A 264,987-nucleotide genomic window follows, 5' to 3' on the forward strand; every position below is an offset into this window, starting at 1 on the left:
AAGCTGGATTTCTTACATTTTTCTTCTTGAGTCGTTCCCTCAGCATAGAGAATGTTCTGATCAAATCCTTTTTCCGAGGACAAGGTTTCTTCATTGGCTCTTGTTCCTCGAAAAGTGCGACACCACCGAGTAACAGCGAGAAATATATTACCGGTTCGGTCGGTTCCTATTCTCGATTATCGTGATCCCGCCAGCTAACACTTTCAATCTTAGCTCATTATTTATTAATGTCGGTTGCTTTCAGAAAAACTTGTTCCATCTTAATTGCTGTCTTGCTTAGTCTCTCCTAGTTTCCGAGATATTTCTGTGATATGCATAGCCCAGTTTTTCGGTAACAAATCGTACCAGGACTAGTATTAATTAAATATCAACTCAAGTGTTATCGATATCAATGGCAAGCAATTTCGTAATCATAATAACAGGTAATTATATGTTTTTATTAATTGAGAGTGTTACTACCTGTATTACTTTGAATCGAATAATTAATTTAGTTCATTTTATTGTAAAAGCAATTACAATATTTAAAAATTTCATAATTGGTTCTGTCTTACATGATAATTTTGTCGACACCGACTTGTACATACTATTTTCACATGTCCTCGCACTTTTTAAACGTCAACCCAAGTTGCACCCGTCAAACCGTGGTATGATGTTATGTGGCTAAATCAACGTAAGAACAGACGATGCATATGGTTTGCAATTTTGGCTAGACAATTGAGAGCAGGGCGCCATATTAAAGCAAGTAAATTTAGCTCTAGCAACCCCCTAAATTTTAATTCCGTCTGCAAGCTTTAGCCAGACTCAATAGAAGTTGACTAAAGATCTGTTGAAAGGTTAAACTGCATCGCAGCAGTCCCGAAACATTGTTGGAGGAATTCAATACCTCTGAATAGCACGTCTTTGGCATCGAATTAATTATTGAAGTCGACTGGCATTGTGCAATACAAAGGCGAGACCACTGAAATAGATTAATCCCTCTGGGTCCGATTCCATACAAAGTCTGAAGACTCGATAAACTTTTAATCTCCTTAAGCTTGGTCTTAGCCAGTGGCTATTTTCAATTGCGAATACTTTAATGGAATAAAACGCGGGTCTAGAAATTTTCTATTTGTTTAGATACATGTGTTGATTGTGTTTTGACTGTTGTAATATTGATCCATTGTGTAAGATAAAATAAAACTATTTATTTAATATATTTAGACTGCGACAAACCAAGCTAATTCTACACACACTTTGCAGTACCAACATACAGGTTAATTCGAACGTACACTGACATCGACAAAGTAAATTTCTTTAAAAAAGTAGTTACATGATTTGTACAATGCCTTCAAACCTTCTAGAGAAAAGCGCAGTCCCATCTTAAATCCCGGCAACGCACCCCGAAACAGAGGGCTTGCGAGTGTCCATGGGTACGGTAATTACCAACCATCAGGCGATTTCGTCTGCTCATTTGCCTCCTATACCTTAAAAATATTAAGTACAGAGAAAGACAATTCCAACGCTTATATTTCAAGAAAACCTTAAATAACACCAAGAAAGGGCCAAGGATCGAGCATAGCCGCAGGCAACGGTCGTAATAGAATAAAAATCCTCTTAATATGCTATAAATCGAGGAATCCATTGATAGGGACGAGACTGAATTGCTAATAAATCCGCAGAAATGGTTATTGGGTGAAAAATGTACGGCGGTTAATTTCGGAAAATGGTATCTGTGTAGGCTAGAATAGATTACCTCACACGAGAGACTGTCACAGCCTTAAACCATTAGGTACACCATCAATGCAGAGTCAAGGAATTTTATTTCTGTGCCAATTCTAACCTTGTCACTGTGTCAATCAATATGAAACCCGCTAGCTACACGCTGAGGGTGCACCAGATGCAGTCGCGCCACTATGCACACTTCATTCGTTTGTCGTGCGCGTGCCTCGACCGCTGCAGGATAAGTAACAGTCAAGTGTAAAAATATGGGTGTAGACTACTTAATACTCAAAAATATGTCCCATAGTTCTTAATTAGCTGACATAAGAGCTATGGGAAATATTTTTAAGATGATTTGCGCACCCATATTTTTACACTTGACTGTACCATCACGAGCGCGGACTTTTGGCCGAAGGGTGTCGTGTTTCGGCGGTTCCGAGGCATCCTGCCGAATCCTATGCCGGATCAGACGACGCAATGGAGTCACGCTATTACGTCGTCAGTCAAATCGAATAGTGTTTAAAATAAGTGTTTACAGTACATAATGGTCCTATTTTCCCGCACTACTGCGTAAAATGGCACTTTTCGTGCGATGTCAAACGTTCAAAGGGCCATATGTACTGTAAAACGTTGTATGATACACGTGCGAATAGGTAATTCGCAAATCGTGTCGATTTAAAACACGACCGAAGGGAGCCAGAGGGAGGGAGAATTTATCGCCACTCGTTTCGAATTTCCTCTTTTCCGCACTTGTATCGTAAATAACTATTATTTTTAATTGTATTGAGTATTTTGTTTCTTTGTAGTTTCACAGTGCCTTAGTAGTAGTATGACTTAAATCATTATTCGTCCTAATGCACGATCTATCAGGAGGTAGTCTGAAATTGCGGATAATTTCAGCAAATGGTATTCATATATGGTATGCTAATTCTGGGATGACGGGTGTGTGATATTGATTTGGTATCACAAGTCAGTTCAATGACCCCGATCATGAGTATAACATACGATTCCTGTCAATCGGTCGGAGTCGGAGCACCTTACTAGACTCAAACGAATTTGTTACTATAGTCTGTATCTTTGGGTATTGAAATAAAAGTAAACAAAATCTACCCTCATATATCTCCTTACGCCAGTTGAGAGTAGATGAAAACATTACATGATCCATGGTATAATAATATACTCCGCCTGGTACTCCATGCCGAGATTCGCGTATGACCTAACTGACACGCGCCTACGTCATCATGCTGTTTACAGGTTCTCAAACTTTGAAATGTGGGAGAATTTTAACCAACGGTGAAAATTATTTTTACGGCATTAATTTTAAGTTATTCATGTAGAAACATAGTAAAATAAAACAAATCTAATGTATTAAATTAAACTTTATTTATCTATACAAGACAAACGTTTAAAAAACTAATTCACAGTTACACATTAATTACCAAGCTTACGACGTGAAAAGTTTGGAAAACACTGCGACTGCTGACACTGAGCGAGAAGGAAATAACAATTAACACGCGTTCGACAAGGATGACGGTCAGGGCATGAAGTTATCTAGATCCGAATTGTCAAATGTGCACAGCGCTATCCTGTGTTGCCAGTAGTATAAACAGAATTACCCGAAAGTCTGAAATTTCTTTCGTGAATCGGAAGATATTGCTAACGAGTAATTAAAAATGACGTGTTATTGTAAAATTTAAGCTAAAATACATATAAATGAAAATTATAAAATTATAAAGAAATATTTTAACTTATTAACCATAGGTATAATGTACCCATGTAACATGTTATGTTGAAATAAAGTGGCAATGTTATTGTGACGTAGGCCCGTGTCACTCTGGGAATGGAAGACCATGTTTTATTAGACCATGACATGATCAAATAATGTAGGTTAAAGTCAGGTCGTTCATAGACTGACCCAGGCGGTTTTATATTAGGTTGGAAATGTTGGAATAAATGTTATAACTGCCCGAACGTACAAATTGTGTGTTTATTTTTTTTTTAATACCTAAAGAAACTAAGTTGCATTCGATAACAATCAGTCACAAAGCGTGAAAAGGTAACAGAGAGATAGACATATCTACTTTGTCACAATATTAGTAGGGATTTAAAATTTCAGCTCTCGCGCGAATGAAACGTCCACCCAAACAAACCTTACTAGACCCTGTAAAAGTTCCAGATTGAATGGGTTGTTAGAGGAATTCCGACAATTCGCACGCTGTAAAGGGGCCCACTGATTACCAGTCCGCCTGCAGTCTCTGGCCTTATCGGGCGGCCTGCCGTCCTAGACCAATAACGTCCACAAACATAAGCGATTATTGCCGGCCGGCAATGGTCTGCTGCCACCTCTGCGACTACAGACGAGTCGTCAGTTTCCCACCGTACGGCCGTCCGCCGGCAATAGTCTGATATAATTTTGACAGGTCCCTACAAATTGACAGTTCGCCGGACGATATCAGCCTGTCAGTTGATCGCAAAAGGCCACACATTAACAGTTCTACTTCAGATTTTGGACTGACGGCTATTCGAACTACGGCTCGTCGATTCCGGTCAGCGTCGACAGATATCTGCCGGACAGTCCGTGGCCTGCAGGCCAATTTACACACACATTATCAGATAGCCGGCCGGTGGCCTGTTGGCCGTCATCTGCTGTCAGTCGAGAGCCTTCAGTTTCATGTTTTTCAACTAGTTTAATTTTTTCATCAAAATGGACAGTCGACGTCAAAGATAATGTTTACACTTTTGGACCTTATTCCTTTGTAATAAGGCAAAAAATGTAAACATATTTTTGATTACTATAGTGAAACCTGGTTAAAAGGGGATATTACTGCAATGTTCTGCCACCAGAGTGCAGCACTACCGACTCAGTAAATTCATAGACTAACTTATACATACTGTGCCTTAAACTGTTTTTGACAAGTTTTCACAGACAATAAAATATGACATTGATGCATCAAGGCGGTTTGTTAACAAGGGCCTACCGGTAAACGCGAAAATCGAAATTTAGTTATCTGCCTCTTTATCGCTCGAATATGCAAGAGTGATAGAGAGATTAGATAACGAAATTTCGATTTTCTTGTTTCGCGGTAGGCCATGTGATTGACGTGACGTGTGATGTGTCAATGTGGTTTGTTTACTGTATGTGCCACAAAGGTGCCACCTACGCACTAGGTTGTTGTCGAATACAATGGCTCGCTTTTCGTATATACTTGCAAATGATTACATCGAGGATGAATGTGTCACTGAGTTTCATAGGATACTTTCCCAAAACACAAATTACCGTCCCCGCGACGTACTTTTGATGCAGGCTATGCATCTAATCGAGTCCGTTTCCCGCCGAAGAAGAATTAATGATATATTAAATATATAGTAAAAACTAGAAGGGTTATGAAACTATAAGGGTTCCTATAGGGTAGTTGAATACGGAATCCTAAAAACAGGCAAACAACCTCTGTAAAATATAACGATGCGAGCGGAACACTAAATGCCTCGAGCTATCTCGGGCTTGGCCAAATTATTTATTACAAGGTATCAAACAAAAAAATCACTCGGGTAACGGCCAAGTAGACCTAATATTATGTAGAAAAGGTTTAAAAGAGTAGAATGAATATAACAAAAACATAACAGTAAAGTATTTTCATTTTTTTCAATTTGGTATACATAGATAGTACCTAAATAAGAGCCGGTGTAAGTAAAAGTATGTTGAATCCACCGCTTGCAGCTTGTGACTCCATATCCTTTTTTTGTAATAATTGTCACATATTACGAGAATTTCGGGTAGGTAATATCGCCACGCCACGCTCTGTAACTCCGAACAAAGTTTGCTCCAGATATTCTCTTAACTTAAAACGGAATTAATTAATGATGTCATAATTCGGATCCCACTTGTAGCTGAAGAATTTCAAGCGTAGGTCTTATCTCTTGTCTAAGCAGGTACCTCCATACTTGCGCTAGTGTTTCTACCACGTGTCTTTATAGCGGAATCAAAACGCACAATAGCTAGTGGTCGTTTCTCAAAAAGTTGGCACCGCCAGGTTAACGTTAACGTTTTTCAAAAATTTTGCATTTTCGCTTTTTTTTTTATTGGGATCGTTAAAAGGCAACTTTAACTATTAGAAAATGTGGAAGGGAAGCAATTCCTTCAATTAGTTTAGGAGATATAGGCGTTTGAAATTCAGGTTAATGATATCAAGGACAGGTGAACGATATTTTGTCTCCAGGTTATCGATAGTAGAAGCAGGTTATCGAGAAATAAGTACAAATTCCAATGAAAATATTGACAGGTTATCGAGAGGCGTCATTAACCTGTGTCCGTTGCCGTTAACCTGGTTTCTTGTCATCGTTCACCTGTAATGAGTGTCATCCACCTGTCCACCACATCATTTTCAATGCCTTCTAAAAATAATCGAAAAATGTGTCATCTTCTGTAAGAAGGGACCTTATTGTCCACCATGATGATTAAAATTTTGGATCCCACCTCTCCTTCGATTCGATTCCCAATTTAACAACAAGTTTCTGTGAATAAGTAAATTCAATTTTACTGTCTATTCACCCTCGCAGTACCTAGTGGAACTCAGGTTTGGTGCAACATAGGTACATGCAGTTTTGGTCATCCAACTCGTCTTGGTGAGCACTTGGGAGAGCAGAACTCAAGATAGAGCTGATGCTGGACCATCGCAGTACCTAGTGGAACTCAGGTTTGATGCAACATAGACACACGCTGTTTTGGTCATTCGACACGTCTTCATGAGGACTTGGGAGGGCAGTACCCAAGATAGAGCTGATGCTGAACCCTCGCAGTACCTAGTGGAACTCAGGTTTGGTGCAACATAGACACACGCTGTTTTGGTCATTCGACACGTCTTGATGAGGACTTGGGAGGGCAGTACCCAAGATACAGCTGATGCTGAACCCTCGCAGCACCTAGTGGAACTCAGGTTTGGTGCAACATAGACACACGCTGTTTTGGTCATTCGACACGTTTTGATGAGGACTTGGGAGGGCAGTACCCAAGATCGAGCTGATGCTGAACCCTCGCAGCACCTAGTGGAACTCAGGTTTGGTGCAACATAGACACACGCTGTTTCGGTCATCCAACACGTCTTGATGAGCACTTGGAAGAGCAGTACCCAAGATAGAGCTGATGCTGAACCCTCGCAGTACCTAGTGGAACTCAGGTTTGGTGCAACATAGACACACGCTGTTTTGGTCATTCGACACGTCTTGATGAGGACTTGGGAGGGCAGTACCCAAGATACAGCTGATGCTGAACCCTCGCAGCACCTAGTGGAACTCAGGTTTGGTGCAACATAGACACACGCTGTTTTGGTCATTTGACACGTTTTGATGAGGACTTGGGAGGGCAGTACCCAAGATCGAGCTGATGCTGAACCCTCGCAGCACCTAGTGGAACTCAGGTTTGGTGCAACATAGACACACGCTGTTTCGGTCATCCAACACGTCTTGATGAGCACTTGGAAGAGCAGTACCCAAGATAGAGCTGATGCTGAACCCTCGCAGTACCTAGTGGAACTCAGGTTTGGTGCAACATAGACACACGCTGTTTTGGTCATTCGACACGTCTTGATGAGGACTTGGGAGGGCAGTACCCAAGATACAGCTGATGCTGAACCCTCGCAGCACCTAGTGGAACTCAGGTTTGGTGCAACATAGACACACGCTGTTTTGGTCATTCGACACGTTTTGATGAGGACTTGGGAGGGCAGTACCCAAGATAGAGCTGATGCTGAACCCTCGCAGCACCTAGTGGAACTCAGGTTTGGTGCAACATAGACACACACTGTTTTGGTCATCCAACACGTCTTGATGAGCACTTGAGAGAGCAGTACCCCAGATAGAGCTGATGCTGAACCCTCGCAGTACCTAGTGGAACTCAGTTTTGGTGCAACATAGACACACGCTGTTCTGGTCATTCGACACGTCTTGATGAGGACTTGGGAGGGCAGTACCCAAGATACAGCTGATGCTGAACCCTCGCAGCACCTAGTGGAACTCAGGTTTGGTGCAACATAGACACATGCTGTTTTGGTCATCCAACACGTCTTGATGAGCACTTGGAAGAGCAGTACCCAAGATAGAGCTGATGCTGAACCCTCGCAGCACCTAGTGGAACTCAGGTTTGGTGCAACATAGACACACACTGTTTTGGTCATCCAACACGTCTTGATGAGCACTTGAGAGAGCAGTACCCCAGATAGAGCTGATGCTGAACCCTCGCAGTACCTAGTGGAACTCAGTTTTGGTGCAACATAGACACACGCTGTTCTGGTCATTCGACACGTCTTGATGAGGATTTTGCTAAACTTTGAGACGACATTACTAGGCTTATATAACTTATAACATTATTTTTTAATAGAAAAAAACCGATTTCTCAACCGAACCGGGTCAAGGTCTGAGGGGCTACCGCCAAAACCGAAATTCGCAAATTGCGGGGATCTTTCTCTTTTACTCCAATGAAGGCGTAATTAGAGTGACAGAGAAAAATACCCGCAATTTGCAAACTTCGATTTTCGCGGTTATAGCCCTGGGTCCGGGTCCGAGTCCGAGTCCGGGTCCGGGTCCAACACCAGGTCCAGGACCAGGTCTAGGTCTAGGTCCTGATCCAAGTCCAGGTCCGGGTTCAGGTTCAGATAAGAGCCGGGATCCAGGTCCAGGTCCGACTCCGGGTTTGAGTCCAGCTTCGGGTCCGAGTCACAGTCCGGGTCCGAGTCCGGGTCCGAGTCCGGGTCCGAGTCCGGGTCCGAGTCCGGGTCCGAGTCCGGGTCCGAGTCCGGGTCCGAGTCCGGACCCGAGTCTGAGACCGGGTCCCAGCCCCATTCCCAATCCAAGTCCAAATCTAAATCGCCAAACGTGTACTATGCGTCGTTGAAGAGATCTGTTCTGATTATCATCAGCAGTTCCACTTCATCAAATGCGACAGTTTTTAATGAAAATGCTTGATTTTTTGATGAAAATCCAAAAGTCACAATACGCATGCCTTTAAGATTTGAGGAGTTCCCTCGATTCCTCATGGATCCCATCATCGTAACTCGAGATTGACAAAAATGTGGCTCAAAAACTTAATTTGCTTAACAAACATAACGAAGAGGACAAATCGCCAAACGTGAACTATGCGTCGTTGAAGAGTTCCGTTCTGATCTTCATCAGCAGTTCCACTTCATCAAATGCGACAGTTTTTAATGAAAATGCTTGATTTTCTGATGAAAATCCAAAAGTCACAATACGCATGCCTTTAAGATTTGAGGAGTTCCCTCGATTCCTCATGGATCCCATCATCGTAACTCGAGATTGACAAAAATGTGGCTCAAAAACTTAATTTGCTTAACAAACATAACGAAGAGGACAAATCGCCAAACGTGAACTATGCGTCGTTGAAGAGTTCCGTTCTGATCTTCATCAGCAGTTCCACTTCATCAAATGTCACTTTTGTGAATGTATATGCTTGATTTGTAAATAAGAACACAAAAATCACTATATGTATGCCTTTAAGAGTTGAGGAGTTCCCTCGATTCTTCATGGATCCCATCATCAGAACTGGGTTTTGACAAAAACGGGACCAATCTGTATCGGGACCAATGAGCATGTATTCACCTTTTTACAAATCATTTTAATATATGTCTATAACTAAAAACCCTCATAAGGTACCTTTTCCCGTGGGACGTCACAAATCTAGTTTGAGTATATGTAACGTGGATTTTAAATAGTTATCGATCACCTGTCATATGGCAAGTGAATGACGCTTCATTCACCTGCCATTGCATCATTCACCTGCCTTTTTTGGACAGGTTAACGAGACTTAAGACAAAAGTACACAAATTTCAATAATATGCAGCTTTAACAGACAGGATAGTTTTTATTCCTAAATTAACACACAAAAGCGATATAACCGCTATATAATTATATAATTACGAGTATTAGTTGTGGTATCAGTGACATTAACCTGCCGCAAAATCTCAGCCACCTGGCAGTTTTAGCCAGGTGGACGATATGCAGGTGATGGAGAAAATGGCAGTTATATCGCGAATACACAAAATGTATTAGCTTGATGAACTCCATACTTAGGCATATAAAACTAAACTATTGTTTACGTTACATATCGTGATAGTAATGCGATAGGTTACATAATTAGCAAGATATCGACTCCAGGATAAAGAGTACTTACCCATTACAAACTCCAATTTCCGATACTTTGTGGTTTGTGTTTTATTTGCGAAGCAAAATAACCACGTCTTCGTCCTACCAGGTGATAGCTGATGAGTGACGGCTTCGGCTCGTGCAGAGTGAGACGTGAAAGGTGCGATGGGGGTTATACAATCATCGTGAACGTGACGCGCCAGGTGACTGTCAAGAATTGCCTTGGACAAACTTTGAAGCCGAATAACTTAAAATATAAGTATAATATTATTATGCGATAGCAATACTTTAAAAGTTAAGGATATATGTTAATAAAATACGGTAATAACGTTAAATTAAGTTAATCATTTGTGTGGTTTTCATAGCTCGGAACATCAGTACCTCGCGTTGGGACACGGCAGGTTAACGGATAAACGTAGTTACAATATTTTTTTTCTTAATCAATATTTATTAAATCTTTTTCAAAGTATTAGGCCTCTGTGTAAAAAGTCTCTCTAAATATGTGTTAAAATTTTATATATAAAAATTATACATAATGAAAAAAAAGTTCTAACATAAACCTATTTACAGGTGGCGGTGCCAACTTTTTGAGAAACGACCTAGTCTTTTCATTGCTAGCTGCCGTGAACGCCATCGAAGGTATACCTCCCGGCGTTGTCTTGAGAACTATTAAAATTTTAACCAGTGTTGGTATATTGGGACGCTAATTTCCCTATTTGAATCTTTCAATGTTTGCTCCTTTTTTACTCGGTTACTTACTCTTCCAGCAATCAATAATCAAGTCTGTATTTTCAAATATATAAGCCATGCAAATACAATAATAACATGTCACATTTAAAATTAATAGAGAAAAAAATAAGGTTTATGTTATAATTCTCTCTATGACATTTATTTTTGACTGACAGTAAACAACAGTTGCGAGGTAACAACATGATAAATAAAGAAAAGTCTTGACAAACTAGATACTATGCAACCGCATTGTTGTATTCATGCCTTAAAATTAAAATGATGCCTATGAACCAACTATGAACTCTAACTATACTAGAATTAAAGTTGAATTTTACTAACGTACATATCTGTTTTTTTTTTACTGATTCTATTTCAATTTGACAGAAGCCCTACCGTATTTAAGGTTAATAAGGTCTACTGGCCTTAAAATTGTGTATGAAATTACAAGCAAATATCAGCGTCATAAATTAAGTATTGGATCCGTGATGTTCGAAGACAAAAAGTCGTATGCTTATTTTAGGGACTATGAACTCTTAAGTACTAGGAATAAAGTAGAATTTACTAATGCTGTAACGTGTGTCGATCGCCGGCCGGCTACCTCATGTGTGTTTGACTGGACTCGAGGCCACGGACTGTCCGGCGGATATCTGTCGGCGCTGACTGGAATCGTCAGGCGGCCACACACTATCGGTTCGTGTAAGTCGTCAGGCCGAAAACTGACAGAGAACTGTTTAGTGTGTGGCCTTTTGCGGTCAACTGACAGGCTGATATCGTCCGGCGGACTGGTAATCGGTGGGCCCTTTAAGGGACACCTAGTTTTGGCACTGAACACAATTTTGTCAAGCTACGTTTCACGCCAGAATTAAGGTTGGCTATTTTATTATAGTTGTGGAAGTGGAGGAATCACCGTAAAAAAGTAATCAAGTCACAACAAAAGCCAAGCTCCTGACTTTATTTACTAACCCTATGCATCGATTTAAAAACGATGGCTTGCCCGCGTCATTTTATTTTATTTTATTTTATTCGGGATGCTTACTGCCTGGTTAATAGACTTTTATCTACTAGATGCAAATTACAAGCTGCCATATCGTCTCGATAAACTTAAATTCATATCATAAATTAAGTATATGTCAGTCTCTCCGATGAACTACAGGTGTTCATGGGACACTTTTTAATTTTATGTGATAGTCAGCAAATGAGCAAACGAGCCGCCTGATGGGAAGCGGTCATCGTCGCCCATGGACATAAGCAACATCACAGGAGCCACTTAAGCGTTGCCGACCCTTGAGAACCCTAAATATATACCCGCTTCTTGAAGAATCACATGTCGTAGCGCAAAGGAAATACCTCAGGAGACAAGTCATTCCACATTCTGCACGTTTTGACACTATCTATAAAACTTCATATAAAGAACTATTATAATTTTAACTCATACAAAGTACATAAATATGCTATGTTAGACTAAAGATAGGTAGGTAACTATAAAATTACAACAATTTACATTGTCTATGCAAAAATAAAGAGAGTAGCGGTAAAACAAATTGCAGGACTTGATAAATAAATTTTAATAAGTCTGGGCGAATGCAAGCTGCATTTTAAAATTGTTTTAGTTAATACTGCAGACGTCCATGAAAGGAATTTTATTAAGTCCATTCAAGATGTTTTGTTCTTTCTCCGACCCTTGGAAAATATTTCATAAATTGATCCTAAATCAGAAAGCTTGTAGCTATTATTGTACATAAATTCACAATAAGCTTGGAATTGAAATCGGCAGACCTGCCAATGGAAGGAAAAGAACGTGAAATCAATTTAATCATATATTTTTTCCCAGAAGGTAATCAAAATCGCCAGTAGGGCTACGATGGTCGGTTTTTTATCATCTGTCATCATGCCTGTCAGGCTTTCACGTTCTAACAAGTATGTAAATTGAAACGAAAGTGACTCATGACATGAAAAGTGATAAAAATGCGACCATGATACTGTCGCAGTTTTCAAATTATCGATATAAATAAATACTTAAATAGTATAGGACAATTTTACACAGATATACCTATTCGAGCTAGTCCCAATAAGGCCCGCGTTGTGGTTTAACTGTATAGTTATGTAGACATAGAAAACATCCATATCTTAGGAATAAATTATTTGTGATAAACACCAAATTAATGATTATATCAGGATTCGAACCCGGGATCGCCTACTTCATGGGCATTACTACCGACTAAGCTAGGAGGCCGACGAAGGAAAATTTGAAAGTTAAACATCCCCACGAAATGAAATTCAAATGCGCGTCGTCACGTGCACGAGTATTTAGTTCGCGAGTGAGTGACATCCCTAACGGAAGACGAAAGTTGCTGACAGTTTCTGAAATTCGATTATATTTCGCTAGCCTGTAATGCTGTTAGGTATGGTTTCGTCTACTCTCATCATATTCATAGTTCCGTGTCGTATGCTCCAACTAAAGTAAGTCTAGTAGACATAATAATCAATTTCATTTCATGAACGGTTGATGTCCAAAATTTGGCCTAAATTTTCCCCTTATTATTATACCCGTTTGACGGGTTAAATTTTGTTTAATGGTAAAAAGTATGAGGACAAGTGACATTTATAAGTTGATGTCGATAAAATTATGACATACTCGTAAGACCGTTATATGGTAATTAAGAGTTTAGTAAGTATACAAATCAATATAGGTAAAATTGTGACAAATTTCACACTTTAATCTCACATACACCGTACACCGTACACCGTAACGATGTTTGTGGAACCAGGTCGGTGTCTGCGGGCAAGTTTGTTGTGCCGAGGGTTACTAATTACTACGGCGATAGATGCCTTCATAAACGCCTTCCCTACATACTCAACAGCCTGCCCTCTGACATCAGACAGGAAGCCAATAAAGTAAAATTTGGTAAAAAGCTGCGTAGTTACCTCGTAAATCGCGTATAGTAATTGTTGAGCATTATTAGTAATGATAGATGTAAACGATTTTGTTATAAGAGAGTAGAGACTACACGATCCCACAGTCAAACCGTGTAAACTGTTTTGTGGGACACTGTACTTGTATAAGCTGTATATTTTTATGTTAATAAATATATAATAATAATATGTGTGTGTGTGTGTGTGTTAAAGTGTCAAAAGGGCTCTACGTGTTGGCTACGGCTCCGCGCACACCTCCCAAAGGTCCGGAACACCATTGTTCCGTGATGGGAAAGACATAATAATATCATGATGGTCATGAAATCCTCAACTGCACGTTTTACCGCTCTCCACAACTGAGTTCAGAATGGGGCAGCGGACTGCATTCGAGCAGTCGTCTCGACGCGCCCAAGTTTCTAACTTTCAGAACATTCCATGAGCTCCATGTAAATGTATGTTCCTATAGGTTACGCGTGTGCTGGCGAGGCCGGGGGCTTAGATGACAATCATACATCTAACAAAAGCCAAGCGAAAAGTAATAATTTGACTATTTATTTCCATACATTATTTAAGTTTCTATTTACGTTTTTTGGAGCTGTAAAAATTACATACTGCGAATATCGTATATACATATGTATCACTCATCTCGCTCATTTCGTTAATTTCGCTCAGACAGAGATGTCAATCAATCAGATGACATAAGTGCGAACAAGATGGCGAATCACGCGATACAATCCCGCCATGTTTTCCCGACACCCTCCGAATTCTTCCGAACCGCTCCGAACCCTATTCGCAACGTCTCGCTCGCTCACTCGCTCGTCACGCTCGGCCGGCTCATTCGAATCATGAGAGGGAAAGAGCGAGCAAGGAATACTGAGATAGATGAGTTACTGAGCGAAATGAGCGAGTTGAATCTGCACTGAGTTGAAGAGTGCGTGAGTTCAGTCAAATGATTCAGTTCATTTAAATCACTCACTCGTGAACGACACATGCCTGGTTGTACAGCCAGTGTCAACCTTCGCCAAGACGATCGGAATGATACTCCAGTTTCGAAGCAGTTTGCTCGCACAATCGCGCTGTTTGAACGAAGCATAAACACTCGAATTTATGTTAGTTCAGTTTGAGTTCCCTTAAATTGGATCGTACAATTTCTTAGAGTTTGTACCCAATGTGTGTGAAATTTATTGTGTTTTGTTTGGGTGAATATCATTTGTGATATTGAATATTGATTTGCTCTAAATATATAATTATAAAATTTAAAATAAAAAATAAAATTAATTTAAATTTGTTTAAACCCGATTATAAAATTTACCTTTAAAAATAAATTACAATTAAATAAAACCTTAATTACAACTAACACAAACAGTCCCCAGATAGTGTAGTAAATAAAGGTAGTGGACCCCGCAGTAATTCCTCAGCCAGAAAAAACTTTACAGTATGATAAAGTATCAATAAATAAAAAGTATTGTATAAATTTCCAAAGAATAATAATAATAGAATTAAAGTAAATACCTAAAGTCTTAAATCGTTAATATCTTTTTACGGAAAAATGCTCCGTTCAAACTTTCTTCACCGGACATATTCATGTAACGTATTCCAACAATTTATGAAATATCAAAAACTTATCCCAGCAGAAATACCAGTATTAATAAAATAAAATTTTTTGGCGTGTCTTGGACCGGAAAATTGCTCAGTCTAATTTTTTCACTGGAATGCCATTTTATTGCCGTTTTATACCTACAAAATGAAAAACTAAAAATTTTCCACTCTCAGTTTTGAATAGTTCTATAATACATACATTTCGATACGCATTTTTTTTTGGATTTTTTTACCCACTGCGCCAAATTATATTCTAAGATCATATAAGAAGAAAAAAATGACAGAGCAATTTTCCGATGAAAATGAGCGTCAAAAAAAGGAAGTATTATAAAAAAATATTCTCATGTTTGACAAAACTTTTAGATTTTTTTCTAGTATCACATACTGATACAAATAACTTATTTTGTAAAATAATTTTGGACTGAGGAATTACTCGGTTCAATATATAATCAGATTTTTGTTTTTACCTAACTTAGGAGTGTTTTTTTTTTGGATATTTATAATGTTAGTCTCGGCTCATACTATACAATAACCAAGCTAAATATCATCGACTGAGAAATTAATGCATGGGTCTCCATACAACAACTTGCTTCATTTACTACACTAAGATCTGATCCCTGCGGAAGGTTCCCCATAATGCTGGCTACATTATAATTATATAATCGGCCCGATTCGAGGCATAATATGTATTATGCTAAAGTTTATGTTATACTTAGTTATGTGACCATCGGGTAGTTTTTATAGCAACTTATATGTAGATAAAGTTTTCCTGATTAAGGGCAATATTTAAGAACAGTTTTTAAGTTTTGCATTTTATCAAACAACACTATTCGTGTTGTATTGCATTAACGTAATTTAATACAACTTATTTACATGAAATTTAAGTTTTTAATTGTATTTCAATTTAATTAGGGTTTTTTTTTTCTTTAAAGGATATTTATTATTAATGTCTTTCCCATCACGGAACAATGGTGTTCCGGACCTTTGGGAGGCGTGCGCGGAGCCGAAGGCAACACGTAGAGGCCCTTTTGACACTTTAATGAAATGTAAGGGGTACACCGAGCGGGTGCTATTATTAATATACATAAACAGGAATATATAAATTAAAATAACTAACACTAAAAAATATATATTATTTAGTAACACGTTTCTAAAAAAATAAAAAACGGGACTATCTGCCGTATTCGAACTTCAAGATATTCACAAGAGACGACACGTACTAGATCCTTCTAGATACGTTATAGTTTAGATATCAACTCTCTTTTGCAGCGCAATTCGGGCAATCAATGTCACTTTTACGTTAGATAGAGTAAGATATCTATTAGATGTGAATTGGATCTCTAAGTCATATCCTGTGGAAATCGTTCAAGATTATCTCCAGAATCGCGCAAATGTCAAATTTGACAGGTTAGATCTTAAACATATCGTTATCGTATCTTGGTGATGTCTAAAAGATATCTAATAGATGTCTATTTCAGTATCCGAATCGGGCCCTTTTTCTTTATAATACTCCGTCCTTCAAGACATGTAAATAGTAATAATTCATACAGTAGCTTATGAAGGCAAAAATGCTCCATACTACGTCAATCTACAAAGTGGATTCAATATCTTGAGATTATTAAAGTCGGCTTTATCAAGTGTGACAGAAAACGCGGTCAAACGTTTATCTGCCGAACGTCATGGAATCCAGTCTTTGAAGCTACCCTTTTCCCCTTTTAAAATCACTTCAGAAATATAAGAGGGGATATAAGGTAATAAATTGCTGAAGAGATGGACCGTGGAAGCTAGGTCTGTCATAAGAGGATTTGATAGGAAAGTCCTCATGTTTAAGCTTTTGGCAAATGGTGGTTTGAAAATGTAATGAGGTTTTTGATCGGATGAGAGGGGTCAGTAAGATGGTTTGCCAAATTGTTTGTATCTATTGTTACTTTGAAGATATATAGCTTTATTGGAGCTTGCCAAAAGAATAAAGTATTACTCAATATGAAAGTAATGATAATCGTATTGGAAGAGTATTATTTTTGTAGATAGAGTATTATTTTATAGAATACTTGTTTATTTATTCGTCCGCCCCTTATTAAGTTAACATGAAAAGTTCGTTAAGTTCCAAATAACACACCTATTTATTCAACAACAATGTAGTACCTTAGTACCTATACTCCGTTTTTTAATAAGATTAGAATTTTTCTAACCTCAAAAGTAGTAGTAACTAACTTTTTCTTCCGAAATGCGAGGGTTCCCATGATATCTAATATTGCAGTACATCAAAATGTAAAAGACACTAATTCAGTGCATAGTTCCTCCTCCTCGCGTCGTAATCCCTTAGTAATGAGGGTCGTGACCTCCCTTCTGGATCACCTTCTCTCTCTCAATCTCTCTCCATCTGGTTCTGTCCTTGGCGGTGTGGAGAGCCATGTGGACTGTGGAGTCAAGAGCGGTGCGGATCTGGTCGGACCAACGTATTGGACTGCGTCCACGTCCAGGCCTTTTCCCATCCACTTTGCCGGTCACAGTGCATAGTTACTCAGATTAAATTTTGGAGGAAAAAACTTACCACTAGGTACTTTTGAGGTTCCTTATTTGCCAAAATCTAACGGAGATGTTAAACTATAATACCTACTAAATATATACTTACCTACTTCTTTTGTATAAGAGCAGATTAAACTATACCTACATCTCCAGAACTAGAAGTTAATAATCGACAGAACCTACTTATAACTAATACAATACCTATCTATGACGGCAGTCTGTAGGTACGCTTAAAATTAACGATACAATCCTCAAGCCTAACAACACATCGTGAAAACAACGCTTCAGAAGCATTCAGTTAATTCCTAAATTAAACTTTAACTTACAGCATCAAACAAAACAATCTAATAAGCGAAGTTAAGAACAAAGTGGCACGCGTGGATCGGTTTATGGCATGAGATTTAGCGGACGTTCAGAAATAGTATTACAGTGAGACGCCTCATTCTGCTCTCGTATGTTTCTTTTCTCTTAATGAATGTATTAATTATACAGGATATTGACTCTTGTTAGACCCTATACATCTCTAAGGATAACTTGATAAACTATATAATCTTATAGTTCTGACACCTAGAGACATTTACACCTCTAAATATTATAGATTTTTTTTTTGTGTTTTGTATCTGTATTTTTTATGTAATTCGACATTAAGAGACCATATACATCTCTTAGTAATTGTAATACGTTAGATTGAATTGTTAGTTTTATTTTATAAAATTGTTGATGTTATTATTTTTGCTTGTATGTAAATTCAATGATGACGTGTAGAAGTGCCCTTGTGGCCTATTTGCTGAATAAATGTTGATGTTTGATGTTTGATGTTTGAGTAAGTACCTTATGTTGTAATTAGATGGGCATCCTTCCGAAGGTACCAGATTTTGGAATTGCCTGACAAAACTCCTGATTTGCGAATATTTTTCCTGACGCTCATATAGGCGATGGGAGATTAGGAGAGAGAGATGGGTTAGTTGTTTTGGATAAAATAAGTATTCTAATTCACTAAAATTCCTGAAATTTTCGTAATTCCGGCCGCATTCCTGACAAACGTCCAAAATTTTTGATGACGTCTGGTAACTGTACCTAACTAGTTTAGTAGTTTAAAAGTAGATAGGTTAGGTACATAACGCTATCCGCAGGGGACAGACTTTGTGGCCTTTTCATAGGTTTCGTTTCAATTAAATTGATGTGATAAATTGCTTTCTGTCTATTTAACCAGATTTTGTTATAGAATTCAAGATATTGTGTCATCCCTTATAAAAATAAATATTTTACTTTCACAATTATCATCTTAAAGTTAGTGATTGGAACTTCCTTTTAAGCTTTTTACTTATTATTATACCTAATAGTTTCGCTACCGCTTCCGCTACTGCTATTAACTTGCACCGGCGGGTCTCGTAAACCGATTTCTGTCGCTCCCTGACTGTAGTGTGTGGTCTGTAGAACTAAGTTAGCACACATTTGACGTCAGTCCGGGGATCCACGCCTATTGTACACACTACAAACTTACATATTTGGACCTTATTCCTTTGACACAAGGAGGATTTTTGTTGATATTTTTGACTTTAAGTTATCCGTAGTTAATGCAATTAACTGTTTACGTAGCACTCTTAAGGGTATCGGAATCAATGGGAGACATCCTGCGCGTCTGCTCGTATATTTATTTAGGAAAAGTTCATGAATTGAGTACGTTAAAGGCAATTTTTAAAAAAAATATCAGATGTTCTAGTAGAATTCCTGCTGTTTCTATTTATACCTACTTAAAAAAAACGTCCATATTTCAGTAACAAAATTAAATATTCCTTCTCATGACACAAATAAACGCCATTACCAATATTTGAACCCAGGAGTAAGATTCAGATTTTTATTCCTCATGATCTGTTAGGTGTACATTTCTGGTCTCGAGGACAACCAGATTTTCACGTGACAGACAAGAAATTGTAGAAATTAAAAAGTGGCAACATCGTAGTGTCGTCCCGTTTTCTTAGATTAATTTGAAAGGGACGACGCTACGATACTGCCACTTTTTAATTTCAAAATTTTCTTGTCGGTCTTACAAATAGGGCTTTCGGGTAGATAAATAAAAACCTGAATGTGCTTAACAAATTAAACGCATCCGTCATTTCTAGGGTTCCGTACCTCAAAAGGAAAAAACGGAACCCTTATAGGATCACTCGTGCGTCTGTCTGTCCGTCTGTCACAGCCTATTTGCTCCAAAACTACTGGACCAATTAAGTTGAAATTTGGTACACATATGTAAGTCTGTGACCCAAAGACGGACACGTAATGAAAACGAAAAGAATTTTGAACATAGGGGGCACTTTTTGGGGGGAAATGAGAAAATTAAACAAAATTTTGCAAACTATATCGTGTTATATATTAAACGAAAGGGCTTATTTTGACGATCTCAAATATATTTTTTTTATAGTTTTATATTAAATAGTTTAGAAGTTATTTAAGAAAATAGGCAAAAAATGACCCCCCCCCCCCCTTAACTCCGATACTACTGGGTCTAAAATTTTGAAAAAAATACACAAAATAGTTCTTCATCTCTAGATGACAGGAAAACCTATTAGAAATCTACAGTCAAGCGTGAGTCGGACTTAAGGAAAAAAACGCGGTTGGGCTGTTTTAGGGACACAGCCGCAATGTTTTACGTAAAACGTGGTATGGACAGCCATTGCGAATGCCGAAGGCCGACCTACGCTTATGGCCGAAGGCCCGAAGTGCAGAGGCTTTTAAAAACGCGCGGCCGAAAGCCGAGTTGCGGGAGGTTAGTGCTCAAACACAGAACAAAATTAGTACCTACTTCAAGCGTCTGAAACTCATCCTCATTAACTTAAGAGATATTCTCTTGTCCGTGGTGTATGTTCCAGCTTTCCCTATCACTTGCGCCAGCTTTTTGACTTTTTGATACGATACGACCCCTCCTTTTTTTTCACTTGTTCTAAAAAGCTGCGTCTAGGTTTTCCTCTACCCCGCTTGCATCCTATCCGCCCCTCCAGGATTAGTTTTAAAGAAGTGGTCGTGTCGTATTAAGTGTCCAATCATCTGAAACTACAGGCCTAAATTTTGGAAAAAACACGAAATATAGTTCTTTACCGAGACAGGTGCGCCACCACGCTAGGTCGAAGGATGAGCTGTAGGAGGGTAGTCAAACATAGAACAAATAATTGGTTTAAGTAGCTAAATGAGAAGACCGAACTGTCGTGTCAGACGTATCTGTTATCTTGAAATAACAGATATACGCTTAACCAACGCAAAAATAATATAGGCACTATGCCTAACATAATACTTGAACAAAATTTTGGTTAAAATTCAACAAATTTACTAAAGTTATTGAGTAACTAACTATCCTCTGACAGCTCAGTTAAAAAACATGGAAATGCCTGGCGTGCCCCTAGCCAGCCGTGTGTTGTAAGTAAGTTGAATGTAAGAACTTGGCTTTGCTCGCTCGTTCGAAAATGAGTGCAGTACGGAACCCTTGGGACGCGAGTTCGACTCGCACTTGACCGGTTTTTTTATTAAGGTGTGGCAACACTTAACACTGCCAGATTTAACAGATACCAACGGTGTCCACATGTAAAAACGTCCATAGGTGCAAAACATTCCGTATCAAAATGTCTTGTGCAACATTTACATTTCAGGCCAAGTCCAGTTGACACACACCTTGGACGTGCCAGGTTACACTTTGCGGATCGTAAACAAGAGAATATATCGCTGCCATATCTCAGAATACGTGCTTTATCCAAGGTGTCATTTGACACAGAGTAGAAATGACAGAGAATACGGTGAATCAATTCACCTTTACATTTTCAATACACATGTAGTTGGATTGGACTAATGGAACAACAGATGTTCAAGTTGCAAAAACATTACAAAAAATAAAATAAAAAAATCTAAAAAAATAATATCCGTAAATGGAACAGTTAATTAATGGAACAATTGCAATGTTGCCTGGTTAGGTATTGTTAGGAAACAAATCAAAATATTTTATGGAAACATTTTCAAGTACATACCTAGAAATACTACCTACTTCATAAATTATAAACTAAAATACCTAGATGTCATATACAAAAGAAAAAGTTACCAATGCCTTCAGTGCCCACAGGGAGCCTAGCCAAGATGACAATCGTACATCGACATACGCCAAAAAAAGAAAAAAGAATGTAGAGGGATGACAGATGATATGAAGTCACGTGATTCTTTTCATACATTTAACTTTCGATTAGCGTTATCTATCAACGATTGTCGACTTGGCTAGGCCCCCAGCGTTCTCTGCACTCGCGGCAGATGCCTCAACCACTCGGTGACTCGAGTCACATCGGGCCTCTGTCTGAGCAATTTACCGGATATGACAAGCATTAAAAATCGAATATGAAAACCCTACAAAGTACAGACATTCAATAACTAGATACTGTTTCATGTAGCCTAGCTGTATAACGCCCTGTATTTATATGTGCGCTATCTCGAGCCACGGATTCAATTCGAGTGCTATTCGCACGGGGGTCACGTTCCGCGCAGATGTCGCGCCGATCGTATTTTGTTTGTTTTACGCGTCTACAAAGCACGCTGTTAGCTGATTGGACCGAATATTGGAAGTGGACTAGCTGGTTAGTGTTAGTAAGTTGTGATTATTTTTGTTAGAAGTTAGACCAAGAAAAGTCTGCAGCGATTTTGATAACCCACGCAGTGCAAGTGTTATTTATATGATGCCTTCATCATTAGGTAGGTTAAGTTACATATTTAATGTTAGAAAATATGTAATTATAGATTTGCTCCACACCAAATTTACCCAAAATTTATAACTAAATTGGTGGATTGGCGAATATTTACACAAAATCGTTGAATAATAAATGTATGACACCGCGGTTAATTTACATCTCACTGTATCACATTAGCATAATTTAATTGACCAATTTCATAATCAAATCCAATACTGAAACAAACAACATTTATATAGTAGTATTCTATATATTATATTAAGGGGTTATTGGGAACTGCTTTTACCAATAGAGCAAAATGTGTGAAACTGCAAATATTTTCTTTTCCGGAGTTAGCCCCATAGTAAAAGCCGTTAAGTATGACCTATATCCTCACCTCGCAGAGTAGGCATAACTTACAAGAATGAAAAACACCCTATATTTCACCTTGTTACAATGCAGTAAAGTACAAAATAGTAAACATTGTTAGATGTATGTACAAGATTTACCAGCACTAAAGGCTGGAGTATTGAGCTGCGTATAAACCACGTCAATCTGGAATGCTGCCACGACATACCTCGGAACCAATATAACATTTGTCGGGCTCCTTTTGGCTCCTGCTGGCTTACCTTATGAGAACAGTGGTATTCTTTCATTTCGTGCGTTTCGAAGAATGTGACATTTCACATGATTCAATCTCGTCGAAATATGTTTATCTCAGAAACTCTCTTCCATGATTTTCCAACGATATTTTCAAAAAAGGTTACAAGATCTTCTTTGTCGTTATTTATACTCTTTGCAGAGTGTCATGATCAACTGCTGACATCAGGCACAGAAAGATGTTGCTTGCCGTACGATTTCTCGCCATTTTCCGCGGTTGAAGGTCATTCTGGCAAATGTAGTCAGGGATCCTTCATCTCAGTGGGTTCAGCGGTTAAGCGTGAAGAGGTATAAAGGCATAAAAATATGTCTGTCAGAGTTATTTTCGCATTTATATTAGTAGGGATTGCCAAACTGTCCGGTCAACTTCGACTTCTACGAGAGTAGTACAGTCATTTTAAGGTGGAGTTTATTTGTTGCAATATTTATTGTTATACTAACATGCTAAGTTAACAACTCTTAAATCGAACCTAAATCCGTCAGCCGTTTAGGTTACCTATACAAAATGTATTAACATAAACAAACATACATGCTACTCGTAAACTTGAATAAACGCTGCCCTTGATCTTTTCTCCTTCATTACTTGGGTTAATATTAGATGGCAATAGAAAATAATTCATGCTTAGTAATAATTGCAAACAGATGGAAGTTTTCCATTGGCTGACAGCTGTCGGCGCCATTTTTAACATCAACAGATTAGAAACTGACATCCAAGCTGTCAAACTTCCGTTCATTCAGATTTCAACGGAGACTTTACCAGCCACGTGTTTTAAGATAATTTTTATTTCAGTCTGCGTTTTAAAACAGACTTTATTACATATTATAAGACCGGTTTATTAAACCGGTTTTTAGGGTTCCGTACCTCAAAATGAAAAAACGGAACCCTTATAGGATCATTCGTTCGTCTGTCTGTCTGTCCGACTATTCCCTCCCTTTATCTCCGAAACTACTGGGTCTAATATTTTGAAAAAAACACACAACTTAGTTTTTTACCTATAGATGACAGGAAAACCTATTAGAAATGTGCAGTCAAGCGTGAGTCGGTCTTAATTACTTAGTTTTTAATCCGACCCCTACGGGTTTTTTAAAGACATGTAATTTCATTCACGTTCCACATAAAAAAATACATTGTTAAAAATTGGGTAATGTACGGAACCCTTGGAACGCGAGTCCGACTCGCACTTGACCGGTTTTTATCCATAACGCCAGCAATATAATTTGATTGATGAATATTCCTCACTAATCATGACTAAGCATAGAATGTATTCTGAGTACCAAGTCTGAATCTATATTATCTAAATCATTACAAATGATAAAAAAAAGCGCCCAAGTGCGAGTCGGACTCGCCCATGAAGGGTTCCGTAGCAGCAAGTAACATAATAAAATTGCGATTTACGATTTATGAGGTATTAAAAAAATCTACTTACTAGATTTTCGAACCAATTTTCGGTGGGTTTGTTGAATTTAAAAGTTCAATTATTATTTGTTTCGTAAACTACTATTTTCAACTCCCCTAGCACCAATAGTCGACTGTTCTAACGTGATAGAACCAAGGGGAACACACCAATGTAGTTTACTGCCAATAAAACGACCTTTTCACTTTTTACTGCAATTCTCACGTGTGATTACATTGTAAGACGCCGTTTGTGCACTTTACGAGTTGTGCCAATCTGTCTCGTGACCACTACTTTTAACGGCTTGGCTTTGAGGAAACCTTTATGGTTGTTGATAAAATGCTTTTAACGCTCGCTTTTCTTATGTTGAAAGTGAAACGCATAACAAAATCTACATAACTTACAATCGTATGTAGCTACTATATAGGGTACCCAAGAAAATCTAAGTCTAAACACAAAAATGTCTAACATTGTAACATTACCTACGCTTGTAATTGGGAAGGAAGAGACACAGGGAAACCTACTTTGAGAGCCAGGAACCAATGTTATGTAACAACTCAAAGTTGCAACAAAAAGAATAGATAGTATAGAGGGGTCCTGTCATTGTAAATTTTGTAGTCACTGTAAATTTACTGCCATCTATCGACACACGACTAAAACTCAAAATGAAAACGTATAAAGTTATCAAAAAATGTGTATATATGGAGATATGGATAAATGATTTTATTATTTTTATATCATTTTGATCCATGTTCATTCACTGATATCTATGTGTTAAAATTGTTAAATATGAAACGGTGTCGTCACGCCATCTAGCCGAGGATAGGCTAAAGGTGTGTGCGGCATCTATTCGAGAATGACTTTTACTTGAATTCCGAGGCACGTTTTTGCCTTAGACTTTATTCGTCTTATACGAAGTTACATATGTCTTTGGTTGCAATAAAGTTTTTTTTTTTTTTTTTTTTTAATAATTGTGTATTTCTTGTTTGTCACCTATAAATACTTCCATGACTTCCTTTCATGTAAACGTATAATACACTCTGTAAGTGTACTCCGGCACTTAGTGAAATATATGTATCCTTTTATTAAAATGTAGACTCAACAAACCACTCTGTGGTTTGGCACAAGAATATATGTAATTAGTTGCAAGCAAGATTTGTGAATAAACGTTTTTAGGGTTCCGTACCCAAAAGGTAAAACGGGACCCTATTACTAAGACTTCGCTGTCCATCCGTCCGTCCGTCTGTCTGTCACCAGGCTGTATCTCACGAACCGTGATAGTGTTAGTAGATTGAAATTTTCACAGATGATGTATTTCTGTTGCCGCTATAACAAAAAATACTAAAAACAGAATAAAATAAAGATTTAAATGGGGCTCCCATCCAACAAACGTGATTTTTGACCAAAGTTAAGCAACGTCGGGCGTGGTCAGTACTTGGATGGGTGACCGTTTTTTTTTGCATTTTTTCCGTTTTTTTTTTTCATTATGGTACGGAACCCTTCGTGCGCGAGTCCGACTCGCACTTGCCCGGTTTTTTTTACTTAAAGCGATGACGATAGAATAAAGTAACTTTCCAAACTTTAGAGATAAAACACGCCGTCACGAAACCTTCCTGGAACAACTTTTCTAAATGTTTACCTAGCTTACGATCGGATAAAGATATTAGACCATTTCTTCCTCCAAAAACAATGAACTTCGACGCAAATAAAGAAACAAAAACTTTACCGGCCACCATTTAGATAGCATAGACAATTTGAACACGCTTCAATCTTCCTTAGATAGAAAGACTCGGCGATTTCTCTACGTACCGTAATAAAGAGGTCAGACTCGAAGGTAAACCCTTAATATATCGTATATCTCATACATCGCAGTTGTAGCCCAAGCTTTGTGAGCCCGTGAAAAATGTTCGCATTAGGCACGTGTTTCAATTTTTTTTTTCCACGCAATTTACGTCATTGCTGGGCATAACCTTTTTCTTTGTAATGGCAATACTGATAAGGATGCCATGGGTGCTATTTTGAATTTGGAACTCGAGCCTGATTCTGATGTAAAATTTGTTACGGTTTTGATCTCATTTGGGTACGACCTTGAAAGTCGCTCACGATGATTAATGCATACAAAATTAAGTAAAAATCCTGCGTGAGATGCGCGCCAATTTTTATTAATTTAAATTTATTCATTTTAATTATTATACAAAATTTTACAAACATGCCTCTAATGGAAACCTAGGGTCCGACGCGCGTAATAGTATTATTAAATTTATGTGGTTGTGTTGTAACTATGTCATATCAAAACCAGTTCAAAACAATAATTAATTGTTAAATTATCAGGAAACGTAAGTATTTGTTTTTAAAATATACACCGTTGTACGGCGCTCAAGAAAAGGGTTTGTACCTACTTATAGTACGATACGAAGTCGCGGGCAGAGCCTTTATTTTATAATAAAATAACAAACGAGAAAGTGTATTTATCATTCCGCCGTGTTAAATAGACCAAAGTATTATTTTGCATAAAGATAACCAAGGAGACAAAGAATAACAAAGAGTTGTTTTTTATTCTCGCTTAAAATGAAACGCGAGGTTTTTACAAAGTTACTTTGACCACAGGAAAAACTGCGAGAAAAGCTTTAAATTAGGAGAGTATATTATTTTCGATAATTTTCATTTAAAGATGGACAGGACTGTCAGACCAAGACCTTAACACAGATTTTTGTTAATGGCATTCATGCAATACTAGCCCTTAGCTATACTTATCCATTTTTTTTCTATTCAGCCCTAACATAAATTTAAAAAAAAGTTAATTAAGCAGTTTTATTTAATTCTGTAGTTAGGTATTGGGAAATAAATACAATTATCCTTTTTTATCTAGCACATAGCTTCCTTTGATGCAAACTAAACTTCAGCCAAAACTTAACAGTGAATTCTAAAATGTTAAACCAAACAATAGACTGAAGCCACAAACGCTCTATTCTCTGTGGTCACGATGTTGCCAACCCAAATAAACGAGATCTCAGCCCTGACATGACTGCACCTCCGCGTCTGTGATTTTATGGACATGTTCCAAAACATTGAGTTATCTTCTTTCACAGGTTTTCGACGGAAATTTGCAGCCCTGGACGTTGAAAAAAATTTGTCTATTTAGCAAGTATGTACGTTAACTTCATTATGTTTGCTTACAGGTATTTTTGATTGCAGTATGTTAAATAGACTCGCGGGAGATTTATCATTTTCTTGGCCTTATCCCATTCACTTGGGGTCGGCGCAGCATGTCTTTTGCTTGTATGCCTCTCTGTCGCCCATGGTCTCATCATTCATTCAGACTCGCGGGAGATTTATCATTTTCTTGGCCTTATCCCATTCACTTGGGGTCGGCGCAGCATGTATTTTGCTTGTATGCCTCTCTGTCGCCCATGGTCTCATCATTCATTCAGACTCGCGGGAGATTTTGGTAAGTATATTATACTAATTAAATGAACACTAACCTATATGTAATTTTCTAAAACAGAGTAAATTTGACCTATGTTATTAGAATCGTCTGTATTTTTGTATTTTTATTAGTTTGTGTTTGACACGCTCGCGCCGTCCCACCTACAGGCGACCTCCGTCAGGGCGGGAGCTGCGGCTACAACCGCAGAACAGAACAAGCGGCGCAAATATGCTGTCCTCGGTGAGGGATACATATTTGCGCCATTTGGCGTAGAGACTCTGGGACCGTGGGCGCCTAGCGCAAAAGCCTTATTTAAGGAAATGTCCCAGCGTCTCATCGACACCACAGGTGACCAGAGGGCTGGCAGCTACCTCGGCCAGAGAATAAGCCTGGCCATCCAAAAAGGAAACGCTGCCAGCCTCCTGGGCATCATAACAAACGAAGGTGACCTGGGGAGCATTTTTTACCTATAAGTTAAATTAAGATCTGTTAAATTTTAGTTTTAACTTTAATGTTGTTTTTATTATCATTTTGTTCAAAGCTTGATATGTTATTGATTATTAAAAATAAAAAGTACCCTGTTTGTGTTTATATTTCTAACTTGCATCCTGAGATGTTTTAAAATGTTACGTATATGTTACGCCTTTTATTATTTTTCTCAATAAAGTTCCTTGTTGAATTTCACGATCTACTTCTCATACTAATATTTTTTATTATTCTATAATAGCAAATAAAACAAAACACCTACCTAATATTATCACAATTTCACAAGATCCATTTCACAGTTTTTTACTTTAGCGTGAAACGGAATACGACATGAGATTTCTTAACGAAGCAAGGCAAGCCCTATTATATTTTCATTTAATGCCGCTTTCGCGTGCCACGTTCATTAAGGCCTCGCAGAAATAAAAGAAAACTAAAAGCAACGGAATACTTTTACCGCAGAAAAGTCTTTAGAAACCTTCTCAGCATACATCGCATTAAGTGGTTATACATTTTCCGCTGTGGCAACACTCGGCTAACCCTTTTAAAAAAATATGTAATCATCTGTTTCAAAGTTTTAATTTAGTCCAACGGTAATTTGTACTCGGGAGTTTGAGCGCACCCACATAAATCAAAATGTCAAAGGAGTGCGTAAAAATCAGTTAGGCAGGGAGTCTGTCAGAGAGAGAACCAATTAGGGAAAATATTGCGGTCCCGCGTAATCTGGGACCTCCCTGCGCCCAGATTGATTCACTACGGTACGTATAAATATTTTAGAACGCGCGGCCTCTGGCAGAACGCAGCGGTTCCTTTGCCGAGCACGTCGCGTGGCTCTAAATAAAAAATATGCGGACGTTGTCTTTGGTTTCACATTTTGTTGGTTTTGGCGGGAAAACATCTGTCACAGACACGTACCGAATTGTTTTGGGAAAACAATGTATTTTCTGTTGTTTCGAGAAAGTGTTTTTATTTTCGTGCGCATTGTGAGGGTGCCCGTGCTGTAATGTAATTCAAATCTATGCATTTCTCCTTTTTTCTCGTTCCTTTAGCGCTGGAATACGGCTGTTGAATATTTTGTGCCAGCTGCTACGGTAGTTTTCAGTATCCCTTGGTAACATATTATTTTTATTTGGTATACATTTCAAAGATGAATAAAAAATATTTGTTGTGAATAATGATACCCAGAATTCAACAATGCTACTTTCAAAAACCGTAGGGACACATTCTTCCTTTCATTCCTAATACCTAGGCCGAGGATATGAAAAAAGCCCTTTTCCCGCCTATTAAGTGTAACGGACCCTTTTAATGGCCACTCAGGGCAAGACCGGGCTGATCTACACTCGAGAGCCTCCGATTCCGAACGATTTATAAAAGTGGGATAAATTTTTGGCTTATTACTTTGAAGAGTTGACTTATCTCGAGTTGACCTTGAGATGGACAATTTAGTGTAGTAAATGAAGCAAGTTGTTGTATGGAGACCCATGCATTAATTTCTCAGTCGATGAAATATTGCATGGTTATTGTATAGTATGAGCCGAAACTAACATATAAATATCCAAAAAAAAACAATCTGTTTATATATTGAACTGAGTAATTCCTCCGTCCAAAATTATGTTACCAAATAAGTTATTTGTATCAGTATGTAATACTAGAAAAAATCTAAAACTTTTGTCAAACATGAGAATATTTTTTTATGATAATTCCTTTTTTGTCGCTCATTTTCATCGGAAAATTGCTGTGTAATTTTTTCTTCTTATATGATCTTGATTCTAATATAATTTGGCGTAGTGGGTAAAAAAATCAAAAAATAAATGCATACCCAAATTTATGTATTTCAGAACTATTAAAAACTGAGAGTGGAAAATTTCTCAGCCTAATTTATTTTTAAATATGTACTAAGTAGTCACGTATACACTTAAATCCAAAATATCCAAAAGAAATATCATACCTTGTACATCCCGCACCCTACACACTGCTCCCGATATGTTTAGTTTTTAATACGCTCGTTATTTTTTGGATGTTTTTATAGTTGAATAGAAAGACAACTGTGAACTTAATTCAGTAAATAAAATGGATAGAGAAATTTTCCACAGTGAGTAAAAAGGCAATTTCTGAAATTTTTTTTAGATTTTCATTTTGTAGGTATAAAACTGCAATAAAATGGCATTCCAGTGAAAAAATTAGACGGAGCAATTTTCCGGTCCAAGACACGCCAAAAATTATATTTTATTAATATTGGTATTTCTACTGGGATATTTTTTTTGATATATCATATATTGTTGCAATACGTTACATGAATATATTGTCCGGTGAAGAAAGTTTGAACGGAGCATTTTTCCGTAAAAAGATATTAACGATTTAAGACTTTAGGTATTTACTTTAATTCTATTATTATTATTCTTTAGAAATTTATACAATACTTCGTATTTATTGATACTTTATCAATTTTATCATACTGTAAAGTTTTTGCTGGCTGAGGAATTACTGCGGGGTCCACTACCTTTATTTACTACACTAATTAGGTATAGGTAGGGTTTGCAATCCGGATCCGAAATGTATGAAATTATCCGGATCTGGATCCGGATCCGCGGATATTCCCATACATTTCGGATCCGTCGTGCAAACCCTAAAGTCAACTATACCTAAGTATACTTAGAAAATAAAACATTTCTGTGCCACGTTTAAATACTCCCCGATCGTCCGTGCAGCCTTAATAACGATTACGTGTGATCCCGCCGCGGGTCAGGGAGGTGCATTTAAAGTCGTTTGACCCGCTTGCAGCCTGTCGGCATTGCAGACACGTTTCTTGAGGAATCGTTAAGGGAACTTTAGTGCTGTCTGTGTGGAACAAGATACAAGGTTACTACGTATGTAATAAATACTGCGATCGAGTTTACGCAGTGGCTAACGTAAACGTCAAATTTCAACTCATGGTACGGCCTCAGTTACACAGCGTATAAAACCCATAGTCAGTTGAATACAACTGTGTTACTTAGGTACTTACTCCTCTGGCACTGCGACCCAAAGTGTGTCTTGGCATCCAACACGACTGCTCGCCACTGATTCCGGTCCTGTGTCGTTTCTCGCCACCTGGAGCTCGCGCAGTTCATCGTCCATCGATACCTAGGTCAACCGACCGGGCGGCATTCTGTCGGTTTTTCCTCAATCGCTCTTTTCACCGCCCGATCGCCTCCCATTCGCTCAAGATGGCTGAGCCACCGAAGCCAAGAAGACAACACAAGATGCAAGTGTGTTAAGTGTCAAAAAGGAATAAATAAATAGGTAAATATACTTAATATTATTCCGCTGCCGCTCATATCTTGTGTCATCATAACCCAAGCATGCTTAGCGCTCTAAGCCAGAACTTTACAGTTCACGAGCATTCTGGTTTCACTCCCCGGAAACTCGCTAAGATTGAGTGCCGATTAAATAGGTACTTAATTTCAAATAAAACCTTAATCTCAAGTTTATTATTCCCGGTAGAAGAAGAAAAGTGAGCATTTGATGTAAAATAGCTTTTCGATTAAGTATAAGGATGATGATTAGAGAGTGTTCGTGAAGAAGTTTCGGAATGTTTTTCATTACCTACAGATATATTTGTGTTTTTCGCTGTGTGCATGATTGTGGTGCCGCCCTGGCGGGTATGATGTGAAGCTTTATAATTGTTTCACATAGTATTATTTAGGACAAAACATAAATATAGTCAGAGTGGAACTCGTTGCGTTAACTATAGAGTCTAAATAGGCACAGGGTTATTAGGCTATTATCTGACCCCACACACATTCACACATAAAAGTAATTTTACTTGGGATACTCTGAAAGCAGCACTATCGAGTAGCTGTTCTGCTTTCTACAGCGTTCTAGAACATTTTTTTTCATTATGTTTATTTTGTGCACCAAATCGGGAGTCGTGGAAATTAAGGGGAGAGGCCTTTGCCCAGCAGTGGGACACTCAAATAGGCTAGTAAAAAAAAAAATGTTTATTTTATGGATACTAAATTAGTATGGAAGCATATGTTTATAGTATTTTTCACATAGCTCGGGGACAGTGACAGCTGTCATCTCAACACAATTTTGCGCTTTGAGGTTTATAATAGGTAGGTACTTATAAATTGTATGTGGAAAATATTGTAGTGCTGGCAAATCGTGGAGTACTTATACGACAACCTGCGGAGTTGAGTAGTTGAGGTGATCTATATGTTTGCGCCGGATTCCCTACGTATTTATCAAAACATTCCCAAAATAGCTGAATCAAGAGTATGCCGGGGTAAAAAGGCGGTGATGCAAACGGTCCCGCGACGCTCCGAACTGGGTAAATCAATGATTTGTGGGCCCTTTCTCGTTTTGACAGGTGAAAAGGGAGGCAGAATCGATTTACATCCGATTGCGCCTCGCTATATCAACAGGAGGTAACGAGTAAAATTAACATTGGGGAAGAAAAATATTGGGTTGGATAACTTGATGAGGGTGTTTTTAATGATAATTAGCTTGTTTGAATACCGCTCGCTAGAAAAACATAGTTTGGATAATTAATTCAAAGCGTGAATCTAATGAGAATAATTTTAAACGTATAACTATCCTTCCTTCCTTATTATTCCTTTTACTAAATTTACTAATTTGAACACAATGATCAAAAGGGTAAAATATGACAATATCAGAGAGAAAGAAAAAATTTAATTATAATTGAAATGCAGGGTGGCCCAAAAACAACTTGACGACATTAACGTATATATCTATGGACTGGCCTTACGGGCACTAAAAATGGTACTGGTTTAGCGGTGTGACTCACGAATTCCAGCTAATCATGCAGTCTAACGCAACTAGTTGCGACCAATAACGCGCGTGATGCGAACTCATCAACCAATCGCGCGCGTGATGCGAACTCATCAACCAATCGCGCGCGTGATGCGAACTCATCAACCAATCGCGTTGTACCGGTGTCACACCGCTGTACTGGCCCCTGTCATGCCTCATTATTATTGTCCGTAAAGCCAGTCCCTAGATATCTATGTCAATGCTTGACGACAATTTTAGCTATGGCATGTTCTTGATAATTTTAAACGTTTGCGTTTGTGTATCAAAGCAAAAGGAAAAAAAATGTTTTAGTTAATAAAATTAATGACAATAACATTTTGAAAAAATTAAGGGGCATATAAGCAAGAATAGTATAGTTGGCCAAGCGCCTAATAGACGCAACGGGTGACCGGAACGCTGGAGGTTACCTCGGCCAACGCATTGGCGTTGCCGTTCAGCGCGGTAACGCCACCAGCCTTCAGTACGGTTACCATCAGTTTGTCACTGACATAAACGCCATCGAGAACGTAATTTACTTTCTATACATCTCGCTCGCACTCGCATATTAGTGCAAACGGGATGTATAGAAAGTAAATTACGTTCTCGACGGCGTTTACGTCAGTGACAAACTGATGGTAACCGTACTGGGCACCCTACCGGACGGCACAGTCTTGGGCCCAATTTTCTGTTTGTAGGCTTTTACTTTTTAGGTAGTTTTAGTTTAGTCGTTTAGTTCTTAGTTTAATTTATTTTTGTTAGTCATAAGTTGTTTGGTGTGTTGCTTTAAATTATTTCTTATAGTATTCCTTGAAATTATTTGTTAATATACATTTTGGGTCAACTTGTAAAAAATAAAAAAGATACACCGCCTCCAGCTTGCGACTTTCTGGAACATTTAAGGCTAGTTGCTCTAGCCAAGCTATTTCTATTTAATATACCATGTAAATCTTTTCTTTAAATAAGTTGCTACTTTACCAATACATGCCAATACCAATCGTTTATTCTCTTATGTGACAGTTATATATACCGTACATTCTACGATGAACTACCGTTACCTAGTTTGCGTTTGTAACAGCGCCATCCTTTATGAAATTTGGATATCAAACTTAACACATTTTGAGTCTTTTGACGACTTTTTGCCTTAGGAAAAAATCGTCCCACCTACCTATACCGCTGTTACCATATCGCGTCAAAGCTAACCAATGTTTGTCGTATAACATTAAAACCACTCTCCCGATACTAAAGGGATGAAATAAACACACGTCCTCCAAAAAACGTTCTATGACGTTATCTTCATCAGATAGCACGACAAAAGCAACGAAAATATGCATGCATCATAACCTGTATTTGTCATAACACAAGGTCGATAATTGGTTAACTGGAACGTCAACTTTTCATGGATCTGCTTCCTTCCTTTGATTATCGACGCGTAGCGAAACGCGCTCCCGTATTGTCGTTCTGAAAATATAACCCTGCTTTTTCCACTGCTATCATGCGAATAAAGTTATATTTTTTCCATTGAAACTATTCTTAGAAATACTCTGAATATCAGTAACACAGAAATAGCTTTAGATAGCTTCTATTTCCTATTCCCGGCACTTGCGTGCATTTTAAATAATAAAAATATATGTTTATGAAATAAAAACATTGCATTTGAACAAGAAGTATTCATACAGGCGGAATTCCACCAGTGTGCGGCACTAGTATTTTTGTACTGAATATGTTTGTACCGCACAGTGCCATACACTGGTGAAATACCGCCTTTAATTTTTATTTTCTGGATTTATTTTTAAATGTTTTGCATGCCGGGACCAAAAATAAGGGACACGCACAATATTTTTGACATTCGGAGCAATTATTTCAGAAAACTTTGATTCCTAGGTCACTATATAGAACCATGTCATAATGAATTAGTTTGTTTAGGTACCTACGTATCCTTCGACAGATTGAGTGATGTACATGCAGTCACCATCAGATTTATCAGAGCGGGCGAGGTGTTCAAAAAATATCTGAACTCGTACTCTAGCTAGTGCCTTGACAATAGAGGCGTGTTCAGATATTTGTGAACACCTTGGCCGCTCCGATATATCTGATGGCGACTGTATGTCACGTTTATGTATCTAGTAGTTAAACCGACCAGGTTCTGTAGTGGCCTAGGAATCAAATTAGTTGGCTGTACGTAGAGCACTGGGGTTTCCTTAAACATACACGACCTGTTTTGTTATGTTAGATCAGCCATTCTCAAAGTGTGCTCAGCGGACCTCTAGGGCTCCGCAAAGTCTCTGTGGGGGTCCGCGAGAAAAAGCAAAAAAAATCAAAATCCAGCTCTTCTATATATCTGGTCCACAACTAGTGACGAACGATTTTTTTTTTACTTGGGGCTCCGTCAAGTATTTCGCTTTCCAAAAAGGTTTCGTTTCCAAACAAGTTTGAGAACCGCTGTGTTAGAGTATCAAACAGAGGCTCTGTTTGCATATCGAATAGTATCGAATACATTTAGCATAAACTGTGAAACCGAGCGGCAACTACCAACAACACACGGCTGAACTTTCCCGTTCTCAAGTGAACAGACTAATCAAGTACGAGAATAGTTCAGCAGAATGAGTGAACTATTTGCTTTGTTTGAACGTTTCATGTTTAAAGGGGCCCACTGATTAACAGTCCGCCGGACGGCATCGGTCAGTTAGAACAACATTTTAACAGTTCCGAACAACTGACAGGCCGATACCGTCCGGCGGACTGTTAATCAGTGGGCCCCTTAAGAACCCATCAACGTGCACACTGCTAAATAATGTTATTATTTAAATTTAACGAAAGATATTTGAACCCCAAACAAAAAAGGCCGTTTTAACTTTGGACGCATAGATTGACGAATCCAGCAAAATAAAAACTAAAAATAATTACGATTATTTAGCAGTGGCGCTAGTGTGCACGTTGATGGGCTCTTAATCTGAAAATCAGCGCGGAACCTTCTGACACTGCACATGCTGAGACTGGGACCCTTTGCCTCACCATAGATTTAAGTTATACCTAGTTTTTATGTTAAGTTTAGTTGATAAGTTTAACGCATTCACTGCCAGGGACAGGCGTGGCCTAGGAACAAATTTGTATGACGGTGGACGCACACGTGCGTCGGGGGCAGTGAATGTGTTAAGTTTATTTTGTATTTCTAGTTTTATTTGTTTTTGCCATAAATTGTATATTGTATGTTAAGGTGTGGCAATAAATATTATTTCATTTATTTAAATCTGTTTGGCATCAGTCAACTATTTTTATGTGTACGTGTAGGTACAGATATGTAGTATGTATATAAATACATAATTATATTCCATCGTATTTTCACGGAAACTTGCGAACGTGTCTTGCTATTTCAGTCAGTCTCAGTACAAAAAGCAAACATGGACCGAACTAGCGTGACAAATAGTAGTAGTAGTAGTAGTAGTAATCACTTTATTGTACACAACACAGGTTTACAAAAATAAATTACAGTAATGGAAGTACAAAGGCGAACTTATCCCTATAAGGGATCTCTTCCAGCTAACCTTCGATTAGATGAGAGGAAAACTCCAGTCAGGTCAGATAGACAAACTTACGGGATGTACAGTAATATTTAGAAAAAGTAAACTAACGTATTGTCAACTCATAAAATACATAAATAATATTATAGAATAAAAATACATAAAATACATACTAGCATACATACATACAATACAATATATATATATATATATATATATATATATATATATATATATACAAGTTTAAAGTAGAAATAAAGGTTTAGTACTTAACCAGATCACGCTGATTGGAAAGCCAAAGCTTCTTCAGATTAGCCTTGAGTGACGCCACAGACTGGGACCGCCTGAGCGACAGGGGCAACTCGTTCCACAACTTCACAGCGCGCACCGTAAAAGAATTTGCATATGTTCGCGTCTTATTAGGCGGAATAGTAAGCGTGAGATTACAGCTAGATCGTAAACGGTGATCACTTCCTTCAGCCAGATAGTTAAATCTTTCCGTTAGGTAAGATGGGGAACGGGGGTTGAAGAGTATATTGAACAGCAACGACACGACATGCACATCTCTGCGTCGGCGGATCGGTAACCACTCGAGCTGGGAGCGAAAGTTGGAGACGTGATCATATTTACGGAGGCCAAATATATACTTGATGCAAACATTTTGTAAACGCTCAAGTTTATCCAGCAATTCCTCATTAAGGTCCAGATACGCAACGTCACCATAGTCCAGAAGAGGGAGCAAGAGAGAACGGGCAAGAGTCAGTTTAGTATGAAGAGGGAGAAAATTCTGCAGCCGTCGAAGAGAGTGGAGGGATCCAAAAACTTTTTTACTCACCTCAGCAACATGGGGAGACCAAGAAAGCGTCTGATCCATGGTGATACCCAAATTTCGGACAGTAGAGGAGAAAGGGATATTAGTCCCATCAAACAAAATGTCGGGTACCACCATGTCCGAAAGCTTGCCTACATAATAAGGACTACCAATGATAATCGCCTGCGACTTCCTAGCATTGATTTTCAAACCAAATTTGCACGCCCAGTCCCGTATGGATTCCAAATCAAGGTTGATTTGAGTAATCAATGAAGAAAGATCATCTATACTGGCCGCTGCATAAATCTGTAGATCGTCTGCGTAAAGATGGTATGATGATGTAAGTGCTTCGGTGATGCCATTAATAAAAATAGAGAAAAGACGGGGAGAAAGCACTCCTCCTTGTGGGACGCCAGCGGTGAGCTCACACCAGTCGGACAGCTTGTCATCTACTCTGACCCGCTGGCGTCTGCCAGAAAGGTAGCTATGAAACCACGAGAGAGAAGTTTGTGAGATTCTTAGAGTGCTGAGTGTGCCTAGAAGGATGTCAAAGTCTACAGTGTTGAAGGCACTACTAAAATCAAGAAGAACAAGGACAGTTAGCTTTTTGCGAATATTTTTGCGAAATACGAACGTTTCCGAGAAAATACGTTGGATAACAATTATACACATCTTTAGGTACGGGATTTGCAATTGAATTTTGTACGATAGTGAAAAACAGTTTCTGTCTTTTAATTTTTGTACAGTCACCAGCAATAATATGTTCCACAACATAGGCCGCAAAAATATCTGACACCATCTTATTTATAGAGCCATAAGAGCGTGTCACATATTTTTGCGGCCTTCGAAGAGTAACCTTCGAAAAGTAAAGATATTATTGCTGGTGACTGTACTAATCTTTGCCATCTTCATCATTATATCAGTCAAAAAACGTCTACAGCTACGGCTATTAGAAGAATAAATAATATGGGATAGAACATTGGTAGTAAAGAAAGTAAAATTTTCGAGCATGTTCGCAATTTTTATATTGATAGGCAATCTTAATACCTATACATTGTAGATCTGTGGGTTGTTATGTACCGACTATCTTAGTATACATTGTAGGTAGGGTTGCCACACGTCCGGATTTGTCCGGACATGTCCGGATTTTTGACCCTTTGTCCGGATTGCGGCCGGACTTGGCATGTGTACGGATTTTTAGGAATGACCTTATAAAAATAAAATGCGCGCCCGCGGAGGGGGCTACGGGATCGGGCGAAGGGAAAGGGACAAGTAGATCCACGATACAGTACACCGCAGAGAGCAGCGCGCCGCCGGGGCGTCGTTCAAGTTACGCCAAATCTCTGCTACAAGAAATGTCCGGATTTTTAGGGTGATGTCCGGATTTTTATCAGGACATTTAATTCTTCCATATGGCAACCCTAATTGTAGGTAGATATTCTGTGGGTTATTCCGACTCTAACTTCATATTTTAGGTTGATTACAAACAAAATGGCATTAATGTTAAAATTTCTCAAAGAATGAGCACACGAATAAAACAATGACGTTGGACCCTGCTCTTTGGCCCTTTGTGCGAAAGGTAACATAATCAAATTTAAGAGAAATGAGAAAATGAAATTATATAGAGGGTAGCCCACGGGCGCGTGAGGCTAGGGTTGCCAGAATTATTTTTGGTCTATATTTGAGGTATCTGACGGTTTAAAACATCAATAAATAATATAGGTACGCTTATTAAGCTAATTTTAAGGTTTAACTCTCGTATTTTTTATTCACTCACGCGACATGTTTCGAAGAGTGCATCAGTAGAAAAAACGCTACTCATGCTCTGTTAGTGCTTGAAAATGGGACCTAGGCTCTCCGAAACATGTCGCGCGAGTGACTAAAAATACATGAGTGAAACCGTAAAATTAACTTAATGTTAATTATGACACTTATGACTCATGACACTTTAAATACAATTAGTTACGCACAAAAAAAAAGTATATATTAGGAAATATTTACGTAAACCCAAATTTTAACGTGAACTTGTGAGATCTGAATTTAAATTAAAAATAATACCTATAGTGTTTTAGCGTACTTTATGCGTTTAGTACATCATAAAGTACACAAAGTACTATACAGGGTGGCTAGAAAATAACTGCATTACCGTTGCCAGGGAGGTTTTGGGATTATACTGAGCAACTTTTACTATGGGACCAGCCCCGAAATCATGAAAAATAATTTATACGGCAACCCTATGTGAGGCTTTACGGTTCCTTCAAACGACTTCTCTTTAAACTTGATTGTTCCATAACAACTTGGGAATATTTATATCGTGGAAATAAGTGGAGATACATATTTAGTGTCTTTTATACATTTAAGTGTGTCTGTGTGTACACACAGCTGTAAAAGTGCATGTGCACATTTATTAATAGAATAAAGCAAGTAAACAGTTTTTTAGCTCCCTGTGCGTACATAATTATATGTTTGTAAATTTACTGTTTTAAGACTTGTATCCATCTAGGTAGGTATGTATCTATATTTTATTGAGGAAATATCGATCATTTTGATTAAAAACCGTGTAAGTCCAGCGTTCTTATTTTGTGAGCACAGCAAATCAAGTAAAACCAAAGGGATGATTTATAATTGCTTAGCGGGTTCTCTTTGCGTCAGCGCTTTTCAGTTCAAAGCGGAATAACCATGTTATCAGCTTCAAGCGTAGCGCGTAGCTCGCAATGGCTGTGAATGCGTTAAAGGGCGTAACTATTCATAATTCCTTACTTACTACTTATCCAACTCAAAAGCATTCCTAAACCTAAGAGTCGACGAAAAACTTTGTTAATATGGCTTTGCAATCAAAAGTAAAATTCACATGGACTTGTATAAGTAACATTATAGCCTTTATGTTTCAACTTTAATTAAGAACCGGCGTGTCGTTTGAAAACTAAAGCGCACTACACTGCCGTGAAATGGCAAAAGGATATAAGATAACAAACCATTAGTTCAATTAAAAGTATTTTTTCACCACACCAACACACAAGCTCGTAAAAGCTCTCTTTACTCGTTAAAAACTGATGAGAAAGGTGCATTTTATTCACATGTGTGGCAAAGTAATCTGATGCCAATTTTGAGTTGTTTGCTCACGTTAGCTGATAGAATTGAATTTTAGTGATGATTTTAAATGATAAATATTTCATTTGAATTTGATTTGCAATGTTTTACAGTAAGCATTTTCCTCGCGTAGGTGTGGTGAAAAAATTGATGTTTCACTCAGGAGCAAAGTTTGTTTCATCCTCGTGCCTTGAACTTTAAACCCTCGCAACGCTCAAAGTTCCACTTTTCGAAGCATTCTTTACGCTCCTGGTTTAATTTGGGATTCTCTCGCTTACTCGGGTATCAAGACTAATATTGATACTAGCAATCTAATAAAAAATGTTTTGAAATTAGTGGTTGATACGTCTGGTACTGTTATTATTTGGCTGTTTTTGAAGTACGCACGTAAGCTGGTTGTAGCGACAGTATTTCAGGACCAAATTGAATCTTGTGTAAATCCTGACAAGATTCTGCCTATTTAAAAATAGGTTACGAAATTTTTATCAACCTTTAAATTAATTTTGAAATAAGTGTACTGCTATTTCTAGCTGGTTGGCAACTCAGGGTTCAATAATGTAGATTGTATGATAAAATAAAATAACCCTACGAAATAATTACTTTGTCAACATATACCTACCAAAAGTTTCCCCTCGGGTAGGAAGATCTAATGGCAGTCGCTTTCGTAAAAACCGAGCAAGTGCGAGTCGGACTCGCGCACGAAAGGTTCCGTACCATAATGGAAAAAAAAACGGCAAAAAAAACGGTTACCCATCCAAGTACTGACCCCGCCCGACGTTGCTTAACTTCGGTAAAAAATCACGTTTCTTGTATGGGAGCCCCACTTAAATCTTTATTTTATTCTGTTTTTAGTATTTATAGCGGCAACAGAAATACATCATCTGTGAAAATTTCATCAATATCACGGTTCGTGAGATACAGCCTGGTGACAGACGGACGGACGGACGGACGGACAGCGGAGTCTTAGTAATAGGGTCCCGTTTTACCCTTTGGGTACGGAACCCTAAAAACTAACGAAGAATAAGAAGAAGAGAGAGATACCTACCAAAAAATTCTGCAATATAGGTTACATCATTATCAGATGGTACCTAAGTAATACATTTGTAAGAGAAACTAGCTCAACTTCGCTGAAAGATTCGTTCTCTCAGATACTTAAACAGAAGCGCGGAACTTGTGAACAGACTCTTTGTTACCTATCTCCTTATTTACGCATTCACTATTATCGCTCTACAGTTCAAGGTAAAATGAACTTAGTTACGATGGAGTAAAGTTTAGATTTGAATACGGATACTGAGGTTAGGAAAATAAGATCTACGCTAGTCTACGCTAGAATCAATGGAGCATACCTTGGAGACACTCCTAGCTTTTATACTTATCAAATAGGTAAGTTCAAAAAATATTAAATTTCCACTACATTTCAAAATTATGTGTACAGATAGATCCTGTGTGATTACTTACTTAAAAACTATTTTCTATTTTTATTTTTGGTAAGCGTTTAAAACAAGGAATACTCATAAAATCTCATATTGTACATATATTTACAAAGCAATCTTTAGTTTAATGGACGTACTTAAGAGTAAATTAAGAGCAATACGTTTCAAGTTTAATCCTCTAGATAATAAAAGGCGTGCGACGTGTAAATTATAAATTGTAGGCCTGGCATATTCCGGCTCAACCGAGTCAGCCGTCAACCCCGAAAATCGCGCCACTCATTTCGTCCTAAGTGCGACATAAAGTGTTTCTTAACCAACAGTGGGAGGGCACGTTCACTGAATTATTAAACGGTGCCAAGCCAAAGATCGCGACCTCGCCACGCCGAACTTTTAAATCTACCCACTTAGAACTTCTGAAAAATTTCAGAGCCGTAAATAAGGCGACGAACTGAGCGAAGTTATGAATTCTGCCCCGGCCACTCTCAGCTGACATACCCCTCTCCCCCATTAAACTCGAACAATGATAAAACAAGTGAAAACGGACAAAAAATGAGAGTCCTCCGTACGATTGCCGTATAGAACGAAAATTTTTCAGCTCGCCGGTTGCTTAGGGTTGAAAATGCTTTAGTTAGGCTGATATACTTTATTTCATTTGTTTCTCTTTTATTTTTTAAATTTATGCGGACGAAGGGACACTGATGGGTTTCGTGAAATAATTTACTGTTTTTACTGTTCGCGTTGGTTTACGGGTGGGAATTTATCCGCGTCGCACTGAATATAGATGGCAGTTTCGGCGCGGATATATTATGGTTATGGCGCATAAAATTGCTATGAACAATGCGAGTAAATATAAATAGCCAAATTTTATACGGGTTCCTATTGTTTCGTGTTGTTTTGGCGAAAAAGCAAGGTTGTCGAATGGTTCCACGCGCGGTCTTTATGTTTGGCGCCGGTTTCCGACGCCGTGTCGTTATGGGGCGTGCGTTATCAGTATTGGGACGTAAAAAGAGACTTTTATATATCTGATGGGAAATATACGTACTTACTGATATACTATCTTTACGAGTGAATCAATATGTTCGCAGACATATCTCTAGGTTCTGGACAAACAATTCAAACGCTTGAATATTAATATGTACTTAGCAGTACTTGGGTAGGTACTCACGGTACTTATGTATAGTATAAGTATAAACTGTTCTTATATTTACACGTACCTATAGGTACGAGTAGCAGCAGAGTGCAGAGCAGCAGAAGCAGAGTCAAATAAATGTTTGTTACAATCACTCCAAGCTAGTTTCACGCTATATAAACGCAGAGAATTTATTAAACTATCCAACAACACACAGGTAAATATTTTCATAAACTAAACACTGAAACTGACAAGACAGTAGTAAAAAACTATTTAGCGGTTTATAGAACTATCTTAAAAAGGTTGAAAAGATTAAAGTAGAAAGTAATAATATATTGTTTATGTGATATCACACATAAAAAAAGTCACATATTTCACATAAGTCAACATGACGTTCAAAATTTCCGGTACCTTTAAAAGGTTTTTCACTGAATTGTAAGTATTACCTTTTTAACGTTTATAGAAAAGGTTCGGGCTTCGGCTTGCTCACACCAGCCAACATCCTGGAAAGCCTATTGTCCTTTAAGTGGAAAAGGAATATTTATGGTACGAATATCCGTCATCGACCCTTTTCCAGCTTACAATTCTTAAAAAAGTCAATCCTGATCTAAAACATACAAATGAATATTAAGTGCATCACACGGTGTTGAAACTCTAGGTCCATGGGGTCCCAGCGCGCATAAGTTGTTCGCAGAAATCGCGAAGCGTCTGGTTGACGTAACTGGTGACCGTAGAGCTGGCGGCTACCTCGCACAACGTATCAGCATTGCGATACAGCGAGGAAATGCCGCCAGCATCCTTGGTACAATGCCTCAAGGGCCTATTTTAGATTTAAGCTAGTTATTAATTTCGTTTAGTAGTACCACTGTATATATATTGAGTGCATCACTCGTTGTCACATATTTAGCTACCTACTTAAGTAGGCTAGTACTAGTAATAGCTCCCGGCAGGTTTCTCAATAATACAGGATGTGACCAAAGTTTGGCTGCTACCTACCTTTTCCTAAGCCAGTTTGTATTGCTAAGAACGGCTATTATGGTTGACATGACGCCTTACAGTAAACTCTTTTTATATACCTAAGGCATAAAACTATATTCGCTGTTATTTGACAAAAATATTGCAGTGTCTGTATGATTCTTGGATGGAAGGAGCTATGAAATGAACGGGTTTATCTAGAAATCGTCTCGTCACTAAAATAACAATATCTTTCTCTTATCTTTCTTATTTCCTGTTTTGTGTGCTTCGATTATCTAATTTCTCAGTCCATAATCCAATCAACATTATTCTTTAGTTTCAGATCACGAAGTAAATATCAACAGTTACCAAAACTTCAACGATTAGACAAGAACACTGTACCCGACTCATCAGATACCATACCTCGGCATCAAGGCCTCAAAATAGCAACCTATGAGCTAACACCAAGGCTCACACTGCTTATATTTCGCGTATCCAGAAATTCTGTGTATCTCAACTTGGCCAGACCAAGCACGGACCTCATGGAGTATGTCGGACTGTGTGAAAATGAGAGTAATTTATGATTTTGTCACTGAAAGTCATGAAGTAGAGAAATTTCGGAAGTTTAAATGTTTAACATACTAAATTCGAAGCTACTGCTCCTTAAACGTAACATTATTTTTCTCATTTGAAATTAGACAGGAGAAAATTTTGGATTGGGTCGACAACCACCTTGCTATTGTGATGGAAAATCAATGTCATTACAGATGTTATCAATGATGTGTTTCTCGTTCCTAAGTGTATTGTGTTGTCTGAACGAAATATATGAATAGAAAAATATATTGTTTTGTGTAATATAACAAGATTTTAATATTGTTCATAACCGATGGCTGATCGCTATGTTGTGGGAATAGTATCTAAGTATACTACGTAGTTTACAAGTACAAGTAGTAAGTAAATAATCCGTTTAAGGTACTTGGAGCTAATAAGGCCACATAAGATTTAATTTGAACCTTAAATCGGAATACCAATGTTGAAATACTATTGGCGCATATGTGGTTGATAAATCGTACTATTCCTGGAAAATGGATAACTGGTCCATGATCTTATATATTAGGTAAAGTTCGCCTATAGTTTATTTTCTGATACATTATTTAGACACTTGAATAGGGAATATTACGGGAAACTCTGCGCAGGGGGCGCCACTACCACAATGCATCACAATCCGAGGGTCTACCGCGAAACAAGAAAATCGTAATTTCGTTACCTAACCTCTCTATCACTAGCATATTTCAGCGATAAAACGGCTGATAAATAAATTTTCGCGTTTCCCGGTAGATCCATTGTAAGCAAACCGCCTTGATGCACCAATGTCATATATTATTGTCTGTAAAAACTTTTCAAATACAGTTTAAGGCACAGCATGTAAGGCACAGTACGATGGGCGCTAGTGCTGCACTCTGGTGACAGAACATTGCAGTAATATCCCCTATTCCTTGATATTGTGTGGTACTATACAGCACGTCCACGGATGATTTTATTATTTATTTTGCGGTACATATTCATGAAAAGAAATGTACTTTTATGTACTTATCCTTGAGCTGAAAACTGTATAGACTGAAATACACCATAGACTTGGCATAGACACGTCCATGACATAACAATATGTCTGAAAACTCTGTCAGTATGACAAGAAAATATGTAAGTCAAATAAAGAAATCTATACGTATTCTCATTATATAATTGTTTACAATATTTCTTAAATTATTTAAATGTTAGCGATTTTAAAGTCTGAAGAGGGATGATAATACACAGAACCTATTTTATTATGAGTGCGCTGTTCTCTCTTAAATACATGTTTGTGTATCGACAGAAGTATAAAATCGGGAATTTTGTCAGGAGCTATTTCGATCAGACTTTCTAATGGGGAACTGTATGCGGAGTGTTTGTTTTAATTGTCAGAAGTGTTTCGGACCGTACTGTTGTGGTGAAAAGTGTATTAACATCCGCCAGTGGTGTCGCTGGATCTGGTGTAATTGCTGCTGTAATCGCTCCGCGTACGTATTACAATACTCGTACTCATTAGACTGCTTTTCCACTGAGGTGAAGACGAGCAGAGATGAGAGGAATCAATCCTCAGAATTGGTTGTAATGCAGATCTCTTCTCCGCTCCGCTGGATTACAACACATGCTGTTGGTTGATTCGTCTCTTCGCCGCTCATCTCCGCTTCAATGGAACGGCAGCCTAAGGCTCTTTTGCCCTAAAGTAAAACGGTCCCTCGTTTACCCTATTATGTTCCTCTTTGGTTTATGCAATATAAAATAGTGTTGCTAACGTCCAAGAATCGACGGAGCTTCGAAAATCACAAAAGTCCTACTCGATATTGTCATGGCTCATAGAGCCTTGTGGTAACAAACTAACCAATATAACCTAAACTAAAGTCCCCCCTTTTGGTTTAGATTATATTGGTTACTTGTATTTTAATAAAAACTGTACAGTTTTCTCTCCTGTGGACAATAGTTAACAGTTTGTGGGCATGTAGGTAATGATTTTATCATACTTATCCAAATAAAAGGAGTACCTTTTCATGTGGATAAGGGTTAAATAAGAAAATTAACCTTTATAGCCCTTAACTTTTGGGTAAGTATGTCTGCAGGAAAGACGTGAACACAGTTTTGAGTTTGACCCAAATACGAATTGTAAATCATTACAAATTAATTTCAAATAGACGATATTAAATATTTATCATCATTCGCTTGCCCTGCGAATTTATTTGGGGTCGGCACAGCATGACCATTTCTTCCGTAGGGAGCTATTCATAAATTACGTCATTATTTTCAAATTGGGGGGTGGGGGTCTGGACATCGGATGATGGTAGCATGACGTAGGAGGAAACGGGGTCATTCGAAGCATGATTTTTGGATGATTTTGTCAAAAATCGTCAAAAATAGATGACGTAATTTATGAATAGCCCCTAGGTACCTCTCTCTCGCCCGTCATCTCATTATTCACTCGCGCTCGTTTCATATCATCGCTCACACAGTCTATCCACCTTTTTCTCGGTTTTCATCTCCCGTTACTTCCCTCCACATTCATTCGTAATACCTTTCTCGTCATATGACTTTCATCCCTCCGCATCACATACCCGTACCACGCTATGCGATTCGCTCTTACTTTTTCTACTATAGGTGCAACTTTCAGGCTTCCTCTTATATAAGTACTCATTTCTTGTCCTATCCATTTAAATATTTATATCATCAATTAAAGGTAAATTCTAGCAGCCATCACGACCAATAGTGTAGTAAATGAAGCAAGTTGTTGTATGGAGACCCATGCATTAATTTCTCAGTCGATGAAATTTAGCTTGGTTATTGTATAGTATGAGCCGAGACTAACATATAAATATCAAAAAAAAAACACACCTAAGTTAGGTAAAAACACAAATCTGATTTATATTGAACCGAGTAATTCCTCACTCCAAAATTATTTTACAAAATAAGTTATTTGTATCAGTGTGTGATACTAGAAAAAAATCTAAAAGATTTGTCAAACATGAGAATATTTTTTTATGATACTTCCTTTTTTTGACGCTCATTTTCAGCGGAAAATTGCTCTGTCATTTTTTTCTTCTTGTATGATCTTAGAATATAATTTGGGCAGTGGGTAAAAAAATCCAAAAAAAATGCGCATCGAAATGTATGTATTATAGAACTATTAAAAACTGGAAGTGGAAAATTTTTAGATTTTCATTTTGTAGGTATAAAACGGCAATAAAATGGCATTCCAGTGAAAAAATTAGACTGAGCAATTTTCCGGTCCAAGACACGCCAAAAAATTTTATTTTATTAATACTGGTATTTCTGCTGGGATATTTTTTTGATATTTCATATATTGTTGCAATACGTTACATGAATATGTCTGGTGAAGAAAGTTTGAACGGAGCATTTTTCCGTAAAAAGATATTAACGATTTAAGACTTTAGGTATTTACTTTAATTCTATTATTATTATTCTTTGGAAATTTATACAATACTTTTTATTTGTTGATACTTTATCATACTGTAAAGTTTTTTCTGGCTGAGGAATTACTGCGGGGTCCTCTACCTTTATTTACTACACTACAATACAACTCAAATGTTTTGATTGCAGGTGTTGTGACAAAAGACAGACGACTGTCGACGACGTCGATTACACAGCGGTAAAAAGACGAAGAAAGCCGAAGCGGAGCGGAGAACCGGCGCTTAGAATCGAGGGGTAGATTTAATGTGGTAATTTAATATATTCTTTTAATTAAATTACTTTTAGTTTCATTAGAAAAGTTCTGCCGCTTCCAAAGCATAATAAATATAAATACACATTGAGATTTAAAAAATATTGAAATTATTATTTACCTTAGACGCAGCGCTGGCGTTAAAGGTGAATCCACACCGCAGGGAAACTTTTGTGGAGCAACTGAGAAGCATAATTGTGTAACATGGTAACATTAGGTACCTATAAGGTAAACGTACTAGTGTTCGACATGCTAATGCCCGATAGATGTCACCTTGCTGTCACCTCTATTGGCAATGACTTAAGTTTCAAGATGACATGTTCTGGGACCACGTCAAGCACCAGTACCTACCTTACCTTACCTTACCTTAGAGTAACGTACTGTTATACAGTATTGCTCTAAGTTGCTCCATAAATATTAATTATGGCATGGACGCACCTTTGCTACAGTTGGCTTCTAATACATAGATATTTACGATACAAGTACGAAAAATAGGAATTACCTATTCGCACATGTATTGTACAACGGTTTGCAGTACATATGGCCCTTTAACCCTTAAATGCATGATTTTTTCTTTTTGTCCGAAATGAATATATGTGTTACGTAATTGTTTGCTGATTATGGGAAAAATGGTAAAAAAAATATAACATCGATTTTCACTGCGAAATCAGTGTTAGAAGTTGCATGGGCTAAATCATATTTATGTAAATATATAATTATCAGGAAGAGATATATGAAAAATCTTACTACCATCAGAAAGATACACTATTTTAGATACACCTATGATAAAATTTTTAAATATAAAATAATTATAAACCCCAAAAAAACATCCAAAATCACATACTAAAAATTATCGAACTCTGGATATTTTTAAATTTTCCGACATTTCGTCTTAAAACGAATGTAATTTTTATAAATTAAAATATTGCGTTAATTTAAGTATAAAATCGGAAAACGGATTGGTTTTACTGTTGAAATAATATATAGGAATAAATAGATTTTATCTAATTATGTATAAAATTATATTTTTTTGTAATGTACGCTGCATCGTACACCATGCATTTAAGGGTTAAATTATCGACGCACCTGGTATCGTAATGTTGCACCAGATGACTGTAAACATTATTATGTCTACACATCGGTAACTCGTGGCATTTAGGTAGCACTTAAAATATTAGTTTAATTAATTCCTTTTTTTAGTGGTTCCTTTTTCTCGGCTCGTATAGGAAGAACATTGTCACATCACTAGTCTGTTAGAAACTGTCAAGTGCCACGAGTTACCGATGTGTGCTCATCAGTCTCATCACTAATCTTTTACCTAAGTGCTACCTAAATGCCACGAGTTACCGATGTGTATTTATGTCACTGCAATTTGAGCAGAGTTAGCTTGTTTAATAGACTTTAATCATTGCGAAAGGCCTTACCTACTACAATTCAGCCTGGATTATAGAAAATCAGCCACCGCAAAGCAAACGAAACTCCAAGACAAATCCATTGTAATTCAAACTGGTAACTTGTTTACGAAACAAGTAAATTATAAATTGCCACTGGAAAATATTTGAAATTGCTCAAAGTGGGCAAAGTTGCGTTCGTTAATGGAAGTTTCGAGTTTCTGATACACCGACAACTTGGGAGCGGAAGAGGTGCGAGAATGCGGGGTTGCGTATTATGAAAATACGATATTGAAGTCAATACGGCCAAATCCGTCTACAAGAATTCCGTAAATAATGAAATATGTTTTTTTTTTAATAAATAGTTGGGGACAACCTCACACGGATTGACGCCATCGAGCCCCAAACTAAGCAAAGCTTATACTCTGGGTACTAGGCAACGATATACATACATATGAAAAAATACATACTTAGATACATAGATAACACCCATAATTCAAGAACAGATATAGGTACCCTTACCGTGATTCGAACCCGGGACATTATACTTCGTAGGCACCCTGCCGACCTGCACATTACCGACTAGGCTTAGAGGTCCTTGGAAGTATTTTTTCACCCGCTAGCGACATCGTACCCTCTGCTTTTGGTTGCTGGAACTAAAAGCAATCGCTGCAGTTTTAGAAAAACGTGCTAGTGTACGGAATTTCCCACAAGCGGATTTCACCGCATTGACCTTAATTTGATACCGACGTAAGGTGGTGGTACTAGTGCTCGACATGCTAATGCCCAATAGATGACACCCTGCTGTCACCTCTATTGACAATAACTTAAGTTTCAAGATGACATGTACTGGAACCGCGTCGAGCACCAGAGTACCGCCACCTAATGGTTGTGGCACCTTGTGTGGTTGTGTGGTTTTCCTTTTTTTATTGTGGGACGTACCTACCACATTACAATCTATAAATTGTATAAGTATACAGATGTCAATCACAATGAAAAAATGGTTTACTCTGCTGACTTGACTAATTCACATCAGATTGACCTAAACCTATGTTTATTATCCTATACATAACTCTTAAATCCCAGTAAAGAGACATTTAATACATGAATATTCAGTATTCACCCCTTTACGTAAACATTTCAAAATCAAAGACACATGTCCTATATGTTATAAATAAACGACAGGAAAGACACAAAGAGCGATTGTTGCGTGCCGCCCCCGCATTTATCAGTGAGATAACACCGAAGCACATATTATATGTATCTTTTAGCCAGAGACATGGAAATAATACGACGATTAATCTTTAGTCACGTTACTTGTTAATAGTCATAGATTGTGGCGACCCTGCTGTCTAAAGTCGAACACATTAAGCCTAATATGTCGTTTTGACTTATGCGCCTAAGTGCCTATTTGTAAGAAAGGGATAAAACATAATGAACTAGAAGAGGCTCGTAAAGTTGTTTTAATGAGGGGAATACTTTTTATACCTTAAGCTATCTATTTGTAAGTATATAAAATTGGCGTCACGTTGTTAACCTTTTCGACGCCGTGTCAAACACAAAAGCTGTTACGCTGACGCCACGTCACCGAAGTGTCAAAACTGAACTTTATGCATATGCACGTAGGTCTATGTTGTTCTGTGGTCTGTGACCGATTAATCGGTCTTTGGCGTTGCACCTATGGTGCGGATATATCGGTCATTGGCGTCCAAAAGGTTAAGCAGGACTTTTTCTTTTTGTGGAAATTCAAAAACTAGAAAAGATATTTTTTTATCAAAACCACGAGATTGATTGAAACACGATATAACCGTGTCTTTGTACCGTGTATTTTAACAGTCTTCATTGACTACGTGTCTTTGCAATACGTTGTCTTCACGATTCATTGCGGATGTACTGAGTCAAATACGGAGTTTGTGAGCTCTCGATATGGTGCGTTTACAAAACCGGGAAGACTCCGTGATTCGGCATTGCTACCTTTACATCGAAATATACTTAGGTACATAATATTGTATCGTGATTGTGATAAGGTTAGATAGGGTAAGAGAAACATTGGGGTAATATAAACACTTGGAGGGAATCCTCAATATCCTCATACTGTTTCTCTTGCCCTGAGCAAAATAAACTACAGCGCCATTTTATATTATTTGTTAGAAAGCTTAATATAACCTTTGATATAACGCATTTTGACGTTTCGCAGAGTCAATAAAATGCATACCTGCCATGACTCATTATCATGTTATCATCAAGCAATAAAACATTTTATTATCAAATACAGTCTTACTTCCATATCGAAAATTAATTTTTGAAGTGAAAACTTCTTTAGCGGCGTTGAGCACTTTTTGAGGTGGGGAAAAAATTATAAACTCGAGATAGCGTAACGCGTAACGCGTAAGGCGTCTCTCCTCTCTTTCTGCCGCACGGCGAAAATGTATGCCTGAGCCTGCTGTTTCATGTAGGCGACGCAGGGCGCTTGCGTGACTTTATGTTATGTGTGACGGACAATGTTATTCACCAAAGAACTTTAGTCATAACGTATCATAATCAGGTCAATTATTTAAAACTGGACTTTTATATTAAGCAATAAAGCTCAATGTTCTAATCTTGTACAGGGTGAAATACGAGGATCTCACAGTTACATTCTAACTTTATATCACTCCAATATAATTCAATAAAGCTACATCTTGATGAAATCGCTAATAAAAGTGAACTCTAGTACTGGTGAATAAAACTCAAAATATCATGACCAAATATATTTAGATGCGAGGTCTGCAAGGTAACTTTACAATTTCTATTCGAATTTTAAACAATTAACGCTACAAATTTAAGCTCACTGGCCAGCAATTTCGGAACTAAAGTTTTTCAATAGAAAGGAGGATGGGTCAATTATACATAGTGCTGCAGACATTTTGGACTAGTCATTGAGTTTTCACTTCTGTCGGCACTCCCGGAGTGCAAACCGTTGTTTTTTCACAATACATATTTACATTCAACATATTGCTCACAGCATTTTATCTGTTCTAACGAGTGACAATTATAAAATGGAGTGCGAATAAAAAATCCAGCCTGAAATTTATACGATATCACTGTGGCACGATTTTAGCTTGATTGAATTTTCAATTGTTGTGTTGATAAACCAAGCAATCAATCATAGCAGTTGAATAGCTTTTTACTCCGGCTGTTGCACGCATCAGCATGTTTTGACGTGTATACCTATGTGATATTCTTTAGGTATTTATATATTAACTGTTATTCCGATTTTACTAATAGTTCGAGTTCTGAACTAAAAGTATGGTTTTATCCGGTAGAAATCATGAAATATGTCATAAGGAGGCAGAAACCAATCGAGTCGAACTCAAAATTATGTTCACGTCATTCCTGTTAAAAGTTAAGGTTAAAGGTTATTATTTTTCATCATCATCATCATCATCTCAGCCATAAGACGTCCACTGCTGAACATAGGCCTCCCCCTTTGGGGGGTGTATGCCATAATCGCCACGCTTGGCAGGCGGGTTGGCGATCGCAGTCGAGTACACCGAATTTGAGGGACGCTGCTGCCCGTCCACCGGTGGTCTTGGACGTAGTTTAAGGACATACCCGGGTCCTGGACGTAGTTTAAGGACATACCCGGGTCCATTATTTTTATTTAACCCTTATCCACATGAAAGGTTACTCCTGTAACTTGGATAAGTTTGATAAAATCATTACCTACACGCCCACGAGCTGTTAACTATTTCCCACAAGAAAGAAAACTTGTATGTTCATCGGAAATATTGTATGCTTTCTCTCCTATTTCACCTACTGGAAAGCAAGTTAAGACTTTTGCGAATATGTCAGTGGCAGGTCAGTGACAAGCTCGTGGTAGCCGTAAAGATCATTAAGTAACTGTTATACGTAAATTATGATACTGAAATGTCTGATAGAAGATAGAATATTTTAAACGTACAATTGTGCACGTTTACATTATTTAAATGTGTAAGTACACTGTACAAAGTCTTTGTTAGATATAAACAAACGTTCCTTTGTACTAGACTAATAAGACACTCTTCTTGAACATGCAGCGCAGAAATGTACGGGACGTAACTCAAACGCAATAAATAAAGCCCCGGTGCCTCGCGCTTCTTGTACAATGTACAACTACACTTCCGTTACTGAGGGCCTACCGCGAGCCACGTTCGACGTGTGGCCTCTCTGTCGCACTTGTAAATTCGTACGTAAGTGTGACAGGGAGGCAACTTGATCATGATTTGATACGACCTTGAAAATCACTCACGCCGATTGGTGCATGCGAAATAGGATGAAAGTGGTGCGTGAGATGTGCACCGATACCTACTAAAACTAGGTCATATCAAATCAAATTGTGAAATCAGAATCGAGGTATTGCTGAAGTTCATATTTGGCCTTCGTAGAAGCATCTGACATAAAAATCATTATTTAGTATTAATATGTAAATTTTTGTTCAAACCATGATGAGAATTAGAACAATTTTGACATTATTGCAAATTTTTACCTAGAAATAAATAAATCTAAAATCTATTAACCATTATATTATATGTGGTAGTATTATGTTAGGTATAGTGTCCGAATGGCGGATGATTCCCAAAAACCCATAATTCCATTCAGTAAGTATATTACCCAAATTACCTTCCGCAAGACTGTATATAAAAGATATTCGTATGACAAAGATCATTATATCCAGGTCTGCGTAATATCCCATTACGAGCGGGCGTTATGTAACTATGCGAAAAACAAGCCACTTATGACGTGGTGGTCATAATACCAGGAAACGTTGCAAAAACTACTCGGTTACTCTCTAACTTGATATATTATGTGTAAGACACAGGTATGAGGCGAAGGCTGATATATTATAAACTATAGTCAGTTGTAGATAGGTAGATACGAGTAGGTACATTGATGAAAAAGGTATATTAAACAAACACCAGGCCCCAATTTCACCACGGCTACAATTGTCAGTGACATATGTCGAGCGACAATTGTCAAGCGACAGGTGACATATTACAATTTTATAAAATATTTTCTATAGAAATACTTACAAACATGACAGGCATTTTGCTACAATTGTATGTATTACAATTATGTTGTGAAACAAGAATTATTTTTTCAAGTCGACATATTTGTAGAATTGTCGGTGAATCTTGACAGGAAATGAGTTATATGTCGGAATTTCGTGACAATTGTAGTGTTTCTTGTGACAATTGTCATAAACTTAGCAAGAGAAATATCTGTTTTTTTCCGATATAATAAAGTTTTTTTAAATAATACAATGATGGTGGCAAACAGAAATACGGCCCGCCCGATGGTAAGCGGTAACCGTAGCCCATGGATGCATGTGACGTCAGCAACAGTGATGTTTTACAATTGTCGCACCTGTCACCGTGGTGAAATTGGGGCCAGGCTCAGGCTCAGGCTATCGAATCTACTACTAAATGAAACTTACATCAAAGAAGAAAAAGAGATTTTTTTTCGTTCCTACAACTTTGAAACTAAGACAAAAAACATTTAAAGTTATGATATGTTAACAATAGATGTGCTAATAGAAATTACAAATTAAATTACAACTAACAATATACTTAAAAAATTAAAACTAACAATTTATACAGAATGGTCCAAACCTTGACATTAAAATTTTTGGATGACTTACAAAAAAGCATATTTAATTTTGCTTAAAAGCATCACTGTGACACACGTTTTACGTAATAGGTATGATACAAAATTTCAGATATCTTCTACGGACTTATATTTTTATTTCGGAGATAATTTTCGAGCACCAGGTGGTATCCTATCGAATACTTGTTTATGGATTCTGAAACGGGAATATTTATTTACGCTGATAGAGCCTGGAACAAACAATAGTAAAATATCTATAATTTGAACGATATATGCAGTGAAACGAAGTAAAATTGAAAATAAATTAAATTAGTCAGTTTCGTGATTTTTTCTAGCTAGCTAACTTTATCCTTTTAAGCTTTTGACCAGAGTCTGCCCTTGCAAATATAGTCTAGTTTCCGTGTCATTTTTTTCATGGCATTTTCCCTTGACTAAATAATGAAAAAAAAAACAATAATAAAACTACAATTTTTCGCTAGCCCCCTCTTAACCAAGTATTAATAACAACCAAAATAACACTCCTCCAAATCGTATCATATACAAGCAAATCACACAATAAAATGAAATCACTAATTAACCAACAAACAAGAATAAACTCTATTTACATGTGTCTAAAACTTAGTTTGGATTACTCATGATACTAAAAGCAACCTCGCTATGTTATTAATAAAATTGAGTCTGGTATTTTCATATAAAAATATTCTTTTGTCTGCGTTTCGCTGAATGTACACAACTTTCAGGTGAATGTGAGTAATATGTAAAACATTTGTACCGCCTGTAGTGAAGATTTTTGCTTGATTTACGCTTTCTCCGTATTATAATATTTGGTAATAGTATGTGCAAAATGTTTAATTTTAGGGTTCCGTACCCAAAGGGTAAAAACGGGACCCTATTACTAAGACTCCTCTGTCCGTCTGTCAGTCTGCCCGTCTGCCCGTATGTCTGTCACCAGGATGTATCTCATGAACCGTGATAGCTAGGCAGTTGAAATTTTCACAGATGATGTATTTCTGTTGCCGCTATAACAACAAATACTAAAAACAGAATATAATAAATATTTAAGTGGGGCTCCCATACAACAAACGTGATTTTTTTGCCGTTTTCTGCGTAATGGTACGGAACCCTTCGTGCGCGAGTGCGACTAGCGCTTGGCCGGTTTTTTTCTACTTACTGTGATTATTTTATAATCAAACCCCTGTGCCTATGAATGTTGCAGTTTAATGAAGATAAGGGTTAGCAAAAATACATACCCAGAATCCGAGTTTGATACATGGCATGGGATTCATTGGCGTATTCATATCATTTGATCTAAATCTTACTGTAATTTCATTATAAAATAAATGGTAAGGCGGAGTAAAGGGGCCCACTGATTAACAGTCCGCTGGAAGGCATCGGCCTGTCAGTTAGAACAAAATTTTGACAGTACCGAACAACTGACAGGCCGATACCGTCCGGCGGACTGTTAATCAGTGGGCCCCGTTAGGGACGAGGACCTTTTAATTTTAAATAATTATTACGTAGTTCTTTTTATTGTGAATAAATATCTATTTCTTGGTAAAATTATTATAATAATATTTTACCGAGGCCAAGTTGGGCACAAATTTGTACTTTGAGGAACACTCAAAATTTTAGTTTAGTGTGTTCATAAAAGTTCATAATAGTTCATAGAATAAAGCATTCGTTATTTGTTTAATTGAAAGTAACGGCTTCTATACTGCGTCAAGCAAATCTTGTCAGTAGAAAAAGGCGGCAATTTTGAAAAATCGCGGGCTAGCACCACTGTGTTCGAATAATTCCAAAATGTTCCAAAATCGCGTGTCATCTGTGTTTTATCTGTGGCATGGTGGATCGCCATCTTGTTTGTTGACATTCTCAATCGTTTTTATTTCAAGAGATATTTCTGCTGTGACCATTAAATACCAATATATTTAATAAGATTGTGCATGACCTTAAGCAAAGCTAAGCCTACAATGTACAATCATGCTCGTTGATAGTGAACATTACTAAAATTTGAGGTTATGACAAGTACTGGAAGAACATTGGAAGAACTTGGGAACTTTTAAGATTATGTGCAGTTTTTTTGTTTTAGGGTCAAAAAGCATAAATCAAATTAAAACATATGTCTAAATCTATCCAATAAGACCACACGTTGTGTCCTGGAAACCGTCCATAGGCCCACATATCTTAATATTTTCAGCGACTGATTCGACTACATATTTACAAAGGTAAACTTTTAAAACAGTACCTATTAAGAACCTTGATTATATCGCCGTTCTTTCGCAACATTACCTAATTCTTACATATGTTTGTTGCAGGATTAAATCTCGCCCAATATGAGGCGTTTGTAGTAGGTAGTTTCTCTTTAGAAGTTCAGACGATACTTACCTGCGGCGGTTTATGTACGTGTACCTACAGCGCAACCAAGACGAAAAATATTTTTATTATTTAAAAATGTAACAAAAATATTGAGAGCAATGGAATATATTATTTTTGTATAAGTTGTCCTTATGTTAGTCATCAAGAAAATATATTATTTAGGCTAATTTGTTTTATGCACTCAGCTACTGCACATATATACCTATGGGAAATCCTAGTTTATACTTGTTGAAATAGGTGCAGTCAGCAGCAGAAGTTACTAAGCGGGCCATGTGTACAAAATGATCTTGACGCGACTTTATTATTAAGAGAATAAGAGTGTGTCAAGGTAATTTTGAATACCTGGCCCGCTTAGCAACTTTTGCTGCTAACTGTATGTATCTTTTTAAAAGAAGAAGTCGCTTTACATACCTGTTTGTTCAATAAAAGAAAATAATTTAGTCAGCATTCATTTGGAGCACTAGACGCAGTGTAGGTATAATTTTAGAAAAGTATTTTCACATTTCCAAAATGATAAATCTTGAATAGCCTAATGTTTAAGTTAATAAAATTTCTTAACAGGATTATCCTGGTATATAAATGCCTTTTTGTAATTATCAGCATACCAAATATAATTTAGCCGATAGGTACATGTAACATTTTTAGCCCATACACAAAACAGGAGTATGAGCAAAATGTTACCAAGCTAGCATGTAAAGAGTATCACTGAACTATAATTATACATCACAACATAAAAATATTATAATTGTGTTATATTTCTCCAACATATTTCCTAAACTTTAGTCTGGCAAACACAACTAGCCAGTTAGTCAGAACCAAGAAAATTATACTCATAGCTTTAGCATAAGACAAAGATAGTATGATTCCCTCTGTCTATGTTTAGACAGTCAGTCCTGGGCCAAACTACATAAAGAATCTATTTTATGCCTGCCATAGAACCCTACAAATTATAAATTGAATAGTTTTCTTCGCACCATGCAATAAAATAGGTACCAAGGGTTAAATTAGACAAATTACTGTTAAACTAAACTAAAAATGTTTAGTTTACCCAAGAAATGTTTATTGTACTCGTAAGTTAATTAAAGTTATATAGGGAAGATAAAAGGAGTTAACTCCTTATGTTTGGAAACTTAAATTACACATTTTGTAACAAACCTGTTTTATGCTTAAGATGCAATAGATAACTACAGAGTATTATGATGCTTGGTTGAAGCAAGTTGAAGTGACCAGGTAACCTTGGTAACTTCATTATATTTTTTCAATGAATGCCCTGAATTATAGTGTAGGTAAGTTAAAGTTACCCTTATCTTCTCTTACATTTAAATTAAATAAGCACTCAAATATCATTTGTTTTATTTTTATTATGTATATTGTACAATATATACCAATCAAAATATTACACAGGTAGGTGTGACATTGATCCAGAAAAGTACACTAATTTACATTAACAAGTGGCATATTATATTGTAAGTATCAAATATTCCACAATTTTGCTATGATTAAAATTGAATTCCAACTGAGAAATCTAATAAAATATTAAAATCCAGTAGGACATCTACCTGCGGAAGCAATGATTTTATTCGTACATTCTAGTTTAATGGCATAGTCCGTTTCTAATTGTAATTTGATATCTTCAAATTTGTTAATCATTTTGACTAACATGGCTTTTACTCCGTTTTAAAATTGTCCGTCCATATTAAATAACAATTTCTAAAATTTTCAATAAACCGCAAGTGACAATTTGAATCGACGTACGTAGGGCGCGCTCAGCGGAAAAAATCATATTCGTTTTGGTCCGACGTACATTGCTGCTTTTCTTAGCGCAATACTGCTCACTGAGTGTTGCCCTACTTTAGTTTGCTTTACATTGCTACTGACAAGATTTGCTTGACGCACTATATTTATTTGACAAGGAAAAGATGAGAAGAAAGGCTATCAATGTCTTATCAAAACCAGATTAAACCCATAAAAAAATGTTAAATTTGAATTGACCTCCAGGTTTAAAAGTTCGAATTCCACTCCATCACTATCCAAGCCCAAGGCCGGGCACTTAAATCAGATTAAAGTTAAACTCTACCTGCAAACCTTTCAGCGCATCTTCCAAATTACTCGCCAAGTTATTATGTTGACTATACTTCAGGCTGAAATATAGAGCATTTCGCTAATTGGCATTCGGCCCACGCCGGTATTTTCAAACCATTTTTCAGGCAAAGTGGATTAATGCTTGCCTATTCGTTCTCGGTAGGCTTAGAGCGAGTAAACGAGAGAGTTTGCTATGATAATACAAGCATTGGGGCATATTCGAATGCGGGGTAATTTTGAAAATGGCAAATATCTACAATACTAGTATCGCTTTTACTGTATCAACAGTAAGCAATATGCCTTGGTAATAGTTGCAGTTAGTGTAAGTTTTGTTAAAGTATGAAGTGCTTCTGATTTTATAGACATTACCCATTTCCATATCAACTCTTAGCCAATTACAAAGTACCAATTTAGAAATCGCGAAAAACAATTGGCTGTTTCTTCAAATTCGGCAGAATATATCGAAATTTTATACACAGATCGAAAACTTATTACAAATTTCGGGTTGGTGACGCATTGAAAATATTCAATAACAATATTTACAAGTATTTGCCGTCTACCAAACTAGCAGGATGTCACAAAATATAACTCCTTTCTGACTATGTTAATGTATTTCTTGATAAGTAAATAAATTATATAGTTTGAGCCAAAACTAATACCAATTTTTAAAAAATGTCGTCTCGTTTCTCTTAATTTATCTCTGCCGCAGAGGGATTTATACGTGAGTCTGCAAAAAATAAGTGTATTGACTTTGATCTATGGCTCGTCAAACCGACGCGATCATTCCCCTACAAATCTATTCCGGGCATGGCGTGGCAACAAGTATTAGCCATTGAATAACATTTATTTACTTCCCCGATATTTTTTGTCCTTTTTTCCTAGGTTTGCTGTCATGTGAGTACATAATACAATAACTTGACCGTCTGTCTGGACTAGTACTAATGTACCTGCCTATGAAGCCGATGGGCTAGGGTTCTAATCCCGTTAAGGGCATTTATTTGTGTGATGAGCACGGATATTTGTTTCTGAGTCATGGGTGTTTTCTACGTATCTACGTATGTATTTATCTACATAAGTAGGTATGTTTATCGTCGTCTAGTACGCATAGGACAAGTTTTGCTTAGTTTGGGGCTAGGTGGATCTGTGAAAGATTGACCCCGAAAACATTTATAATATTTAATTGTTCATAATATTTACTGACACTTTATGTCAGCTCTGTAACCAAACGAAAACACACTGCTAATACTCCGTTTTAAAATTAGAACACTATCTTGAATATGTACCAAGTTTGATTTTTTTTTGCTTTTAGACACTGCTAAGGAATTACCTTTTAATTTGCGTCAATAGGTAATTTATAAAACACATTTTTTCCGCGATACCATCAATCGTACCTAATTACATTTTGATATTAAAACTGCTACGTTCTTGAAATTCAGTACTAATCGTTTATTGCATTACAAAGCAAAAAAACTCACAATAGTTTAACATAATTGTAACAACCCTACAGAGCAGGCTAATTACTCTAATTAGAGAAAAACTGCGCGCAATAATAACAATGGCTGGCGAATGCTCCATACAACGCCAAGCGGTGCAGGGTATTCCCAATGATTTTTCGAGAAAACCTATCTAATATGACCCCAAGATAGACCTTTTCTAACCGACTCGAAAATTTGGGACGGGTATACTGCGGTGACCTAGAGGTGCACGGCGTTAGCCGCGTAAGCTGAAAATGCCGGTTCGATTCCGACCTCGGCCACTGGAGGATATGGTAACTTTTTCTTTAGTATATGAGTTTGACATCTATAGGTATATCAGTATAGTTAATTAGTCAGTTTTGTTATAAAGTGAGAATTCTGTAGGTACATACCCAGTATTATATTCTTTGTACATACCTAGTCATTTTCTGTGTAGCAGTGCTTTGGATTCGCCTGTGCTCTGTAAGGATTTGAAATATCAATTCTGGAGACTGAAGCACTTTTATGTGTCAACCCTCGCCCCGTTTGTCCGTAGGATTAGTAACAAAATATATTTATTTATAGTCTCCTGACGAACGTATCAAAATTTGCTAGTTGCTATCTCTATTGCACGCGCATAAATTATGTATATTGCTGTCCCGCCCATGATGCCGGTTGTCAATGTCACTGTGTGAGCTTAAGCTTTAAGGTGACAGTCCATTTCCAATGACAGCAGTACTACCATTCATTCTATTTACTATGGAAATTGACAATAACACCGACGCGTTCGTACTAGTAGTACAGCTGCGGTCAGAAATGGAATGTCACCCTTAGGGTATGGTAGTGCTGCTGTCGTTGGAAATGGACTGTCACCTTTACAGCAATATAATAATGCGAGTGCAATAGAGATATCAACAGGCGCATCAATATACGAAAATCTGTGTGCAAAAGCGTCTCTTCTTAAACATACAATTTTCAAACATTGTCTAGAAAATTTTAAGTGTCTAGATATTCTCTCTCGTCTCGCGTACACGTTACGAAGCGACGCAGTGGAGTGGTTTGTCGTGTCAGCCCTGCTTTAGACGGAGACATGTAAAATAAGGACTGTTATTTAACCTTTCATGTGTGTGTGGTAGTTAAAAATCGTGAATTCAAGCCTCAGTTGTGCTCTACAGAGCGAAAAAGTCGTTCTCGAAAAAATGCAAAAAAGATGACTCAAAATTCCGATTCTTGTCATACACAACAAAGAAGTTGGCCTTAATAGGGTATTTGACTGTGTTTAAAATAAATTATTTTACACCTTGCAAGAAATAAAGCACCGGAAGATTAATGGAGAAACGTAGATAGCAGTTATTTTTATTTTAAAACTCGTATAAAACTATAAAGAGTAGGTAATTTGATCGTGACGTCACGTGCTAGTGTTTCATATAAATTCCAGAGTAGCAAGTCGTTTTCGAATAAAGATACTGATTAGACTAGTAGTCAAATACCCCATTATTTGGAGTCGCTTTGGAAGATACTAATAAAATAACAATATTAAGCATATATATCTGCGCAAAGAATTACTAGAAGCTCACTGAAAGCTTTATAATTGTTTATCCTCTATTAGCTGCCTATAGTAAGGCCTTATCTTCTATTCAAAATATATTTAATCTTTATATTAAAAAATCAAAATTCCATGCCATGGCAAATTATGATCAGTTAAATCACTTTATTTTACATTTTTACTACAGCTAAGCATAAGTAATACCTAAAAATATTGCTTAGTTATGCCCGAGATCTCTAAGTGCCGCAATCTACAATACTATTGAAGCATGCTACTTTTTATGGAGATTAGCAGACATTTTTATATTCTCGTCTCTGATCTAGGGTTGTCACTAACTTGTGATACAAGGCTCTGGAATGCGAAATTTCAATTCTCTGAAGCTTTTATTTTAAAAGCCCTCAACTTATTTATTTAAACATCAACTGTCATTATAAGCTTTACCTAATGTAAATATTTTACTTATTACAGGTTTGAAATTATAGAACTCTAGTAGATTGCTTGGTTGCTACTAGAATGTCTTTTAAATTAGAAATAGAAAAGAAAGAAAGCTAAATGTACAGGGAAGTCTATTCAGTTAGTAATTTCTTAACAACTTTCAATGGATATAATCTTATAAGTATTGTATGTATGTATGTCAGTCTGTAAGAGATATCTGTATGAGAGTCTGTGAACGCTGCTTGCACTGTAGTGCTTGAGAAAGTAGACCTAGGCTCTCCGAAACATGTCACGCGAGTGACTAAAAACAAGTGAGTCTAAACCGTAAAATTATTCAATGTAACATCCCTTACAGATTTTGTTGCCTGACAATAAATGGCAGATATTTTTGGCGCGCTGTTTCATCCGCTACTATTGATGCTGAATGAACAGCCCACCCCACGGCAAGTGTTTACAGATGTCGTGCATAATTATTTTCCATCGTATTTTCACGGAAACGTACGAACGTGTCTTGCTATTTCAGTCAGTCTCGGTACAAAAAGTACTGACTTTGACTGAAGTACCATGACAAATACGAACGTTTCCGAGAAAATACGATGGAGTTATGCACTACATCTGTACAGCCCTGTTGACGACGTGTCGTGTTGTAATTTTTCTTCAACCTGATATAAAACAACAATATTAGAATTTTTATTATATATTAAATATATTGTTGGTTACATACTAGACAATAAGCTAATTAGGCAGTTACTTGAATATAAGCAAAAAACATGCCTAACTCGTAACCCAAAGCGGTTTAATATTCACAGCTAAAAAAGCGCTAAACCTCCAGCGCAGCTAACAAGGTAACGGGGTCGAGGGGGGAAACTAGCACTCTGTAAAATATTAAATTTAATGACCTGCTTTTGTCACACGGAGTTATTGCTCGGCCTCGCAGATTTCACTTTAATTATTAAAACGGCAATTCTGTCCCTTTTCTCCTGAACTTGGGGGATTAATAATTGGAAGTTTTGTCTGCTCTGACAGGCCTGCGCCAAGATGGTTGGACGGGAATTCTCCTGTCAGCTGCTATGAATGAATCACGTTAATTGTCGTGGCGTTTCGGATTTTATTGTATTTTGGAATGTTAAGGTCAAAAGTCATAAATTATATGTTGTTACAAGCTTTTATTTATGTCTGTTTGGCACCTAGTTGGTTTAGCAAGGAGGCCAATTCTTGCATACGTTTTGATATCTGAATATATGGTTAATTCGCTTATACCTACTTGTCCGCACATGACCCATGAGCGAATGATAACAAAATGACATAATTTTGATGTCAAAATGTTAGTTCGTATTTTTTTTACCTTTTAAAACTAATTAATATCATTTATTCACCCAAAATATATGTTTGCAAATAGAGATCTTACAAATAGACTAAATGATCAAATAAAACCTTAAAATATACAGCTTGTATACAAATATCCAGCTTGTATACAAAATATCCACAACGCAGGATTCGTCAGGTGGCCACAAATGCAAATCAGCAACATGCTTTGTCCAAAACAAAATTGAATTGGCCTCTAGAAGACTTCTTCAGAAGCCCACTGATTAATAAGCATGAGCGCGGTGCAACTCGAGTCATGTCAAGTTCGTCGTATCGTTTCAAAAATATGTCTAGTCCAGTAGATCAGACTATTTTTTTAAATATAAAAGTAGATGCAGCACGATGTTTACCTTTATAGCGCAGTTCTTAAAGCAGGTCAGCATTACCATAATCAGATACTAGACTCGCGTCCAATCGATACTGGCATGCTACGCAAAGATAATAATATATTTCAGAAGAACCACAGTGGCGTAGCGTGAACTAATCTAGCCGTGGCCGATGCCGCCGCATCTGCGAGGCCCTTTTGTTTCACTGTGCCCGAAGGGGCCTCGCGCGAGTCCCCCTTTGGGGCGCGAGGCCGTAGGCGAGGGTCCACTTCACCCAAGTCTAGCTACGCCACTGACCATTAAAATTTAAGAGTAAATTCAAAATCAAAGTTTTTAGCATGATAGTATTCTCATGCCAAATAAGCCAATTAAGCTGTTAAGGCACCTTGCCTACAAAGCAGGAGATCCCGGGTTCGGATCCTGGTCAGGGCATGTATTTGTGTGTTATCTACGTTATCTATGTAAGTATGTATGTACATTTATTGTCGCCTAGTACCCATAGTTACAAATTTGCTTAGTTTAGTTAGGGGCTAGGTCGATAAGTGTGAGATAATTATCCCCACAATATTTATTTATTTTATTTTATAAATTAACAGTTCTAATTGCTGAGATGGAATTGCTCAAGAAAACTAGAATGGAACTCCTTCATGACAAGTATTCGACGTCTTCAATATGTTTTTTACCTTTTTCACAAAAAGTAAAAAGAAGAAAAAAATATATAAATAGATAATAGAATACTTTCACGACAACATATTTTACAAACAAAAACTCTTAAACCCACCCGTACAAACTTCGAATGCCATTTGAAATTTAAACCTTATTCATTCCGTTTAAAGTTGTTTTTACGACAATCTCGTGTACGACTTTGCTACAGTTACCATAGAATGGCAATGTAGGTGAAATTGTGAAGCGAAGATCGATACCTGCCTCCCTTGGGACACAGTGTAGATTTATTTATCAGTACCTTTACGATTTCTATCTCACGGAAGGTAAAGTGTTGGTAAACATCGCCTAGCCAATCTAAAAGAACCTGGGTACCCGTCACAGGATGTGAGTGTATTTAGCCCAAGAAAGAAACGGTTGCGCAAAACATTAAATTATAATACCTTGCATTATATGTAGAGATGCCTCGAATACTGAATTTGGCCGAATACCGAATACAGAATATTCGGCCCCCCTCTCGGCCAATACCGAATATTCGGTATGACATGCGAACATTTTGAGTCACAATTATTACGAAAACTGTTCGCCAACAAAGCACAACGTTTGCTAAGATATGTATTTTTATATTGAACATAATTAGTCAATCAAATCAGACCCATGATAAAAATAAAATATTTTGAATCAACATATGCTTAAAAACGTGCCTTCGTATTTAACCACTTTCCGAGAATACATTTTAAATGTTAAATATACTATACCTTGATTTTGGTTATTTTTTTGAGATTTATTTCTTTTTAGGTAGGTGCTATAAATATTCGGTATTCGGCCGAATAGTAGGCAACATTCGGCCGAATACCGAATATTCGGCAAAGTGGCCGAATAAACCGAATACCGAATAGTTGCCGAATATTCGTGGCATCTCTAATTATATGTATTTTAAATATCATTCTAACAAGAAGAAAATAATCAGATCAAATAATAAGATCAGCCTTCATTATTATCCTCTTTATTTATTTTTCATCTCAAGTTAGGTTATTTATAATATGAATATAAAAGTAAAATATAAAAACACATACAAAACGATAAAAAATACATATAAACACATTATAAAAAACCTAACCTAGGGTGCCGCCAGCAGCGGGGCAAGGCCCAAGCTACCGGTGGTCAGGGCCGCAGAGAGAGGAACCGGCGGACTATCCGCGCCGTGTCCAAGATCACCGCCTTCTGCATCTGACCCTTGATCCAACCACCTAGCGAGAGTCTCTCAAGATGTTGGTCGAGACTCTTCGCTATTAGACCGTTCACTGAAACGACTATCGGGACAATGATCGTCAAATCAACATCCCACATGGCGGTTATCTCGTGAGCCAAGTCTAGGTACTTACTGGACTTGTCCTTCTCGGCCTTCACGAGATTCTCATCATGGGGGATGGTGATGTCAACGAGCACAGCCCGACGTTGCGATCGATCTATTATCACTATGTCAGGCTTATTGGCTACAATAGTCTTGTCAGTGATGATAGATCGATCCCAATAGAGCGTGGCACGACCATTCTCGAGAACAGGCGCAGGTAAGTACTTGTAGTACGGTATTTCGCGGTCCACAAGGCCATATAGAAGAGCAAGTTGCTGGTGAATAATCCTGGCTACGAGATTATGTCTGTGCAAGTACTCGCCGTTAGCAAGATGAGAACACCCGGAAATGATATGCCTGAATGACTCTCCGGGACGGCGGCATGCCCGACAAATGTCGACCGTACCGTCCTTCAGGATATATTTCCGATAGTTGTTCGTCATCATCACTTCGTCCGCAATTGCACAGGCAAAACCCTCGGTTTCTCCGAAGAGGTCCCCGAATCGTAACCAGTTCACCGACGCGAGCAGGTCCACATCGGGTCCCGTGAGGGCCTTGTAGAACCGCCCGTGTAGCACCTTACTCTCCCATGCCGCCTTGCGATCCGCAGTACTTAGTACCACAGGTTTGCGCCAGTTCTCGTTTGCCAAGGAGAGCGGCGTGAGGTTCCTGTCTACTGCCACAACATCACGATGCATCCCACACTCGTTGTTAAGGAAATAATTCCTGAGATTGTACACCTCGCGGTTATGGAGATCCTTGGCGTTTAGGAAGCCTCGGCCTCCACACTTCCGTGGGATGTACAATCTCATAACTGACGAGCGTGGGTGTAGCATGCGATGTGCGGTGAGCAGTGACCGGACCCTCCGATCCAGGGCGTCGAGCTCGGACTGAGTCCACCTTATTATTATTATTATTTATTATTTATTATTTATTTATTAATACACAGTACAGAGCTTAAATCTATACAGATCCCTGCAAAACTGTATTTACAGTTTGCCTGCAGGTAAGAGTCTACATACACGTATATCATTATACTTAATTATTATTTAATATGTTTAATATAAGCACTTAAGTGACACTTGCATGCATGCAATTGTCACTTAAGTGTTCATGATCAAGTACAGTCCCTATCAGATAAATCGAAGCGGTCAAGGCCCTCACAAATATCTGAACATGCTTCTATTGTCGTAAAGTGCGTGTTCAGATATATCTGACGGCGCCTTTAGTTTGCATCGGGAACAACGACTTCTCTAAGATAATTTGTGACGTTATCTATGAAAAGGGACCTTATTGTCGGTGGCGCTTACGCCATTATTAAAGATGCTCCGATATAAATTCAATGCCGCGCGACGCTGTGGGGCGTAAGCGCCATCGACAATAAGGTCCCTTTTCATAGATAATGCCCCATTTGAACAACAAACACACAGCCACGAGTCAAAATACTGTGTCTAACTTATTGGTGCAGGCAGGGTCGCCGCCACAGTCAGAATAACCAATATCTTCGCACCTGTCGCCCTCGCTTCAAAGAAGTTCCAGATAACAGCCTGTTTGGAGCCTCATAAAAGTAACTTTTTAATTTAAGGGATTGAAGACGCCTCGAGAACTTCAAAGTTGCCAATGTTTGGGTTTGCGATAATTGAATTTGGAAATTCTCGTAGTTCTCGTGACGATAGTGGAATGCGGTTGGAATGTAAAGTGTTTGTTCTTTGGGGGTTCTGAGTGCGATGACGTCAGCACGTGCCAGGTGCACAAAATAATCTGCACATGGACGAAGGTTTTTAAAAGCACCAAGCACACAAAAGCAATTTTTTCATTGACTATTTTATTATATTTTCTTTATAAATTTTTTTGCTTAGGTTAGGGTTTTTTTACAATATGAGTATAAAAATAAAATACTACCAGACACTCAAATAATTGTTATAAACATAATTATAAAAAAACCTTACCTAGGGAGATGCCAGCAGCGCAGCGGGGCGGGGCCCAGGGCCGCAGATAAAACAAATATGTTCCTGATATTTTGAAAATAAAATTTCATTCGGTAGCAACATGTAGCAAAAGGTTAAACAAACTTTGCTACCGAGTGAAACACAAATGTACACCACATCTACACACATTATGCAAATTATTCATTACAATTCATTCCAAATGAACGAATTAATTAATTATTTATCGTTCAAATCATCACTTAATTGTTAATTCTACCACCCAACATGAGGAAGAAACTCAATATTACATCAAATTACTTTGTCACTATAGTGGATAAAATTCAATTTTCTGTTGTTGATGATTGATGATTGAAGAGAGCCTACGAGTTAATGTAGTGAAACTGGTGAAATAAAACTTTCAATCAAATTGCACGGATAGTAAAAACCGTCTGATTTAAAAATCGTGTGTTTAAATGTAAAATTGCGCTTTCAGAGTATGAAATATTGTCTATCGTGAAGAAATTAGCGATTCAAATCTTGATTGTAACCTTGTTTAATACGGCCTCTAAGTGCGGAATTACCTGCCCGCGAGGCACTGATATCAAAATTCAACTTATATAAAGGTTGACTGGAAGAGATCCCTTGTAGGGATAAGTTTGCCTTTGTACATTAAATATTATATTTTGTTTCATTGTAATTTAACCTGTCTTATGTACAATAAAGTGTTTACATATATATTTTATTTATTTACTCGTATGTAGTTTATACGTATAGTTGGCTTTTTTTAAATTCACTCAATATATTTCTCTCTCTGCACCAATTGTAGGTATCTCTGTTTGGCCCTATGGTTGACTGGTAGAGAATGCCATTTGGCATTAAATCCGCCATTTGTACACTGTTGTATATTATTATATTTTGTGCAATAAAGTTTAAATAAATAAATATAGTATGTCTTAGCGACATTTGCACTATCCCACTAACCAGGAGTTAACCGGTTAAACCTGGAGTTACCATGGTTACCAGTACAATTTGACACTGGATTAACGGTTTAACTGGTTAACCCCGGGTTAGAGGGTTGGTGCAAGAGGCACTAATTAAATATTATGTCTTACCAAGGCCGCGACTGAGTTATTCTAATAATTATGCCTTAAGCCGACCACTGACTAACAGGCCGCCGGACGATATCGGCCTGTCAGTTAGAACAAAAATTTGACAGTTCCGAACAACTGACCGGCCGATATCGTCCCGCGGACTGTTAGTCAGTGGTCGGCTTTAGAATAACAAGAAATAAAACAACTCGGTTAGTATAAATCAGATTGCTTTAATTTATTTTAGTTTTATACAAATCGAATGCTACTTATGATAATCAATTTTAACGAATAAACATTTTACCCGTCGAATTATTTATTTTACAAATTTACCTTTGTATCATTTATTTTGTCAACTATTATAAAAACCTCCATAGGGGCTTTGTATTACAAACTTACATTACACTCGGTTGTATTTATTCAACTTACTGCAGTCGTGTTTTATTAACTTTAATTAATTATTTCACAGGCTTTATTACCCCTGAGAACACAATGTGGAGTGATCCATGAAGAAAAAAGCGACAACATAAAATAAGTGTTGGTCTAATTTTAGTATAATTAGTGCTTACACAGACCAATAGAATTCCAAAGATATTAGTTTGGCTACGGATGATCTAACTCTGTTGCGAACAGAGCCTACAGAGTACAGTCAGCGACAAGTAAGCTAATAGAACTAACAAACCAGGTGTAATGTTATAGTTTCAATTTGTATCCTTTCATAATTAGAGTGCAAGCAAGCGTATTAACTAAGGAATTTAAGACATACAACTTTGTTTAATTCCTTGCTTCAGCTAGTTTCTTAATCGTGTCTTAAAAAGTACCTTTTAAATGAAAGTGCATAGCCCCTTCTAAATAATACGAGTACCTAACTAACAAGTATAGTAAAATAATTAAAATTGTATGAACCAGATTCGTAAGACATCTTATAGTATGTACCCTTTTAGTTCTAAGAAATTGCGTGTTTTTGGAACGTGGTTGAAATTCAAAATATTTTAGTGTTGAATATAAACGGCGTATGTTATAACTGTTAAAAGTTAAGCTTCATCGCTAACGAAAACTTTCAAACTTTTATTGTGTTATCAAATAGGTTTATTTATAACATAACAAGATATCTACATACACAAAGAGAGCCAAAAACAGAAATTTCCGATAAAGTATGTAGGTATTGAGAATCGTTTAGATGTCTGCGAGCGATATCGGCCAATGCGACTTAATGGGATAGCCCCTAAGATCCGTGGAATAACAAATGGGGAGGGGTCTACCTTCATTAACCGGGCAATACGGCCTACGTCAGACGGGTTTCACTCAAGTCACTGTCGAACCTCCAAACTGTTAGATAACTGACAATGACGATCGAGGGAAACATAATTAAACAGAAAATAAATATACTTGTACCTACATTCGAAGTCAAATATATCTTTACATTTTTCGCCTTATTACAAAGGAGTAAGAAGCAAAAGTGTAAACATATCTTTGACGTCGACGTACCCCCCATGTTGAACGTTTATAGTTACTTTTTGATTTATTGATATAATGTATAAATATTATAACCAATACATATTGTTACATTTATGATCCTTTGAAATAAGGTAAAGTAAAATAGTTCATGACAATTATGTAGGTACATTAAAAATTAAAATTAATAAACCCGTTCGACGAAGTATCATCACTCATAAAGTTGCCATGCACTTTTGCAGTTGAGTTTATATTACATTAAAAATGTTACAATATATATTTTATAATTATAAAAAGCCTGAAATTGCTTTGACATTGCAACTGAAGCCAGTTGAGACGAATAAGCCTAGAAATATATAACAAATATGGAGATATAGAACAGTTAGTAATAATACAACTTATATTTATTATGAAATTTCAGCCACGTTCATTGTAAGAGTTCATTGTATCAAATTAATTAATTAATTTATTAGTATACAGCGTGAGTGGTAGAGAATGTACATTAGAGTCCAAAATACCTGTTTCGAGATTAAAGCATTTAGTTCCCTATTGTGCAGTGATGAATAATGTTTTCAGGGCATACAAAGTGAACTAGTAGTAGTTATTTATATACTTAAATAATTTTGTTACTAGGCTATTAGTATGATTTTCAAAATCAAAAGTAAAGGCAAATTTTGACGAAATAGCCTACAGGTAGACATATTATGTCAAAGTTCATCCTGAGAACTGACTCGAGTCTCGAGTTGTGATTTTACTAAAAATGTTGCTAAGACAAACCTTATTAAATTCATATTTGTATGCCATTTAAACACCATGAAAAGATTTATGTATATTTAAATATAGACATTTTTAAATACGGTAAAGTGTATAGTGGTTCCTTAGTGTTGAAGCGAAATTCGGAAAGAGGTGTTGGTGCTATTGCCTAAAACAAGACGCGAGTTGAGAGAACAAGGCAGGAAAACACTGATTACTTTTGGCTAAAGTTTATGTGATTTGGCCTTTCAACTAATATATAAATACAATTCATGTGCAAATTTCAAGTGTTTGTAACCAGCGTTTGAGCGTTATACATGCAAATGTATGAATCGTTTTAAAGCTGGAGTGATTTCTTAAAATAGGAAAAACCACAAAACCCCACTTAACTTGCGCTTACTGGCAGTGTTATATTATTAATTCTTTATAAAAAGATAACAAAGTAAACTATACGAATTTGGCACGCGCCATTTCGTACGGTGCGTGTTTACAAAATGGCTGACGCCGCATCAGGCGGGAGAATGTGAGGAAATTCCGGGAAATGCGTATCGGACGCGCCTGTTGCCTTCAGTTTGTGTACTTTGCGTCAAGAAGGTTATAAGTTGCGAAGAGCTGTAAAACTTACTTTATATTGACTTGTTGTCTCTTATGAAGGAAAGCTCGTAAAGAAAATTACTTCCAAGGTTTACCACACTTCTGTTAAAACTACATGGAAAGGCAAATCTCGTACAAACTTTGCCCGTAACTTGAAAGTTCTCCCATGAATATGCCTCGGCGGTCGAGCTTAAAGCATTAAAACTTAAAAAGAGAACTTGTAAAGTCTGCAGATGAAAATGTGCGTCAGTTCATTTTTGTTTAGTTGTGACCCGGTCCAAAGCAGGCGTTTTTTATAGCATTTATTATTTGTAGAAAATATTCTACTCGCGTTTAAAATTTAAGCTGAAGACTTATTGTGAGAGTAGGCTCGGAAATGAGAAAGTTTTCTCAAGTAGCGTTTGGTTACATTAACGTTTAATTTAATGTGATCAAAATTTTAATGGAGGTTGTAAGTCCCTATTTTTATCCAAAAGCAACTTGGCGTGGATTCTTTTTAGCGTCGGTACTTAATTCAAGACGTTGTTACATAAATTTACGAGTCCACTCCCACAATCTGTCCTTAACTTTGTTTTAATGAGACATTGGGTCGCGACCACAAGAATTATAATCGTTTCACAACCTCATAATTTTTTTAACAAAATAAGCTTTTAAAACTGGCTGATGCTCTGTCGTGGCGACCCGATGTCCCGACAACATTAACGTTAAATTACTTGTTAACAAAGACCCTAGTTCGTTTTTTTTATTATTTTACAATAAAATCCTCAACGTTATCCTTTATTTATACCCCTATAATTCAACTTAATTTATCATTTATAAACCCTATTTTTTGGCACTAACAAATCTAATTAAATATATATCAATTAATTTTACAATTTCATTTTTCCTTATTATTATATAATTTCGACAGAAATAGGTAGGTAAGTACAGTGTTACTTTTACACATCATTTATGACAGTAAAACATAATTATGAAAAGTATAAGGTTAACTAAAACATTTTGATACATTGGACTACTTATATAAGCTTAATATAGAATTAAAATGTTGTAGTTTTGTAACAAATATACGAAGTTAAAATTTGCTTTCATGATATTATTTGAGCACCACGCGATCAATTCAAAACTATATTGAAATATGTATATAAAATGGACTAATCGAACAAATTTGATCCTACGTGAAAGTTACAAAATAATATTAAAGTACTTTAAAATATTCGCTAAATATTAACTAGGTATTAAGTAATATTAACAAACACACATAAACCAAATAACCATTCAGCGATCCCTACTAACGTTGTTCGATGATAAACATAAAACGATTTCTTATTTTATATTGTATTAGAAAGAACACACCGAGATGCATAAAATTTTATTCTAAACTAGTGAGCTTCCTTAACATATTTCCTTTATAACCATAGCCTTATTTTTATTAAGGGACACGACATTCACTAGGCTATCACGACATCTATAAGAGCGAAATTGAGGAACGGACATAGATTAAGACGTGAATTAGTGTTATTTTCATTAAATAATACGACTATTATACGATATAGTTTAGTTGCTACAATACGTGCTAGAGGGCGAATAGGTCTCTACGGGAGCGTGGCGAGCTGTTGCTGCGCGCGTTGCTGCAACCGCTGCAGTGCATAAGGTATACGGGTCGACGGCACTACCTACCGGAAAGTACAGAGCGTGCTGTGAAGACAGGCGTTTACCTTATCAAAACAGATAAATCATTTAAAAAATTTCCTTTCATGCTGAAACTAGTTAATTACAATAAATTCGCAATTCGTACCAGTAACTGTTCCAAAATTAATAATATTTATTTTTGCTGCATTTTTTGATATTATGTACAAATACACACGTTAATAATTGATAACTATTATGTACATTATTGATAAACGTTTCCCAAATGCGTCGATGCCGCGCTCGCTAGGTCGCTAAAGGGACTAGATAAAATAACCACTAGAATGCTCCTAGTATTTCGTGTCGTGCTTACGCTCAATGACTCGAATAAATTTGAATACGTTCCAATTTATCTACGTCCTTAATACTGCGGTTATGCTCAGTTACACAATTGAGATGTAATTGATGATTTTACATTTAGTTTAAGGTTTTGTTTTACAATAATTTTAACTATCTATCGTTACTTTGGTTCCATCATGTTAATTGTTTATTTTGTATCAATTCCACGACTTAAACAATTCCTGGAGCTCCAACGGAAATTAAAGGTAAACAAGTGAACTGAGACCCCGGATATACGCGTCACGTCGCTCGAGACGCGTACTCGCGTATAGAAATATCTTAAAACATAACCTTAACGACGTATTATAAGTCGAGTCTACCAATATTTGATCCTTTATGTTATATACACGTTACTTACTACCCTAAGGTAATGTCATCATCTGTGATCCCTCATTTGCTTAAAGGATTACGACCCGAGCGGGCGACGTCCCTCTCGCCTCTAAGATCCCAATTCCAAAATTAACAACTATCTTAAACGCCAATACAAAATATATATGTCGATTGTGCATGTATTAAACTGTATTAAATAAATAATTTGTCAGTAAAATTCTTCAATATCAGTTGTATATTTCGTAAATTGCTTATTAAAATTTTTAGAACAAAAATCTATGCCGCACGGAGCCATACCTTTCGAGCGTACCTTTAAAACAATTCATTAAAACCTCTTTTACCTTTAATTAGTAATATTATTACATTTTTAACAAATTATAATTGTCAACGTTTATCTGTATAACATCCTAGTCAACATCACAATCATTTTATAATTATGTCGGACTTACTACGTAACGTATGTTATTTATATTTACCGTCTTTCGACTTGGTTTAGGGACCGTGTGCGCTTGAACCACGTATTAAGATATAATATTATACAGTTTTAAAATTAGACGTATCCACTGCGCCACAGGTAACAATAATAGGCGCTCAGTAATAGGTCAGAATGAGATGATCAAGGTGTCGTCAGATTGACCTATTACGCCGCCCGAGGTGGCCATTTTGATAGGGGCGCATGGTATCGTAGTCTACGTTAAGCATAGTTCTCTCTCGGTGCGTGGGGCGCGTGCGGCCTCACTGTACGATGATGTGCGGCGCGGACAGCAGCACCGCCACCGTCGCGATGATCGTGAACAGGCTGAACACGAACAGGCAAAACCTGTGGGAAAACGTGGCAAGTCAGATCATCATAATCGTGATCAGCCTCCATAAGTCAGGTGGAGTTCATAATGAACATGACAAAGTAACCTGCCAATGTCATGCTTTTCTGTTTATCCATTTTTATATAAAGGGGCACGATTTAAGTTTATTTACCCAGTTTACAGATGTAGTGCATAATTATTTTCCATCGTATTTTCACGGAAACTTACGAACTTGCTATTTCAGTTAGTTTCGGTACAGAAAGTACTGATATTGACTGAACTATCATGACAAATACGAACGTTTCCGAGAAAATACGATGGAAAACAATTATGCACTATATCTGTACTTGACTGGCAAGACCATAATTTAAATATAATCCAATTCTAAAAGCGGTTTATAATTGTTAGTCCCTAATTTTATTGTCATTCGTAATGATATGTTTGTTGAGAAACAGACAAACAGCCGTATTCGAACAATGAGATACGTCAAAAACAAGTGTCAAAAGTGACGTTTCTTCAAACAAACACTTCACTTTCGATACTTGTTTGACACTGACATATCCGATACATTTCGTTTCAATCATTAACGTATATATCTATGGACTGGCCTTACGGGCACTAAAAATGGTACTAGTTTAGCGGTGTGCCTCACGAATTCCAGCCAATCGTGCAACTAGTTGCGACCAATAGCGCGCGTGATGCGAACTCATCAACCAATCGCGCGCGTGTGGCGAACTCATCAACCAATCGCGTTGTAGCGGTGTCACACCGCTGTACTGGCCCCATTCATTCCCCATTCTTATTGCCCGTAAGGCCTATCCTGAGATATTATACGTCAATGATTCTAACAAGCCGTTGATAATTGTTTGTAATGATATTTGTGTTTATTAGAAAGAGAAATAATTTACCAGAGGTTTGTTAAATGATTTTATGTATATACTTAGGAATTGCACTAACCTGTCCACAACCATAGCCGCGAACTTCCAATCGCTGATGACCTCCGCCTCCTCGTCCGCCTTCTTCATCCTCGCCGTGATGAACTGCAGCTCCCTCAGGATCAGGTGCAGCTCTCGGTGGTGGCCCACGCCCACGTCCTCCATCGTCGACGGACGCACGAACGAGCGCCGGAAGTCGGTGCGGAAGATGGAGCATCTGGGGGAGCTTGAGAGGTGACTTATTTTTGAAGTAGGGTAGCACTATACGGGCCACCTCACACTAGCGTCTCCCGAGCGGCGGTGTCTAGTTAACTCTATGGCTGCTGCTCGACGCAAAGTTATAATATATATTTTTTTTTTTATAGCGCAGCTGCGACGCCATATTCCATAGCGCTGATTAGACGCCGATGCCAAAAGACGCCAGATTAATATAATTTCACATGTAAAGGAAGCTAAATTTATTTTATTAAGTACGAAGAGAATCTTTAAATTATATGGATTCTTAACTACGATTAATGTAAGACTGGGGGATCTTGAGGTGTCACTCATTTTTGAAGTAGGGTAGCACTATACTAGAAGGAGTAGGCGTTGAAAAAAAAACCCGTGTTACAGGTCGCAAATATTTGCCGTAAAGGTAACAGTCCATTTCCAACGACAGCTGCACTACTGTTGCGACGTTACTGTCATTAATTGTCTTGTCATTCATTTTACTATGGAAATTGACAATAACTTCGACGTGTCGGAGCAGTAGTGCAGCTGCGGTCAGCAATGTAATGTTACCTTAACAGTTAACCAGTTAGAGTTAGACCAATGGCAGTGATTTTGATAGCCCAGACTCTGCGTCTCCCGAGCGTCGACGTCTTTACTCTATGGCTGCTGCTCGACGCAACGTTGGCGTAACTGCGCTGCGAAGCCATTTTCCATAGCGCTGATCACACGCGACGCTCGGAAGACTCTAGTGTAGGTTTATTGGTATTTTAACTTCGGAAAAACAATACTCTATAAAACAATATCAACAGCCCTATCAAAACAGGCCGCACAAACAGGATACATGTTTACTGACTTCTCTGACTATTTGTTTCTCTTATTTGACATATTTTTGTAAGAGTAATATTGGAGTTCGGAAGTCACGGCCTGTGTTGTGATTAGACCAAATTTATGAGTCTTGAACTTATGATTTGTTCGATAAGACCTAGGGTGTGTACAGTCGCCATCAGATATATAGGAGCGGCCAAGGTGTTCACAATATCTGAACACGCGCTCTAACGCCCTGACAATAGAGGCGTGTTCCGATATTTGTGAGCACCTTGGCCGCTCCGATATATCTGATGGCGACTGTACACAAGTGAAATGCTTAGTTGTTGTTGTAATAGTAGGGTAGTAATTGGCGCACAAAATTGTACTCGTTTTATGAAGTGACTGTGTATAACATTTGCTTAAATAATGCAGAAAAAGTTATTTACTTTGTATTTAAGTATAATCATCGTCATTATTTATAAAAAGATATCCAATTTAACATCGCATTATGAAAGTATGTTTTACACATAATAATTTACCAAGCAATTAATTCACATTCATAAGCGAGTCCGGGTGAGCCGAGATCTTTTGGAGATTCGTAACAAATGTAATGGAAGCTCTGTAGTAGATTTGAAACCATTGTTTACTGTATTTAAATTGAATTATTGTTCTCTCGTATGTGAGATATTGTATTGTGAAGTGAAGAGAGTTGTGTTAAGAGAAATAAATATAAGTAAACCATCTATCAATCAAGACCTAGAAATTTATGACCCCCTCGCTGCGCCGGGCACCTCCCCCCTTATGGGAACCTTAACCATTACATTAATTACACATAATATAAAGACAAGGCGAATGAACTACTTCGCCGGTACAGTTTAATTAGACGAGGATTAGAAGTAATCTCCCGAGTAATTACAATTTACATTAAATATTTACTAAATGTATTAGCAGCTACGTAAAGTGGAAGATTAAATGGGATAGAGACACGCTCTCCTGATCATTATGAAGATCACATAAGGTTATTCTCTTGGGGTTCAATGTCCTAATACTAGTACAAATTACCTAATAATGAAATTTAAATCTTAATTCGATGGAACAGAGTTGCTTTTGCTTTGATTCGTTGGATTTTACAACAAAACAAATTAAACTCTATTTTCTAATACATTTGATTCAAATTCGATTTCCAATTTTCCTTGTTATGTATGGTAGGCCGCTTGAGGCAATAGTACTCGTATTAGCGCCGAAACAATGTCATAGTTTTAAATCCGTTAATGTAGAAACTAACTAACGGCGCGAGTCGGGAAATGAATTAGAGATTCACTAGATATGAAATAGTAAAAATATGTGACGTTCCACGGCAAAAGGTACGTTATGGCGGCTGGCGCTTACGCTATTATTAACGCCGCTCCAATATTCAGCTGGGGCAATGGTACCTTTTGCCGTGGAACGTCACATATCTTTACTATTTCATATCTAGTGAATCTCTAATTCATTTCCCGAATCGAGCCGTAAGTTTTATAAACGAATGTAACGAATAATGATGATCAAAATAAAACATGTAGGTATCAAACTCTACTGCATTCCTAATTCAATTTTAACGCTACTTAAAAATACCTGAATAATCTAAATATATAAACGTGAAAGACCTGACTGACTGACTGACTGACTTAAATCAACGCACAGCCCAAACCGCTGGGACTAGAAAGTCCAAATTTGGCAACTAGATTCCTTATAAGGTCTAGGTGTCCACTAAGAAAGGATTTTTCAATATTCATCCCCTAAAGGAGTGAAATGGGGGTCCAAAGTTTGTATGGGGAAACAAGATAAGTTAGACTATTTTATTCTCATTTTATTCCAAATTTCACAGGAGTATTCCTAAAGATAAATGAGTAAACACGTGTTTCAGGTTTTTTGAAAATTGAACCCCTAAGAGGGGGAAAAGTCCCCAATAGGGTTGATATCTCAAAATATCAATATGGGTATCGTTTTCATTGTATTTTGAGACGCTAATAACAAAAATGGCATCAAAATTAAAAATAACGTAGCCGAAGTGAACAATCATCCCCTGGTGGGGGTGCAATGGGGTTGAAATTTCAAAATATAAATATGGGTATCATTTCCATGGTTTTGTGGGACGCTATTTACAAAAATGGGATCAAAATTAAAATATAACGTAGCCGACGTGAACTATGGCCCCTGGTGGGGAATGCTAATTACGAAGATATATAAATGCAAGTGTCCTGACTGACTGATTCATCAACGCAGAGCCGAAACTACAAAAGATAGAAAGTTGAAATTTGCACACTAGATTACATTTATAAAGTGTGTGTGTGTGTAGTGTGTGTAGAGATAAGAAGCAATTTTGAGAAATTCAACCCCTAAGGGGGTTAAAAAGCGGATGGAAGTTTGTATGGGGTTCAAGTTTTATTTTAAGCTAGGAATTTAAAACTTCGTAAAAAGATATATTATTAAAATACAAGAAAACTAATTTCAGCGTTTTAGAAAATTCATCCCCTAATGTGGTGAAAAAGGGGTTGAAAGTTTGTATGGATATCAAAAAAAATTTCGAACGCGGGAGTCGCGGGACTTGAATCTTTGTATTTGGGGATATAATTAAAAGACAGGAAAAATTATTTCAGTGTTTTGTAAAATTCATCCCCTAACAGGGTTAAAAAGCGGTTGAAAGTTTGAATCCATTACAAATGCTTTGAAACTTCTTAGAAAGGCATAATAGCTGATTACAAAAAAAAAACGATTGCAACGTTTTTGGAAATTCAACCCCTAAGAGAGTTAAAAAGGGGATGAAAGTTCGTCTTGGGGTGCAAATTTAATGTTAAGCTAGGAACTTCAAACTTTACAAAAAGGTATTAAATTAAAATGCAAGAAAAATAAATTCAGCGTTTTTGAAAATTCATCCTCTGAGGTGGTGAAACAGGGGTTGAAAGTTTGTATGGATATCAATTTTTTATTCAAACGCGGGACTTGAATCTTTGTATTTGGGGATATTATTAAAAGATAGGAATAATGATTTCAGCGTTTTGTAAAATTCATCCCCTAACAGGGTTAAAAAGCGGTTGAAATTTTTAATCCATTACAAATGCTTTGAAACTTCTTAGAAAGGCATAATAGCTGATTACAAAAAAAAAGATTGGAACGTTTTTGGAAATTCAACCCCTAAGGGAGTTAAAAAGGGGATGAAAGTTCATCTTGGGGTGCAAATTTAATGTTAAGCTAGGAACTTCAAACTTTGCAAAAAGGTATCAAATTAAAATGCAAGAAAAATAATTTCAGCGTTTTTGAAAATTCATCCTCTGAGGTGGTGAAAAAGGGGTTGAAAGTTTGTATGGATATCAAATTTTTATTCGAACGCGGGACTTGAATCTTTGTATTTGGGGATATTATTAAAAGATAGGAATAATGATTTCAGCGTTTTGTAAAATTCATCCCTTAACAGGGTTAAAAAGTGGTTGAAAGTTTGAATCCATTACAAATGCTTTGAAACTTCTTAGAAAGGCGTAATAGTTGATTACAAAAAAAAGTAACTGCAACGTTTTTGGAAATTCTGCCCCTAAGGGTGTTAAAAGAGGGATGGAAGTTCGTCTTGGGGTGCAAAATTTATTTTAAGCTAGGAACTTGAAACTTTGCAAAAAGGTAGGTATTAAATTAAATTACAAGAAAACTAATTTCAGCGTTTTTGAAAATTTATTCCCTAACGTGGTGCAAAAGGAGTTGAAAGTTTGTATAAATATCAAACATTTTTTTTCAAGCTTTCAAGCTAGGAACTTCAAACTTGGTAAAAGGGCATTAACATTATATTAAAAATTTGTATTATAAAGTTTGCATCGATGAAAATTATAGGTACTCAAGATGTAAAATGTTCAAGATAAGAGTCCACGCGGACGAAGTCGCGGGCAACAGCTAGTGTTATGATAAATTAGGTACTGAAATTAATAGTTCAAATTATAATAATAGCTTGGTAGTTAGGATTATACCACAATTATGCAGTGAGCCAAGCAAGATTAACTTAATGAACGCCGTTAACCGACTTAGCCCGTAATATTAGGTACCTTGATGTCGCATTTTACTAATTACCCAGGAAGCTTTATAGAAAAAGATACTTGGCCAAGGGAACTCGAGGACAATTCAAACTTACATTTGACATCAATATGATATCTAAATGATGTCATTTTGTTCTCACATTGCATTCGCCTGTGCATCTCACTTTCGCCAACACACGTAGTAAGTTCGAGCGATTAGCGAAACACACACGCGAATGATAACTTAACAACATCATTCAGATATATCATTTAGATGTCGTGCACGTTCGAATTGGCCTGATATATACGATATATGATAGTTTACTTAACTCTTGGGACTGCCGCGGACCAGGCCCAGACTGTCGAGAGAGACTGTGCCTGCGCGTTCTTGACGAAGAAGTATGAGTTTGCGGCGCTTGCAATGGAAACGTTGGGCCCGTGGTCGTCTGACACCAAGGATTTTGTCCAAAAAGTGTCAGTTCGGCTGATAGGCATCTCAGGCGATCATAGGGCTGGCGCTTTCTTTGCTCAGAGGCTAAGCCTGGCGGTGCAGAAGGGCAACGCCGCTAGTGTTTTTGCGACCATGCCGGAAGGGAGTCATTTGGGGGAAATCTTTTATATTTAGTATTTAGTTTTAAGTTGTGTTTTGTGTTAGCATAAGTTTAATTTACTTGCGTGTTATTGACCGATGCGTAGCGAAGGTCTACGTTTTGACTCGGGCATTTTGCTTTCGTATGTCCGTCCGGATGTTCTCCTCTACAGGTCACAATTCTCAACCGATTCTCGTGAAATTTTGTGACCAGATTCTATGATTAAATAATTTTTTTATGTCAATCCAGTTTTTGGAATTTTTCAAAAATGGCGGAGTCGTGATACCTCGCGCCTAAACAAATAGTGGTATCGATATCATAAGAGTTTTTTTTTTGAGATATGTTTATAGATTAAATGGCCAAAAATTAAATTTCGTATTGTGTTTTTTTATTTAATATATTTAAAGCTCTTAGCACCATGTAATTTAAAGCTCTGCTCGCGAGGTCTACAGCTCACAGAGCCACTAGATTTAATACGGTTTTATATTGTGGGTAATTTGATTGTGACGTCACACGCTAGTGTTTTATATAAATTCCATAGTAGCAAAATCGTTTTGACAATTCGAAAAAAGGAACTGATTTGACTAGTAGTCAAATACCCTAGTTTACTTAAGCTATAGTATTTATTTGTCTTGGGGCCATTTGTTGCCTGATAAAAAAGAATACATAATTTCATCTAAAAAAATTGGTGCGAACACGCATAAATACAATATCAAGTCCCATATTTTAAACTTAGAATTCCGTTTCTGTTCCAAAATCAGAAAAAAACATTCAAGCAAGTTCCCGGGAGATAGGGAATCTCATTATTTAGAAGCAGTTACATAAATTAAAAGCAAAAAGTCGCGGCTGTCACGTAACTTGTAAGCTTAACAAAGCTTCGAAGTTGAGTCGTTTGCCGCGGATTTAAGTCTGCCTTCCCACGGGGAGGCGTGTCTTCCTTCCACAGATTACTAGCCTAGAGTGGCATATATGAGTTCGTATCCAGATTTACAGTCTCATCTTATGTTTCCGTTTCCAACAGATAACACAAAAGGCCCAATATTATGTAATTGACGGGAGACATGCGTCAGGAATGGTTTAGGTAATAAGAATGACACATGATAATATTTTGTTGGTGTCTTTTGTAGGTACCCACAAAAGACACCACTTTCGTTTTTCTGTGAGTACCTACGAGTATTACATCATATAAGATGACGCATGCTAAATTCATAATAATTCATAATTCTTTATTGCAACCATGGTACAGTATAGATGTCTAATATAATATATGTACAATGTCTCACATACATACACATACATAGGCGCTGCAGTAGGTACTATTTTGTATTTACCTAAAATTTAGTAAATACGTGAGCGTAACCGAAGTTTACTAACAATGCATGATTAAATTGAATACATCTACACAAATGAGCACCCAAGTAGGTAGATATATACATAGAGTACCTATTATAGTGTGTGTGTGTGTGTGTGCAAGTAAATAGGTATATAAATATGTGCAGCTCGTAACAATAACACCTTTTCATGTAACAGAGCACCTAAATGTGTTAGATGACCGCGTATCTTTGTATCCTGCACAGTATCCTTCACAATATGGAGTCTATGTGACGTACTCTATGCTACCTATTTAAGAACCTGTATGTTAATTTGTGTGCTTAGTAAAATAGCTCGTTGATGAGGTTGCGTTTTAACTAAAATACGAATTGCCTCGGCGCTTTAAGCGTGATTACGCGAGTGATTTAGGCCCAACTAGCTGTATAGAGTCTCTGTAAATCAGGCTTATGGAGGCCGTATAGACGTTTGGGGTGAATGGGGCTTAGCGCGGTAAGTGGTGTTTTAATAACGCTTGTAATGTTGGCAAAATCATAGGCTTAAGCTTTTATTCTTACTGACGATGTGTAAACTGTAAGCTTTAAATAGTATTGAATTAAGTAGGTAACTATCAAATAGTTTTAAACAATGCTTTAAGGGGTTGGTGTTATTTGTTTATGGAAAACAACAGTTTCGTATAAACTTTGTGACTTAAAAAGTTGGCAAAATTATAGAACTATTTTAATCATTAGGGGGAGGCCTATGTTTGGCAATGATCCTATGTCTCCCTGTGGCTAAGATCATAAAATCAGTGAAATGAAGTAAATGGAGATACGTGTGCTTAAAGATAGACCGACAATCTATTGAAATGGGAGGTTTACGATAGTTACCGGATGGACGTGAACAATATGGAAATATCATGATCATTATGGATCTTTGGAGGATTTATATCAAACATTGGCTTTATTGGCTTCGTAGATACACATGGCACCTTACTGTGGTGGTAATTCTGTGGAAAATCACGACATCCACTACTTGATGGACAATCAAGAAAAACCTCATAGTTCTAAATTTATCACCAACGCAACGACAACTTAGAACAGATGGTCCTGGCGCGTACGTACAAGAAAGTTGCGCCAACTTAAGAGAAATAATAAAGGATGGCTCACGCTAGAACGGTCCGGGTCCGCGCCGAGGCGTCCAACACTTCGTTTTCTATAGAAAGAATCACTTATTACCGATCATAGAAAACGAAAAGGCCTCGACCCGGACCCAAACTGGCATAGCATGCGTCATCCTTAAGTCATTAATAAGCATATTACCCTGGCCCGAGGTTCCCCGTCGACGCCGTACTGTTAGGCGCTGGCGGACCGTGCCGGAAGTCATCGTCTATATCCAGCACGTTGGCCAGCAGCGACTTCGACGAGCGCTCCTTTAGCTCCAGCTCACGCATCCGGTTGGACAGCATGATGGTCTTGCGGGTGATCTTCTTGCCCGGCCTCGACATCCGCAGTATCCATGGCAGCCATTGCAGGAGCACGGATTTTATCTGGGACAAATCAAGCTTGATGCTGTTAAACTGTCAAGGTTTATACTTAGTTCAAGAATGATCAATTGATCAGTGTCGCCTAAACAGTTCGTACGAAGTTAAGGGGGCCTTTTTCATTTATCTCTTTCGCTGCTTAGTCATACAGACAGCAAACGCATAATGAAGTTTAAATAATGTATAGAATCATTCCGCAAACGGATTAGGCCACACTGGTCTAATTGGCAGTTTGTAATATTTTGAATATAATTTCTATGTTGATTTCGCTGATTCCACAAACGCCTGGTCAGTCTTTTAATATTTAAACATCCAAATGCCCAGTTAAACTAATCTATTTCCGTGGTCTCTAAACTCAATCATATCTTAACATTCTCAAATAGCATCAGACTCCCTTAATGAGAGTTATACCTAATATCAGAGGCCCATTTCTCGAACGATATTAGTCTAATATTATTAGTGTATTTTCATGACAACCCATACGGTTTGACAGTTCGTGGACTAATAATATTAGTCTAATATCGTTCGAGAAATGGGGCCCTGAACGATTGAACTAATACCTACGCACACTGTTATGACACAACTTACTATGATTAGTTATAATTTTTAATATCGAATTAATATTTATAGGTAGCGAACAATTGAAACACCAGTATTTGTTTTAAACTGGCAGGTGGGAAAGTGATTCGATCAAACAAACATTCTTACGTAAACAAAAACAATAAACTTCAATCTGTGATGTCATATATTTCTCGAATGGTATTAGTCAAATAGGTATTATTAGTGTGTTGCCATGGTAACCCATACGACTTGCCAGTTCGTGGGCTATTAATATTTGGGCCCCAGTTGAGCTCCTGTTTATTTGCTTCTCCTGTTTTTATAATATAATTCGATTATTAAAAAGCAGCAACTGTGACCTCGGTAATTATAGGTACTCAGTGCAAATGGATAATGCATGTATTGGAAATGGATAAAGTATGTTATTCGCAATATTAATGACAAAGGACTGTTTTGGAAAATATTTAATTTATTTAGCTCGCATTCGTGAACGTGGTATTAACATTATACCGGATGAATCTTATTATAGAGTTTAAAATTAAGGATTAATTTTATTTCTCAAATTTAACTGTATTTTTATACAATTATTGTTGTTAATTGAATTTTAGATAGGTACTTTGTTTACTCTAAAATTACATTAATTCCGTATTCCGTAGTTGTTATCAATTGCACTAGTACCAGTAATTGACAATAATAAAAAATGTAGCTTCATTTTAGTCAACCATCAAACTACCCAAGTATAATTTTATGACATAATAATATACTTAATATTATTTTCCCCAAATTCCATATGCTATTTGAAAACACGCTCTAATTTCTGCTTTATCATGCATACAAAGATCAAAACACAAGGAAAAATTAAACGCACTCGACCGAATCTCAAGAGGTCCTTGGAGGGCTACCGCGAACGTTGATATTTCGTCTTTCTCCATTTCCACCTCTCTAACTATATTGAAATGACAGAGATGGAGTTACATGAATTTCATCCTTGGCAATAAGCCCCTAGGGTTCTATTCCTGAGCCTTTCCGCGTCGTTATGCGTTTAATTTTAACTTGTGATGTGATCTTTGAATTCATATTACAACCAAAAATCCTTTTACCTTTAAATTACCCTCAATTTGTTTCAGACCAAGAGTTGTTCAATATTTAAAACCCCAGTGTATAAGTTAATCAACAAACTAGTTTCTAAACACTATCTACTATACGATACAATTATCTACACATAAAGCTAAGCAAAGCATTAGGGTTCCCCCACATATGTTGACGCGGAATCGGCAAAGTCCGATAGGAAAAAGCTTTATGCCTGCGCAATAAGAGCGAAAAAGTCGTTATTCGGCTCGGCCTGCATCGACCGGCGCCTGCCGACGCGTCGACGGCTTTTTCGTTCCTATTGCGTGGGCATAAAGCTTTTGTCTATCGGCTTTTGCCGAATGCGCGTCGATATATCTGGGGATATATCTTACTCACCCACTTCGGCATCTCGTACATATCAGCGGAGCGGTGATGGTAGTTTATCACCACGACGGTCAGAACCACGGATGACGCGACCATAAACATGATCCAGTTAAAGTACGTTCCTGTGTACAAGAGACCGTTGAACGAGGGTGTGATCCTCGCTTTGGATCCTTGCTCAAGATGTGTGGCAGTGCTTTTATGTTTTTGTGGACGTGTTTCTACTACGTGCTTTGGGTTCTTATTCGTGTCAATTTTACCATTTTTAGTAGTGCTGTGATGATATATTTATACTTTAGGAATAAGTATGTACATAAGTATACAAGCAGAATTACCGTTTAGGCAATATTTCCCAGGAATAATTCTTGGCAATATTGTTAATTTAGCCATCATTAATAGCTTGTGGTGATATTATTTTGGGAATATCGCAAGCAGTATTACACTTTTGGGCAATAATTCCCTGGAAAAAAGGTATTGACTGCATCGTGGACATGGTAGCACAATAGAGCTCACAGTGCACAATTGTAACTAGATTCTAAACTCTAAACGAATACAAGCTACTACTTTCGGCTTATATGCCTTATTTTCTACACACGGATAAGCTAAAACAATTACTCACCCATTGAGGCATCTCGTACATATCAGCGGTACGATGGTGATAGTTAATGACCACGACGGTCAGTACCACCGATGACGCCACCATAAACATGATGCAGTTAAAATAGGTCCCTGCACATAATAGACCATCAGCGAGTGGCTAAAACCTAGCTCTCAATTTATACTTAAGAATGTGACGTTGGGACGTTCTAAAATACTCGCTGCATTTTTAAGCAATATTGAACTTAGGAATTATAATATATGTCGCTTAACTTCAAACTCGGGCAAATATCTACCCTATTACCTTTTCTTAATACCAAAATCGCATAATCTGACAAATGGATTAACCCGAGTTTGAAGTTAAGCAAATCATATACTAGAATGTTTTCGATGGGCCAGTCAATTAGATTGGCAATATTTGCAAGAATTCACTTGAACAATATTGCCAAAAATGCACATCACTAATTTCGACTGCATCGTGGTCATGGTAACAACAATTATACAACATGAATGAACATGATCCTAGAACTACAACCGGCTAACTATCGCTCGTTCTACAACGAAAAGCTAAGCGGACTCACCCACTGTGGCATCTCGTGTATGTCGGCGGTGCGGTGGTGGTAGTTCAGCACCACGACAGTTAGCACCACCGACGACGCCACCATGAACATTATGCAGTTGAAATACGTCCCTGAACATAAGGGCACTGTTACACATCCCAACAAACGATCCCACCCAAAATCTCACTAACTCTGACCTACATACTATACTAACAAAGGCATATTCATATTTGTTAATTTAATAATTTGATTGCGACCTTAGTTTAGTTCAAGCGCTCGTGAATTGTGGACGTCACGAACTAATAAAATTAAATTTTCTACAATATTTTACAAATTTGAATACACCTTTTCTTGTCCTTTGGATTAATGCAAGAATCAAATCATTAGCAGATTTCCAGCGCCTCTATGAATTAAAATCCACGAGGGTTTGAGAATTGTTTTGAAAATTACTCATCCATATTTTACAATATCAGGGCACGGAACACTGTATATTAAAATAACGTTACGTGCAGGAGAAACGGGTTGAAAAATATATGCTCAATCTGGAGCTGGGGATAAATCCAGCACGTACCGTCAATTTTAATTAATATTCACTGGACTTAATAATAATTTGTCGACAGCAAACAATTACACACAAACTATGAAAAGGTTAAATTTATTTTGAAAATGTAAAGTACTTCATAGCTTAAATATAAATCAAACTGAATTAGGAAACTGAGGGAAATTGTTTGATGTTCGACTAACTGTCATAAATAGAAGTGTTTTTTTTATGAAATAACACATAGGGTGACTGCTCTAGTTATTAGCCAGTATATAGTAATTGGCCACTCCTTGCAAATCAGACAGAAACAAGCCAATTGAAACCTTATTATTAAGAGTGGCCAATTACTATATACTGGCCAATAACTATAGCACTCACCCTAAGAAGAATGGAAAACTTTGAACTATCACACCAAGATACCAAAGCAACACTAGAAAGTGGCATGAATGAATTAAATATTTTTAGTCAGCACAAAAACACTTCAGATCAGGACAGAATAATTCACTTTTAAAATCACAATAAGTATGGTTGTAACCAGGGAAAGGATAAACACAAGATTAAAATTATGCGCTCATTGTGAGTTTTAGATAAAATTTAAATAGTTAGTATGGATTTAAACGTCTTTATAGATACATTTACTACCGACATCAACGTCATGCTATAAACTACATAATTCATGCAGTATCGATAACCATATTATTACTTTATTTACTAATCTATCAATAGATTTACATTTAATTCAAAAGTTATTTCAAAATTTTCTACTAAAATGATGACATTTAGGTATTGTAGCCGCCGTGCAGGTTAAGATCTCGACGACTCAAATAAAAAGATTCGATTTGAAGTAAACTATTATAATCTTTCCAAAGTTACTGGTTTACAAAGGTTCCTTGACTAACATGTGTTGGAAAACACCATTTACATTAAAAAAAAACAAAACGGCTGCAGATTCGATGCTGAATGTGCCAAACTTCAGTCAATCTCTTATAAGAGACGCATTGTAATTATAATAACCGCAAAAATCCAGAAACCTCACTTTTGAAAGAATAAGAATAAGATTTTTTTTATTGTCCACTGTGTACATGGTAGCAACAGCTGCCCTTTGCGAACAAACTAACAAACCATATCCAAAAAATGTTATTTGTGTTATTAACCTGTTATTACATTCAGAAGACGCTAAATTAAACATTGATCGTCCATTTTCCTCTTAACTAACATCTAAATACTTTTCATGTTTCAATTTTAGCTTCCTTAGCTAAAAAGAAAGATTTTTTTATATTACCAATATAAATAAGGAGTTATTTAGCAAATCGAAGCCAGATCTTCAATGGTTTAATAAATTAAATAAAGCATTACATACATGCATTTAACAAGCTTTTACGCCAATCTAGACTTTTATTTTCTATATATTTTAATAAAGATGTTTTAAACTACGGATAAAATGATTATAAGTAATAATAATTTTTATTTAAAATATCATGATTTAAATTTTACGGTGTATTTACCGGGCAAAGTTAAAATGTATTAAAACTTAAATTAGGTAGAGATAGTTTATAGAAATGAAAAAATCTAGATTCGTAAAACAGTATGCAACTACATTAATCTGGAACATTATCAAAGGAATTGAGAACAGAATCTTAGGTTAGAATACCTTTGTTAATGTACCAATTTATCAGTTAACATTTATGAGGTCCTATTCCAAAAGTTCGTTCTTATCTTTATGGATCACTTTATTAATGTCTCGATATAAAGAAAATACATGCAAAAGGAAATAATGAATGTGTTTTGAAATAGGACCATCTATTTAGAGGACAGAGGCAGACCAGAAGATGAAAGCCGTCGTTCGGTACTTGGAGGCTGGACCTTCGCAACCCGTATCCACTTTGATGCTTTAGTATACGTTTAACTTTAAACTATTTAAACTTGCCTTGAAAACAAGCGACAATCCTACAATCAAAAGCGTATTTACATTTTATTTTTAAGAGGAGAGTTGTGCTTTAGATCTTTATTGAAATATATTATTACCCACATGCGATTCTCGATAAGTCATCAACTAAGTCCGAAAATCGGGAAAAAATGTAAAGTAATTAATATGTAAATGAATTATGGCAACTAATAAGCTAAGTTTAAAATAATTTAGTATTTTAATACATTACAAGAAGATTAATATTACTAGAATCTTGGAGAGAGGTACAGAGTTTAAGATTTAGCGCGTTAGTGCAGTTCTATCTGAAGTGAGGCCGAGCGTAAGATTGCAGACCTCAGGAGATTTTTATTTCATTTAGAAAGGTTTAAAGACAAAATCTATTCGTAGCCAATAATTTAAGCAACAATGCATTCCTTTTATATTTGGTTTTAAGTGTTTAAAGAACGGTCCGAGGAATATTTTGTAGAGTCAGACCGAGAAAAGTCTGCAGTGATTTTGATAGCCCTCGCAGTGCAAGTGTCATTTTAAACGTCAAACTTCTATGAAATTATGACGTATAAATAACACTTGCACTGCGTGGGCTATCAAAACCGCTACAGACTTTTCTTGGTGTAATTCTATCTGATTACCAAAATATATGAAAATAAACCTCAAGACGCATTCACTATTTTAAATTTTTTTTTTTTTATTAAGTTATTAAAGCAATAAACTTTTTTGATCAAACGCGTGGGCCTTCTCACCTATCAGGGGGATGGCCTCTGACGTTTTTGTGATAACGTGCCCCACCAATAGGGAGAAAACTGTTTGCGACAGGAGGATCGTAACACCTGTAAAGATCAATATTATATTCTATGAAAAACAAAACTCTATGAAACATATTGTTAGAGGTATGTCGTAGAAACCTCGAATGGGAATTCCTGTAAGTGTGCTGTCGGTACAGGAGCTCAAGTAAAATCATAAACAGAATTAATTAAAAACCATGCAGAACATTTAGAATCATTTTTAAACTAAGAATTAGCGTTTAAGTAATCTCTTATGGCCTTATATTAATATATTATAAAGAAGAGTTTAGAAGGGTTCTTAAAACTACCACCCTCCAAGTATCCGGCACACTGCATCTCGTCGATTTTCTTATTTTTAAACATCCAGTAAGTACATATAAAACATTAATGTGACGGACATGGAATCGATTACGTGAAGAAAGTGTAAAGAAGACAAAAGGTGTAACATTTAATTCAGAAGTTGTGCAATTTACTTACCTTAGGATCCGTATATACCAACGCCAAACTTTCATGCCATGCCACTGGTTATTGCGATATATTTTTTATATTTACCTACTTAATAACCTCAAAAATTAATAAAAACAGAAGACTCCAACGATCGGAAATACTATATCACGAAATCGATTCCAACAATACTTAAAAATGAAGTTTAGAAAATACTGGATCCAAACATTTAACACAAATTAGAAACACCAAATATATTGCGATGTTCAAAAGCAAAGCACAAATAGGCAAATACATTGATAATGACATTTATGTCGGTAATCAAAGCTTAATTAAACATGTTAACAACCTTTGATACAAAATGATTTAAACCATAACTTTACGCACGTAATTAACTTCTTGTAATGTTTTAAAATAACTTTTAATTCAAATTTATTTATTAAATAAATGATAGCTAATAAAATTGAAATAAATGTGAAGAATGAAATGAAATCAAAGTGACGGGGCATGACGTGAAGAGTGAAATAAAACATGGATCAGTGGGATGGGGCAGCATTGTTGTTGTTTGGGCAGTGTACCTAACAAGGGGATCGCGTCGGAGACCTGCGGCAGGGTCTCGGCTACCAGGTTGAGGAACACCGTCAGCGAGAGAAGAATAGTGACTCCTGCAATCAAAGACAATGTTAACAACCCTACAGAGGCCCTCGATTTTCACAGGGCAGTATTAAGCCTCTTAAGCCTACATTTATCCTAGCAGTTCCCCGATATCTTGTGCAAGCTTGCATGTCTAGCTTAGTTTGCATGATATCTCGAAAATCTTTTTCAATACACAACTCTCCAAATCCATCCAAATGCTGTGCTATGCGCCTTGTTCCTCGAAAAGTGGAGCTGAAAACACGATTATGACATCTACTCCTAACTATACTTACCACACTTGGGGTTCTAGTGTCAGGGGTACTAACATAGACACACAGTCATATCACAGCCTAAACACAATCTAATTTTTCACGCACACTGCTGCCGATATATTTTTAATCCTCCTATTAATTTAAAATCTTGCGAAATACTTCCTCATATCAGGCAATAAAAGTGACATAGCAGCAGCAGATTGCGTGTGTTACATGTGCCTACAGTGCGATACCTATTAGAGGCACTGCGTCCGATGTCGAAGGCATCTTTTCCGCCACGAGGTTCAGAAACACGGTCAACGATAATAATATCGTCACACCTGTCGGCATTTGCCAAAAAATCAATATGACAGTTCACTTGCTTAAATGTATTTTGATTTTTTGTTATCGTTAATCCCATATTCGAGCCTCTTAAGTCATTTTTGTTAGGCCATTTCGTACCCATATTATTCTATTCTAGTCCATCGGTATACTACACTTTTGAGCAATATTCGTGCCTAATTTTATGTAAATTTAAACATCTGATTACGATTAATTATAACAGAGAACTGTCATGCAAATTCTATTTGTATACCTAATCCCATTATCTAAGAAAGTTCACATATAATTTAAACTAATTTTAGAAATGATACTGACCGAGTGTTAATTTTTCTCCAGAGTCCGGTGGAAGAGTGAAGCCCAGCAGAGCCATCGAAGAGATAAGGACACATGGAACTATGAGATTGAAGAAGTAGTATAACGTTCTTCTTCTTATCATTATGGTGAAAGTTACATCCACGTAAGGCTCTGGACAACACGCATATGTTATCGTGTTCTTTTTTCCTGGCATTCCTGTGGAATAAAAATATTTTTTTTATTAGTATTTGAAACTTTACATAAATAGACGAAAGACTTAATCGCTTAAAAATAGAACAGTACTGAATTTACATTTACTGTATTTAAAAGAAAAAGAAAAAACATTGAAAAACTTACCTATTAAATACCACTCTCCATTTGTAATGAAGTCGGACAAATCGCCACCATTCTCATCCTTAAGCACCAGATCCAGCTGTCAGAACAAAACATGGTGAAGTCCCAAATATCGTACATTCTCTTATGATGCACTATCTAAGGGCTTAATCCGGGAACCAACCATGCCAAACCCTCATGTACCACGTATTTGCATGCTTAGGGAGCTCTCATGAAACTGGTTCATAGGGAATGTGAGATCCTCGAATAGTGTGCAGCTACGGTACACAGACTAAAGGGATGCAGAATCATGCTAAGAGAGTACAGATTATAACTAAAACACTGCCATACGGACTACACCGCAAATATCAATATTAGATACAGGGGACAAAGAATATAATAACATATAGATAAACGATTCCATGCCGAAACTGTTCGCAAAATAATGTCAGTGACAGTGAATGATCGACATCGTGCAGTTGTACATAAAAGTTTTTATGTAGACTATGAATAGATTCTTATATGGATAATATGTAGTGATGTAACAAAACGGTATAAACAAAACTCAAAACAAATGACAGATAAGCAGTAGCAAGTCAGGTTGCAAGCATGTGACCATAAATTATCAAAGCAGCACATAGTTGTTTTTAGGTATATCATGGAAAGCAGTTCCTATTTATATTCATTTCACAATTTTCAGAGAAGCAAGACAAAGTTGACTGCTCCAACTTTAAACCACATGTTAAAGAACTTAAAAACATGAATGTGCTACAATCGTAAGAAATTGAATATGGTTTATATATTTTACTATAGGTTATCCGTATGGCAGTTGAAATCTCAATATAATCGCTTGTAAGAGTGCTTCGTGTGAAGTTTTTGCTCCATGCAAAATAGTACATACAAAACGTTTGGGATATCCAACATCCTTCTGGTTTCTCACATGGTTCCCTTCATTATCAGCCCTACTTTATATCCTATCTTAGCCTTAACGAAAGACTGCTGTTACACCCGTTTTTTTAAACTATTGTAATTCAAAGTGCTTAATTTCTATAGAATGCAACAGCAGTTGATAACGCTTTAGCTGCGGCACGTAAAGAAAAGATTGGGGTAATCGCAATACAAACGTTTGCGTATGGACTCGAACGGAATGGGTTCGAGTAGACGCGCAAGCGCACGGTCGACGCAGCTAAAGTGTTGCTCACTATTCTATACCTGGTTGCCATCGTAGGTCCAGCTACCGAACTTCATGTCACAGTGTTGGTCGTCGAAGGGGAACCACGTGATGTCTATCTTGCATGTGCTCTTGAAAATGCCCGGAGGCACGTACAGGCAACTGCCGTTGTTTCTGACCACCACATTGGTCTGGTAGGTCCCGTCAAAACCCTCATCAGCACTAACAAACAATGGTATACATTGAAAAACAGATCTTTCAACAAAACGCCGATCGGATGTGAGTGTTTCTGTGTCATGTCTTTCCATCTATCTGACTAAGATTTTTTTTCTTGTAGGTATTTAGTTTCTTAGCTAGAAAAAAATATTGATCTCGCTCCAATAATAAATTTTGAACTCAGTCCACGATCCTTCATCGGCCCTTTTCAATCCGAAACAAATACTTAAAAGCTTTCTTTAATGAATAAAAGGGCTCTTTAAATTTCAATAAGCCCTTTTATAAGAGACGCCTTTGTAAGGATTCTTGGTTTTATATTTTTTCATTATTTTGAAGGTGTGCGGGCGTTAATTGTGCTTATTGAAATTAGGCCAAACTTTACGTAGGTAAAATAAAAAATCAAGCGTTTATAATATAGCTATAAAATTGCTAAAGAAAGGTGAATGGAGCCATTTAATTTAAACATAAAATATATTTTATCTTCTAAACTAATGTGTGTACTAGTTCTTAAAAGGTGTATAAAGTAGTTTAGTATTTATAGTAAGTGTTTAGTATAAAATTTATAGTGCTTCGGTTTCATCGGGGACCATTTATATGCTGCCGACAGTGATAAATAAAATGTTATTTTAAAAACACTCATTTATCACTGATACCGACAGGAATCATCCTCTCGCTCCACCAGACCATAGACTAAACGGCACATCAATCGTTCTTTCATGGTTTCCACTGCGAAACTGTCAAAGGACGCGTTGTGAAATGTTGCCATTTACTGAACATTATCAAAGGAGATCTGACAAGCGAGACGACGATTGTGGTGTCTCAAATCAGCGACTAGCGTGCCATGTACTTTTAATATTATTTAGGTGTGGCAACACTGAGTAGGAGTGTGAATCCACGCGGACGATTGTTACTCTAAAAAAAAGAGAGAAATATGGTTCGAGTACCAATCGTCATTCGGGCAAACCTCCTACTTTGTTGTCACTAATTTCAAAAATAAAAATTAGTCGGTTTATTTAATAAAAAGAAAAAGTTATGATTATTGAAAGTGCAACCATTTTTATTTATTTAAAAGGTTTTCAACGGGTTAACGCTGTTCGACGAATAAAGAATTGTTTTTAATGGACAATAGTTTTGTTTTCTATTTATTGGCCGAATAGCGCATGTTTATGAAAATTAAGGAATGGAAAATGCTTTGGTATTAATTTTTAACTACCTACTAAAAGAATTGTAAAATTGAATCTCAGTTTATCATCAGTACCAAGAACACAGTTAATAATACAAACTAAATTAGTTAAAAAACACGATTACAGAATTTAAAACACAATGTACTTAACTTGAACACTTTCCCTTCACAGTCAAGAAATCCTGTTCAGCATGAGTTAGTACATGCTAAGTACTCAAATGGATAATGTAAAGCGAAAGATGACTACCTGCTTACTGTCTCTGAATGTATCGTAAAAGTATAAAACTTTGCCCTTTAACATAACTTTGCCCTTTAACATAACTTTGCCCTTTAACATAACTTTGCCCTTTAACATAACTTTGCTCACCGCGTCACAGATCAGTATAAGCGAAATAACTTAAAAGTACATAGTTACAGATATACTTTCTGAAGAAAGTGAAGAAAGTGTATAAGTAACTAATAAAAGTACTTTCAGCTTAAGTTTTATACTTTTACGATATATTAATAATACTACGTGATCTTTATACATCTTGAAGAAAGATATTATGCTTAATAAATTATTATGCATAAGTAATAATCTATTTCTGTTTAGGTTTTTCTTCATATGGAAGAATTATGAATCTAGACTTCAAGGTTAAATTGTGGCTTTCCATTAGTGAAGGGTCCCTATACTCTCTATGCTCATACGCATAGAGTGTATAAATATATGCTTCATATGCATACAGAAGCCACAATTATTTAGGTTCCCTGCCTAAAAAACCCTCCCTCCTGTCTTGTTAAGAAAAAAAAAAATAAAAAAGAATATTGAGTTTCCCAGACAAATACTAAAATCTAAATATTCCCGGTTGTTATGTAGATAAGTTCTTCCTTAATTAATTATTATTGAAACTATTTTCTAACACTACCTGTACAATAAAACATAAGCATTGAATTCAAAGGTACTTTGATATAATTTACAGCTCGTAGAATTCCGTGGCGAACCCCACGAGAAAACGCCCCCATGCCCCCATCGTCTCTAATGTTAACACATTCGCACTCGCGATGACAGTTATCGTATAACAACAATAAAATATTCACGAACGCCAGCGTATGAGTGACATAATTCATGCGTTGTGCATTATTATTCGTGGGGCATTGTGCGCGCGTTAGCTGAATGCTTATAACCCAAGACGGCTCGGCTTCCTACATTTAATATAGCCAAATTTCAAGTGAAACGCAAATTTCAGGATGTTTATTTGACATACGCCAAATTTATATAAGAATTTATTGCTTAGCGTAGCTATCTTTATACTCTAGGCAGCTAGCTATTCTTAATTCTAGTTTTTGGACAGTTATATACACGCGTGTTATCTCTTAGTTAATATTGTCACTGTAGATACCCCAATCAATAAACTACTTGCAATATTATAAACTATAGTTAACCGACAAAAAATAAACTAATTTAAGTTTAGTACGAACCTACATAAAGCTATCATCAAATAAATTGTGATGGCTAAAGTCCTAATTTCAATGGTAACAAAGATGTGTTACGATATATTTGACCTCTTTGGCCGTCACTGTATATTTGGTGCAGAAAATATTTGACCCAGATTTTAAGTAGCTAACTACACTTCGTTCTCGTGTTTCTGAATTTGTACTAAAACACTTGACCTAGTCTAGTATCACTCAGAGTTTATACCAGTATTTATCAACTAACTAGTCTTTTTACAAGCACGTAGTTGAAGCAGTTTAGTTAGGAACTCGTAACTACGACAATTTGTCGTCGAGGCAAATCTCGCGCCCACTTGTAGAGCGTCCAACAAGTCCTTAACTGCTTAATCGTCGCTACATAACTGTTCTAGGTTCACAACTACAATTATAGTTGAAATGGCCCTATAACTCCTCGTATGCTGCCTGTTAAATTAGATCATTGAAAAAGTGACCGTGACATTTAATACAATATATTAAAATGCCCACGCACGGATCTGTGTCTAAGAATACGAGGGATTAACCCTATTTAGTTAAAGACTTGATTACTTTGACCTAAACTCATATACCATTTTTCCCTTCTATTGGTCTCAGAAATGCGTGATTAAAATCTCACGTGTTCCTCGTGAGCATCTCGTATGTATTATTAATTAAGTTTTAACTGACCTTTTTCTGAAAACTGTTTGACCCATTTATTGTTTTTAACTTTCTCTGATTTAATTGTGTGCAATGTGGCAAATGGCAACAACATCAGTATATTAAAGGGATATTGTAATATCAGTTCAATTTTTTTTTTCCAAATGCTAAACAGCAGCCTAAATTAACTACTGGCAGTATAATATTGTGACCATGTGTTATTTAATGCAATATAATACGAAATATACAAAAACAGCGAAACAAAGAAAAGGATGATATATATTTACTTTTTACGAAGCCTTATACAGGACACTACTTACTTTCCACCTTTTTCTCAGAGAAACTAAAGCAATAAACTTGACCCATAAATAACCAACCTCTTTTAATTACAACGACAAAAAGCCTCGGAACAAAAAGACGAGCAATTGGCCCGAGATTAAGTGGAGATAAGTCGTTGAGGATGGGAATTGAAAGCCGAAGCCGAAAGGCGAGGGAATCTCGTGAAGGGTGCTCAGCAATACCTATCGTGTAATAGTGTACGGGGTAACCACTCCGAGGCTGGCGGGCCGCCAAGTGTCGGCTTGTATCACACCGTGTCGTAAAGCCTTTTAATGGAATGTTAAAAGGGTTGTGTATTACGTGTGCTGCGCTGGATTTTCTGTAAAGCTATCTAGATTTAACTTTTATCACGTGCCAACATGTTTTAGTATGTTGTGCCTTGGAAATATAATAAGTTTAAGAGAGTTTTCTTCGTACTTAAATTTTTGGGTAATATGGCTCCATCGATACTGTCGATGATTTCGCCAACGTCAAAGTGGATCCCACGTGGGATATTATTAATAATTATTATTTGTAATAAATAAGCTTCAGCCGGTGTACGGTAAAGAATTATAAAATTATGGCCTCTGGGGCTCTACCCAGCCACGGCTAGTGGTAGAAATACCAAAGGCTCGTAGAGCACGACGTTGTTCGGTAGTTGGGTTTTGAGCTCTTGTAAGGTGATAGCTGGACTTTACAAGGACCCGCGTGGGCTACCCGGCGTTGACGCCAGAATGGTGGTTAAACGCGTTTCATGATTCATTTTTCATTATCAGCACACATCCACATTAATTTACTGCATAATACGCTATCAATATTACACTTTAAACAACATCCCCTCCTTACCTCTACCCTCCATAAATTGTTTGTCCCTATCCGTCATCTTGACATTTCTCGTTATTAGAATGAGACAAAATGTACCAGTGGTTTGTAAGAGGTTGCCAAGTCTTATGAAAAAGGGGGCTAGAGTATAGTTAGACGGTGTGAGCGGCTACGCTAGGCCGTCGACGGGAACACAAGCTAGACAGTAAACAACAAGTCTGTTACAATCCGTAAGTGATTTAAAAGCTTTTCATAATCAAATGGCTGGCAAGCCTGCTCGGCCGACGTTAGAGTAACGTTTAGACTGTTCCCTGTGCAGAAATAGACAAGCACTACCATAACTGTGTACTGTAACAGTATGGTAAGGGGCCTTCTAAACATGTCATAGTATGACAGAATGGTAAAATCGACGATCATGGTTCATTGAGACACTTAAGAGAAAATTTGGTGTATTTTAGACATGCTCGTTAAAAGTTGAATGATTCTTCTTTGATATTTTTGAAAGATAGAGAATAGAGAAGAGAAGAAAAGACGTGTTTTATGAGAATACTGCAATTTCTTTAACAATATTGAAATTGAAAAAAAAAATTATGAAAGATAGTTAACCAATTAAAACTATGTTTTTTTCTCTCCTGTCGTAGACAGTATGGCGCCATTTCTTTTAAAACACAGAAAAAATTGTGAAACGTTAAACTTAACCAGCTCTATAAATCTTTTTTATGGTAAAATATTGCCAGTGTTTATAAACTTAGGTAGGTATGTTAAATACTTACTTATTTTAAAGAATTTGTTATTTTCAAGCATCGGATTCTAGGGGGCAAATTGTATTACATCTCATTATTGGTGCCACGTCAATTACCTATAGAGGATTTTACTAATAATTACGCAGTTTTTTTAAATATAACATTATTTTTTTTTTTTTTTTTTTTTTTTTTTTTTTTTTTTTTTTTTTTTTTTTTTTTTTTTTTTTTTTTTTTAAACATTATATTTTTTTAAATTTCAAAAAGTAATTTTTACAGTTTATACACTAAATACCTACTTCTCAAATAACTTTTAGATGGACCAATCTCTGCAAAACATCGGTACAAGTGAACTCTGCTAAACATAGGCACATTGGTACAATGAACATGTGAACTGTACGACTCTCATTAAGTTTAATTAAACAACGCAACGTTCTGTGTAGTTAGAAACAGGGACCCGCGGTTTTGACTATATTATGTTGACATGGCAACTGTTTCAAGAAAATACTTGAACGCAAGCAATTTGGTAATGGGTAAACATTGGCGTCCTGATTATATTTTGGAGGCAGTTAACTTATCTAAAGCAAGCGTGTAGATAGGTTCCTACTTACTCAAGTTAATGAGTGTTATTTTAAACATTCATATCGAAAAACGGGTGTTCAATCTTGTTAATGAGGACAAAATGTCTACGATTGTTAGTTAATTTATGCCCGTTTAGACTATTCCCTGTGTTGTTTAGTTATTTTCATTTATATCGTTGTCTGAGTGCCCACAACACGATCAGTCAACCCTTCTTGAGCTTACTGTGGGGCTTAGTCAATTTGTGTAAGAATGTCCAATATTTATTTATTTTATTTACGCATTTATTTGATTGAGTCACCCCTAACAATAAAATGTTAGCAGCTCTGATTAATTTAGCTAAAATTTTGTTTTTTTGTAATATTTGTTGTGCCAGAAATTACCGAGGAATTTATAAGTAGGTAGTGTTACTATAATTTACGTACGTACGTACTGATAAACGTATATATCAATATCATTCCCACCAATAAATGATTTTTAAAAGATTAAATGTTATTTGTTTCTTTGCTTTATGGAGTTGGCTCGAGGTGGCAGTTTTGCAAAGGTATCCATTTTGGACTCGCGCCAGCAACGAACTGATACTAAATCATAATTCATAGCCGTCGACGCATTATAGTGTTTACTCCTTGCGGGATATGGAATATGGCTGCGTTCAACTACCTAAGAGAACTAAGTGAATAAACGAGATTAGTTCTAAAATAAAAAGACAAAAATCAGCTTCTGGTGGCGGAGAGAAAAGAATGCAAAATACTTATCAACGCACGTGACCACGCTTAGAGAATACAAAAGACTACCGAGATTGGGAGAAGTTATGGAAAAGCCAAAGAACGCAAGTGGGGAAAACTGACTGATGGACCCGGGTGTCACTGGGGAGACCGTAAGGAGGGAGATCGGTAGCAGCTTTGAGACACATTAGCAGGATTGGAATAGTACCTACCATGCTATTTTGGAGCTTATCCACAAAAAAATTGTAAAATCTAAGCATAGGTTCTAAGTTGGATATTTATTGTAAAAATTTTACATGTTTGAATGCCCCCAGTTTTCATACAGCCCAAAAATACTTTCGGTCTGGTTTTAGTTCATACAAACCACAACTAAAAAGTAGGTTGCAGTATCCATACCTTTCAGGAAAATAAGAGACAGAATTTTTCTGTATGTGTATGCCGCAAATTTAGTGCCCCAATCCAATAGTTATTACAAAAATCACTACAATATTACACGTTCTGAAAGCAAGCCCAGGAGCATTGAATAACATGGCGTTTGGCGCAACGCCAACCATCGCCACGCTGGGGGCCAATTTCGGAACAATTTACATGGCTAGACAACGTGTTTAACATAAACGGGGATGAACGCCGCTTAAGCCCAGTGTTGCCAGGTGCAAATTGATAAAATTCGCTGCTTTGGGATATTAATATTGCGCTTTAGGGTGGTAATTGTTAAACAAATTGCGGCCTTATAGGACTGTGTAAAATGTTGAGTAAAAACAGAAGTTCCTGAATCAGAACCAAACCTTGAACTATGCTCATAACAGATTTACGGAAAAAGAGTGTTACAGAAGTGTAAAAGAGAATTGTGTTAGACTATTAGCTCAGTAAAGATCGTTCTACTTGAATATGTTTAAGGATAACTCACGCTAGACCGGGCCGGGGCCGGACCGGAGCTTCCGGCGCTTCGTTTACTATGGAAAAAGACATGTCGGACACCTCGGCCCGGTCTAGCGTTATTCATCCTTTGATTTAGTTTGATACTAAAGTTTTGCCACTTGCCACATTCAATTTAAACATTCATAATTGTATTAAGGTATTTTTTGTGAAATCTGATGAAACTTTTTGCACCATTTTCCGAATGATCAGACTACTAGTCATTGCAATAGGAAAATGGATAGAAAATAGAGAAAAAAGATATAAAATCAAATAACTACTTTGCATTTCTTTTTTAAGAGAATATCGCATCTTCTTATAGTACATCGGTTTTAGACTATACTTTAACTCATCTTTAACTAATAAATACCCAACTAATTATTAAGATCAAAGGAAATATTTTTGATCAGTTCAATTTGCAATTCATGTTCCAAAAGTTAGTACAATTTCAAATTAACCAATGTTTCTAGTTTTATCGTCAAATCCAAAAGAAATAAGCTTAATTTATAGACTAACGAATGAAAACAAAACTACTCTATTTTATACGTAGCCGCCGTGTCCTAGTTTTGTACAAAATTAAATGAATGCAATCAACTCTAAACCCGTACCGCAAATCTGATTAAACCCAACTGCCATTAGACTACTCCACGTGCGTTTTATTCCACGTTATTCTAGTACTAAATAGCGTATTAAGTGCGAAAATCAGGTCAGTTACGACCTTTTAAGCATACAAGGTCGAAATGTATTGTAATTTAAATATAATGTCTCATTCAAATGAGCAGTTAAAACACAACCCTATTCTAATTCAACAAAGGTTCAAAATGAAAGCAATTTGAATTTGGGCTTGCTATAGTATAGGTATTGAGCGATTACTGAGAGAATTATGTTTAATTAAAACAATTAAGGTGGATAATTGTGTGTACAATTGATTGCCTTTAAACCTAATCCGTTTTGCTGTAATGGATAGCTACTTTAATAGCCAATTCTAGCCACAAATAAGCTCTATTTCCTGCATTTATCTAAATAATGTAATCGATCATCGGATGTCTGGAGTAATCACTATACATTCCTTTCACTCATTTTTCCGAACCTGCCTTTTATTTCTTTTTGCTCTCACTAGTATCAACAAAAAAAAGAATATGGTTGTTTGTAAAGTCGGTTTACGGACGATAATTTTGTTTGATAACGTTATAAGAAAACATTACCATTACATAACGTAACGTTACCATAGAGATCTGTTCACAACGTGACACTTTTTCGTGCATGCTACCGGTGTTCATCGATTTATAAGATGTTATCACGTCAAAAGCAATTCCTAAAATAACCAAACCAATGATCGCTTATTGATTCAAATAACGATTCCCTGTTTCTAAATTGACTCTTTAATCGAACCGTTAGGAAAAATAAGGTAATAACAGTAGAAAGTAATATCCTACCAATTAGAGCAGCCCACGAAGAAATCCCTGGAGCACTATGCTCATTCCCCTAAAATCTAATTAGAATTGAATTTAAACTGACTAATTGACAGAAAAGGTTGACAATGACAGGATAAGAGACCAGATAACTGTCGGGTACGCATTTTTAACACTGACAAAGCTAAGATGCCGATCATCATCATCTTCCTCGCGTTGTCCCGGCATTTTGCCACGGTTCATGGGAGCCTGGGGTCCGCTTGGCAACTAATCCCAAAAATTAGCGTAGGCACTAGTTTTTACGAATGCGACTGCCATCTTACCTTCCACCCCAGAGGGTAAATTAGGCCTTATGGAATTAGTCCGGTTTCCTCATGATGTTTTCTTTCACCGAAAAGTGACTGGTAAATATCAAATGATACTTCGTACATAAGTTCCGAAAAACTCATTGGTACGAGCCGGGGTTTCAACCTGCGACCTCCGGATTGTAAGTCGCACACTCTTACCGCTAGGCCACCAGCGCCTAAAGCTAAGATGCCGATATTAGACATGATAACTTAGCTTTAAATGGTTTATATACAGAGTACTGCAAATTATTAAGGTAGCTGCCATCTAGAAGATAACCCTTCGCGCCTGCCACCTTTTTCTACTGACAAGATTTGCTTGAGCAACTATAGTTACCATCCCAAAGCGCAATATGTTGTGTATTCTTGCTGTGTAACTATTTTTTTATTTAACTATTTGTTTACTGTATGTTATCTCGATGTATTTTTTTACTGTATGTTATCTCTATGTATTTTTCTTCTTGTCTGTTACCTACCGTGATTCTTCTCACTTGATGGTCTCATCGGGAGATCAGCGCTGGAAGCCACCAGCAACATGCTGATATGGGGCCTTTTCGTGGCACTTTAATCTTATTTTGTGTTTTCTTTTATATTATGTATTGTCTCGATTGTTTGTGCTTACGAATAAATCTATTCTATTCTATTCTATTGCATAGGCGTCACATCCATGACAAAGTAGATTTTGTGGAATGCAATGCCCCAGTTTTTGTATGCTCACTGTCACTGTCACGTTCGTCTCATAGTACCTATTTGTCGACCATGTTTAACAATGGTCGGAATCGATGTGCTCTTTTACCTTTACATTTCTGGCTATAAATTAATTTTAATACCAGTATTAAATAATCGATCAACAATATTTTGTAGCTATTTTATGTAATCAATCACAATAGTTAGTTAATGGCCAGGATTTATATTTAAAAGAAAATGCTTTTTTAGTACATTTTAAATTACGCTTTTGTAAGGTGACGTAATCTTACGTCTCTTGAGACGTAGGTATTTACCCACAGAAACAAATAACAAAGTTAATTAACCTAGTTATGGCGTTAAATATATATTTACTAAGAATGGCAAATAATGAGGCATACGAGCCTTCTGTAATTATCTTTTGTAATTAGAAACTCATAACATGGCACACATTACAATGATTATTAATATTTGTACTCACGAGAGTCAACCCGTAAAACCTTCAACAAAACCGCCCCAAAAAACCCAAAATAAATCATATCGCCACATATTTGTTTTGCCACGGTTGACTTTGCTGGGTGTTGGCCTTCGTAAAGCCTCGATTTAGCACAATCCGGGATTCACAAACCCTTTTTTGTGTTAAACACAAATAAAAGTACACAATTTGCTTGTAAAAATGTCTGGAAAATGTATTTGTCTTTAACATAGACGCGTCGCAGTCTTAATGTGTGTGTTTTTTCTTTCGTAAATTGTTCATGTCAGACTCACATGTGCGTCTATGCGTCTGCCAACATTGTCCTAATGACATTATCAATTTTGATAGCACATTAGATAAAGTAAATTGAAAAACTGGACAGAAATAAGAGAAATCAATTTGTGAAATTACCAAAAAAAGATAACGAACATATATGTACGAGAAAAGTGTTTATTATTATGAAACAATTCTTTCAAATCCTTTAAAGATTTTTGTGGCCGCTATTTTATTTAACCAGATAAAAAGATGTCTGCTCAGCCCAATATGGCAAGATAAGTTTTAATAAAAACTAATGTTACTTACTCAGAAGAGCTAAGATGGCCGGCTCTTTATCATTTGTCACCATGCCTGTCACGTTCTAACAAGTATGTAAGTGCGAAAGTGACGCATGCCATGACAGGTGATAAAAACGCGACCATGATGCCGCTGCAGTTGTAAGTAAAGATAATTAGAATAAAACCCCGTGATGACTATGACTATGACTATGATCCTTAGCTTAGCTTATGAGAAAGTGTGGCAATAGTTCTTCTTCTTCCTCGCGTTATCCCGGCATTTTGCCACGGCTCACATAGGAGCCTGGGGTCCGCTTGACAACTAATCCCATGATTTGACATAGGCACTAGTTTTTACGAAAGCGACTGCCATCTGACCTTCCAACCCAGAGGGGAAACTAGGCCTTATTGGGATTAGTCCGGTTTCCTCACGATGTTTTCCTTCACCGAAAAGCGACTAGTAAATATCAAATGATATTCGTACATAAGTTCCGAAAAACTCATTGGTACGAGCCGGGGTTTGAACCCGCGACCTCCGGATTGCAAGTCGCACGCTCTTACCGCTAGGCCACCAGCGCTTATAACTCATCACCTCATACTCACTAAGTGGCAATAGTTATCATCGTTAATGACAAATTTCTACGATAAAATGACGTTTAAAATGACACTGCCTCACATTGTTTTGTTCAGTCTGTGTAAAGTTACCTTCGACTGACTAGATAAAATGAAAGGTGGAAATATTATTATGCCTTTGTCAAGTCATATGTCGTCTGTGTAGTTATTCAATAATCAGTACCCGTCCCATGATTCACTGACTGTGTCAAAACTGACATTACGCTATCGAGAACGTAATTTACTTTTTATACATCTCGCTCGCGCTAATATGCGAGTACGAGCGAGATGCATGGAAAGTAAGTTACGTTCTCGATAGCGTTTATGTCAGTGCCAAACTAGTGGTAGCCACATAGTTGTTACTGATGTAATAGTCAGTATATATTCTCCCACGGCAACCATACTCTCACCTATTATACATAAGAACATCTGGTTTCCATAGCTTGTTGGGTGTGATGCGCAGATCTTTCACGCCGCCGTACTCGCTATCGTTCCACCTCAGGTTGTAGTCGTTCCATTCCTGTCACACGCAAGTAATCATTAAAGTGAAAGTAAGGGATAGCGTGTTAAGTAATGTTGATAACTTGAATACCTGCGATTAGATGTTGAGCTCTTTAACATGAAAACTTCAGTTAAAGTAGGTAATATCAATACATATATTGTAAAGAAAAGAGCACATGTCATAGAAAGTAATTAAGTTACATATATTTTTAGATCAACCGGCTAACATCTATATCGCAAAATACTTATATTGTTTTTATTTTTAACACAAAAAAAATGGTTTCATACTTTGAATAAATATTGGTATTATGAAATTGCTCGCAAGTAAATTATTTGATGTTCAAAAATAATATTTTTGAAAAACAATTTTGAAGAATCGTGCATTGAAATTTATTGAATTGATGAAGACCATAAAAACATCTCTAAGGTGAATGATAAAGTATAATTATGCGTGTAAAAGCGTATAATATGAATTTGACGAGTAATATAATATTTTTTTAAATTACTTCGACAAACCCATTTCGCTGGTGATAATCAGTAACGCGTACCTACTTAGCAAACTGGAAGTTTGTTCTAAATTATCGTTTTCGATTTTTTTTCAACAAGCGTCTTACCCATAACCGACTAATGACGTCATAATGTAGCTCGGGGCGCGTTAAGGCCGCTTTAATTAGACCTCCGGCCATTTGCCAGATTTCATTTATTTCCACATTTTTTGTGAAACTTTTTAAAGCATGCAATATTTCAGCGTTTACCGGCAAAACTTTTTCACAAACCATAGACAAAGAAATCTTCAAATTTGTTTTCCAATTACACCCAACTGGCTGAATACAGATACAATAACGTGTACAGGCATTGCAATGTACTGCTTAGGGACAACAAAGCAACTGCTACCAACTTCGCCATATTACAAAAGTTGGGCAACTTCGCTATGTCTCGGGTGTTTGTGTTATGAGGGGTCGTCATGAACTGCCAGAACTTGACAAGTGTTTTAGCGGGCTAGGGATGACCGCGGTGGAAACAGAACCAAGGAATTATTAAATCAAGGAAGTAAGATGGTTTCAACATTAGTTTAGAAAGTAGCTAAGACATCCAATAGCGTGTTATGCGTATAAAAAAAACCGGAGAAGTGCGAGTCGGACTCGCCCTCCGAGGGATCCGTACTTTTTAGTATTTGTTGTGATAGCGGCAACAGAAATATATCATCTGTGAAAATTTCATCTGTCTAGCTATCACGGTTCATGAGATACAGCCTGGTGACAGACGGACGGACGGACGGACAGCGGAGTCTTAGTAATAGGGTCCCGTTTTACCCTTTGGGTACGGAACCCTAAAAAGATTCAATCGAAGAACATCAGAAATATAAATATTTTGATATCAAAGTTTTGTTTTAAGTTGATTCTGTACTTCGAGTTTATAGTTTTTGTCTACGGGTTAAATACACTTTCTTCGAATTGGCATCTATTTCAAGAGTCGTAGAAATCGAAACTAACTGTAAAAAGGTTTGGCAATAAACGCGCAGAAAAAAATACCGAGAACTTATCATGGGAATTTTGCAATTTATTTTTTAATTCTTCTTGGCACATTGGTACTTAATACTATTTCAGTTCTGACCTCGCACGAATTACAAAACCAGTTATCAGTACAGATTAATTAATTTCATGATTGTGTACGACAGTTCAAGGGGAAATCCAGATTAGTGTCATTTACAAAACTGCGCAGACAATTAATCTCAATAAAGCAGTAAACACGCCATATTTCAGTATAATCACGCTGTGTGTGGCGCCATTTATACTCTCTCTGGTCGGTCCCTCATGTCTGAGGATCGTGGTCAGTATCAGGGTTGCATCTGGAGCGGATGATCTGCCTCCACAGGATCCTGGTCAACGCGTCTTTGACGACCGTGTAGAAAGCAGAGGATGACGAGTCTTTACCTTGATCGGTCCGACCATCTTATTGGTGAACGACCGCGTGATCTTCGGTGTTTCCAACCACAATCAGTTTTTCCAAACTTTCGTTGCCTCTGCGCTCTGTGTGTCCGAAATATGAGAGTAAGCGTTGTTGGCATATGGTGGATAGACGAGTTTTCACTCGGGACATTTATACAAGTTTGTTGTAAACTTCGATATTGCGGTGGTAGTATGTTTATCGCCCGCAACACATTTCGACCCAACTCCTAAATGCCATCAGAAACCTACATAATATTTACGCAGCAAATTTAATAAAATAAACTATGTAAATACCTATGTGTACTGGAATATAATGTATCATTATTTGTAGTTTTTAATATTAAGCGCATACAAGTAAATTTTTTGACAGTGCAGCTCAGGAACCCGAAGATTTCAATGCCTTTACATAGAGACTAAAATGTTTAACCTATATCTATTGTGCAATGTCATACGTAAAGTACCCTTATACACAATAATATGCGCTTCATGGTAACATTTGCTTTTTGTTCTTACATAAAGTATCTGGCAAAACCTTTCAAAAATGTTAAAATAAGAGTAGAGTAACTGGAAATTCCGTAAATTTTCCACCTGTGTTCAGCCAGTTGGTACGCGTTAGAGTGAGATAGATTATTCGTTTCAGCGCGTCGACTCCCTCACCAAGCAATTGAGACATCAAAGAGAACATGTATTTATAAGCCATTTTCGTGGGTATGTACATAAAGTGAAAATTTTGCTTGGCGAAGGAATTTTCGCTTTAGATTACAAAAACTCGTTGTGACTACATGACTGTGGGTAAAGTAACTAATACTTACTTCTCTACTAATAGTGTAAACGCAAAAGTAATTATGTCCGTCTGTCTCTTACCTCGCTTAAACCGCTGAACCGGTTAAAATTAAATTTGATATGGAGATAGTTTAAGGCGCGAGGACGGACTAAGAAATAGGTTAGTTTTTATTAATCATCATCATTCTACGTAGACGAAGTCGCGAACATGGGCTAGTTTTGGTCTAAACCTTGTATTTTAAACTTAAATTGATTGAATATAATCACATGAGCTTTACATAAATAAAAGCTCAATAGTTTAAAATAAAACAGTCATAAGAAGGATAGTCACAATGAGATTTTGTTGTTAATTGTTTTTGGGCACATAAGAAATTCGGTGTACCCTTGTTTTGCCGACAAACTTTTCATCGAATATTATTTCATCGACAACGATTCATCGAAACGTTAGTACTAGTAATATTGTTTGGCGTTATTTTGTTTCATATACTATTTATTTAAATTTTTCTTACTGCGTAGAAATACTACTCAACGAATATTACTTGATCGCTAATTCGTTTCAAATTATTTTAATTGGCACAACTACTAAACATTGCAATTCATTTGTTCGACGTATTACTTTAATACATTTTTATATGTCGTACTCCACATTTATACATTTTTCTGTTGTAAGAATTTTAGATTTAGGTTAGGTTAGAACTGCGACCCCACACAGAAACGAACGGCTATCAAAGTCGGTTTAGGTTAGGTTAGAACTGCGTCCCCACACAGAAACGAACGGCTATCAAAGTCGGTTTAGGTTAGGTTAGAACTGCGACCCCACACAGAAACGAACAGATTTCAAAGTAGGTTTAGGTTAGGTTAGAACTGCGACCCCACACAGAAACGAACGGCTTTTAAAGTAGGTTTAGGTTAGGTTAGAATTGCGACCCCACACAGAAACGAACGGCTTTCAAAGTAGGTTTAGGTTAGGTTAGAACTGCGACCCCACACAGAAACAAACGGCTTTCAAAGTAGGTTTAGGTTAGGTTAGAACTGCGATCCCACACAGAAACGAACGGCTATGAAAGTAGGTTTAGGTTAGGTTAGAACTGCGATCCCACACAGAAACGAACGGCTTTCAAAGTAGGTTTAGGTTAGAACTGCGATCCTACACAGAAATGAACGGCTTAGTAAGTAAAACTATTGTTACCAACCTATTTATAATTTGCCCTAAATGAAAATGGCAGCCTTGTAAAATTATATCTTCAAAATTAGAGCACTTAGCTATAATCGCGCAGAGTGAGCCGACAGACGTGATTGCGTTTAGTTTCGATAACGAAATATTACAAATTGAAATAATTTTATGCGTAATAATTTTATTAAATACAATCCAAAATGAAATAAGAAAACCCGTAAAGAAATACCATGATATAAACTATATACAAAATAACTCAAGTACCAATTAAAAGTCTCCGATTTAAATTTACTAGTATCGATTCTTCGACGCAATAACTTGTCGATGAAATGAAAATACTTGAAACGTTGTCTTCGAAATAACATTCGATGAAATGTCTGTCGGCAATTCAAGGGTAAACCAAGAAATTCTCGATAGTTTTCATAAGAACTTATGATAAATATTTATAGTACAACAATGAAAGCAATATCGATACCAAATAGTTATATCATAAAATACACCAGTATTTAAAAATATAATATAGTACGGAATATTACAATACAACAACACAACTAGCACGTATACATATACAAAAATATAAAATACAGTGCATGTACTAAATAAGAATAATATAATAAAGTAGATACGTATCAGACTGACCATTGTTTAGCAATAAACGATTATAACTCTGTATCTTTAGGTATTTAAATAAAAGTAAACAAAATCTACCCTCAACTGGCTCCTTAAGCCAGTTGAGGGTAGATGAAAACATTACACGATCAAATAATGCATGGTATAATAATATACTCCGCCTGGTACTCCATTCCCGTCTTTTCTAGGTCACCTAACTGACACGCGCCTACGTCATCATGCGACAGCGCTATATGATAATATGCGATAGCGCTATATATAGCGGCCATGTTGTTGTGACGTAGGCCCGTGTCACTCTGGGAATGGAAGACCATGTTTTATTAGACTATGAAATAATGTAGGTTAAAGTCACGCCGCTCAGTGACTGACCCAGGCGGTTTTGTAGGTAAATGGTATATTATAACTACCCGAAAATGTAAAAAAATATTGTTTGTTTACTTTTATTTAAATACCTAATGATACAGACTATAGTGTTGTTTTATTACCTTTGGTCAATAGTCAGTATATAATAATTGGAATAAAAAAGGTCACATAAGCAACTACACATGCGTAGGAAAGTTTCAAGTCATCATGCACCAGAAATATTTTCGTTTTGCACTTTCAAATCAGAATATATTACAAAAGCCAATTTTTTTTGACGTAGAAAGACTGCTCTCCTATTTTTAACAAGACCAAGGACTTGGGGTCACTACGGTTGGGGTAACTAAGCTGCCATTTTGGTAAATGCTAAATAATTATGTTATTTAATTCGCTTAACAAACATACCTTTAGTGCTGGAAAAAATAAAATAAACATTGTCATTCCCACATTACGTCAACTTTAGCAGCCAGTATCAAAAGTATGTGCATTAAGCAGATTCATTTTATGTTCTTTTTAATAAAGAAATTAAAAAAAACACTAATTCATTCGTAAAAAAATAAATAAAATCAATAAAAAATATTTTATATTCTGTTTTTAAAAATTCAAATTATATTAAAATAACCTTCTACCTAGACCAACGTAAACTACATTTGTACATTTTAATCAAAACTCTGCTGTCAAAAAATATTAATTTCTTTACAACATGACGATAAAAATAATCCTGATTAAAATACCAAACTAAAACGATTAAGATACTTTTAAAACATTGTTTATGGTCCCAGCGGGGTTCGCAGGCAAACGAAACTCGGGCTTCCTCATTCCTCATTATGCCTTTACCGTAACCGTAACATTCCATGGCCATGCAGATATGAAAGAACTACATCTGTAGCCAAAACAAGCGAACCCGGGATGTGCAGAGTCAATGTACAGTGGACAGTCATGTCTCAACCAATAACAATGTGCATCATACAACCGTACAACAAGACACCAATATGATACTCTCAATTGACATCGGAATGCTCCCATTCAGACATTCTCCGACCCGCTTTACCACTCTCTGGACCAGCGCCGATGGCCAGTGCCACAGCCGTTTAGCAATTGTTTAGTTTTTATCGGATTTCGTCAACCATTAGTACATATTGTTAACGCATTGCGGATTACGCGGCAGCTTGCGGCTTACGAATACGCTGGTATACCAAAATTGACCAGTCTTGTACAATGTCTACACGACAACCACATACTTACCTCGCTTTTGATGATAAGTATACTAGGGTACTATTATAATAAAGAGAAAATGAAATGTAATGTCTACTACGTCGATGAGAAGATACACTAATGGACTAGAGTGACAGCTGGCTCGTACGCAGGATGCACGAAGGGTCTACGCTACGGACGCGGGCGTCCTCAATCCAAAAACTCTAAACGACTCTCCATTACACATAATCATGACAAAAAATCCAAAACTGCCGCATATTCCACAACGCTATGCAATTTTCCATTAAATAATAACAGTCAAAGAGAGAAGAGAACGCATCGGGAGAAGGGAACAGAGTTAGAAATCGAAAGAAGTAAACATAAACAAACACGAACGAAAAGAAAGATAAAAGAGTGAAACGAAAAGGTTAGAAATTTTATTAAATGTTAATTTAGTTTCCTCTTTTTAATCACACTTACCAATGACAGCCATATATTGGTTATAAGTAGTTGATTCTTCTCGTCCTATTGGGTTAGACGGTGTCAACAAAAACAGAAAAAGGACGCAGTCAGTATAATGATCTAAACACTGTGACTCGACACCTTCTGGACACACAATACCGGGGGTCGGCGGCGCGCGACGCGCGGGCGCGCGCGTGCCCGAGCCTCGCGCGCCGCTCACACACAATCTAATATAGATATATTATGCGAAATGTGTACAACACGACACACCGACTCTCCATGCGACACTCGGCCGCGAAGGCGGCGCTCGACCCTCCCGTCTCCCGGAACCGTCTTCAACTGGTGCAAACACTCCAAGTGTCGTGAAGCGAGATTACATTATTGTAAGATGAGGTGCGTTCAACAGTACAGTGCCATGGTGAGCGAGGAAGACGCGAGTGCGGTTGCGGGAGGCGGGGCGAGCGCCAGACCCGGCTCCTACCACTTACCAAGTTGAGCCAGACGTTCGTGGTCAGGATTTGATTTTTCTCATCCTTATTTTGTAAAACGAACGCGCGGCGACGCAAGAAAGGAACGAAAACACATGATGAACATCAAAACGGTAATCTGCGCAGCTGATTGATTCACCCTGAACATAATGTGCTCCTTAAACTAATCTCGTTAATGGAGGTCTATATAATAATGTAGTTGTATTAAATTCGAGATCGTTAAGCCACAAACTCATTTTAATCTCCTGGCCCCGATAAATTTGCAGAGGAAGTTGTAATCCGTTTAATAGCAAGATCTCGTTAAGGGAAAGCAATTAAATACGAGATCTTCGCCGAACAGAGGTTTTGTGACGACAAGCGTTTTATGACTGGACTAGTAGAAAGTTTGTTTTATATACTTATAATTACGAGTATATTGATTTTGAATCGAGTTAAGAGATCTCTGCAACATCAAACTTAAGATATGTTGCATGTTTTGATAAGTGCCTATGCAGGTATTACTTTTATTGAGAAATGCTGCTTCTTTATTTAAATTAGTTAATATTGGTTCAATAAACGTACTGTTCAACGTTCTAATTTTGAGTATATTTAAAGATAAACCTTTCTGGAAGAAAATCTTAAAGCAAGCAAGTATTTTAGGTATTTATTCACTGTCTTTCAAAAGCTTCTTTATTTAATGGCGCCTATTATAAGATGCTTAATGTCAGGGATACGCATTCGTTCGAAATTAAACATCTTACAGTAGACACCATAAGCCCTGAAAATGATAACTCTATTTTTCCATAATGGCGCAGAATGGCGCGAACGCGGGCTTAATTAATATAAATGCGGGTACCTAATTCATTAATGAGGCGTCCCTGATTCGGCGAGCCGTTATAAAATAAAATTGCCGAAACCTCTTTCAATTTACCTACCGGCCTAAAATATTGCGGCATCTTATATTTTGTAATATTAATGTGATTTTGAGAAAGGAATTCGTCCGAGAACGAGTAATCGAATTACTGCTTTGACCCAAGAAAATTGTTAGCGTTTGTTGTAAAATTCTAGACTGTTTTTTTTGTAAGCTGGTATATTTTGAAATAAATATTAAGCCGTGAAAATTTGACTTCTACTGTTTTGTTTTGCCTACTCCTCTATTGCACGTAGCACAACAAACAGCTCAAACACCTTATTTTTTGTTTAAATTTACTTCGTAAAAATATTTGACCAAGCCAAAAAAATCTCCTTTAATTTGTAAAGTAAACTGGCTGCTTCATTCCTCTTTTCAAACATCAGATACAACATTTTACGCAGTTCGCATTAGGCAAACATGGCAATGTAAATGCTTGAAACGGAACGGCAAATAGGCACAGTTTTCTTTCCCTGCCCCGCTTCCATTCATGTTTTGAATAGGATATTTTGAAACGAAAACCCGTATGTTGCTAGCCTTTTATCACAAAGCCCCGGTTTATAATAAAAACGTTTCTTTGGTATTAAAATTTTACGGCTTCATTTATTTTTAATTAAATCAAGTTCTAATTTAGGCAACGTTCGGAGACGCGCTTTTGAGAAAAGGGAAAAATTATACACGAGTCACATCCTCCAGCACTATGTCTGCGACCACACTCTTTTCCTCCCGTTTCTCTAAGCAAGTTTCGTTCTATTTTCATTCCAGCATTTTTTGAATATTCTAGGTTCCAAGATCGTTAACTGGATTTCATTCAGACGTTTCAATTTTCACGGGTGTTTTTCGCATTTTCGAGTTGCGGAACGTGCAAATCACGGTCCGGATATTCTGGAGCGTGTTCGGTTTAATTTATCGATAGACTCGTTCAAGTGTACATTTAACTTTCCACGAACGCGTTCCTATTTCACAAAACTCGATTTGTTTTTTCAATTGCCGGTTGCGGTTTTGTTTTAACACTCTGCATTTTACTTTTTTCGGATCGACCTCCATTATTGTTTCCTGTCTATCTCCTGTTTTACTTTAACTTTTAAAATCTGCACTAACAGCTAACAAAATACTGAAATATATACGGCAGTTATTAATCTTAGTGAAACTATTGACTAAAAATGAGTACCTAATCCAGTTTTAAGCGCCCTTAAACGAGTCTAAGTGTCAGACACTTAAATTAAAAAAAACACTTACCTTCTAGCTCTGCTTTTAAATTAGATATTTTAGAATTTGAGCTCGAGGTGAATAAAAAAGAGAATGGTGAACACTAGAGTCGTGTAAAAACGCTTAACGGTAATCCTCAAAGCACTCTCGGCGGTGCATCCAGTAATCTGTCATAAAAGCGACCATTACCTTCACCGCACTTTTACTCAATTTCGTCGCAAATGCGTTGCTTGCTTTATATCAACTTCAAGTACTTAATATACTAGTGCGGTGAGAATTGTAGTTATTATACGATTGTTTTAATATAAAAAACTTGTGTTATGTTTAATTATATAATTTTTTACTAATTAATAAACAGGTAAAGGTCTAATCCCGATCAAAATGACAAGTTACTAAATGCCCGGTTAATAAATACCGTTAATATAACCATACAAGATTCCAGAAATCTCTTACTTAATTTATTATTTTTCACCTTCTACACAAAAATGTTGAGAAAATTATATTCGTATTCAGTTTTTACGCAAAAATATGCACAGTATAAATTTAACGAGAATCGAAATCCATCTGCTTCATAGTTTCTGAACTTCAACGAATAGATACAAGAAAATTTCTATACACGGTGGCCAAAAAATAAGTGCATTCCCGTTGCCAGGGAGGTTTTGGGATTATACTGAGCAACTTTTTCTATGGTACCAACCCGAAAAAAATTTACCCTTCCATAGAAAATGGACCAGCCAAAATGTATGAAACAGACAATTTCTTTTTTAGTAAAAGTTGCTCAGTATAATCCCAAAACCTCCCTGGCAACGGGAATGCACTTTTTTTTTCGCCACCCTGTATAAAGAGTCACTTCTCTCTGCAACTATACTCAGACGATATACCTTTGCCATTATAATCATTCTTTACTTAGATATAGCGAAAATAGATGAAACCTTTGATAAAAAAATGTGGACGGGAAAATGTAATGCATTATGTATAAAAATAAAAATAAAATCTCCAGTAAATATAGGGTAAACCCTTCAGTGAATGAACACCCCCCAGTGAATGAACAAAATCACGTTTTTTGTCTAAAATAAGAAATACAGCAACTTCCACCACTTTTCGTATTTTTTTTCTTATTAACAACTCTATTTTCTATGCAATGGCAACCCGTGATAAATTTATTTTCGGCCAGTTTGAATGTGACTGGCATTTGAAGTTTACAGGTTTCTGGTTTTGAAGTTTTGTAAGGAAAAATTAGATCCCAGGTAAGTACAGTGTACGTTTGGAGCAACATATGAAGTGCTTATTTAATGTTTACCTGTACAAAGTTGAGTTATTTGGTTTGATTAAGAGTTAAACCTTCTATAAATGTACAGTTTGTCGGCGTATTATGCTATTAAGTCTTTATTTTTTATAGTTCCATTACTGGCTTATCAAATGTTCTGAAACCAGTAAATGAACGGTGTGTTCATTTACTGGTGTAGTCTAGATTTACATTTTTTTCAAAATTTATATGTAAACGAAATGGTATTGAGCTTGTTTTTTGTGATTCTGCATAGAAAACGATTCTGATTCATTCAGCCAGTATTGGAACAAACCAAATTTCTATAGTCCATTTACTAGATTTTTCATGCCTATGTATGAACAATACAAAATTTGGCTTGTTCATTTACTAGATTTCTACTAATTCTATGTATGAACAATATAACCACGAATAATGCAATGACAAGTTTATTATTTTAAGCATTACTTGCTGAGTCTGACCTATTTTCATCAAAATATGCACGTTATTTCTTGTTTTAAAAATTGATTCTCTTTTTCTTATTAATATGTAACGGGTTGCTTGCTGTGTTATTGGTGAATAACCATCATTTTATTGAATTTAAATCAATATGAAGGGATAAAAAGATATGAACGCTTTAGCTATACCTACTAAAATAGAGCTACAAACGGTTTTTATGTTAAAAATGTTTTTTAATTCAGATTAAAAAGATGTAAATAATGTTCATTCACTGGGTTTTGTGGTGTTCATTCACTAGTTTTTATGTTCATTCATTAGGTTTTTGGGTACTTTTTGATAAATTCTGCTATAACTTAAAAACTATGAAAATAATAAAAAATCGCAGAAATTACTTTCTTGTTTATTAAATGAGGATTGATAAAATTGCAGTTAATTATTCCAATTATTAATGAATGCTGAGAAATGATTTTTCAAACTTGGATATTTGCTTAAGTGTTCATTCACTGGAGGTCTTACCCTAAGTTTTAAAGGTAAATATAAATTACAAATTACAACCCGACAATTCAAAGAACTGAACCTAACTACTAAAATAATAAATATAACGCTGTGTACTAAAATAATGTTTTAACATTAATCCACTTTTTGTATAAGTTAATTCAGAAAGAAGCGATATGATAGCCTCTGTCTCGTTGAAGAGTCCTTACTATATACGTACATACAGTACGATCCCAATACAACCGACCTATAATTTTATCATCTGACCCTATATTCGCTATACCTAAATAATCTTGCGTGTCTTATAATATATAATATAACGTTTAATATAAAACATAAAAACGATAATAGAAAGGTTCGCCAATTGAAAATAGAACCTCATATACCTAAAGGTGAAATTTATAGTATGTTCTGTTTTAGTCACATGATTGTGGTTTTACTTTTAAATAAACTTTTGTAAATGATGTGTAAAGTAGGAAAATTCTTTTTCAACGTTTTTTGGGGCATCCTGTAAAACTTATCTTCAAATTATCTTTCAATTGTCGCTTTCAAATGTACAGTTTTGTCTTAATTCTATATTATATATTCTCAACGGCTCCGAAAGCACGGACGAGTCAAGTTCTCAAGAGATTAAATTAAATACATTGTGATCTAGAGATACGAGTATGTAAAAACCATTTGTAATTTTGTAATTGAAGAGCGTACTTAAGGCCGATACACACCCTGCGCCCTAGTTCCGGTACTCTGCGTATACATCCGCATAAACACGTGTAGGTATGATAAGATTTCACACTTGCGTAGCATGCCCATAATATAAAGATTCGCAACGCATATGTTTTCACATCTGTCCATTCTATGAAACGATGACGTGTAAATAACACTTGCACTGCGTGGGCTATCAAAATCGCTGCAGACTTTTCTTAGTTTAACTCTACACACTTATTGGTATGTTTACGCACAGAACTGGCGGCCTAGCCAAGGTGACGATCGCTTGCGCGTCGCCATCGAATCGCTTTGTGTCTCTATCACTCTTCCATATTAGTGTGACAGTGACAGTTGCATTTCATTCGCTAAGTAGCGTTAGCGATTGGCATGTTGTCTACGGGCCCAGGATTTTATTAAGCTGAACTACGCCTTTATACTGATTCGCCAGTGCTTTCGGCTCGCACACACTCGGCGTTAAACGTTAAGTCGTGAGTCATACTAACATTAAGCTAATTTTACGGTTTACTCACGTATTTTAGTCACTTACGCGACATAATAAATATATTAAGAACGGGTCACTCACGTACCTATTTTAATATATTTAATATGTCTGTGTCGCACGAAAATTTTAATAAAACTTACGCGACATATTTCGAAGAGCTTAACTCACAATTTTCACCTACGGTGCATGAGCAGTGGTCACGATAGACGCGCGAGAGTTGAAATACGTGAGTTAAGGATGACTCACGTTAGACCGGGCCGTGTCCCGGAGGTTCCGGCGAATCGTTTTCTATGGAAAGCATCACGTGATCGCCTATCATATCATAGAAAAGTAAGCGCCGGAAGCTCTAACGTGAGTCACCCTTTAAACCTTAAAAATATCTTCCGTAATTAAGATTATAGCCACTCAGTTTAATCATTGATATCGAACTCACCACATCTATGATCTGCTGCAGCGTCAGGCCGAACTTGACTTCCAGCGGCTCGCTCTCGTTGGCTACCGGCCGCTCCAGCGTGTTGTATGACGCTAGCAGAGCGTTCAGTAGACGCTTCTCGTGGGGACCTTGCTCCGACACTGGAATACAAATCCTTTATTATAGTCTGTACCTTTATATAAAAGAAAATAGTATTTAAATAAAACCAAACAAAACTTTCCTTCAAATGGCTGCTTAAGCCAGTTGAGGGTAGATGAAAACATTACACGATCAAACGACACAATATTCTGTGACTTCCTGAGGCTACGTTTGTAAACGATGCATCAATTAAGCTGTAGCACGCTAGGGACAGATTATTAAGATGGACACTAAGTGCAAGTGCAAGTCTTGCACCGGCTGTAAAGTTATCTGCAGACTTCCGGAATTTCTGCTTCAATAATTAAATATTTCGCTTTATTACTTATATTATGTTACCAATAATGTCAACTGTCTTATAATGCTTCAATTCGGTTTGGATAAAATCAACTAAAAGTTTTGTAAAATTTTGACATTGTAATGTAATAAAGATGAAACGGAAAAATCACTTGCTTATGGTAAAGCACTTTATTTCAAAGGTTCCCATCTGTGAAACAAACACTAAAAAACAACATTATACAATTGTTGAATATTGCCACTAGCGTGCCAAAGCTCTTATGAGTTAGATATCAAAACTTCTCTTACTTTCATCTCTCATTCGTACACGCCAGGAGGTAGAGAAACGAGTGCCGCCATGTTTTTATAATTATTAGTCTAGCCATATTAGTCTCACGTCCATGTATGACAAGGTCCAAAGGGTGAACAGTTTAAATGTTTTTGACTTAAAATACGTGAGTGACCCGTTCATAATATATTTAATATATTTAATATGTCTCCCACCGAAGTTTTGTTAATAAAATAAACAAAAACAATTTTTTTTTTACGATAAGGAACTCATCAAATATGGGATATATTTGTTGAGTTGAGTAGCCGGCACACGTCAAAACTTGCCAAAATACACAAATATAATTTTATTTGGAAAATAAAAATATCCAAAATAAAACGGAATAGAAGCACCTTCCTATTCAAATACAAATACAAATACAAATACAAATACAAATACAAATACAAATACAAATACAAATACAAATACAAATACAAATATTTATTGATAACACCAATGTTACATGTCAAAGGAATTAGGTATACATTGTATAACTATAACATAATTATGTTGTTACATAATTTAAATTAATCATTAATTATTAGAAAATAATCCAATGTCAATAGTAATTTATTACATAATTTATGTGCATGGTAACTCAAAAAAGTCTCCCACGCTGTACAAAGTTAAATCAAGCAGCCACTTGCGTAGCCTAGTTCTAAATGCTGCGGTGGAAGCTGCATCTCGGATATACTGAGGTAGCCTATTGTACACCGGCGGGCCCATTATGTAGACTGACCGTATCGACTTCGACAGCTTGTGATTCGGCGTTATGAGGCGGTAGTGGTACTTGTCTTTACGGAGAGGACGGCTAGCATTTCGACCTTGACGCTTAAATAAATGAATATTTAAGTGTGTGAATAATGCCACTTGGTATATGAGCTCGCCAGGCAATGTTAGAATTCCTAGGTCCCTGAAAACGTTCCTACAGGAAGTGTCGCTGGATATTCCCACTACTGCTCTTACTGCCCGCTTTTGCATACGGAACACACGTAGAGAGTCTGCGGCACGGGCCCATAGTTCCGCACCATAAGTCAGTAGGCTGTGGACGGTCGCGAAATAGCAGGATCGGACTACACTGCGCGTTGCAGTCTTTGCTAGCCTGCCTAACGCGAAGCACGCTCGTCCTAACTTCGAGCAAATCTCCTCTATGTGGTCGTCCCAGGTCAGAGAACTGTCTATTAAAAAGCCCAGCAGCTTAGTGGATCGTACTTGTTGTAGTACGATACCACCGGCACTGACCTTGAGTGGTGTCTGCGTCCTTCCGTTTAGGGCGAAGGTCATAAAACATGTTTTTTCTCTGTTTAACGCTAGACCGTTTGATGCGAACCACCACTCGAGTTGCTGGACCACAGAGTTCAGATTATGCTCAAGGATGGCGTCTGAGGGGGCCGTTATAACCGCGGCCACGTCGTCGGCGTACATAAAAATATCTGCGCCAGTGACGGCAGTGGGCAGGTCGTTCAATAGGAGGCTGAATAGCGAGTTGGACAAGCACGAGCCCTGCGGAACACCTAGAATATTCTGCATCTCCGTTGAAGTGACCTGTCCCGCTTCCCCCACCACGACTTGTGCTCTCTTCGCCATGAATGACGAGAATAGGGAGAGTACCGGTCCGCGAATTCCATGAAATTGGAGCTTATCTGCTATAAGAGCGTGGTCGGCGGTGTCGAATGCGCGCGAGAGGTCGCAGCACAATAGCGCCACGCATAGCCCAGCTTCGCGCGCACTCAGCACGCGCCATACCACTTCACGCACGAGGTCTGTAGTCGCGCGGCCCGCGCGGTAAGCATATTGCCTATCTGATAATATGTCGCGGTCCGCTATAAATTTTAATAGTCTTGTGTTGAGTCCTACTTCGAAGATTTTGCTGATCGCTGGCACAAGTGATATTGGGCGGTAGGATTTCGCGTCAGATCTCTTACCTTTACCTTTGTACAGGGGGCTTATCTTAACCCTTTTTAGAGCGGTTGGGTAAATCCCCTGTCGGGCGCTAGCGTTGCATAAGTAGGAGATCGTGCCGGCTAACGGTGTAATAATGGACTTTAGTGCATTCGCGGACAGACCGTAGTAGTCCGTACTAGTTTTGGGCGCAACGCGTTTTGTCATAATATTTATGACCTCTGAGGGTGTGAATGACACTAACCTTAGTGACACATCACTAGCGCGCGCGTCGACCGCGAGCGCGGCGCGGGCGCGCGGCAGACTGGCTGCCGGGGCGCCGCATCTGCTCGCAGCGGTTATAAACTCAGCGTTTAGCGCGTTTACTAGCGTTTGTTTACTATCAAACGGTTTACCATCGGCGTCTTTGATGTGGTCGGTGTAGTCTACTCGCTCGCGGGTTTTCCAAATTGATGACTTTCCACATTCGCTTCGACTTGTTAGGGTCGTTGCGAATTTGTTCAGAATAAAACAGGGTCCGCTTGTGTTTCAATAACAGGTCATATCGAGTGGAAAGGCCTACGGCGAAATTACTTAACTCGGTATTAGTTGGGAACGTCGATTTCAAGTGAAAAGTATCGTATAAAAGATGTTTTAAGTTTTTTATCTCTTCGTCTACCCAATTATTTGAAAATGTGGAGTTTGGCAGTTTTTTTATCGGGAAACAAATGTTAAGTTTGCTAACAATAATGTTAAGGAGGGCTTCCGCTAGCTGGTTACAATCGTGCTTGGACTTGTCTACGACCTCTAGCCAATTAACGGACTCGATAGCGGCTTGAAAATTCATCCTGCCAGCAGCATTAAAACTGCGCCGGTAAGAGAACGCGTCTGGGCGCTCGGACCCGTGCCAGATGGTCAGGCGCTGGGCGTCGTGATCGCTCAGGTGCGTCCTGACGCCAGACACGCTCGCGACTTGCTCAGTGGGGATGTTTGTGTACGCGTGATCGATCAGCGTGCTGCTCTCACCGTCGACACGGGTAGAGAAGTCTATCAACTGTTTGAAGTTATATACTGCTAGGAGATCTAGTAGCTGTTTTTTTGATGATGAATTGTCAAACAAGTTGATGTTGGTATCTCCCATGATGACGGCGTTGAGCCTATCGCGCGTTATTTTATCTAAGAGTTTTTCGAGCAGACTCAAATACTCGACGTGGCTAGTTTGATTGGAATGGTAGATTCCAACGATCAGCAAATTCTCGTTAGACAATTGCACCGCGCAAATATCGAATATCTGTTCGTGGGCTAGGTCGCAATAATCTTGTTTGTTGCTACACTTAACGCCGGCGCGAACATAGATGCAGCTACCACCGTGCGCGACGTTCGGTCTACAGTACGATGAAATTAAATCATAGTTAAGCAAAGTCACAGAAGTTATTTGATTTTTTCGCAGCCAATGCTCCGTCAGGATAAGTATATCGCACATTAACTCTTTTTTTAATAATACTTCGAGCCTACTTGTTTTATTATTTAGACACCTAATATTTTGATGACATATGGTGAGTTCGGTCTTCCTGGCTGCACACTTCGTGGCAAGGCTTTTATTCTTGAGACGCTGTGGCCTATTATCGAACGCGCGTATATTTCTGTTACATATGTTTGCCTCTATGGGTATCTGAGTATCTGAATAGAGGATAAAGATACATTTTACTATGTTTTACTTTACTGCATTTTTCTACTTGAAAGCGCAACGAATCACCTATTTCTGAGCGCTGGAAATGCCACAGACATATTTTACCACCTGGGAAAATAGATATACTACTCTTGAATAGAGCAGTAGACCTTTACTACCAAACATAAAAATACAACTGAACCAAGGGACTTTTATTATACAACAAAAAAGCAACCAAGCGTAAAACCACGTGTGGACAATATAGTGTGACCTCGTGAGACGTAACTACTACGTACGCGTAGCTATAGACCGACCGCTTAAATGAGTCCTCGCCTGCGCGGTACGGGGGCGACGGGGTAGGACGACTAAGGGCCACTTGCACCATCCCACTAAATCGGGGTTAAGCGGGTAAACCGTTAACCTAGTGTCAAATTGTACTGGTAACCGTGGTAACTCCTGGTTTAACCGGTTAACCCCGGGTTAGTGGAATGGTGAAAGTGGCCCTAAGGGTGGCGGGGAAGGTGCGGGCGGCATGCGTACGGCGCCCGCACCTTCCCCGCCACCCTTAGTCGTCCTACCCCGTCGGTCGCCCCCGTACCGCGCAGGCGAGGACTAATTTTAGCGGTCGGTCTATAAAAGAGGAACCATCTATGGTGGTTCATTGAGGGATTTCCTCGCTCTCTCAGCAGGCCATTCGAACGACCCCCTGGAACCCAATTCAGAATTAACAACTTGTTATGGTTTTGACACGACCTAGAAGATTGCTTGAGAAATTGGCACATTTTTTAACGCAAATTCACAGAAATATTGGGACCCTTTTGCAAAACCAAGGTTATTTTTTTGTTCTTCCACGTATATCAATTAAACCCTGAAACAGATATACAGGGTGATTCAGGAGACGTGAGCAGGACTAATACTGCACATTTCGTAGATTATAAGCAACACTTTCGTATCAGTATTAGTGAGGTTAACGTTAATTTTCTAGTCACGTTGAAAAAAAAAGTTATTAATTTATTTACGACATGCGTGGTCACCCTAGAATTAGAATACTAAACTACCGATATTCTGTGTCAAATTGAATGTCACCACTGTCATCGCGGTCTGGTTACTTTTGAAAACTCGTATCTCACTCAAGTTTGACAGTTTATTTTCTTCGTAATCAAAAATTAAAGAGGTTTTATGCTTATTAATTAGGTCTTGTAGGGTGACCATGATTGTAGAGGATTAAATTTGCCCTCACCAAAAAGTTAAAAAATAGGAAAAAATCTGGCTGTTTCACCTAAATACGACGGTGATCGATCAATTATCAGTTACTGAGTGTGCAGGATTAGTCCTGCTCACGTCTCATGAATCATCCTGTATAAGACATAACTATTTTTATACATTCTGTATATGTTATCTTATGTTTGGTATCTCAATACTGTGTACACTGCCTAACATCCTGAATTAAGTACCCTAGGGACTTATTCCCCGGAATTCTGAACAAATTTAATTTCGTATTTTTCTCTTTTACAACGCCACTCATATTTCGCCCTCGGTCTTTATTTACCATAATTTTTAATTACCTATTTCCTTTTTGTTCACGTTTGTTGTAGCATTTCATTGGAAACTGGATATGAAAGGAATTTGAAACTTGAGTATGAGGTAAATCTATTTACAAACACAAATGGGATGTTGTTAAAGTATCGGTAACTCAGGTCAGATGCCTATAAAACGGAAAATGTAGAAATAATACATTTAATTTAACAAAGGAAATAAAAATACATTCATTGTCGTTATTGTTTTGTTGTTTTAGCGACAACGCATGATGCTTACATTTAACATCATCGTTTTTCAACTTAACTTAGGAATTAAGAAACTAATAACATACTTAATAGGTACTTAACCGCCCCAAGTTAATCTGGAAGAGATAGCTTTTTCCAATAATAACAAGTGCTACTATTTTTACCTTATTCTTAGAAACAAATAGTTATTTTCATAAGCAGATTAGAACATATTTTAATCCCTCACTAGCACCAAAAAGGCTCACCCTAAAATCAGAAGTCACCGTAAGTCTCTTTTTAAGTTCCACTTTAATCCCTTCCATTCCCAACTCAGCCCTCATGTACCCGAAATAAAACAATCCCGAAAGCCGATTAATAAACTTCAAACCGCAGCTGTACAACCGGGCCCTGTGTTCCTATACATCACAAGAGTGATGATGAGTCGAGCTCTTCTGAGCACCAGTCTAACTTGATCCATAATTATGTGTAATTCAAGAACGTAGCAGTATTAGATTGCGTGAGGCGATGATGGTAATGGCTTGCTATGCGTCTGGAATGACCAGCCTCGATCCCTCTGGGGTCAGTTTCACGACCGCTCTAACTTATCCGCACTTCGTATCTAAATTTGTGACAATACGCTTAATGAGTGAGGTTTTTTGGTTTGTATTTTGAGGTTTATTAGAAAATAGCGGCCCGATCCGAACTTTAAGATACGTCAATTAATAGATCTAGAAACGATATGGATTAGGTAGATACCTATGTCAGTGTCAAATGTGACGCTTCTTCAAACAAAAAAGTCACTTTTGACACTGACACATCTAATCCATATCGTTTCTAGATCTATTAATTGACGTATCTTAAGTACTGTGTAATAGGTAAGGTGAATACTTTGGGTAGATTTTGTTACATCTGTCTTTGCAGGTGGTTCTCTTTTGTTTCAACAAGTATGATTCAATGCACTAGTCTATAGGTACGTCTACCATCAGTTTTGACATTGACATATACGCTCACGTCTACGTAACTTACTTTCTATGCATCTCGCTCGTACTCGCATATGCGAGCAATAGTGCAAGCGAGATGTACAGAAAGTAAATTACGTAGACGTGAGCGTTATGTCAATGTTAAAACTGATGGTAGAGGCTCTGTTCGAGTTACGGAAAACGGTGAAAAATATAGATAATACTCCTAAAAATACGTGTGATACCTCATTAGATGCGTAATGATGTCTAGAAAAATGTATTCGAAGCGTGTATTAGCACACAACAAATTACAAAAGTTTTAAGCATGTATATGAGAAGGGCTCTAGAAAGCGACAACATTTTACAATAGTTATTTATACATTTTATTTTCGTTTTCAATAAAGAAGGAATTTCGAGAAAATTTTGTTTATTAACAATTGCATAACTCATTGAAAAAATAACTTTAAGATAAGCGTATGTATAATTTGAATAAAAAATAATTGAATTCCTTATTATTTGCGCCAGAAACAAAACTAACGAAATAACGTACTAACACGAACTTGGGGCCGTTTACCTTATCTTACTCTATCTAACGTAAGTGACATTGGTTGCCCGAATTGCGCTGCAAAAGGGAACTAGTTGATATCTAAACTATAACGTATCTAGAATGGATCTAGTACGTGTCGTCTCTTGTGAATATCTTGAAGTTCGAATACGGCAGTGGAAGGGTTTTTGAAGTGCGCACGTAATACGGAAATAAGTTTAACTGTAAGGTGCCAACGCAGGGTACAGGAAAGGAGGAGACGTGTACACGTTTGTTATCACTATTCAAGTATTCAGGTGTATTAGGGTTATTGCATGATTTCTAATATTAAAAATTAAGTATTACCTAAGCAATGACATTATATTCGATGTTTATCTGGCCTTTCGTTGTCGTTCAACATGATCACCAGAAGTATGTGTGTCAGGTGTGATAACATTTTCAGAATTAACTGTTCAGTATCACACGTATTTTTAGGAGTATTATCTATATTTTTCACCGTTTGTTTTGAACTGTTTAGCATATACATTAACATAACTTGTTATTTCTTTTACAAATTCAATAATTTCTTATCACGAGCATATAAAATATGTATTGTAGGTAGATAGGACCTACGAGTACAAGACCTAGCGCATTCTGCATAATACCCAACATTACATTGTCTATTTACCTAGTCGAACCCAACTCCAGATATAAGCCAACCTCCGTAAATTATAATATATTTCAACCCAAGCTTTACTATAATCCAAAATCACTCCCTAACCCAAACCCGCTAACAGAGCAGAGCTAGATTGATAACCAAAACCGGATTACTAACCCATAGCTCTCGAAAACCGACTTCGGAACACCTGTAGCTATGCAGTCTCAAAACGATGCAAGTATTCCACAGTATCAATAAAGATACGACCTTTAACGTCGAGTGGTGTACACACAATTGATAGTTCTAGACCGTATTCTGAAGATGTAGAGAACATTTTGGCTTAGCAGTTTGGCGGCGATAAAGTTTCATTAGAGAGGCTTCGATGGCTTGGAGTGGTGATGTATGGAGCGTAAAATGTGAAATATAGTACGTGTGCGGTGGACAGCTTTAGCAACATCTACCTCTTCGATTCAACACCGAAGAGTCATAGATTTTACAAGACGTCTAGAGTCATTGAAAACAATGTACCTTTCAGTTTGAGTAGAATATTAAAGTCAGTTTCAATGACAACATAGTTACCGAATAATATACGAGTCGTATGGCATATATCTCCATATATGGCATATATCTAGCATCTAGCATATATGGCATATATCTACATTAGCTATCATGTTCGAAACACGAATTTGTTTTTAATGATTCTCTGTTTACAGCTACATTCTTAGTCATGAACTTTAGGGCCTAGGCGATATGATAATCGTACTTCAACAAACGCCAAACAAAACACAAAATGTATACAGATGAAAGAGGCTACGAAAATTCACGTGACTATTTCCGTACATTACCTATTTAAGTTTCGATTTGCGTTTTCTATCAACGATTGTCACCTTGGCTAGGCCTCATATGTTTTTGCAGTACCTACAATTGGCAGCTAACAGAGCGGAACTTAGAGGATATAACCAAACGGAGTAGTCATTAACAGGCGTAACTCTGTTGAAAATAGGCGGTCAATGGTCATACACATTGTATGGACTGACGTTTATCTGACATGGCTATTTTTACGTTACCTATACATTTGACGTGCCCCTCCCCCGCAAAAATCGGCAGACTGTTTTGTACCAAAAATTACAGACAAGGCGTCTCCGTTTGGTTATATCCTCTAAGGTGCGGACAATAGAATCCAAGGATAACATTCATTCAGTCAGATAGGCTACTTTAAATAGTTTAAATCCTAATATTATTGGCTTTAAATAAAGTACACTTTAACATTCGTTCATGTTAGAGTCAGACCAAGAATAGTCGGCAGCGGATTTGATAGCCCACGCAGTGAAAGTGTTATTTTAAACGTCAAACGTCTATGAAATTATGACATATAAATGACACTTGCACTGCGTGGGCTATCAAATCCGTTGCAGACTTTTTTTGGTCCGACTCTAGCTGAAGTGAGAGAGTCATCGTCCGTTTCAAGTAAATTAAATCATGACATTATGATTTTAGCTGTGCTAGAACAGACCCCTGGCCGAGATTAGAGTAATGAGAACAATAGACAAAGGGAACATAATCAAATCTATGAATCAATTTATCCTAACAATGAGTTACCCGGATTATGTTCATGATTTAGTCATGTGGGAGTAGACAGAAGCTAGTTGATCGAATTATCTTAAGGCTCCGTGGGTTCAGGTCCTTCCCTCACTCTTGATGAGCGTAAGCGTGAACGAGATGGCTGTACGCACAGGATCGTTTTCATATTTTTAGCTTTTGTGCAAAAGTTGTTCCAAATTTATGTCTAAAACAGACCTATGTTCGAGCGAAAGTCAAGAAATCAGGTTTACAATCTATTTATGAAGTTACTAGAAAAGGGTCTGAGGATTGCTAATAAATTTTTTGACAACAGAATTGTGATCTAAAAAAACGATTTTTCAAAAACTCGGCTGGCTGAACCTACTGCACCTTAATTTAACTTAACTTCAATGTTTCGATTTTTACTAAAAGTTTAATGGACATGTATGTATATTCTCTAAGCCAGGACCTTTTATACAAGCCAGATATCACATATGTATTTTAGTTTAAGGCACTTGCTTTCTCCAGAGGGATTTTTCTGTAAATGTAACGTGTCATTTTTGAAAGAGTCACCATGCAATAGTCATACAAAATTATTATTTCGCAATAATATGCCTATATTATCGCGTCTCAACGAAATAATTCAGAAGGGATATCCAATCTAAGTAAATTGTTCTTGCGTCTAAAACTTCCTATAAACTGGCATTTTTAAACAAAGATGTCGACGCCGATAATAGCTACTTTTCTTATAATTTCCCAGACACAGAATAACATTTTGTTAGACATTTTATTGTGATATTCAGTAATGAGCTGCATTAAATATAAACCAAGCTGCCAAGTCCATCGGTATTCTGGGCGGTATTATTTATTCAGCAAGCTAATGAAATTGGCGCCGGCCGGGAAACGATGCCAAACACCAGTTGCTGGTGCGTAAATTTAAGCAAACTAGTGATGGAGCAAGCGGCTGCAATCGGGTAACCACCGAACTGGAAAAAAAACCTTAAATAATGGCTGCCCATATTCCATAGACAATAATTATCCATCAAAATTATTATTAATCGACAATTGTTTGGACTTCGTGAACAACAATAATATCATGTTCTACATGATATTAAAGCTCTCCAAGGGGCCTCTACGTGTTGGATCTATATCCCCACGCAAGCCTATCAAAAGAACGGGATTTATAGGCCCGTGAAATCCAAAATAGAGTACAAATATAATATTAGACAATGTCCAAGATAAAATGACCCGGGGCGCCAATCCGCGTACGCCGCCCTTGGCGGATTCCATTTTGTTTTTCTTCCTGGACTTTTGGGGCGGCGAAACTTATTGGTCCGTGGCGCCAAATTTTCAAATACGCCCCTGATCACATCTATGCTTTGTATATTAGACCAAGGGTGTGAAGCAGTCAACATTGGAATCCCGTCTCAGGAAATATTATCACGAACACCAACTTCAAACCTACATATATAATCATAGTTAAGTCATAATATGGTATTTTATTACGCCTTCTTTAGAGTAGTTTTCCTGTTTGCTATTTTTTATCAAAGAAATTTATTGAGAGTAGGTTAAACTCATAATTTTAGTTTAGCAATCACACATCAGTAACCAAGTAAGCAGTCCCAGTGTTAACATTATTAGCGCATTGTTTTGTTCCCTGCTAATTAGGTAAACAAACTTCGATATATAGCTATAGCCTACTTTATCACGGCAGGCCTGTTCTGTCTGTCTGGTAGGTCTGCTCCTTTTAAGTACAGATATTTCTATTGAAAATACATAGAAGATGGCATAGTTGAACTGAAATAAACACAATAAAGGAATAGGGAAGGATATATGACCTGACCTGATATTTAACCCGATTATCAATACTTTTAAAGCTAACGGAGACATGTTTAAAGAAGTTTGAGTAGAAGTTCTTTAAACTCCACCTAAGCTAACACAGACTTTGAATTAAACGTGTACTATATATTATTTTGGGTCGTGAAGTTGGAATCTCGACACAGTGTGAATTTTAATTCTTTTGTGCTGAGCGTTCCGACTGAACATCTAGCGACCTTCACCAAGGAGGAGTTTTGGCCGAAGGGTGTCAAGTTCCGGCGGTTCCGCGGCCGGCTCCCTGACACTGCGGGGTTGCGAACTGCATCGCAGCCATAATTGTGTTTTTAGTTTTAAGATATATTTTGTAATAATATGTATGCTAGTTTTAAGGTATTTATCTATGGGCCAATAGTTGCCTGAAAATAAATGTTTTCATTCATTCATTAAACGTATTATTTTCATGGAAATTCGACGTACCTATATGGTAGCATTGCTCACAGTATCGTTTGCTCTGTCGATACACAGCACGGACGCAGTGATCCAAAGCAAAAGCAGTCGGGAAATAACTACCTAGTATTAAGATAATACTGGCAAAACAAATTAACAACAAAGAGAAGAAATGTATGGAAATGATGTTACATAGGCCCGAGGGCCTTCAATTGGTCGGACAGGTGTGGAAACAAATAAGAATTAAACTGAGAAAAGTAGCAGCTAAACTCGCACGTCCCTTGAAGCCTTTCCTTTCAAGTTTGTCAACATGGGACTTGGCCATAACTTTAAGATCCACACTTTACAAGAAGTTTGAATTATGTAAATGCAGGGAATTCAAACGATATTGTTTTTTACGAACAATTTACGTCATTTACTTTTGTAATTCGATTAATTAAAATAGAATACTTAAATGTGATGTAGTGGTGTAGGTATTACTTCACTACTACATCATTATTACTATTAGATCTCATTACGGGGGTGACATCGTCACTGAGTGACAAAACCCCTTTAAAAAAAAGATAAAAAAAATAGATTCGAAATTCCAACAACTCAAAAATGACGTATGCCACTTGAAGGGCTGTTTGTTTTATACTAGAGCGCAAAAATATCTGAAACGGCCGTATTTGTAGAGCTATAAGAGCGTGTCATAATTCTGCGGCCTTTGAAGAGTAACATACTCGTATTGTTCCAGGTGACTGTGCAGTAGGAAATATTAGGTTTTAATCATAAGGAGCTTACAACTAATAATTTCTTTTTGCGTTTGGAGATTTGCTTTCATTGTTAAGGTTCCAAAGTATTGTCATTTTGGGTATGATGCCTGGTTCGCCTGCGTCCGCTACGCTACTCGCTTCCACTCGTACGGGGAATGGAACACGGCCGGCTCCATGAATTCACCCTGACTAGTGTGCGGTCGCGCTTACTGATTTAGTTAAGGTACACTTGAAAGATGGGTTTAGTAGCGAGATAGGGCAGACCTGGTAATTTGTATGTACAGTCAATGTCTTTAATTGACTTAAGGTTTCAAGCTTGGTTCTTCAATACTTGGTAAGTTTATAATAAAAATACAGATTTTTTTTTATTAACAAAGTAGATCAGGCAAGATTGACAAAAGTAGGTTATATATTTATAATACAGGTTGTAATTGTATTACGTGTTTATATTATTATCCACAAAAATAGAGAATACATTTTAAAATAGTTTAAATCTCAATGCGTTCTTCTAGTACCAAAATATGAATTTGTACGAGGAGCACTGACAATGCAATCAAATAGTGTCAAATCAAATTCTACCGGCGTATTATGGATAGCTTTATCCATCTTTGACAACGTGATAAAATAACTGTCACTTTTTGACACCGTGGGATAGAAAGTGACGGAGACCGTTTTATCACGGTGTCACGTAGACAAGAACGACCATCATATCCGTACTGAATGTGTCTCCTATTCTACATTTATAGTCGTAAGTACATATACTGTTTCATTGTCTTCTTTTACTGAAGAATTTCTCGTAAATCTAATGAACCATTAGAAGTTGAGAGCGATTATATGTATTCGGCAGACAAACAAGCCGAGTTTCTGAGTAATTATTAATTTCAAATAACTTTTGAGATTGCCCACCGTACCTTAACTTTGATTTTGTTTACTTATATTTTCTAGAAAATTACTTTTAAGTGGTCTGGAGTTGGTTCGCTAGGTAAATAAAAAACAAATTAGATAAAATGGCGGGTCGTTTTACCATAAGACTTTGTAAATATTGATATATTATTTTAATTGCATTTAGGATGACTCACGCTTGACCGGGCCGGGGCTTCCGGCATTTCTTTTTCTATGGAAAGCACCACGTGATCACCCGTCATGTGTCATAGAAAAGTAAGCGCCGGAAGCTCGGCCCGGACCCGGCCCGGTCTAACGTTAGTCATATTTTTATATATTTAATTATACTTTGATAAACTTCATGAGATGAGAAAAATTAGACTCATTATTTACATTTCATTTGTAGCAAATTCCGCAACTCGGCATAAGTAGATATATGTTGATATTCTTACAAGTTCAACCAATCCCAAACTGCAAGAATTGTACTTTAAAAACTATTCGAACAACTCGAGCATTGGAAACTACGGTCCTTTTTAATGTAACCAGCAGATAAAACTAGGTTAAAAACGCATTACAAACTTCCCCGCGAATTCATAAAACGCGGCATAAAAACTTTGGTAAAAATCGTTTCTGAAACGCGGTTTTATGGCAGAATGAGGAGTGCCCAAGTCATCGACGAACTTTGTAAATGGCGTCTTTAAAAATAATAAAGTCCAGGGTAATTAGTTTCTCGGAAGTTGATTAACCTCTTTTACGAACAGTTCCCTTTTTACTGGCTTTTGTTTGATGCATTCTTTATTGTTTTTTATTCGTGGAGTTTGAGCGATTTTCTGGGTTGCTTACTTTCATCTTTCTTTTGTTAAAAATTGTTTAATCTTCATTCAGCTATTTTTTTGGCATATATTACATTTAAGCTTTGTTAGCGCTTATTCAGCTTGAATTCGTCTATTTAGTTTCTTTGAAAGATGCCCGCAGTTTGCGAACTTCAGTGTTCGCGGTAGGCCCCCTGGAAAGGCTACCCGGCCACTAACCTGAGTGAAATTGGTGATAAAACTTTGTATCAAAAATAACACAACTTGCAACTAGCTAAGCCAAAATAAAGTAGTATTCGGCCAGAAAACTGTCGCCACCCAATATGGGCGAAGTTGTACAAATAGCGGCCATGGAATAGGGGCTACGTGTCGTGGTTGCAACGGTGCAATTTTACCGCGAGCGGACAATGTTCTCGTTAACTGGGGAATTACACCGATTGTTGTTCGTCCGTCGTATTCTGCTCGTGTTCGCGTTTTTCGATTAAGGCTTAGTTGTGTATTGCACGAGACTGCGGATATCTTTATTACACAGGTTCTAGAGATCGCAATCGTCTGTTTATCGCTCATTTAAGTTTTATTGAGACAAGCTTCACGAATCCTCGGACTACTTATTTTATTATATTTAGATTGGACCACTGTTTTATTGTTGTGTTATTTTATTTCACAACAATAACGGATCAGTTGGAAACAAATTTCGACATCCGAACTGGAAATTATTATAGCACAAACGTACTCATTTGTACCGAAAACAAGGTGTGAACTTAAATTTTTGACCAGGATAATTATGATGGTCGTTTTTGTCTACGTGACAGCTTGATAAAACGGTATCCGTCACTTTCTATCCCGCGGTGTTAAAAAGTGATAGTTATTTTATCACGTGGATAAACGTGGATAAAGCCATCCATAATACGCCTGCAGTACTCTAAAGTGGGGACTATGTTTGTATGGAAAAGCGGTCGTCTCCTTTCCTCTTAAGAAATACACTCTCATCGATAGACAAAGCCTTAATTTGAAGTGAAGGCTGCATTTGACAAGGGTCGCGATCAAGTTAAAGCATTACATGGGTGCCTTAACTCTATTGACAACTCTGACACGCAAACTAACTTATCTGTTTACTAAAATACAAGCGATCCGCAAATTCAATGCTAATTTATACCTATTGTAGTTTTAAAGTTAGATTTCCTTTGTGAAGACCCAACTAGATAATAATTGTTTAACTTTGAAATATTCTGGTTTGTGCTGTTTTAAGTTCACAATAATTATATTCCTATATAGGCAGGCGTAGGATATAGTTATCTTACGTTTTACGGCATTTTACATTGCAAAAATAAGATTTCTATAAACATAATTGAACTGTCAATGTAAAGTTGGTTAAATAATTAAATAAATAACAGGCAAAAAAGGACATTCAAGGCAAGGAAGTAATAAATATTCTAAGTAAATAGGGTCATTGCGTCAGTTCACTGTCCAGTGCCTGTTTCCGTCCACTTGGCGTAGTGGCTACAAAGAATTGCGTATTATTTTAATATACAGGTATTCAAATTAAACGTATTTCTTGAATATATAGGCATATATTCAAATTATACACAATTCTTTGTGGCAACTACGCCAAATGGACGGAAACAGGCACTGGACGGTGAACTGACGCCATTACGTTACCCTATTACATTAGTAATATTTTAAAAGCCTTAATAGCTGCATCTCCTAGACATAGAAATCTCACATAGGTAATCGTAAATGTCAAAGTTTCAAAGTGGTCAAGAACTTAAATTGGCTTGCGCCACCATAAAACTGAATAACCACAGAATGCAATGCCATAAAATTAAATCACATCGTCCAGAATCCACTCCCGCGAATCTAGGTCTTTGGCGCTCGAAATTTAAAAACACTCTCATAACGGACACAATGCTCGGTCGGGCCGCTATTGCTTGTCTATGCGCAATAAAGTCGCATCATGGCGGCTAATCTCGTGCTTACTGCCGGCGATATTAACGCCCGAAGAGGTTCCAAATTCGAATTTGAATTTAGTTCTAAAGGTTGGCTCGTACGAGTTGCGGCGAATAAAAGACACGGTACAAGAAAATAACACACTTTCCACCCTTGTATTGAAATGTACTATTACCGTCGTACGTTTACGGAAACGCACGAACGCGAATGTGTTAATACTATTTCAGTCAGTCTCAGTACAAAATTTTTCGTTGAACATTCCTGAGTTAAAAACTCTGATTAATTATGAATTTATGATAGAGTAGGACCAAGCTAACTCTGCGTGCCATTAGCAATGACAAAGTGTGACCATGTCATCATTAAAGTCAAATTGCTATGTAAATATGACGTTATTATGACACTCCCTCGCTTTGTCATATTGAAATCGGTGCAAAGTTAGGTTAAAAGGACTCTATTCCATTTATCCTCGTAAGTCCCCGCGTACTTGTACAAGTACAAATTAAATTCGAGTTATGAACTCTTATAGAAATAAAAGAAAGTTCCAAATTCTAAAGCGCAAAAATTGACTATGGTAAGTTACGAGGTTATTTTTATATATTGGCGTAGACGGGATTTCTTTCAAGCAAAAAAAATGTACCTACTTACGCCGATATATTATTATTCTTTTTTTAAGTTTTTACCATTAGTAAGTTAAATCAAATTGGACTCTGAAGTCATTCTATTTTTATGCCACAGCGTCGAGAACACCCTGAAATCTGTTTTTTTTTTAATACTGTCAGCAGTATTCCAACCGTCGGTTATGAAACAGGGTCCGCGCCATACGCACGGCAGACGATGCACACGCCGTCGACCAATCAGAAAAAAGCGATTGGTTTGAAACAGCATTCCATTACGGCGCGACCGCGGCCGTTAATTAACGGACGACGGTGGACCGAGAGCTCCAGCCCATTTTTAAGCTACTTGTAAAAAGCTAGTCATGAACACACAGGCAAGGTAAAACCAATCTTTGGACCCTCCTCTACTAATCGATATTCCTCTACTAATGTTGAGTAAATAGCGCATCTATGTTTTTTTTTATTTGAGCGTAACTAAATACTTTGGAGGGGCGTATTTAGCTTATACAATACCATTACAAAGGCAGCCGCCTCAGAATTTGCTTAATTCCTTCTTTCAGAAATTGAGGAAAAAAATACACCGAAATTGTACCTCATCCAAAATTATAAGCTTTTTATGTGTACCTTTTCCGTTCGCAAAGTTTTATATCAAAGTTATCCTGATGATCAAAGCAACCGCAGTTGACGGAACTGACACTTGGGTTCTGGGGCAATTAACAAGTTAGATTTACTTGCTATGCGCTCATTTCAGCCGGGTTAAAAGTTGCGCGGATAAGGATCACCGTGTCTTGTACTTTACAAATAGTTTTTATGAGTCTTACTCAGACCAGGAAGCGAGAAATATCTAAATAAAAATGTTTAACTCTTGCAATATTTAATCAAGAATCAGGAAAACTTTTTTTAAACTAACATGAACAATTTTCCTACATACATAGAATATAAATAAGTTACACGAATATTCTTTCACGAGTTTCACGACTTAAGTATCTAAAGTAAATGGTGTTACTTAACTCCAACGTAAAAAATAATAATGGATAGATAATGTCAATCATATGCATGCGCCATGTTTTTCTACATATTCCAAAAAAAAGCAATTAATGAAATAAATACCAAAGAGTTTTTTTAATTGAACTAAAAGTGAAAACAGTTAATTTATCTGGGTGCACAATTACATATAATAATAATAATTTAGCCTCTATACGTCCTACTGCTGAGCACAGGCTTCCTCTCATGCGCGAGAGGGTTTGGGCTCACGCTCTAAATAATGCATCTAAAAATGTGGATCAGCTCCTGGCCTATCGAATTTCTAGCTGGTTCTAGCTTAGCTCGTGTTTCGTGACATGCAGTTATTACGCGACGGCCGCTTAGCTCCGAGATTACTTTTCAGCGGTCGTCGGAAGTGACGGGATATTTGAATGCGATTCGGAACACAATTGTTTTAGATGGCCGTTAAAAAGTTCTTTTGAAACATTGTTTGAAACGTTTGGACGGACCTTTGTTACGTTGTAACGCTTGTAAACTCTCTGTAACACATGACAGCTAATATGAGGTTTGAAAGCCATTTGTTTTACCATTTCCTTGTTTCAATTTCCGTATTTTTGAAGCATATTGTTTTGGGTTTTTTTTTTATTTTGATCCGACGTGGCGTGGCTTGATGCGCATTTACAAACATTTTTGATGTTAGCGTTGTCGTTGTATTGCAATAATTTATCATGTGGTCGACAGTTATTTAATGGAAGTAATACTAAAAGTGAAACTGTGCTAGGAGGTAACAGCAGGACACGGGTTTCGGATTTAAAATACAACAAAAAGTGTCATCGCTTTGGTTTTTTCCCCCAAAATAATCTTGTGATCATAGACACCGAAACTTGGTTACGTTACCAATGTGTTTCTAGTTAAAAAATAGTAAAAAATGTAAGTATTTTTTTATGATATAGAAGGCAAACGGATAGACGAATTGCCTTGGTAAGATGGAAGTACGCTTTTATTTTTAATGTTTGAAGGTCGGTCCGGAAATACCTCGGGCGACAATTCAATTCACAGTTTATTTGTGCGAGGCAGGAAGTTTCTGAAGAAACGCACAGTTGAGGACTGCCAACTATCTGAGTGGTGAAGATAGAAATGTCGCGAAGAGCGATGGCGGGAAGAAGCGGTAGGGATTAATCCGAAGAATTCCTCAGAGCATTTTCCGTTATACATACGATAGAAAACCATATGAAGGTCATTGAAGGTAGCTTTACCTAGCAATAACATTCTTTGGCACAACCAATTATAAGTTTAGCTCAATACAGAACAGACCCCAGATTAAAGTTGGGAACGACTCAAAGTTTCCTGGTTACCTTATCGACGAGCAACAATGGACCTTTTGTGCGATTGTATCTGAACATTGAACGCCGAAAGCTTATCGGGGCAAACTTTGGAACTGCGTATGGTATTGTCTGTTTCTGTTATACAAAAGCGGCTAAACATATGCGTATGCTTTGTAGTTGGAAAAGTTTGAAACGAACTAGCTGGTGCCTATTTAAACTACTTATTTTTGTGCAGATGTACAGTGGCGTTCAAAAGTGCATGGATAGATGTCGACCGTAATGCCTTAATATTACCGTTGAAACATCTCCATGCACTTTTGAATCAGTGTACCTATGTGCCGACAGTATCACTGACGAAAAAGTACAGATGAACAGCACCTAGATGAGAAAAACTGGTTAAACGAACACCGGATAATGATTAAACGAACACCGGAAAATCTAGGCTTCCTTACTTCTTAGGAGTCTAGATAATCTAGAATCGAATTGAACGATCGCAGGAATTGAGATTTACTGTAGAGAAGGAAAAATAATGCTGAGAGAAAGTAACCTAAAAGTTTTAAATTTAAGTAATCCATTTAAATTGATTTAAATCAAATGTAGCGCAGTAGGTAATTATTTTCTGAATAAACTTAAGGTACCGTTTAGATTTAGAATGCACTACTTCGAGTTAATGCTGCAGTATTGCAGTCGGCAGTAACGTCGCGCCGCAAATATTGAAATCAATGTTTATACCCAGATGAACACTAATATTTGTTTTCTATGTATATATGTATTTATCTATATAAGTATGTATATCGTCGCCTAGCACCCATAGTACAAGCTTTGCTTAGTTTGGGGCTAGGTTGCTCTGTGTAAGATGTCCCCTGATAGTTAGGGAGGCGAGGTAGCTAAATGGCGTAATTCAACGGCGCCGTCGAGACCTATCAAAATCGAAAGATAAAATAATTTCGAAAAGAAAAGCTCGTATGGCAAAAACCATTTTAGCGGTGGGTTTGGCGTGTACGGTTTTTCAAAAATGTTTAAAAAAACAGTTACTTGGGCATTCTCGAGCGCGTCAGATATTCATACTACGTATGCCCCGAGTGCCTCTGATAACAACGGTATACTAATCTGCCGGTTTGCGTGGTGGGGGTAGGCATATAAAGTAGTCAAAAATGCAAAAAAAAAAAATTTACTCGAGCGCGTCAGATTTTCGGAAGGGGTGTTAAGTAGGCCCCAAAAACTGACGATTTCGGCGTGACGATAAGTTACGATGAATTTTTGAAAATGCAAAAAAAATAAGTTTTTTTGAAATACTCGAGCGCGTCAGATTTTCATAGGGGAGGTTTATCTCGGTATCCTGAAAGCATATTTTTTTAATCTGACAAAAATGTTGGTGGGTTCTCTTAATCTGACCGAAAAAGGTTTTTTGGTTTCTTTTTTTTCCTTTCTTTCTCCTTGATAAAACGGGGAACTTACGGTACGTCCAAAAAACAATTTGAGGATCAACAGGCTATTGAATAATATACATACATGAAACTGTACATGTTAATAATACTTTTGTATACAGATACGCGTAACTTTTTCCGAGTCCACGAAAATTGTCGAGAAGCTTTAGAAAAAAAAAATTTTTGAGATATAATAAAAGTCACATAATTTAATCATCGTTATTTCATATCAATTTTTTTAACACCCTCAGTTTTCGAGATATACTCAAAAAACCGGGAGTTTGAGTTTTTATGATGCTTCAAGGTAAAAAGTTTTAACTTTGGACAAAAATGTAAAGAGACCTTTTTTGTGTAAAATAAAATTACCTTTAGAATAGAATAGTTTATTTGTGTAAAAAAGGGTATAAATTGATGTTACATAATATTGTTTCCAATCCTTAATTTACCATAATACATGGCGTACAAATATTCTTAAATTACTATCTAATATTAAACTTCCATTAAAATGACACATTGAAAAATAATAAAAATACAATGAATAATAATTAATAATAAAATCATAGATTGTCAATATCATTTAAGATTACAATTTGTCTTATATAAAAATATACAATAATTATAAAACATAATCAATGTACACATCAATAATAATAGCTTATAATTTACATAATGTCAAAAACTCATCAATTGAATAATAACAACTCTCTATCAAATGATCAAACAAGTGCTTTTTGAATAATTTAATTGGAAGGGCCTTAAAATCGTCAGTAAAAGTGTTAAATAATTGTATTGCCATGTAATGCACGTTTTTTCTGCTTAGTGAAAGGTTTGTCCTGGGTATGCACAGATTACATCGATGTGTACCTCTTTGAGACCTCATGGTGATAGTTTTAAAACATGTGGGGTGCTTTTTGACAAATGTACATATTTCAAAGATGTACATTGCAGGTAATGTCAAGATTTTATTGTGCCTAAATAACGGTCTGCAGTGATCTAATTGCCAAGCCCCAGATAGAGACCTCACACATTTTTTTTGTGTCTTAAATATGATGTCAGCATCGACTGAGTTACCCCATATAATCAAACCATATCTCAATAGGGATGACACATACCCGTGATATGCCGAAAGAGCGGCTGCTTCCGAAACCACATTGCGAATACGATAGAGTACATAAACAAATCGATCCAATTTAGTGCGTAGGCTATCAATGTGGCTCTTCCAATTACAGAAGTGGTCAATGTTTATTCCAAGGAAAGATGCAGAATCTACTTCTTCAATTTTTGAATCATTGTACTTAATTTCTAAATCAATATGTTTACTTCGGTATGTCTGAAATTGTATCATTTTTGTTTTATTTATGTTAATTTTTAAATTATTGTTTTCTAGCCAGTCTATTACATTTACTAAAGCTTGGTTGATTTTATCATCAAATGGCGTATCGTCATCATTTTTAATGAGCAGCGTTGTGTCATCCGCAAAGAGGATAGTATCATGGCTTACTACATTTGGGAGATCATTAATATAGAGTAAAAATAGCAAAGGGCCCAGGATACTGCCCTGCGGCACGCCAGTTGTGTTAGGTTTGTAGTACGATTTATAAGCTATTTTGTCATTACCGTCGATGCTGGTGATTTCAACACACTGGTGACGACTTCTAAGGTATCTAGCGATCCAGTCCCACGCTGGACCTCTTATACCATATCTGTTTTGTTTATTTAAACTTTTTTTTTGTAAAATGTATCGTTCGCGACTTATATGCCGCAACGCGTTCTTAGGAAGACGAAATGGCTCCTCCACACTTCCGGTCATGCGGAAACCGGCAGATTTTGTATTTTTAGTAAGTTTTAGATTATATTCTTCAAAATAAAAAATAAAAAAATCGCGCTCGAGAATGCCGGATTAACGTTTTTTTTTTACAAGTTCGCGACCCTATAACTCGGCGGCGTCAAGGACTTATCGTCAGATTAGTTAAATTTAGTCTTTAAACACTAAAATCAACCCCCAATATCTTAATCTGAGGCGCTCCAGTATTTCAGACTATCCATTTTTTTTTACTAATCTGATCGTCTATCCTAGGCGCGCGTCACTACATATAGAGCTAAATACTTTACAAGGTTATTCTATTAGGTCTAAGGTATCTCTCATATCTTAAACTGCCACGCTCGAGTATTGCCGAAAATTCCCCTATTCGCCTCCCTAACATAGTTTATTCTCTTTATTTATTTTTCGTCTTAAGTTAGGTTATTTATAATATGAATATAGAAGTAAAATATAAAAACACTTACAAAACGATATAAAATACATATAAACACATTATAAAAAAACCTAACCTAGGGTGCCGCCAGCAGCGGGGCAAGGCCTAAGCTACCGGTGGTCAGGGCTGCAGAGAGAGGAACCGGCGGACTATCCGCGCCGTGTCCAAGATCACCGCCTTCTGCATCTGACCCATTATTTATTATTATTATTTATTTTTGACATTTATTAAGTAAGTCCATTGTTGCTTTTGGTGATGTTACACTGACACAACAAAGAACAGTCACAAAAGTAATCAAACATTAAAACCTAGTTAAACCATCAGTTAGTCACCTGAGCAAGTTAAATTCACTCTAAATAATTACTGGAACGTGTAACCGGGTTGTCGGGGGGTTGTTTAAAACAGTCCGCTACTAACTCATAATTGATATGTACAAGCCATTATAACTTTCGGTGGTTACTATGTACCTACAATCGCTTATCTTACTTGCCTCAAATCTAATAACCTTAGTAGAAGGAGAATGTAGCTTAAATCCAGAACACTGTTTGAAATTACTTGCAAAATTACAATATTCAAAGTTAAGTTTCGTTTTCATTAAAAGTTTAATGATTATAGCGACGAACGAAACTACATAAATCTATTTAACATCAATGTATAATCTACTTGCGGATTTTATTTATTTGCGGAATACAATAAATAGAGAAGCATGGCGGGAAACAACGAAAAAGGCCGTACTACGACTTCAATGACCACGACTGCTGACAAGAGTATCCGACTAAGAAGAAGAAAATAATTTACTACGAATCAGAATCAGAATCAGAATTTGTTTATTTTCATAGTTATCGGTTACAATTTGTGTCCCTGCTCCCGTTCGAGTCTCAGGGGTGTATGCTTGCTTAAGTCTAGGTGAGATCAGTGCAAGTATGGTGTATTTGATTTATGTTAGTTACTTTATATAAGGACAACTATCATTGAACGTTCTTTGTTGTGTTCTTAATAATTTACTACGACCCGCCCCCGCTTTGCACGGGTTAACAAATTATACACCTAAACCTTCCTCAAGAATCACTCTATTGATAGGTGAAAACCGCATGAAAATCCGTTCAGGTGTTTTTGAGTTTATCGCGAACATACAAACACACAAACAGATAGACGCTGCGGGGGACTTTGTTTTATAATGTGTAAGTGGGAGTATTTAGAATTCATAAAATATGCTGATAGTAATGTGACGGCTTAAAAACAAAATTAAAATATTGAATAAAAACCGGCCAAGTGCGAGTCGGACTCGCGCACGAAAGGTTCCGTACCATTACGCAAAAAACGGCAAAAAAATCACGTTTGTTGTATGGGAGCCCCACTTAAATTTATTTATTATATTCTGTTTATAATTAGTTGTTATAATTTAATTTAATTATCATTTATTCAAAGACCAATAGCGGCAACAGAAATACATCATCTGTGAAAATTTCAACTGCCTAGGTTCATGAGATACAGCCTGGTGACAAACAGACGGACGGACGGACAGACGGACAGACGGACAGTGGAGTCTTAGTAATAGGGTCCCGTTTATTCCCTTTGGGTACGGAACCACAAAAATCATTTGTACCTATTTGTTTCCTAGATATTCAGTATGTGTTTCATAAGATTAGAAGCATTGGTTAATGAGAAACTTCCTTGATTTATCAGATCAACGTTTCGAAATCCAATAAACAAATTCTCGTAAGCAAAGTCATTTCAAAGGACTCAATATAAAATGTTCTTTGCAAACATTGTATCTAAAGTCTATATAACAAGTACAAAAGCATTCAATCAAGACAGTATTGTCCGAACGAAGATAAGCTCTCCACGTGTAAGCTCGAACCCGCTCGAACGAAGTTAGGCCTCATTTAGACGGTGCGAGAACTCGCATGCGAGTTTCATTACATTGCGGTATTTGATCGGTCGGCTGAACTGATGTAACCTCAATGGTCCGCAATGTAACTAAAATAGCATGCGAGTTCGCGCGCCGTCTAAATGAGCCCTAAGGATGACTCACGCTAGACCGGGCCGGTTTCCGGCGCTTCGTTTTCTATGGAAAGCACCACGTGACCACGCGAGCAGCCGTCATAGAAAATGACATTTCGGACGCCTCGGCCCGGGCCCGGCCCGGTCTAGCATCCTTTACAGAATTACAGCATTATGCAGACCCGGATGTCGATTCCAATTTTTAACAATTGTTATAGTTTTGTACTGGTTTTGATATGCCCTTGACGTTCGTGTTGTTAATTGGGCGTTTTCCAAAAAAAAATTACATTTCATTCATGGCTTAAATATATTGACTTCTCGGGCTCATTTTACTCCGAATCATTTGTACATTCACGCCGCATACATGAAAAAATGTGTCCCAAGATTTCCTTTCCAGATCGTCACATTTTTGTATGAAAAGTTTTTTTATATTTATGAACGTGACGCACTGGATAAATATTTTTTCATACAAAATTTTGGGACACACTTTTTCATGTATGAGGCGTGAATGTACAAATGATTCTGAGTAAAATGAGCCCAAGAAGCCAATATTTTAAAGACATGAATATGAAATGTAATTTTTTTTGGAAAACGCTTAATTAGCGCGCCTCTCAGGCACGCCTTGCACTTCATTTTGCTTGCACCAGGGTGAGCGGTTTTCAAGCTCGTATCGAAATGAGATCAACCCGTAACAAATTGGTAATTCTGAATTGGGCTCCCGGCTGCTAGATAGAACCTCAGCTACCTGTTAATTAGATAGCTTAGAATTTCCACGATTAGATGTGGCTTTCATACTTTAAAATTTAGATACCGTTCCGTTGTGAAGGTGAAAATTTGAAGTGTTTAACAACGGATATTTTGTGTTTCAAAATTGTTCTCCTAAAAGCAACATTTCTTCCAATGATCACCAAAATGGCCATAAAAATTTTTAAAGTAGGCACGAGATTTAGAGACAAAAAACTTAGACATAAAAGAATACTTCAGAACTTCCTCAGTCCCACGAGAGCCACTTCATGCAAATGCGCCTCAAAAACTCATAATATCGCGTTTTACAGAAAATCAAGACATAAACCCAAAGCTCAAATACACAGTGAATAAACCAGGCAAAAAGGCCAAGAATCTTATCGTTCGGCAAATACTAGCGAGCAACAGCTCGAGGGGGAGAGCTGGGGGTCAGAGCGGGGCTAGCGGGGGCCGGAGGGGCCTGAAAGGGGCCTGAAGGGGTCGGACATGAATGGGTCGCGGCCACGTGCACCGGGCACACATTTCGACGCTCCGATAGGCATTGCCGTATTTTTAAATGCCTATGCGACCTTCAGGGATTAACACATCTCTTTACGCATGCGTGGGCCGAATAAACAGGGCTTTCAGGATATAAAAGCACGGTTTATGCTCGGTTTGCCTGGATTAATTCTATTGTGCTAGAATTATTGTACTGACAATTGAACTAGAGTGAATAGAAAGGTGGAAATGGATATTTTGTAGCAAATTACCTTAAATTTCCGACATTTTTCTACTCGGTTTTCTACATAATGCAAGTTAACTACTATTAAATGAAACCACTGGGGCGGTATTCGATCTTAACATAATACTTAATACTTATAATTTTGATACTTGCATTAAATCTCATATCTACATTACAGTAACAGCTACATATTACAGCATCCCTACTATTATTATAAATAAAAAACTGCCCGATTCGAACTTTAAGATACTTACGTCAATTAATAGATCTAGAAACGATATGGATTAGATGTGTCAGTGTCAAATGTGACGTTAATTCAAACAAAAACGTCACTTTTGACACTGACACATCTAATCCATATCGTTTCTAGATCTATTAATTGACGTATCTTAAAGTTCGAATCGGGCCGAAAGTAACTCTGTCTGTCAGTTACCTCTTCACACTTAAACCGCAGAACTGATTTCGATGAAATTTGGTATGGAGATAGTTTAAAGGACATAGGGTAATTTTCATCAATCATCTCTCGGCGCGATTCGGGAAATGAATTAGAGATTAACTAGATACGATATAGTAAAGATATGTGACGTCCCACGGGTAAAGGTACCTTATGGCGGTTGGCGCTTACACTATTATTAACACCGCTCCAATATTATTACGGCGCTATGCGACGTAAGCGCCAATTAATTTCCCGAATCGAGCCGATTGTCTTTCCACACAGACGAAGTTGCAGGCAGAAGTCAGTACATTTATAAGTAAGAAATAGGTACATTTACTTGACACAAAACGGTTCACAATATATCATATAGACTATCTGGATTGTCTGGAGTGTCAGGGCACACCTAAAAACACTCACAAATCTCAAGATAAATTCCATTAATCACCGTTTAAATCTCATAATACATCATTTTTAATGTATTTCCTTTGTGTCTCTCACAAAAGACATTCAAACCTGACCTGAAGGACTTAACTACAGTGCTGTTTGTATGAAAATAGGTCCTTATGTTTTGAATGTGAGGCTGTTAAAGAGCCCAGCGCAAGAGCGCTCCTTAAATGTCGCAAGAACCAGCGTAAGTGAGATCTGTGTGTACGCAGAGCTATTACACATTTTGAGGTCAAGTTACCGTGGTTTTCTTTGTGAGCTTTCGAGTGACTGGGGGACCAATTACTTATAGGGCATGGGAGAGTCTAAAGTTAATTTGAACCAGTATTAAGCGCTCTCTGATTATTAAATTGATACTTTGCATGTAAAAAAAAATATTTAAATACCCTTTTATTTATTTGTTTATTTCAACTCTATTGTACAAAAGAAAACATATCGTACAAAAGGCAGACTTAATGCCAAAAAGCATTCTCTACCAGTCCTTTTCATCGTTTTATCTATAGATCGTAAGGAAAGTTAACCAACTTTAGTGTTTCACTACTGGGAAAAAACTCAGCTTGGCATTTACAATGACAATGTGTGACAATGTCATCGTTTATGACACTCCCTCATTTTGACATCCTCAAGTCGGTGCCAAGTTAGCTTAGACGGACTACTATACTGTTTGCGTTAACACTTGATTCGGTTAAGTTATGTTCTAATGTATGGGGAAGACAAACAAATTATAGCCAGCATTCAACGAATGTAGTATGATACCTTTGGGTATGGTGCTTTACGCACACTAGCGTCCCACCCCCTCCCCCTGACGCAACCACCCCTTTTAGCATGAAATATGTTCCGGTTGAATATGGTGAGTCTTACCTCAAACATGCATAATAACCTTTTTTGTTTAAAATGTATTAAGGATTATTTCTTACCTTGACATTTTTTCCTAACTCTAATACGTACTTTTCTCCAAAATTACAAAAAAACCGTCATATTTCATGTTAAAGGGGGGGGTTGCGTCAGGGGGAGGGGGGTGGGACGCTAGTGTGCGTAAAGCACCATACCCAAAGGTATCATACTACATTCATTAAATGCTGACTATAATTAGTTTTTCTAAAAACACAATTTGACCGAATCAACTCGCTTTCCCAATGCCAAGTAATGGTAAATAAGGATGGTGTCCACTTTGTGCCCACTTTGTTTAAAATTAAGATTACTCTCCTCTGATTATTTATATCCCGAGGCGCCATTAGAGATTTCTCAGGAGCATTGCCCGATTTCATGCCACATGGAAATTGAGTGGGCGTGGGATCTGTCGCGTCTTAATACAGGTTTGAAAAAGTAATTTACTTTTCTTACGAACAATAATTAAAACTTTGACATTCGTAAGTATAACTTAGGAAACAAATCGAATTATTTTATTTATTTTATATAATATTTCGATTAGTGCTTCTTAATTAGTCATACTGTACTGTGTTAGTGTTCTAGAGTGGCATATATGTCCAGATAGCGAAAAAGATGTGTTGTGTGTGTTGTGTGAGACTCTAGTTAATAATGTACAACATGGAAGATATTTCGATGAGTTGAAATTACACCTTAAGTATATTGCAGAAAAAGACTGCTACGAACTACGGAGTAGCACACATAGCGTTGCTTAGCCGCGATGATGCAATATCGTAGCGTTTTCGTACCAGCGTCGATTTGTCTTGCAGGCCAACTGCCGTATTCGAACTTCAAGATATTCACAAGAGACGACACGTACTAGATCCGTTATAGTTTAGATATCAACTAGTTCTCTTTTGCAGCGCAATTCGGGCAACCAATGTCACTTTTACGTTAGATAGATATCTATTTAATTACACAAACGGGTCTACCGCGATATAATTTCATTGTTTTTACCTTTAATTCCGACGTTTCAGCTGAGTTGCACCACACCACCACACCCACACCGCACCACACCAGTACTCCAGTAGTGTGGTGTTTCCGTGACCACAGCTGGTGCAACTCAGCTGAAACGTCGGAATTAAAGGTAAAAACAATGAAATTATATCGCGGTAGACCCGTTTGTGTAATTAAATACCTATGTGTACAAAACGCGAGAGTTTAAAGTGTTAGATAGATATCTATTAGATGTGAATTGGATCTCTAAGTCATATCCTGTGGAAATCGTTCAACAGTATCTCCAGAATCGCGCAAATGTCAAATTTGACAGGTTAGATCTTAAACATATCGTTATCGTATCTTGGTGATGTCTAATAGATGTCTATTTCAAAATCCGAATCGGGCCCCAATTCGATCGTACACTGATATCAGAACGACATCTAATTGATGTCATTCGGTTATCGTGCATTTTGCTCGTACTTCTCCGTACATGTATTAGCGCAGGCGAGACGCACGATAGCTAAATAAATTCAAATAACATTCTGATGTCAGTGTACATTTGAATTGGCCTCATAATTATGTAAGCATTATATAAAATAAATAAATATTTTCAATATAAAAAAAAAATATATATTATAAGCAACTGCAAAGAGAGTGCACATCAAAATGAAAGTCCTTACAAACGGTTTCATCGTTAATTATTCGGAACTATTTTAATTACCTACTAATCTTTAATTCAAGTACGGACACTTCTTTTAATGTTTTTACAGTACATATGTTACTTTACGGCCCTAGGGCGGGATTAAGGACAATACGTGCGTATGTCAAAAAATTAAAGGGCCATATGTACTGTAAAACGTTGTACAATACACGTGCGAAGGTAATTCGCAACTCGTGTCATTTTAAAATACTCCCTTCGGTCGTGTTTCAATTTATCGCCACTTGTTGCAAATTTCATCGTAATGTACTATTATTTAAATAAGAAAAAACCGTATTATAACGAACACAGATATTGTTAAAAAAAAACTTTCAAAACTCGAACAATAACGTACTTACATTTATTGTATGAAAAGAATACGTTGTATTCGTAAATCCTCTCTAAGTCGTGCCCGGTCGCTAAGTAATAATCTGCTGGTTATACAGTCAGCAGCAGAAGTTGCTAAGCGGGCGAGGTGTTCAAAATTACCTTGACACGCTCTTATTCTCTTAACAATAAAGACGCGTCAAGATCATTTTGAACACCTGGCCCGCTTAGCAACTTCTGCTGCTGACTGTACCATCGCCCACACTGTTAACTGTACGGTGGGCCTTACGCCTTTTGTAATAAGGTCCACCGATGTACAGTTAGGAGTGTTGCTGGTTGTACATCCACCGTCCGCTGGTAACGGGTCGTACATTAATAACTGACACACCGACCACACCTGTACGCAAGTATGATGATTTAAGGTACGATCAAGGAATTTAATTTCAGTACCGTTTCTTACCTTGTAAATAAATCAGGGGACATTTTACAGATCAACCTAGCCCCAAACTAAGCGAAGCTTGGAATATGGGTGCTAGGCGACGATATACATACTTATATACATAGAAAACACCCATGACTCAGGAACAAATATTTGTGTTCAACACACAAATAAATGCCCTTACCGGGATTCGAACCCAGGACCATGGGCTTACAGACAGGGTCACTACCCACTAGGCCAGACCGGTCGGAGGGGTGGCGGACCGGTTTTAGTATCTATTGTCACTGTGACAAGGTACGAAAAAAAAATAAAGAATTATATAACAATGTCCCGGTACATTTAAGTATTCATAACATTTATAACGAGGCACTTTACTTATTGTCTACAATTGTATCCATTTCTATCAACATATATTCTGAACAATCTGGTTTTTAAGTAAAGTATGCGATATTTCATATACTTTCCAGATAAACTTTTCTCTTTCGCTCCACACCGTCCGGTCGGTGTACACCCCGCCAGGGACGCAACAGCCAGGGCGTCGCCTAGCAACGCCGGGCTCGATTCTTGCCCCAGATACCTGCAGGGCTGCGAATTCGGTAAGGTCAGCCCTCACTGACACTCACAACATCCTATATCCCCACCCTCCGTATCCGAAATTGAACTTTACGACTTACCTAACAAGATCACTATTCGAGCAACACGGTGAATCTTTAGCAGTGATTGAAAGATCGTATGTTTCGGCGTGTAATTAAAATTAAACTCTTAAGTGATTGGGACTAGGTTGTTTATGCTTTAGTGTGAGATTTCCATGGCTTAATTCGAGGGTGGTGAAATGTTTGGGTGAAATTATAATTGTCTTTAGGTGTCTCTGCACGTGTGGAGTACTGATTGTAATGAGGCTCTTAAATGGCACTACTGAAAATGAATACACGTCTATTATCAATGGCTTTTGTGAATTATACTATTTTGGTATTGCGTTACACCGTTGACGTTGACGTTGACGACCGGTCTGGCCTAGTGGGTAGTGACCTTGCCTATGAAGCCGATGGTCCCGGGTTCGAATCCTGGTAAGGGCATTTATTTGTATGATGATACAGATATTTGTTCCCGAGTCATGGTTGTTTTCTATGTATTTAAGTATTTATTTATAATATATATCGTTGTCTGAGTACCCACACCACAAGCCTTCTTGAGCTTGCCGTGGGGCTTGGTCAATTTGTGTAAAAAATGTCCTATAATATTTATTTATTTATTTATATTTGTTGTGCTAAAGTATTTGAACAAATTAAATTATTTCAGAAAAATATTTTAATTTGTTTTTATCAAGTAGAAACACTACTATATAAACAGGGGGCGCCATAAGCCTTCAGTAAGAAGTGCATATACTTGGAAAATTTGACCGATGCCGCTGTGACCCGGTGGCCGAGTGGCTTAGGCATCTGCCGCGATAGCAGAGGACGCTGGTTCGACTCCAGCCTGGGGCACTGGAGGCCTTGGTCACTTTTTCTTAGTATATGACATTTATTTCAGTTTATATTTGTTGTGGTTAATTAAATGTGTCTACATTTTAGCTCAATACTCAAAAATATGCTTTCAGGTGCGTTGGGGTTAGAAATGTTAGAATCAATTTTTGATCGATATGAGCAGTGTTGAAAATACAAAAGTTGGTATTGATTAATAGTTTATTAAGTAGGGGGGAAGAGAAATAATAAACTTTCTTAAGGTAAACGTACTAGTGCTCATCACGGTCCCAGTACATGTCATCTTTAAACTTAAGTCATTGTTAATAGAGATGACAGCAGGGTGTCATCTATTGGGCATTAGCATGTCGAGCACTAGTTCGTTTACCTTATTCCATCGATAACATTTCAATAATACGGCACCAATGAGTACCAAATAAAAACTGGGAAAAGCTGGAATTGTGCGAGATAAGATTGATTTAATTTTGTAATCGTAGAGCGCTGTTGAACAATATTTATGATCGGCAATAGAATGGTTTTTGAACGTAAAAACTAAACATTGATGGTCATGTGAATTTTCCGATAAAGATAAAGGGTATTCCGATAAGTAAATATTTTAAGATAAAGGGGGAAAAAACGTTTCTAACTATATATTTAACTCTTGACCAATGATCGACGGGGAACAGCTAAATGACAGTTGGAACAATGTGGCCAGCACTCAAAATATTACACGTAATTTGGAATTACGAAGGACATGTCAATCCCAATAAGGCTTAATTTACCCTCTGGGTTGGAACTTTGGAAGGTCAGATGGCAGTCGCATTTGTACAAACTAGTGCCTACGCCAATTCTCGCAATTAGTTGTCAAGCGGACCCCAGGCTCCCATGAGCCGTGGCAAAATGCCGGGATAACGCGAAGAAAATTATGAAAATGATTTTAATTAGATTTAGAAGGTCGAAACACACAACACACACTTAATTCAAAAAACAAATAAAATGTTATTGATACATATCATAATAAATTAATTATGTTTACTGTAACACAACAAATATTCGTTTTGCAAGCCGGTCAAGCCAAGGTGCTGTTAGGTAACGGAAAATGTTGATCCCTCGTGGACAAAATAGCGAGCGAAAGCTAGTATCTTAAGGGGCCCACAGATTACCAGATCGCCGGACGATGTCAGCCTGTCAGTTGTTCGGAGCTGTCAATTTTGCGTTTAACTGACAGGCTGATATCGTCCGGCGAACTGGTAATCAGAGGGCCCCTTTAATCTCTTTAGTGCAAAACTAATTTAAACTATTCTCGCATTAGCAGCGGCCTTAATAGCGAAGAGGAACTTCGGGAAATTATTACGCAGTAAAATCCTATTATTATACATATGTATGGTACAGCCAGCAGCAGAAGTTGCTAAGCGGGCCAGGTGGTCTAAATGATCTTGACGCGACTTTATTGTTAAGAAAATAAGAGCCTCTCTCTCTAGTCGTTCTCTTCATTGCTGAAGGTCGTGTCCGTCTTGAAATCTTCCGATGACCTCTGTCACCAATCGCTTCAATCCCACCCTGCTCTCGGCCTTCTTCATGGCGGTTGCTATTGTGAGGCCTGTAAGGGTAGAGACCTGATCCGACCACCGAGCAGGAGATCTGCCACGTCGCCGCTTGCCGTCTACTTTCCAAACAACTACAAGTTTCTCCAAGTTGTCAGGTTCTCGGCGGGCTATGTGTCCAAAATAAGAATTAGAGCCTGTCAAGGTAATTTTGAACACCTCGCCCGCCTAGCAACTTCTGCTGCTGACTGTATAATATACGTAGGTAGGTATATAATGTTTGTAACTAATAGCCTGATCAATGAAGACTTAATGGATATAAGAGTCCGTCTAAGCTAACTCTGCACCGACTTGAACACAGTGTATTGCTGTGTATTGTTGTTGTACGTCATATTTTCATAGAAATTCGACATTATTTACGACATTCTCACACTTTGTCATTGCAAGTACATAACACAGTTCGCTTGATCCGACTCTATTTCACCAATGAATTCGTATCGTCAATTTCCTGCGACGAAAGTTGACAGAGTTGATAGCGAAACATTTATTTTTGCCAACATGTCATTTTCGATGCATGGTACAGTCACCTGCAATAATATATTACACAACGAAGGCCGCAAAAATATCTGAATCTCTATCTTATTTGTAGAACCATAAGAGCGTGTCACATATTATTGCGGCCTTCGTGTGTGCAATAAAGAGTATTTGTATTGTATTGTATTGTATTGTATATTATTGCAAGTATGTATTGCCAACTAATTTTATTATTTAGATTTTGACATTGGAAATGTCTTTTCGTTCGCTCCAGTATACGGTCCGATTTCACGAAAAAGTGCGATCCCCTTATATCTCGGAAAGTTGTGAAGATATGATATTAAAAAATAGGCTCAAAAGACGCATAATCACGAGAGCTGTAAGGTGCAAAAATAATTATTCGAGAAAGTCAAAAACAAAAAAAGTTATATATATAGTCGAAATAGTGAAAATAAAATTCAATTTTTTCCGAATTTTTGATTTTGGTGCTCGATAATTTGGAAACGAAGAATGATATCAAAAATTTGAGAAAAACGGCTCTGGACAATTTAGTCAGCTACAATTTGAGCCTAAAACAAAGACGATCGGGTTAAGGGTTTGCCCTGTAGCCTAACCTTAAAATAGTCAAAAAGTCAGAACGACATTTTTCACAGGACATTTATGACTTCATGTTTCGCAGAGTTCGTTATCGGTGTTTGTTGTGAATTATCGGGATTATGACGGCAGAATAACACTTGCACTGCGTGGGCTTTCAAAATCGCTGCAGATTTTTCTTGGTCTAAATCTATCTATCCTGTTTGAGACGGGCATAGATAACGCACTATTCGACAATCTATGCATTCTTGTGGTGGTGGAAATAGAAATAGAGATAGAGGGAGAGGGAGAGGGAGAGGGAGAGGGAGAGGGAGAGGGAGAGGGAGAGGGAGAGGGAGAGGGAGAGGGAGAGGGAGAGGGAGAGGGAGAGGGAGAGGGAGAGGGAGAGGGAGAGGGAGAGGGAGAGGGAGAGGGAGAGGGAGAGGGAGAGGGAGAGGGAGAGGGAGAGGGAGAGGGAGAGGGAGAGGGAGAGGGAGAGGGAGAGGGAGAGGGAGAGGGAGAGGGAGAGGGAGAGGGAGAGGGAGAGGGAGAGGGAGAGGGAGAGGGAGAGGGAGAGGGAGAGGGAGAGGGAGAGGGAGAGGGAGAGGGAGAGGGAGAGGGAGAGGGAGAGGGAGAGGGAGAGGGAGAGGGAGAGGGAGAGGGAGAGGGAGAGGGAGAGGGAGAGGGAGAGGGAGAGGGAGAGGGAGAGGGAGAGGGAGAGGGAGAGGGAGAGGGAGAGGGAGAGGGAGAGGGAGAGGGAGAGGGAGAGGGAGAGGGAGAGGGAGAGGGAGAGGGAGAGGGAGAGGGAGAGGGAGAGGGAGAGGGAGAGGGAGAGGGAGAGGGAGAGGGAGAGGGAGAGGGAGAGGGAGAGGGAGAGGGAGAGGGAGAGGGAGAGGGAGAGGGAGAGGGAGAGGGAGAGGGAGAGGGAGAGGGAGAGGGAGAGGGAGAGGGAGAGGGAGAGGGAGAGGGAGAGGGAGAGGGAGAGGGAGAGGGAGAGGGAGAGGGAGAGGGAGAGGGAGAGGGAGAGGGAGAGGGAGAGGGAGAGGGAGAGGGAGAGGGAGAGGGAGAGGGAGAGGGAGAGGGAGAGGGAGAGGGAGAGGGAGAGGGAGAGGGAGAGGGAGAGGGAGAGGGAGAGGGAGAGGGAGAGGGAGAGGGAGAGGGAGAGGGAGAGGGAGAGGGAGAGGGAGAGGGAGAGGGAGAGGGAGAGGGAGAGGGAGAGGGAGAGGGAGAGGGAGAGGGAGAGGGAGAGGGAGAGGGAGAGGGAGAGGGAGAGGGAGAGGGAGAGGGAGAGGGAGAGGGAGAGGGAGAGGGAGAGGGAGAGGGAGAGGGAGAGGGAGAGGGAGAGGGAGAGGGAGAGGGAGAGGGAGAGGGAGAGGGAGAGGGAGAGGGAGAGGGAGAGGGAGAGGGAGAGGGAGAGGGAGAGGGAGAGGGAGAGGGAGAGGGAGAGGGAGAGGGAGAGGGAGAGGGAGAGGGAGAAACACAAAATAAAAGAGAAACAAAAAAGAAAAAGTGCCACGAAATGGTCTCACCTCAGCATGTTGCTGGCGGCTGCTAGCAGATAGCTGATGCTGAACCCTGGCAGTACCTAGTGGAGCTCGGGTTTAATACAACATAAGCACACGCTGTTTTGGTCATCGGACTCGTCTCGATGAGCACTTAGGAGAGTAGTACCCAAGATAGAGCTGATGCTGAACCCTGGCTGTACCTAAAGGAACTCAGGTTTGTTGCAACATAGGCACACGCTGTTTTGGTCATCCGACTCGTCTTGATGAGCACTTAGGACAGTAGTACCCAAGATAGAGCTGATGCTGAACCCTGGTTGTACCTAGCGGAACTCAGGTTTGGTGCAACATAGGCACACGCTGTTTTGGTCATCCGACTCGTCTTGATGAGCACTTAGGACAGTAGTACCCAAGATAGAGCTGATGCTGAACCCTGGTTGTACCTAGCGGAACTCAGGTTTGGTGCAACATAGGCACACGCTGTTTTGGTCATCCGACTCGTCTTGATGAGCACTTAGGACAGTAGTACCCAAGATAGAGCTGATGCTGAACCCTGGTTGTACCTAGCGGAACTCAGGTTTGGTGCAACATAGGCACACGCTGTTTTGGTCATCCGACTCGTCTTGATGAGCACTTAGGACAGTAGTACCCAAGATAGAGCTGATGCTGAACCCTGGTTGTACCTAGCGGAACTCAGGTTTGGTGCAACATAGGCACACGCTGTTTTGGACATCCGACAAGTCTTAATGAACACTTGGAAGAGCAATACCCACGATAGACCTGATGCTGAACCCTGGCTGTACCTATTGGAACTCAGGTTTGGTGCAACATAGACAAACGCTGTTATGGTATTCTCTCGTCGCGTCAAACTGCTGTCAAGAAAATTTCATAGCTTGCAGCAAATGGGCCGCTGCCGATCACCACTTCTCGAGTTGACTACGGATTTGCCGTGTAATAATTTTCGTGTACTTTGAACATTAATATATCCTGCTTATTAATCGAAAAATGAAATATGTACCTATACTTATGCGCCGCGGCGACAATTATTCAAACTTGGATACGCGTGTGGAAATTTTGCAATTTGTTTGTTCACATGCGTTATGTCCAGGATACTTGTGTTAGTCTAAGAATAAAATAATTATCATTCAACGTTGTAGTTTTATTTTGTAACTTTTTCCTTATCCAGACTTTCTCGTCGCTCAGCGACAATATTTTTTCGAAGTAGATTCATTTCCAATGTGCTCGATAGTCGTGTGAGGCACGAAATCTGTGAATTTTTATTTAAGTCATACTGTACAGCGCGCTGCAGAAGTGTATACACTTTTGCAACTGTGCGTACCTCAAACGAACCCATGCAAATAGATATCGTTGTTTTTAGGGTTCCGTACCCAAAGGGTAAAACGGGACCGGGTCCCTATTACTAAGACTCCGCTGTCCGTCCGTCCGTCCGTCTGTCACCAGGCTGTATCTCACGAACCGTGATAGCTAGACAGTTGAAATTTTCAGAGATCAGAGATCAATCATCAGACCCGCCTCATAGTACCATTGACCACACTGTTAACTGACAGTTCGTAAATCTTATTACAAAAGACATAATTAAGGTCCACCGGTGGACAGTTAAGAGTGTTCCTATTTTATACCATAACATTACAATATTACCAAAACATAAGATATGGATAGCTTAATTTGTTCATCATTGTTTTCAAAGATTGAGAAAAGCTTGAAATAACAATAGGTACATAGTGACTGGAGTACTTGTACAAATACATAATATACGTTCGTGTAAAGTTGCGTGCTAAAGTTTAATATAGCAGCGCAGCCGGTCCTCAAGTGCTTGTAACAATTTTTAAACGCAACCGAGCGATATCCGCTTATGTGTTCGAGGGTACAGTAACGGGAGAATTATTAAAATGATTTGATCAAGCCTTTTGTATATGATACATTCTGGTAATTATTTTTGTTTTTATTCATTGTACCTTGTTTTATGTATTACATTTTTGTATTTTCTTCGGACCCATCAAATCAAGTTAGTTCCTTTAGTTTCACTTTCAGCCGTCGCTAAACCGTCTCTTAACAGTTCTCTATATGAGTTTTTGGAACTTATGTACGATATATCATTTAATATTTAGTTACGAGCTTTTGCGCACTTTTCGGCGAAGGAAAACATCGCGAGAAAACTGGACTAATTCCTTTAAGGCCTAGTTGCCCCACTGGGTTGGAAAAGTCAGATGGCAGTCTCCGCCGGTTCTTGCGATTAATTGCCAAAAATTCTCATATTGCTATTTGTCTATATTAAATTGTCTTTCACCTGTTAGGTGTTTGATCCTTATGCGTTTTCTCAAAGGTTAGCTGGAAGAGATCCCTTTTAGGAATAAGTTCGCCTTTGTACATAACATTTTTATTTTTGTTTTGTCCCTTTTATGTAAACCTGTTTATGTGCAATAAAGTGACTTACATACATACATACAATTGCCAAGCGGACCCCAGGCTCACATGAGCCGTGGCCAAATTACGTCGGTGCATCCTCGAGGATACACTACTTTATATTTTAGTAAATACACTAAGAATAAAAACAACACAAAGGCCAGTACTGTACCTACAACTAATTTAATATCAACGCAAAACTTATTTCGCAACTATTCACGCAGTTCGGCGGGAGATTCGCAAAGTATCCGAAAGTTCGGCAAGTTCGCGGTTTCCGATTTACATTATATCTTCCGCACCCATTTACACATATTTGCACATATCCGCACACATCCACACATAACATATAACCCGCATAACGTGGGCTTGAAACTTTAATATCGCGTCCCGTACACTCGGCGCTTTTCGATATGCATGCAAAGGTGTATCGCGTAAGTGCTTCAAATAATATACAGGGTAATTTTTTCGGTTCGGCATATTGCTATATTTTGTTTTCTTATATAAACCAGTAAACCGATTAGCGTTTAACTTTTTACCTATAAGGTAGGTTTTAAATAAAATTTCTGATTTCGTGTATTTCAGTCATAAAATATGTAACACACCATACACATCCACCACCTCTGACATACCTACTTAGCAAGAAAGCAGAGAACAAAATTTTTCAAAATACATACATATTATCACCCAATAGTCCCGTGAACACTTAAAATTAGAAAATCAACATGGAAGTACCAAAAACCGACATTTAATTTAGTCTTGAATGTTATTACAGTCATAATTTATAGGTTTATAAGTAAACATTCATACACGTAGAGACGCGTTGTATAATCAACGAGACATTTCCTGATGTCGAACCCACGCACATCCAAACCCGACGACAGATTAATCTGTTATTGCTGAGTTTTCGAGTCACATTGACACACGTACATAATTTATGTACAACTCTACTCATAGTACGGTATAGACGTTAAGAAATAACCGCTACAATGAGAAAAAACATTTTTTAATAAATTTAAATAATTATTTGCCTTTAGCCGACACAGAAAGTAATCCTCGAGATTTACTAAAAAGAAGTCATTGAGCTTAATACAGATAGATTGCATTAAGTTCAAACCAATAATGTGAGTCTCAAGCGCACTCAAAAGTTCCACTTTCCTCGCGGTTCAACCAGGGACACTGCAAGGAATGCAAGACATGCTGCACTGAAAGTTCTAGTTCCAAACCTGAATGAGATTAACATTTTATCTATTCGCATGTAATATGTACTAAAATGTACGTTAGTTAGATAGTTAGGTAACTACACTCTGTGCTGGATGTGAAAGGTGTGATGGAGTATTTTCTGATTGTAATGACTGGTTATGAATATGATCAGGATTTGTTATGGATATGAAACATCAGTGTCAAAAGTGACGTTTCTGATTGAAGAAGAATCAAAATCATAACTTGTTATTACATTCAAAATACGCCTCATGCTCTATACTGTAGAAATTTAAATATTTATTATCATTACATTATTTGGAACGGCAGTTGTTCTCATGTTTCATAAACCGATTTCATGTTAACTCATTCGAATTATTCATGATTCTCTCGATTGACTGGCAATCGACCAATATTAACTCATACTGATACCGAAATAATATTAAATAATACATATAGTAAATTATATTATTCAGGATTCGATATTGTTATAAGAAAGTTTTATGAGGCTAGTACATTATATAAATTTCAGGTTTTATAGATGCTAATAGAAGTAATTATAAACCGATCCATTACATGAAATGCTTTTGCAGCGTGTAAATAATTTAATTGTATTACCATTTGCTTGTCATCAATTTCCACTTATTATATATATTCATCTACGTAAGCAAAAAAATATTTGCGTATAATATGTAATGTAAGTATACCTTTCTACATACCTACCTAACTAGAGCAAAAATACTCATTGAAAAGGATATTCGATTCGTATTTCTTTAAGAAATTCCAGTCTAAACTTTGAATTAGAATTTACACTGCAAAGTTTTTATTAGCTGTGTCACGGTTTGCATCTAGGGTCGGTAAAATGGAAAACATTTCTTAAATATTTAACTTAGGAAATATGCACCAAACAGTCGCACGCATGCTTCGACAGTTCGTAATTTGTTAGTTTAGTTAAGTTTTGCAATTTGAGCAGTTTAGTTAAGTTTTGCAATTTGAGCAGTTTAGTTAAGTTTTGCAATTTGAGCAAAACCGATGCATTTAGATTTAGATTACGTTAAAACCTCAATACGCAATTTTAAGTTAAAAATTTAAGTTAGTAATTGCTTATTGAGGTTTTTGCATTACATTTAATGTCCCATTTTTCTAGAAGTATAACCACTTAATAGAACGAATATAAACACGATTGATGTGTGTGACCACGATATACTTTTATAACATCTTTTTGTACCACATTTTAAAGCGAAATAAAGATATTTGTATTTGTATTTGAAAATATTCGTCAAGAAATACAGGGCCTGTAATATCTTCAAAATATAAATATACTTAATCAAAATGGATTGATAGTTCAAAACGTTTCTAAAAGTTGTGAATAATACAGTTAACCAAATTAGAGTCTATTCATATCTATAGCTATTCTTGCAGTCAATATTCAACCTTTTGTCTGTAAATGATAAGGCCCTGACCATATTTTTAATCGTCTTTTTTGCATTTTATTCGAGAACAGTTCTTTCTGCACTGTACAGCACAACCGAGATTTAAACCCACGTGTGTTGACCCCGACACATATATGAAAGGTTAGCTATTAAAATAAGAAATAAATATTATAAGACATTTTTACACAAATTGACTAAGCCCCGCGGTAAGCTCAAGAAGGCTTGTGTTGTGGGTACTCAGACAGCGATATAATAGGTATATAAATACTTAAATACGTAGAAAACAACCATGACTCAGGAACAAATATCTGTGTTCATCACACAAATAAATGCCCTTACCAGGATTTGAACCTGGGACCATCGGCTTCATAGGCAGGGTCACTACCCAGACCCAGACCGGTCGTCAAATAATAATATAATATTTGGGTAATTACAGTATTCACTGGTACTTTATGAACCCGCACCTAGCTTCGAAGCATCAGAGTGACAGCCCTGCGCCGTGCCCGGGTTGTCGATGAGCTTCGGCCAAGTTCCTGAAGTTTGCAAATTACCAGGCGTACTTAACATTCAGAGAGCATCCTTGCTTTATTAATACTTTAGTTACACTCGTTTTTACAAGGGTAGTTTTTGTAGTTACTTTTACCATCAATACCTATCAAATATCCAACTATTTGTACGCTTGTTTATGAGATGCCAGTTGTTTTGAAGCGTAAACAGGCGTGGCTCACTCCGGGATTTCGTCGCTTTGCTACAGGTAGCTAAAAGTACATCCGTTCCGCCCCAATTTTGGGGAAAGCCATAAGCCGCGCGTGGCGCTATCGCCACCTAGCGGCCATATCTGGCCGTGCTGATCGTAACAGACGCGTTTTGTTAGAGAGTGAATCTTCTGTACCTAGTACTATTATTTATTACTTTATTTAAGTTTCAGGTAGATGGTAGATACAATAAAAAGAAAAATAAACTAACTTATCTATAAATGTGTGTGCTATTATTTATTCTGTGGCGTAAATAAAAAATAAAATACATATTTCAGGCCAAATAATTTGCTACATTCCATAGATCTATATCAGAAACGCATTTACATTCGATCTGTCAATTTATATAGGTAGGTACGAACGAAAAAAAAATGTTTCACCTCAAACGTGTACGGCCTCGGGGTACAAGTACTAAAAATAAATAGAAACACAAATCGTTAACAATATCAATAAACCCACTGGAAATAACGAAATCAATCCACGCAACGCTGCAAAAAACCAATGAAAACTTTTTAAAATCGTCATTACGCAAATCGATGTAACTTTTTAATTTGATTTCAGCCCGAGCCGATTAATCCGACTGACGAGTGACGTGATTATATAAAGGTACGGTATTCTGGTTTTAAACTTTGTTAAGGTTTTTCAGGAATACGACGCGAGTTGTTAGAGTCTGTGTGGAAAGAGAAGAGTCCTAGAATGTATTGGATCCCATATATTTCACGACTCTTCTCTTTCCGCACAGACTCTGCATTAGAGTTCCAGAACAATTGTCTGGTTTTTTAATTTGGAACCTTTTATTCTTCAAATAATAGTAGTTTATGAGACTGCTACGTAATGAAAAGCATTAAAATACGAGGGTGGGTTTATGAAACGAGCAAAAGCGAGTTTCATAAAATATCACACGAGTGTTTTAATCAATATACTATTAAATGACATGAAAGAGAGCAGCCTGATGGTTAATGTTGAAGTTTCAATGTAAATGTAAGATCCTCTTTGGATCTATTATACCCGCTAATCACCCCATTAAAGGGTGAAATGGGGAGAAATGACTGACAAACCTGCAGATCAACGCTAGTTATGGCATTAACTAAGGTTATACTTTTAAAATCTTATAACGTCAGTGTAAATTCATAATTACCATTTCTGTAATAAATTAACGTGTTCGATAACAACATCTATAAGTACAGCAAAACTAAAATAACGTTAGTAACTAAAAAAAACCGGACAAGTGCGAGTCGGACTCGCCCACCGAGGGTTCCGTACTTTTTAGTATTTGTTGTTATAGTGGCAATAGAAATACATCATCTGTGAAAATTTGAACTGTCTAGCTATCACGGTTCATGAGATACAGCCTGGTGACAGACGGACGGACGGACGGACGGACGGACAGTGGAGTCTTAGTAATAGGGTCCCGTTTTTACCCTTTGGGTACGGAACCCTAAAAACGTTTTATCGTGTCACTTTTAGTTGATACCAATATTCCATTTTTTGACAGTATTGGAAAAACATGAAATCCTCTAGCACTTACAATGCACTTTGATGATTTGATGTTTGTCGGCACGTTGTAAAACCAATTTTAAACAAAAACGTATTCAGATTCCACACAATACGATATCAATGTTATATCCATGTCTACATATCGCAATCACTTTACTGCAGTTACGTGTGAGTGAGCGTGATACACTAACATTGAAATGAAAATTTGTAATAAATTTCTCTTTTCTAAATACGCTCCAGTGTTCCAATATTGGTCGAAGTTTCAGCACCACTTATGGAACATTCGAATTCGGATTTCGAAGTTCAAATTTAGGAGAATCAATTCAACGGTCACGCGTGAGCGCGCGTAACGACAGTCGGAGCCATTTGTGAAACGAAACAATCACGAACGATCACCAGTTCGAAATTTAAAATGGGGAATTCTTTAACCGCCGACGATTTGCATAGTGGCCATTTTTATGGGAGATTCGTTTTGCTTATTGTGATTTAACCTATGTATGTTCAAAAACATGGGGTCAGGAATTTGGGGTCTACATATTATTATTAAGAGCTCTAAACGTTTTCGGACTGAGGACGGAGGACGGTGTGCGCCGCGATATAGGTACCTACAACGACATAATTTAATTATATTACAAGGAAATGCCTGCAAAATATATTTTCGTCTAGTTACTAGACGCTAGTACAGTCGCCATCAGATATATCGGAGCGGCCAAGGTGCTCACAAATATCGGAACACGCCTCTATTGTCAGGGCGTTAGAGCGCGTGTTCAGATATTGTGAACACCTTGGCCGCTCCGATATATCTGATGGCGACTGTACCTACCCACAACACAAGTACTAAGCGTCTTAGTCGATCTGTGTAAAATTGAACTTAATTTTTTTTTATTCATATAAAAGGGACGACCTTGACACATTTTGTAAAGAGTGGCGGGAGTATGCATCGGATAGGACCAAATGGCGGGAAAGAGGGAAGGCCTTTGCCCAACAGAGAGACACTCCTATAGGCTAATAATAAAAAAATTGAGAAACAGAAATCAGTATCAAAAAAATTTCTAACCTAGAGTAGAAAATAGGCACAAAATTGTGATTTTTATTATTTTTTTTATTCTGGTTTTACTTATACGGTTACATTTTTTCCTTAAAAATATGTGGTAACTAGATAGCGTAATTTCAAACAATCAGAGAAACTTACTTGAATATTAAAAGATATATCCAATTAAAACCGTGATATTCTTCAAATCACTGAAATTTTACTCAAATATTTTTACAACCGTTTTAAAGTAACTGTTTAACACTAACATCTGGTTAAAAACAAGTATCTCCTCTAAATAAAGCCAATTCCCAAGCACAAGTTAACTTACGTGCTAAAGTCGCCTAGACCACCGGTACCAAAACACAGTAAGCGACTTACAATGCCCTATGCGCATATTACCATTTTCCTTCAAGCTAACGGTGCATTGTGCAAATATCCAGCCGAATAGCTGGAATCCAAGCGGTTGGAACCGAGATTTCAACTAGGACTTCATTTTAACTGCTTGCCGAACGTACTACCTGAGTTGATCCTTTCTTTTTTTTCTTTTTTTTTTTTTGTAAGCAACTAGTTTATATATTTTAAATACAAGTTTGTTCATCTTGTTCAAATTATTGAATTCAACGTCAGTAAACGTAATAATATAATATAATAACGGGTTCCAGCAGGCGTTCTACATGACATTAAAGCTCTCCAAGGGGCCTCTACGTGTTGGATCTATATCCCCACGCAAGCCTATCAAAAGACCGGGATTTATAGGTCCGTGAATTCCAAAATGGAGAAACAAATAATATAATATTAATTTAGCCTATATGGGCATACAAATAATATAATATTAATTTAGCCTATATGGGCATTTTCACAGACCGGGATTTATAGGCCCGTGAATTCCAAAATGGAGAAACAAATAATATAATATTAATTTAGCCTATATGGGCATTTTCACTTAACTGCGTACCATTAACGGCCGGTTAGCAATCGTCACAAAACTGACGGTAATTGTCAAATCCCATACATTTTGTCAGGAATGTGACGGTTACACGTCACTGAAACACGACTTAAGTCGCGCTTTAAAGTACAAGTTAAAATGAATTTGGCCATATACGTCCCACTGCTGGGCACAGGCCTCCTCTCAAGCACGAGAGGGTTTGGGCTATAGTCCCCACGCTGGCCCAATGCGGGTTGGGGACTTAACATACACCTTTGAATTTATTCGCAGATTTCCTTACAATGTTTTCCTTCACCGAAAAGCTAGTGGTAAATATGAAATGATATTCCGTACATAAGTTCCGAAATACTCATTGGTACGAGCCAGGATTCGAAACCGCGACCTCCGGATTGAAAGTCGGACGTCAGATCCACTCGGCCACCACCGCTTTCAGCATATCAATAACAAATCAAATAGATTTTTAAAATTCGACTAAAATGCTTCTCCTGGTTTATGGGAACAAAGAGCTCGCCAAGCCATAGAAATACAGGGCCCACTAGCTCGTAGACGGTCTACGCCGTAACCGTAGCAGTTTAACCGGCGAATTATGTCGCACTAAGTTCTACGAATGGAATCTAATGGGTGAAAGAGAAACGCTTATGGTTCTAGTATGTGAAAGTGAAGTCATACTGTATTTGTCGTAGCACTCGCTAAGTCGCTACGTGTTGTGGGTATAATTATATTTGAATTGCAATTTGTATTTCTATATATATATTATTTATCTAAAATAAAACAAAAAGCTGTTTTAATATTTTGAAATTATTATGGGTTTAGGTAAGGAATACAATCTCCGTGTATCAAAAAGTGTCCGTCAAAAAACCTTAAATAGGTGGCGCCACAATACCTAAAATATTTGATAAAAATTTCAAATCATTGACAGCGCACTTCACTCAGTCTAAAACGCCTACATTCTTAGATAATCTAGCGCTACTCTGGAGAGATTTGGAACTATAATTGATAGCTGACATTTGCAACAGTTCTACCATAAGAGATTGTATTCCTATAGTTTAAGGTTTTACTTTTTCGTTTTCTTTATTAAAGCACTTTAAAGGATGACACATTATAGAAAAGCACCGATTGATTACCCATCATAGAAAACAAAGCGTCGGACGCCTCGGCCCGAATCCGGGCCGTTCTAGCGTTACGGCTCGGCCACGACATCGAGCGACTTGCGACGGCGGGAGCGATAACCATAGGTTGGAGCGAAAGGTCCGATCGCTGTCACGCTCCAACCTATGGTTATCGCTCCCGCCGTCGCAAGTCGCTCGATGTCGTGGCCGAGCCGTTAGCCATCCTTAAAGGCAAAAAAAATCACATGTAAGCTTTATACCCAATAAAATAAAGATAACTTAATGAGCACGCTTGTTACATCATCACTACGGCTTATAAAATAACGTCCCCCACCGCGTCTGTCTGTTTGTATGAATGTTCGCGATAAACTCAAAAACTACTGCAGCGCCATCATGGTCGCGTTTTTATCACCTGCCATGCCATGCGTCACTTTCGCACTTACATACTTGTTACACGTGACGGGCATGGTGACAAATGATAAAGGGCCGGCCATCTTAGCCGTTCTGAACTGATTTTCATGCGGGTATCACTTATCAATAGAGCGATTCTTGAGGAAGGTTTAGGTATATAATTTGTTTAGGTTTACCCGTGCAAAGCCGGGGCGGGTCGCTAGTATATACATTTTTTTTCCAAGTCGTAACTTTACCAACATATACAAATTCAATATAATATTTAAAACTTTCGCGTTTTGAACACATATTAACTCACATTTTATAGACGTGTCGAAACGTCGATTAATAAAGGTAATAAAATAAATTCGCAATAGACCCCTCTATAAATCTGAGTTAATATATACAAATTCAGCCACAATATTGTACCGACACTCAGAGACCACATCATTATATCCACATTACCTCCATATACACACTTCATTTGACAAGAAAAATGAAATTGCGCAAAATGAAATTCGGCGCGGAAATATTATGAGCCCAATCACGTCTTCGTTTATTTTTGATTCGGGAAAACAATTTTCTTCAATGAACGAGGTTCCCTTATGGGTTGTCGTGCAAATAAAAATAGTATTGTGAGTATAGCAACATTTTTACGTGTATATTTCTGATATTCATATATACGTTTAAAGCACGAGTGTAAAATATGAATTTATTAGAAAAATACTAAATTTTCTATTAATTTCATATTTTACTCTATAATATTTCATATTTCTGCATTTATTTTATATTTATTCCTGCTTGCTTTAAAATCTTAATTATTACCACAGTTAATTGATTGATAAGCGGCTGAGATGCAGGATCAGTATCGCCGTTATACGCGCTACCAGCATGTGCATCCGAGGCACACGCCACCGCTTTAAGTCCACTGCGCCAGGTGGCTTGGGTTCGACGACGGTGCCGCCCTTCCGCACATCGATTGAAACCCCTTTTCTACCCTTAAATTTTCAATGTATATTTGCCTATGTATTAATTATAAGTAAATAAAAGCAAAAAAATTGTGACAATAATTAAGATTTTAAAGCAAGCAGGAATAAATATAAAATAATGCAGAGAAGGTTTTCAGGTTTGTATTTATGAAAAACCTCTGTTCCACGTATTCACTAAACGGCCAGAATACCGAAGCATACATGTCATGCTTTTGTGTTCGAAATCCGAATTTTAAAAACCCAGATTTGCGCAGAAGCGTCAATCTCCTTTTGAATTTCGTGGACTGCACAAAGAATAAAAAACCGTATTGTGTAAAGCTGTAGGTAGAAATTCGGATGTACCGGTGAACTGGTTTTTAGGAGTGACGATTTTCGTTGTTTTGTTCGAATAATTATGTTTCTTTTTGTAAAAGATTTGATATAAGTACTCATCGTATGTATACTGTGCAGGCGCCACTGGCTAACCTTAAAAGAGTTAAATCTGATAAGATTTGTTTGTTTTTCTGTTTAGTTTAATAGATTAAATTCAAGCGATGAGTTAAATTAATTAATTAACTAAAAACGTTAAGCACTGTAGTGAACTTACGCATTATAGTTTTGTTTTTAATATAAAAGTCACGTAATGTAAGATAAGAAAATTTGACAACAGCATTTACGCTCACCGGTCTATGAAAGTACTTTGAACAAGGGAGTATCTTTAGAGTCATAAGTTACTGTCCTGTCATAAGGTACTGTCTTATTGACAAATATTAAAAGTGATATTTATTATTAATTTTCAACTGTATACTATCCAAGGTCGAGATATATGACCAGTTTATATTTAAAAGCATTATTTTTGTGGCTGCTGCACCCCGTGGCAAGGCGACATGTTCCGACATGTTTGGTCGTAATTTGCCTCATTTATATTTAGCCGCGCCAGGTCATCGGAGAATTGGGTCAATTTTTAATCTAGAAAATGTAAAAAAAATAACTGGCCTTATAGGCAGTTCGTGTAAGCAACAAAAGGGCGTACTGGTCTAAGAATAACTTGCATCTAATCGGTTGGAATAATGGGTGGCATAGTGAAATACAGAAAAAATAATTTTTTTTTTTTGGGTTAACGGTTTTACGAGTAAGTGATGGGAATCCTTCACTAAATTTATTTAAGATTTTCATTTAGTAATTTAGCCATTTCATAGCCACTTTGTGGCCGTTACGTCGCCACTTTGTCGCCATTTCATCGCAATTTTGACACCATTTTTTTAGTATTAGTTTGAGTTTTGTAGGTAGTTTTAATTTCAGGTTACTTTTTATTGTAAGTTTATACTTATGTTGTTATCAACTTATCACCATTAAAATGTCTATAAAAAGAAGAGCGTTACTCCCGTGTTTGTTAGTCGGGTAAAGAATCATATTCATTTAATTAGGAAGATATTTTCCAAACTGGACGAAAATACCGTAACATTTCTTTAATAAAAACTTATTAATGCAGCTTACTGCGGCCGGAGCTGTCCGCGTGTCGGCTCACTTTGACTGCGCCCCTTTGTGCGCCATTACAGACCGAAACGATTGCAACGCTGTCAGGCGATATGGCTTAAACACAGCTTTTTGGATTTTGCAAATGCAAAATGTAATTGTAATAAAATTGTAACAAATAAAAGTTTGATGATGGAAGGAAATCTTTGGGTGGCAGCCAAAGCTATAGATTAAATTCATTGCAACGGAAAGTGTCAGGGTGGCGTAGAGATAATTCTGCCATAGTCTATCTTTATCTTTGCCTTTGGCGCCCTTCAGAGAATTGACCGTCAATAGCAGAGCTCTCTCTATCATGTTATCAAGTCCCTTTGGGGCTATAAACATGCCAAACAATCCGGTACTCAAAATAGGTTATGTAGATTTTACGTCACAAATAATAAATAAACGCAAGGAAAATACAGTATATGTCAAAGATATATGTTTCTTTTTATTTTAAAGGGCGAAGGTGCAAAAGTGTAAACATATCTTTGACATCGACTGTACTATTATACGCCGCATCATTGCGGTATAGCCGGTCCTTAACCTCTAACTAACAATACGCTTACAAAAATGGAAAAAATCGTCCAACAGACGCAAAGGCAGGCCTCAAAGTGCCAGACAAAGATCCTTTATTAGTCGCATCTCAAACTGACGCCCGCGACGCCCCGAGGCTTCAGACCGACGGAGCTAGAAGTGTTACAATTGCTGCAAGACTGGCTGAATACGAATGCGTTCATAGAAAGGCTTTTTGCCTGACTTGGCTTCTGTGGGAAGTTAGATAGGTAGATATAGCCAAGGTGACAATCGGTGATAAAAATCGCCAATCTAAACTTAAATAATGTATGGACATAGTCACGTGACTTCTGTCATCCTGATACTTCTTTATGGTTCCGTACCCAAAGGGTAAAAACGGGACCCTATTACTAAGACTCCGCTGTCCGTCTGTCTGTCTGTCTTTCTGTCCGTCTGTCTGTCTGTCAGCAGGCTGTATCTCATGAACTGTGTTAGGTAGGCAGTTGAAATTTTCACAAATGATGTATTTCTGTTGCCGTTATAATAAAAAATACTGAAAACAGAATATAATAAATATTTAAGCGGGGCTCCCATACAATAAACGAGACTTTTTTGGCGTTTTTGCGTAAATGGTACGGAACCCTTCGTACGCGAGTCCTACTCGCACTTGGCCGGTTTTTTCCTTTTCGTTTGGTGTTTGTCTTTGTACGATCGTCATCTAGACTAGGCCCTCTGATATTATTATTATTTCAAATTTTCTCATACACTAAAATATCCATAACTTGAAACCCAAGTATTCAGTAAACGTAACATTCCGACATTTACACCTTAAGCTCCGTTACGACGGTAATATAATAACTAAATTGGGCATTTCTGGGGTATACCGATGATCCGGGATAAACCGGGCCTTATCCGCAAGATCGGATCGGATAGCCCGAGCCGTAAACATCCCGCCTAAACTAAGATACTCGCATTCTAAGAGTATCTACGTATATCCTATTTTTAAAATATTAAATTAAATTAAATGTTGCTTGTTAATTAATTGGCAGCAGCAGCTGTCGGTTGGTAAACATATTTACGAACAGTTTTTTTGTGACGATATAATTATTTTTTCACATTTGGAAGGAGGTATGTAAAGTTTTAGTTGTAATGTATTAAAATACCTTTTTTAATAGTGGAATTTAATAAATAACTTATTCTAGTCATTTTGCCATGTGAAAATTCTGATGACTTTTATTATACACTTTTTAGTACCGCTCACAATACCCACATAGAGGCTGCATATCGTAAATAGTAATTTAAACATTGCTCTAGTTCACGTACTTTTCGATTGAACTATAAAGAAAGGAAAAAAATATTCCACGCCTACATACAATTCAGAAAACATATTACACCCTATTGTTCGATACGCCAAATATCCTGAGCTTGTCATATCCATAAGAGAACCCCAATCTTCCGAATGCACTCCATCGACAATAACAATAATAGAAATATTACTACCATATTTCGGTAATATGTTCGCGGCAAGTAACACAATAGACCACACGCCTTCAATAACCGTAAGTAGTTTATCGTGTACAACGGCCCTACATAGCAGCTCTGTGGCCTGACAGCCTTGATCAATTATGTATTCGTTTGGCAACCCTGGACCACCGCTTGGCGATGCCTACAAAATATATCGCTTCAAAATCAACGACTTTAATCCTTATTATTACACGCACAAAATTCAAATTGCTTACGGTCGCTAAGCGGTTTATTAACTCGGCGAAATTCATTGAATTCGACTTTATCGTAAGCGCGTAAGATTCAATGTCGATTGATGATCAAAAATAAGCAGGTACGTACTAGGGCTATCCAAACCAAACGCACTGTGACTACTAGCTACGAAGGGCGTAGCCGAAGGTGGAATTTTGAACTAAATTTAAATTTAACTGTAACACTGTGCCGTGAACCAAAAGTTTTATTCGTTTGTTGTAAAAACCAAATGATTTTTGTTTCATAACCGAAAAGTTTTCGATGACAATGTTTTTATATAGCGGAAGTACTTTTAATAGAACTCGGTATGTTATTAATTAAATTTACATGCGGTTTCATAGGGCTCTTAATGTTAAAAGAAATGCAGCTATATTAGTTCCAATATATATAGCGGCATTCAAACTCAAAAAAATATTACTGATATTTTATTCACTCGTAATGCTTGTCGTTCTAACCAATATATAAATATTTTAGTTATTAAGTAGGATTTTGTAGAGTATTTTAGTTTGTCTTTGACTTTTATGTTATTAGTTTTTGTGTCTATGATTTTGTTGTTTATTTTAAATCTTAATATTACAACAGACCTGTTAAAGTATATAAGAAAATCACTTGTAACTACTACTTTGGTAAATCCTGTTCCTATAGGTAAGTACTATGGGTGAAAGCCATTACATGCTGATTATTGCCTAAAAATAATTAAAGGCCCATAATTTCCCGCGTCTCTAATTAAACTCAACTTCTGGTGAAAGTATTCACAGCATCAGCTTCAAAAACAAGCGTAAACTGTCTATGAAAACGCCAAAACTTTAAAGGCATTTTACAAGAATTTAATATAAAGATATTGCACATAATTATCTTGGTGCTAAATTTTACTTTCATAATGAAATTCAAAGTGCTTAACAAAGCCCTTGTCTCTTACATCAGCCGGGTCTTAAGGTAGACTTGGGTAGGACTAATTAGAGGCCGTTTACTTAGCCGACCTGCCGCGGAAGGCGAAGCTTGACAAGTTTATGCTAAAAGCAAATCTCCAATCACAGCACAAAATGAACGGTCTGCCTGGATCTTAAATGTATTCTTTTCTCAGCGCTTAAAGCTGTATATTTCTGATTTATAAAGTAAGAAGGAACTACCTTGGAGGGAACAGCGAAAGGCTTCGAACATAAAATCTAAAACCTTAGTTTTATAGTGCTGTCCTCGTGAAAGGTTCACGCATAATACGATAGTAAATTTTTTTAAGTGAAATTACAATTGAGTGAAATAACTTTAATGTGAACTGTATCAGAATGACAAAGTAATAATAACTAGTTATTTACGGTTGCCAGTACCATCTAGCACTTACTCACCTTCTATGCTTTATATTTCGATGTGATAAAGAATCTAAGAAAAAGAAAAAAACACTGATTTAAACTTTCACGATTATTAAACATTATCAAACTGCACAACGTGACTTAATCGCGTATTTAAGTTTTAAATCTTAAAACTTAAATACGCGAAAAAAATACTTTTACCGTCCAACAATCGCCTGTCACGTAGGCACTTACAAGTCGTATTTAAGCATCAATGAGAATTTTGAGTATAGTTTCAAATTAATTGGTTTGGAAGCGCTGTCATTAAAGGAAATCTATATGTTTTTTTACAAAAAAAAAACTATATTGTCTGCAAGTTTATGTATGCATGTTTTACACTTGGCAATAACGATCTCTGGAAAGTCCACTTTTGCAAATTGTGACAAATGCGCCACTTGGACGCGCCACGTCGCCTCACAATTAATTATTTAGAGTAGGTAGGTGTCGCCCAGAGATGGATGGTTCAGGATACTGCTGCGAGTAAAGCAGCCGCTATTTTTACGTTGAGCGATTATCCGTCCGATCAGGTACAGACACGTTTTACCATAAAATATGGACGTCCATTTAAACCTTAGCGAATATAACCAATGGTTATATCCTCTAAGATTTAAACTATCTAAATTTCGGACATTCAAACTAGATTGGTAAGAACGCAATGCAAATTTAATATTTAATGCGTATTTCTCTAATTAAATCTATTTTTTATGAAAATTTAATCTAAACTACCCAATTCAGATCTTCAATCTAAGAAACTTCTGTATACATTACAAAAAAGATAAATTATGCATAAATAAGAGTTTATGTGAATCAAATGGGACCTCATTTTTTCCTAAAAAGCCTTCAAAGGTGCCAACCCTGAGCAAATCCAATTCATCAGTATCCGATTACTTACCTTCGCAAAGATATTTTCGCTAATTGAGTTCTTGCATAAGGAACCTTTCGTTGTTCAGAATAAAGTTCAAATTCAAAAGAAGCCTTGAAGAAGCGAGGTTGTGAAAATAATCAGTAAATTCAGAGGGATGATCCAAAGCAGGCAGGCTTTGCTTAACGATTTCACTCGTAATTCGTCGGTCGGTCGATTAGACCAATCTTGCCGAGTACGAAGAATCTTCTTTCTTAAGTTGAAAAAATACAAAATATTGTTTTAGCTGAGATAGAATTGAAATTTTATAGGTACATGCAGAATCCAGATCCGTTAAAATACCTAAGAAAAGTTACAAATTCTAAAAACCAGGAGAGAACAAATTGGTCTTAAAAAATCTTGACTACAGTGAAATTGGAATTCCAATGTCAACAAAAATGTCGTAAGAGATTGTGTAAAATGTCAAATTATTCTATAACATTATTGTTCTATAATCCATTCAACCCCTCCATCTCATATCCCGCGCTTGATTGAATAAGGGCCATATAACGATAATCTCGCGCGCAAATTGTGTCATCGCATTTCTATTGGCCGCGTTTACACAAAGATCATATAAAAGCTAAATGAACGCTGTACAAGGGTTATATAAACGTTGTATAACTCTTATGTGGCGTGTAATTTGGGTCCGTCGTAAGCTGCATGTGGCGTTCCGCATTACAATACCCTTGTGGAATGAAAAGAGCAAATGCTACATGATTTCCTAGGTGCATATGTTCTTCTTTTACTGGAAACGTCAAGCTCCATGGGCGAAAGACGCTGGAAATATGATAATAATGAAATGCGTGTCTGTCTTAATTTGCTACCCGCGCACGGATAAAGTGGTTCGGCTTTACACGAGCCTGGCAGCAGATGCCGTGATATGAGTAACATACAACCTACACGTGAAATTTTGCAGGAAATACGGCTTTTGCCATTCGATGTTGAACTTTTATGCGATGGCATAAAGTCGTCTATAAAACTTTTGAAAGAATTTTACTTTTAAAGTGTGAAGCAGGCTCATTAGCGCCTTTGAAAGTATCCGTCTGTAAAATACTTGTTTAAGTTAATTTTACGAGTAGTTTGTTAAATATATGATAGAATATGATCCTATTGAGTTTTTACATTGCAGCAAAAACATTAAAGCCACGTCTGCAAACGATTAGCATTTTTTTGTTCCTTATCAATTTCTTATGCATATGAAATATTAGCTGTAAATAGTTTTATTTCGGCTTGAAGAATGTCACTGTTGCCAGATCATATCCGGATATCCGTAACATATCCGGACAATACCGAAATATTGTCCGGATATGTTACGGATAACTTATGTTGTCCAAAATATTGTCCGAATTTACATATTCTAGTTTTATGTAATCATGGTAGATATAAAAAAGGTAAATACAGTAGAGAAACAAGAAAAAATACAAAAAAGAAAAAACAAAAGAAAGAGAAAATACTAAGTACCTATATAATGGTGTCATCTCAGCATGATGCTAAGATAATAACACAGCCATGGAGAAATATAGTAAGAATAGAGTGCTCAGTTGCTCACTCCATACATCAGTTTTGGTACTGAAACGACTATTATTTTCGCAGTCGACATCTAGCATCGAGTAGCGGTATTCGATACTAGAATTCTCTAGTGTCGCGACTCACGAAAATTGTATTGAACAACAATTTACAACTAATATTCAAAGCAGAAGTCGTTTAAAATTGAGTTGCGATTAATCCGGTTATAATATTAGCTGAAAATTGTTGAGCATGTTGAGTTGACTTTTCGGTCGGTGCTACACCTATTGTCCAGTAGCGCTACTCGATGCTAGATGTCGACTACGAAAATAATAGTTTTTTTGGTGCAAAAACTGAAGTATGAAGTGAACACTCTATGTATTTTTTTCTCTATGACACAGCTTACAGCCACACTCGTCGCACATCAAAAATATTACCTATTCTAGTTTACCATTACAGTAAAACACAGATTATTTAGTTCGCCGTAAAACTGTTTGAATCATAGCTTAAAGTTCTGACGGCAGATGGCGACGTAAAATTTTAATAGATTAAAATAGTACAAGAATAAAAGGATGGAAGGAAATTGAAAGCAATAAAAACTACTCGTAGATGAGAATTTATAATTTTATTGGCTACGTAGTCAGCGAGTTACCCGCTTAAATTACGTGAAGCTTGGCATGAACACTTACAAAACATATTATCATACACAGATTGGCTATAAAATGACTGCATTCCCATTTCCAGGGAGGTTTTTGGGATTATATTGAGCAACTTTAACTGTTGGACAAATCCCGAAAACGCAAAAAAAAAAATTTGGCTGTTTCATACATTTTGGCTGGTCCATTTTCTATGCGAGGGTAAATTTTTTTTTCGCGATTTCGGGGTTGGTCCCATAGTAAAAGTTGCTCAGTATAATTCCAAAACCTCCCTGGCAATATAATAGCCAACCTGTATAGTTTATTGCAAAAAAATATTATTTAACGAAAATAGAGCCAGTAGAAGTTCTACTCGCTAGTTCTATGTAAAACTTCTACTCGCTCTAATTTATTTATTTCCAATTCTAGCAACGAAAACTAGTACAGTCAGCAGCAGAAGTTGCTAAGCGGGTGAGGTGTTCAAAATTACCATGACACGCTCTTATTCTCTTAATAATAAAGTCGCGTCAAGATCATTTTGAACATCTCGCCCGCTTAGCAACTTAATTCTGCTGACTGTACCAGACATAGATATGTGTTACTTGAATGATCATATCAAATTATATGTTACTTCAGAATGTCGTTTTTAGGGTTCCGTACCCAAAGGGTAAAAACGGGACCCTGTTACTAAGACTCCGCTGTCCGTCTGCCCGTCTGTCTGTCACCAGGCTGTATCTCATGAACCGTGATAGCTAGACGGTTGAAATTTTCACAGATGATGTATTTCCGTTGCCGCTATAACAACAAATACTAAAAAGTACGGAACCCTCAGTGGGCGAGTCCGACTCGCACTTGTCCGGTTTTTTTAATGTGAGCGTAACTTCGATTGTATGGCGGCGGCTTGGTTAGTCTAGTATGACTCCTAAAACGTCCGATCCCGAACTAAATGGTTGACCCTCATTTGTTTAAAAGTTTTAATGATCCAATATCAAAGAGAATTTGATATAGAGGCGGATTTTCAAAGTAATTTTTGTAGCCACAGTAAATTTACTGCCACCTGTCGCCCGCCTGCCAAAACTTTTAGAACGCCATTTGGCTTATATCCTTGTTCTTTCACTGATATAGTTGGTCAAACCAAATTTGTCAGTAAATAATAAGAAAAAAACTATACTCATCCTTTTTTTTTGGGTGCTAGTACTAGCGTAAAACAAAGATAGTATGATTCTCTCTATCTATGTTTGAAATGAGACAGTCCTTTGACAAACTTTGTGTTAAATTTGTTAAATGTCAAAAAGTGTAGCCATCTACACGAGTATAGGCCAAAGCTATGGCGCCATCGCTCGAAAACATGGCACCATACCTTTGTCCTTATCAAGATACTTTATAAAAAATAATACTTATATTATATGTGACAGGGGCTTGTGGCTTAAAATAAAGGGTTTAATTCGTTCATTAATAAATTAGAATTCCAAATGCCATTAAAAAGGGTTCATTTACTGTCGACTGGCCTCTTTCACATTTCTTTATGGGATTGCTAGCCCTATGCTAATAAGGTAGGGTATGGGATGGGATGCTTAATGTGTCGCGATAAAACCTTCTCAGCATTTTATATATTGAGGCTCTTATGTAAAAATGTCTCTGTTTTAATTTATAAGTCCATTTGATAATAATGTAATCCTATTATAATAATTAATAATCAAAGAATTTCATTACATAACAAGTATAAATGCAATGTACGTTTAGTTAATTAATTATATTTTACATTAAATTATTACTTATATTGGACACGTTGCCGATACACAATACACACACGGATACGATACCTAAATAACATGATTCAAATATCATTCTGATATCAGTGTATCGAATTGGCCTGTTTTGAATGCTAGAGTGACTTTAAAATCTTAGCTTTAGGTGCATACCTAACTACCTTACCTAACTTTTTACACAAGATTTTATTTTAGATATCAGTTTAATTTAAATTCACAGTAATCTATTTACCTTAACAATTGGAGTACCTAAATAAAGAATAGGTAGTGGAAATTTTGGGCCGTTTTAAAACTAATAAAGTGTCTCTCCACTCCACTCTCCTCCTCCACTCTCCATTTTTTCTTAAAGTCATCTCATTTTACCGTACATACCGCTTGCTTGTACACATCTTTATTACTGATATCGCCGCAGCGCAGAGATAAATTTACGCAGTAGTAAATTAAATTGACGTCACATTTTACGTTTTTCCATACACCTCCAGGGCTTTTAGTAACAACCAATATATAATTTGAATATTTCATTAAGAATGCGTCGAACTGCATTAACGGGGTTATTACGTTAATAGCTGGTGAACCGAGGTCGGTCATGTAATCGGTTTTTTTTAATCGAATTAAATTGTGTAATCATATCACTAGTTTGTAACTTCAACTAGTTATATTGCTATATAGTGACTCAATTATAAATTGAAATGTATGCGTTGCCTACACCCAATAAGAAACCTGACTTTAACCCACGTTATTTGATCATGTACCTAATATTTTCATCTACCCTCAACTGGCTTAAGGAGCCATTTGAGGGCAGATTTTGTTTACTTTTATTTAAATACCTAAAGATACAGTATAGGCATAATGCGCACTGTAACATCATCCCTCTAGAGATTTATTTCTACCCAAAATTCAATCAGCAGATTACACAAAACAAATCCTTGAAAACGTTTTCGCACCATCATCATAAACATCACGTTATGAAGCCCTACACAAACACGTCACATACAAGATGGGACGTAAACGAGCGAACCTTATTCAATGTACGGCCAACAAAAGACTTCCTTATCTGAGAGGGGGAGATCAGGGCTTGGCTGTCTTATTGACGGACACCTTATTGATGACAGTATCTTCAATCAGGTATTTTTATGTGTTTCTCTGATTCTTTAAGTCTGTTAGGCGCCTAATATTTGTTTTTCGCCCCCGAAAACCCCCATATAGAAAATTTCATCGCAATCGTTATAGAGCCGTTTCCGATATCCCCGAAATATATGTATCTTCTTCTTCTTTAACCCAGCGTTTTCCCGGCCTAGCGCCAGGGTCCGCTTTCCTGCTCAGTCTTCTCCACTTTGCCCGGTCTATATGTATAATTAAATAAATATATATACAAGAGTTGCTCGTTTAAAGGTATATATATATAAGATTTATGTTACACTCTTGCTTGAGTCTTGCTCAATGTCTTTAGCAGACTGAACGCGTCTAAAAAAGTTTTTTTTTTGGTATGGCAAATAAAACTTTGTCAGTTATAAATATGACTATTATATGTAAAATTGTTAGACCTAGAATACGAATTTGAATGTAAACGATACCTACTGACCGGACCAGGCCGGAATGAACCGTACTAAATTCAAAAGAATTCCTTTTATACAGTTCACGCTTTCCAAATCCAAATGGAATTTATTACACACCCGATCTACTCTAGCGGACTTGAATGACTTTTATTTAAGAGGAGGCTAAGACAAAATTATTGTTTTTTATCCATCGCAAGTTTATCTAACGACCGGTCTGGCCTAGTGGGTAGTGACCCTGCCTGCGAATCCGATGGTCCTGGGTTTGAATCCCAGTAAGGGCATTTATTTGTGTGACGAACATAGATATTTGTTCCTGAGTCATGGTTGTTTTCTATGTATATAAGTATGTATTTCTCTATATAAGTATGTTTATATCATCGCCTAGTACCCATAGCACAAGCTATGCTTAGTTTGGGGCTGGTCGATCTGTGTAAGATGTCCCCAATATTTATTAAATACAAATACAAATACAAAATACAAATACTTTATTTATAACGCCAAGTTACATGTCATGATGGTTTTACATTTTAATTGGTAGGTACATTTAGTCATTAGGTAGGTACATTCATTTTAATATTTACACATTTAATAAAAAGAGGAAAATTTAATTATTTATTTATTTATCTTTTGTTAAATATGAACTATGACTAGTGCACAGAAAGAGCTGCAAATTTATTTGACTCTAGCACAGAAATACAGGCACAGGACGCGCCATAGTAAGGAAATCGTTTTAATACCTAACTATTTAGCATGTACATACATCAAGCATCAATGTGTATTCACTGATCAAAGTTCCTTAGGGTAATCAAATGCAAAATCAAAGCGTGATTACTGACTGACAAGTACCCGTACATAGTATAATATACCAGCATTGTGCACTTGCCATCTTTGCTTTGCTAATTGAACTGAGATCTTTTTAATCTCTAGTCAATCTGGCGTAGCGGGGTAAGGTAGTTCCATTCGAGGCGGAGTGGTGCTTGACCATTTTGTATAAATACTATAACTGAGTCTATGAGACTAGCAACCTGAGGCCTAGCTACTAGCACAGAATAAATAATAGTACTAGGTACAGAAGACTCACTCTCTAACAAAACGCGTCTGTTACGATCAGGACAGATATGGCCGCTAGGTGGCGACAGCGCCACGCGCGGCTTATGGCTAACCACCAAAATTGGTGTGGAACAGATGTACTTGTAGCTACCTGTAGCAGAGCGACGAAATCGCGGAGTGAGCCACGCCTGGTAGCGGGGAGAGGTAATTCCATTCGAGGCTGAGTGATGCGTGACCATTGTGTATGAAATATTATAACTGAGTCTAAGATGAGTCTAGCAACCTGACGCCTAGCTACCGCCTAAACAAAGTGCATGCGTAATACGCCTTAGCCCATTACAGCATTCGCACAATATAGCGAAAACCGCTTAAAGTCGCGTGAAGCACATCAGCGTTATGAGCTTAAGACATGACTCTTTCAACTCTTTCTTCGCGTTTCTTATATCCCGAAACTCTATAAATGGACTCAATAATTTACGCACAAAACCCACGTTATTCGATATGTATCAAACCTAACCTCCCCCAATAACCCTATTGAGATGAAACTGAAAGTAGTGACCTCGTTTATAAGAGGGTTTCGGCGTATGCAGGCCTTTGATCCCCTTTATTTATTAACGCTACATTTCCTTGACAGCACGTGCGATATGTTATGGAGTCGATGTGTAGCCGTGTTGAGACGATATTTTATGTGGAAGTATCTGCGGGGGAACTTTATGTTTATGTCAAGGTTGCTTACACAGGTAATTCGTCAGATTGACAGGATCCCTACTATTACAATAGTAAAACATGCGAATCAAATCACGTAAACTTATTTTCTAAAATGTTATCTAAAATTAGGAAAATGGAGGATGTATGGAGAAGTGGTCACGTGACTTCGTCCCCTTTCGTCTTTTGTTACATCTTTATCATGACATGTTTATTATCCAGCATTAAAGAGAGCCTCCTCGAAACGAAGGTTAATTTAAAACTTAATTTTACGCGATTTAGTCCTGTCGTTGTGAATAATAATGAATTAAAGAGACCTACCTACCTACCTACATACTGGTATATTTGACTCACTAGGTATTATTTATAAATACTATCTAATACTTAGGTACTTTGTTTGAGTTTTAACGAATAAATTGGAATTTCTATTGTATTTAAGTTTGCCTTGTATACAATCCTCGTTTAGACACAAGACACAACCGATAAACTAATAACTGTTTCAGCAATAAACCCAAACCGAAGTATCTCCTAAAGTGCCGAATTCGGCCCCAATCCACCGGTTGCGTGACAGTTATTGCGCTGTTCCTAGCTATTCATGTTGTGGCTGCTGGATCACTGGTCGACTAGATAAAGCATATGTCGTGGCTAGATCTTAGAATTGGTCATTTGATCATTTCAATATGTAGAAAACATTTCTTGAAATGATCGGTTGGCGACATCATGAAAGAGTCAAACCTAACCTAACCATATTATGAAATTATCAATTCTAAAATGTCATTTCATGAGTCAAAATTTATGATCTGGCCACGACACATATTAAGTAGGGTGCCAGCAGGCTAGTCGGCCAAATCCGTATCGGCAAATCACTAATGTAAAGATTGCTCGAGCTCACTAGGCATCGGCGCTGCCATACCTTATAATTTAGTATACAGTGCAACATCTCATTTCAGTTGCTTTTAATTACGTAACTTAATGCAACTGAATAGCAAGGCTTGTGGTGTACTACAGGTACGTACTACAATAAATCTGAAACATTATTATTTTAGAACCAAAGAGCATGTCATATTTTATTTGCGCGTTTCGCTAAGATATTATTGCAGATGATTTGTACTTTACAAGTATAACAGCGCCTATGTGTTATGATCGCGAGTCTTCATTTATCATTACGGATCCAGATCTGGAATCTGATAGAGGTAGTCTTGGGTGTTCGTAGGTATTCGATATCGGCCATTTCCGTCTCGGAGATAATATAATCGAATTCGGATGCGTCGACACTTGGCGGGGCTATTACTCCTCGGTTATCCGTTTAGTTATTTTATTATCTGTCATGGTACGTGACGACACGATGGTTTTTGGGGTTAAAGGGGAATAGTTTGTTACTTTCAAGTGGGAAAGAGATGCTTGAGAAAAAGAGAAAAAAGGGAGACTAATATTTGTATTTACGAGAGAGTAAATAAATATTTCGGGGCAATCGTACACAATCAGACCTATACAGTTCCTCATTACTTTAAACTTGTAATAAGGGTAACTAAATTCATAGCAAATTCCTTAAAATCAAAAACATTTCTATGTCCTTTAGTAAATATACTTACTGTTAGAAATAGATTCCGTCTCGGCCATCAATTTCGTAGGCAAAGTAACTACATATTTAGCTAGGCTAAACTGCCCGGTAATATCCAAAGGTCTAAGTACATTCGTAAAGTACCTGAGCTTAAAGCCATATTTACTAACTCGGCAACTTTCAACGTAAAGGGGCCCACTAATTAACAGTCCGCCGGACGGTATCGACCTGTCAGTTCTTCGGAACTGTCAAAATTTTGTTCTAACTGACAGGCCGATACCGTTCGGCGGACTGTTAATCAGTGGGCCCCTTAAAGCACCAAATAACAAAGACCGAACTGACATTCAGCCATCACATAAAACGCTTACAAACATCCAAGTGATAAAAAATGCGCTCCTAAAGAATCCCCGGCAATTCCGAGCCCCATGTTTACCGCGCGTCTTTCTACTTACAGGCGTAAGTGACGCCCAATATTCCCAAAGAAAACGCAATACTATAAATCCTGAATGACGCTTTCGATGTCGCAAATTTCGCGCCGAAATATTTTCCCGCCGGCCGCCATATTGCGCGTTATGGCCCATAAAATGTCCGCCTCGGGCCTCCTCGGAAACCATCGTGAAGTGCTCGGTGTTTCGTCACTTATTTATGGGTCACTATTGTCAAATGCGGGTGTAGTTTATGGATAGTGTTTAGCAGTATTCGGTTATTTGGTATCTATTTTGAAATTGTTTGGAAGTTTCTAGAACAGTTTTGCCGTACTTTAAGTAATTTAACGTAGATATAAACAATAAAAGCTGTAGTGCTGAGCCATTTCAGAGCACTGAGCGTGCGGGCGTTAAGCGAGACGCCTTCCGGGTCGGTGGACTGTGCTCTAAAGGACGAGTTAAAAGGAAATGACATCGATCAATACGGCACTTTATTTCAAAACAGAATGTAATGCCTTTAGAAAGATAGAAGGTTCCAGAGAGTTTTAATGGCCAAAAATAAAGATACCGGACGTAAAGATCATTACATCCACCATTTTACATTAAATGTCACTGTTATCGAAAACAGTAAGCGTTTTATATCAAGCTATAATCTTTAATGCTTACGACAAACCAAATTGCGGGCTATTAACTGTAGTTAAGGCGAATCTTTCTCAATTCAGAACGGACTATCTAGTTTTAAAACGTTTAATAGATTAGTCTATGTGGCTTTCTAAAATCTGGCTAGTCTTGGCAGCCGATTGGCCGAAGCAACAAGTCTTAGCAAAAAGGAAAAAAAGCGTTTGCACGTTTCCGCAATTTGGAATGTGATTTCTGTAAAAGAGCCAATTTCTTCATTATTAATGGCGCCTTACGACTAATTGCTTTAAGGTCGGTTACCCACCAGCTGTACGGGCAGTCCGCTTTGACTTTTTTCATCAAACTATACTTAGCTTTATTTATAAAACTTTTTTTTAACACATTCATTGCCACTAAGTGCTACGGGTACCGCTCGTAGCGCGTAGCCACGGTTTCGCCGTATGTAGCACGTAGTCGCTACAAACAGTGTACCCGACAGTCGGGTTCTTGGCTAGGGAATGCAAATCGGTTATTTTTTGTATGGAAATAACCGCGGTTTCGGTTAATAACCGATAATTTCCATACAAAAAATAACCGAAAATAACCGATTTGCATTCCCTATTCTTGGCCCTGAATGTGTTAATATGATAGTCAGCAAACGAACAGACGAGCCGCCTGATGGGAGGCAGTCACCGTCGCTTATGGACATAAACAACAGAGGAGCCACTTATCCGATGGTGACCCTTCAAAACCCTGAATAGGTACCCGCTTTTTAAAGAACCCTATGTCATAGCTCAAAGTAAATACCTTTGGAGGTAACTCATATCACATTCTGCAGGTTCTATCATTGTATCTAAGTAGCGGGAATGAGCTTTGCTCCTTTTGGTTCTAAAGTTTTTTGTATGATCTATACATTCACCTCATGGATTGTGATATCTTACGCAGCAGGGCTAAAATGGACGGCTGTCTATCATTTTGTCACCATACCTGTCACGCAACACAACAACAACAACAATAAGTACGTAAGTGCGAAAGTGACGCATGATATGACAAGTGACAAAAACGCGTCATACCGCTGCTGAATCTGAGACTTAACGCTATAAGATGGTGTGAATTACCCCCAACAAACGGAGTCACAACCATGATGTCCATAAACGGCATAAACCCTTTGCGGAGTAATAGGTCATTTGCCACATTTGGAGTGTTCGTTTTAACGCACCAACTGAATAGCCCATTAGTCGGCGACCCCAATTAATTACGTGGCGGTTTAGTTTCGAGTCGTTATCGGTGACTGAATTTAATTTAACAACAGATGGTTTATTAACAATAGATGAGTGTATCAATTTTTTTATAGTTAATCGGTCCCGTTAGCCAAGCGACAATAGTAGTACCTATAGTTTGCTACTACGTTCTACTACTATGCTCAGTAGACGACCCATTACATGAAAGAACTTAAAACTGCCATCAACTGTATATTTGGTTATTAAGCGTGACTCAAGAGACCATTGGCAATGAATGACAAGAATAGTTATTACCAGATAATATCGGTCTCACAAATTGTTTTACTTGGCATTAGCATTTTATTAAATCCCTACTTAAAAGACTCGATGGATCCAAAAATGATAGACCATAGACCAAGCATTTTTTTATATTGAAACTTGACCAAAATCATGACTAAGATAAAATTTTCTTCTATTTTGACACTGGTTTCTCATATTCCTATCAGCGAGACAACAAACCTCAACCACAGAATAAATAATAGTACTCGGTACAGAAGACTTACTCTCTAACAAAACGCGTCTGTTACGGTCAGGACAGATGTGGCCGCTAGGTGGCGACAGCGCCACGCGCGACTTATGGCTAGCCACCAAAATTGGTGTGGAACGGATGTACTTTTAGCTACCTGTTGCAAAGCGACGAAATAGCGGAGTGCGCCACGCCTGCCTCAACCTCTATTCGTTCATATTATTTATCATCCCCAGTGTAAACGCGAACAACAACTTCCCATAATAGCCGTCACAATAATCATTGTCCGGTTCGCTTGATCAGCCCTGAAACATCGTCCTTAAGGTCCATCACAAGGAATTGTTGTAATTATGGCACAATGCGGGCGCTGGGCCAGAAAGGATATATATTAGGACGATAGTGGACGACCGCTTCCGCATACAGCTTGGCCAAAAAGAGTAGATATTTAAAAAGTGGCAACATCGTAGTGTCGTCCCGTTTTCTTATATACATTGGTTTGAAAGGGACGTAGGTAGGACTACAGTGTTGCCACTTTTTAATTTCTAAGCTGTACAAACGTAGTCCCCGTTTTCCTCCCTGGATATTAACTTTATGGAAATTATGTTTACAACAAATATTGTATATTATCCATAGGTATGCCTCTTCCTTTTGACATTTTTTCGATTTTTAATTATAAGAGTTGGGAGCGAAAAGCAAATTCCATACAAATTTTTTAAAGTTCCTATATCTTAAAATAATAATTAAAAATCAAACTAAGGATCGTAGCTATGGATAATATACATCAAAATGTGTAAAAATATTTGCTGTAGATAATTTTAGGGGGAAAATGAGGACTACGTTTGTATGGACAAGCGGTCGTCCCTTTTTCTCTTAAATAGGAAAGTTATTCGCACATTAAGTTGATGAGGAAGGCGTTAGGCGTGAGACAGGCCCGTTTATAATAAAACTTCCCTAAGCTTCTCACAATAATCGCTCATTTTTTACTGTTTATTAGACCAAAATAAGAATAGGATCGACGGATTTTTCTTTCCGCATTATGTTAACATCAGGGGTATTCAATATGTTTTGTGCCTAGTTAAGGATGACATAAGGTGATCATGTGATGCTTTTCATAGAAAACGATGCGCCGGAAGCTCCGGCCCGGACACGGCCCGGTCTAACGTGAGTCATCCTTTATCCTTAGTAATAAAAAAAAATTGCCGAACACTCATGTTCTTAATTGGTAGACTTTCCACGCTTCCCTGTCATTTTGCTAATAGTGGTTGCAAAACTTCTGATCTAGAGTTAAAGACGTATTCGGTTCCTAACCTATAATATTTATATACTTAGTAAATGTATTATAATACCCTTTTCTTTAAAATGTATCTCTAAACTTCTAGTTTAAAATGTTCATGTCCTAATTGTAGGCCTGCCACGCGTCGGCGTCAGTAAAGTTGTACGTTTCGACACTGAAGTGCCCCAGATACGCCACAACTGCCCAAGATAACCGCTCATGTGGCAAAGAAACCATCAGTGATGTACCAATCGTCTGCGTCTTATATGGACTAAAATATACAGAGTATTATCTGCGTCTTATATGGACTAAAATTACATATACTAGCAATAAAAAGATAGATAGCCACAAATTTTAATATTTCGTTGTGAAGAATGTATAACTTATAATGTTCATGCCCTAATTGTAGGCCTGCCACGCGTCGGCGTCAGTAAAGTTGTACGCTTCGACACTGAAGTGCCCCAGATGCGCCACAAGTGCCCAAGATAACCGCTCATGTGCGAAAGAAGCCATCAGCGACACAGCGACGTTCCAGTCGTCTGCCGAGTACAGGAGAGACATATGTAAAACGCCTTAAACGCCCTCCTAGCCAAAGATATTAGCCTATTCTCGAAGATGTTATTACGTACTACTACTACTTTATTTGTGTTTTTCGTAAATATGATTTTATGACTGCTGTGGTTGTGGCTGAATTTTGAAATATCGGATCGGGCAATGTGAAACCGCTCTAAGACCTAGGGCAATTTTTGGCGTTTTTGAATTTGAAACTTTCTTTAATTTCTATATGAGTTCAAAACTCGAATTTCATTTGTACTTGTACGAGTACACGGGGACTTACGAGGCTATAATGCCTATAATAGATGTTACAGATCTTAAGATCATCTTATACTTGTTAACTTAAGAAAGGTGTGTGTTACCCGTGCCAGGCGTGGCTCACTCCGCGATTTCGTCGCCTTGCTACAGGCACAGAATAAATAATAGTACCTGTAGCAAAGCGACGAAATCGCGGAGTGAGCCTTTTGGTGGCTAGCCATAAGCCGCGCGTGGCGCTGTCGCCACCTAGCGGCCATATCTGTCCTGATCGTAACAGACGCCTTTTGTTAGAGAGTGAGTCTTCTGTACCTAGTACTATTATTTATTCTGTGCCCATGCTTAATCCGGCCATGGGAATAAAACACCACCATATTCTCGCACTAAAAATCTTCACTACAGCCGCACAATACGCTCGAATGTCTCATACACGTTAACTCGTTAAGCTCAAAGTAACGGTTCATATTATTATAAAGTGCAGTGGGTTCCAAGCGGTTTAAAGATTACATTTTTCTATCAGCGAGAAGCACAATTGAGTCACAAGCTTTAGGATTATTGTAATATTTTCCCGAGTTTTGTGGATTCAAGAAATCGTTCTCAGTAAGAATACACGTATTAACTATCTTTCAGCAAAGTGTTAAAGAGATTAGTTTGTTTGGTTTATTACACATTAGAGTTAAGAGTGTTTCTGTCAGTACATTACATTAGGCATCAGAGATATGAGAACAAATACCGAACAAAGCCTGTATTATCAAGACGTTAAACCGCACATTCAGATATATTTGAGCACCTTGGCCGCTCCCATATAACTAATGGCGACTATACACTCCAATTGAATAAAAGCAACACCACCCTTATTCCATCGCGCTTCTAAACGCACGGCCCGATTTGACCTTTAAGATACGTCAGTTAATAACGTTTTTGTTTGAAGAAACGTCACATTTGACACTGACATGTCTAGATCTATTAATTGACGTAACTTAAAGTTCGAATCGGGCAGGCACTCTCGCGTCTCTTGTTCGCGCTTACATATTCAGTAAAACTATTTGTGACTAGTACTTTTGCAGCAGCCTGGACGGGAGAATAGCCGTAATGCTAGACTTTTCCTCGGAGAATACGAAATGGCGTATTGTTCCCAGCTCTGTATATAATTCACTGCTCCATGTAAGGACTGGATTCCTAAGAAATTCAAGAACTTACATTTGCTTACACCAGTGTACAGTGTACACGTGTTACAATCAGATATATCGCAGCGGCCAAGGTGCTCACAATATCTGAACACGCGCTCTAACGCCTTAACAATAGAGGTGTGTTCAGATATTAGTGAGCGCCTTGGCCGCTCCGATATATCTGATGGCGACTGTACGCCGAGCTGCAAATATGAATAGATTTCATTCATAATAGGTACTAGCATGTCCATGCACTTTTGCAACTCGCTGTAGATTTACTGATGTATATGTGAAATTAAAAGACATGAGTAATAAAATTCCCATGACACACAAGGTCGTAAAACAATAACGCCCGGTTCGTTGGCAGAAAATTGACTTTTTCTAGCCAGAGAAAAGTAAAATAAATAATATAAATATACACCACCAGTAAAAAATAGAATAGGATTTATTTAATACTTTACGGAAGGTATTCCAGCATTATCATATTAGGAGTACCTAACTGTAATTTTACTCGCACAGCGCACAGCTAACCTGTGGAATGAACCGTCGTCTGCGGCATTTCGAGACCGGTACGACGTTCCAACCTGCAAGAAAAGCGCGTACTCCCATCTCAAATGGTGTTGCGGGTGTCTATGAGCGACGGTAATCGCTTACCATTAGGCGATTCGTTTGCTCGTTTGCCTTTTATATCATAAAAATACTATAATAAATCAGAAAGCATTGCAACAAAAGTATACTTGGAAGATATTCTACGTCAGTGTCGGAGCAGTAGTGCAGCTGCGGGCGGAAATGGAATGTTACCTTTAAGGTAACGTAAAACGTAATAACCTTTCACAGTCTATAACAGCCCGTTTATAACCAGGGCTCGTCAACATGTGGCTTGTAAATAACGAAGCGTCGTAAATAAAACAAAGGCAAGATGGCTGAATAATGCATGTGCAGTCGCGACTCGGCTTCGGATTTATAGATTTGCCGCGTTTGAATTGTTGACGACGTCTGCCCGGGGTTAGCGTTGTTTCGCAAGTTTGTCCTCAATCTACTCGAGATAAAATGTGGCATTCTCAACCAAAAGGGTACTTATTGTCGGTTGTCAATAAGGCGCTATTTCCATATAGTTTCAATTTGAAATCAACCTTATCGACAACCGACAATGTGGTACCTTTTGGTTGAAAACGTCACAAAGGTGCTTGAGATGTGCATCAGTTTAGATGAGGTATTAATTAGTTCTCAGTTGTTTACCTTTGTCTTCTGTTAACAAAGCTTACATTAAAATGCTGCTGTACTCTACTGCAGTGCTGAACCGGTAACTTCGCAACGGTAGTGCAGCTGCATTCCGAAATGGACTGTCACCTTAATTTATTTTCAGGAGACCAAAGCTTTCTAGTTGCATCCTAAAGAGGCCTCTGCAACCTAATAGTAGGTACTTAATGATTTAAGTCAAAGCAGCTGTAAGTAAAAAAATTCTGATGTATAAAGATAAAAAAGATAAAAAAATAGTTTATTCAAGTAGGCATATTACAATGCGCTTATGAACGTCAAATAAACCTTTATCGGCTCCAACCGTACACCTCTGCCCCGAGAAGATTTAAATCCCCCCTCAATTGGAGGAGGGTATCCCAATATGGGACCGGCAAGAAACTCGGCGGGACGCATCTTTTCAAAACATTATTACATCTTATAATTAACATGCATTACGAGTAATTAAGAAAAATACAATTTAAATTACTGTATGTTATATAGTTTTTCTTTAAGCTGTATCTTTTACTAAGGTGTGCCAATAAAGAAAACCTATTCTATCTATCTATAATATCCTCTGTCCTTGTAACTCAGAGGACAATCATAGGCTTGGTGAAACTACGTATAGAATGAGACATGAGAATCGGGCACTTGGGTACCTACTGTTGATAACGACAGATGCACTAGACGATATCGAATGGGGTGGATCTTAAAAAACTCATTCAATCAAGCCCGTGACGCCCGTCCACAACTTACAATATTTTTTCATAACAATAATCGTGAATCGTGTCAGGTTAATCATACCTAAATAGTGAATATGTAGGTCGTTTCTGGTGTACCAAATTTAGTAATATTCATTATGTTTTCAATTTCTACGAGTATACTCTTCCCACGCGGCGAAATAGGCTAAAAGTATCTTTACAACGTTACCCGCTCATTTCCTGCCCTAATGCACTTTACAGCAATATGGGCCCGATTCGGATTTTGAAATCACATTTAGACATCACCAAATTTTTTTTTCTTTACCAAATACTCTTTTTATACAATAAAAACCCTTAAAATAGAAAATACAAACTAAAATTAAAAACTAAGCTTAAAAATAAACTATACTTAAATAGAAAATTTGCCCCAAATCGCCGTCTATTGGCAGCGTGCCCAGAAGGCTGGCAGCATTACCAAGATACGATAACGATATGTTTAAGATCTAACCTGTCAAATTTGACATTTGCGCGATTCTGGAGATACTGTTGAATGATTTCCTCAGGATGGTATCGTCTTGGGTCGTCCCATTCGTTTTTCGTCAAGTTCTTAAATTAGTCCTATTCTGCTTTCGTCACGCATTCTACATTGAAAGCCACCGACGATTGTGACGAATGTAGAATGGGTGAAGAAAGCAGAATAGGACTAATTTAAGAACTTGACGAAAAACTAATGGGACGACCCAAGACGATACCCACAGGATATGACTTAGAGAACCAATTCACATCTAATAGATATCTTACTCTATCTAACGTAAAAGTGACATTGGTTGCCCGAATTGCGCTGCAAAAGAGAACTAGTTGATATCTAAACTATAACGTATCTAGAATGGATCTAGTACGTGTCGTCTCTTGTGAATATCTTGAAGGTCGAATACGGCAGTATGCCTTCTCGACTAATTACCTTCTTCTGTATTGTGAGGCGTGTCAGAGTTCGGTCGTAAACGTTTTACACCCTCTTTTACCGTTTCCCGTCGTAAAGAGTTTCTTGCAGGCCAAGACTGTCCGTGTTACGTCCGTTGTTTAGTGGTAGTTTAAATTCAATGGAAGCTTTAGGATTTATAAGACGAGCTTCTTTGTGCGCTAAAGTGAGCGCCTTATTTGAAAATGCTCGGGAATTAATATGACCTTTAAACCTTCAATAAAACGGCGTACGAGAACTTAGGCTCTGTAAGTTCGTGTTCTTCTCTCACTGAGTGTAAGCGTGGGCGAAATGATTGTTCGTGCTCCGGACCGCGTTTTTGAATTTAATTTCATGTAAGTTTAAAAAAAAGTAATCGATTAAATCCCTCAAAAACAAAATTACGAAATTTTAGTAGCAGTATTCATATTTTTAGCTTTTATTGCTAATATGCTATAATTTCTTTCAATTCATCCCAATGGCCAAAGTTACCCTCAAGAGCCAGGGTTAAAATATATTTTCTTCTAGAATATAAATAGGTCCTTTAAAATGCCAAGGCGTATACTAATATAACTAGCGTTGTTTATTGCCGGTCCCAAATTGGGATACCCTCCTCCAATTGAGGGGGGATTTAAATCTTCTCGAGGCTGAAGTGTAGGGTTGGAGCCGGTGTAGCTTTATTTGACGTTCATAAGAATAATAAACTATTTTTATCTTTAACACTCTAGCCAGAAATACATAAGTACTAGTTAAAGTCCGGGTTATTAGGGTCCTCAATGTAAATAGGTAGGTATGTGGGATAACGTACAAACACACAGATATTAAAACTTTCAGGGCAAGGACCATGAATAGCCGATTTAAACAAGGGCGGTTCGACCCAAACCAACCCAAAGCTTCCAAAACATCTTCACTAGTTACCACTCAAATTGCCATCATACATGGCTTGACAAGCCGGTTGATGCGGGTCGTGTCGCAGACATTGAAATATGATAGACAACGCACCGTAATGGGTCAAAAACTTTGTTAGTACGTATGAATTAAGGATATGCAACATTCCTTAGAACATCATAACATAAACGGATTTTGAGGCCTAAATATCGTTCTTTATCATTAATAGGCGTGTAAAAATCTTCTATTTCTTAAAATTTGTAAAGTAAAATTGAAGAAAAGACGCCGGTTTTCCTGAACGTTCTTGACCCCGATTGTATTAAATCAAAGAATTTGAAGCAATCGACCAATTACGCTAAAGTGTCCAATGTTCGAGTTTGTTTCTATAGGACATATAGGAGAGGTTGAGAAGATTTAGATGTTAAAAATATCTTATTGATATATTATTACTCGCAGACCGTCTCACCAGCACCAATATAAAAAGTGTCAAAAAGAGATCGAATTGATATTAATGCGTATGTTGTTCGAAGCCGATGCCACCTATTGTCTAACATGTGAATTGAGGTGAAAGATATTTATAATATTGCTGGGCATCGAAATGTTGCGTCTAACTTTCCCTGCAAACAACGTTAACTCAAAATGAGATCCATAAGCAAAAAAATACAGCAACCTTTCTTTTTTTTAACTTCAATTTTATTCGATAAATTACAGTTTACTTTAATCATCAATCGATGTACATTATTACGTATAAAGACGGGATTTAACCAGTGTGCGGCACAAGCATATTCAGTACAAAAGTGCTGGTGGAATCCCGCCTTTACTGTTCGGTCGGTACACAAATCGTGGCGTGATCTATTTAATTACATGTCTGCGGGTCGAGCTATGAACGAGTGTTGGCAAGTTTTTGCCTCTGTTAATTAATGAACTTCGCTATGAAACAGGCTCTCTAATAGGGTCGGTTTGGAAGAACTTGTTTACCCATTCATTCGGTTTACGCTCTGCTACTAATTTTATATTGAAGTGGCTGTGTAGAATGACGGTGACAAGGAAATATTTAATGGGACTTGCTACTAGTTTTGAAGTTCTTACTTCTAGTTTTAGAAGTGACAACCCGAGAGACCTAAACCTAATAATAAATAATGTTACTATAATGCTACAACAGCTTGCAGAGAGCAGTAAAGAAGTGGGACTGACGATGAACACCAAAAAGACCAAGTTAATGACCATGCAACAGTGCAATTTATAGATAAAATAGATACTGGATAGCCTTACAATCTACCTAGTCCCACAGAAGGCTAAACAGCCAAATGTTGTTGTACTTGACTTGATTGTTATTGTTGACTTGGATTGTCCTTACGTGTGACAACCTATAGCTACCACACATCCATTATCTATGACCACACTAAACATTGGTTACATTGTTTGCGTTGTCGCACAGAGACAAGACGTAAAGGCGTGTTTCAAACGGGTCTCGTTCTGCACCTGTCCCTCGGGAGTTCAGCTGGTAAAGTGGCTGTGTGCTGCCAATGCACTTGGAGGAGGAATTTCAAAACTATCTTATTGGTTCAGATCCCATAACTTAGTCATGGGTTGTTGATCTGAATTTTTTCGTCTAATGTCTGGTTTTATTTTATTTTTAACTAGCGACCCGCCCCGGCTTCGCACGGGTTAACAAATTATACACCTACACCTTCCTCAAGAATCATTGTATTGATCGGTGAAAACCGCATGACAATCCGTTCAGTAGTTTTTGAGTTTATCGCGAACACACAACAGACAGACGCGGTGGGGGACTTTGTTTTATAAGGTGTAGTGATTGATGCTCAGTAATTTCATCCAAGTAAGCATGACTTATGACTAGGGCTTGCAATTCGAATATTCGAATATTCGAATTTGTCGAATATTCGACCTGTTTTGATATTCGAATATTCGGCCACTCAGGTTTCGAATATTCGAATATTTTTTATTAGTATAAAAAATCTATTTCATCCGCTGTAGTTACAGTTTCTGTGTATTTTCCGGGTATTTACAGTGAATGAGGAACGATAGGTACCCAAATACGAAGGAAATAATATTTTTACTGTATTCCTCTCGATAGACTTCGTGAATACAGTGAAACTTAACTCAATTTGAAAGAAAACGAAATCAAAAAGTATGTTATTTTTACGGTGCGTAAGTTTTAAGTTATAAAGGTCATTCTGTTTATTCAGTGCAAGCGTGCGTTAAGCGATTTTTTGAAGACTAAACCTTGCCCGCACTTATCGCAATTCTCAAATTTGATCATACCAAACCTGCCCAAGTAGGTAATCTAACTATGCACCTTTAGCTAACGAATAGTCCACCCAGTAGTCAACTAACTTTTTCCCTTAAATATTCCAATATTATATAATTAAGTCGACCTTTAGGAATAAAAACTTGCCAAAACAAACAAAGTCAATAAAGATTCAAAATACAATGGAATTAGGTACATGCCTTTTTACAGGCCTCTGAGTGACTACAAGTTATTTTAAATCAAAAAATAATTACCTACTAAAAAAAATATCTTACATACCTAGGTGTTTGGATGGTTAAAGTTATATTATTTCACGCAACGACGCATTTATAATAAAAGTTTTATCTAGAAATATTGAATACGTCTTATTTTGGCGTTTTACTTGTTTTTATAAATGTGGGCATCTCATAGTAGGATGATAAAATCTAGTTAATTTCTGCAAAATATCATTAGTTTTAGCAATATGTGAAAAAAGCTTTTGAATAAAACGATAATAAACCGATTTCTCGTTCTTTTTCTTATTTTTTATAATATTCGAATAATTATTCGAATATTCGAATATGTCGTCAGAAAAAGTCGAATATTCGAATACCTGAAAGTTTCGAATATTTGCAAGCCCTACTTATGACACGTTCACGTAATCGCATAATATACGCTATTTAGAATTTGATTTAATAGGCTTTTCAGTACTACGCTACGAAATGTCTATTATAGCGTGTGACAGAGACAGCACGCCCACGCGTGCGTTAGAAGGAGATGGCACGCCAATAGGGCGTCTTCCCAATAGAGCCAATTTAAGTAGACCCCGGCTCGCGTATTAATAGACTTAAGCCGCGGGTCAACTTATAGTGGTAGCGTGCGCCGCCATTTTGTTGTATCGCGCAGACGCTGAGGGCGCTGCGCGCGAGTTCAGTTCGGTAGCCGGCTTGTCTTCGTATAAACGTGTGCGCGTATCCGACCCTACGACCGATCATAGCTCTGTTCATCGTAATCGGACTGTTGTGTATCGTAATCCGTGTACTTTAAGTATAATAAACTGTTTTAACTTCAGTGCCGATTATTACTATACCTACGCCCGCTATACTATTGTAATCTACATAAGCCCTAAATGGCTTCATCATACTTATCCAAAATAAAAGGAGTACCTTTTTATGTGGATAAGGGTTAAATAAGAAAATTAACCTCTATAACCCTTTACTTTTGGGTATGTCTACAGGAAAGACGCGAACACAGTTTTGTGTTTCACCCACAAATGCTCTAAATGACTCTATTTTCAAACCAGTGTATTGATCTCAAACGCTCCTCTTCGATTATTCTGGGATAAAAATCCAATTATTAGCTTTTTTAGAAGTATTTTAAAAGATTAGGGTTTTTAAAACAATACTGGCCAAATGTTCACAAAATGTTATGTCGCTTGTGACTTTAGCAAACAGGAAGCTAAAACCGTCGTATATATCGGATCGACAGCAAAATGAAAAATACCTGCAAAATCAAGAGTGAAACGGACTAGCAAATAGTTGAACATTTTTCGCAGTTGCAAAAAATACAAAGCAAAAAAGTGACTGCCGGAAAACCTGTGAATGACGTACGAAATTGCTGCACGATAGAAGACATTGCATGACATGGCAAAAAACGTTTCTGCAGCAATCGGATTTTCAAATAAATATCTACCGTATCATTGTGGGCTATGATTCACATTTCTACAGCTTGAAAATGCTACTTAGGACTTTGTTTGATTCCCGCGGTTGCTTATTGACAAACAACTTTCCAGCTGAATGAATGTTCCAAATGCTTGTTTAAATAACAACACAGATCTCTAGACTCCGCTTGTTTCGATTATTGTGTTCTGACCGAATTAACCACGGATTCTGTTTAAGCATGAATAACTGAAGTGGTGGACGCTCGGAATCGTATAAAAGGCGGTCTTATTTTTATTATCGCTGTATTGCAATTTTATCCAGAGTATAACAGTCAGAACCGATAAATTTTACGAAAAATCAATTCGGCGTCTTTATGCAAATACGATTTATTTCTAACTCCATCCTTTTGACATTCATAAATGCATTGTAATATGCCTGAAGTGAAGAATAAAGACCGCTGCCTTTGATTGATCGGAACTGAACCAAGCGGTTTAAAAAAAAATCTAAGAGGATTTTCTCATTGGAAACCATTTTCAAATACTCATTCTCTTCCTTTTGCCATAAACGGCGGTATCACTAGTTATTTCTGCATTATTTGTCGAAGCCGACGACGTCGGCTTTACTGGTTTAAATCCTTTTAATTTTAATTGATGTCGAATTCATGTAAAAATCTAGCATGCATATCAGATTCGCGAAAAGTTTTCTAAACTGCTCAACTATATCCTACATCTTTTGTACCCAATAAGTTTTAACTTATATTTTTTTTTTGTGTGTTTGAGTTTGCGTTTCATAATTAATAAAGAATTGTTTTTTAAGTAATTAGTTTCATTAAAAGAATATTGTATTTGAAGTTTTAGTTGATTTTTTTCAAACGAAGTTACCGATCCGATGTATATATTCAATTCCGGTATTGCAATATCGTAAAAATCGGTCCGATATTTCGGTATTTCTGTTTATTACTTAGGCATTCATTATACGGCACATTATTAAGTATGATAATACACATTATAACGTCCAGCGCGGATGTGGTCAGCCGCGGCGTCACCATTGTCCGCATCAACGGATGGCACGTTCGCTGGTCACATGCGTGAGTGACACCAAAAACAGCGACACAATTGAAAAGCGGCTGTTTCGTTCTGTTGTGTAACTGATGTCCAATTTAGCGCTTCTTTTATAAAATGCTAATTGAACTTACATTTTGACATCAAATTGATATCTAAATGATGTAATTTTATTATCATTCGCGCTTACGATTCGCTCGTACTTGTAGTGACTACCATTTGTTAGCGCGAGCGAGACGGTGTATAAATGTAAGTTTGCATAGGCCTTTAGGTCGTACCAATACAGTACCGGCCTCACGCGTCATTTATTTTATACTTGCTGACATGCCAGGCTGAAGTGCCAATACTTTGCTTTGGTTCTCCCCCCCCCCCCCCCCACAAACCATCGTCCGTCAACTGTCAGCTCAAAAATCGCTGCTCAAAATGTTGCTTTAATTTCAGCACACATTTCGGCTTACACCTGTTTGCTCCTTTTATTACTCGGTGAGGTGTAAAAGCGACTCTTTGTAATATTACAAGCATTCAAGAGAATGTTATGAAAACCGTAAAAGTTAATACAATACGCGAAGCTACTTATGTCACTGACAACTTTATATGAAGGTATAATAATTAAGTGTAATATTGAAGGGTGTTATTACGATTTAGTAAAACCAGACGTGTGTCAGTCCGTATTCAACGTATATAGCCATATTTAAATATAACATAGTTGATAATATGTCCGTGAACAGCATCGTTTCGTGATCAGTAAGCACTATAGTTTCAAATACTATCGCGTGTTGCCTTACATAAATATTAAATAAACATAAAGTATTTGAACAAATTAAATTATTTCAGAAAAATATTTTAATTTGTTTTTTATCAAGTAGAAACACTACTATATAAATTATAAACTGAAATAAATGTCATATACTAAGAAACGGCACCTGCCGCGACAGCAGAGGACGCTGGTTCGATTCCAGCCTGGGGCACTAGAGGCCTTGGTCACTTTTTCTTAGTATATGACATTTATTTCAGTTTATAATTAAATAAACATCGTAAGAAATTATAAATGTGTAAGGGGCCCCACTGAATACCAGTCCGCCGGACAATAACGGCCTGTCACTTCACTTCACTTCACTTTTTTTTTAATTATGGCTTCAGTCCAGTGGGACTATTTCGCCAGTATCAAGGTATTGGGAGCTTTAAATACCTAGTGAGTATTATATTCTTTGTTTAAATACTACTAAAATTGTACGGTTAGTACAAGACAGTGTACGGTGATTTTATTAGCTCTTGTAAAGCGATAGCTAGACTTTACGAGTAGCACGTGGACTACCGGCCGTTGACTCCAAAATGGTGGTTAAACGCGTTTCAAGATTAATTCTCCATTCACTAACGGCCTGTCAGTTAAAAAGAAAATTTGACAGCTCCGAACAACTGACAGGCTGATATCGTCCTGCGAACTGTGGGTCCCTTAAAACACATTGTCGCCCCGTTTTCTTATTGCGTTTTCGTCACAAGTACACACATTTTTTTTACAATTTGCCAAAATCGCAATGTATTTATGTAGGTTTATACTGTATCATAAGCCATGTTGTAGGTACTCAGTCGTAAATGCGCGATCTAGTGGCAACAATGTATGTTAAAACCGCAACCGAGCACGTCAGTGTTGCCAGTGATTCACGTAATGGCCGCCAAACCCAATGCAATAAAAGCCGACCGCAGCTGTGCGGTGTTGCTACCTACAATTATATATGATATGTAAATACAAACAGCAATACTCTTAACTGTCCATCGGTGGACCTAATGCCTTTTGTAGTAAGGTTGGGTTAGTACCATATGGTCAAAAACGCAGGTCGTCTACAGCGTCAACTCACCTAAAAATCATTTGGGCAAATTGGCAGATAGTCAAAACCGTAAGCGCCCTATAAAGCAACTCGTCTAAAATCAACTCGATAAATAAGCGGTTTGTCCGATATGTAACTAGTCACTTTAGCTACTTGCCTTAGGATCATCTAGACTAGACCAATTGACAAATAGGTTAAAAAGTAACTGATCGATAAAGCAACTCGTCTTAAATTTGACACTTGAATAGTATATTAGAGTATATTCAGTTGACAGCTTTTCAATAAGTGTCATTCCATTAAGACGAGTTGCTTCTTGGGCGACATGCTATTTAATTTAGACCACATACATTTTAGACGAATTGCTTTGTCGGCGACCAGCTATTTAGACCATATGCATGTAAGACGATTTGATAATACGACAGTAGACGAAATCATTTTGTGACGAATTGCTTCATGCGTAAGTTTTAGACTATCTGCAAATTTGCCCAAATGATTTTTAGGTGAGTTGACGCTGTAGACGACCTGCGTTTTTGACCATATGATACTAACCCGTAAGGTTTACCAATGGACATTTAACAGTGTGGGCGACGGTACAACGGATTTAATTTATTAAAAAAAAAATTAATATATTTTTGCGCATTATATTTGTATCTCAGGGAAATGTTGGAAGAAAAAAGATACATACATATTTGTAACAAAAGTCGTTCGATGATGCTGATAAAACCTAAATATTTCATCCCAAAATTAAGTATGTGTACAGACCCGATTTAAATAACAAAAAAAACGGGTTGCACCCCGGGAGTGCCAACAGAAGTGAAAACTCAATGACTAGTCCAAAATGTCTGCAGCACTATGTATAATCGACCCATCCTCCTTTCTATTGAAAAACTTTAGTTCCGAAATTGCTGGCCAGTGAGCTTAAATTTGTAGCGTTAATTGTTTGAAATTCGAATAGAAATTGTAAAGTTACCTTGCAGGCCTCGGATCTAAATATATTTGGTCATGACATTTTGAGTTTTATTCACCAGTACTAGAGTTCACTTTTATTAGCGATTTCAACAAGATGTAGCTTTATTGAATTATATTGGAGTGATATGAAGTTATGTAACTGTGAGATCCTCGTATTTCAGCCCGTACAAGATTAGAACATTGAGCTTTATTGCTTAATATAAAAGTCCAGTTTAAAATAATTGACCTGATTATGATACGTTATGACTAAAGTTCTTTGGTGAATAACATTTTCCGTGACACATGACGTCAGCGTTACGTTACGCGTTACGCGTTACGCTGAATCGAGTTTATCATTTTTTCCCTACCTCAAAAAGTGCTCAGCGCCGCTAAAGAAGTTTTCACTTCAATAAGATACTGGTTTCTTTTATCAATTGACGAAAAAGGAAGAGTAATATTCCTACGAGTAGAGTGTCAGTGGTGTCAGGCCAATTCGCGTTCATTTCAGACTTATCCGCACAAGTATTCGTGCGAGCGAGACGCCCCCGCGAATGACAGCTAAGTGATATGATTTCAATATCATTCTAATATCAAACGGTTTTGTCAGGTGCACGGTCGAATTGCCGTGTTTGTTGTTTCCAACAGCCTTCGAGCAGTGTCGGAAGCCGGTGTTGCTCGAAGCCTACAGCATAAAACCCGTTTGACGGATTGTGATTAAAAAAAAATAGGTACCTAATTGGTTATTTTAAAACTGTTAAATTTACTAGATTGTGATTGTGAACTCACGTTTGACCGAGTTGTATTAAAACGTCACGTCTATAAGATTACAGTCATTGTTGGTTCATGGAGCCACTCACGCCGAGATCGCTATAAAGCCGTGTGGCGAGATTGTGAACGTGTAGTGGACGGTACGTCGGGGCGATGACCTGCTCGTAAATAACTAGCTACATTAGGAAAATGGAAAATAGAAATAGTGCATTTACTGATAACAACCTAGAGCACTTGATGTTGGATGTTTATATGGGTTTTGATTATTATTACAGTTATTTTGTGCGTAGTAAACATTATTCTACTTAAAAAAAAATCTAATTGTCCACAATGTCTCATACAAAGGAGTGATGACATTACAATATCGAGGCTGCGTCATTAATGATACCTAATTACTTGTCTGACTGGCAGACTTTGGTTGACTGGTAGAGAATGCCATTAGGCATTAAGTCCGGCATTTGTATACTAGTGGCTCTGTGAGCTGTAGACCTCGCGAGCAGAGCTTTAAATAACATGGTGCTTTAAATATAGTAAATTAAAAAAAAACAATACGAAATTTATGTGTAAAAAAATACAAAAAGTTATAAATATACAATTACTGGGGATCGAACCCAGACCCTCTGTGCAAACAGAAAAAGCGAAAGTTTACAAACTGAGCCAAATAGTTCTTAGATGAGTTGACGAAATTTAGCTACTCCTTCTCAAATTAAAATTAGTTAAAATTAAATATCTCAATACCTCCAAAACCAGCGAAATAAATTTTCTGAATTTTTGGCCATTAAATCTATAAACATATCTCAAAAAGAAAACACTCCTATGGTACCGATGCCACTATTTGTTTAGGCGCGAGCTATCACGACTCCGCCATTTAAAAAAAAATCAAAAAACCGGACGGACAAAAAAAAATTATTTAGACATAGAATCCAGTCACAAAATTTCACGAGATTCGGTTAAGAATTGCGACCTGTAGAGGAGAACATCCGGACATACAAAAGCAAAATGCTCCAGTCGAAACGTAGACCTTCGCTACGCTCCGGTCAATTATTATTATGTTTTCTGCAACAAAGTTTACATAAATAAATAAATAATAAATAAATAATTATGAAGCAAGGAAGAAATTGAATTTCAAATCCAAAGTGCTCTAAAATACACAACATTCCTTCGCACAATACTAGTCTCCAAGATTATGCGTCGGAAACCAGAAGATACGTGTCTACAAAATCATTAGACCTATCTTAATGTATGGATCTGACACTGAACCTGAATGTGGTTAACGAGCTGCTTATCACTGAAAGGAAAATATTCCGGTAGATCTTGGGACCATATCGGCATCGACATTTCTTCAACCAAAAAGTCACTTTTGACTCTGACAGATCAAATCGGTGTGACCATTTTTGGAATCGGGCCGAGAGACGTAGCAGGAGAATCCGAAAAAGTCAGGTGGTTAAATGATGGTATAAGCTACATGCTTTTACCCTGAAGGGCCCATATTATATGTATTAGAAACGTGACTGGAGCAAATCCCATTGCTTAGCAACTCGCATTAGAAAAGATGCAAGTCACGACGACTAAATCCACAACAATAGGGTGAAATTTCTTCCTCTAAACTTTCGACGAAATGGGGATTGGATTAGAAATGAACTTATCAAATTTATTCATTACTGAATTCGTTGATCTTACTTTATAAATATTCAAAGGGCATTCAAGGCGTCCTTTATGAAGGTCATTAGGGTATTTGGATGTAATCCCGTGAACAATGCTGTCATCAATGGATAATCCGTCGAACCGACGATGCAGCAGGCCCTGATACACGGATTTAGGTTTTCATTTGTTCTTGTCAAAGGACATTGGAACAATAATCCACCAAATACAGAAGAACGATAAAAAGAGTTTTTGTGTTAACTATACCGAGCAACTGAGATTCTCTGAAGTATCGAATGAGCTATGAAATTGAATGAATGAATGAATTTTTTTGCAAGAGACATTGAATCCTATGGATGACTAGATAATTTTATATTTGGAGATTTGATGCTCGATCACGAATAACGGTTGAACGGATTTGAATAACATTTGTGGTAGAAAGAACACGTTTTATCAATGCAGAATTGATATTGAAAAATATTATTCGAAGCGAATTTGATATTTTTTTACGCAGACAAAGTAGCGGGCACAGGCTAGAGAGACCAAGCTAACTTTGCATGGCACATGCAATAACAAAGTATGGCGATGTCATAATTTATGTCTGTTTGTATTGATTCTATCAACATATGATGTTCATCACATCTTCATTTTACACGCATTTATAATTACACGTACGTATAAGCATATGCATCAGGAGCGCCGTCGTTTAACTTCCTGGCATAAGTTAGTTTATGTTAATTAGTTTGCAGGCAATTTTAAGGTGCCCTCATTTTCTTGCGATGTATTCTATTTTGCTACATAAAACTCTACATAACCGTATAATACACATAGTTATTACATGGCGTAAATAATGCAAATTGAAAAGTCTTGGTGATCAAATACCATAATTCGCGAATTGGTCTGCTATGGTGTTGGATCGAAAAACAAGAAATTACTTAAAAGTATGAGAAATTGAGAGTGCACGTCAACCATTATTCCTACTCAATCCACTGTGCGTGGGTTAAAACTATCTTACAAAATACAAACAGAGCTATAAAGAAATGAATAAATGCATAAAATGAATACCCCTTTATTAATATCTTTTAAGATCATTGCACCACCATCTCTGTCTAGACGAAGGCGGTTTAAACCAGATTTCAAATGAAATAAAATTACAGACTAAAACCCCACTGTTTGAAACGTGCCACCGGCTCCCAAGAGCTTCGACACTTCAAGCGTTTTTGTGAAATTCTTTGTCGCGATCCGCTCCAGCGTATCTTGACACTAAATAAACACTAGACTGTCTCGCACAAATACAATATAAGTAAGTATATATGGTGTTCCTGTTAGTTATTATTGTCAACGTCTAAGGAACATAAATTTGTAGACTAAAACTCCATTTCCTGGACTTTAAGCTTTTTTTGTAAACTGAAATAAATAAATGATATCTAAAGAAATAGTGACCAGTCCACCAGTGGCCGAGGCGGGGAGAGGGATTTTGTATAGTGTATGATATCTATTTCAATTTATAATTTATATACAGAAGTGTCACTACTTAAAAAAAACACAAATCAAAATATTTCTTAAAATAATGTGCTTTGTTCCCTAGTTGTTTAGTTATTTTGCCTGGCAGAAACTTTAAAAACAGCTGAAATAATGATTTAAGTGAAAGTAGTAAAAAATAAGTGACACTTAACTTAATGCATCATATTTAACGCGAAAACTGTTTCGGTATAAATTCTAAAGCGGTAAGGAAATACTCGCCTACTCGCCACATCCTCGGTACATTGCGGTTCCTTACCATTATCTAGATAGAATTTCAGTGGGAGAATAATAATGGGAAGTTGGTGGTCGCAACGTTCAATACATTATGGCTACCGGTTTCTATTTATCAACGCACGCGCAATAAAACTTTGTAATGCGCTCTTTGATTCATGACTCAGGTTTGGCGCAAATTGAGAACTATTTATTAAGCGAGTAGCTCAGATTTTTGGGTTATTGTATTATGAATCTTGTCTTAACTTTAACAGAGTAGATATTTGAGCTTTTTCTTAAAAGATCATGTTTCGTATTTGTTTCTTTTTATTCACACTGCTACGGTTGTTTTGGGTAATATAATAAGAACTTTATGTCTACTGTGCACTGTGGTACTAATTACAACAAATTTCTCTCCGTAATTAGTGCGATTGTGAACTACGGTAACGTTATTATTTTATTTGTTTTCAAGAGTAATCTTATGGTTTATTGTTAGCTTTCAGAATTATCCAAGCATTATAAATTAATATCACAAGATAATCATAGATTTTTATTCTACTGCCAAAAATTATTTCAGTAAAGAAAGTTTGCCATAATTACTAAATAAGGATCGAAGGCCGAATAAAAAAAAGTTAGTTTGTCTTATTAGTTTTTAGGGTTCCGTACTCAAAGGGTAAAACGGGACCCTATTACTAAGACTTCGCTGTCCGTCCGTCCGTCCGTCCGTCCGTCCGTCCGTCTGTCACCAGGCTGTATCTCACGAACCGTGATAGCTAGACAGTTGAAATTTTCACAGATGATGTATTTCTGTTGCCGCTATAACAACAAATACTAAAAACAGAATAAAATAAAGATTTAAATGGGGCTCCCATACAACAAACGTGATTTTTGACCAAAGTTAAGCAACGTCGGGAGTGGTCAGTACTTGGATGGGTGACCGTTTTTTTTTTGCTTTTTTTTCGTTTTTTTTTTTGCATTATGGTACGGAACCCTTCGTGCGCGAGTCCGACTCGCACTTGCCCGGTTTTTTAAACTTATGAATAATAAAGGATGACTCGTGCTAGACCGGGCACTTCGTTTTCTATGGAAAGCACCACGTGATCACCGATCAGCCGTCAAAGAAAATGACATGCAGAACCGGACCGGGCCCGGTCTAGTGTGACACATCCTTAAATCTTATTGTCCGGAAAATATGTACTAACTTAACGTACGTTGACTACACAAAAGTCATAAATACCTTAATCACCCGGAAGCTCACTGACCTAACATACTTAATCTTCGAGTTAACGGCGCGAGATCCATAAAAACGACGGCAACAAACGAAAACACTTGAAGCAGTGAAGTGCTTTGGATCCTTTGAAGACATGCCGTAGTATAAGTGGCAATCGATGCCACTTATCTACGTTTGTATGTTTGAATCTAGCTTTATCTGCGAAATAACTTGGTCACTTTAACTTTATGAATGAATGAATGAATGAATGAATGAATGATTGTTTGTTTGCGGAATATGGGTTACAATAAGTTGTTACAATATTAGTTATATAGTCCACCATACTCTACTTAATTAAGCATGCAAATATAAAATCTAGATTTCGTGGCTGGAAGTCACACAAAATAAAGATGCCTTATTACTAAAATAAATGTAAATGCTTACATTAAACTACAACTAGCTCCTATTACTAAACTTAGCATTTAAAAACTCGCTTATAGAGTAAATACATAATTCACATAGCCACATATGCAATTTTTTCTTGAATTGCGTTAAAGGAAGATTTTTGACATCGCTAGGAATTTTATTAAATATTTTAACACACATAAAATAAGGCGTGCGAGTTGTTTGTTTCAGGCGTGCTTTAGGTACATTCAATAGGTTTTTTTGCCTTGACATCCGATTGTTGTATGTTATAACATCAACATTTTCATTAAAGTATTGCTTGTTTGTATGGACAAATACGGCAATCTCATAAATATATAGAGAGGGTAGAGACAAAAGCTTGTAGCTATCAAAATCAAATTGTATTGTGATAAGTTAGTTCTTCATTTTATTTATTAGTTCTGCTTTTGCTGTTCGTTTTTAACCCTTTTCCAGGCCGCACCAATCTACAAGGTTTTCCCGAAAAATCCAAATATATTCCAATTAATCCCGCTTTGATGTTTAATTTAAAGACAAGTATAAACACATTACACGAGTGCGTGTAATGTGTTTAATGTGTTGGAACACAGATATTAGAAGCATTAAATAATTCATTTAACTTATTTTAAACGCAGGGCGGTAACTAGAAGGAGACAGAGAGAGAAAGTCAGAGATAGAGGAGTCAGTGACAGAGAGAGAAGACCCTAGAGAGGAGAAAATTAAATGATTTATAGCTTAAAAACCACTATATTAAGTCACTTGTATTTTCATGCACTAAAAGTGCCGATGATACCCGTTGACGGTGCGCTACGTACTGTCGCTCGATGCATCTAGAGAAAACGACTAGAGTAAGCAAAGTGTGTTGTGCTTGCAAAGAAATAACCAGTTGAAGGTTTTGCGCTGTCAATCGAAACAGGATTGAGATTAATAATCGAACTCCTCACAACAAACAAACGGATAAGTAGTATAAATTTAACAGAAAAGTTGGGATACAACATTCGGAATACCAAAGTAATTATAGTAGAAAATTAACCAAAACATCCCAACAAATTCAAATTAATTCAATAGTTCCCCGAACATAGTTCCGGCGACATCGAACCCAAGGACTCTATAAACTGTATTTACATAATATATTCAATGTAGATATGTAGTTAGACTGGGATTAGTTCGTATTCAATTTGGACTAACCTCGCGAACTTAGCAACTGTTGAATATTTAGCCGTTGTTAGATCAGCGAAGTTTTGAGCGTTTTAGACGACGATATACTACCGGGAACAGAAGACTTAAAAGTTCTAGAGCAGGCAGCTGAGCGTCCTCCGAAGGATTACCACACTACTTGTTCTGTAATATGCTGTGTAGATAGATTCAAATACAGATGTAGTACATAATTGTTTTCCATCGTATTTTCTCGGAACGTTCGTACCTATTTGTCATGCTACGTTAGTCAACCTCTGTACTTTATGTACCGAGACTGACTGAAATAGCAAGACACGTTCGCACGTTTCCGTAAAAATACGATGGAAAATAATTATGCACTTCATCTGTACTGACTACTATAGGTACACTAGTACTATTACCTACGGCCTCTGGTGGTCAGAACTGTGTATAGATTCTTTGTAATCGTTGCGATATACAGTGCGTTAGCGGAGGCTCTAGTCGTTATATTTGTGCTCCAAAGATCTTTTAACATCAGGTCCAGGCATGTGGTTGTCGACAACCATCGATGTAACCAATGGTATAAAATTTAAGTATTTAGATGGTTGTAAAGACCAATGGGCGCGCATGTGAAATACGAAATTTAAAATTATTAGTGGACATTTTTGTGCTTTATATTGAACTGTATAAGACATACCATGTGTCGGTTGCACCAAACCATATGTCACCGTTAAAACGTTCACTAAATTACATTGTGTGGGAAGTTTCATAGTTCACTGCGGTGGTGGCGGAGTGGATATGACGTCCGACTTTCAACTCGGAGGTCGCGGGTTCAAATCCTGGCTCGTACCAATGAGTTTTTTGGAACTTATGTACGAAATATCATTTGATATTTACCACCAGCTTTTCGGTGAAGGAAAACATCGTGAGGAAACCTGCATCTGCGAATAAATTCAAAGGTGTATGTGAAGTCCCCAATCCGCATTGGGCTAGCGTGGGGACTATAGCCCAAACCCTCTCGAGGAGGCCTCTGCCCAGCAGTGGGACGTATATAGGCTGAATCATTATTATTATCATTATAACTGTTCTACCGACTAACTAACTATAACCGACTAACTAACTACTACTAACTGTACCTACTAAAGGGTTTATTACTGTGCACAAACAAACAGAACTCCATTATACCGAGACAATGACAAAACGCGTTCTCTTCATCATTTCCAAGAAAAACGAAGCGACCGAGAGACTTAATGAAAATAAGCTACCATATATAAATGCCGTTCATGATAAATTGAGGCGGGATCGAAAGGTTGTTCTGACAATATGAGGCCGGAAAACGGCCTTTATCAGGAAAGCTCCTCCAATTTGTAAATCTTATCTTTCGTTGGCCGTCCAGAGGGATTAGACAATCTATATTAGCGGTTACAGTAGTTACTAGGTAGTTTAGAAACTATGAACTGCGTCATTATAAACAGACTATTACAATACGCCGCCTAGAGAATATTGAGAAACATCCCACAGGAAAATGTAAAAATTGTTTTTTTTTTAATTATGCGTTGAATCATGTTCATGTAATCCCAGTAAGCGTCAAAAATTGAATCTTATTAATTCACTTAAAGCAGTCAAGAGAAGTAATAATAAGAGTATAGCTGCAATAAGTATAAGTTTCGCAGTAAAACTTTGGACCATTCGTGTTGTCACAGTCACAGTAATATCTAATAACATTCACATAATCATCCATTTCTTTTATTCCATCCAGAGCTTTTATTCCGAATTTCCCCGAAGATGGGATTCATTGTATGTATTTATTCTGATGCCCTCAATCTGAGAAGTTCAACTGATATTGACTAAATTTAAATTAGAAACCTAGCATTAAATGTTCTGTATAAAAACATGTGATCGGATGTAATAAAAAAATAACGATTTCCTGTATATTTTTAGGAAAATGAATAACATATCAATTTTAAACTGCGGCGTGTTTCTGCGTCCATTCATTTCCATATTAATTGAATTAAAACACGATCCAATAGTTTCCAACTGAATTGGGACGCACCCGAAGTTCCGAGCAAACCTGAGACTTCAGTGGTCTTTAGGCTTGGGTTAAGATGTGCAAAGTTACCTCTGCGGTTAACCAAAACTATAATTAATAGCCACCGGAACCACACCAACTAAGGGGCCTTTGACAGGCGGTTATTTAGCGGCGGCAAACGTGAGCTTGTATTTTGGACAGCTTCGATCGGCCTAACAGATTTGAATGGCACATTTTGGTTTCCGCGATTTGCGATTGAGGTTGTGTGAAGTTATTGGGTTGACCTGACGCATAATATGAGCAAATACAATACACAGTCACAATGCAATGCATGCAATTCATAATTATACCATCAAAATAGCGATCTCAAATGCTAAAATAATAATTAATTTCTAAAATAAAAGAACAGTTTGAATTGGAGGCGTGAAAGCAATGGAGCGCACAGTGCTGAACGCATCCGTTGTGTGATCGAATCAGAAATGAGAATTTTATTTACTACTATTTAAAAGCGATATATAATCAATCTCTTAAACATAGTAAACTTTCCGTTTGAATTGAAGTGGAATGAGCACGTACTCGTATATGGTGGGCAGAATCAATTAAAGCCATGAATGGTGTAGGTACAGTTGAGTTTACAAATATCTTTAAAGTCAAAAATATATTTACACGCCTCTAAAACACTGACAATATGGTCGTAAACTCGACCGTACCAACATTAACTCTTACTACCTACATGTCCGTACATAAGACGCCACGCCTATTCGACTAAGGGTCTCCCCAGATATATCGACGCGCATTCGGCAAAAGCCGATAGGAAAAAGCTTTATGTCCGCGCAATAAGAGTGAAAAAGCCGTCGACGCGTCGGCAGGCGCCGGCCGATGCGAGCCGAGCAAAACGACGAATTCTTCGCTCTTATTGCGCGGACATAAAGCTTTTTCCTATCGGCTTTTGCCGAATGCGCGTCGATATATCTGGGGAGACCCTAACACGGCATTACACGGCACACAAATATATACACGGCATGACCACTTGCAAGTAGTCATTGTTGAGATCGTTAGGGATGCATTTATCTAAAGAAGACGGAGAGGAAGACATATTTCAGCATAAATTATAGTTGTCGAACAATACTCATAGAGAAATGCAAGTTACTAATTGAATCCAAGCCATGGGCAACAACGAATAATCCTAGTCAAGCCTCACAACAGTATTTCCGCGCTGCCGGGTATTACGGTCCGCACAGCGCCTGAATTGTTCAGCTGCGTGGCTGCTCGACTCATAATATACATTATTGTATGCTCGTTTACTAACGAACAGAGGATTGCTAAATGCCCGGTTGAATCACAGCGGACAGGAGGTTTATGCAACATTTAGAATTGCGTAGGCAACAATATTGTTAAAATCAATGAAAACATACATACAAATAAATTGTAAAACCTGATCAAGCGCGCCGACCACGGCGCATACTTCTACAGATCCAAGCAAGGCTCAGTCTTTTTATATGGCCGCTGTCTCTATTGTGTTCAAGGCAATCTGAGCGTAATGTCTTAAAATACCAGGGACTAGCTTAAGCTCATGTAGAATATATAACCACCAACATACAAATCCACGCGTACGAAGTCGCGGGCAACAGCTAGTGATTATATACAGCATCTTGTGACAGTTAAGTGACAACCAATTCATTGTAATAGGAAGGCATGCAAGAATACAAGCTACATAGCTAACGGAAATTATTCATAAGTAACATTCATCCAACAATTCACCTCACCTTTAACTCCTCGGGTAAACTAAAACAGAACATCAAAAGAATAGTTAATCTGAGACGATTATGAATTCAAAAGTTTTCATTCAAGAACGAAGTTAAAAGAGTTAGTGACCGGCTGAATGAACGCCTCCCGTGTGACCGAGTGAGTGAATGGCTGAGCCGTTTTTTAATATTCACTCGCTTCGTTCCGACGCTTCCCTTTGTTTTGAATTTTGATATTTTAGGCTGGAATTATGGAAAAATGCCTTTGTCATTTTGATTAGATTTTTTTGAAGTGTTTTTTGTTTACGTTTGTTTATATGAGGGCCTGCAAATTTTTATGGGCAGGTACTGAATAATTGGGAGCGGGTTTTGATAATTAAATCGTGTTTTGTTGTTTTAGGTAAGGTATACATAAATGTACATAGCAGGAAGAAAGTACGAAAGCCAAAAATAAAACCAACAAAAAATATGGGATAGATAAAGTCAGCTTAGGATGCCCAATTGAGTGGAAATTTACCATACTTTACGTAACTTTGGTGATATTACAATATTATGGTACCATCAAGCTGACACGGCGATGGAGATCGAAGATAGGAACTCTGTAATGCTAATAAAATATCACAACCTTTGTATGTTTGGACTTGATACAATCTTTAATCTAGACATGGGCTATCTAGAAAAAGGAACAATGGACTGTAAAAACTTTTTTTTTTATAAAAGGTCGGTGGCAAACAAGCATACGTTCTGCATGAAGTTAAGCGGTCACCATAGCGTATGAACTTCTGCAACTCCCGGGGTGTTATATGCGCATACACGGCCTGTACACTCTTTTTTTGAAGTAACCCCTCGACAGCTCTTACAAAAATAGAAATAAAATAGAAATTCTAAAAGAGTTGCTAACCTTTAAACTTTGAAACCTGTAATTAACTGATATGATGAGAGAGGCATCGACGTGAGACGAGTTATTTATAGTGAACGTCAAATTTGACGGTAGAGCGGGCTGACACGGTAATGGGATGAAGGCTCGGCGAAATGAGAAGTATTTCCCACGCTAGGTACCTATGTGCACAATGTAGGTACCTAACATATTGCACGTATAGCACCCGCTCATGGATGAATCGGGCCCATAGCCATGAGCGGGCTCATGGCTATGGGCCCGATTCGGATTTTGAAATAGACATCTATTAGATATCTTTAAGACATCACCAAGATACGATAACGATATGTTTAAGATCTAACCTAATATGACATTTGCGCGATTCTGGAGATACTCTTGAACGATTTCCTCAGGATATGACTTAGAGATCCAATTCACATCTAATAGATATCTTACGCTATCTAACGTAAAAGTGACATTGGTTGCCCGAATTGCGCTGCAAAAGAGAACTAGTTGATATCTAAACTATAACGTATTTAGAATGGATCTAGTACGTGTCGTCTCTTGTGAATATCTTGAAGTTCGAATACGGCAGTATCTCGCGTGATATGTCTGGCTGTTATATTTACGCTACTTGAGTGAAAATGGGAGAATACTTGTACGATAAGTAATAATAATATGCCTTTTTCAACAATTTAACGCAAAATCTTGAACCAATTGTATCAATGGAGTATCACAGAAATTGACAATAGTTTTTTTATTATAGTTTCTCAAATTTTATATTGCCTATTGATTTTTCTTTATCCAAATAAACCAATGGACTTTGGAATGGACCTTGGCAAAATTTAGCCTGGGCAAAAACGATAATGATATTGTAAAAACTCAATGTGCGGCATGGGAAAGATGGAGAATTGGGAGAATACGGGCTGAGAGAATGGAGAAACGCTGAAAGCATTTTTATATTTATTGATTACGGCAACGCGCTCAATAAGGCGGCCGTTTTGTGGAATAATGTTATGGTGATTTTTGGGAGTCAGGGTTAAATTATTTATTATCAATAGAATTTACTCCCATAATTATTCGATAAATCTGGGTTATATAAATAAATTTTTGTTTTGGTATAAATTCAACACACAACCCTGTCTAACGAAAATTATTTTAAATAAACAAACGTAATTAAGAGATATTTTTGATATTCTTGCTCACGTCTCATGAATCATCCTGTATATCCATGCTTTAAAAACATTTTTTAGTCTTAAACAATGAGTAACCACAAATAGCACAATGAGTGATTGAGAGTACTGTACAGTGTGTAGTATACATTATATATATATATATATATATATATATATATACTCCAGAGAAGCCGTTGGACTCGGCACGCGATCCCAACATTTCTTCATTTTTTTGCCGGTTCGCATCCTTTATCTATTTTCTCCATTTGCCCATTATTTTTTTGGTATCTGTTTGATCTACCTTGAATTTCTCGTTTGCGTTTGTTAGGTATTATTATAATATTAGATATTGTACGTACAAGTAGAAGTAAGAAATACCGAAATTTGTACAACGTCACTCAGCAGAGCACTATGTAAATCCCCATATATTATAATATTAACGAACACAATATTTACGATGGCAGACGGTTAATTCTAATCAACCCTTAGTGTAGGTACCTATAAAATTAATATATGTACAAGTATTAATGTAAATCACCACTTATCTATTACTATAAGCATGTCTCATATCGACAATCGTTGAGTAGTTACCGAATAATTTGGCATGTGGAGCAAAGACATTAACGGCGCGATTTGGGAAATGAGTTAGAGATTCACTAGATATGAAATAGTAAAGATATGTGACGTTCCACGGCAAAAGGTACCATTGCCCCGGCTGAATATTGGAGCGGCGTTAATAATAACGTAAGCGCCAGCCGCCATAAGGTACCTTTTGCCGTGGAGCATCACATATCTTTACTATTTCATATCTAATGAATCTCTAATTCATTTCCCGAATCGCGCCGTAACTAGGTATTTTATATCTCAGTGTTAGGCTCGCTGTTTACTAGCCCTATTATTTATAAACAATCTTAATGTTACAGCTATACATTTAAGTAACATGAAAAAAGTCAGGTTCTAAAGGGAGTGGTCCTTCCATTCAGATGCAATTCAATAACCGTCATCGCCAGACGCTGAATAACAATATTATTGTTTATTTCATTCTCTACCCGCTGAACTGACAAGGGGACCTAGCCAAGATGCTAATCGTTAGCGCTACGACAGCAAAACGCTGTTTGTGTCTCTATCATTCTTACAAATTAGTGCGATAGAGACAGATACCGACCCCAAGGCAGACCAAAAAAGCGATGGCTCGATGTCGTGACAGCAGATATGAGAGTGAACGAGCTCACGCGAGACGATGCCCATCAGGATCGCGCAAAGTGGAGGAAAGCAAGTAGGAAGGCGGACCCTGGCAACGGCCGGGATAACGCTAGGTAGAAAAAGAAGAGACAGATAGCGTTTCGTTGTCGTTAGCGCAAAAGATTAGCATCTTGGCTAGGCAAACTGGTATTTTAAGACATTACGCTCTGATTGCCTTGAACACAATAGAGACAGCGGCCATATAATAAGATAGCGCATTACCTTACTATGATCTGTAGAAATATGGACCGTGGTGGCGCGCTTGAGATCAGATTCTACAATTTATTTCTATGTATGTTTAATTGATTTTAGCAATATTGTTATCTTCGCAATTCTAAATTGCTGTAATCCCCCTGTCCGCTCTGATTCAACCGAGTATTTAGCAATCCACTGTTCGTTAGTAAACGTATAGCATACAATAATGTGTATTAAGTAATTATGATATGAGTCGAGCAGCCACGGAGCTGAACAATTAACAAAAATAATCAGTGAATAGATTGGTGAATAGTGGCGTCACCTGAAAACTACCATAATTGGGGTAAGAGTGAACCGTCAATTAAAAAAATTAAAAGTTTTATTGGTGGATACCTCTCTACCAGGTTTTTTCTGAGAACAGTCATCAGTAACTTTATCATAATAGGCGTGTTTTGTCTTAGAAACAGTGTATACAACCAGTTCTAACATTCGAGAATAACTATTAATTACACGGATCTCTTACATTCTCAAGGAATTTTACTTTGTTCTGTTTTCCTTGCACAAGAAAAGTCGATCGCAACTCATATTCTCGCCGTCATTCAGACAAAACCCGAGGACATTGTTGACTGCTGACATAAAGCATTCGTCAGCCTCGCAACATATACAAATGGCGGCCATAACGCGATGCTAGTCCCATAATTTTCAGGACTCGTAAACGTTATGTGGTCACTCACTTACATAATGTCTCACAGGCTCCTTAATTAATTTCTCGAGCCTCCGCCCAAATGATACTGACTTCAATATTCCGTCTGTGGAATTCCGGAGTACAATCAACATACGAACTTATACCTGTTTGAAATTACACCTTGAACTGTGCGTTTAAGGTCGTAATTTGCTTGTGTGTGTGCGTGAGGGTTTTCGTAATGTTGTCCTTTTGTTTGGTACATGACAATGATAGGTGTAGAGAAGGGCTGCTGTTGCCAACGCTTACGGATCATTAGTTTAAAGTGAGCGTATAAAGCGACATAAAGTAGTAGAAATTAAATAAAAAGGAACTAAAAACATTCCATACTAAATCGTTCCCATGTTTAACTGCCCGATTCGAACTTTAAGATACGTCAAATATTACGACAAGATACGATATGGATTAGATATGTCAGTGTCAAAAGTGACGTTTCTTCAAACAAAAACGCCAGTTTTGACACTGACATAACTAATCTATATCGTATCTTGTCGTAATATTTGACGTATCTTAAAGTTAGAATCGGGCCGTAAGCATTTTACGTTAAAAATGTGACAGTTACGTAGGAAGTGGCGCCCCTAAATAATTGTCTACAATTTCTTGTCAGACTATAACTTTAAGACTCAACATTTGAACATCGAGAGCGACATTCAGACTTCAATATATTAGGTCATTACCTATGAAATTGGCGTTTTGTTCGGAGAATTTCAACGAAACACGAATTTCCATACAATTAATTTTGCGGATATTTTTTTGATGGCTAATTCAAACCAAACAAAATTTTTCCAGTAATTTTTGACACCTTTAAGGTATGTTTTCAATATCTCCATTTCTTGAAAATTGGTACCATTAGAAAAATATAAGTAATTTTAATACTCGAACCGACAGCACATGAAAAGACCTATTTTCAAGGCTTAATTCTGAACACTTAACAATAAAAAATAACAATTAATTGTATGTAAAATCGTTGTTTATTGAGTGCACTGTAGTTTTATTGTAATTGTGTATGTACTTTTGTAAAAAAAAAAAAACTAGGATCAGACTTATATCTATGAACAAAAACGCCAATTTCATAGGTAAGGACCTAATATTTCACTTGCTATTGATTATCAGGCCTATTAGAAAGTACAGTGACATTAGAATGATATTTGAATTATGTCATTTAGTTATCGTGCGTCGCACTCGCGCCAATACATGTACGGCCAAGTAGGAGAGAAATTACGGAGAGCTGGGTTTTTAAATTCATTTTCATTGTTGAAGAATATAATACTTATACCTACGTTCTTTACGCTAAACTAGTATACACTTAGTCTGAGCTGAATAGTTGCCTCTTGCGTATGCTCATACAATCACGCGTAAATAAACCATCTTAACACTCTCAGCCATCGAACAAATGTAGCAACAGGCCACATGGGCTCCCAGCGACCCACAAGCATTCAAGTGCAGCAGACGACGATTTAACCCACTATAGATCAACTGCACCAGCAGGCCGCTTTGCCACGTGGGTTGCCAGCGTCCCACATGGTGCTAAGAGTGAACTTGTTGGGTTGAGTCGATCGGTTGCGGTCGACAAGCGTTTGGAATATTAGACCGGTGCATGATTGATAATAACGCGATTGTTTTGTGCTGAAACATGTCAGTTGTGTGACGTCGTGACGTGTTACTGTTCCATTTGCGTGGGAGATGTTTGGTGACGGGAGATTCAAAATATACAATTTATGTAACGTTATATAGCGGCATTCAAGTTGTAGGTACATTCAAACACAATTATTATGATTAGATAATTATTTGACATCACTTGTAGTGTATTTGGCTCGCGTAGAAAATAAAATAGTAGGTAATAGCAATATGCATAAGATGTTAAAATGATTGTCAAGCTAAAGAGAAAATAAAAATAATTTGGTTGAATGTCAATTCCAGGAAGAAAATATAACTTAAAAGACGCGGAAGCTTTCTAGAGCAGCTTTTCGTAAAATCGAGTGGAATTCTTCAAATTTATACTCAAAAGACTCGAGTTACTACTATACACATACACACTATAATATTTTTCAACCTCGAAGGGTAGGATAACACATGTCATCTCCATATACTTATAACCTAAATAACCAGACAAGTGCAAGTTGGACTCGCCCACCGAGGGTTCCATACTTTTTAGTATTTATTGTTATAGCGGCATCAGAAATACATCATCTATGAAAATTTCAACTGTCAAGCTATCACAGTTCATGGAATACAGCCTAGTGACAGACAGACAGATGGACAGTGGAGTCTTAGTAATAGGGTTCCGTTTTCACCCTTTAGGTACGGAACCCTCAAAAAGCCAAATCTCGCAAAATTGTATTGAAATCACATGTGTCATCCTACCCTTCGAGTTTGAAAAACATTATATAATAATATAAGTAATACATAATTACATCACCCTCAGCACGCTGTCATAAAAACACAGCACCCATGATTCACCGAACACCGCTCTTGTAAAAACCCTCGACTGAAGAAGACAATGCCATTATACTTTGGTTCAATGGCCCGTGGAGAAACGCACTCTGTACTACACTCCCGCGATATACTCGAGTTATTAACATATTTGCTTTTATAGTCGACTACACAGGTTTAGTAATGTTTTTTTTTTATATAATGTTAAAGTATCTGAGTCAATGAAGGTTATTTGCATTTTTTATTTCTTGTGTGTCTAATATGAACTTGCAGTTTTGTCTATACATGTAGGTACACAAAATTATAACTCATTTAAAATTTACAAAAGTATGAAATTTTGAATGTAGGCAGGCCTAAGAACCGGGATTTCTTTGGCGCAGGTACCTTGTATGCTAATTTTAATATTTATTTTTATTAAACATTTTTTTCTTTTTCAAAATTTTACGTGTGAAACTATACCTACATTATTTATATAGGTATGATATGCTAGAAATATTTCATGTATAAATCTAAGTATTTCATATATATTATAGTTTTCAATGACTGAAATAATTTAAAAATTTATTAAAACATTCCAAAGTTTTCTTTTAGTATGAAGAGACCAAAAACTCCCAGCTTTTTGCGCTTGCTTTGTGGTAGAGCTATAACGAATGAGCGCCTCGTAGACGGTCTACGCCCGTAGCAGTGCTACGGTTCTACGGCGTAGACGGTGCGAGTAGTGATGGGCTCGCGCTATAGGCATCATAAAAACACGTTAGGTACGTTTTTTATGAAGTAAAAGTTGGATGTAGAATTACAAAACCCTTTCAATACTGGTACTAATATTATTCTAATTTTAATTATGGTTTATTTTTAATGTAAATATATTTTATTTCTTGCATAAACCATGAACTCAGCAGTTAGAAATTTTGAATAAAGGAAACATTTGAATATTCACACCTTCTGCCAGATTCAAACCCACGATACAGGATTACCAAACCGGTGCGAATTTTGCCATTCCCACCTTTTCACACGCCTTAGGGAGGCACATGGCGACATCTACCGTAAGATTATTCTAACTTAAGGGGCCCACTGATTACCAGTTCACCGGACGATATCAGCCTGTCATTTAAACGCAAAATTTGACAGCTCCGAACAACTGACAGGCTGATATCGTCCGGCGAACGGCACTGGACTCCCAAGTTATTATGCGCCCTACCCGGGTGTCATGTACTGACTACATTCTACTAACATCTTCTGTAATGCACATGACTTCTAATGTTAAATAAATGAAATGAAATGAAGTTATATTGAGAATTCACCATAGTAACAATGTGCTGAGAGGTCATACTAAACAATTTTTTAAGACGTACCTATCAGCTTGGTACAAAAATTAGTTTGACTCACCAGTTCTTTATTTATTTATTTAGAAATTTAATTCAGGCAACAAAGCGCATATTACAAATACCTTACAGACTAACATACATATGTATTTTATAAACTTAAAACTAAACACTATTTAGTCGACAAAACGGCGTGGCTCCGTTGCATCGGCTGCTCTTGTGTCGGATTCGGCAGTTTGCCCCGAAACCTCCGAACAGAACATAACGTTATCTTTAGTAACATTCACTCCCATCACTAGTCGAGAGTCGTTCATTTCACTCGGCGCGGTAACAAGACACCGCGCGATTTGCTCCTCAACAGTGTGGGGTACAACAAAAAGGTTCCACGTACATTTAGCACCGTAAAGTTTCAAGTAGTTTCTGTGACTTTTATTGTTTAACATACGACGTAACGTATGAATTATTATATATTTATTCAAAGTATCCATGGCTAAGGTAGACTCCTATAGTTATATATATTAACAAATTGAGCGCTGGGAACCTTCTCGGCGGGTTCTCTGGGCCCGATTTGGATTTTGAAATAGACATCTATTAGATATCTTTTAGACATCACCAAGATACGAGAACGATATGTTTAAGATCTAACCTGTCAAATATGACATTTGCGAGATTCTGGAGATACTCTTGAACGATTTCCTCAGGATATGACTTAGAGATCCAATTCACATCTAATAGATATCTTACTCTATCTAACGTAAAAGTGACATTGGTTGCCCGAATTGCGCTGCAAAAGAGAACTAGTTGATATATAAACTATAACGTATCTAGAATGGATCTAGTACGTGATGTCGTCTCTTGTGAATATCTTGAAGTTCGAATGCGGCAGTCTGTTCATAGTCGCTTTCTTCTACAAAGCGGGAAAACGCTGGGATCGGCTACGAGCGTAGCGCTACGAAAACGTTGGCAGTGAATGTGTTCGCGAGGTGAGGCTGGCAGAGCTATAAGTGGGGGTTTTGAGAAAAAAGTGTACCAATTACTTTTTTTTAGCTAACTAGCAACTTTTGGGTTATTTCGACTCGCAAGGACAAATTAGTATGTCACTTTTGTGACGGTCCATACAAAATGTATGTGGAACCGCGTCACAAAACAAAAAAAAAATTCGGACACTTTTTATTCCATTTAAAAACGATTTTCCTCGTTCTGTGTAGAAATACTCGTAACCCAAAAGTTAATGGCTTTTCGATAAAAAGTTAATGGTTCCCTTTTTACTCAAAATGCCCAAGTACCATCGCCCACACTGTTAATTAACTGTACCTACATCAGTGAACCTTATGCCCTCTGAAATAAGGTCCATCGATGTACAGCTAGGTGTGTTGCTGCTTGTACAGTCACCTGCAATAGTATGTTACTCTTCAAAGGCTGCAAAAATATCTGACACGATCTTATTTGTAGAGCCATAAGAGCGTGTCACATATTTTTGCGGCCTTCGAAGAGTATATATTATTGCAGGTGACTGTACGATAACTGTTTGTACCATCTAAGGATAGAATTTCATTACTAGGCTAATCGTTTGAAATGATTATCGAAGCAGATGATTCTAACATAATAAGGAAGCTATTTGTACCTATCTTAAGAAAACGGCCTAAAAACACACGATAATATCCACGTGCAACCAGACGCCAACGAGATACAAAGCAAACAACATCAGAAGCCCACGTTTCCAATATATAGGTAATATAATATGAGCCGTATTCTTTCTACTTGATTAAGCCGCAATTGGCGTTTTCATGACATCACATAAAATATCATTTTGTAACAGTTACGTAATGAAAAGAAGCTACTTATGACACACATTAAAGAATATCCGGGAGACAGAGCTTTGCTCGGAAAACATATAATAACTCAAAAATGCGCGTTTTCCCAGAGATAAGACTTAGCTAGATAGATTTATTGCCCTCGAGAACCCCCATATAGCAAATTTCATCTAAATCGTTTCCGCTTCCGTTTCCGAGATCCCCGAAATATATATACAGTGTGTTACTGACCATGGGGCTTTAAATCCAGGGCTCGATTCTTCTCGCTAAACTGAATTACTTTTACTATGGCACCAACCCCGAAATCCCGAAAAAAATTTTTACTTTTTCATACATTTTTCCCCGATTTTAGGGTTGGTCTCATAGTAAAAGTAGCTCAGTTTAGCGAGTAAAATTTAGCCCTGGATTTAAACCCCCATGGTCAGACACACCATGTATAAATAAACAAGAGTTGCTCGTTTAAAGGTATTAGAAAGGTTTTTAAAACATTCACTGTCGCACGCCGTATCCCCTGTTCTACAAGTACTAGCAGCATAAGTTATGCTGCATACAAACAGCCAAGACATTCATTAGAAACTCTATGTTCGCCACGAGCTACGTCGACATCCAATACCCATTATTATACAGAAGAATAAGTAAGTGAAATAGACAATACGCGTTTTATGTTCCCGTGCGATATGGCCACCCGTTGCTGGAATAACATTCCACCCCCTCTCAGGAACCTAGAAAGTATTATAAGTTTTAAAGCCAAACTCAAAATATTCACACTACAACACCAGCTGCAACAGGAAACTTTAAGGCATGACACTAGTTGCTTTTAATGTAATTATTGGCGAATATAACTACTAGACAATAATTATATTAAGATAATTATAATTATAAATAGAATATTTTTTAGATTAAATTGTAATATGTATGTTCTAAATAGCAAGCAATTGTATAAAAGTAAATACCTGTTTTTATGTCCTTTCCTCACTGTAAGTAACCCAATGCGTCTGTATGCATAGTTTTGCTGTCATATCCTTTCTTTTTCGCTGTATGTTAACACAATTGCGCGTGTGTTTTATCTATCTTTTATGTAAGGTAAGATATTTTCTTGATCACTCCTTCACTTCTCACTTTGGTAAAGTAAACAGAGTAAACAGTGTGTTTGGTAACTTTAAACGTTAATCACGTATGTAGTCTTATTTATTTATGTTGTTTGTTTGTATCTTAATATTTGTAATGTTTTCACAGTTATTCCATGTGTTTTATGCTTGAAATGTTCTAGTATTCTCAATTGTTATTGTTAGCACCCTGTCTGTACGGCATTGCCTTTTAGGTTATCTGTCATTTGTCACACCCGTAGGCCAGATGGCGCTGGCAGCCGCCGCAAGTGGTTGCGTTCAGTTCTACGAGGCCGTGCCGTACAGCTGCGTTCGTGGCCCACCAAAATGGACTCGCCGGAAGACCAGCGCCGACTCTCGGGTCAGCATTATGCTGAGGCGAGCCCATTTCGTGGTAAACAATTTGTAATTATGTTTGTATTAAGCATTTAATTTTACTTTTGTATGTACACTAAGTTTATCACGAAAAATAAATGATTTATGATTTATATTTTCTCAATCGTTCTGCGGAATGTCTAGATGGGCATTATTATCATAAACTATAGAACTGGTTTGGACAAGTTTGTGGAATGGTGCTTTTGGTCTGATTGATAGTTTTGTGTATCTAAGTGCATAAAATGAATATATTCACATATACGACTCTTATATTAATAAATAGAATGAGGCGTTACTTTGCGGAAACCCGTATTTTTATACAAAAATATTAATTTGCTAATCCGCTTAAAGATAACGTGCTAGTCAACCCGTTATACTATAAAACCAAATAATATCGTCATACGATCTTTATCCCCTGTTATTATACGTGTCGGTTATTGTACTTTGTATCATGTTATATTGTATGCAATAGTAGGTATAACTTTTCCATCCATTATAATATTTAACACTACGTATTCCTAATTATGTATTACATTTTAATGACTTGGGCGTTCATCGTAATGACACTTAATAAATCATTCTCCTCCAACATGTCGCATCCACGGAAAGTTCTAAGAACTAACCCATTAGCCACAGGATAATCTCGACTCATCAGCCTTTAGTGGCTAACTTTACACACCCTTGGCCATACGAACTTGACTCAAATATGAACATAAATGTACCAACTCTAATCGAAACCTGTTAACATGCGGCGTGCCCATTATCCCTACTGTGGTTACATAATTCACCTTATTCCCTGGGATTAAGGCTGATAAAGTGCAAGAACGGTTGTAACAAGTCTGAAACTAGAGATAATTAATTTGAGAGTTTGGGCTCTTGATCGAGTACGTGTCAGTGCTGAGTTTGGACATAATGCCGGCGCTTTATAATGTCATTAAAAGTGACATAATTTATTTATCTCAAGTTAGTTAGTTTGAACAGTTCGCACGATTTTGAAGCGCTTGTTGTTGTTGTTGTTGTTGTTGTCTGTCCTAGGACACCCCGGAGGTGCATAGGGCCTCCACAAGATCCTTCCACGCCCTCCTGTCTTGAGCAACCGTCTTGGCCTCGTTCCAGCTCAGTCCTACGGCTGTCAGCTCGTTCTCTACGCTGCGCCTCCAGGTGTGCACAGGGGAATATTCCAAGAGGTAAAATGCAAAACCAAAGCAGTGTCTTTGCCGTAATGTATTTTACGAGAAGGATTGAGAAATTTGTAAACAGAGGCATGTCTGTAATAACCAGATATCGGATTCTAGGCAAAATTACAGGACCGACAGGGAGTTCCTTTATAAATAAACTCAATTATCGATGATTCTCTCATATATACCTACTACCAGTGATACGCTCCAAGTTATTTATAAAAATATAATTTTCTTGAATCATCCCTGATTCAAGAAAATTATATTTTGTGATTACAAAATGCAATGTGATTACAAAACAATTTATTTGTAAGTATTCGTAGGAGTAACTTACACCGAAACCGGTGTCTGTCTTGCAAACCAGAGTTTGTACACCGCACCAAAACTAGTTTCGCGAACTCCTCCTAACTAATAAAGCTAATTTACTAAGTCTTACTAGTTTCTAGGTCCCCGGGTTGGCCCGACGGATGTGTGAGGAATAAATAAGAAATAAACAAGTCCTATTGGCTGCAGTAAATCAAGGGATAAGTGGTGGCCCAGATTGATATCAAAATACATTACTATATAGTAAAAGAAAGTAAATGAGGTTATAGGTCAAACTTAGTACCTACATATTGGCTTTGTTCTTGAAACTTTTGGGTAAATATTTTACCTTCTTATTTACACATTACAACTTAAGTAAGAGAGTAAATATTTACATAGGTTTCTAAACGTATAACCAATAAATGACGTAGAGCAATGTTGTAGAGCGAACAAGAAAGCGGAAGAAATCAATATATTTTCAATATCATTTCAACGTGAAATGCAATCTAAACTAAAGGCCCAGGCGACACAAATTTAATTTAAAGAAAACAATGTGAAAGAAAGTTAGCTTCTTCGCGTTGTTGATTATAACAAGCACTTTTGTTTCTCATTTGTTTTTTTAGATTTTTTAACTAAAGAATACACGGTTTTAAGAAAAGCGGTGTCTTGTTATTTAATTTTAGTAAGCCAAGCTTCCCACACAAGCTAAGTCACTTTGCGTGCCGAGGTTTAAAGCAAAGTTGAAGCTCTAACGTGTTAAGTTGTCCCGTTGGTAAATCCAATTTAACTAATTTATGACTTTTAAATTTATACACCAGTACTTTTGTAACTTTAATGAAATTTGTTGCGAGAAAACGGTGTTTAAAAGAAGAAATACTTGCTAGTGCAATAAAAATTGTGACATACAATAGAGCAGCGCAAAAAGATGTACTTATATAGTTTTGGTATAGTGTGCGGTTGGAGTAAAAAATCATCGGGTAAAAACGCTGTTTAGTCTTAAGGGCGACTCACGTTAGACTAGGCCGTGGCCGGGCCGGAGCTTCCGGAGCTTCATTTTCTATGGAAAGCACCACGTGATCACCAATCAGCCGTCATAGAAAATGACATGTCGAACGCCTCAGGCCGGGCACGGCCCGGTCTAGCATGAGTCATCCTTTACTCCGAAATCAAATATCTGTTTAGAATCGAAGGCCGTAGTATGAATGGGGTTACATTGAATTTAGGGGCACAATATGTGTAGTATGTACGTGTAGTACTTCAGTACACAAGTAAGTCTTTAAGCACCTTATCCGCGATTCGTCTAACCCTACCCTACCGTACATTTTTCATCGCAAGCTTTTTATTTCCTTTCGTAAGCTTTCACTTGCTGCATCCAAACTTTTTACAATTAGTGCTCAACACACATGCAGTTGCTATCATAATACTGCATACTAATGCAACTAGCCAACAAGCGCTCAACTCTATTAGTATGCCTCATTTAGAATGCTTAGCCACAGTGGTGTGAGTTTAAAACTAACAACGTTACGTTTGCACATGGCGCCGCGCCGGTTTGCGTAACGAGCCCGCTGGCGGTGATCAGATTTGAGTCTTTATTTTATTGTTATGTCAGTGGAGGTAACTGACACGTCAGTTTACAGTTAACTATACAGCACTAGAGCTGAAGTCACGCACACAACAACAAAATCATGTAATGACAGCTAGATTTTGAGATTTTGAGAAATTAGTATTATTTTTCGTACCGATATCTATTGCAAGCAGTACCGCTAACTGCGTTTAAGTCACATTAACTCAATTCATTCAAGTTTTTGCGATTAGTACTCTATGTAGCTGTGTGTGTAATCAATCAATCACTCACCTCAACTCTCCTGAGTATTCTATACATCACCATGCAAAGTGTCCGAAAGTCCGAATAACCAGGGGTAGGGCCGTATTGCTCGTATCCGTATGATGTTACCAGGATAACCTGGGCTCCGAAACAGTAACTGAGTATGAATGATGAGAGTTTCTACCAATACTCATGTTTATACCAGTTTTCACAGATGTATTTATAACAGATATGATTTTTTCCCTGATATTTCCTAGTTATTAACTCCCACTATACCATGTTTGATGTATCATTAAATCATAAATACTAGACTTCCAAAAGCAAGCAAATTGACAATATGCCTTGGGTTCTAGTTTAAACCCCTTGCCAGTTGCTAAACTAGAGTTGTTAAAACTTAAAAAGCTAAATGAAACTTTACTCCTCTAAAATGCAAATTGTAAAACACTATCTACGCAAGCCTCGGCCAAAAACGACTTTGAATAACCATCGCCACAAGCAGCTGTTACAAATGAAAACCATTTCCACCCACATTTCAGGTTGGAGCAGAAATGCTGAATCGGCGCTGCGGGGCAGATGTTATCTCGCATGTTGTTACAAATAGCGCTGGCTTCCGGCGGCGTTGCGTGCTAGTTGCGCTAGTTAGGACTTAAACTAAACAGATAGGATGTAGGCACGCTAGATGTGTCTAGAGTACCTGTAGCTAATTTGTTAGCTTGAATAAAACATGCTAGTAAAAGCTAGATCGCAAATCTACACTACACAATTTATTTACTTCACTTTGAGATCCCTACCATGTAATCTGAACCGATTTAAATGAAATTTGGTAGTTATGTATATATTTTGTTGCTAGGAAGGCCCTAGAGTTTTTATCAATCATTCTTATTAAACCCACGCAGACGAATGCACAGGCAGAAGCGAGTATACTTATATTATATGTATTTATGACCGACAGTATAATTTAATTGCCTACTTAGTATTTACCAACATTTTCTCAATATTTTTCGTAAGTTAAATGGGTTCTTTTACTAATCAAATACGTCCTGTTATTCTCAACCTATAATAGACAGAGTATTTAATATTTTGAATGTTGCCATTTCATCAAACGTAATTATTATCTCGTTTCAATTCACTGGAGTACAAAGTGCTCAATGTTCTGAATGCTTCTAGCGATGTCAGAGATGTGTATTTATCAAATAAACGATGTAATTTATCGTGACGTACGCTGTCTAAGACACGGTACATCTGGGTCGTTATATTTAATTGTGTGTTTGGGAGACAAACTTTTTTGGGCGAGTTACTGTTGTGACTTTCCTGGTAACATCATAAACTAGATCATAGATTAGTACATATATCTATGTTACTACTACACTAGATGAAATTAAGAGCCTCTCTTACTGGGTCCTTACAGGCATGTCCATTGTTCAAATTCTATTTATTAAAGCTGTACGACAAAACTGAATAAAATGAAACCTGGAAAACTTCAATTGTTTTGGAACTTTTTCATTCATTTAGCTTATCTAAATAATAAAAAGGACGACTACATGTATTATAGCAATTAGTTATTTTTACCGCAATATTCTTTAACGTATATTTTATCTTTGTTTAATTAATAGGTAAAGTTTACATTACTATACTAGAAATAAATAATAATATTAAATTACTCTGTGCCAATAGCTTCTGTATTTTTATAATGTATATATGTGTAACAAATTGCATGTAATATATGATATGTTCTGACGAAACAAATCATGAAACCACTGAGGAAACAAACAGTATGTTATATTGATTCTCTATCTCTGGGCCCTATTTCACTTCGTCCTTCTTTTATTTATGTTCTACGTCTACGTACTCGTTTGATTAGATGCCAGCCTCATTCCCCGTACAAAGACTGCGGTTATCGAAGAAAATAGCTGTTATGTTAAGGATATTGAGTTTCCATTTGCTTAGAAATGCAGTAAAATATGTTGTATTTAATAAGGAAAAAGAAAATCACAAAATTGCAAAAAATGTCAAGATACATGGAATATAAATATATCAAAAAGTAATAGGAACAGCATTTTTTATTTATGACCTAGTTTCCTATTTCATTATCGGCTCCCAGCTCGGAGAAAAACGGCTCAAACAACCGTAATTACGAATTACAAATATCTCAGAAAACATCAAAAGGGAGAAAAACATATTTTCCTCAATAACAAATGTTTATAAAAACTTTTTACAAAAAAAAGCAAACCGACTTCAAAAAGGATGAAATAAAATATTATCCTTTTTGAAGTCTATGCGTTACCAACTGATATGTTTGAAGTCGGTGCCAAGCCAAATTTTGAAGCATACCATGATTTTGGTGCGATTCGATAAGGATGTACCTACGTTGGATTGCCTTACACGACGACAAAGAACATACTTTCTGTAGGTACAGTCGACGTTAAAAATATGTTTACACTTTTCGCCTTATAACAAAGGTGTAAGGTGCAAAAGTGTAAACATATCTTTGACGTCGATTGTATCTAAGAACACACCTCAGAACACACGATCAAACCTTCTTGGCGCAGTCTGTACCATGTTTGTCGGCACATTAGTGGAAATCCAATGCATTTTTTTTCCGTCGTATTTTTTAAAGAGCATTTCTTACTAATGCTCGAACAGTCTATAGCACGCAAGTGTGAGATTGGGACTGAGTAATTTCCCGTCCCTTATCCAGAGGACTACATTTCAAAATATAAAACAATTCAAGAAATTTACCTTCTTGCCAAATTTCACCTAAAGCGGTTCAGTTGTTTAGCCATGAAAAGGCGACAAAGAGGCAGACAGAATTACTTACACATTTGTAATAGTTATTAGTACAGTTCTAATGGGATTTATAGCCATAAAGCTGATTATTTTTGACTGGTATTGTTACTACTTGGCTTGGCACCGACTTCAAACATATCAGTTGGTAACGCATAGACTTCAAAAAGGATAATATTTTATTTCATCCTTTTTGAAGTCGGTTTGCTTTTTTTTGTAAAAAGTTTTTATTTTTCCATTTTTAGTTTTAACGCATTGTTAAGAGCGCGACGCATGAATGAAAAACAAGATCATGTTTAACACTAAATTCGTGTACCTATTTCTTTAATAAATATGTAATCAGGAATTTTCTCGAGTCCGTCTGGGAAATTATAATTCCTGTCACTACTACACTAAATCCATCCTCCGCTCCGCCACTGACCCAATCCCTCAACGCCCCGATCACTCAACCTCACAGCGCATCAACCCCTGATCCAGGAACCCCTCGACCCTGAACCAGAAATTTTCTCGAGTCCGTCTAGGAAATTATAATTCCTGTCAACTAAATCCATCCGCCCGCCCCGCCACTGACCCAATCCCTCAGCCCCCCGATCACTCAACCTCACAGCACATCAACCCCTGATCCAGGAACCCCTCGATCCTGAACCAGCAACCCTTCAACCGCCATTCCCCGACCCCTTAATCCCTGACCCCTTAACTCCTAACCCTAATCCCCGATCAGTAGCCTTACCAGCTTACCACGAGTTTGACATTGATATATTCGCTAGCATGTTTGTAACTTGCTTCCTATGCATCTCGCTCGTACTAACCTTAGTGTGAGCGAGATGCATAAAAAGTTACATTTAGATGCATCTTGTTAGGGAATAACGACTTGTTAGAAAGAAAGAAAGAAGAAAGAAAATACATTTATTTAACGCCACAACATATTACATCTAGAAAACAAAGACATACAAACATAAAAAACATTAGACGCTAAAATAGGACCCCACTCAGCATAATGCCGCGGCAATCCGTGGCGCTGGTTTTCAGTGGGGACCTGACTTAAAACTATGAGACGACAACACATACGCCAGCGACGCACAAAAAACAGACATAAAAAAGAGAGAGACACTAAAATTTATACATACTGAACAACAACGAAAGAAAAGGAAAACAAAAAAAAAAACATACTAATAACATATAAAAAAAAACCACACTGAATTATACAATATACATCAAATTTAAAAATATTAAAAATAAAAAGAAAAACTGTAACCTAAAAACTTAAAAACTACCCACAAACAAATTATAGTTATTTTAATAGAATGACGGTATCAAATCGCAAACAGTCTAAACTAAACTACATACGTCTCCAGAGAGATAAAGTGGTTAACGTCTACGTGTGTTACTTATATTGCAGTGATGTTTCAATTTGTGTTTGTAATAAGTGAGAACGACATTTTGACTTGAAGCCACTCAACGACTTCAGCGAACGGATTGGTGGAGGCAGGTCATTCCAACACTTCGTGGCAGCGTACCGAAAACTGCCGCGAAAGGCCGTAGAATGGTGACGAGGGCAAACAAGTTGCAGATACCTGGATGATCTGACATCTGAGGATCTGGAGTTATGAGCCCAGGTTAGCTTATTGTAAAGGTACGAAGGCACCCGGTAGTGCACAATGCCAAACATAAGCGACGCTAAATGGACCTTTTGACGCGTGGACATTTTCATAACGTGGTTTTTATTCAAGTATGGTGTTACGTGCGAGCGGGGAGGGATATCAAAGCAAAAGCGTGCACAGGCATTTTGCACTCTCTGTATTAACCTCTGGGTACTCGCCAGGAGGCGTGGCCCGTAGACTGTGTCACAGTAATCAAACCGTGAGAGGACAAGTGCATCGCATAACCTCACCCTAAGTTCAACACTAAGGAAATATCTTATTTTATAAAGTAATTTTAACCTGTAAAAGCAATTTCGAACTGTGCTAAGTAAATGTTTTTCAAACCTCAGTTCCCCGTCCATAACCAGCCCCAAGTTTCTAACCTCTTTAACATGTTCAAGAATGGTGTCGTTTATGAACACTTCGAAATTGCACATAGAAAGTCTGTTTATTTGTTTTTTTGTACCCAGTAACATAACTTTGGACTTTGTAGGGTTTAGTGCAAGTGCGTTTGCATGTGACCATCCAGCAATGCGCTCGAGATCATCGTTTAACTTACGTATTCCAGAGTCCACGTTACTCGAACTGCACGAAACGTACAACTGTAAGTCGTCAGCATAAATATGGTAATTACAGTGTTTGATTACATGAATTATGTCACTGCTGTACAATATGAATAATATTGGACCTAAAATGGAACCTTGTGGCACGCCTCTAGTTACCGAAAGTATTTCAGATACGACTTTCTTACCATTAGATGCTTGAAGTTCAACTAGCTGGCTCCGATTACTGAGGTAACTTACAAACCATTTCAAGGTATCAGTTTCGAAACCGTAATATGATAGCTTTGACAACAAGAGCGAAATGTCGATAGTATCAAAAGCTCTGGAGAAGTCCAATAATGTGAGTATAGTACCTTGTCCCCGGTCCTGAGCTTCCAAAATATTATCAGTAACGTCGAGCAGGGTTGTCGCCGTTCCTCTGTTCTTACGAAAGCCTGACTGATAAATTGGCAATATATTATTTTGCTCTAAATAGGTTGTAAGCTGCTGACAAACAATTTTTTCTAGGATTTTAGAGAGACAAGGTAATATGCTTATAGGTCTGAGGTCTTTGACTTGAGTAGGATCAGGGATCTTAGGAATAGGGCGCACCACGGCAACCTTCCAGGCATCGGGAAATTCATGGGTAGAAATAGATTTGTTCATTATCGCGGTAATAGCTGCCAAAGTATGAGGCAAAGTAAGAGTTAACATGTCCAATGTAACCCCATCGATTCCTTGAGCATTAGACTTAAGACTATTTATTATTTTTAATACTTGGCTTTCAGTTACTGGTTTTAAGGTGAACTTTGAAGTACTAAACCTATTGTACTCAAAATAAGTAAGTTGACTAATTTGAACTGGATTATTATTTGGTAAATTAAGAAAATGTCGATTGATTATATTCGGGTCATTAAAAAGGCTGGGTAGTTGTTTCTCGCGATCATTAAATACGTCATTCTTTAAGTTTTTCCATAAAACTTTTGAATTTTTAGCGTAACAGTTGACTTTTTGGGAGAAATACGCACGCTTTTCATTGCATAAGGCAGTGGTGACTAGAAGTTTAAGATCCTTATAATACTGCTTGTGCACATCCAATCCTGTACGTTTGTACCTCTTATGAGCTTCGTTGCGTAGACTCATCATCTTCTTCACTGTATTAGTAATCCATGGACTATTCTGTGGTTTAATACAAGTGGTTTTGCGAGGAGCATGTGCGTTAAATAGGGAAATAAGGTAAAAGTTAAATAATTGTACCATTGAACCAATAGTAGGCAGGGTAGTTACATCTTCCCATTTGATATTGTGTAGATCACGCTCGAACGCAGTTAAATTAATTTCCTTGAGCGGCCTATACGTAATAAATCTAGGAGCCGGTTTTTCCATTTTAATGTTGATTTTGCATGTGACAAATGCGTGCGCACTAAGGTCCGGTATGTAGTCGACGGAAGTGACAGATACTGGTGCATCGGTGCAAATCAGATCTAAAAGTGTACTACTGTGGTCTGTGAAATGTGTAGGCTGGTCAACATACTGTTTAAGGTTAAAACACCGTAAAAAATTCGATAATTTTTGCGCACTCCCATCATTTGCATTTAACATGTTAATATTAAAATCTCCTAGTAAAATTGTAAAGTCATAATTTGCAAATGAGCTCACAGATTCGCTCAATGAGTCCAAAAAGATGTCAACAGACATCCACGGCGGGCGATAGGCAGTACCAATAGCGACCTTCGCACCCCTAACATTAAGACTAAGCCACATTTGTTCGATGGGTTTTGTAACGGGATGAGTTAACACGCGCGCATTGATACCGCATCTTACATAATACCCCACTCCACCACCGCGTGACCGCATATCTAAAGGTCGGGCGACGTGCTTTAGTTTGTATCCAGGTACAACGGGTGCGCGTGCGCTCTGCCCTTCCTTGAGCCATGTTTCACATATAGCCATAATGTCGACTGAATGGTTTTGCATTGCTACTATAAATTCATCATGCTTTGTACCTAACGAGCAGGGGTTCAACAAACCAACCAAAAGTTTATTGTTTCTATTTATCATTTTGAAAACGAATAACGAATGTGTCAATGTCAAACTCGTGGTAAGGCTACAGTTGCAGTACATCAAATTGGTGGTTTTCGGAAGCAAATGCTCGAGTTACTTTAGAAAACCCCGAAATCACTTAACACGTGCCTTTAAAAATTGAGGAGTTCCCTCAATTCCTCATGGATTCCATCATCAGACCAGAACCAAAAATAATACGGAAAGACCTTGGAGGTAACTTCTTCCAAACAAAAAAAGAATTACTCAAATCGGAACACAGGTGCCGGAGTAATCGCTGAACATACTTACATTTAAAGAAATCATCATCATTATCATCAAAATAATCATCATCATCAGGTCTACTTCATCAAATTGGTGGTTTTCGGGAGAAAATGCTCGAGTTGCTTAAGAAAACGCCCAAAACACCATGCATGTGCCTTTAAAAATTGAGGAGTTCCCTCAATTCCTCATGGATCCCATCATCAGAACAGAACCAAATTAAAATGGGACCAACTCGGAGGTAGCTCCTTTCAAACAAAAAAAGAATTACTCAAATCGGACTACGGATGTCGGAGTAATCGGTGAACGTACATAGAAAAAAAAAAAAAAAAAAATAGCCACAACCGAATACAGAACCTCCTCCTTCTATGAAATTGAAGTCGGTTAAAAAGGAAGCAAAACGATACAGTAAATTTTACGTAAGGGAGCAATTTGGAAGCATACATCTTAACTCCTATTATTCGGTGGCGAATAGGGGCCCGAATCTCGGTGAAAAGTGTACCCACTGGTGTACCCGCACTAATTGAAACTCTCTCCCCTCGGCCGTGGCTATTTCGGGTGCAAAAAGTTACGAATTAATTACACCTGGAGGTGGAGGTGGCATTGCATTTGAAGTACTCGACTCACTTTCACGAGGACGCCTAAAGGACTGTCGAGTCTTAAGTCCTTTGTGAGTATTTTGAAGCACAATTTAAAAGTATGCGAGTCTTATAACTTATAAGAAAAACCCCATCATCTATTTGAGAGATCTATCTAAATTAGAGTATGTATTGGTAAAAAGTCCTCGTCAAACTTTGTGTATCTAACTAAATTATTACAGTATAAAAAAGGATTGTAAATTTCTATTCTAAAAATGTAATAGTCTAAATATGTAGAGACATGAGTTTCTACTGTACATTTCCAACATTATAAAAGAACTCAAGTTTGACTTCTAAAAACTGAGTTAAATTTTAAAGATGAGAAAGAAGCCTCGAATCTTTATCAACAGTACCTATCTACAGTCGAGACTAGCAAATTACACAGCTCACCTGAGATTTCTTTCAGAAAACAAAGCACCGTCGCTTCAAAGTGAAATCCCATTTACGATAATGGCAGAATTTTCTACGAAGTTCGATCACTTTGCTCTGTGCTCTCATTCTTAGTTGCGAAAGTATCGAAAGTGACGACAGCGCCGTGCTTAGTTCGAAATTTCGAACTTGGACGTAACGTGCATGGGCGACGTCGTGAACAATTGACAGTCGGGACGTATCGGCCACAGGCAGCTTTTACGACGCGCTGCGCAGAGCGAATTCAATTTATCTCTCAATACTCGTATTATGTACATTTTGGAGACTGACTCTGGACACCTAACCACAAAAGCGTGTTTGTATTTTAAATTGAATGCACCTAAAATATGCACAACAAAATACTCCTCCTTCTCAATTACTTTCCAGCCATTTTATTTGATGTTGGCGTTACTTTGGTTCTTATTTAGTATTTTGCAAAATATAATCCCACGAAAAGTGAAATGCTCACGTCGGACGGTGGCCGGTTTTTAACGTCGGCCCTAGATTAAATATACAAAGCTGGGCCACGTGACCGGGGTAAGAAGCGCCGTTTGTGAGATTTGGAGGCCGTTTTAAAAGTTATGTATGTTTTTAGGTTAAGTTCAGAGGAAGAAATTAAAGTTGCGCGTGTTGTGAAACAGGTTTTTTACTTAAATATCGTTAGCTGGCTTTGCTTTTAAATTGCGGTAAAAGTAGCTAAGCAGGCAAGGTACCTATTTAAAATGATCGTAATCTGAACACAACTATTTAAAAGCTTTTTAAGGTGGTTTTGGTTGTTTCTACTAACAGTAGGTACATGTAGGTAATAAAGGAATATATAAGATGTTAACATAAAACAGACTTTCAAATAACACACCTATTGGGGTCAATTGAACCACTCTTGTACATTCTCTTTAATTCCCTATCATTACGTCACCAACCACATGTAGTGGCTCTGTGAGCTGTAGACCTCGCGAGCATATCTTATTGGGCACGATGAAAATATAGTAAATAAAAAAACAACAATACGAAAAGTGTAAAAAAAATACAAAAAGTTATATCCCAGCATATAATTACTGGGGATCGAACCCAGACCTTCTGTGCAAACAAAAAAAGCGAACGTTTATCGGTTCATAAAATTCGGTTACAAAATTTCACGAGAATCAGTTAAGAATTGCGACCTGTAGAGGAGAACATCCGGACATACAAAACTAAATATCTTAATACCTCCAAAACCAGCGAAATAATTTTTCTGAATTTTTTGACATTTAATCTGTAAACATGTCTCAAAAAGAATACACTCTTATGATACCGATACGACTATTTGTATGAGCGCGAGCTATCATAACTTTTCCATTTTGAAAAATTTTCAAAAACCGGCTCGACAAAAATTTTTTATCGGTTCATAGAATTCGGTTACAAAATTTCACGAGAATCGGTTAAGAATTGCGATCCGTAGAGGAGAACATCCGGACATACAAAAGCAAAAAAGCCCGAGTCAAAACGTAGACCTTCGCTTCGCTTCGGTCAATAAATCACCTTTAATAATACAGGCCCATACCCTTCTAACTTCTAACTATAAAAATAAAATAAGTAGTTACAGGCGGTTAAACATAATGTGTTTCAAACATCCCCGTCCTACCCTACCAACATACTCGTAAATGTGGCATTTTCGATGTGACTGATTTATAGGTATTCTACTCTGCCTGTTCCAAATAGAACAAATTAGATTATATTCATAATACGTTTAAATTTCATTTGCATTCCAGGCAGCGTACACCCTAATAAGTTTTAATTTGGAATGCAGCATCGTGAGTTTCTCGTGTGACTCAGTTTGCATTTCGGAAGGGTTATTTTGATTAACTTCAAAGAGTTCAGGTGTTTGTGACGATGGCGTCGCCAATTAAATTATTATTCTAATTTAATTTGCCTGTGTATTAACTAACAGATTATTGGAATGCTGGTTCAGGTGTACAACTAAGCGCTACTTTCTAGCCAAGATTTAGACCTGTTGCCACATAGATATCCGAGCAGTCGCATGCAAAGAGTATTTATTTTATAGAATTGCATTGTACTAAATTATTATAAGTTATTTGAAGATAAGAGCCTGATACGTCACGATACTTACATAAAGTCTATAATTGAAGGAAGAATAAAAAAACAGAGGCAGAGGACGAAGACCCAGACGTGCGTATTTGGACCAGGCCAAAGAAAAAATCAACGTAGTGACGTATCAGGAGCTCAAAACTGTGGCAGAGAGAAGAGCCAGGCTTTTAAGAACAATAATGATGATAATTTAAAAAGTGTGGCCACCTAAGATATGATAGATTTACCACACGATTTTTAAGAAGTCTTAATATGAAACTGATCAGACATTCTTCGACACAACTTCAGCTAAAGTCCCTTTAGTTGTAGTTAGTTTAGTTAGTTATTACTTAAATTCGCCGCTCACCAGAACCGTAACAGCACAACATACCTATCAAAAGTAATAAACGCCAACTATCCATTAAATTTAATTTTGAATCTTGGCATAAACGGGCTCATAACTGCGGCATGCGGGGGCAGCCCCGGCATGTCTGGCCTTTAGGCACATATGGCCGCCAATTAGGCCTTTGGAGCTATACATTTATCGAGCTTACAGGTAATGGAGATTTCTGCTCGATTTCGAGTTTACGGGATAAAAAAATCCTCAATTATTCGAGAAGTTTCTCTACTCTGGTTTTTCTTTGGTCTATCTTTACTTTTGGAAATACCTATATGTTTATATTGTATTATATTATTATTTACACGACTGGCCAAAAAAAGGAGTGTATTGTTTTCAGGGTTCTTGATTGATTAGATTCCTCCATATTGATTGGATTCACTTTCCATAGAAAACGAAGCGCCGGAAACCCCGACCCGGTCTAGCGTGAGCCATCCTGCTGACAATGTGCCAAATATATTCAATTTATTCCTTATCTACTTGAATCAAGCCGCTGTTAAAAATGGGCAATAAAAATACAAATAAAATAAATCTGATGTGTCTAAGCACCAATTCATTAAACCGAATATCTCTTTAAGAACGAGACCAATTGTCTTTATCCTGACATAACTTTCTTTATCTTTATCACGTGGCTAAATAAAACGGCTCTGAGCTGCGCGACTGACAAACGATCGCATGTTATCTGCAAAGTGGGACCTTCATATTTGATGGGCTTAACTGAGCATTCCGGCTGTAGTCCGTGTCTCTTTGAGACACATTTTATTCGTGAATTTATTATCAATCTCTTACACGCTAGCTCTTAAAACGTAGTCTAAATATTTAACTCTGTTAAGTTAGTGCCGCACTTTAAATAAACTAAATTTTAACTGCCGGATTCGAACTTGAAGATACATCAATTAATAGATCTAGAAACGATATGGATTAGACGTGTCAGTGTCAAAGGTGACGTATTAGTTTGAAGAAACGTCACATTTGACACTGACATATCTAATACATATCGTTTCTAGATCTATTAATTGACGTATCTTAAAGTTCGAATCGGGCCGTAAATCTAAAATTATTTATTACTACAAGGGCTTTTAAAAAACTTTAACTGTATTTGTAATTACATGTAGCAATTGACAAATGATCTCTAATTTACTAAAGGTTTTCTACATGGCATGTCACTCTAGATTTTAAAAATAAATACCTGACATTTAGTTTTAAAATTACTAGGCTTAACATTTGATAAAGAAACTACAAGTTGTAAAAACACAACGATAACACTGGATAAAACGCAAAGGGACCCTATGACCATAACTAAAGCAGAGCTGGTCTAATAGACACCGAATATGCAGCAGTGATGCTCGGATATTACACTAGCAGCGTCCAATCTTCCGGCCGCCGTCCCGGGCACGTTCGAGCCAACAGTTTCAATGCAAACTTATAAAACGGGTATAATCGATTTAGGAAGATGATCTGCGGATATCATAGTTGGGCCATTGTAGAGCTCAAAGGAAAACTTGTAACCACTTTCCAGCGAACTTTGATGGCGCACTCGCTCGCTTTTTGTTGTAGTTTCTGATAACGAGCGAGCCATAATAGTATCAAAGTGAAGCTAAGTTCAACGTTACTTAAGTATTGAGATTTTATGATAATACCGAAATAAAGATTTTACGGCGGTTTGTTAATAACGCTAGCTAGTTTGAATTAATAATGTAGTCTTGCTAATTGACTTGGCTCAACTAAGTGCGCTAGTGGCTGGCGTGAAATGGCTGGAAGTATCTTTGAAAACATTTTGTAGGTAACGTTTTTGAGATTCTTGACTTAAAGTTTTGTTTACCACTGCGAAACACTATTTACAAATAACTCTTGTACCTATTTTGGTTTTTAAATATAGTTTATATGTATGTATATCATCAGACGTGTACCTTATTTAACTAACCTATCATAACTGTCTTATTTTTAGCTATTTTCGCGTTTTTGATCGATCCATTAACTGAACTAGTATTTACGACTTGTCAGTGGCGGATTTGCCCTAAGGCCTAGGGCGGCAAAAAATAAGGGGCGGCAAATTGTGACAAAAAATCCGCTGATGATAACAAGAAATAACTTAAAATGTAGTCAATATGATGGGTGCTGCGAAAAGGGCGGCTATAAAGCCTGGGGCCTAGGGTGGCAAAGACTACAAATTCGCCACTGCGACTTGTTATCTAAAAACTGCGATGCGTCCGCCTACATTCCTGACTTAACACTTTCACTTATTCACCATATTTCCAAAACGTGTATGATATTGTAACATCCCACGTAACATCACCTACATCGTTAAGTCGGCACATTAAAAGTTCATCAGTCATACGGGCGATACCCGTCGTCCGTCTGTCGCAGCATCGATCATTCGTGCCATTAGTATCGCACCGCATTACGCTACGTGGATATCGACTGCCTATTATTACTAGGCGTATGCAAGGTAATGTCCTGGAAGCGAATTCAAATTACAAAATAGATGACGGTTTCGACTTATTTTGATCAGTTTTGATCTAGGTACTGTCCATGCATCTTGCTTGTACTTGTATTTTGGCGTGTGTGATGATGATGGCAAATAATTCGATTCAATAACAGATTTTAGAAGTTTGAAACGCCTCGCTATAGTGCGCTTTTAGCTTTAGAAAAAAGGTAAACTTCTTGACATGTCTTTTTATTGAAAAACACTTTTGAAAAATAAGTCACGGCAAATATGTAACAGTTATGAATCATATACGATTATTTACATTCTTTTGCTTTCATAAGTATTAGGTACTGATTTTAAAAAGCGTTTTTCAATTAAAAGACACGTCAAGATCGCGTAGTCTTTGTTCTAATGCTAAAAAAACTAACTATAGGCATAGGTAAGGTTAAGGTAATGTAAGATTTGATGAAACTTAAGTGTTCTTTATAGGCATCTTATTTATATTGCGTCTTAAAGTGCAGGTACTAAAATCAAACACAAGTTATTTTTAAAAGTGAAGTTACTGTTGATCAGGTGTGTACGGGTAAACGCCGAACACATATTAATTTTTATTTCATATTCGGACTTTACCCAAAAAGCTTGGGTAATACTCGTACTAAGTAACCCCGGATAAACCTAAGTTAACTTAATATTCTAGCATTACCCGTTACACGGGTATACTTAATTTAAGTCAGTAAACTTAAGTTTACCTGGGTATAACTAGTATTACCCAAGCCTTTTGGGTAAAGCCCGAAAATTAAATCAACTTTTACATCATTACCCAGCCAGTGTTGGGTAGACCTAGGTGTGTACGGGTAAACCCCGAATACAGATTAATGTTGTTTAAATTTTCGGACTTTACCCAAAAGGCTTCGGTAATACTAGTTATACCCGGGTAAACTTAAGTTTAATCAACCTTCTAACATTACCGGTAACATATATATGGTTGCGAGCCCTTGAGGATCCATCGTATTTTTCCTTAACATGTCAATCTTTGTACACCTAAGTATTTACTTTTAGTTTCCACAACGCGCATAATGACACTCACGGTTGCAAGCGTTCATACTCGTAGTTTGCGATTACTTACAGTGTGCTATAAAGCAAAAAAAAGTATGTTGGTGTCGTTCCAAGAACAACCCAACAATTTATGAAGCACTGGATTATTATAGGCAGTAAAGTTTGCGAGCTGATAAATCGCACAACGCGGTTTACGTGTGCTCTAGCTCGTTAGTGTTTATTGCACACTCTGTGTATAACTACTCGTGGCCATACTGACGGTAAATGCTACGGGCTAGGGTCTAATGGGTTTACCGTACCCTGGCACGGCAATACACCCATTAGGTAAACCTACCACCAGGTATAATAGCGTGAATAGGCTGGCTTTTAGCTCAGTATTTTGAGAAAGACTTAGCTATTATGCAGCTAAATTCACTGGAATGAACGAAGATTTAATTCGCATTCTAATTATGAAAATGTAATCTCAAGTGGTTCTCTTTACATTAAAACTGTGCTCAATTTTGAAATGCAAACTTTTCCATATAGCGGGATAACTGGGAAATTACAAATGGCGTCCCATCCAATGTTTGCGAAATGACGGCGGGTGGAATATTATCCAGCAGAATTGGATGGTAACGGATGGGAGGGAATGAGTTAGTGAGCGATGGAGACCTGGCATTCATTAGCATAACTTAAAAAGCGCTTGTCTCAGCCAAACCAGTACACCTGCGATCCCGAGAACTGTAACAACTATGCATAGTCGGAGCACAAACGTATACTGGTTTGTCTTATGTAAGTATTATGCAAGGAATGGGAATGAAGGTTCAGGCTGCCCGCCGATTTGGACAATCCAGTTGATAGATGCCGACCATCATTCATGACACTTATGAATCAAAGGAGAAATGTAACGTAAGTTATGAGATTATGATTGAGCGTCCATTTCGTTTGTTAACGACGTGTGTGAATTTTGCGCCAGACTCATGAAAACATAATATAAAGTGTTGGCAGTTAAGGTTCTTGTTTTGCAAATAACTGCATGATTTATGTGTACAGAATCGATTTTTTTTTGTTTTTTGCTTAATTAGAGTAGAAAACAAAGGCTTTAGGTTTGAAACCGTAACAAAACATGGATTGTGTCTTTGCATATTGTCATAGCTAACTAGGCAAGTACCCTACAGTAAACCAACTTTACGATCTACCCACAGGAAAAACCGTGTACCTTTTCTGTTATCCTCTAATATATTTCTTGGAGAAAATGGAAATATTATCAAAAAGACAGGCAAGTCGAAGGAAATCAGGGTTAAGACGGCTTCAATAAGGTGAACCATAAAATCCTAAGAGCAAAAAACATAAAATTTCCATCTTATCATACGCGGCACGGATCAGGCGCGGCGGGCGCTCTCGTAAAGGAGTTTGTTCGTTTTATTGCCTATACTGTAACCGGGCTTCGGCGCGTCTACCTGCCACCACGTGGCTCGTCACCGGGCTCCACAGGCGAGCCCTGACAATTTTACACCCTAGAAAAATGCGACATATCCTGGCTGGCGGCACTCGCTGTAACCGTTACCTCTACCTCCTGCTCCTCATCCAGGTCACACTCACAACACCTCGTCACGCCATCGATCCCGCACGGTAAACAAACGCGGGGGCGGCGCAGCCTGTTGCGCGCCCTCACTCACCGGGCAGCAAGGTCATCAGCGCCAAGGCCACCAGCAGAGGGGCCATGGCGGCGACGCGCGGGCATACCACACCCGCGCACCTGCGCTAGCACTCCGGCGCGCTCATGCGGCTCGTGACGCGGCCGGCCCGAGCGGCGCTCGGCGCGGGACTGGGCCGCCCCCGGGCGCCCCGCGACCCGCTGCGCAAGAACGTCTGCGCGCCGACCCGGCCCTGCCCCTTCAAAAAGGCCCTCGAATCTCTTTATGTTCCGATCATTCTGTCCTATAGCTTCTCTCGCGATTAGGAGACGTCGCGGAAGCGGTGATTGAGCAGGACATGCCCGGGCCAGTAGGGCGCGCCAAGGTCGCTGCAGCCGGCCGTCTGCGCGCCCTCGGACTCGGAGGCCCTTGGCGTCTCGACCCGCGCCGTTTAGCCAAATTGGATAAACACGTTCGTCGAACGGTTCGCCGAGCGCTCATCAGCCATTCGGGATTTCTATTTAAGTTTCAGATCGCTTGCTAATTTTTCGCGATGAAATGCAAACTTATGGAATATGTTAGCGAGATTCGATATATAAATTATTCTATTAAGCGAAACTGAATTTCCATTTGGGTGTCATGTAAATCTGGGGCGGATTACCATAGGGTGGAGGGAGCAGGCGGGCCGACGTGCGCCTGAATGATACAAAGATCCTTTCACGCATCTTTTGTCGACGTAAGATGAATGCCCTATTGTCCGAGTCCGAACGGTTACACTTGAGCCGTTTGGAGGCTCCACGGGTTACACTAACGTCACACCATTTTATTGTGAACCTAATTCAATGCTTATTTTGAACCGACTTCTAAGAAAAGCAGGTAATTTTCAATACGACTGCATATTTTTCAAAACAAAATTGTGGACTCCATTTTCAACTGACTTACATAATAGAAGGTCGGGTGGGGCGAATTGATAACTAGGTACATTTATATTAAATTATATCCGTTTCAGTTTTGTTCAGCAATTTATCAGCTCAGCATAGCTTTCAGCTATATTGAGCCATAACACGCCTGTTTTTTATGTAAACATGTTACGTGTTGTCGAAGCAAATTAGTGGCGTACAAATATTTTCCAATTCAATATTTTTCACTTTTCACCACACCAGCCCGGAAACGTCTGTTTATTGATTTAATTCAGAATACAAAGTTGTATTTTGTATTCTAGAGCCTCTAAATTTTCTGATCCATAAGCCGAAAGCCAAAAACTCGCGGACCGAAACTGATGAGCCCTAGTTTTAAGTTGTTTCTTCACGTTGAGTGATAGCTCAGGTCTCAATAACATATAACTATAGCATATATGCAAGTATTTAACAAACCTATAAATTCTGTACAGGTCAATTCAAGGTATTAAAGTCTTCTTCCAAGAACTTTATTTGAAAGATGAAGAAAAGAGTAAAAACGTGTCCATCAGACCTATTTTTTGGAAGTTTAGTTTATAGCGAAATACTCGGAAAAATCCGTTCAATGAAGACGTGCAGAAAGTTCCAATGCACGATACTTTTCCGAATCCAGTTCCCCACAGACCCCACCATCAGCTGAAACCAGGGGGGTATCACTACGCCGTTTAGGTACATTTGGCCGGCGCACCTCCCGGGCAGGGCAGGCGTATGGCAATGCAGGCCGTTCGGCTCGCACGATAGTCGTGTCACATGGCACTCGCGCAAAGGAGATTCACGGTTCGTGCGCGGTTATAAGTTTCAATTTTGTTGCAGGCGGCGAGTATAGGTATAATTTTATACCTAAATCTGACTTTTGTGAAGGAGTGAATTTTCTGTACGGTAGTAGGTACTATTAGTTATTCTGTGCTGAAACCATCCTGAAAATACGGCAGCCGTTTGAACGTGTCATTACAGAATACGTGCTCGAATAACCCTGCAAAGTCGGTGCCTTAATGTTAGCTGAATACTGCTCTAACTAATGGCCCAGTAACGACGGCGTTAACCCTCTCGCTGCTGACGAGATACGTCGGCATATTTTCGCGCCAAATTCCCACTTTGTAAACAAGACGTGGTATGGCAATGATCGGCAAGTGAACGAAAATAATATATGGGCCAATTCACTTAAGAGTGTGCCATTTTTCGGAACCCATTAACTTTTGGTTATTTCTACTCTGAATCACGCAATGAAGGGCTATCGATTTAAAAAGAAAAAAATGTGTCCCAAAAAAATTACAGTTTTTGACGCATTTTCACATACATTTTGTATGGACCGTCACAAAACTCACACCCAAAATTTTTATGAAAAACTGGGTATCGTTTTTTTCTTTGTCTCATTCAATAGTATCTACTCGTGATTCTGAGTCTAAATAACCCAAAAGATGATGATTTTTCGAAAAAAAATATGAACCTTTAAACTCTCGCGTTTTGTACACATATTTAATTACACAAACGGGTCTACCGCGATATAATTTCATTGTTTTTACCTTTAATTCCGACGTTTCAGCTGAGTTGCACCAGCTGTGGTCACGGAAAGACTGACGTCCCAACAAATGTCATTACATAATTTATCGTCTACTTGGGGACCAGTGATTCAAATGTTGAAACCAGCGGATATATCTTCGGACCAGTGTACGGATACTGTGAGTGTTGCGTGTCGTGCCGTGGACAATAAACATTAAACTTTAACGGGTAGCTGCAATTTCTCTGTCTACCCCAAACATTTTTATAAACTAATTTCGGTTAGTTTAGTGGTGTTTTATTAATATCTCTGTTGACATTTGTTGGGACCATGGTATAATAATATACTCCGCCTGGTACTCTTTTCCGAGATTCGCGTATGACCTAACTGACACGGGCCTACGTCATCATGCTGTTTACAGGTTCTCAAACTTTAAAATGTGGGAGAATTTTAACCAACGGTGAAAATTATTTTAACGGCATTAATTTTAAGTTATTCATGTAGAAACATAGTAAAATAAAACAAATCTAATGTATTAAATTAAACTTTATTTATCTATACAAGACAAACGTTTAAAAAACTAATTCACAGTTACACATTAATTACCAAGCTTACGACGTGAAAAGTTTGGAAAACACTGCGACTGCTGACACTGAGCGAGAAGGAAATAACAATTAACACGCGTTCGACAAGGATGACGGTCAGGGCATGAAGTTATCTAGATCCGAATTGTCAAATGTGACAGCGCTATCCTGTGTTGCCAGTAATGTAAACAGAATTACCCGAACGTCTGAAATTTCTTTCGTGAATCGGAAGATATTGCTAACGAATAATTAAAAATGACGTGTTATTGTAAAATTTAAGATAAAATACATTATAAATGAAAATTATAAAATTATAAAGAAATATTTTAACTTATTAACCATAGCTATAATGTACCCATGTAACATGTTATGTTGAAATAAAGTGGCAATGTTATTGTGACGTAGGCCCGTGTCACTCTGGGAATAGAAGACCATGTTTTATTAGACCATGGTTGGGACGTCAGTCTTTCCGTGACCACAGCTGGTGCAACTCAGCTGAAACGTCGGAATTAAAGGTAAAAACAATGAAATTATATAGTATAGCGGTAGACCCGTTTGTGTAATTAAAAAATATGAATTCGTAGAATGCTCGTGCGCTCGTTCAACTCGTTTGTGCTACGAAGCTCTACGATATTACTACAGCATGCTACGAAGTTGCTACGAAAACATACGGCGTAATTTGCATTGTTGCTAGTTCTTCAGTGCATTAATACAATTAATTTCACATCGCCAATATTTAGTAAGATTTAATTTTTATTAATTAGGATTTAGGTCTAGACCTGTCCTTTACCGAAATCAAAATATGATACGCACAAAAGTAGCGGTCACCTCTTTTAATACCTGCCTATAGGATACAATCGGCTTCGTTTTATAAGGTGGTCTATTTAGTTTGTTAAAGTTGGTGTTTAAGGCGCGTATAAAGTTGCTTTTTATGTTCTAATGCATTAATAAAAACCGGACAAGTGCGAGTCCGACTCGCCCACCGAGGGTTCCGTACTTTTTAGTATTTTTTGTTATAGCGGCAACAGAAATACATCATCTGTGAAACTTTCAACAACTAGCTATCACGGTTCATGAGATACAGCCTGGTGACAGACAGACAGACGGACAGCAGAGTTTTAGTAATAGGGTCCCGTTTACCCTTTGGGTACAGAACCCTAAAAATCATCTATTTCGACTCTTATTGATTTAGCAATAAAGTCCGAAACCTGCCATTTTATTTTCATTGCAATGGACGTCATTGACAATATCTTACTGCGGTGGAAAATAAATTTTCATTATTGCACCACCATTACTAACATTTATACCAGCTTGAAGCTTTAGTACTTAGCAGCACTGAATTGATGCTATATTAGAATCTCGGTAGACAACTAAAGCCCGTTTTTACAATGTCTGTGTTGTGCGAGTCTTGAACCTATTGTCATAGCTCACTAAACGGGGGCGAGCTATCGCCTCTGTAAGACCACTGAGTCAGTGGTCTTACAGGTCAATGGCACTGACCACGATTGCCCATAAGTAGTTAATATCACTACATCTTATAATAGATGGCTCACAAAAACACCGAGTGACTTACAAAAACTTTATTCCACTTTCTAGTTAAATATAATTAAACAACTTGAATCTCTAGATCTCGATCTAGATCGAGATATCCTTAACATCGAATACTTATAAAACAAAGTCCCCCGCCGCGTCTGCCTGTTTGTATGTTCGCGATTAACTCAAAAACTACTGAACGGATTTTCATGCGGTTTTCACCTATCAATATAGTGATTCTTGAGGAAGGTTTAGGTGTATAATTTGTTAACCCATGCGAAGCCGGGGCGAGTCGCTATAGTTATTAATATGTAAACTACGAGTACCTTAGTATCGGATTATTTTTTTAGTATTATTAAATTGCACAACGGGACTTAATCGCGTATTAATGTTTTAAGATTTACCTCCGACGTTTCGAGGACGGCGTTGTCCCCGTGGTCTCGGAGAAGACTGGCTCAAGTCGACATCAACATCTTCTAGCCGCGCGAGTTTTTCGAACTCAATACTACCTACCTACTCAAACTCGAACTCAAACTCATACTTAAACTCGGAGGTAAATCTTAAAACTTAAATACGCGATTATGTCCCGTTATTTTTTTAATAACAGAAGAACCATGAAACACTGCAACAGTACCGAGCGTCAAGACCGAGGAATTAAGCCATAGTTCTCAGAGAAATATATTTCGAAGAAGCTCGTACACTTGTAAAATATAGTAAGCTAGGGGCGGGAAGTTCGTGTAAATAATACCTACATGCTGTCTATATATGCTGGAGCATGAAGACGGGTTAAATCGCTATTGTTAAAATGTTATAGGAAGAAGATTTATATTTAATTACACAAACGGGTCTACCGCGATATAATTTCATTGTTTTTACCTTTAATTCCGACGTTTCAGCTGAGTTGCACCAGCTGTGGTCACGGAAAGACTGACGTCCCAACAAATGTCAACGGAGATATTAATAAAACACCACTAAACTACCCGAAATTAGTTTATTTTTCGCAAAGACAGTAGTCGTGCTAAACACACATTAGCATACTAAACTGGAGTTAAGCAGCGTCGGAACGACAGTGAAAAGCTAGGCGAATGGGCGGCATTAGGTTAGGACCAATCGTAAAATTGTAGTAAAATTGTTTACGCGAAAGATGTTATTTGTAAACAACTTCAGAGTTGCACCAATTTGAGATCTAGTGCTACGTGAGCAGCATTTTTTGGCCTTCTAGCAAAAAAAAATCTTAAGTTAGTAATTACCTATTGATTTAGAGTTAGTCTAAGAAAAGTATGCAGCGATTTTGATACCCCACGCAGTAGGTACATGTGTTATTTTAAGCGTCATAATTTCATAGAAGTATAACGCTTAAAACTGTGTTCACAATAGACGGTGCAGGTCGGGGTTTAGGCAGACCGAAAAGGAGATGGCGGGACGACTTGGACGCATTCTACCCCAAATGGTGGGAAAATGCCGATGACAGGGTCGAGTGGAGAAAACGAGGGGAGGCCTTTGCCCAGCAGTAGGACACTAAAGTAGGCTAAAAAAAAATAACACTTAAAATAACACTTTACTGCGTGGGCTATCAAAATCGCTGCAGACTTTTATTGGTCTAACTCTAAACTCTAAATCATAATTAGATGATGTGATGATGTTGCCACTGCAATAATTTGTTTGTAAAATAGTAAATTCCTTTTTATAAATAAATACGCTAAGATAATTTATTTATTGCTAATTTTACGCCTACAATTTAAATAAGTACTTTTATTTACTCATTTTTACATAAATACAAGACGCGCTAGTAAAAAGTGGCAACATTGTTTTACTTTTTTTGGAATCTAATTATAATTTAGAGTTATAGGTAGTTAAATATTTTTTCATCACACTTGCTCGGAAAAGATGTATTTACACGTAGGGCTTGCGGGCGGGAAATTGAAATTTTCGCCCTAGGGCGGAAAAAATCTTTTCCGAGCAAGTGTGATGAAAAACACTTATTTACACGTAGGGCTTGCGGGCGGGAAATTGAAATTTTCGCCCTAGGGCGGAAAAGTGTTTTATACAGAAGTTTGTTTTTATTAATTCTCCTTTTTTTCCTTACAAGTGTGATGAAAAACATTGTGTGTGCCACGGGCGGTAAAGAAATTCCGAACTCGTGAACATTTTAAGCCCTCGCTTCGCGTCGGGCTTAAAATTGACACTCGTTCGTAATTTCTTATTTCCCGCCCTTAATACACAATGTACTATTCTACACCATTAAATTTGAAGCAAACCTAAATTTGTTTTCTTTCATGCTCATCCCGATTTTCATGATATTATTTATAGATGGTCAAGCAAATCTTGTCTGTAGAAAAAGGCGGCAAATTTAAAAAATTTAGGCGCGAAGGAATATTTGAATTTCGCGCCTTTTTCTACTGACAGGATTTTCTTGACCAAGTATATTTCCTTAAAATTTAGCCAAATGGGGTATCGAAAGGTCCATATTGCCAGTGGGTCAATCCACTGTATCATATTCTAATAGGAAATATTACGCAAAACTCTGCGTAGGGGGCCACTAGCACAAACAGTGAAAAAACCGCCTTGATGCATCAATGTCATATTTATTTGTAAGTATAGTTTGTCAAAGGACTGTCTCATTTCAATCATAGACAGAGAGAATCATACTATCTTTGTCTTACACTAGTACTAGCACCCAAAAGAAAAGGATGAGTATAGTCTTCCTGGTTCTTACTGACTGACAAATTGGTTTGACCAATATAAATATAGTACTTGGTACATTTGGCGGCAACGAACTGTCTCGTGTAAACCAATTCTAATTCTTTACAAGCTTTTAAACTTATAGCTCAAATGTTATTTTTGACATTGCTGTCGGCGTCAAATTAGCGGTGACAGTACTGACAGTGACAGTGGACAGTGGCAGGGGTGCGAAACTCCTGACTTCGGTCAAACTCGGCTCCGCTCGGCTCAGCATTGCTCCGAGCAATTATTAGGGTTGGCACCACTTGACTTCCTTTTGCTTGCACGACCACAGATAAGATAATCACTTGATTTTTGACAACCCTAAATAGCCGAAAGGGAAAGTGTCATATATTAGAAAGGGCCAGCATGATTCGACCCTGAACCGCTGTCAAACTTCGTTTTTGTAGGAAGTTTCCTTTCTGTACGGTAGTACTATTAATTATTCTGTGACAGTGGTGAACTGAACGGCGATTGTTCATGGACGGTGTTTGCTAGCGAAATTATAACGATTGTGTTTATTCAACAAAATGAATCAAACTCTAAATGTGGACCAGCTGAATTCGGCTCTTAATTCGCTTCGAACGTTACGATCAAGCGTCAGCCATGTTTTCGAATCGCTATCAAATGGCTTGCGAGCCGACCACGGCGAAGATGGTAAAGATAAATTCCTTTTGGAGCTGCAAGAACTTCTGAACAATGTAAATATTAACTTGAGAGATTTAGATCAGACTGTAAACGGTCTCCCGGTGCCTACAACGCTCACATTGAATTTGGGAAACACGACATACCTCAGCCAAGAAACTACGCAAGAGCGTCAAACGTACTACACGCAGTTAGTCAACAGCTACAAATGGACTGACAAAGTGCACGAGTACAGTTCCTTTGCCCACACATTGTTAAGCCAGAACTCTCTAAAACGCTCGTACATAAACTCCGGCAACACCAAGAGACGCGGCAAACTACAAAGCAACCATAACGTCGCGCCAGTCCAGGTAGATCAAGTCATCAATAACATCGATAGATCCTATAATGACATGAAAATAACTATCTCCCGCCCATTCGCGAGCAACGCTGTTGTTCAAATCAATTTGAGTCATGTTTTAAAAGCTGTTGTTGCCTTTAAAGGACTGCTCATGGAATGGGTGATGGTAAAAGGGTATGGTGAAACTCTAGATTTGTGGACGGAATCTCGTCACCATGTCTTCAGGAAGGTAACAGAGAATGCTCATGCTGCTATGCTTCATTTTTACTCTCCAACATTGCCGGACTTAGCGGTGCGCTCATTCATGACATGGCTGCATAGTTATGTGAACCTGTTTAGTGAGCCTTGTAAGAGATGCTCATGCCACCTGCACCACACGTCGCTGCTGCCACCGGCGTGGCGCGACTTCCGCACGCTGGAACCGTTCCACGATGAATGCAAACAATAGTCTTTGTGGTATTGAACGAGAGAGTTGGTAAAAGACTTGTGTTGCGTGAACTCTCGTTCAATATAAGAATGTGTAAAGTGTAATGAGGGGACTGTGTAACTACCAGCTGGATTGTGATTATACTGTTCCAGTTCATCACACTGAACTTTAACAGTGAATGAACCAATTTATTAATTACTAGGTCAATGGACATTGCGTTTATCTCATCTTTAAATTTAACATGAAGTTAATAGTGTGTATTGTCATAATATTTGCTAAGTAACAGTTAATAAGTGACATTTGGAATTATGTGTAAAATTATACCAATTTTATTGCATAGTATTAATTTGATATTTGCATATCCGCAGCCAGATTGACCTTATATTCTTAATTAGAGATAATTAAGAATATAAAGTCAATGTGGGCAAATCCGTCTGTGAGGAATTGTGTACACAGGAGTACTTTTCTTATTTTTTTCAACAACAGTCAATAGTGCACAATAAAGTTCACTGAACTACTTTTGACTGCTGAAACTAAAAGAAACTGCTGCTGTGTCAATGAAGATAACAATCATGTGTTATGGTTTGAATAATGTGCTCATGTACGAAATTTCTCGCAGACGCAATTGGCCACAATGACTAGGAGAATCATGAAGTATATATTTTACAAATTATTCTGAATAATCTCTGATTAAAGATTAAGAAGTATTATCAAATAAATGTTATTGATAAAATAAGTTGTAACTAGTAAAACTTTTGCTCTTGTACATACATGTGTTTTCATCATTGAACTATTATATGTAGTTATTACTATGTATAGAACCATAGAGAACCAGTATTTTGCAGCATGAGTTGTTAATAACTAATTTTGATGGTACAGCACATTTTCACTGCCTATGTGGCTTTCCATCAGAGAAGGGTGCTTGTTCTTATGCTTTATGTGCAATAAAAACTGTTCTATCAGAATTTCTGTTGGAATTTCAGATAAAAAGGACCTCATTGCACTTGAAGCATATGAGTAAGGGTCCTCCTGTGTGTTAGAAAGGAAAGCCACATATCGTCGGCCTAAATCGCAAACCTCGTAACTCAATCTGACCAAATTTTACAGGAGGCACAAAAAACTTAATTATATATCAAAAATTTTGCATGAAGACTTAAGCAAGTCTTCATTCAAAGTTTTTTTTTACATAATGTTAAGTTAAATTTAGCCGTCAGATTGCTAAAACCAATTTTTGTTTAAATCACCTGAACCTGGAAAATTTGGATTTACGAGTTTTTCTTGAAAATTTTCGAAAGTTAATCGGGAGTTAAGAGTTTTGCTATAAAAATCCTTGAAAATAGAGGATAATCTTTTGATCTGAACAAGGTAATTGTGGATCAAAAAATATATTATTTTATTAAACTTTAAACAGAAAAGCCTCTTTACGCAAAACTGCCGTGCAGTCACAACGCCATCGCAGACTGTACTGAAGGGAGTGGCGGGGGGAAGATACGAGTTATTCCTTTTACAAAATAGCGGTCGGGAGTTGCGAGGTATTCTATTTTGCTTATTAAACGTAAACGGTTTCTTTTAGGTACCTATTTAAGAGTTTTGCCGTTACATGCGTTCAGAATAGTACTATCAAAAAGTGTCAAAACATGATTTTCAAAAAAAAACGCCATCGCAAACTGTACTGAAGGGAGTGGCGGGGTGGAGATACGAGGTATTCCTTTTACAAAATGGCGGTCGGGAGTTGCGAGGTTTTCTATTTTGCTTTTTGAACGTAAACGGTTTATTTTTGGTATTTAAGAGTTTTGCCGTTAGATGCGTTCAGAAAAGTACTATCTAAAAGTGTCAAAACATGATTTTCAAAAAAAAATGGAGTTACGAGGTATGCGAATTAGGCCGACTATATTACTTTTTAACTGTAATATAATATTGGGACTTCTCATTTATAGCATGCTACCAGAGTGTAAAAATTATGATAAAAGATTCATGAATTAAAACATTGAGATGAAGGAAATTAACTTTTTATTTAACATAAACATCAGGTCTCTCAGCATACCCAAACATTCTACTCTACACAAACGGTTTACTCAAGGCTATAGTGTGATCCACGCTGCAGGCTACTTTTAGGACATGTGCGCCAACCGCCACTTTCATGGGAAAATGCTGGTCCTTACAATGACCTAAGCCTAAACAGCCATGTCTATTTCTTCCCCACATATAAAGGTCCCCATTATTGGTAATAGCTGCTAGATGTCCGATACCGCAGACCACCTGCTGAACCACGCATTCGGGGTTGAATTCGTTGCGGCCGAAGAAAGCTGGCGGTATTAGCTTGGGTTTGGTGCTGTTGGACACGTTGGGGCCGAGACCTAGTAGTCCGTAGCCCCATACGAAGACGTCGCCTTGTTCTGAAACAGTAGTATTTTTTTATATGAAATCCCAAATGAAACAATTTCACATCAAACCAAAGTCAATCAAATTTGAACCCGCTACATTCCTTAGTTAGATGGCAGGGTCGCGTACATGCAACTACTCGCGAGCTTGCCATTCAATATAGAATGTAAGTGCTGTAAATAAGGTTCGAATTCGTTTGACTAGTAAGACGCGGTCTAACTCCAGCCGTGTGAATCGTACCTACATGAATTGATCGTCGTTTGGAATTGTGTTTTAGAACCATTTGAATAATGAACTATGGCTTGGCCTGATCTTGAAATTCAAATTTCAAGAAAAAAAAATCACATTATCTAATCCATTTCAGGTTCATCATCATCATCAAATATCATGTCGAGTGATCTGAAAAGCAGCTGCTATGGCATCAAGTCCTCGTTTCTTACTTATTTGTGGTTGTATCCGATATCGGATCGGACGGAACACTCTTACGGACAGATGGAAAATAAGGATGAAGGACTTTTCCTAACAGTGATACAAAGATTGTAAGCATGCGTAAAAACTTTAATGTTTACCGTTAGCAATAAGACAGAAAGAGCCTCCACTAGCTATATCGACGATCTTGCCCAGTCCTCGAGTGAAACTGTACAATGCATACGACATATTCACTTGCTGGTGCTGTGTCGCCATTGGGACTTGTCCGTACTCAGAGTTGCCCCAGCCGAAAAGCTCTCCTTTATCTGAAAGACAAAATATTTAGAATAGAAGCTCGAGCATACTAAGTATGTTGAGTAACAAACTTGACAATCATGACTTGAAAATAAAATCATATCTATTTAATTTGAAAACCTCGAAAACGATTCCCTACTGAAATTGTATTGTATAGAAAAGAAATAAAGAGGCGCCGGCTTTGAATCAACCCTTAAGGGCATTCCGCGAACCACTTTGTTCGTTCGCCTATTTACCTCAATATCACTAAGAAGAGCGATTGAGAAGCATATAACAAAGTTACTATTTTTATGGTAAGTAAGCACCCTGATACCAACTTACACACCCGAAAACCCTAGAAATGACCCCTTAGAATAAAAAATCGATCATACATCCCAACTTACCGCTAAGAGCCAACACGCAGTCCCCAGTCGAAGCCACCTTGACGATCCTCTCGCTAGTAATGTCGCCCTTCACCGGGGCAGGCGCACTAGCGTTGTCATACGTCCCGAGACCCGTCTGACCGTCCGCGCCCCACCCGCACGCCCACACTCGACCCGATTCTGTTATGAACAGACTGAAATATTTTCAAACTGAAGTATTGTGTTGGAGTCAATAACAAAAAAATGGGTTATATTCTAGCAAGCCAGTTAGTCAAAATTACTTAAGCGCGAAATTCAAAATTTGTATGGGAGATCGATATGGGATTGTACTGTCAAGTTGAGTTTCCGATTTTAGCCACAACTTGGCAGACCCTCCAGGGGGCAGCACCTACTTATCGATGTCAAGAAGAGAGGCCCTCCAATGCTTACGATCCCTATTCTACTTATGTAAATATTTTATGCTAATCTGATTTATCCACGGTTTGAGATACAGAACTAATCAATAACAATATAAAAATATTGACTACAAGAGATGTGTAACATAGAATGAAGCATCTAAATAAAACTTACGTGTGATCTTGCCCGCAGCTCACATTCGTGATTCTCTCCTTGCCCAGACTGCGTATGTTGTATGTGACCATGCTTCCTTTATATTCCTCGTGACTGTTTATTTTACGGCCGCATTGGCCGTACGCGTTGTTGCCTAATGTGTATGCTCCTTCTGTGTCTGTGAGTATTACTGTATGGGCTCTACCGGCAGCTAGGCCAGTTATCTGTAATTACAGTTACAAAAAAAATTAAAGACTAGAGGATATAGTGACAAGTTATCATGCCTGTGCAATATTATCAATAACTGATAGTGTTTTTGGGGAGACTTGATCCTAGGAGACTTGGTGCATTACATTAACACTTTCGCAACCAGGCAAAATTTCAAACAATACCCCAGAAACCGACAGTACTCGCTAGTCGGGCAACGACGTGCAACTCAATGCCGCACGCCGCGAACCCGCTAGTCGGGCAAGCGGCGGACGCTCAGGGCTGTGACAAGTAACTTTCGTATAAGTACGTGGATAAAATTAAATCTGCTGTCTCATCTGTTTAGGCTCCCCGTTTTGTTCTTCTCCTAATTCTAACTCCTATTGATACATACCCGTGTATGCAATTTCACGTAACCAACTAATAAAAAATTTTATTTTGTAATCGCATTAGGTAAAGTAAATAAAAATACAAAGTGAAGTAATAAAATATAATAATCAACTGTACCAACTTTTCGACCACATAATAATCAGAAGACTTACAATTTTTTCTGTTAGTGGCAGTGGCAGCCCTGAGGTAGTGAAGATGCAATGCTTGCCCGCCTGTCGGGCACTTCGGCGTCGCGTGTAGGTTTATAGCTCTTGCCCGACTAGCGGGTATGCCGGCATCTGAGTAAAGTTTAAGAGTGCCCGAGAGTCGGGTACGCGGTGTCGAATGTGTTAAAAAGTTATATTAAATTTGATATAAATCTAAAATAGCATTTCTAACTCTACTATGTTGTCAAAATTAGAACATTAGAGTGATTGGTTCCTTTTAGGACAGTTATTTTTCATTTATAGATAATTAATTATGGTTTATAATTTAGGTGATGTCTCTTTAGTAGGCAAGGGGGACTTACCTACTAAAGATACCTTTTGGCAACAAGGACTACCTATTACCAATAGACCGAGCTTGGAAAATGCCTGAAAAGTGTACCTTGCTATTTAGTTGATTTCCAACAAGCTTTAATATATAATATGGCCAAAATAATAGTTGATATTATGTAACTAACTACACCCAGAGCCCAGCTTATCCAGGGCGGGTTTATAAATTAATCTTATTAAACAAAAGCTTTACTTACTTTAGTTTCTAAAGATTTATAAGGTACATAAATGGGTGCGGGGCTCAACAACAACTCTAGTGGATGTCCCATGCGCGGAGCATGATAACCGATCTGTGAATCTGTGTTGATGCCCATACCAAACACTTTGTGCTGTTCACTAGTCTTTACCGAAGATACTGTGAACCCGTATCCGCATGCTATATCTGTTACCTGTAACATTAGTTAATTTCAATTAGATCATGGAGGAACTTTTATGAAAACAAGTGTATGGATAATATTTTAATTCATTTCAATTTTTAGATTATTTGTTTTAATGGTAACTTTCATAAATTGATATACAAATTTATGGATATAAGTTAAATGTAATGAACTGATTGAAATATCTGACATTTTAAAATTAAAGATACAAAAATATTAAATATACTTAAACCTTCACTGATAAAAAGCTTGTCAAGTTGAAGACAACAAACTTGATCTATTACACATTAAGATAATATTGATACATACATCAATTTTTTCTCCAAAAGTAGACCTCATTGGGTACCAGGCCAACGAAAAATTGTTCTTGTAAGCTTTCTTTCCTCGCTTCTTGCCCCGCGGCATGTGAATGCCCAGGGCTCCAGTCTCAGCCAAGCCCCATGCATACACCCGCCGATCAGAACTCTTGCTCACCGAGTACTGAAAAACTGGAAGAAATTGTATGTATGTATTCACTTTATTTTATAAAATAACAAGTTAAAAACAACTCTGTCTAGATTAAATTCGAGAAAAAGTACAGTGCCCTTAGACTTGTCTTGGCAAGGGCGGTTTTCCAACTTTTCCAATTAGATTTTAGGTAATTATTTGAATAGCATAAACAACAAAATATAATAGAGCATAATGGATAGAAAACGATTTAGTAACAGCTAGAATATCACAGCATTAATTCACTTAACAAAACAATTAAGTATAGTTTTTATAAACGTACTTGGTAATTCTTCGTCTGTGGAGGTCGGTATTTTCTTTTTAGTAGTACCGTAAGCCCTAGGTGCTAGGGCGCTAAAGTTTCTATTATGCAATATTTTTTTTAAAGCTTGCATTTTAATGTAAAGTTATTCACATCACGTTTTATATTTATTTGTGCAATTTAAATTGTATCACAGAGTACAAAAATAAAGGTTATGTTATGCACTGACAGTTTGACGTGACACTGACAGTTGCATTTTGTTTTACGCAGCGCCACAGAATAATTAATAGTACTACCGTACAGAAAGGAAACTTCCTACAAAAACTAAGTTTGACAGCGGTTCAGGGTCGAATAATGCTGTCCCTTTCTAATATATGGCACTATCCCTTTCGGCTATTTAGGGTTGTCAAAAATCAAGTGATTATCTTATCTGTGGTCGTGCACGCAAAAGGAAGTCAAGTGGTGCCAACCCTAATAATTGCTCGGAGCAATGCTGAGCCGAGCGGAGCCGAGTTTGACCGAAGTCAGGAGTTTCGCACCCCTGGCAGCGCTTGTGCGCCGGGTGCATGCAAGCAAAGCCGGGTGCAAAAGCTAACAATATGTATATATTTGAAATGTGCTAATTGAGCTCTTTCAAATGATATACAACCTCTACTCCGAGTATACAACACGTAGTCATTGCTTATTTTTTTGGTTCGTGACTTTATGACAAAGAATATAATACTCCTTTATGACTTCTAGAGGGCGCCATGTTCCTTTTTTGTGACGTCATGTAGCCTATAACCAGCGGACGATTAGGACGATTCGAATGACATATCGTTTGTCAAATTATAATGTGTACTTTAGAAGTTATGAGGGATCAAATGAACATACATACATATATAGATGGTCAAGCAAATCTTGTCAGTAGAAAAAGGCGCGAAATTCAAAATTTCTGAGACGATATCCCTTCGCGCCTACATTTTTCAAATTTGCCGCCTTTTTCTACTGACAAGATGTGCTTGACCAAGTATACATATCCACATACATACCGGTCAAAATCATAACCCTCCTTTTGCGTTGCCGTAGTCGGGTAAAAACGGGACGACACTACAATGTTGCCACTTTTTTGCCAAGCTGTAGTTGGTCAAACCAATTTGTCAGTCAGTAAGAACCAGGAAAACTATACTCATCCTTTTCTTTTGGGTGCTAGTGCTAGTGTAAGAAAAATATAGTATGATTATCTCTGTCTATGATTGAAATGAGACAATCCTTTAAGAAATTAGTAAGGACTACCATAACGAAAGTTTGGTTTTGTGCCCTAAATCAACCTAAATACATCCTCTAGATGTGCTATACGCGTGCCTCCGTGAGGGACAAAACATACGCAATGCGACACTGTGATTATAGTTGGTCAAACCAATTTGTCAGTCAGTAAGAACCAGGAAAACTTTACTCATCCTTTTCTTTTGGGTGTCAGTACTCGTGTAAGACAAATATAGTATGATTCTCTCTGTCTATGATTGAAATGAGACAATCCTTTAAGAAACTAGTAAGGACTACCATAACGAAAGTTTGGTTTTGTGTCCTAAATCAACCTAAATACATCCTCTAGATGTGCTATACGCGTGCCTCCGTGAGGGACAAAACATACGCAATGCGACACTGTGATTATAGTTGGTCAAACCAATTTGTCAGTCAGTAAGAACCAGGAAAACTTTACTCATCCTTTTCTTTTGGGTGTCAGTACTCGTGTAAGACAAAGATAGTATGATTCTCTCTGTCTATGATTGAAATGAGACAATCCTTTAAGAAACTAGTAAGGACTACCATAACGAAGGTTTGGTTTTGTGCCCTAAATCAACCTAAATACATCCTCTAGATGTGCTATACGCGTGCCTCCGTGAGGGACAAAACATACGCAATGCGACACTGTGATTATATAGATGGTCAAGCAAATCTTGTCAGTTGCTTGTCAGTAGAAAAAGGCGCGAAATTCAAATTTTCTATGAGACGATATCCCTTCGCGCCTACATTTTTCAAATTTGCCGCCTTTTTCTACTGACAAGATCTGCTTGACCAAGTATAGTTGGTCAAACCAATTTGTCAGTCAGTAAGAACCAGGAAAACTTTACTCATCCTTTTCTTTTGGGTGTCAGTACTAGTGTAAGATTTTTTTTTTTTTTTTTTTTTTTTTTTTTTTTTTTTTAATATATAGTATGATTCTCTCTGTCTATGATTGAAATGAGACAGTCCGTTGACAAAATATACTCGAATTTATTTGTTGCCCACCATTAAATTTACGGTGGGGAATAAAAAAAATGTGAGACTGTGACAATAGATAGATTAAGGACAAACAATAATAGCGCGTTCGCTGCTACTCCTACTGAAAGATACATAAGATTATCCCGTTCGGTCATTTCCCGCCACCCCTCATGCCTGATTATATACTAGATTGATGCCTAAATAGGATAGGAACGGAATATAACGATAACGTCGATAACTTAGGCAAATTCGACGAAAATTCCATTTAGGTAGTTATTCTAAATTAAAAGTTAATTCAATCAACACCATATTTATTATAATATTATTATAATGACTGAAATAGCATAAAACACATTTACTTTATTTTAGACAGCAAATTAGCTCTAAACTGTGTGTTTTGGAACAGCGCTTTGATGAGGCTCCGGAGTTCCTCTGTTTTGAAGTGGACGGCCAGCGGACCCTTGCCATCGTTCCAGTGGTTGTCTATGTCCTTCAGAGAACCTCCAAGGACAAAGATGAGCTCTTGCAGCTTGATCCAGGATTTGACGTGCTCTTCCACATCGCTAGGTTTCTGAAAAATAAATTATAAGTTGCTATTGCGAATAACAAATGGTGCGGTTCGAGAGGAAAGTGGCAATATAAGGGCGCGGCCACACTGGCGATTTACGAGCGAGTTGATAGCGGGGCGAGCGCGCAGCGAGTTCGCCGCGAACGCGCAACGAGGTCGCCGCGAGCGCGCAGCGAGTTCGCCGCGAGCGCGCAGCGAGTTCGCCGCGAGCGCGCAACGAGGTCGCCGCGAGCGCGCAGCGAGTTCGCCGCGAGCGCGCAACGAGGTCGCCGCGAGCGCGCGAGCAGCATACTTATTTACTCCGAGGTTTGTATACTATTTTTCACCACACCAGCTCGGAAAGGCTTACTTTGCACTTCAAAAACTGATAGCAAAGTTTCATTTTATTCACATGTGAGGCAAAGTAATAAAATGCAAATTTTGAGTTGTTTTCTTATGTTTGCTGGTAGAATTAACTTTTAAATTATGATTTTGGATCATAAATATTTAATAACATTCATTTGAATTTGATTTGGTTTGATTTTGTTTGATATTTTACATTTAATATTTGCTTCGGGTTGGTGTGGTGAAAAATTTTGTGTTTCACTCGGGGGCAAATTTTGTTTAACCCTCGTGCTTTGAAACCCTCGCAATGCTCAAGATTCCATTTTTCGAACCACTCGCTACGCTCGTGGTTCAATTTCGGAATCTTTCGCTTGCTCGGGTATCAATATTAGCACGAGCGGTTAAACAACAACTTTGCCCCCTTGTAAAACAAATAACTATTTCTGCTCAACAGAGCGGTTTAGCGCAGTGGGCCAAAAGTTGACGCTTGTTCAGCTGAAGGAAAATAATAATAATCAAACATGTAACCTGAAACAGTTGCGGGGCCTTCTGCACGACAAGCGTGTACATATCTGTGAGCTGCGTGGCCATCTCCATGGAGATGTCTTCGACGGTGCACACGCGGTGGATCAGCTCCTCCACAAACATGTTCACTAGTGTTGCCATCAACCTGGAAAGGAAAAGTAATGGTTAATTGTGACTTATAAGAACGAGATGAAGTCTACCCATGGTTACAAGTCTACACAGTTAACCCATTCGCAGCGGCAATTTGTTATAACGCAGGTAAACATACTGCATTGAGCCAAAGAGAATTAAGTCGATACAGAGTCAGGTTTGACCTCGCTTAAAAACTATTATCGTCGCCGGTACCTTTAGTTCCTTGATAATAGACTAGATGGCGTTACTTTCCTTTGTCTATGATCGAGCCGAATCGACCCTTTGCCGCAGTCGACGACTCCGACGAGTTAACTTAATCACCACTCGTGAAACTTATTGCAACCACATAAGAGTTACAAGAACCAATAGAACTTACGCTCTTATTTCAAAACGACATAGACTGAAGTAAATACATACAATTTGCCATGAACATTCAACTTCGATTGTATGGGACCGGCTTTTTGGCGACGGTTCTTGTGGCTCATAAGACTTACAGTCAGTTAGTTAAATGTGTTACTATTGGTAATACTAGTTAATAAATCGGTCGTATTGTACCATCGCTCAAACTATCACAATACGTAAACCTAATTGCTAAGACGTTAGTTTTAGGTCCACCTTAAAGAGTTGGCGCGAGATTTGTACTGAATTGTCATAATTCTCATATAAAAGCAGCGCCAGCTTTCATGGAATGAACTATACCTTGTGAACACGTTGTATGGCAGTACGCCGATCCAAACGTTCTTGAGCAGTTGCAGTTGCCGCAGGCTCTGACGAACTGCGGCTTCTGCATCGTCGCCGAGGACATCCTTCATCGCCATGTTGTTCAGGTCTGAGGAAATTATGTCAATGTCAGAAGATATTATAATACGTTGACTGGCGGTAGTAGTATAGTAGTACAGTGTAAAAAGTAACACTGCCCTGCTTATTGTATGTATGTGCAGTACTTGCATGAAAAGCATCGTTTAAATAAAGAACTTATTCAAAGGAAACAAGATAAGCAATTGCATGAATTTTCAACTGCGATTACTGCATATGTTTTTAGCATGGCAGAACAGTGGTCCGACGGCCTTATACGCGTACCGAGCTACTAACAATGCGATGACAGCAATGTATGCAGGTCGGGCTCAAAAGTTGAGTAAAAAAATCACAGGTAATACCGCCGCCATTCAAATGTTATAGTTGGAATACAAACAGGTTAAATCCCTGCTTAAAATTCTACACTAGCTGGGAATTTTTTTTACCAGAAGAGCGTATATTGTCGAGTATCTGCGCGCGCTGCTGCCGCATATGCGCCGCTAGATGTGTGTGAGCGAGAGCGCGCAGCTGCTGTACGTGGTCCACGAAGCTGACTGGATATTGCATGCGCCGGCCTTCCATTAAGATGAGCCACTTGTCCCCGAAAGTTTGCAGGTGGTGCGCCAGGAACATGCAGTTATTGTGGAACAACGCTAGAACGTAAGATGAAAGGAACATTTAATAAAAAAAAACCTTTTTTTGTGTCCTAAGTTGTGCCCAGTTGGTTGATGTAACTGTCGAGGATTATTAACGCTATGTTGACCTCAAATAGACTGGCTGACTGACATACATTACATAACAAGAATCAATTAACGGCAGATAGTCATAGGACTCGGACGACATTGACACCAACACTGAACAGATTCTTCACATAAATTAATGAGGGCAGTCCATAAATAATAACTTCACTAACTACCTTTCTACCTAGCAAAAGTGATTTTTTAAAGGCATTAAATACTGACAAAGCCAAATTAAGGTCAGGACTAATATTGATGTGATTAAAGTTAAAATAAAAATAATATAATTTTTAAAATTCATATATATATTGATTTTATCAGGATGGCTATGCCTTAATTTAGGTAAATGTCTTCCAAATTGTTTTCCATACTTCAATGACAAAACAAAAAAATCTTTGGGATACTAACCAACATACTGAGGAATGGTCTGAAGATAATTCTCATGATGATAAGGTACCACAGCATCATACAACTCAAACACAAGCCTTGTTGTGTTGTACAGCTTCTTGGAGACCACGTCCGAGCACTGCACCGCCTGCTCCATCATCACATACACCAGGTCCAGCAACTCTTGAGCCGTCTTCGATATCATGCACCGGGGAAAGTAGAACAGGCTTTTGGGCAGCGTCTCATCAAACACTTTTAAGGCCTCCTCTGTACTTTTATCTAACTGCGACGTGCTCGGTGTCTCAGGGTCCGCAGGTATACTCTCCACACCAATAGACATTGTCACGCTCAAATCTTTCAGCATGATAGCTCTAGCTGTCTCAAGAAAGTATTGACTGGACTTGTTAGCGAACAGTATGTCAATATCTTTCATGTATGCTAACAATGAGTATTTGTCCTTATAAAAGAATTTCACTATTGAAAGGAACCGCTGGAAATCCTCTATTTCTGCAGTTATCTTGCCATATGTTTGCAAGTCATTTAAGTTATTTGGTATGGTGTCTAAAAGGCAATCTTTGACAAGTATATCAATGAATTCTACGGCAATTGTCTCACCAATAAGTGTCATTAATGTCATGTGGTAGTCAAAGTCTACATTTAATCTGTTACTCAGAAAGTGGAAGAGTATCCTCAAGTTAGCTATGACATTGTCATAAGGAGGATTCTTCTGTTTATGGTTAATTGTTATAGTAACTTGATCATCAGTTTCTGCATAAACTGTGCAGTCAAAGTGTATGATTGGTTCTAAGACATCTTTCAAAAGAAACTGGGATACATGTGTAACCTTTTCCATTAATCTCTTGCACTTGCAAAGGGCATTTAATGCATCAACAACTACAAGTCTCTCCTCCATGTTGAAAGTAATGGTAACTTCCGTTTTCTTGGCCCCACTCTTAATGTTGTATCCTATCATCCTATCCCATAGTGTGTACAAGTCACGCAGCAGGCTCTCTAATATTAATTGTGCATTTTGTTTAGTGGTGTTGTAAATGTCGAGGCTTGTGAACCCCTCTGCCGGGTTCTCCAAGAACTGCAGCAAGTCATATACAGATTCACAAGCTCGGTTGAAGCTTTTATCAACCCTGCCTGATTCAAATTCTTTAACGTAGTTCCCACAAGTGACTACATCATAGATTAGGTTAATGGCAAAGTTTACGGTTTGTAATTCTTTGGTCAGCTGATTCTGTTTGTCTATTGCCTGAAGGATGTCAGCCATTGTTTCCCCTTCTATCTCCTCCCTGCAGGCTTCCATCTCCTGCAGCAGGGTGCCACTCTCGGCACACAGCTCATTGCTCTCAGTAACGATTGCCGATATGTCATAGTCGGCATTGCTAAGGAAGTCTCTAGTGTCAGCTTTAAGCTTTTCCAATTCTTTGTTGATAAGTTGAATTTTATCTGAAGGTTTCCAAGTATTACATTCAGTGCTATCGAAAATAGTTTGCAAAAGTGAATCTATATTGTAATCTGCCATTTTTAGTTTTTTCTTTTGGACCTGTCCTTCTTAATACTGGGCTCAGGATACTTGTCTCTTTTGGGGGACCTGTGCCGCGAGTGCTTGTGAGCGGCTCGCGAGCTGTGGTACTTGTTTGAGCTCACCGCATTCCGCAGCGTATTAACGAGGAAACGTTTGTTTGTTTTCTGCTGGGGTCCTTTGACCCAACCGGAAGGGCCCACGATTTCGGCTCTTGCTGCCCCTTGAACCGCTTCCCGCATCAGTTCCTCAACGGCTAATCTGAAAGCGTACATCCACAAATAAATCTAACTGGAAATCTATCGGTATACAGCATTTGGTATACAGCCAGTAAATGGAAATTGTGTTACTTCTCCAATGCTTCGTCGTCTAATGGTTCTTGTTCCGGTTTTTTGGTAGTATCTTCTTTCTCGGTCATAGTTTAATTGAGTTCTAAGATAAATTTGACACTATACTACTTATTAAATAAAGAAAACTTAAATTAATTCACACATTTTCGCCTGATATCACCTTTAATCGTTTTCGAACAAGAAATACAAACACGTATTTTTGACACATGTAAAATCGCGTTCATTGTCACTCGCAATTAAAAAAAGAAAAACCTTTCACGACGAATGACTGCCAGTAACTTTTATTTTGTCTATTTTAACTAAAAGGTCGCAATCAATATGAAAAATGGAAATGTATTTCTTTATTTTTAGCGTAATAAATAATATTTAGGGTTTATTTTTTTATAAGCAACTCAATAAAAATATATCAGTCGAGCTCATTT

At 37.6% G+C, this 264,987-nt stretch overlaps 5 protein-coding genes and 3 long non-coding RNA genes across 13 annotated transcripts; 3 read left to right on the forward strand and 5 right to left on the reverse strand.

Moving 5' to 3' along the window:
* Positions 1 to 45,719: 45,719 nt before the first annotated feature.
* Positions 45,720 to 48,307, forward strand: LOC134789743 (uncharacterized). The gene is made up of 2 exons (XR_010144108.1): positions 45,720 to 46,066; positions 48,159 to 48,307. It is a non-coding gene; the product is annotated as an uncharacterized LOC134789743 (long non-coding RNA).
* A 23,452-nt stretch (positions 48,308 to 71,759) lies between these two features.
* On the reverse strand, positions 71,760 to 242,286 carry LOC134789693 (neuronal acetylcholine receptor subunit alpha-7). 6 transcript variants are annotated; one of them, XM_063760305.1, is made up of 13 exons: positions 242,040 to 242,286; positions 120,367 to 120,506; positions 113,941 to 113,985; positions 107,280 to 107,389; positions 95,232 to 95,412; positions 94,044 to 94,119; positions 93,708 to 93,902; positions 92,742 to 92,828; positions 91,678 to 91,764; positions 88,491 to 88,600; positions 85,082 to 85,308; positions 76,830 to 77,033; positions 71,760 to 75,889 (listed from the first exon to the last, which is right to left on the reverse strand). In XM_063760305.1, the coding sequence occupies exons 1-13, from the start codon at positions 242,083 to 242,085 to the stop codon at positions 75,805 to 75,807; spliced, it is 1,593 nt and encodes a 530-aa protein (XP_063616375.1). In that variant the 5' UTR covers positions 242,086 to 242,286; the 3' UTR covers positions 71,760 to 75,804. The 6 variants fall into 6 exon arrangements, with proteins under 6 accessions (XP_063616375.1, XP_063616371.1, XP_063616373.1 ...); XM_063760301.1 differs by lacking the exons at positions 88,491 to 88,600; positions 91,678 to 91,764 and adding an exon at positions 87,328 to 87,437; XM_063760303.1 differs by lacking the exon at positions 91,678 to 91,764 and having other exon boundaries at positions 76,830 to 77,024.
* Positions 106,600 to 106,840, forward strand: LOC134789744 (uncharacterized). The gene is made up of 2 exons (XR_010144109.1): positions 106,600 to 106,679; positions 106,719 to 106,840. It is a non-coding gene; the product is annotated as an uncharacterized LOC134789744 (long non-coding RNA).
* LOC134789470 (uncharacterized) lies at positions 199,148 to 199,404 on the reverse strand. The gene is made up of 2 exons (XR_010144073.1): positions 199,257 to 199,404; positions 199,148 to 199,225 (listed from the first exon to the last, which is right to left on the reverse strand). It is a non-coding gene; the product is annotated as an uncharacterized LOC134789470 (long non-coding RNA).
* A 7,467-nt stretch (positions 242,287 to 249,753) lies between the features above and the next one.
* On the forward strand, positions 249,754 to 250,858 carry LOC134789664 (mediator of RNA polymerase II transcription subunit 27). Its single transcript, XM_063760259.1, has one exon. It carries the CDS (start codon positions 249,820 to 249,822, stop codon positions 250,720 to 250,722), a length of 903 nt encoding a protein of 300 aa, XP_063616329.1. The 5' UTR covers positions 249,754 to 249,819; the 3' UTR covers positions 250,723 to 250,858.
* Positions 250,859 to 252,694: 1,836 nt separating this feature from the next.
* Positions 252,695 to 257,197, reverse strand: LOC134789663 (RCC1-like G exchanging factor-like protein). The gene is made up of 7 exons (XM_063760257.1): positions 256,994 to 257,197; positions 256,534 to 256,712; positions 256,045 to 256,236; positions 254,739 to 254,941; positions 254,190 to 254,362; positions 253,653 to 253,817; positions 252,695 to 253,097 (listed from the first exon to the last, which is right to left on the reverse strand). Exons 1-7 carry the CDS (start codon positions 257,103 to 257,105, stop codon positions 252,760 to 252,762), a joined length of 1,362 nt encoding a protein of 453 aa, XP_063616327.1. The 5' UTR covers positions 257,106 to 257,197; the 3' UTR covers positions 252,695 to 252,759.
* Positions 257,198 to 259,510: 2,313 nt separating this feature from the next.
* On the reverse strand, positions 259,511 to 264,215 carry LOC134789665 (centromere/kinetochore protein zw10 homolog). The gene is made up of 5 exons (XM_063760260.1): positions 262,706 to 264,215; positions 262,007 to 262,213; positions 261,465 to 261,594; positions 260,637 to 260,778; positions 259,511 to 259,787 (listed from the first exon to the last, which is right to left on the reverse strand). Exons 1-5 carry the CDS (start codon positions 264,213 to 264,215, stop codon positions 259,572 to 259,574), a joined length of 2,205 nt encoding a protein of 734 aa, XP_063616330.1. The 3' UTR covers positions 259,511 to 259,571.
* A 2-nt stretch (positions 264,216 to 264,217) lies between these two features.
* Positions 264,218 to 264,794, reverse strand: LOC134789666 (protein POLR1D-like). The gene is made up of 2 exons (XM_063760261.1): positions 264,566 to 264,794; positions 264,218 to 264,476 (listed from the first exon to the last, which is right to left on the reverse strand). The coding sequence occupies exons 1-2, from the start codon at positions 264,631 to 264,633 to the stop codon at positions 264,218 to 264,220; spliced, it is 327 nt and encodes a 108-aa protein (XP_063616331.1). The 5' UTR covers positions 264,634 to 264,794.
* Between the last annotated feature and the right edge of the window lie 193 nt (positions 264,795 to 264,987).

This window comes from Cydia splendana, chromosome 4 (assembly GCF_910591565.1).
Source record: "Cydia splendana chromosome 4, ilCydSple1.2, whole genome shotgun sequence".
NCBI lineage: Eukaryota > Metazoa > Arthropoda > Insecta > Lepidoptera > Tortricidae > Cydia > Cydia splendana.

Excerpts from the sequence above, each read along its gene's own strand:
- LOC134789663 (XM_063760257.1), bottom strand. The coding sequence starts at position 257,105 with ATGCAAGCTTTAAAAAAAATATTGCATAATAGAAACTTTAGCGCCCTA. Across the intron at positions 256,713-256,993 it reads CACAGACGAAGAATTACCAA|TTTTTCAGTACTCGGTGAGC; the intron begins GTACGTTTATAA and ends AATTTCTTCCAG. Across the intron at positions 253,098-253,652 it reads TTTCTGTCTTATTGCTAACG|AACAAGGCGACGTCTTCGTA; the intron begins GTAAACATTAAA and ends CTACTGTTTCAG.
- LOC134789665 (XM_063760260.1), bottom strand. The coding sequence starts at position 264,215 with ATGGCAGATTACAATATAGATTCACTTTTGCAAACTATTTTCGATAGC. Across the intron at positions 262,214-262,705 it reads GACCATTCCTCAGTATGTTG|CGTTGTTCCACAATAACTGC; the intron begins GTTAGTATCCCA and ends CTTACGTTCTAG. Across the intron at positions 260,779-261,464 it reads CCATACAACGTGTTCACAAG|GTTGATGGCAACACTAGTGA; the intron begins GTATAGTTCATT and ends TTTCCTTTCCAG.
- LOC134789666 (XM_063760261.1), bottom strand. The coding sequence starts at position 264,633 with ATGACCGAGAAAGAAGATACTACCAAAAAACCGGAACAAGAACCATTA. Across the intron at positions 264,477-264,565 it reads GACGACGAAGCATTGGAGAA|ATTAGCCGTTGAGGAACTGA; the intron begins GTAACACAATTT and ends GTACGCTTTCAG.
- LOC134789693 (XM_063760305.1), bottom strand. The coding sequence starts at position 242,085 with ATGGCCCCTCTGCTGGTGGCCTTGGCGCTGATGACCTTGCTGCCCG. Across the intron at positions 107,390-113,940 it reads CCAATATATGGCTGTCATTG|GAATGGAACGACTACAACCT; the intron begins GTAAGTGTGATT and ends TGCGTGTGACAG. Across the intron at positions 95,413-107,279 it reads GATGTTCTTATGTATAATAG|TGCTGATGAGGGTTTTGACG; the intron begins GTGAGAGTATGG and ends ATTGTTTGTTAG.
- LOC134789664 (XM_063760259.1), top strand. The coding sequence starts at position 249,820 with ATGAATCAAACTCTAAATGTGGACCAGCTGAATTCGGCTCTTAATTCG.